Source organism: Heliconius melpomene, chromosome 3 (genome assembly GCF_056956725.1).
Source record: "Heliconius melpomene rosina isolate 202511_hmr_F chromosome 3, ASM5695672v1, whole genome shotgun sequence".
Classification (NCBI taxonomy): Eukaryota; Metazoa; Arthropoda; class Insecta; order Lepidoptera; family Nymphalidae; genus Heliconius; species Heliconius melpomene.
The window spans coordinates 6,028,634-6,279,731 of NC_140391.1; the positions used below are offsets into that span (position 1 = coordinate 6,028,634).

The 251,098-nt window shown below is 32.3% G+C and overlaps 12 protein-coding genes, 1 long non-coding RNA gene and 1 other non-coding gene across 31 annotated transcripts; 5 read left to right on the forward strand and 9 right to left on the reverse strand.

Annotated features, from left to right (window-relative positions):
* Positions 1–7,090: 7,090 nt before the first annotated feature.
* On the reverse strand, positions 7,091–7,162 carry TRNAE-UUC (transfer RNA glutamic acid (anticodon UUC)). The gene has a single exon. It is a non-coding gene; the product is annotated as a tRNA-Glu (tRNA).
* A 2,767-nt stretch (positions 7,163–9,929) lies between these two features.
* Positions 9,930–14,223, reverse strand: Mlc1 (Myosin light chain alkali). 2 transcript variants are annotated; one of them, XM_085207434.1, is made up of 7 exons: positions 14,086–14,223; positions 13,701–13,728; positions 12,340–12,497; positions 11,829–11,979; positions 11,553–11,639; positions 10,652–10,715; positions 9,930–10,284 (listed from the first exon to the last, which is right to left on the reverse strand). In XM_085207434.1, the coding sequence occupies exons 1-6, from the start codon at positions 14,086–14,088 to the stop codon at positions 10,690–10,692; spliced, it is 453 nt and encodes a 150-aa protein (XP_085063560.1). In that variant the 5' UTR covers positions 14,089–14,223; the 3' UTR covers positions 9,930–10,284; positions 10,652–10,689. The 2 variants fall into 2 exon arrangements, with proteins under 2 accessions (XP_085063560.1, XP_085063559.1); XM_085207433.1 differs by lacking the exon at positions 10,652–10,715.
* Positions 14,224–14,343: 120 nt separating this feature from the next.
* Positions 14,344–18,155, reverse strand: LOC146539965 (uncharacterized). Its single transcript, XM_085207951.1, has 9 exons — positions 18,150–18,155; positions 17,210–17,357; positions 16,734–16,907; positions 16,330–16,394; positions 15,789–16,172; positions 15,561–15,636; positions 15,351–15,469; positions 14,843–14,989; positions 14,344–14,736 (listed from the first exon to the last, which is right to left on the reverse strand). Exons 1-9 carry the CDS (start codon positions 18,153–18,155, stop codon positions 14,521–14,523), a joined length of 1,335 nt encoding a protein of 444 aa, XP_085064077.1. The 3' UTR covers positions 14,344–14,520.
* Positions 18,156–19,584: 1,429 nt separating this feature from the next.
* unc80 (unc80, NALCN channel complex subunit) lies at positions 19,585–59,458 on the forward strand. 8 transcript variants are annotated; one of them, XM_085207406.1, is made up of 68 exons: positions 19,585–19,764; positions 19,950–20,098; positions 20,347–20,373; positions 21,314–21,334; positions 21,414–21,559; positions 21,654–21,819; positions 22,125–22,341; positions 22,524–22,711; positions 23,075–23,235; positions 23,507–23,609; positions 23,862–23,965; positions 24,077–24,455; positions 24,543–24,682; positions 25,295–25,324; positions 25,901–26,042; positions 26,274–26,471; positions 26,675–26,863; positions 27,185–27,318; positions 27,792–28,030; positions 28,408–28,601; positions 28,960–29,114; positions 29,397–29,523; positions 29,713–29,905; positions 30,038–30,215; positions 30,376–30,470; positions 31,116–31,306; positions 31,579–31,696; positions 31,774–31,841; positions 31,927–32,062; positions 32,500–32,674; positions 32,793–32,831; positions 32,904–32,939; positions 33,627–33,783; positions 33,993–34,152; positions 34,676–34,768; positions 35,096–35,241; positions 35,580–35,699; positions 36,446–36,558; positions 36,939–37,080; positions 37,567–37,796; positions 38,374–38,599; positions 38,670–38,856; positions 39,432–39,601; positions 39,855–40,103; positions 40,388–40,517; positions 40,637–40,777; positions 40,951–41,144; positions 45,312–45,457; positions 46,036–46,230; positions 46,723–46,918; positions 47,020–47,238; positions 47,561–47,706; positions 48,362–48,542; positions 48,854–49,015; positions 49,440–49,643; positions 49,721–49,837; positions 49,917–50,051; positions 50,385–50,508; positions 50,892–51,101; positions 51,674–51,858; positions 51,984–52,149; positions 53,045–53,203; positions 53,853–53,948; positions 54,300–54,416; positions 55,042–55,205; positions 55,625–55,821; positions 56,288–56,402; positions 58,190–59,458. In XM_085207406.1, exons 1-68 carry the CDS (start codon positions 19,761–19,763, stop codon positions 58,196–58,198), a joined length of 10,143 nt encoding a protein of 3,380 aa, XP_085063532.1. In that variant the 5' UTR covers positions 19,585–19,760; the 3' UTR covers positions 58,199–59,458. The 8 variants fall into 8 exon arrangements, with proteins under 8 accessions (XP_085063532.1, XP_085063526.1, XP_085063528.1 ...); XM_085207400.1 differs by having other exon boundaries at positions 56,288–56,382; XM_085207402.1 differs by having other exon boundaries at positions 24,077–24,440; positions 56,288–56,382.
* Positions 59,459–59,797: 339 nt separating this feature from the next.
* Ndc1 (Nuclear division cycle 1) lies at positions 59,798–62,191 on the reverse strand. The gene is made up of 2 exons (XM_085207426.1): positions 62,069–62,191; positions 59,798–61,814 (listed from the first exon to the last, which is right to left on the reverse strand). Exon 2 carries the CDS (start codon positions 61,529–61,531, stop codon positions 59,834–59,836), a length of 1,698 nt encoding a protein of 565 aa, XP_085063552.1. The 5' UTR covers positions 61,532–61,814; positions 62,069–62,191; the 3' UTR covers positions 59,798–59,833.
* Positions 62,192–62,241: 50 nt separating this feature from the next.
* Positions 62,242–73,835, forward strand: LOC146539968 (uncharacterized). Of its 3 annotated transcripts, XM_085207417.1 has the most exons (12): positions 62,242–62,683; positions 63,006–63,098; positions 63,686–63,798; positions 64,873–64,960; positions 65,648–65,727; positions 66,052–66,186; positions 66,920–67,018; positions 68,010–68,181; positions 68,608–68,666; positions 68,856–69,071; positions 69,251–70,458; positions 70,915–73,835. In XM_085207417.1, the coding sequence occupies exons 1-12, from the start codon at positions 62,583–62,585 to the stop codon at positions 70,951–70,953; spliced, it is 2,403 nt and encodes an 800-aa protein (XP_085063543.1). In that variant the 5' UTR covers positions 62,242–62,582; the 3' UTR covers positions 70,954–73,835. The 3 variants fall into 3 exon arrangements, with proteins under 3 accessions (XP_085063543.1, XP_085063544.1, XP_085063546.1); XM_085207418.1 differs by having other exon boundaries at positions 69,251–73,835; XM_085207420.1 differs by lacking the exon at positions 63,006–63,098.
* Positions 73,836–74,517: 682 nt separating this feature from the next.
* Positions 74,518–75,779, forward strand: Yip1d1 (Yip1 domain-containing 1). 2 transcript variants are annotated; one of them, XM_085207429.1, is made up of 3 exons: positions 74,518–74,622; positions 74,698–74,825; positions 74,907–75,779. In XM_085207429.1, exons 2-3 carry the CDS (start codon positions 74,723–74,725, stop codon positions 75,593–75,595), a joined length of 792 nt encoding a protein of 263 aa, XP_085063555.1. In that variant the 5' UTR covers positions 74,518–74,622; positions 74,698–74,722; the 3' UTR covers positions 75,596–75,779. The 2 variants fall into 2 exon arrangements, with proteins under 2 accessions (XP_085063555.1, XP_085063554.1); XM_085207428.1 differs by having other exon boundaries at positions 74,559–74,825.
* A 47-nt stretch (positions 75,780–75,826) lies between these two features.
* On the reverse strand, positions 75,827–77,554 carry p24-1 (transmembrane emp24 domain-containing protein). Its single transcript, XM_085207430.1, has 4 exons — positions 77,297–77,554; positions 76,958–77,075; positions 76,756–76,883; positions 75,827–76,100 (listed from the first exon to the last, which is right to left on the reverse strand). The coding sequence occupies exons 1-4, from the start codon at positions 77,450–77,452 to the stop codon at positions 75,873–75,875; spliced, it is 630 nt and encodes a 209-aa protein (XP_085063556.1). The 5' UTR covers positions 77,453–77,554; the 3' UTR covers positions 75,827–75,872.
* Positions 77,555–78,551: 997 nt separating this feature from the next.
* Positions 78,552–99,505, reverse strand: Gdh (glutamate dehydrogenase, mitochondrial). The gene is made up of 9 exons (XM_085207427.1): positions 98,904–99,505; positions 94,664–94,864; positions 88,690–88,829; positions 88,071–88,164; positions 87,266–87,423; positions 83,904–84,065; positions 79,552–79,756; positions 79,004–79,158; positions 78,552–78,903 (listed from the first exon to the last, which is right to left on the reverse strand). Exons 1-9 carry the CDS (start codon positions 99,334–99,336, stop codon positions 78,787–78,789), a joined length of 1,665 nt encoding a protein of 554 aa, XP_085063553.1. The 5' UTR covers positions 99,337–99,505; the 3' UTR covers positions 78,552–78,786.
* A 705-nt stretch (positions 99,506–100,210) lies between these two features.
* LOC146539972 (F-box and leucine-rich repeat protein 13-like) lies at positions 100,211–102,154 on the forward strand. The gene is made up of 2 exons (XM_085207988.1): positions 100,211–100,352; positions 100,429–102,154. Exon 2 carries the CDS (start codon positions 100,452–100,454, stop codon positions 101,493–101,495), a length of 1,044 nt encoding a protein of 347 aa, XP_085064114.1. The 5' UTR covers positions 100,211–100,352; positions 100,429–100,451; the 3' UTR covers positions 101,496–102,154.
* EloA (transcription elongation factor elongin A) lies at positions 101,769–111,258 on the reverse strand. Its single transcript, XM_085207987.1, has 10 exons — positions 111,089–111,258; positions 110,387–110,582; positions 109,846–110,018; positions 108,339–109,377; positions 108,029–108,123; positions 107,085–107,260; positions 106,455–106,543; positions 105,943–106,142; positions 105,303–105,452; positions 101,769–105,048 (listed from the first exon to the last, which is right to left on the reverse strand). The coding sequence occupies exons 1-10, from the start codon at positions 111,254–111,256 to the stop codon at positions 104,854–104,856; spliced, it is 2,481 nt and encodes an 826-aa protein (XP_085064113.1). The 5' UTR covers positions 111,257–111,258; the 3' UTR covers positions 101,769–104,853.
* A 14,366-nt stretch (positions 111,259–125,624) lies between these two features.
* On the reverse strand, positions 125,625–239,378 carry Atg16 (Autophagy-related 16). 6 transcript variants are annotated; one of them, XM_085207993.1, is made up of 15 exons: positions 239,059–239,378; positions 238,693–238,803; positions 238,065–238,227; positions 237,063–237,225; positions 235,086–235,174; positions 234,259–234,312; positions 232,736–232,892; positions 229,840–229,945; positions 228,893–229,047; positions 147,126–147,246; positions 146,415–146,594; positions 144,763–144,847; positions 144,079–144,225; positions 137,172–137,304; positions 125,625–130,077 (listed from the first exon to the last, which is right to left on the reverse strand). In XM_085207993.1, exons 1-14 carry the CDS (start codon positions 239,150–239,152, stop codon positions 137,211–137,213), a joined length of 1,719 nt encoding a protein of 572 aa, XP_085064119.1. In that variant the 5' UTR covers positions 239,153–239,378; the 3' UTR covers positions 125,625–130,077; positions 137,172–137,210. The 6 variants fall into 6 exon arrangements, with proteins under 6 accessions (XP_085064119.1, XP_085064121.1, XP_085064118.1 ...); XM_085207995.1 differs by having other exon boundaries at positions 228,893–229,038; positions 239,059–239,377; XM_085207992.1 differs by having other exon boundaries at positions 238,065–238,230; positions 239,059–239,377.
* On the forward strand, positions 192,985–223,880 carry LOC146539975 (uncharacterized). 2 transcript variants are annotated; one of them, XM_085207990.1, is made up of 11 exons: positions 192,985–193,178; positions 206,346–206,388; positions 216,832–217,218; positions 217,415–217,575; positions 217,679–217,880; positions 220,842–220,936; positions 221,049–221,290; positions 221,573–221,817; positions 221,929–222,178; positions 222,281–222,451; positions 222,552–223,880. In XM_085207990.1, the coding sequence occupies exons 3-11, from the start codon at positions 216,839–216,841 to the stop codon at positions 223,050–223,052; spliced, it is 2,247 nt and encodes a 748-aa protein (XP_085064116.1). In that variant the 5' UTR covers positions 192,985–193,178; positions 206,346–206,388; positions 216,832–216,838; the 3' UTR covers positions 223,053–223,880. The 2 variants fall into 2 exon arrangements, with proteins under 2 accessions (XP_085064116.1, XP_085064117.1); XM_085207991.1 differs by lacking the exon at positions 206,346–206,388.
* A 2,111-nt stretch (positions 239,379–241,489) lies between the features above and the next one.
* Positions 241,490–242,416, reverse strand: LOC146539976 (uncharacterized). The gene is made up of 4 exons (XR_014879441.1): positions 242,339–242,416; positions 242,052–242,198; positions 241,683–241,748; positions 241,490–241,587 (listed from the first exon to the last, which is right to left on the reverse strand). It is a non-coding gene; the product is annotated as an uncharacterized LOC146539976 (long non-coding RNA).
* Between the last annotated feature and the right edge of the window lie 8,682 nt (positions 242,417–251,098).

The window sequence follows — 251,098 nt, forward strand, 5'->3', positions numbered from 1 at the left end:
AGATAGCTGTGGAACCGCCATTTTGTTTTTTTTTCGCTGTAAAAAAATTTGATAATAAAGTTTAATGTATGCCCGATAACACCCTTAAAAGTTTTTTTTCAATTACCTTCAATTTTGGTAGCAAAAAATTCGTGAAAAAACCTTTACTTTTTTTGGACCGTTACAGTGGCCTTAAGCCTTAAGTGCCCCTGCGCCACGACTGCCCTGGATATAACTGAAATTCATTCAATTATTTATTCATTTAGATGAGTAAACATTATAATGAAATATTCGCTCATTGAAATATTACATAAGGCGATGTATCTATTTACAGTGACAGTGTTTTAAAGTCCATAATTCGCAACTCCTAATTGGGGAAGAACACGCAATGTCGCAACCAAATTGTACTAATCGCTATTGTCTCTGTAATTGGTGGCATTTAGTGCGGAGGCGATAAATTGCCATCGTTTAAATCCAATTTCGCCTTACAATCCTTAAGTCCAAAAAAAGAAAAATATACCTAAAGCTTGTCTCACATAGTACAATAAAATTGTAGTAAATAAAATAAATGAGGCCTGTTATGGCGCAGGAGCATAAGCGTGCGACTGTAGACGTGATAGGTCGTGGGTTCAATTCCCACTCGAGGAAATGATGAAAATATTTCATTTTCATTTCTTCGTTCAGGTGTCGAAACAAAGCGTGACGTCGAGTTCCGACTCAACACGCAATGCCTCCTGAATTCGTTGGAAAGTGAGAAGTGTTGACAGAGTGTCTTAACACTATGTTCCTTCTGCCTATCCTGCTGTGTGCGGGATACAGGGTGAAGCTGCAAAAAAATAAGTAGACTAGGAATATTATTTACGAGTATAATATATTTACTTGTTATGTGTACCTACTTATCGGTATTTATTCTTCGTTAGTAAGTATGTAAAATAAATAATATTATCATTATATAAATAACAACACACCTACATTGCAATGTGACCAAATAAATTCTATTATAACTAAGCATTGTTTTATATTTCAAACTACGCAAAACGTAGACATTCTACGCTCAACAAAGAAGCAACGGCTCTACAACTTTATTTATCACGAGCGACTCCGCTCGCGGCTTCGCCCGCTTGTACTACATAATTATTATTTTACTATGTACATTATCTATATCGTTCTTAAATAACAATAGAATTTTAAAAATAATATCAGATATGAACAGTAAACGTTGTTTTTTTTATTTGTCGGGGCAAACTGTTTGTTAGTAAAATTTCTGGAGTGGGCACCAGATTATTCTGTGATGGGCACGAGCCACGCTGCCCGCCCTCTTCCTACGGTCATTGTTATAATTCGCGACATAATCGTATCGGGTACATAATTAAAATTCATACGTCATTTTAAACTGTAACTAATGACTTTAAAAGGAATAGCACACGTAATTCTAATGTTATTTAAAGTCTAATCAACTCGTAGCAAGTAAATAGCTTAACAAAGGAACATGCGCTATATCGTGACCCATTAAAATAGCTTTAGTTTAGACTGACTGACATTCGTAGGTAGGACGCGTCCTACCGGTGCACAGAGGCGACGGTGAGCGAGCACCGACCTCGTCCGGTAATTTACCAATCACTGACGAGATGAGACTGGAGCATATTTTTTACCCTTGATGTTTGATAACGACATGTAATTTTTATCAATTTTTATAATAGCAACATCTAGGTGTGAAAAATATTTTCTTAGGAGATAGCAAAGAAGCTTTTTCTATCAGCTTCACGCTGTATTCCGCAAACAGCAGGGTGGGCAGAAGGAACATTCCGTTCCCCATTTTCCGCTGAATTCTGGAGGCATTGCATGTTGGATTCGCGGAATTGGAATGGCGGAATTCGACACCCGCACACTAGAGAGAAAAATAAAAGTAATTCTTTAATTAATATAAAAACATTTGTTTATAAATAAAAACAAATATAAACTATTATTTTTATTTTTCTGCGAGTAATTTATTTTGACAGCATCCTTTGTTGTTACAGTTCATTAATCAATATGTTGCGGAGTTTGGGTATCGTTTTTGGCCACACCCAACCCTCTAAAAAGTATCTTAGGGCCCCACCTTTAAGATTCGTAGGTATGACGAAATGCGTATCTATATACGTATATTTTCATATATAAACACATATTTACATTTTATAAATAGTAAAACTTGTATATTTTAAAAGCATTAATTAATTTAGAGTCAACGGAAATGGATACGTACGTAAATATTTCTATATAGAATTAAAAGCTAATAAATCTTGAAGATCAAACCGTTTTAAGTTTTAACCTATTTTAGAGTCATTAATATTGTTATTTCCTTTATACAAATAATATCGAAATAAATTATAAATTTAAAAGAAAATAAGAACTAAAAAATAAAAACTAAAATATTAAAAACCCGATAACATATTGTTAACTATAGATAAATTAATTATTGTACATTTGTAAGCCCCGATAATAAATAGCATATGTTCCAATTAACATTTTCTAATTTAAATATACGTGTGTATGTATGTTTAACCGACCATATATCAACAATAAACGCTATTTATACCGCCTCGTTATCTCGTCAGATAAACCTAAGATAGCTTAGTTACATTATGATTTAAATGACATAATCGCATTCCACAATCCAGTAATACGTGGACTAAACAAATTGACCCACATATTTATAGCTTTCATCCTTATTAGTAGAATTGCATAGAAATTTTGTACAAGTAGGTAGTAAATAGGTGTCGTATTAAAATGCATATAACGGAACCTAATATAAAGACACTCCGTTCTCTACTTTCCGTCGAATATTTCGAGATATTGGGTGTTGAGTTAACATAACGCCGGGTTTTCATAAATAGCTGTAAAAAATTACAGAATACTTCATAAATAATTGTAAAAATTTACTTTACTTTACACATAACCCTTCCTAAGTGCAAATACAAGTATTAGCTAAGATCCCAACAAAGGGTTTTCACGCATCATTGCACATCAACACACTTAGTAATCAGTTTGTGAAACAATGGTTGAACCACCAACGTCGCGAGCGGGGCAAAGACACCGTACATCATCACTTAACGAGAATAAGTGAGTTTAATTGTGTTTGTAGGATTATGTTGACACAATGAGAGTATCGTCCTTCTGAACTCCTCCTCCTCCTAAAGATTATAGTCTTTAGTTGCAGTATCATACGCTACGTTTATTTTATATCGTAGAACCGAATCACCTATAAATATATGTATTATGTTTCTAATGTGATTGTTTTTATTCCAAATGGCATTAACTAAAAATATTTTTGCTCCAGTTTTATCTTTCCTGTAAATTTGAAGTAATTATATTAAGTATCCCCTGGTTGGCGGAAAGCGGATGGGTCCGCAGAGCTGACGATCGAGTGTGGTGGCGAGAATTGGGGAAGGCCCTATGTCCAGCAGTGGACAAATGATGGCTGTTGATGATGATGATGATGATATTAAGTATCACAATGCTATTACAAATTAAAAATAAAATATATAAAACAAAGATAATCTTTTACCGTTAACGGTTCACGGGTGTATAAAATATGTATTAACTATTAACAATAACATTCATATTGTGGTTTATGAAGAAAGATTAAAATAGTACACTATTGTATTCTTTAAAAAACAATAGAAAAACAATCTTGTTAGTCGTTGGTTGGACATTAATTAACTTGCGAACAGCGACGGAAATATGTACTAGGCACGTTTCACGTTAATCTTAATTTTTCTATTTTCTAAATTAATATTTCTTTCAAATAGTTCTTCCTAATAGTGAAAATGTTTTTATTATTGTTTATTATTGTTTATTATATAATACATCACTTACTTACTTACTCAACACGCAATGCCCCCATATTTCGGCAGAAAGTGGGGATTGGAGTGTTTTAACACTAGGTTCCATCTGCGTACCGTGCTGTGTGCGGGATACAGCGTGAAGCTAAGTAAAAAATAACGAATAAACGAAAAATCTTTAAAATATGAGTATTTAACACTAAATGATTTTACTATTTTGTATGTAAGATATACTTACTATTCAGTATAAATAAAAGTTTCATTTCCTTTCAACCGTATCTTCGAGATGAAAAACTTTCTTTGTGTATATGACCCTTTAGAAATGCCGTGGGAACGTTTTATCTTTTCATTATCGAACATTTTAAACTATAATAATAAATAATTAATATCCCAGGAAAAGTAATTAAAAGTTGATAGAACGCGCGAATATCTTATAAGAAAGAAAAATAATTTGACGTAGTCTTTTATATATGATAAACTCTGAAACACTAATGATCTAAAATCTATTATTCTTTTCAATAATAATATTGACTATATTGTGGTTTTAGTTACCAATTTGGCCCAAAAATGATGCCAGTCATAAGCTTATAGTTAGTAAATCCATTAGGCACAGGACTAAAGACCTACCTTCAGTAAAGTTCTATGAGAATTATTTATTTTCACAATTCTGTATATAAGTTCTGATATTAAATTAGTTGAGCTGAGAAAAAAAAGAATAAGTAATATACATAATTTTTTTATGAGACCCAAGAATAAGGCCAGTTTTGGCACACGGTGCGACTGTTGACACGAGAGGTTATGGGTTCGATTACCACTCGAGCAAATGAAATATTTAATATCTTCATTTCGCCGTTCTGGCAACGAGGCAAAGCGCGGCGTTGAATTCCGTCATATGAAAGTGAGAAACGAAAGAGTCTTAATGAGAACGGAGTCGTAATGTCTTAACACTAGGTTCTCAGATTTCTCTGTCTACTCTGCCATGTGCGGGATATAGCGTGAAACAAAAAAAACCTTTATTATCCATCAGTTAGTTGTTTTTATTATTACCTGAAATAAAATTTACGATGACAACTTTACAACTAAAAGTATTAGTCGAATACTACCAAGGAAACAAATGAAGCTAATTATTTTCGAGCAATTAGCAGGTCGCATGAGACATCCGGCGCGACCTGTGACAGGCACCGTGCATTCCTAGAAAGCTTGAAAGTGTCTCTACTATAGTAATAAACCCTAAAGAAAATTTTTAAGTTTCTACGTGATACATTCATTTATTTTATTATCTATATTTCTTTAATAAATAAAGACAAGAACTCTTGCAATTTGGGACACTAGATCTAGATAATAATAATTTTAGCTTGAAATAAATAATTTGGATAGCCGTATAGACAGACAGACAACTAAGTGATTCTTTATCCGTTTTTTTCTTTTGAGTTACGGAACCCTAATTACAAGCAAGACCAAAACAGTTTTATACAAAATGTATGTGATTTGAAACTACACTATATTGAAAACTATTATTTCGAAATGTGTCAATAACGTAAACATAATATGAACGTAAAAATGATTGGCTAAAGATAAAGATAGCACTTAGCAGATATAAATAGAGGCCACTGTGACTAAATCTCATGCTTGTTATATACTCGTACTGTTTGCAATAACTATTGTAAAAATATCTTATATTATTATTGATAAAACAGACAGACAGCATTTATCATAATATGACTGCGGAACTCAACGCGGCGCTTTTGCCTTATTGCCAGATTGCTCTTGAACTAAGGCAAAAGTGCGGCGATGGCAAATGAAAATAATAATTCATTCCCCCAAGTGGAAATCGAACCCATTATCTAGTTATATTATGTTATATATTATACTAGTTATGTTATGTTAAATAAGCCAAATTACCGAGCTTGTAAAATTAGTTTGTTTATAAAATTTTAAGACGACGACGTACAAACATTGCATACAGACTAAAAGTTGGCAAAGAAAATATAATAATGATGATCTCAACGGTATATAAATACCGTAGGCACTACGTACTATCAAATATATAAAAAGTATATTTTTCAATTCAACATAAACTATTATATTAATTTCAATATAAACCATTTTCCTCGAAATAAATTGGATCCTTATATTCAAATTAATTTCAATTTAAAAATGTATTATATAATAAAATTATTTATATGTTAAATATTATTATTTATATAGTTTATTTTGATTAGACATTTGATAAACTGTTTAAATTTAAATCTAGGTAAGATATTCTTAGAATGACCACCTACATCATCTATTTGCAGTTACATTAGCACGGTCACCTAACCTATTGCTTAATATTATATACACAACACTTGCTCTAGGCTCTTTAAAAAAATCTACTATATGTTTTTCATAACTCTTTTCTAAATATATTTCTAAATTAAATTATGCTGTTATCACTTAAACAATCAATATGTTTACGTTGATATCGCAATAGATAAAAAAGATAACATTGAAAAGTTATTAAATATTTTAATACAAGCCGATTTCAATGTCATATTTTAGCGTCGATTTAAAAAAATGCGTTATGCTTATATACCAACAAAATAAGATTTCATCGAACTAAATAATATTATTTATCTCAGCCAATAAATAATATATTTATCAAAGCGCGGCGTTGAGTTCTGCGACTCAACATGCATTGCCTCCAGAATTCGGCAGAAAGTGGGGAACGGAGTGTCTTAACACTAGGTTCCCTCTGCCTACGCTGCTGTGTGCGGGATACAGCGTGAAGCTGATTTTAATTTATCTCAGTCCATTTTCTCATATCAATAGGTGCTTACGACATAAACAAAAATAGCCTTGAAGCATTTATCAAGAAACAATATGTAGGTATACACTACATATATATATAGATATAAAAATTGTATTGTATTATGCTTATATATTAAAGTGAATTTTATACACGATACAATCAAGAATATAGGGCAAAGTAATAAAAATAAAATCTGTCAAGATTTATATGGAAACAAATAGCATAATTATGACTTCTTTATAAGGTAATTTAAGTAAATAATTAGAATTACTCATTCTTTTACTACTCGTCTTGTTCAATCAGGTTAACAATTTATTATATTAATTGTTGTCAGACATTAATTTTCATAAAGATAATTTAAAGATACCAGTGCAAAGTTTTTCAGAGCGATTCTTCTATTTGTTTTTTATAATTTAAATCAAAAGAATTAAACAAATAATGCTATAAAAAGAAACATAAAAGTGTTTCCAATTTTCATTTCAGTAAAAAGAAAGCAAGTTTCCCGTACCGGGAATCGAACCCGAGCCTCCTGGGTGAAAGCCAGGTATCCTAGCCACTAGACCATACGGGATATATACCAAAATATGAAATTACGCAACATAAAATAAAATATAATTTAATGTAATCTTATTATTCTTCAGTATATTATTTTAATGACACTAGATTCCCTGTCTACCCTGATGTGTGCGGGTTACAACGTGAAGTTGATTTATGTAATTTATAAATTAACAGATCGTGTATAATAATGTAATAAAAAAAATTACATTATAGATTAATGTCACAATTATTGCAACGAAACAATAGTAGTTAAAAACTCAGACATTATTTACATTTTGTGACATTTTAAGTTTATATCATACTAATTAGTAAAGTTGGCATATAGCGTTTTTGTAGGGGAACTATTTAAGTTAGCTATTCTTTTATTAAGATCTAGTATCTACTAACATAAGCTTATATCGTGTCACGTACGATAGTATACTTAACTCTGGTCTAGTGCGACAAGACATACCGTGACACCTAAAACGTACCGAAACAATATACATAATATAAAAATAAAAATTGTTATGATATTAATACTTTACTTTATAATTTTATTAATTTTTTCGTCATTTATACAATAAATGAAACTAGAAACGACATTTCTACTAAAAAGAAATGTCGTTTCTAGTTTATAATCGTATTTTTTGTTTGTTTGTTTTACTGCATATTACTAGGACGAATATACTTACTAAATGTTGTTTATTGTATACATAAAGTAAATAACTATATGTGAAGTATAAAACCTAGAATTCTATTTGTATCTATACGTATATTTATTTTATGGTATATCGTTGCAATAATAATTTGCAATGATAAACTTGTTTTATATTTGATATAAAACCGGTTTCCGAGTGTAAAAAAAATCTTAACGGCTTAAATTCAAAATGATGGAATATGGAAAACATTATATCTATAGTTAAATAGTTCATATCTATGTTTCCAGTAAAATAAAAAATCAAGAATAAAATAATGATATAAAAAGATGTTAAACAAGTTTACCTGTATTGTGTTTATCTACAAGTTTTTCAGAAGCGGGTGGATTATTCACTTCCGCCATTTTCTTCTAGTTTTTATTATGCACCTGCAAATAGAATTGATATTTCATCCTTTTTATTTGGCCATCCCAATAATATAAACTATATACGGTCTTTATATTTAGTATACTATTTCATTAATCTAATTTTATAATCATTTATATAAAAGAAATTGATAAATTATAGGCTAGTGAAAATTATTGTTAATTTTAGAAAATTAAAAACAAGTAGATAAAATATGACGCCTAATCTTTTTTTTTCATTACGTGCTAATAATTTCACATTAATTTATTACAAAGTATTTTTTTACATATTAGCTTACCTTGTATTGTATAATATACACGCTTTATCACTGTTAACACTCACTTTAAATATATTTAAAAGGGTCACGCACTCGCGGACGGGATTCGAATACTGCGCCGCCAAACAACTATGATAATGTACTAGAGCCGCCCGGAGGCGGAAAGTGTACTGGTGTTGCCATCTTATAGTTTTATTCTCCCTATGTCTTTATTTATTTTATATACTTGTAACTTGAATAGGTGGATGACGGAGAAAGTAGTGGCATACATCTAGTTTTTATGCAAAATAAGTAAACTTAAAATATGTTAATTAAAAAAAAATTGTATTAGTGGAGTATTAAATAGCAAGAATATAATTTTAAGCGACGTGTCGTTTAAATAGAAAAATGACTGTCATGTCGACCCAACCATTATATTATAATGGCCTACTGTGCAATTAAGGAAACTAGGATATATTTACATAATTAAGTTTCCGAAAAAAATAATAATAATATGATATTTTACATTTTTTATCGTTTTTATTATAGTCTATTTTTAGTGTTTATCGTTATAAATATCTGCTTTTTTATTATATATTTTTGGAAAAATACTTGCTTATTTTTTGATAATGGCCATACTACACAGCTTCACTCCTAAAACACGAACATCACCGACCGCGCCCGATCGCTATTGATGCCGGCAAACATTTTCCCTGTAATTTTCACTTCTCTGCCCTTAAAGCGGGGGATGATTTTATATTGTTCCTAGCGTTTTCATTAAAAACGCACAACCATTATTATTTATTTCCTATTCAAATCAGCTTGGTTATATAATATCGTGCTTATACAAAGATTATAATATGTTTCAAAATAAGCTTTCAATACTTTATAGCTTATACTGTTAGGGGTTTTAAAGTAAAAAATAAACGAGTCTGTAGTCTTCATTATAAATAGTTGCATGTGGCTATTTAAATCTTATCTTGTCTTATCTTAACAAGGATTACCTTGATATACTGTCGTCGATAACATGTTTGCATACAAGAACAAAGACCTCATTTTCTTAATACATACATGCATCTATGAAAACTTAACGAGGTTTAACTTGTATTGCGTGTGATATAAAACATTACTGAAATAGTTTTTTCAGGAAGTGATAACGATAACTAGTATTTATATTGTGTCTAATGATAAAAATATTTATTTTTAATTTTTTTTGTACATTAACTACATAATTTAATAATTTAGAAAGGTCAATAGGTAATATTCTATTTTAGCACTAATATCATTTATTTTGTTATGTCGATTACTTTAAGTGTGTCGTTTACTTAACATTGTTATGTTATAATAAAAAAAAAAGTTAAATAAGAAGTCATTTTTAAGCTAAAAAAGACTTATAAAAAGCATTTTTTTTATTTGATTGTATTTGATATTTTTAAACGATCCTTCAACCTGTATAGTCTAAATCGATGAACATAATACAAGACTAGTTTAAATATTTTATTATAAAATAACTTATGGTTTGTGTTTTTGTCATTATAAACGTACTTATAAATAATAATAATAAATTTTAAAACACGTACAACGTGCGTTCACAGTGCTCTCTTTAATCTTATTTCATAATAGAGTCATTATAACAGATTGTACAAAATGTATGAAGTTATTTCGTAAAAAAGGGGTGCTCCGTAGATGGTTCGAGCGGAGGTGTGTAGTTGGGGCGGTCGCGACGGCTGCGAAAGTTATACCGTGGAGCTTAACCCTGCGCGGGCGCTTCCGCCGCCGCCGGCGCTGCCGCCGCTTGCTGAGGGCCCTGCCAACCCGCAACTACTTTTTTGAGGAAAGCTGGAAAATAAAATTGGTATTATTATACCTATTTTACATAGTATTACATTTGTCAATTGCTTATTTGATATTTAAGACAGCTAAGCGTAGAAACGTACAGACCGATATGATAGTTTTTATATTATAGAATAAGATCACCACACTTAAAGCTTTGTTATTTTAAAATGAAAAGACAATTGTTACCAACATTGTCGAAAAATAATAAAAAGTAGAAAAGAAGCATTTAACAGACAAACATTTAAACATATAATATTTAAGACGTGGGCACAATAGCACATTTAGATTTATAGAATTCTAATAAAAAGATGAAATTATGCGACAAGAAGCTGCAAGAATTTTGAAAGAGCGCCTACGGTGCGTAACTTACGATCTTATAGCTAAAGATATGACGATAATTGTTGTCCTCTACGCCATCACCTTCTTCAGGAATGCTGTAAACGTACAAAAGTCATACACAAATCCACACAGACAAACACAGTGGGTAGAAAAGTCTGACATCTGTCCTAGCGATGTCCGAGGATACATATGGGAAGGATGCCATTATTCTAATGACATTCATTTTTGTGTACATTACATAAAAAAAACAAATGCAGTACATCATTAATATTAAAATATACAAATTAAAATTTCATATAATCTATTCTGTAAGTATTTTAAAGTTAATTCTACTCAATATCTAAAAAATAAATAGAAACTTTATATTCCATGCATTATTTTCAATTGTTGCAATGCATAGTTGATAGCAGCAATTGAATGTTTACTAGACTACTATTTGTTAATATGTGTATCTTGTATTCGTCGTCGTGGTGCAGCGGCACGAGGGTGTGACTGTAACGCGATGGTTGTGGGTTCGATCCCCACTCGAGGAAGTGAAATATTTATTTACGTTTTCATTTCTTCGCTCTGGTGTCGAGGCTAAGCGCGACGTTGAGTTCTGCCCCTCAACACGCAACGCCTCCAGAATTCGGCAGAAAGTGAGGAACGGTGTGTCTTAACACTAGGTTCCCTCTGCCTACCCTGCTGTTTGTATTTTATATTGTCTTTAGAAATTTTGGTATAATTTTCTTGTACGAATAAGATATAAATGTATAGTTTGAATTAACATTTTTTTAATGTAATTTATAGAAAATGTAGGTAAATATTGAATATTTTAAAATTTTGAGTATGTGATTAAAGTATATGTTTAAAAAAGTAAAATTAAACTACGCTACCAAGACATTCAAAATAAAAAGACTCTATAAGAAGTGGGCATTTATACTCATACTTACATGCATATGGGATCATGCCATCGTCATCTTCAGGGTCCATGCAGTCCTTTACGATTTCTGCTACCTCACTGTCTTCAAGCTTTTCACCTTTGTAAAATAATTAAAAAGTTATATTAATTTTTTTATAAAATTTATTGATTTGAATTTAATATTTTACATATTCTGCAAAATTATGTAATTTATGTTAAGCATTGTTTTATTAAATGATCGTTATATATTAAAGTAACCGTTTATATTAAAAGGGTTTTGTAAGGGTTGGGTTTTGTGACAACATACCCAAGGCAAGAAGTGTGTGTGTGAGCTCAGCGCCAAGCATGAGACCATTCTCATTCTTGTCGTAGAGCTTCAGGCATTCCAAGAAGTCTTCATAGCAGCCTTGGTCTTTGTCTTTCTTGCATTGGCTGTAGATGGGAAGGAACTCTTCAATCTGTAAAATATACAATGTTATAATACAATTATTCAGATAAGCTGGTAATTATGTGTTTGTATAGATTTCCTATAGTAATCTATGCAGGTAATCAAAAATTGTATGCACCAAAATTGAAATAAAAAACGATTATTACTTTCTATTTAATTTTTAATTTACTATTTACAATATATGTAAGTACGAGGTATTTACTTCTACAAAAAGAAGAAATAAAGGTATTTTGTAATTTATTAATCACAATAATATAATAATGTATGTAAACGCTTTGTTCGTATTTTTTTTAATTACCTAATAGAATAATTCATACGATATTATGTAAATTAATATCTAAATTATAAAATTAAATAAATTTAATATTACCGAAAGCATTTTCTCGCCCTTCTTCTTGGTGCCTCCGAGTTTCTCAATGGTAGCAACAGTTGGGTTGGAGTTGAGTGCCCTCAAGATATCACCCAGGTTGAAGGCATCGACCTTGCCGCTACCGTCAAAGTCGTAGATGGAGAAGGCGAAGGATGCCCCTGGATAACAATGCTCATATATATTCTCAACTCTCTACATTAAACTATAGTGTAGAAATTTAACAAAAATATCAATGAATGTATATATACTATAAAATAATAGACTTCTGATAATATAAGGGATAATTGCTAAATGCATAATTGCACACAAATTTACTACTAAAATAAGCATTTACTAAATATTTTCATGAAATTCGTAATTTAGGTAGTTTAATTCACGTTTACTTTTTATCATACGAGTGTGCTACGATGATACAAATAAGTATCTTTGAACAATTTCGGCAATTTAAAAGAAACAAACTTGAAAATAATAATATTTTCAAAAATGATATATAATCTTCAACAAAAAAAGTCGATTTTGGAAATTTAAGCAAAGAAAATCCTTTTCAAGTTATTTAAAACGACATGGTTCAGGTGTCACGGTGGGCGGACGTCGCGTGGGTGATGCGATACTTCCACAAGTTTAGATTTGTACAGCTTGGACGTGTGACTCACGCGCTAATTATATCTTTATTGTAAACGTATTGAACTTTCGATAAATATTTGTTAAACAATTTTAATGTATGTATTTCCTTGATAAATTAATTATTATTTGATGTTGAAATAGTAATAAAATAACGTAGATAATTTCATTACTTCCCGATTTTTATCTCCAGTTGTAGTACGTAAAAAAGTTTTAACGGGTTAGTCACTGCAATGCAATGCTTTGACCTTGATATAGATATATTAAACAAACTATAGTTTGTTAAATATTTTAAAATATAAGCTTAAACTGCAGCTAGTATCCTAAAACACCTTAGATAACTCGCTATCAGTGTAATTCGAGCGCAGTTTCTCTCTTTGGGCGGGCGGGCGTGCGAGACCATGTGACGTAACAGGTTATATTTGGAACGCAACGCTCGCACTAATCAGGCAAACCACCGGCATCTCTTAGCAACGCGAACCTTTTATGAGAATCGTTCTATACTTAGATTTTAAGAATTCTATTTGTAATGTTAGCCTATATATATTTAAATAATTTATACCCTTCACTATTCTTTAAAAATATCTACAAGTTTCATTAGTAAATTTTTAGCTGTGATTTGTTATAAACAAATTAAAATACAATATAAGAAACAATTTTACCCTTAGACATACTTTTCTACATTCCTTTTCATTATAAAATAATACACAAATATAAAAATTTTAAAAAATTTTACTCACTTTCAACTTCGTTCTTGCTGAGGTCGCTCTGAAAATGACCAAAAATATTAATTATTTTTATGTATTTTTTTTATTTACTATATGTACATGATATAACATAGAGTATTACATCACGACACTAAGTAACGAAAACGGCATCAACGGCAACGGCAGTAACGAATCCATTTCCACCATTTATTTAAAAGCATTTCTTCACTTATTCGGCACATCACTTATTAATTCATTTTTTTATTTTATACTCATGTGCTAAGGCTACATTGCTTCCGGTCTGCGGAATCGATCACAATGTAATTACGCATTTTCTTTTTCACTTATTTCATCATCATCCTGTTTCATCAGCACTGAACTCCTTGTCACAAAATCACTGTCTTTAGTTTCAACTCACCATTTTGTGTGGTGTTAGTCGGTTCCCTCCCGGTCTTCACTGGCAGACGTTCAGACAAGAAGTGGGGCTCGGCAACTTTTCGCCGGACTGTTTTAACTGGCTCAGATGGCGCTCTTCTATGGATATTTGAGATTTAGCCCAGGAATCCGCGACCGTTCTATTTTCGGCGGAGTTGAACCGCGCCGGCGGCGTCTTCACACAATACATAAACCTCTGGGCGAGAATGAGATGCAAAGCTTTACTCAGCATCGAAATCGATCTAAGGCAAATCTACATTTACGCTATTTCAATCGATCTACATATATCATATAATATTTGCGCCAGGAATCTAAGGTAATTTAACAGACAATGAAAGATAACAATTAATGTAATCAATGTATTGTAATAATTAATATGGTTTTATTTTATTAGAAAAAAATATATATAAATTCAAAATCAAAAATCATCATTTTCATTAAGATTAACTTTATAGCCAAAATCCTTCCAGCGAGATGAGTGCACAAGAGCTTCGTTGACTGTGTTGAACTTCCAAGGAGTAGATTTACACGGAGAAGGCGGGCGTAGATTTCGTTGATCGATTAGACTAGAAGATCTTTGGTGTGCATATGGAGATTGCGGACATAACCCTCGAATAGAACTCACACAAGCTTTCTGTAAATAATATATTTTTCACTAATTATTTGCAAAAAAACAATTAATGTATTGCATTCTATTGCCTTTACTCATAAAACTAACGTAATTCATAAGTAAACCTCACTTGTCTCTTCGCTAGTATCTTGCGTCGCCACCACCATCCCCTGAAACATGACAGCAGTCTTGCACCCTGGATACGACATCGCCGAACTATACTACTCTTGCGAGTACCTGTTGATACGCTTGATATTGCGGCCAATGGCTTCTTTTCCTTAAGTTATTTCTCATTGTTTTTAATATTGAAAGTTATGTATTATTTATGTAGTGTTGTGGCAGAATCACAAAGTGTGGCTGTAGATGCTACAGGTTGTGGGATCGATTCCCACTCGAGGAAATTAAATATTTTATATTTTTAACTCTACGCTCTAGTTTCGAGGCAAAGCACAGTCTTGAGTTCCTCCACTCAGCATACAATACCTCCAGAATTGGAAAATGTCTCTTAATACTAGATTCCTTCTACCTTACCCTGCTGAGTGCGAGATACAGCGTGAAATTGATAAAAGAATGTATTATATAAAACGAAAGAAAATGAAACAAATACACTGAGGTAACCTTACGTAACGATTTCATACCTGTTTTGGTGTCATATTGTCTGGAGTGTGAACAGTAATGAGCTCTATTTCCTGCAATGAAATTGATTTAGGATCTGGCAAAATGGATTCTTCCTCTTCATAATATTGATCGTAATCGCCTTAAATTTTTCATTTGTTATAATAGTTTATTAGGTTTTTATAGTTATTTTTTAATTAAACAGAAAATAATAAATTTTTCGATAAACTTACGATTTAAAGTTAAATATGCATCTTCATATTTTGTATTAGTTGCGTTGTCGTTACTTATGAAAACATTTACAGAGACCTATGAAATTTTAAAAGTAATGAATATTTAAATAATATTTGAACATATAACAACGTTATTGTGCAGTCGATTTGCAGGTTTAGCAGGTTGAAAGTAGTGTGTGTCGAATCCTATAGGGGGAAAAATAAAATTATATGGGAAAATACATTTACCTTTTCTTCTTTCTGATCTGGGCTTTTGCTTTGCACCATTGACTTATCATAATCTTTGTTATCAACATACTCATTAATTGTAGAATTGTTTCTCATTTCCGCAAAACAGGCATCTTCTAAAAAGGAGTAACTCGAGTGCGTAGACATTTGCAGATATTTTTCAGTATTTTTACCTAGTTCATTTATTTCTTTTTCTAAAGCACTGTCAACAGCGGTTTTAACATATGACTCAATAATTTTTTTTACGGTTTCAGTTAACGTATCCTCCGATACTACATCATGGTCTACGAACGGTTCATCACAGATATCCACCCGCTCTACATCGCTCATGTCAAACAGGTGGTTTATTAACATAGATGTAGACTTTAGTAATTGGTGATCATCCTGGAATATTTATTTATTTCATTTAATTTCATGATATTAAACATGTTATTAAATATCTTTAAGATAAGAAGAGCTATAATTATTCATGTTTGGTTCCTGCAAAAGTAATAACAACTTTAATGACCTACAAATACAAAAAAAAAACTATTTTATTCACCATTTCAAATTCTTCATCGCCTTGTCCTATAAAGTTTCCTTCATTCTTGCGTTTGGTGTTACTACCTAAAAGTACAGTCATCGACATTCATATATTATTATTATTTTTTTATCACGCTGTATTCCGCACACAGCAGGGTAGGCAGAGGGAACCTAGTGTTAAGACACTCCGTTCTCCACTTTCTGCCGAATTCTAGTGGCATTGCGTGTTGAGTGGCAGAACTCAACGCCGCGCTTTGCTTCGACACCAGAGCGAAGAAATGGAAATATAAACGTAAATAAATATTTCACTTCTTCGAGTGGGGATCAAACCCACAACGTCACGTTGCAGTCACACCCTTGTGCCGCTGCGCCACGACGGTCTCGGTTTTAATTTAAATTGTTAAATTATTGTTTTATGGCTACCTTCCATCTTCTGAGGGGTAGAAGTAGCAATTTCACTTGTGGACACATGTTCTTTATAAATGGATTCAATATGGCCTCTAGATACTGTAAATGACAAGTTAACCAGAGATGATTCCTCAGTCACGTAGCAATTGCGTAGGTCCTTTAGGCTCGATAAATCTTTCCATGGTTGATCTGTAAGTTGTTAGAATTTATCAAAGACATTGTTTTTAAGCTTCACGCTGTCTTAAGGTCTTTGCATATCTCTTTTACCTCGTCCATTTCATCAACCTCTTCAAACATGGGCATGCTTGAAATGGTTGGTGACATGGGGGGGGGTCTCATACATTTTACGTGTCCTTTTCCCAATCTCACTGATACTGTGTTTTCGAAAATCAACCCGGACCTCCCAATACCTCTCTTACCGCTCTGTTTAGATTTAGAGTAATTGTTTATTGTATTATAGTCATTTCTGATAATAGAAAAGGTTTACAAACCATTTGTTTTAATTGCATTTGCTATAATATAAGCTTCGTCCAACACCTGGCTCACTAGATGAACAGCGAGTGCGGCAGCCGCGCGAGGATTGTAGGCTTCTAGTTTATAAACATCTGTTGAATTATTTATTTTAATATTTAAAAAAAACTACGAATGAGACGTTGTAGTGTCCAATAATTTGACTTAAGAATCTAAATTTAAAGAAGAATTAATAATATCCAATAATAAATTATTTATATTATATGTATGTATTTCGTTAGGTGAGAACACACAAAAAAAAATATAGCTATATAATTTATTTATCGCAATTACTAATAATTTCAGGGAAGCCTGTGGTTAAGAGAAACTTTTTCTAAGGACTAGTATGCTATAGAAGACCGCAAGAGCAATATTCCTACTAGAATTTGGCCACCTTTATCCAATCATCATCTCAATCTAATCTCAATTAATTTTTGCCGTAGATCCCAAAAGATATTTTAAATTAAGATGTTAAAATAAACAACCAAAACACATTTAAGTCCTTGATAGATAAAAGAACTTAGATGTGTATTTTTATAAAAAAAACTATTTTAATAAAAATAAAAGAGTTTTCGATTTAAAAAATATTCGTTCAATACAAAATATTTTCTTAAGTATATGAATCTTTAAATATCTAAAATTATACATACCAGCTTTATTAATCATTTTACTTGTTCGTGGTTTACTTACGATTGATGAATTAATTTTAATTTGACAATATGTAATGTCGTGTTGTATGCCAGTGTTAACATAAATATCTATTTTATATTTTTGTAAACAAAAACCGAAAGAATGTAAAGCCTGGAATATTCTATGAGTTAATGTCTTAAAATTACCACTTATTATTATTTTTTATTATGAAGATACTTGCATTCATATAATTTCATTATGAAGATTTTTTATTTTTTATTATGAAGATACTTGCATTGAGACTGACTTTTGCTTTAAATAATAAAAAAAAGGATTAAAATTTTATTTTTTTAACAAAATTTTGTTCTTACATTTAAAAAAAATGGAAGTAAATAAGTAAGTAAGTTTTACACATATCATTATAAATAAAAATCCCTTTTTCTCATAACTAATTATCGCTGGAACAGAATTTACATAAAGAGCGTTATTCATTCAAAACACCGCTGCTATTTATGTACCGCCCAGCCAATCGCTATAGTATTCTTTAGCCTCGTACTATTTTCGGCTGTTTCTCGATTGTACTGCGGAATATAATTTCAAAAATATTTAAATATTTTAGGTAACCTATAGTCTCTTTACCATCTAACCCATAGTATTTAGTACTACTTTTTTAGCATCCCGCACACAGCAGGGTCGCTGTGTACAGACAGAGGGAGTTTAGTGTTAAGACACTCCATTCCCCATTTTCCAGCCATTGTGTATTGTATTTGTGTGGCGGAACTCAACGATGAGCTTTGCCTCGACACCAGAACCTGCTCCTCGTAACCGTTTCCTCGTAATCGAACCCACAACCCATCTTGTTTACAGTAAAACACTTGTGCCCGGCGCCAAGCCAAACTAAATATTAGAAATAAGTATATTAGAAAAGCTTCGTTAAATAAGGTGTAAAAGTTACTACCGGCGCTCCCAGTATGGCTCTATATATAAATTGCCTTTCAACGTGTGAACATAAAGAGACAGTTAATTACAATGTCACATTGGCTTATTTACACACCAATTACGTTAATGCCTTACCTATATACCATTTCTATTTAGAAAATAATTAAAATTTAAGCAACTGCGTTATTTGAATACAAACATAGTTTAATTTAGCTACGTCGTTTAATATAACAAATAAATAAATTGATAATTGATGATTTAAGTTCAGTATGGTCCAGATCAGCTGCCATATTGGTGGTTTCTATGACAACCGGAGGCTGCTGTACTACTGTTTCGCGACTATCTGCGCGCACAAATCAATGGAATCTCTGTAGGGTTGCTTCTGTTTCTTGTGTTTTATTCACATTTTTTAGTAGAGATAATATAGAAATGCATATTAAGAAAATCGTCATAACTTAATAATAATATAATAATATATTTCCGTATGGTTTCTTATTCTGTTAAAATAGTAATAAGGATTTTCATTCTAATATTGAAAAGACGGACTCGGGACTTCCACTTTGTGCTGAACACGTTAGCTGTAGACATTTAAAGATATGATTGCCTTCTATTTTTACAAACTCATGGAGAGTTAATAGGATAAACTGTAATTTTATACATAGGGTCATCGATGATGGATCAATAACTAAAAACGGTGGAGCCTTCTATAATATATATTTAGGAAATATCAACTGCTAACCCTAAGTCCTCGTCTCAAAGCGAGTGCGCAAAGCCTCGCTCTCAGCCCAACCTCCCTTGATTGCTCGCGGCAGTCATCCTTACCATTACGACGTATTTAACCGTCTCACCCTCAAAAGTAAACAGTGCTCATCCCCCTTTCAACAATGTGACCTATATTTTATTAGTGCCATATTTCACACCTTAATTGTACTTACTTTTGGCGATAATGACACTATATCACCTATGAGTAAGTTTTTCGATTTTATTACGTAATATTATTATATATTTTAATCAACATAATAAATATAATACCTTATATTACATATATTAGTAAATAATTTTATTTATTACGACATTGCCGTAGTCCAGTATATTATAATATGGTCTTTTGAATCAATGTTAATATAAAATATTTGGTAATATTTACCGCAGCTTCAGTAATCATGAAAGTAAAAGATATGTCTGAAGATGATCCCAATAATGACGATATCATACCAATCGCTGTGCAAATATTTCTATGGAGGCAAACAACACCTTTTATGCGACCTAGGTTTGGTAAAGTTCACGAATCAACATGTACGGTTAGTGTTTTACAACATTTTTTATATTAGTTGTAAATGTAAACAAAAATAATTGTAGGTACATAATAAACAAGACGACACAAAAATATCCTTTATACTGTAATTTAATTACAAAGATCGCATATAGGTACATCCATCTTATTGCGTTGATAAAAGTAATATTATAATATCAGTATTTAAGTGCTACGTAACTGTTGTTATTACAGTATTTATTGATGTTATATATATTTATAATTGTATATTTGCAGTTTTGCCAACGAGCTCCTGGACATCACGTAAGTTTGGGAAAACAATGTAGATATTTTCTTGTAGCTCCTTTAATTTATTATACTTACTTATTGTTAGGTGTATGATAAATTCGAGGCCACTCGTGATGCAGGGGCACAAGCATGCAACTTTAAACGCAACATGTTGTGGGTTTGATTCCCACTCGAGAAAATAAAATATTTAATATTTAATTTCAATCTCTCGTTCTGACAAGGAGGCAAAGCTCGACATTAAATTCCGCCACTCAATGCACAACGCCTACAGAATTCTACGCAAGGTGGGGAACGGAAATTGATTTATAAGAATAGAGTACATTAACATTAGGTTCACTGGGTCCCCCCAGGGTAGGCACCCGGCTATGTGCGAGATATGACTCTAAATAACTAAAAAAAAATATTTTAATACTTACTTAAATATGTGTTTTGTAATGTCTATTGGATATATCATATTATATGTACATATGTATTTTTTTTGTCTAATAAGCAAATAGTCATATAATTATTCCAGCACGTAATAAATGTACAATGTTTTATTAGATATTTTTTCACTTCGTAAATATTTATTGATATGAATTAAATAAATTGCTAGAGGCGTACCTAATCTTTTCTCTTATTCTATTGAAAGTTCAAAAATAGAAATATGTTTACAAAATGCCATTTACATTTTTTAGTTTATAAAGTAGAAAAGATGTAATAAATATGGCAACATCTAATAGCGGGAAATCGCATTTTAAATAAAATTGACACTGACAGCTACTAGAATAAAATTGTAATCTGTATTTGTTTACAATTTTGTCATTATTTATTTAAAAAAAAGATACACAGAAAACAATTGAAATTTTATTATTAATTTGTGATCTCTTATCTTGATTATCAATTTAAATTTTGTTACTAAATCCAATAAAATATTTGTTTTATTTCTTATCGCACACTGGAACTATGACTACAGGAACTGAAAGAGGCTTGCAAGGTATAATGAAAATGGTTCATTTATAAAACCCATATTATCATAAAAACATGTAATAATTAAAGTCTGTCATTATTTTTAGTCTTTTGAAAAAGTTCTAGTACAGAATCTCCGTTTTGGCCTTACAAACAGCCTTACAGAAGCTATAGAGGCAATTCCACGATGGAGACTCATACAAGCTGCATTACCTCATGTAATGCACGCGCTTGCAGGCCTTTTACACACCAGGTACAACAAAATATTTTCATAAAATTTGCAGTATCTATTTTTTATTATATAATTTAATTGTATTACATCTTATTGACACTGTTAAACGTTGTAGAGTGAAAGACAACATGCAAACTCTTGGAAATGTAGAAACAAAACTTCTTTATACTTTACATTGGATTATACTTGATGCATCGGATGAATGTGCGGACAATGATTATGAAAATGGAAAATATTATTCCAATCCATTTCACTATCTTTTCTCAATACCTGCTATGACTGTAAGTACTATACAATCTATACAATTTAGACATGATTAATTATATGTTTTATTTGAGGCAGTTGTTGTACAGTGGGAGAGGGTCTAATTGATTATTTCATTTGATTGGGGGATTAACCTCAGTGAATAATTATTTAAATAATTTTTATTTCCCACTCTGGTTGACAACACTAAGTTTCTTCTGCCTACCCTGCTACACAGGAAATGCAAGAAGCATATTTTTTAAAGATTATTATATTAAAATATGAAGTATATATTTCTCTCTGTTTCTTTGATTAATCTGAAATAAGAAAAAATATGTTACAGTTATTTGTCTACCTATTTGCACCTATATCACACCATTTGAAGGAATCAGATTTTACAAACAACTACAGATTGGAAAATGGCTTAAAATTATGGCAGGCTATGTGGGAATTTAGACATCCAGATGCTGCATGCTTTACCACACTTGTTAAACCAAAACCAAAACCATTGGGAGGCAAATACTCTAAAAGACACCAACATGGAGATGTATTTCTGGGACGTAAGTATATGCTACAGAGTTCCAAATGAGAATTTAAAAAGATGATGGTGTTGTGGTTCAATTAGAAAGGCATTTTTTAACACTGGATTACTACTACAGGCATGATGCTGTATCCTACAAGATGCTGAATTTGAGGAAGAGGGAAATTCTTGTAATATCTTACCTTACTATTAATTTTATAGGTAAATTTTCAAAAGAAGAAAGTGCAGTTAATGGAAGTCCACCTAGTCAAAATATATCAGTATCACAATCAGAAGCTCCGTCTAAACAAGCAAGTACTGAGGAAGAACCTTGGCTTTCTTCACCTAAAGACACCATTTTTCCAGAGACCATTCCGGAAGAAAGTTCGAGCACTGAAGAAGAACATGTGGTAAAATATTTTAGTTTATAATAAGTAGTTTACAACCTAAACAGTGCTCTAATTTAAATATATTTTTTTTACCTCCATGTTGTTTTCAGCATATATATGTACATATATATTTATTTTCAGCTTCAAGCTGTAGACAGCAGGATAGACAGAGGCAACCTGTGAAACAAGTATTAAGACACTCCCTTCTCATTTAGACACTTCCATTTGCCACTTTCAGCCAAATTTGTCTTAAGTAATATTAAATATGTAGTTCATTTCTTCAAGTGGGAATCATACCCACAATTTGTCTCATTTACAGCGCCCAGCCTGGTCTTATATAATTATTGTTAAATGCAATATATACATCTAATATTTTTATTTTAGTTTATCTACAGATTACCATCTGAACAAAACTTCAGTGGAGGTAATAAAGGCGCATATACTATATACGCAGCGGATCCAAGTATTTTCCAAGTACGTAAGACCGACAGTGGTAAACCGACATTGCCTGGCATTAAACCTTTGCCGCAAATTACTAAAATGAGGTGAGAAGAAATTGAAGCTTAGGTTATTTATAAAATATATTTTTTTCTAAATAAACTCCCACTATGTCATGATAACAAATAAATTAAAACACTAAGGATCCGCTCGCGGCTTCGCCCGCTTGTACTACACAATTATTTATTTTCTCATCTAAGTGACGGGAAACTGAGTGTCTTAACACTAGTTCCCTATGCCTACTCCCTAGAAAAAGAAGAGAAACTAAAAATTTTAAACTTTTTGTATATTATTAATAGTGTCTCCATTTTATTTCAGTTCCTCAGATAAGGAGTCGTTGACTGATAGTGGAGGTGCTCCAGGCTTAAAGAGTACTCCCACTTCCACTGAAAAAGGTGCTTGTACTAAACAAATACAACATGTAAGTATTATTCTTTTAAACAAGCTTCACGCTGTATTTACACATATCAGGGTAGATAGAGGGAACCTAACCTTAACACATTTTGATTACCTAAACATCACCTAGTTTTCGGGACTTGCTTGTATAGTGTTGAAGCCTGAAGTGTAAAATAATTCATTCATCCGGGAATTGAACCCACAAACCCCGTGTGTACAGTCAAATGCTACGCCACAACGGTCACACAGCATAATTAATATTAAATAATTTTTTCAGGTAGCGGCTGCGACTTTCCTAGATGTAGCCACAATGCGTTGTTTATTTGCATCTCAATGGCAAGAGGAAGGAGTTTATTGGGCCTTACATTACTTGTATAATAGGTTTGTATTTCGTTACTTCTTCATTTTTCGATCTTTATTAAAGTGTTCGGAGTGATTGCACGGTTTCAAAGTTTTAGAAATCTTCTAAAATATTTCATACTCTTGTTTCAGATTACGTGACATCTGCGATGATATTTCTAAACAAACACAGCCAAGGAAAAGGAGTAACTCGCTACCTATACCCAAAATAGAAGTATCCATATATCAAAGTCCAGAAATAAAAGAGCGAGATTCTTTAAAGAATTTCATAGAAATACCTGAAACTAGAGATATTTCGACCCTCGCAGAAATACCATTTACAAGCGTTCCTAAAGAAGAAGACAACATAATGTCTAGACGAGCCAGTGAAAAAGTTAAACGCAAAATGAAAATGGCCGACCTCAAAGCCTTCGTTGAGACGAAATTATTATCAAAATCCGAAAAGGCTTTAGAAAAAATTGGACACGACGACCAAAAATTTAGTTTTCATACTGCCGTAAGAATGCTATCTGTAGATATTATTTTTATTTGCTTCCTCATATTTGTATTTATTCGTTTTTAATGTGACGAAATGTTAATTGTTATTTTATTATTTTAGGAATACCACAGGAGTTTAGATAATAACGACGACAGGCCAAATTCAGCTTTAGCAAGTAATTTTCCACCTTTATGCCCACGGGTGAAGGGTGAATTGCTTCCTTGTAATCTTATTAAAGGGAAAAGTATGCCGAGTCTTAGGTAAGTTCTCTTAGGTATTTATATAATAATCATTTCCCTAACATTTTACATTTCGTAGTTTTAGTTAATATTTTTTATTTATCTCACTTTTATACTATGATACAGATGTCCATTAATACTAATAATAATATATAACAAAATGTTTTATTGTGTATTTCGGTTAGTGTCAAATTAATATTTTCACAATATCTCTTTCAATTTTAAGAGTCTAAAAAATATTTTTAATTTTAAATTGTTAATTACAGATCATTAAATTCTTAATAATTATTCTCAAATAAGAATAGATAAACAAATACAGAAAAGTATATGGACATCTGTAATAAACATAACGAATGTTAGCAAAGCTTCAATTTTGTTTTCTATCTTAGAATTAGAATTATCCAACCATTTTAAAACTAAAGGTACTATTATTAGATTGCATCGACTTTCATAACTTTTTTATTTAATTCCCTTATTTTTTTATTTAATCAAAGCACAGCATGTTTCATTTCGACACAAAACCTATATTCGAATGTTAATTTAATGAATTTTCTATTTAAAATGTGTTTTTCTCTTTTCTCCCGTGTACTTTACGCTTAATCCTGTATATTATAATGGATGAACGACGACTAGCTGTCTGATAGACGAGTTAGCGTCTAATGGGTAAGTTGTGAGATATCGTCAAAGAAAAGTAGAAGCTTCAGTACGTTTTATTATAATATATTAGTTCAGTCGTACTTTTATTGGACTATAATAATATTTTTTCTTATAAAATAGTGATCTTATGCGTAGATTAGTTTTTTTAGTATCATAGATTAAAAGTATAAACATAAAACAAATAATAATCATCTTTAAAGTTAAAGCTTAGTTCAGTTTCGTTTAATTAAAATACCGAAATTAATATAATTGCCGCCTTTGTAATTATAATGCTAAATGCTGCTAAGTTCTAAAAAGTCATATTGGCATGTAATCATTACATAATAAAAAATATATTGCATTGCATATTCTTGCATGATTAGAGCCAACTATCGCTTGTAAAGTGATAATATCGTTAAAAAACTGAATTAAAGTGACACGCTATTCATCAGCACTTAAAAAAATATCTTTAGAATGTAAATAAACCAAATACAAAATACGGTTTTATAATGTTGAAACTGCACAATCACAAAGTAGTCTAATAGGGTAAAATATATGGAATGAATGTGTCATTTTGGTTATAAAGGAAATATATTTTTCCAGATACATCGGAGAGGTAAAAACCGAAAGAGCTCATGTTATGAACATAAAACCATCGTATGCACAAAAGAAGAAAAATCCCATAATAACTGTGACCGAGCATACGCCGTCTCCTTCACCAGACTACCTTTCAAAAACTAGACAGGTATACTTATTGTTACTATTTATTTATTTTACGTGACGGCAAAATAAGTAATATTATTTTAAAGAAACATTTGAAAGCTTGCAATGTAAAATGTTATTGTGAATATTAATGTGAAATTACCCTTAGGGGTGAATTCACTTCAGTCAGTGACAACATTTCCTTTTATATATATAGATTACTAACGATTATGTAGCATTTTCACTTAATTATTTAATATCGTATCCATCCCAGGGTTCCCTTGAATCTCAAATGGACTCAGTCAGTATGCAAGGATCTCAACACATACCCACCCCTGAACGTAAGCCGAGTCTAACTCGGTCGCAAACTGATTCGAACATAACTTACATTGTGGAAGAAATACAAGAAGCGGCTGGATCTGTTCATTATATTACTAAAGATGGCGACATTGATTTTCAAGTTGTCCTCAAGGTCGTAATGTTCCTTTTAGTGTATAATTATTAATACCCAAATATATTTATAGATCGTAAATGCCACATTTTTTTTGAAAACATTTTATTTTTTTAGCCTTGACATAAAAATAATAATAAATATTTGTATTAGATATTTTATTTACATAGTAACAAAACGGTACGATCATTTAAAAAACTAAACAAAAAAATTGAATTTGATAGGCAGTATACTCAGTTTCAACAATGGACAGTTTCTACATAACAATAAGAGTAATGGAAGTTATGTTGAACCTAGTTGATACTCTTATGGAAATTGGTGTTCACAAGAATTGGCAAACAGATGAAAACGAGGACTCCCAGCCAGAGACTATTGATCCTTTGGCAGAGTTTCAAAAGGATAAGGACAGCAAGGTACTCTTCTATATAGTATATAATTTTCTTTCTTTTGATTATTTTGTTCCCGAGTAAACAATGCGCAAAGCTTTAGAAAGCTAATTTTGTGTTGAATAGCGGAACTCAACGGCAGGCTTTTTATTGTGGTGCCAGAGCGAAGAAGTGAAAATATTAAGAAATAATTGTTAATTGCCAGGAGTGGGGATCGAACCTACAAGCGTCGTGTTACAGTCACACCCTTGTGCCCCTGCGCCACGACGGCCTCTAGTTTAAGAAGGTTAAACGTTCATGCACAAGCTGAAAAAAAAAAAAATTTACTTATTAATAATACATTTTCAGGAAAGAGATTCAGGTATACCATGTGCACAAAGTCAAGATTCCACAAATGTAGAAGGGAGTGAAAATAAGGAGAAGCCAAAAGTACAAGAAAATTTTGATTGTCCCTACTTTATGCTCATGTATATCATTCTAAGGTACGAAATTAGTATAAATAACAAAAAATATATATTTTGTAAAGCAATATTGATCTTAATAAGTTAGTTAGTCTTAATAATTAAATTTCAAGCAACATATTTTATTTTGATCTTTTTCAAATTAATAATTAAAATATTATTAGCTAAACGGAAAAAATATTTATTTTTCCGTGCAGGGGTGGCTAAATTGGATCTCTAAATTTTAGCGACAGCTGTTTTGATAATTTTCTAAGATAATTTTGTAAAACATATATAATAATAATAATTTAAAAAGGTAGGAAATCTAGTGGTAAGATTCTTAGGCCATTTTTCGAGATGTGTGTTGAGAATGGTAAAAATCGATCCCCAGCTTTGTCTTCCCAGAACGATAAAAAAAAATATCATTTTTCCGGGTGGAAATCGAACCATTCCAATCACATGCTGGCTCACTGCTCCACAAGAGGTTCAAAAAATGATTTAAATTACTTTTCCAGATTACTTCGCCAGCTAGGATGCTCTCACGGCTGTACCACAGCTTTGAGAGGCCCTCAAGCGGAATGTCTTCGAGTACAAGCGAGAAACTCGCTCAAACTACTACGCTCGGCATCTGTCACTAAATTTACTTTACGTTTAAAAGAAATGACCAAATTTGCGCCGATCCGGGAAGTATTGGATAATCTTCATGCTACTTTGGGTTATTGTACTGAACCAGCGGCTATGGTGTCTCCTATGAGTAAGTAGCGCTATCCCTAATAAGATCATAAAAGGATTTGAGTGAAAACCCAAAGAAGTTTATTGAGAATATTTTTTTTAGCTCCATCTGCCTACTGCTATATTGCATGGTAGGCAGAGAGAATTTAGTGTTAAGGCACTATCTGACTTTCGAAGCTGCATGTCATGTGACGGTTGTCAACGCCGCGTTCTGTCCTGTTACCAGAGGGAGAAAATGAAAATAATTAATTCTCCAAGTGGGAATCGATCCCAAAACCGTGGCGTTTCTGGTAGGCCACGACAGCCACTGGTTATCGGGTTTATCACAAATATTCCATTCTATATATAAATATTTCTTAGATACTATATTTTTTGATATGTTATATTGGCGAAATTTAGATCAGCAAAAAAGAAACTTCTCAAAGTCTCCAGATATAAGTAATCTTCAAACTGGATATGCTACTAACTTTGGTGCGGGACAGGGGCCCAACGCGAACAGAGCACTGGAAAATTTCATAGTGGAATCTACATTTAGAGTTTTAGTTACTAGATTTGCGCTCATTCATAAAGAATTGAAATTACTCGATAATTCAGTAAGTACCCTAATAAAAATTTTCGAATTTTTTTTTCAAGTACTTTCTAAGGATTAAAATATATTTTTGTTACCATAGCGAAGAATTGAAAATATTTGTTCCCTTGTGTCAATTGAACCCACAACTACCGTGATTACAGTCAGACGCTCTGCCGCTGCGCGATGACGGTCTAAAAAATAAATCGATATCTAGACTCGTATACAAATATTTTGTCAAATTAAAAATGACTGCATGTGCATATACAAATTTCGATGTAGCTTAATGAAAATTCATGGCTTAGTTGTAAAAAGCTTGAACAGTTCTGAAGAGGTTTACTAAAAAATTAAATAGTAAAAAATATTTCAATTATATTAATCAGGCTCTCTACGCGGAAATCCGCCTTCTACTAAGTTACGTGAGAGAGGCCCACGGCGGAGAATTCCGCGTGGTGGCGTTCAGCGCTCTCATGGACACCGCGGAGAGGCCAGGCACTCAGACCAAGGAGGCTAACATGCAAACCACTAGGGTTATACGGTGATTTTTTACATTATGATGTATTTAATGTATTGATATAATTTATGACATTTACACTAATACACTTTGCAAATGAAAAAACTCCCTTTAGACCATTTAGCTGTTTTAGTTAATTGTACTGTACAGAAGTGATCTCACCTAAATATTTTAAATGTTTTCAGTGAGCTAAGGAAAAGATCCACTAATATCAGAATATACCCACATCATATATATATACACATAAGTTCATAGTAATATTTAGGTATTAAACGCCTAATTAATAAGTGAATCATAAATTTCTAGACATATTCCAAGAGCACAGGACGATGAGCGCGGCTCGGACACTGGCGCAGACTCAGGTTGCGCCGCGGATGATAGAAGTCATAAGAAATTCTTCAAAAAACGTAGCACTTCTTCAACTGGTGCACATGTAAGTCTAATAACACATGTATATGTAAATAATCTATTATTCATTCAATATTGTAAAAATCCGATTGAAACTAAAGTTCCTAAGTAATTTACACTTTGAAGTTTCATTCTTTGTTAGTTAAGCTAATCGTAAGTATTTTATTGATGTAGATATATAAATAAAATAATAAAATATTTATACAACTTTTAGAGTCTTCTAGAAACTGAAGGTGGAGATGAATCAGCAAGTCAATCTCCACTATCAGTGCGTACAAGAAGGTATCAGTTAACTCCAAGACAATCAGAGCGGACAATTCCCTCAGCGTCGTCTACAGATATAACGCCGCATCATAAGATAACGCATTCTAAATCTATACCTTCTAAGTTTCATATTAGTGGTATAGGTAAGTACATATGTAGCAGTTTTACTGTATAGACCAATATTTTTCTGTCCAATCATTTATTTTATTAAATAACAATCATAAAGAAAAATCTAAAAATTATAATAAATTAAACCACAAAACATATTTACACAGTGAACTGGTTCCGTCAAAAGCCACAAGCTCAATCTCTAACTCGCAACGGCGGCGGCTCCGGCGAATCTCTCCCAATATCGGGCAGCATGGCGTCCCTCGCGCGCCCCTTCCACACGCACCCCGTGCACGTGTCGCGCCCCGTACATGTCAAGAGGAGAGTAGGATATACTCTTAATAGGTAAATGTGTGTGTTATAATATTTTATGTCACACCTACTGTATAAGATCTATCCTAGAGGCTCAGTTATACTTCTTCTTTGACTCTTTCACCCTCGAATCCTTAGTAACCTTCGGACCCTTCGGAAAATTGATTGTTTATATTTACTTCTTGTGTTACAGAGCAAGAAAACGAGTAGAAGATCGATTAAATAGATTTGGTCTGAGGAAGATGGGGAAAAAACGCGATGGGAGTATTGAAGAGACTACCGGTGGATGTAAGTTGTATTAAGTTTATGTATAGAGTTGAAACATAAACTTCACCTATTTAAAGCTGTTGTTATATTAAAGCTAAATTATACCAAATGCTTACATAATTTGTACTATGTGTGTTATTCTGATATACAGGATGGAATTATCAGCACCACTTTAAATGAAACAGTTTCAACTACTCAGAAAAAAATATTTCCCAAAAATGAAAAAGTTATTTTTTCAAACAAAATAAATAATAAAATTATTGTTTTAAAATAAAACGCCATTTGTCAAGTATAACATAGGCACGCACACATTTACCTGTCAAAGCGGCAACGTCGTACACTTATGTGTCCGTCACACGAAATACAGGTATGGATAAAAATCGTGAAATGAAAAAAAAATCCTACGTCAAAACTGTTGAGGTACCTTGATTATTTTTTTTAGCTCTGGGATTGAAATATTTTACCCTATATGCAGTTTCAGTAAAAGAAGCGCTGTCTCTTCCATCCTGTATAAGCTACCTGACTAAAATTTTGTCTAAATCTGTTTACTAGATTTTGCGTGAAATTAGAATAATATACATACATCCATCCTCACAAAATTCTATTTTTATCATATTAGTAGGAGAGTAAGATAGGAAATTCTAAAATGTTCCTTGAACTTATTAGATATGTCACGCCGAGGGTCAGCAGAAGGTGGTTCAGGCGGTGGTGAATCAGAAGTAGTGGTACTAAAGCGTAGAAGACTAGTCGCGGCCGCGCCGTTATATTCTGGCCTATCGAGGTTCAGCTTTATATTGGATGCTACACAGCCGGGGGCCACGCCTGACGCTTTGTTTATGGCCGCTTTGCTAGATTTGGTTTGTATATGATTTTTTTTATGTTCACGCTGTACCGTAGTAAAGGGGAACCTAATATTTTGATACTCCGTTCCCCACACATTGCTCAATTACCATGAAATAGCGTGTTAGATGCCGAAAATGAAAATAATTCACTTCCCTAATTGGGAATCGAACCCACAACCGACGCGCTTACAATCGTACACTGTACCGCTAAACCGCGACGGCCTCATATTTAACCTTATTTTTCTTAAATTATTTTCTATTTGTTTACCTTTCTATATTTTTTTCAGCCACATACAGTAGTAGTAGCTAGAGCTGCCATACTACTTGAATGTGCACATTTAGTGCATAACTGTAATAAAGGACAATGGCCCTATTGGCTTAAATCTAATATGGGTAAAAATCCATGTAAGTTTATATTATTAATCATTCAATTTACAACAATATTTAATATTCATATATTTAGAGAATTTTTTGTTTGTTAGTATCCTCAGGGTCACTACAGTTGAGAAGACAACGGTTAGCTGGTAAACTTTTTTATCAATGGGCTGAGGTAAGTATAATACTTTAAAAACACAAATTAAAAATACATGATTTAGTTTTATAATACCTGATTATTCTTTGTTTTTGTATTTCAGGCTATAGGAAATAGATTAGAGGATATGTTAAACGAAGATAGAAAACACATAGATACAGTTGTCAATTTGGTCAACGATCCTGACGGTCAAAGAGACCTACTGCAACAAGATGAGGAGGAAGACTTTTTAGATGAAGGTGCATTTTTCGAAATAATTCTCTTTATGTTTAATTAGTTAATAGTTAACAGTTTTGATGAATTAAGTCAATTTTAATTTGTAATCCAATATTGTTTTGACTATTATTAAAATAGTCAAAACTTTCCATTGCCCACACATAGGTTATATAACATAGAATAAATATAAATAGATATTAATTGCAACGACGAAAGAAGGAAATAATCAACTAGAAGATATCTTTTCTTACCGTTCCAATTACTATCGATATACGGAATATTGAGTGATATATTTATATTGAGTAATAGCTTTAGTAACATAACGGACACATTTAACTTTAGATTTAATATTTCACAAGACTTGTACCCTAAATCAACTACACACCCCATAGCGACTAGGAAAAGGATGATTTTTTAAAGAAATTTTACTTATTTCAATACCTTTCTTTCCAACAAACAGCCAGCATTAGATTACCCGGCAAGACAATTGGTGCTGAATGTCCACGAGCACTTCGAATGGTGGCATGCGTTTTACTATTAGAAATAACAGCCTTTCTCCGCGAAACCTACCAGAACCTTCCAAAATCCTGTCGGTCCTCACTCAAAGAGAGGGGCCCTTGGGACCGAGTGTACAGGTACAAAAAAGAATCCACTATAATCGCTATATTATTATAGTATTATCATTATCGTTTGGTAAGTAGTTCCAATCTATTCGTTGTGTCAATTTATTTTGTGTTATTATTTTTTGCTAAGGTGGATGCAAAAGCGGAGACGTTTATTGTGTAATAATAAGTGAGTCGTTTATGTTTACATTAGTTACGTATAATGAGTTCATATTTATGATCGAAATTTTCATTTTGACAGGGCTCTTAGCAGTCAACACGCATTAATGCCAGTCGAGTATGTGTATATGGAATAATGCATGTTATATTGCACATGTGAAAATGTGCATGCACATAGTTTAAATACCCATATATTGGATAAAACACGGCATTAAATACTCGATATGTTAAACACTGTTAGTTTTAACATAATTAGTTGTTTAGGTTATTTAGGTTTCACTTTAACATTTTTGGGCACCTGGTCTACCGGTAAATGCAGACTGTTTTTTTTATATATTTATGTAAAATTTATATATGATACTTATTATGTAACTTAGGTATGTAGTATATAAATAGAGTTAGTATTTCGCTTTCTAATGTTTTTTTTTAATAATTAAATTTTTATTTTATTTTTTATATATAATCTATTGTTATAACTTTTACGAGATAGAATGTCTGCATTTCTCCGTCGATCTATTAAATAAAATATCGGAAAAATAAAAGTGTGTAACCACTGAATGCATGGTACATTTAAAAAATATGACTTAAGGTATGTTATTTAAGAACCACGAGACATTATTCATTTCAAATACTCTACCGTACTTAGTTAGGATTATAATATAGTTTAGTTAAAACTAGTAAAATTGCTTTTCTACGTGGGCATGCCAAAAAATGTAAGGCTCCAGAGTTAAATTATTCATATTAGTTGGAAATAGTTATTGTTTCAGTAAATAAAGTTATTTTAATATTTATTCCGATTTTGTAGGGAGGCTAATAGGAGATGGAGTATGGCATTGTCTAGTATGGGACACTCTCAAGCTTCGGCCCAAAGTTTACAATCAATAGCGGGAGCTGAAACTGAAAGGAAAATATCCTTCGTACTGCACGAACCAGAAAATGTTTCTGGTGGGAGCAATGTTACAGTAAGTTTTTGCTTTATGACCATGGCTATTTTTATTGCGTTACTTCGAAATTGAATAGATACAATACCCTTCTAATTTTCTATGTGTCATTTGCAATGCCACATTGGAATCTTCTTATCAACAATATTGTTATCTTCTCAAAAATCCCATTTGAAGTGAAAATTATATTATTTATTATATTATATACTATTAATTATGTTATTTTACAGCTTCCTGAAGCTATTCCAAGTGGCGACGACAAGAAATCTCGTCTAGGATCGCGCGGTAAAGGCGTAGCACGCAGGAACACGCAACAACACGCCGCCTTTGGATCTTTTAAACGACGGTCTATTAAATTGAGACAGAAGGACACGCGGGAAGTTGATGATTGTAAGATTTTCTTAGTTTGTCTTGTTGCCAAAACGCGAAATTGGAAATAATTTATCCCCCGAGTGGTAATCGGACTCATAACCACGTTTACAGCCAGACCCTATGCCGATGTTCCTCAACGGTTTCTTGATTGTTGTTTTAATTTCTTTATATGCGTGTATTATATGTGTTTTATGACCGCCTACCCGCTAAATACAGCTACTATTATATTTAATTATTATAAAGTCTACATTGCAACCCTCATGTGTGAGTATCGTGAATGAACAGCATTTGTATACGCGACTGCTGTGGTCGGTTCGATCTATTTCTTCGCTCTGGTAACAAAACAACGCGCGACGTTGAGTTTCGTCTTTTAACACGCACTGTCTCGAAAATTGAACGGTGTGTGGGCCCATCGAAGTGTCTTAATACTAGCTTCGTTTTGCCTACCCTTCTACATGTAGAATACAACGTGAAGCTAAAAAAAAAAGAAAAGTATACATTACAAACTACTTTTAAATTTTGATTCTCAATCTACTTTCAGTTGTGAATCGAAGATCTGATTCCATTCAGAGCAGAAGGAAAGTGTCTTCTTTATCAGATAGAAGTGACACTTCAGAAGTATATCCAGGAACAGGTTAGTTTTCTTTTTCTTTAAAAAATGCAATTTATGCAACGTAATAATAATCCTCAAAGAATACTAAGTATTTAATTAAGAATAATTATGTTATAAAATATTATCTTAAAACTATTTATTAGCTCCACCTATATTTATGCTTATTAATAGATAATAATAATATAAAAGTGTTATCTGTGTTATATGTAATCACCGGGCAATGCCTCAAAATTGATCAGTGGAAAACGGACTTTCTTTTCTGTCTTAATACTTGGTTTCTTCTGCTTACCCTGCTATATGCAGGATACAGCAGAACCTAAAAAAAAAACTTTACCTCTACATTTTTAGGTGGCACTGTAATAATGCCAAATGAAGATAGCGGAGGTGAAGAGAGTCCAGGAGTGCTGTCAGACGATCACGACCACCCACCTGACAGCCCGGACAGTAATTCTACCGATCCGCCTGATACTGGCAAAAGTTTTCCTTGGCTAAAAGTTAGTTAAAATTCACTTTTAACATTTTAAGCATTATGTTAGAATACAATATATTCCTGTATTTTAAATTGAAATTTCTAATTTTGGCTTAAATATTGGACGAAAGTACAATATAATAAATGTATATATTAACACGATGACTGCCAACACGATCAGTGCTGACCAACAGCATACTAGGAAATCCCTAGGAAATCCCTTGAGGTCAAGCAAAAATCACAGTTCTATCCAAATTCAAAGCAGGATATTTTTTAAATTAATAACCAATCTTTTCGTACCATGTTTTCATTTCTTTTCGCATAGTATCAAAATTTTAAAATTACTACATATATATTTTTCAGGTGATCGTAAAGTATTTGAATTCGTTCAACTATGTATGCTGTCATCAGAACTTTTGTCACCCTTATTGCTTCAGGCGTAATATGCGATCTACGGTCAGACTTATGAAATCAGTACAAAAGGTAGCATTGATCACTATAATAAGCATTAACAATAGTTATATATCATTCATTTAGGTTAAGATCCTAGGACCCCCAGACCCTGGGGTTAGTCTTTTATAATATATAATCTGACGTCTGACTGACTTTTATTCAGTTCGCAAGGCTTAAGCTGAGCGTTGCATTTTTAGAGTGATTTTATAATCACTTATAAATGCAAGCTACTTTACTTATAAAAATAAAGCTAGAGAAATAAAATAAAAATAAAGGTTTTTATTAAAAATAAATAAAAAAAAATCTACATAACAAAATATCATTCTTGTACGCCAGACATTGCATCCTCATCATTTTTAAATAATTTCTTAATTTTTACACTCGTCTCATGTGCCGTTTGTGTTAATAACCTTTCTGTTATTTCATCAAGAAGAAAATATATATTATGTCCACAATATATATTTTTCTTTTCTATTGTTTGTTCACATACATTTTTCCATATTTGTACAGTGATAGTTCCAATTTTATCTTTTACTTCTAAGAAATTGATAATATTAAGAATTAAATATGTGGCGCAGTTAGCATTACAAGAGGCTACACCTCTTGGAAAGTCCAATTTTTAAAAAACAGTTTAAACCGATTTAAGCCAAACAATTGGATTTACTTACTACTAGTACAAAGCTCAGCTTAGACCTCGCGGGCGCACTGTCTTGTACTTGAGAAATAATTATTATCTGTGCACAGTATAGATAATAATTATTTCTCCTTATACATAGATTTATGGTGAAAAATTTGGACCCGAAATAAATACAACTAATAACGAAGAAGTAATTGGGGACGTTAGAAGAGGAAGGCGAACTCGTAAACCTTCTGAACACGTTAGTGACAGGTATCTTATTGTTTTTCCCTATTTATTATTATTGTTTTTTTCTAAGTGCTTTAGAGTTATTGTCGAAATTTTAGCATCAGTTTTTGATATTTGTGCTTTTACTAAAAACACACATTTTTTTACTTTTAATAATAAATATTAATAAAACTTGAAAAAGGTCAAGTGTGAGTCAGGCTCACATAGCGTTCTGTAAAAGTTTCATGATGGTAGGTAAAACTTATAAAAATGAACAGTATTACGTTAGCAGGCTTGGATGACTGTTGGGATGACTTAGATTTTTTTTCTATGCATTACGCCGGTCTTATGCTTATAAAAGAACCCTAGCAATATGCTGTAATATATTCTTTACTATGTTTTATATGTGTACGTGATTATCACAGGATCGACCGATCAGTAATAGAGAGCGCGGGTCTGGCGTACCGCGCGGCGGGTGGCGAGCAAGCCGTGCCCCCCGCCGAGCCCCCGCCCGGGCCTTACCCGCCCGCGGACCCACCCCCCATACTCAAGTATATCAAGTCTCAGGCGCGTACATTTGTGTATATGTATATGTTACAAAATAATTAACTGAAAGTACTTATTAGGTTTTCATTGATATATCATTTCACATAATTATAAGTTGATGGGTAGTTTGACGGTACTTACTTACTACGGTATATTAACGTATGTAAAGTGAATAGGTTGAGTTCTATGTGAACTCGCTTGAGCTGCGTGCACACTGTCCATGGCGATGGCGATTACGTTGACCACGCTATCAATTTCCATCAATCCATCCCGCGACATATGTATCTATATGTGTATATATCATCACACATAGATCGTTTAGTAAGAATAGTAGGAGGCGATCAGATCTCAAAGAAGCGCAAAATAAATACTGTAAATAAGAGACGCAAAATATGTAAGATTGATGGCCATCAAATATTTATTTAAATAAAATACTTATTTCCACATTTATGTAAGAGTTTTTTATAAAGAGATGTATTTTATTAATTAAGTAATATAAAATCCCAGGTCCGGGAGGCGTACCACGCGCCGCTGGCCGCACTAGTAAAGGGCGCCACGACGCTACCGTCGGAGGTGTTTGCGGAGGCGGCGGGCGCGGCTTGGCAGCTGCTGCTAGAGCCCGAGCGCGAGTTGAGCGCGTGCGCTGCAGCGCTGTTTGCCCTGGCGGCGGTGCGGGCGCCCGACCAAGCCCAGCACATTATGCATAAAGCGCTTAAGAGCACCGATCCTGGGATTCGGTGTGTATGAAATAATATATATTTATGTATTTGTATGTATATATGTATGTATGTTGTGTATTTATCAGTGTATGTATGATAAATAACGTATTTATATTTAATAGTATCATATTTATTATTACTTTTTGCACCTTTTCGCTGTCTTTTATGTAATAAGTCCTTTCAAATGGTTGCCTGTAAGAAATCGCTTTTAGTGATAAGGCCGCCATTGCACTTTGTATTGTCTTTCTGTAATTATTGTTACTCTACTGATTTTTTGTTTATTTTAGTGCAATAAAGTATTATTATGGCACTATTATTATTATTATTAAAGCATCATGTACCATATTTTCTTTTTTAGCTTCACGCTGTACCCGAATATGATAGGTAGACAGAAAGGAACCTATTTTTGTAACCGGGCTATGCATCCCCCCTACACAATTTTTACAAACATTGCACATTGCATGTTAATTAAAAATTGTGAAACTCCGCTTTCGCGCTCCGAATCCCGAATAAAATATAGTGTGTACAGCTGGCCAAAACTATGATGCCATGCTATATCAGTGTCATCTAAAAGTAAATTGTATTAAAATTCCAGAATAAACGCCATATTGCGATTCCAAGTGTTGTGGAAACTCAGATATCAAGTGTGGCCCCGTATGGAAGAAGGCGCATCTGTCACGTTCAAAGTACCTCCACCAGGAATAGAATTCACTCTTCCGTCGCCTAAAATAGGCATTGAGTCATTAGCTGTCGTTGATCCGCCATGGTGCCCACAAGTTAAGGATAAGGATATGGAAATGACTTTAAACCAAGAAAGACATGTAAGTTGCTACATAAACATTAATATATTTACAGTTTACGAAAAATCATCACTCAATATATGTTTTCCAGCGTTCTCTAGTAACAGCAACAAAAACACGTAAAAAGCAACAAACCGAGGCAATAAAGAAAGCATTACAACAGAGGGACGATAAGAAGAAAGCTGAGCGTGAAAGTTTCCTAATCACGACGATACCAATAACACGGCAAGCGGCTCGCGAACCCGCCTTGGATCACGCGGCTGATGATCATGTTGAACGTAAGATATAATATATTTATATATATATATTTATATATATTTATATATATTTATATATATTTATATATATTTATATATATTTATATATATATCTTCACGCTGTATCCCAATTATAGCAGATAGAGAGATAGGCGGAAATGCGCCATCAAATTTTGGCACATTACCGATTGAGTACGGACGTAACTCAACACTGTGCGTTAGTTATATCTTCTACTAGCTAGTAAACGAAAGTATTTCATTCTCCAAAGTAGGAATGATACCCATAAATTTCAAGCTTACATTGCTGTGCCGCTGTACCACGACGTCCTAAATACTTTAAACTGCACATATCCGCCAATCATTCAGAACTACAAACCTCTGCAGAACTAGCAAAGCAAAAAAATATCATAATTTATATATGACCGCTCTGGTAATACTACAAACTGAGGCGTCGAGATGAAATTGGGGAGCGAAATGCCTCCTTGTCCTTCCGCCCACCTACTCCACCGTCCCTCTGCCTACTCTTTATGCGAAATGCAGCTTCGAGCTGAACAAAAAAGAATTAATCTTTTATAAATTTATTTTTATTCCTTTAGCTCCAGCTGACGAGGAAATGGTAGAAGGAGTCCGCGGCTCCCACCATACGCAAGTGGCTCCGGCGTTATTCCCCTCGGTGTTGTGTTCCGCGGTGGCTGAAATAATATCGCTGTTGGATGATGCCGCGGTTTCTAGAGAGGGATGTTCTGTTTATGAAGTTGCTTATCAGGTCTATTGAATTGAATTTTTAGACTTGTTTTGACGAATTTGTAGACACTAAGTTTAACGACACATTCCCTCTCCAAAGTATCGAAATTATTCCACTTCGGTTGATTTGGAAATGCTCTTTCCAGGTCCAATAGTTTTACAATAAAAATACTGCAAGTTAAGTTATTTAAATCTATCCAATAGTTTCGAAGATATGCATGTACAAACATTTTACTGTATTATTTTATACATAAGATATTCTGTCTAACAAACAGGTAATATGGGGATGTCTGGTAGAAGATTCCGCGCTTTTCCTCCGTCACGTACTAGAACGCTTAACCCGCGACCATCAAGACGACATGTTCAAGTTACTACGCCATCTAATTAGATTTATCCCACGATTGCCTCAGCAGGCTGCCTTTGCGCTGTATAATTATATTATAGGATACGTTATGTTTTATGTGAGAACACCGCATGAAGATGGCCAAAGGCTTATTGGTGCTGCATTGTCTATTCTGTGGATGGTATGTAGGTTTTTTAACATACTTTAATTACCTACACTTATCTGTATCAATGAATATAAGATAAATCTTGCAGTTCTATTTTGACTTACTTCTTGGTTCCGATTTTCTTACGTTTACGAAACTGACAATTCAATATTTTTCTTGCATGAACATGTTCGTGCCGAGAGAAAGATATATAATATATTTTTTTACCTTAATACTTATACACTATATTTAGTATATTTTTCATAGAAAGTTAAATTAAATGAATAATTTAGGCTTAATATAATAATATTGAATCGCAGGTAGTACACAGTGTTCACGGAATTATGTTTAAAGATTTAAAACAAATATTGCGCAAGGAACAATGTGATGCTTCTATATTATTAACAGCCAACGTTCCTGCTGCTAAGAAAATTATTGTACATGGCCCTTGTAAGCATTTTTATATATTACTTATAATTCTATTTAAAGTTATTTTTTTCCACAAAGTTTTTTACGTGTTATATTGATGTGTACTCACGTTATATTTTAAATTATTCTACTCCCTTTAGCGGACAATGAAGGAAGTATCCCATCTCAATTTCCTGTACAAGAAGATACGCAGTTTGTTCAAATTTTAAGAGAATCTTTAGACTATTTTGGAATACCTGAAGATTTACATAATGAATATTTTTTGGTTGACTTTAAAACAAGTAAGTTATTGTATAATTGTATTTTAATGAAATATTTGAAGTACATAGGGATCTTTATATACATATGTATACTTATTACTTTTCTTTAAAAAAAAAATTAAAATCGACAATTTTTCAATATTTTCGGTTTTCCCAATACAAAAATAACATTATACATCTTACATTAACAATAGGACAAATCCACAATCCACAAGGCTATGTACGCGATCATTATTTCTTTAAACGCTCCCAATACCCTCAACTTGGGCTCGTGCACATGGAACCCGAAGAAGCCTTCGAGAAGTTGCAACAACAAGAACTGTTACAGAAATTTGTGGAAATCGGCAAAGTTTTATTAACTTGGGCTATTCTGAAAAACGTCGATATGGTATGTTGTGATTTTTAATTATATTCATTACTAGCGACCCACTCGCGGCTTCGCCCGCTTTAACTATTGAATTACTCATATAATGTATGTGTTTGCAAAGCACTTAAGATAATGTGAAAATTACTGAAACCCTACTGCAACCCGCATTTTGTTAGTTCCAATAAGGATTTTCCGATTGTCTTAAAATAAACACAAATAATAACACAAACAACAGAAAACTTAATCAACTATCAGGGTCTTGGTTCTTTGACCGCGGTCTCAGACGAAAACCTGCTTTAGAGCAGACACATGGAAGGGGATGCGGGGGGGGGGGGATTGGAATTGGACCCTCAGTTTCCTGAGGGAGGCCTAGATTAAACGACCAAAGTCAAGACGTCTGACCTCGGGCGGCCGGCTATGCGGAGGGCTGCTCCTTAGGTGCAGATCAGCCGATACATCAGCGCAATGAAATACGTTGGACGCGAGACGACTAATGTGTACCTCTAGGGTTTCTACCTAGGGTGGGTTACGGTGAGTGGCGCGTGGTGTTCACGTAGTATGGTGCCTGCGTCACTCGCCGGAGGGTGAGATTCTGTACTACCTGTAGGATTCCTCGCTGAGTAATACTCGCTAGGGCATTGTGATGTCATCAGTGTATAGTGCGTAGAGAGCAGGTGACAAAATTCTGACTGGGACAACGGCAGCGATCGGGTCGCTGCTAGACCCCGCACTCTCAACTCTCACGCAAAATGTCCTGTCACTTACAAAGCAGAGCGGCAAAGACATGCGCGACGTGCTGGGGGGTGCCCGCTCTGAGCACTTTATGAAATAAGCCCGAGTGCCAGACGCGGTCGAATACGCGTGCTACGTCAAGGAAGACTGCTATTGCACACTCACACTCTCTCTCGGTTGATCACTGTTGCATGGTTTACCCAGAGTGGTATACCCGCTGGTGGTGTGAGAGACTGGTGAAGTGAGAGAAATAACTTCTCGAACAGCTCGGCGACCATGCTGAGGAGGATTATAGATCGGTATCCCTCAGCAGTATAATGAGCAGGCCCTCGTTCCATGTCCGGGGGAAAGAAGCCAGGCGGGTGCGGCGGATCCACTATTATAAGCAAAATGTTGCGGGGCACGGGGGGACGCGTGGTGGGCGACGAACCGTTAATCAGCAAGGATTTTTTAGTACTTTAATTTTAAATCTGTGCTACCAATCTTTATAATATATTTAAATCACTATAGATAGTATTTATGCAGGTGTATAAATATATATATGTTTGATCGCGCCATGCCCTGTCTTTTAAATTGATTCCTCTAAGATTAGGTTACCTGGAAGAGATCACTTTTAGTGATAAGGCCGCCCTTTCACATTTATTTTTTGTACGATTTTTTTTTTGTTTTTGTTAAATATATTTAATATGGTGTAAAATAAAGAGTTTTTTATGTTTTTATGTTTATCACTATTTTTAGATATTTAAATGACTATTTTTAAACAGCAGAAATTATTAACAAAAACCTACCTATTAATAACTACTACAACAAATATGAAAACAAATATATCGCGCTTAAATAATACATTCAACTCCAATTATCCAATACGTGCAAACGCATCTAAATCTTCGTTGCTATAGAGGCAGGCGGGTTTTTTTTTTCCGAGCTAGTGGTTAATGCTGTTAGCCCTATTGGCTTTTACAGCGACATCGGTTGGGTAGGGAAGAGGGTACTCTGTCCCTAATGAAAAGCAAGCAGCACGTGGCTGCCTGTGAGGAAAATTAAATAGAATGCATCGGCCGGGAATCGAACCCGGGCCGCCCGCGTGGCATGCGAGCATTCTACCGCTGAACCACCGATGCGTGTACGGCTGGCGGGCGCGGCGGACTCGCTTGTATAAGCAAAACGTCGCGGGACGCATGGCGAGTGGCGAGCCGTTTCGCAGCAAGAATTTTTTGATATTGTAACAACTGCTAAAGTACTTATTAAAATGAAAAAACCTAAAAGACAGTTTAGATCTACATTAAATGGCCAGCGTAACTAATATACTTATTTATATGCTGAGAGTAAGGCATAAGTGAAAATTGACTCGATACAGCTGATGTGTGAACGGCGTGATGTGTTAACAATGAAATGCGTTTTTCTCTAAAACTATTCACAACTTCGAAATAGCGTAAAAAGCAAATTTTATCTTCGTTTAATGTAGAAATTTAATAAAGTATTTTAAAGGATAAGGATTAATACCATTATGGAAAAATATCCCTTACAATAAAAAATATATTGAAATTATTATTTTTAGACAGAAAAATGATCACTACACGTTATTCTTAAAAAATATGAATATGCCGTCGCGGACTTTTTTGTAGATCTTATTAAGAGGAACAATACTCCAGTACATTATTTTCATGTAGTACTTACCATTAAAGCAGCGCATGCGCGAAAGTGTCTCAACGGGTAGGACTTTATACACATTTATCGTATTTATGTTAATTTACATAAGAATGTACAAATAATAAACTATATATAAACCTTCTACGAAAAACACCCGACTTAATGGTGAAGACCGCATCAAAATCCTTTGGGTGGTTTAGAAAAAGAAGAGTTAGAAACAACAGACAGACATGAAAAGCGACTTTGTTTTATAATATACTAGCGATCCTCTTGCGGCTTCGCCCGCTTTAACTACTGGATTATTCATGTAATGTATGTTTACAAAGCACTTAAGATAATATGAAAATTAATTAAACCCTAATGCAACCCGCATTTTCGTAGTTTCAATAAGGATTTTCCAATTGTTTTACACAGCAAGGATTTTTTAGTAGGTACCGCAATTTTAAATCTGTGCTACTAATTTTAAGTTTTAAGTACTTATTAAAATATATTTAAATGACTATTTTTAGATAGTTAAATGACTATTTTTAAACGGAAGAAATTATAAACAAAAACCTACCTACTAATAACAACTACAAAAAATGTGAAACCAAATATATCGCGCTTAAATAATACATTCAACTCCAATTATCCAATACGTGCAAACGCATCTAACTAAATCTTCGTTGCTATAAAGGCAGCCGGGTTTTTTTTTTCGAGCTTGTGGTTACTGCTGAAGGGGGTATTCTGTCCCTGATGAAAAGCAAGCACGACGTGGCTGCCTGTGAGGAAAATTAAATAGAATGCATGGGCCGGGAATCGAACCCTGGCCGCCCGCGTGGCAGGCGAGCATTCTACCACTGAACCACCGATGCATGTAAGGCAAGCGGGCACGGCGGAAGCATGGCGAGTGGCGAGCCGTTTCGCAGCAAGGATTTTTTTGATATTGTAACAACTTCTAAAGTACTTATTAAAATGAAAAACAGTAAAAGACAGTTTTGGTCTACATTAAATGGCCAACGTAACTAATGTACTTATTTTTATGCTGAGAGTAAGGGATAAGTGAAACTTGAGTAACATACAGGTGATGTGTCAACGGCGGAATGTGTCAACAATTAAATGCGTTTTTCTGTAAAACTATTCGCAATTTCGAAATATTGTAAAAAGCAAATTTTATCTTCGTTTAACGTAGAAAATTAATAAAGTATTTTAAAGGATAAGGATTAATACCATTATGGAAAAATATCCCTCACAATAAAAAATATATTGAAATTATTATTTTTAGACAGAAAAATGATCACTACACGTTATTCTTAAAAGATACGAATATGCTCTCGCGGACTTTTTTGTAGATCTTATTAAGAGGAACAATACTCAGTACATTTTTTTCATGTAGTACTTACGGGTCTCAACGGGTAGGCCTTTATACACATTTATCGTATTTATGTTAATTTACATAAGAATGTACAAATAATAAACTATATATAAACCTTCTACGAAAAACACTCGACTTAATGGTGAAGACCGCATCAAAATCCGTTGGGTGGTTTAGAAGAAGAAGAGTTAGAAACAACAGACAGACACGAAAAGCGACTTTGTTTTATAAGATATAGGATAGGATACATTTCATTGGCATAATATTTTTCCTTTTTTGTAATTTAACATTGTTTCGGCGTTGAGTTCTGCCACTCAACCGAACTGAAGTGCCTCGAATTCGAGCGGAGAACGTATATGTTCTCTCCGTTCTCATCTATATACGTAGAATATTAAAGCGTACTAAAACGTATTACATAATGTCTTTAACTGATTATCTCATTTCTTTTTCAGGTTGTCCAACGAGTAGTGTTTTTACACGATGAACTAATGAAACTCCCGTCTTTTCCGAGAAAAGCTTTAGAAGCGGACTTAATGTTGTATAGTAGAGGACCATTAGGCTCTACGTTACTAGGATTAGATGTTCTGCATAAGTTTATGTATGTATTTTCATATAATATAACTATTTTGATTCGATGACTAGCTCATAATAATATATAATTTTGGAGGCACTGCGTGTTGAGTGGCAGAATTCAACGCCGCGCTTTACCTCGACACCAAAGCGAGGAAATGGAAATTTAAATAAATATTTCATTTTCTCAAGTGGGGATCGAACCCACAACCAGCCGGTTTTTCAGTCACATTTTGTGCCCCTGCGCCACGACTGGCCTCATCTTTTTATTTTTGCCAATATTAATTCAATTAGTTCTATTAATAAACGCTAAAGTTGTGAACTCGATCTCCATATGGAGGAGTCATTATATTTACATTATTTTCATTTCACAATGATTTACTTTTATTGTCACTAATAATAAGTAAGTGAGTTTCTTGCGCCGGTTCTTCTCAAGTCTGAGGCAGACTGATTTTGAGTGTCCCCGTCTCCAAAATTAGGGTACGGAGTGAGGAACGGATTGCCTTGAGAGATTGTTTCTTCCGTTTACCCTGATGTTTATTTATATGTGGAAAAAGCCCACAGATGAAGAAGCGAATATTAAAATGACATAATTGTATAATACAGGTGGGTCCGCCTCATAGCTCGAATGTTCGAAGCAATGGCGGGCAATTTCACATCATCGAGAGATATCCACTTGTTCCTGAATGTACTAAACGGCGCATTGATGTTACACAGCGAGGACTCGTTGATACTGCGATACGTTATAGCTACATATGTGAACGCGGCGTTTAATTTTAAAAATATATTTTCTACTAATGGGTACGTAATGTTTTTTCAGTTTTTCTTTTTTTCTACTTCGTTTTTTTTTTGTTCTTTTTCTAATATTGCATTTTATATGTACACATATGCCATCGTAAAGTAGTACTTTTATAGAAATTTAGTGTCAAATTGTAAACTAGTTGACATACATGCATAGCTTCACGTTTTATCCCTTGCGGGATAGTCAGAGAGAACGGAGCGCTAAACGCTACGGTCTCTACATACCTCTAAACTAGTTGACGCCTATAAATTTTTTTTTACGTAACGTTAAACGTGACGTTTTTTCTGTTCTTGTTGGACACTTCTATGACAAAATTTAATCTTTCTAATTCTATGCTCATACTTTCAGCTGTGCGTTGTGTCGTAGTAACAATATATATATAGATTACATTTAGTTAGTAAATAAAATATAATCTTTCTACTCAAAATATGACTATTTTATATCAAATTTATTTGAAATGTTTCTTTAATTCTGTTTATTGTTTCTTTCAGATATCTTCTAATAATGCCAACTTTGTTACAAATATACTCCAATTTCCAAACCAATAAACTCGTTACAACCACAATAGAGTATGCCGTAAAGCAGTTTTATCTGCTCAATAGGAAACCTTTCATACTGCAAATGTTTGGTTCTGTCTCTGCCATTTTGGATACCGATGAAGACGCTGCATTTGGTGATGCGAGCAAAGTATTATATTATAAAATCATATTATATTATAAAAAGTAATAAAAAGAATTCTTCTTTTTAGGAGTTTTTTAAAAATAATTTAAGTGATATTTGAATTACAGGTACAATCAAGTTGCTTATTCAATCTATTACTAAGTTTGGAAACGCCTTCACCCGATCCTCTTCACATAGCGGAACTTATAAAAGAAGAAAAACCTTTAAAACCTATAGATTTTTGTTACCGAGATGAAGACGAAATGGTCAATGTATTGGATTGTATCAGTTTGTGTGTAATGGTTGTCTCGTATTCTGCAGAAAGTATGCGCGGATATCAAATGTTGGTTAGTTTTAGTTGTTAAATTACTTTATACTTTTCTAGATTCACGTTTTATTTCGTTTAAAACAGGGTATGCAGGATATTCTAATACCCTCTGATACTTTGCATATTAACGTACGTGCCCAATGCTGCGCTTTGTATTGTTAAGTAGGTGAAGAATTAGTTAAAATAATTCATTTTCCTGCCTAGTGCCTAAAATAGTACGCCACGATGGCCTTGACTTGTTTAAATAATCGGCTTTCTCATCTCTAAATAATTCTAATGAGATGCAAAATAAAAGTTTACTTTAATTTACTGTATATAAAAAAATGTTTGTCTTGTTACAGATAATACTAGAAGCTATACTACCATGCTATGTTAAACAAATACAACTCCCGACATACAATAGAGAAGGAAAGACTGAAAAGGAAATAATACAACAATTAGCCATAGCCATTAAAACTTTGGTCAACAACTGTGAGGGCTTATCCAAGTAAGTACAAAAATTATATTTTGTGCTATGCCAACTAAAGTATATTATTTTATATTTAACTAAAAAAGGTCGAACAAATATTTATAAATGTATAAATATTTTGACATAGTGGGACTACAACTGGAGACCGCTTAAGCGCTCTAGCCTATTAACCCATATATTCTTATGAAGCTACGTCGAAACACTTATTTCGATTGAAAGCATCTACAGAGATGAGAATGAAAATGCATTGAATATTATTTTAAAACATGGTAATCTACATAACGTATGTGAATTGAATTGAATTCTTGATATATGCGTTTCGAGCGTGCCAGATGAGCACAATTCATTTCGCCAATGTCACGTTGTATGGAAAACACACGAAGGAAATTGACCGGTAATAAACTATGTGATATAACGTATGTGCCTATTAACATTGTCGAATGTCAAAATTGACAACTTAAAGAAGAGCCAACTTAAAGTCATTTTTGTTTTCAAATCAAATATTTTTTGTTATATATAAATAAGAATAATTAACAAGAAACTACAGAATAGTCTAACACTCAGTATATTGTTGTCGGTCATGTTTTTATAAAATAAGATAAATAATTTTGACATTGAAGGGTTCACATTAATAACCTTAATCGACTATCAGTAGTATTTAATACACGAACAGGTCGTACAACGGGCCGTACCGCACCACGCCGGAGCACAAAGGCTCGTCGCAGCGCGGCTGCCCGCGCGCGGCACCCTTCACGCCGCTCGACATACTGGATGACGAGTCGCATTCGCGCTACGTCAGCGACCACTCGCGCCCGCCGCCCGCGCCTGAGTACACCGATACTGAGGACTCCGAGGTATGTTGCTATAAGCCCCAAAGTTACACGTTTTGTATATCATTTACAACAGTTGATATACATATTATACAAAAACAACTTGAAATGTATGGCATACATATCGTTGGCATACATATAAATAAATTTTTCATATGCCAACATTTTCGATTGAATTGGTACATCTACGAGTATGATCTCTCGTATATGATCTGAAACGCATGTCTAAATACTTTCACTTTTTTTAAGACTCATTTCCTAGTTTCTATAAATTTTAAAGATATATATTATTGTTGTTTATTGACATATTATTGGTGTTAAACATTTAATTTCAGTTAGTACGTGCTGAATATCGTCGGCCACGTGACGTGTTGCTATCTTTAGTGGGAGAATTTATAGGACGAGCAACCACTCGCTTACTTGAACTCAATGGATCTAAGGGAAGTGGCGGCTCTGAAGGGAAACCTGTTGAATTACTGGATTCTAAGTCACACGCGGTAGGACTGTAATTATTACTAACGTATTATGTAAAAATCATATTTTCCTTTTTTTTAGCTTCACGTTCTATTTCGCGCATCTACATGTCGCGTGTTTATTTTCGTTTTCTACCTTTATCGCCAATTGCAAATTAATAATTAAATATGTTTCTGTAATTCTGGGATCGAGAAAAGGATCTGAAAACCCAGTTAATGAATTATTAGTAGCAATATTGCTACCAAAATAAACTGAAAATAATTTATAATATAATGCGATATCATTATATAATGCAATGCGTTGAGCTCCACTACTAAACAAGCATTGCCTCTGCAAACTGAGAAGAGATTGGCGAAAGGAATGCTTAACACTAGGTCTTGTTTACCTTGGGATACAGCGTGAAGCGGAAAATAAGATAAATACTAATACATATACAATTTTTCACAGCGTCTAGCAGAAATAGCTCATTCTCTCCTCAAAGTGTCACCCTACGACCCTGAGTCCATGGGATGTCGAGGCTTACAACGATACATGACGCTAGTTCTGCCAGCTGCCGACTGGGCCGACGACGCGCTGAGACCGGCACTGAATATGATATTGAGAAGATTGGACAAAGTGTTCTTGAAAATTGCTAAGAAACCTAGTATAAGGGTAATTTTGGATTTATTATGTGTATTTTTCATTATTTATTTTTTTGTTTTTTCTTCTAGCAGTAATTTTTTTTTCAGCGAAACACTGATTGGGATTCAGCAGCTGTATTATTAAAGGGTGTATACGAAACAATGATTCGCTGTCCCTACATCATGCAGTGGCAACAAGTTAAAACAATTCTCAATACTGTACAAGTTAGTACTGAAAAATCGCAAGTTAAAATTTTACTATTGTTATTATTATTATAAATGTTAAAACTAACATACTTTACAGGCTTTAATAGTATCGGACAGCGGTACAAGCGAGAACTTCTCGTCAGCAACTACTGCGTTGATGCAGCAACCACCGCCGCCCCACTTCTGTAGCACCGTGGTCCGGTTGATTGCTTTGCAAGTTATTAATACTGGGGTTTGTAGTTTCTTTAAGTATAAGTTTTTGAACGTTGCAGTGGCATTTTAAACCCACGCCTCTTGTAAACTATCCAAACGTGTGTTCTAATTGGGCTACTATAAAAGTTTTATACATTAGTCACAACTTACTTTTTTAATTTTTAATATCACTTTAAGAATTGCTTCGTTATTTTTTATACGTTTCTAAAATTTTCGTGGCAATAATAAACTTTAGATTGACAATAACTTTAAAATATATATTATAAGTGCCAATATAGATTTTTTTAAAATGTAAGTATTAATGTCAACAGTATTAATATTTACTTTAATATTATAATATTTTGTGTAACAGGATAGTTACTCCTTAGAACAGATGTGTGGAGGAAGTGCTATATTCCCTACAGCTGAAAAAACGGAAAATATGCTCATGAATCTATTTATGCCGTTATGTTTGCGTGTTGGCAGTGGGAGAAAAGGTGATATATTTTTTTAATTGACAATTTTGTTAGGATGTTTTTTTGTTTGACGTAGACTATATGAAATACACTATATACATATATAAAAAGGTAATGGATTATTTTGAAGACATTAGATAAATTTTATTTAAATATTTATTATGAATTGTCAAATTATCAGAGAGAGACGAGAGTGACATGAGTGACATGAGTGACAAGACTCGACTGTAAAATATATACCTTATAATGGTGTTGTATAAAACATATATTACAGACGTATCGGCTCACTCAAAAATATGAGGTAGACAACGGGAGATGGAACAGACTTAAAACTAAGTTCCTCTGCCGGCATTCCGAGAAAAAGCCTGAAGCTATAAATAAAAATATGTTTGTCTATTTCTCAGACGTGCCGCCTCTCCGGCAGTCGGACGTGTCGTATCTGGTGTCGGTGGCGGTGTCCACGCTGTGCCCGCCCGCGCCAGCGGGGCAGGCGGCAGCCGCCAACGCCAAGCTCGTCACTGACGCGCGCGCCAACTCGCTCACCTTTACCGGCAGCCGCGACACTAGGAACACCGCCAGGCTGTCCAACCATTTGTACAGGGTCGCTTTTCTTGGTGAGACTTTTTTATATTCTATGTTCTATTAAAGTATAATTTGTACTGTAAATTTAAAATGCAATAAAAATTTTCAAAAAATTAAATTTTGTCTACCTACAATTTTTATTTACATTATTAAATAAAGTTTATCACAAAACATCGTTTTGTGATATTTTTTGGCGCATAAAACTGTTCTTTTCTATCTTGAGCACGAACTTATACACCAACCTAGTAATGCAATGATCCTATTGAAAACTTGACAGTTGTTATAGGTATAATGTGGGTGTGTATACCTAATTCAGAAGGTATTTGGTATTCGGTTAATGAGACACTATAACTCGGTTTATATCATGATATACTATATAAGTACACAAACACTACTGTAGTTGTGAGCTCAATTTCCACTAGGTAGTACCCTGTATTAAATTCCTCACTTTGGTTACAAGACAAAACGCGGCGTTGATTTCCGCCCCTCACCACGAAATGTCTCGTCAAATTCAGTGGTAAATTTTAACACCAAATTCCCTCTACCTACCCTGCTATATCCAGGGTTCAGTGTGAAAACAATACTAAAATTCCAATACTTCCAGCACTCAAAATACTATGCGCGTGTTTCACAAGCGAGCTGTGCAGCGAGTGGGGCCGCATAGCGCGCGCTATGAGGGAACTGGGGCGCCGTAATGAGGCAGCGCACCACTTGTGGGACTTCCTCGAACATGTCGTTACCTACAGAACACCCTTGTATGTGCTATTACAGCCTTTTATAGTGCATAAGGTAATTTGTTTTTGTTTGTTTTACTTATATAAAACATGACAACGCACAACCGAAATTTAATACTGAAGTAATTTAACTAAAACATTTTCAATTTGTGTATTAATAAAATCAATATATGTGTACAGTTATCACAACCACCCATCGGTGACCACGAGCGCCACATGCAGTTTGTGGTGCGTGAAAGAGTACGGGGTCTAAGATTGCCCGCGGCTAGAGCACGCGGGGCACTACTTGCCGAACTAGCCCGTGAATTACGTACTTTGAGGGATTCGAGAGATAACTTTAAAGCGGGTTGGTTGCGTAATAACTATTTTCATTGTTGTATGATTTCCTTTTTGTGATCATGAAGAAGATATACAGCTTGTAGTGCGTGAATTTATACGCGGGTTAAGACTACTCGCGACTAATTGCTTGCTAAACTGGCACGAGAAATTCGAGGGATAACTTTAAGGCTAACCAGGCTGATATAGATATTTTTTCACACTTAACTTTTGGAATAATTACTATTTTATGGACACGTGGCATGCAAGTTACGCACATTCTCTTAAACTGCGTTAGATAGTTGTTGTAAATGTTTAAACTAGTAAGTATTTAAAAAGTATATTAAGAGGTCAGCTTCACGCTGTATCCCGCACACAGCAGAGTAGGCAGAGGGAACCTAGTGTTAAGACATTCCGTTCCCCATTTTCTGCCGAATTCTGGAGGCACTGCGTGTTGAGTGGCAGAACTCAACGCCGCGCTTTACCTCGACACCGGAGTGAAGAAACGGAAATATAAATTTAAATAAATATTTCGTTTCCTCGAGTGGGGATCAAATCCACAACCAGTCGGTTTTTCAGTCACACTTAGTGCCCCTGCGCCACGATTGACCTCAATACTACAACTCAATATCAAGAGGTTTAGATCATTATTACAATTGTATTCAATACTATTTTGATTTTTATTTATCATCAATTTTAGTTTTATTCTATAAGACATTTTATATAATCTAATTATACAAAAATAACAATTTATTATTCTTTACGGAGCAAACTACAACGTAATCAATTAGAATATATAGTTGCACATTTCATGTTAACATTATCTTTTGGTACCCTAACATTACTAGTCGTATGGTTGGACATTACAAGAATATAAAATGTCTTATTTGATAAATAAAGCTAATAACCCCTAAAACTCCCAACAGAACTAAGCGCAGGCGGCCCTGGCCCCGGGGCGGGGGGCAAACGGGCATCTGAAGCCCTACCGCGAGATAAACAACAACATCGACCTTCCCTCATATCCATGTTAGTGGGACGTGCGCCGAGGACACCTGACCATCCAGCTCCATTATCCGCACCGAGGGGTAAGATTGTATAATTGTAAAAAAGCGCCTTCACGATTTTTCCCGTATAGTAGAATAGGAAGAGAGAACCTAGACAATTCATTCCTTGATATACCCACTTGGTGCCTGATCTGATATTTTCAAGAAATAACATATTGAGTGGTAGAGTACCTAAAGTACAATGCCTAGATTTGTCTACCAGAGCGAGAATGAAAATAAATATTATTATTATATTATTATTATTAATTTGTAATATCGTCCCCCCCGTGGGGTTTAAGCCCACAAAGGATGTATTTACAGTCAAACATTGTGCTGCTTGTAATGAGAAAATTTACTTAGATTTGATGGTGCATTTCAATAGTGCATCCAGTCCAAGATATATATATGGCAAATATATAAGATAAGAAAATCCTTATTTGTTATGAGATCTAGCGCCGTTTTTTTTTTAATTAAATAATTTAGTTAAAAGTTTATAGTTGGAGTTGGAGTTTATAGTTTAAAGTGGAACGAAAACTGAGGTATATTTATTTAGGAACGGAGTTTCATAACACTTACCCTATTATGTGTGGGAAATAGCGTCAAACTAAAAAAAAAACCTTAAATAAAAGTAAACTTAAAAGAGTTTACTTTTATTTAAGAATATAAATGGAAATCACATATATTTTTACAGAATCACTGTCAAGCAGTTCTACCACAAGCCAAGCAGTATATGATCTCGCTTCCAATAACAATGGAAATATCAATACTAATATTAATGCTAATATAGGTACAGTAAGGTTTTATTAATATTCTAACTTCAATATCTTTACATATATACATATAATGAGATATATATAAAGAGATTTTACGCAACTCATCGCCGCACTTTGTCTTCTTACCAGGGAATTCAACGAAGATATGAAAATAATACGTACCTCCGAGTGAAAATTGAAACCACAACTGCGCTACGACAGCCCCATCTGTCTTTTTTTCTTAAATGCCACAATTTAATAATAATTGACTTGTTAGATGCCACAATATTTTTTTATATCTTTAATGTACAGAAATGACTTTTCCATCCTTTTATATAATATAGAGAAGAGATAATAATATATGATGTGATTTTCTATTACAACAGGTACAGTAAACAACAACTATAGCGGTGATCAAAAATGTTCAACGAGCACTCCGCCGTATGGAAATATTCAAACTAAACTACGGTTCATGTCATCTGTGGAGTTTAAGTTGACTTCGGGTAATATAGTTCATATTATTGTTGCTAAAATTAACTACAATGTTATTCTCATATTAAATAGCCTGTTCTGAGTTCGATTCCATAGAGGGGAATTCAGTGATTATTAATTATTTCCATTTCCCCGCTCCGGTAAGACAAACATAGCGTTGAGTTTACTTATTTAACACACAATGTCTTTATGATTAAGCGATGCGTAAGAAACGGAGTGTTAGTACACTCCGGCAGACAGGGCGAACTAGTGGTCCCCCTGTCTGCCTTGCTGTATATGGTGTAGTATAATATGTGGATATACCGGTGAGTGATGGGGGTAGATAGGGGGAAGAGGTAGTACTGTCAGAGAGACACTTGACACTGGAACTGCGTCTGCGCCGGACGTGTTTCGTATCACACCAGGTTACCGCTATACCCAGCACAGGGCCTTATTGTAAATGCAGGATATAACGTTAAGATAAAAAATTATATCTACTTAATTATTTTAAGGTTATTATTAATGATGAATGAAAAGCCTATTCAGAAATCTTTTAAAATAAATTTTCTATTAAATGTAACAAGTGAAACACAAAATGTTTTTTGTTAAAAACAAAGTAAATTTTATACATTGTTTTAATGCATACGTATATTCCAGGTGAAACATCTCAAACACCACTATCCCCAGTGTCAGCAGTCTCCCCGTTATCCGTTGGCGAATGGGAGGAAGCGGAAATAGAAGAACGACCTCGGTTACAGCGCGCACACGGACCTTCCAAGAAGACGTTCAAGTTTAGACGCAGTCGGAATGCTAAGATTGAGGTGGGGTGGTTAGACTTGTTTGATTATCAATATTTTTTAGGAAGGTTTTTAAGTGAATAATAAGTTACAGTTATAAAATTAATTAACAGAAATAACGCGAATATCTTATTAAAATCGCCTATATTAGTAGGCGATTATAATTTAGTTGTATACTACGATGTGACATGGAATATACGGGAACTAGCGTGAAGGACACGGGGTGTAGAGGAGCATGGGGTATATCAATACAGTACATACATATTAATAGTGCGGGATTACCGTCAGAAAGAAGGGGAAGCCAATAATGAGTAGGAGAAAAAACAATCCTCTGCACCCGTCAGATTCTTTTTTACTTGACTGTCCGCGCCTATTAGACCGATTTGTTAAAATAATAATAATAAACCGCTTCCACCGCTGAAACCTCGCGCTATATTGACTAGCAGGCCACGCACGCCCGCCTGGAGTCGGACGAGTGCTCGTCGCCGTGTGGGGAGGGCGCGGAGTTGCAGGGGGAGGGCACGCCGCGGCGCGCGCGCTGGCCCACGCTACTGGCCGCGCCCCTCTCTGTCCCCCTGCCCCTCACCGACACCTCCTACGACAGCGAGATATCGCAGACCTCGTCCACTTCGGGGTACAGGTTAGTTGTGCTAGATTTTAATTTATAAGACTTCTTTTTTGGTAACATTGCGTTATATTCTATATTTATTTTAGCTTCAGCTGTCCACTCCCGCGACTAGCAGGATAGTCAAAGAGAATCTATTAACAATATAGAGTCCAACCCCTACCTGAGATTTTGCATATTGATTGGTAATATCAAACACAATGATATCCTGAATTCAGAAAGCAGAGGACGGAGTACATTGACACTAGGGTTTCTAAGCTTAACCCTGGTGCATACATGATAAAGCATCAAGTTAAAAAAATGTACAATCACCTAAAGGACCGTTCTATATTATACATAATTTATTGTTTTACATTTAATTGTGCGTATTTTCTATCCAAGCTTTGCAAACAGTTGTTTGAATTTCCTATTGTAAATCGACTTAAACTTAAATTTATTCATAGAAATATATACATTTAATTTTACAAAACTAACTCCACAGAGAAAGCTACAGCCTCCAAGCGTCCATGTCGGAATCACCGGGCGGGTCGGTGCGTGCGCGCAGCGACTCCGCCACTCCCCACGTCTCCCCCGACGGTAACCCCCCCGCACCACTAGTATGTATGCGCTTTGCTGATACTCCCCTCACGCCCCCTATGCCCCTTATACCCCCAATGCCCCTTATACCCCCATACCCAGCGCCCCTCACACTAGTGCTCGACCCTTGACAATGGAGCCAAGTAGCATCCTAGTATGTGTCCGCTGTTCTGATACTCCCCATCACGTTCTATGTACTCCCACACCCCCTTACGCTAGTGCTCGAGGACCCGATGTCACCATTGACAATGGGGACAAATAGCATCCAAGTATGTATGCGCCATGCAGATACTCCCCATCACGCCCTCTACACACCACAATAAATCCTCACTCTCTCCAAACAAATCCGCAAGTCCGCTTCATTACATTAACATTGTTGTAACATTTTCGACCCCAGCTTATTTTTGCACTGTTTCTAATGACAATAATAAGGGCTATGTGTTATGATGCTTGAGTTTCACTATGAATGCGTTTTAGGTGGTATTGGGATACCACTACGGTACGGGCTACAAGTTGTGGCCGCCATAAAGTTATCTGCAGATGGCTGCACAGATTTGATTTTAGGATTTATTCTTAATTTTCATCATTTTCTTCTCAAGTGAACACTCGCGAGTGCTATGATTTTAGAAAGATTTCCATTTGTTGATGATTTTAAGATATCAAGTATTATTTGCTATTAATATTATTATTTATTCCTTATATTATTGTTACCGATATAAAAAAATATTCAAAATGTGTTTAACTTTAAGTGAGTTCATAACTTGATTTTGTTTGTTATTTAAAACTAACACCTAAAAATATTCTAACTTTAGTAGAAAAAATAAAGATTATTTACTACACCAGTTTATATCATAACGCTTTGCCCTTATTATATTTTGTTCATATTTCTTTAGGTTTCTTTGAATATTTATTTCGAGCATCTTCCTGTATGTATGGGTACACAGTTCCATATTTCTGCATGCCATTTTTCTTTTACTTATACCTAAATGTCTGCATGTCTTGTGTCCTATTTATTTCATGTATGATTTGTGAAAAATAAATATGAAAATACATTAAAATAATAAAAAAAAAATTTTAATGATGGGTATGAAGTAAAAATTAGGCTTAAAAATATTTATGTACAAATTCAATATATGGATTTAGAACATTATAGACTATATTTAAACCCATATCTTTTCGTTGACATATTAAAGTGATATGCGGGGTTGAGGTCCGCCACTTAACGCACAATGCCTCCAAAATTAGGTGGAAAGTGGGGAAATCAAATGTCTTAAAGGGAACGCCTAGTGTTTTAATACTAAGTTCCCAGGTTCGTATAGTAAAATAAATATATAAAAAGAATACTGCCACAGCAATAAATATTCTAATAATTCGTCAATCAAAAATAATAATTCGACATCCTCTTATCTTGAACAATGCTCGATTAATCTGTATTTACAAAAAGGTATGTTTACAATATTAAAAATCATATTTATAATAAACTCAATATAGGTACGCGAATAACGCGGTTTGAGAGTTTGACCAGCTTCACGCTGTATGTATATTCTGCAGCAGGGTAGGCAAAGAGAGCTTAGGTGTTAAGAACACTCCGTTACATGTTGAGTGGCGGAACCCAACACCGGGCTTTTGTCTTGGTGCCAGAGCGAAATGAAAATATTACGAAATAATAATTCATTCCCTCATTACGTTATATTCACATCCTTGTGCCCGCTACGACGACCTCCATGCCCCACGACGGTTTGAGAGCTTCATTTAAACATATCGATGTTTATTATAAATATCTCACTATGATATATGGATGTTTCAGCTTCCCTAAGCTGTGAGTCAGCAACGTCGTCAGCGGAGCGCACTGCCCTACTGGGCGCCGCCAGCCAGCGCTCCCTACTGTTAAGCGGTGAACTGCGAGATGAAGATACTCTACTATAACGTACTATATCATTCGTTTCGTTGTAGTTATGAAGAACTTAAAATTGTTAGTATTATTTTAAGAAAGGCATTTAAATCGTTTTTCTTTTCTGCATTTCATTACTAAACATCTGAATACGGATTACTTTATTATTTATTGTATCTTTTCGTAAATTAATAATTAAACAAATATATATCTATTCGTAAATTTAAAATTCTAAAGAATTACAATTAACTTTGATTTCTCCGGTTTTTTTGGTTTCGATATTTTTCCCGTATGATACAATAAGTACTATTGACTATTTTTATTAATAAATGTTAATTATCATTGGAACTGAATTATCCTTTGGCAAGAGAGAATACTATTTATTAAATATTTACACCTACAGAGATCATCAAAATTAAAATATTCGAGGCATTGTGCGTTGAGTGGCGTAACTCAACTCTGCGCTTTTGTATTGGTACCACAGCGAAAAAGTGAAAATATAATTAATAAATAATCATTCCCTAAGTGGAAATCGAACCCACAACCTTCGCATTACAGTGTGTGCACCTACGAAACGATGTCCCAAAATGGTAGTTGCCTTCTGGTTTTTAATTTTAGAAGCAAATGTTTGGTTAATCATAAATAGACAGTTTATATTATAGTTAAAAATGTTAGAAGTCAATTAAATAATTATAGTTTTCTATGTTTTGTTATGATTTATAAAAGATTTTAAATAAAGTATATTTATGTTGTTACTTTCTTAATATTAAACAAAACTCTTAATACAATGTGTGTTTCTACTGAAATTAAAATAAGTAATTCTTTATATTACACTATTTCTAGGGAATTGTATGCCTAGTCAATGTGCCTAGTATAAATCTTAATTTTAGTAATTGCTTAAAAATTTTACATATTAAAATAAAATTATTTATTTTATAGATTTTTTTACAAAATGCAATGTTAATTACTGATATTTTTTAGATATAAAGACACTTGTTATTTTAAAATTAACCTTATCCATCAATGTTTTATTATAAATAGTTGTATTATTTTTATTTAAACTATATGAGTATAATATGATATACAATTTAATATTATTTGTTAAAGAAGACAGTATTCACATTACGTTAAATGTTGTGTGAGAATAGATAACTCTATGAAGTTTATTAAAAAGTTTTTATTTGATATTGTCTTTATTTTTTTACAAATCATTCTTCAAAACCATTAATTATATCATTGCCTAAATGCAATCATGATGGTTCTGTGTTTAATGTCATTTAAGGGAAGAACTTATTTTTATTTTCTGAAAAGATGGTGCGGCACTGACAAACTGCCTCTCAATTGTGTCTTGACTCTATGTGGAAAGAGAATGGAGTGTTGTCTTAAGGCGGTGCTCCCTCTCTATCCTGCTGTATGTGGATTATAAATTTTGCCAAAAACAAGATCACAATGCAATACAGTTACAATTGCAAACACTGCTAGAAAATGCTTATTAAGTTAAAGTGATATAAAATTAAAAACAAGTTACAAAAATATAATTTTATTAACCTAACACAAGATTCATGCTTCTTTACAAAGTAGAAATGGTTGTATAGCTATTTGAACATCAGGGTCCAATGGGATTTCATGAATAAATTTTGAAAATGTAAGAACAATTTTGTACAAACTACGCTTTACTGACGACAAGAGGGAATTTCTTATTTTTATAGCAAGTGCGTCATGTAAAATATGTTTTCTTGGTACTAAGCCTGGCTTGGCCAATTTATCTAAATTCTGCTTTAAATTAACCAATGCAGTTATAACTATAGGTAAATCATTCTGTACAACTCCATATTTGTCTTCCTTTAATGAAGCTGACACTATGTAAGCCAAACCTTCACATATCCATGTCACTGGTTGAGCTTGAATCAAAATGAACTTCAGCTTAGTATCAACTAATTCACCAAAAAAATAATTAATTCCAGGTTTTTGGCATAGCTTATGCAGAAAATTGTTGCATTCCTCTTTAATAGCACTGGCAAAGGTATCATCAATTTTAGTCTTATTTTGATCATTTTTCAGTTCAAGCAAATAGGGTGATTGAGCCATATTTCTTAAAGTTCCTGAATATAATGGTGGAGTTACAGGGCTTATGGGTTGAAATGTTTTCCTGTGATGTGAGATATCATTTTCAACAACAGAATTATCACCATTCACTTGTTCCAATTCCTTATTAAATTCTTTCATAACAAATAGACATGTCTCTAATAAATTATTCCAGTTCCTTGGATGACCACCGGGTTGAGAAAGTGTGAAAATCTTTGATCTTCTTATTTGGTCAGTGAGTGCCATGTTTTTTAAATCTTGAGCACCTAAATATCCAATAAATTGCAATCTCTGAGACAAAGCTTTGTTTAGTGTCAACTTATTATCACCTTCAACAGGAAATTTAACTGGTTCAGTGAGTACTATATTAAAAACAGTTTTCATTGTGTAAATTGAAATGAAATATAAACTGGTATAGAACCAAAGTCCGATCCAAATACCAGAAGTGATTAAATTAAAAATGTTATCTAAAGCAGGATCTTCTAAATATAAACTGTATACATCAGACACAACATTCCTAGGTTTGTTACCCCATAAACAATAAAATATGCAATAATATGCAACAGGTGTAACAGAATGCTGGAATCCCATTGAAATTATATTGGTAATTACTAATTTCATTTGTTGAAATTTTTCTTGATAAATGTGAGGAAATGTAAGCACAGCAGTTCCATATAAATGAGCATTTGTAAAGTAATATAAACCTATCCACATCCCACCAAATTGCAAAAACAAACTTTGTTCAATCAGGCACTGCCCATCATATTTTTCGCAATTTTTCTTTAAGACATTAAAATTACTCTTAGCTAATGATGAATATAAGCTCATAGTAAAATATCCATTTAAAGAATATAGAATACTCAATATAATATTCTGAATAGTAAAAATATTTAAAAACATTGAGAATCTAGTAAAGTATTTAGGCACTGGGATTGAGTAACAGCTTCCATACATCCATGCTTGAAAAAACGAGACTAATCCAAGAAGAATAATATTCAAGCTCATTTTCCAGCTAAAAATATCATTGAATGTATAAGTTACCCATGTTACAGGGTGGATAACATCGACTTGAATAATAAATACTAATACTATGGCCAGAAACGTCTGCAAGGAAATATTCCATACTATTGCTTTTATTAAACGTTGAGAAAAGATTTCATTTTTGGTTTCCATACCGGCTACTAGGTTAGTTTTACTTATAAAACTGTTTAACACGTCTTTGTTCCAGTCAATTCACCAAGAAAGTATCACTAAACACTACTATTCTTCTAATTCAGTTTACGTTCATATTTATAACGTTAAACCTTTAAATAATCACAGTAAGATTAAAGTAACAACGGTTCTAGACATTTTTAAATTTGTGATTTAAGGCTCATTGTCATTTGTAGTTTTGACTTTTGTTGGGTTTTGACAACAGATTAGCGATAATGTATTGACAGTGTTCTTACTCACAATTCTGAAAACAAACATGAAAGTGAAACACAATTACGGTACGGTATGGTACCGTACGCCCTTTTCTGATTTTTAACCCATACATCTATCATAATATTACCGAAAGTAAAAATAGTAAATACTTTGGTTTATGTTAATTCAAATACATAAGTCAAATCAATCAATATGCATAATATCAGTGATCTATTTGTATCAAAATTATTATTAATTATTATTACTCTCTAATTTTAAGTTGGATCGAAGATTTTAATATCTTACCTTATGCATCTGTTTTGACTGTAGATATTACCCTGCCGTACGTACGGTAATAAAATTAAAAATACTTAACCTAGGCTGTATGGCACAATTCTCTTGTCTCATCTCCTGAATCCGAAGAAAAGAAAAAGAAGTATCTGTCATATATATATATGTCACTACTCACTATTATATTATTTATTTAGAAGTACCTATTTGACTTTTTAAAATAAGTGTTATGCATGAAAAGGTGTTTTTACTTTACAGTGAAGTTGCAAATTTATTTAAAACATAAATAAAACTACATTAATTACTTAGAAATATAAAGTGTTCGTAGCAATACGTGTATAGACATATTAGAATTTTGGTTACACCTGTAGTCGTCGCGTAAACAAGTGCCCTACATTTCATACTTATTCTCAAATGGAAGAAAGTTGTAAACTTATTTTTCTTTTTAAAGAAATAACGTAAAGTAATCTCCGTAATGGCTGATTTTCACAGTTGTAACTACAAGAGAATCGATTGAAAATCTGTTGTTATGTATACTTTAATAGAGATAGCTTTGAGCATTGGAGTGCTAGGCACTCTGATAACTGCCCTTTCGGCATGTGTTTGTGGCTGTAAGAACTCTAATCAAAAGTAAGTCTGCTTAAGTTATTAGTTGATAATTAGTAACTCTATATTCAAACAAGGTTTGAAAATCATATTGGTTTTCAATAAGTATACAAAGTACTAAAATCAAGTTTAAGTACTATTTTAAAATCATATTAGTTGTCAATAAACATATGAAATACTGAAATGAAGTTGGAGAAGTATTTTGGCTATACCTAATATAGTAGTATAGTCACTAAGAGTGAAATTGAAACTAATACATTAATTATGGACACTATTAAGAAGTTGAAAAAGCAATTTCGTATTTATAAGTTAAATTGAATATTTTAAAAAGTCTTATATTTAACAGAAGTGAGTTGGTTGGAACGGCCGGTGTGGTGAAAATCCGTTTGGATGAGGAAGTACCTTCTCCAACACCTACCACTCCGGCCTCCATTAAGCGGTTTGTTTCTAGCATGCCCTATGAAATTTTAATTAACTGGGCTAACATAGTTTAAAGCTAATTACAACTAATACTATTATTATTTTATATTATTTTCTCAGATTAATTTGCTATTGTAACATGTACTTCTTTAGTCTCTTCTTATTTCTTGTGTATAAGTTTTAAGCTGTATTGTATTGATAAAATATATAGTATCAGCTTAACAGTACTTCATCTGATAATTTACTAACAATTATTTGTGAGAAAAATGTTTTGCATGATTTTGTTATTTTAATGTAGGTATTTCTACATAATGCTATAAATATCTTTTATCCATTATTAGTTGTATAATATTCCATCATTATAACATTTATACTCTGTTACATTTCTCATAAATATTTTTAGTTGGAGTGGTAAAACCTTTTTTCTTTAACTTTATGCTACTACGAAAATAAATCAGTCAATTTCTTTATGGAAATCAAACTTACAACCATTGTATTTATAGTGAAACACATTGGCGCGATACGCTATGATGACATTAAATAAGATATTTTTGTGTCAATAATTTTTATAATATAGCTCTTATAACTTCATAATGTTTTCGTCAGGGCATCAACACAAAATAGTCAACGTAGTCTGCCTGAAATTCCACATCCTGTTGGAAGACATGACAGTGGTGATACTGCTTCGGAAATCTATGCTACTGTCAATCTTGATGAAGGTTAGTAAAATGTAAACTGTATGCAAGATAAAGTGTGACAACCTAATATTATTTTATATTAACCATTCCAGAAATCTTATTCACAAGCAAATTATTTTTCATACTAGCATAAGATTTTTTATAATTATTTGTTAATTTTATTTAAGTTTTTTATTTAAGTTATGGTTACTAATGAATAGTGGATAGCTTGATCTGGACTGATGTCTAAGGTGGAGTGTATCAAGCAAATGATGTACATTTAAAAATAACAATAATATTCTCAATAGAAGTAATTATTTTTATTTTATATGTTCCATAAATTATTTTCTTCAAATATACCATGTGAGATGAATTGAGAAAAGAAGTTGTGTATTATTTCATTTTAAAAATAATTTTGTTTAACCTTAATTCATATATTAAGAAGTTTAACATAGAGTGTAGTCTATTATTATAACAATTATAAGTGTACCTTGGTGCTGTAAGATACCTATCACATTCAATTACTTAAAGTCTTTAAATGTACACTAATCTCATTAGTATGAATGTTTCAATGTATTAATTACAATAAGAACATAGTTACCTAGAATAATAAAATGAACATTTCTTAGTAACAATGCAAGCATGAATCATCTTTTGTTTAATGTTAGTAATGGATGTAACTTATAGATACAATGTATGTATATGAAACTCGTAATACATTCATACAGGCATATGAAAAAAAAACAATTATTCTGATGTAAATTCAGTTGTGGCATACTTTTTTTATTTATATTATAGTATGCACATATATATTAACATTACGCGATTGATTATATTAATCGCAACTCATTTTATTCTTCCATTGATAAATATATTTTTAGAAAAACATTGCTTCTGTTTTCGTTACACTAATATAAACATAATAGCATAGCATAGCATTCTTTTAAAGAAATCTAATCGACAATCGCGATGTTATCTTCGTCAGCATACATTAAAGGATGGGGACCGCTGGAGTAATTGGGACATCCTCGTCGATTAAATAAATTTATATATTTCATATATTCATATGTATATAATTGAACATGTACATGTATGACATAGGGCATGTGTTCACAGGAAATAAGGCCCCCGCAGTGGCGTCTACGAGCAGGGATCACCCGTATGAACACGCCTATGCCAAATTGCAGAACGAGAGTCATGATATGTAAGTTAAAAAAACATTTTTATAGCTTTAAGCTGCTCCAGGCATTTTGCCTCGACATCCAAGCGAAAAAATGTAAATATTTAAGATTTCCTCGAGTGGTAATTGAACCCACACCAACCACTATCACATTTACAGTCACACACTTGTGCCATATTTTTTACGAACATAAGGCATCTTAATTTAACATATAGCATGTTCTATGAATACGTTAAGAAGGCACACTTCCTAACGTTAAGAATAATAGAATAAAAAAATCGACAAGGGCAATATTGATGTCAAGAAATAAGATATTGTATACTACCCTACCATTATTGCTAGAGCTCTTCCACGACATTTTCCTTTACTTTTATTGTTAACATACAATATAAATAAGATGTAAAGGTTATTTTTAACACATTAAAATATTTAAAAAAATTACTACCAGGAAATTATTATAGGGAAGAACATAGTAATCGAACATTGCGTTTTCATTGAATCCTTCTTATAAAAGATACGCAAAAAAGTATTCTTTATGTAAATAAGTAATTGGATTAATTCACTAAAATTAGATATTAAAATCTTATCTAGATTATCTTTAGATTATTTTTAATTAACAAGATTCACGTATATATTATAAAAAAAAATGACTCAAGGACAATTAAGTAAAATGCAAATATTAATCTCATAATAATTATTTGGTTTTTTCAGAATTGTGGAAATTACACCCGATGAAAGATCTGATGGGGAAATCCAAATCGATGAGAGAGAAGCATCATCTTCGGCTGCAGGTATCTATATTAATAATTTATAATATTAATATACTAAGAAAATTAATATAAAGCTAGTTTGTTGAACGTACCGTAGTACTAGTTCGGATTGAAAAAAGACACAATGTGACCGGACAAGTGCTATAAAATCTCATTGTAGAGATCACTCAGCTCGCCTGCAAACAGAAGTTGGCACATTCTCTTGAAGGTATATATAATTGGGTGATAAACAAGCCTATGCCATGACATTTTGGCGGTTCAATTAAAATGTTGATAGCTGTCACCAAATATCACATGCTGTCCATAGATGATCTAGTTTTCATTATATAGTAATTTTTATTCCAGAAGCCGTATTAATATCAGCCTCGGTGGCTATCAGCGGACAGCTGCCGTCCAGTCAAGAGTTGCCGTACATTACGCCGCCCTCTCCGCGCCCCCCCGACCCTGTACACTTTAGTGGCGATTCTACTGATTCTGCTAGTATGTTTATGATTGTAATGTTTGTAACTTAAATGTTAAATGTGTATTTCAGTGGCATAGAATTGGTTTTTTATGAGTGTAAATTGATATCGAAAAAAAATATAGAAAAAATATCATTGAAGAATATCTTATAATATAAAAAATGGTAATGGTAAAGTAAGATGCTACCAAGTTCGTTTACTCAGAAAATACTAGACAACTCAACTTTACACATATGTGTAGAATTCAAATAAGACAAATTATGAAAAATTTAAATGAGAGCCAAGTTCAGTATTAAATAATGCGTCGTTATCGAAATTCCCGACAATAATCGGAGATCTATATGGATATCAAATTCTGTATTCACTCACAATGCAGCAAAGTATGAATTACATGCTACCATATAACCTACTAGCGGCCCGCTCGCGGTTACACCCGCGTGAACTATGTTATTATTAATTTCTGTCTCCATGACTACGTCTTTGCAAAATTTGAGACTCCTAGCATTTGTAGTAACGAAGTTTCATACAAACTTTCGACCCCAAAAATAACCCCTTAGAAGTCGAATATTGCAAATTCCCGTCTTAGCGAGCACCTACGTCCTATAAGTAACTCCTATGCAAAATTTGGGATTCCTAGCACCTGTAGTTTCTGAGATTTCGTGATGAGTGAGTGACCTTTCGATTTTATATATATAGATAAATGTATATGAAAATATTTTTGACTTCATGTATATGTATTGTTGTCTTACCAGAGGGCTACACGAGTATATCAGTGCGAGAGCCGCTAAGTAACATTCGAGCGCAGGTCACAAAGCCCATGCAGCACTACGCCACTGTTTCTGATGATTCGGGTATAGTATTTATTTTTATTTAATAAATGTGTGTTTTGTCTAAACAAAAGTGATTCTTAAAAGTAATTGGAAAGAGAAAATTATTTTTTATTAATATTTTTAAAAGTTTATTCATTCAATTTTATATGTTAGCATGTTTTTTTCTTGATGCTAATTGGTAATTCTAATAAAATAGTAAAAATTCCCTACAGAGATTTATTTCTCCAGTGGTGTTTACAATTTTATTAATTAACTAGCTAATCGCTCACGGTTTCGCCTGCTTGAACTTGAAATGTTAATTTACTAATCTGCATAATTTTTGTATTTAATAACAATATAATTTAAAAAATAATAACCATACCTACATAATTTTGAATTTCAAGCAATTCAATAAAACAATAATTTATAGCAATTTTGTCAAACAACACTCTTTAGTATTCTAAAAAGAGAAGGTATATTATTGTATACTTTTTTTTATGAACCAATTGAAATAAAACAAACATGAAATGTCAAAGGAAGCTTGCTAGAATATAATAGTGAAATCTACAACAACAATAGTGAAATCTACAAACTTAAATCCGTTAAACAGTTTCTGAGATTAGCATGAACAAACGCACAAAGAAACAGACAAAAAAGTCATTGTTTTTGGTTCTGGTTCTATAATGTTATTAAATGCCATTAGTAATAATTTTATTCTTATATCTTCTATATACAGACACCTATCTTTTACGATTTTATTATAATTGAGCAAAGCAAGTGGAGCGCTCTACTGGAGACTTTTTACACTCTTTGTCACCAACAGGCTCTCAAACCGTTTGACCGATTGAGATGAAAATTTGCAAACATATAGATATAATCACGTAGATGGTTTTAGGCGAAAAAAAATTTAAAAATTCATTTCTTGCTTCGCTTAACATGTGAACTCTACCGAGATTTTGCGAGGGCAGGGAGTCAAAATTGAGGTCCGGTTCGCGTTCTGTACCATTTATTAAAAAAAAATTCTTTTACTCAGATGAAATGTATGCGGCAATAGAGGAAGCAAGTGTCGGCGAGGGCTCAGACACGTATGCCCAGATAGCGCCCGAGCCGCGACGACGAACGCCCCCCGCCCCCGCACCCGTTGCCCCTACTGCCCCCGCGCCTGCGCCCGCGCCACCGCCCGCCCCCTCCGATCCTCATGCTAGGTAAGTGTGCTGCGACTGACAATAAAGGAGAGCTCAGACACGAACTGCCCCACATACCCCACCTTCCTCTGCGTCCCCGCCCTCCACCTGCAACCCTTATGCTAGATTAGTAAACTGTGACTGACAATAGTGGAAAACTCGGACAACACACAACTGAGAGTTCCTGTTATTCCTCTTGTTGTTTCTTATGTACATTGAAAGAATCATACCTGGCCTCAAACGCCACTCTCTATAGCAACACTCAGGCACGTGTGCGCAGATACCGACCGAGCCGCGACGACACACGCCATGCATAACATATTAAATCTCGCTGACGGAATACAACATATTTTTTGTAATTGATACAATGTCTGAGTTTCTGAATAAACATAAATATTGTTATCTGTTTGGGATTATACTGAAATGAATCATTGTCATTTTTTATAGAAGGAGTGCCCCTCCGGAGATAGGGGCGACTACTAACAATTCATCTCATTCTAGGCAAGGTAACTATGCTTTTTAGAAATAATTCTATCGAATATTACAACTTTAAACTCTTTGTATGTCGACGCACACATTTATTTATATATGTAAATCTGAGGCTACCATCATATTACGTAAATATTCTTGCTTATTATATACACGTAAATTCTATTCGCAATAAAGTAAATTCTATCCTAATCTAATATTTCCAGCATCAATGTCATCGTGCTCCAACTCGACGGGCGCGCTTGGTTCCCCTAAACCAGAGAAGCGCCAAGCCAATTCCCCCCTACCCCCACCCCCGCATCCGTCACACGCGCCGCACCCGCACCCCGCACACCCATCGCACCCCTCCCACTCGTACGGATCGCACCCCCCCAGAACTGCTGATACAGTGGCGCAGCGACATCAGAGGATTTCTAGTACTGGTGAGATTTTATTTTTCACTACATAATTCAAGGCTATCTGTTTTTCAAATTGCGGAACTCAACGTCGCAGTTCGTCTGATGAGATATTTCATTTTAATATTAATTTCTGACATAAAAAGAAGTAGAACATAATAAAATAGTATATTAATAACTTATCTAAATTACATTTCATTTAACAGGTGATCTCCATTTTAATCACGACAAACTCCGACGCAGTCTTAACGAGAAACACCAACGGAACAATAGCTGTGTAAGCTCTTCGGACTTCTATGGCTGCAACTATCCCGTTGAGAAGCACCGATTTAGTTCCGGCGACCTCGTACGACCCCTTGTGGCTAGGGAACTAAACTTCGATATCGATCAAAAGGACAACACTAATGATAATTTCTATAATTCCATAGACGGCCCCGCTTACAGCGATTATTCCTCTGCCGATCCTAACACAAGCATTACATCTGAACGCATAACTGAAAGTCCATCTCGTAATGTAGAAGAAATGTACGCCAAAGTCATGAAGAAAGCGAAAACAAAAGATGAATTTAGAAAATCTAAAGATATGAGCGATGAAAAAACGCTAAAGTACAAAGCGGATGATCCCGGATATGAAACAATAGACCGCAAACAATCGATCAACCATGGATACGAAACTATCGCTAGGAAAGAACGTAAAAGCTCAAACCAAGACCCCGGATATGAAACAGTTAAAGATATTAATAAACCTCAGTTTACTAATAATGTTAAGTTAAACCACCTCTTGGTTGATAGCGGGCCTAACAGCATTATAAGCAGTGACCCTGGATACGAACATATTTCTAAGTCCGATGCAAACGCCTCAGATTCTGATCCCAATTACGAAGTGTTAAGGAATCAGCCCCCAACACCTCCATATGCGACGATCGCGCCCAATTATAAAGTTCAACCGACGTATTCTACAGTTAATAAAAGGGGTATCAAGTACAATAACTGGTCAGGGAACAATAATGATGAAGCTGCCATAGAGCCCAACTACGAATCAATGTCAAACGAACCTTTCTATAATACAACTGGAAGTGAATCCGACCCAAATTACGAATCAGTGCGGCCTAAAGACCCCAACTATGAGAGTGTCAACCAGGACCCAAACTACGAGTCCTTGAGATGCAAGGACCCTAAATACGAATCTGTACGATCGAAGGACTCAAAATATGACTCGGTGAGGTCGAAAAAGGACCCAAATTATGAAAGCGTCAAGTACTTTGATTTAGCCAAAAAAGATCCGCCTTACGAAAAAGTAAATAATATACCGGAAAACTCTGGAGTTGACAGATCAGACTCTTCAGCCGGATATGAAAAGATCAACGTACCACCGAAGGAAGCGAAAAACAGTATTACTGCCCCCGAATGCACTGTGAGTGATTACTTTCAAGTTTAACTTTTTTTTAGCCTCACGCTGTATCCTGAATATATAAGGGTAGACAGGGGAACCTAGTGCTAAACCGCTACGTTCCCCACGCATCTCCCTATTTTCGAGATATTGCGTGCTCAATGGCGGAACTTAACTCCGCGAAATTAAACTTTTTATATGAATTTTTTGAACATTTGTTAGCTGACGTCTTACCCGGTCAGCAACATTTAGATCACTTTGAGATTTTGTGCTTTTTTATTTATTTACATTTTTTACACATGTACCGTGTACTGTGTAGTACCTCAAACTTAGATGTAATCTAATATCTTCCTTAGGTGTCTGTGATATATATTATGAGTGTAAAAATTATTTTACTCGATTAAGTTTTTAATGTCCAATGGCGATGTTGTTCATTTTAAGGTACAGGCTTTTGAAATTTTGAAATATTTTTTTTTATAGAAAAGCTATAAAAAATGGAACGTGGCGGGGCTCGATTGAAGGACGATTTCTGAGAGGTTCCCGGTTCGAATGCCGCTACGTTCAAATTTTATGTTATCTAAAATATTTTTCTATCCCTGGTGTGGAATAACACTATAAAAATGTTAAAAATATTCGAAATCTCCCAATTACTTTAGTGTATTTATATTTTTTTATAAATTGGTATATTGCAAGTATTTTTATATACTGCATGTACAAATTGTACATACTTAGTAGATAAGTTGTATTTAATTGTAATAAGGTATGGTTATCATAATGAAGATGTTTTTTTTTATTTATAAATATTTACCCATTTTATATTAAATTGGGTAGTTGTGTTGAAACAAATATTATTTATATTTTATCATATCTCAATGCTGTATTTTATTGTTCAGAACTTCTATTAGCAAACAATATAAATATTTTTTCAGCGTCACATTTCATCCTCCATATAGCGGTGTAGGCAGAGGAAACCTAATGTTGAGACATTTACAGTACTCGACGCGCCGCTTTGTGTTCTTACCAGAGCGAGAAAATGGGAGGAATGTGTTCCCCAAACGGGAATCAAACTCACAGCTTTCGTGTTTACAGTCAAACGTTCTCTCACTGTCCACATGATATTAAAATTAGACTTATTATTATTACTTTAGAATCCGAGGACACAACTTTTTATGATAACCTCACTTTGTAAGATGAATAACAACACAAATAGCTTAGTAGTGCATTGTATTTAATCATTAATATTCATTTATAACATTATCATTCACCAAACTATGGCACACTAGACAGCCAAACTCCGCATTCCTTTCTAATCAATATTCTTTTTTACTTTTTTTTTTAATTAACAAATTAATTAAGTTATTTAAAATAATTTACTTGTTTCTCCATATAATCAGAATATTTAAAAGACAGACAGTCCTCAGTTTTACCTCACATTAGGTAAATCGAGACACATTTCTTTATCATTTGCAAGGTTGCAGTTAACTTTTGAAAAAATACATTAAAAAAATACCAATCATTTTTATTTATGTATGAAGTAAATAGGTTATTATAATAATACAAACACAGTGATAATAGGCATTTTTGCGTTCTTTATAAAAAATTTTGAAATGTGATGTTATGTTCAAGAAAAACGTTAAAAATAACAATGATCCCAATATTTAACGGAGGAATTTGAATGCGACTGGTTGTGGGTTCAATCCCCACTCGAGGACATGAAATATCTATTTAAATTTATATTTTCGGCTTTGAATTCCGCCATTAAGCATACAATGCCTACAGAATTCGGCGAAAAGTGGGAAATGGAGTGTCGTAATACTAGGTTCCCTCTGCCTACCCTGCTGTGTGCGGAATGCAACGTGAAGCTGATTTTTTAAATATTTACTATATGCAATATGCTTTTTATTTACTATAGCCTGGATGTGATTAAAAGTTTGATTAATAATTTATTTATTTAACTATGATATACAGTACTACTTGTAAAAGGACTATTAAAAAAGGACGAATAGTGACGAAATTTTAAATGCCATAAAACGACTAAACGCCGTAAAACAAGGATTGTCTGTATAAAAAACATTTAATTTCTTATAATTAAAACTTGAAATCATTAAATGTAATGTAACTTCTTTACTAGAAGGAATATTTTACTTTAATTTAAAGGCAATTTGACCATATTTAATTGCATTTAAAATTGTTGTTTTGGAAAGGCTGGTTATTTTATTATAGATTATTATTCAAGATGATGTTTTCTTGAAACTTTTTATCCATAGTTATGTTTTGTTATAAATGCGCAAAGCTAATATTAATATTTTCACATAATTTAAGATTAATATAATTTTTATTTAAAATATAATATGGTGACTTATAAAGTAGTACCTGAATTTTTGTTTTAAAGTGATTATTTATTTGAATATGTTTTAAAATTCAGTTGGAAATTATTTAGATTAATTATAAGTACTTATGGTAGAATAATTATTATATGTAGGTGTTATGTTAGCAATAAAATATTGTTTATCATAATGTATATTTAAAGCTTATGTGTTTCGTGATAATACTCTTGATTATACATGTATTAAACTATGGTGCTTCTGTCGGCATTTGTAACTAAATTATATAATCAATGATATAAAAACTAAAATAAATATGTATTGATACTCACTACTCATACTTGAGTCATATATCAAAAAAATGATGTAAATTTGGTTTTGGTTTACAGTTTGGTTTGTTTTTTTTCATTAAACAAGTATTGACGGTATATTTTAGAATAATGTTAATAACAGTACAGAGGAAACTCGATTATCCGAATTTCAATTATACTGTTTCGTGACTATCCGGATTAGCAATCCGATATATTGAAATAAAGAGTTTAAAAAAGAATGACCCCTCCTTACCTCTTTTCACACAATGTCACTTTCTCAACACCTCCAAATTTTACCTGTGACGCAATTTATGAATGGTCCCGCGTACAAACACCAGGCCAAATATAAAGCTTAAAAGTATTTATTTTTTATGTAATTATATATTACTGATAAATAACCGTATTACGTTGTAGAGTAGTGGTCATTTATTCATAATATTATTGAATTATTCTACTATATTAATATAAATCGCATAATTGACACCATATAAAATGTTTTGTAAGAGAGTTCAAAAACGTATTAAAAATGCAATGACAATTGACAATATTTAACGAAAGACTGCCTTCTTCTGAGAAAATTGGTCGAACTCTCTTATAATTCCGCCTTAAATGTAAACCAACCATGTAAATAATATTTATGCTAACATTGCTAATTTTTCTATGTATGAAATTGAAGCTTGTATGTATACTTTTGTATTTGTACTCCAACCATTCCATTTAATGGCTAAATAATATTCAAGGAAATAAAGTATGCCATATAGTACAATGATTGATTATTATTGATGTTGTTTTATATCATTTTTTTTATTTCTTTCACTTTAAAGTTTACCCTAAAGTTATAAATTTTTGACAAAACAAATTGAGTTTTGTAGGAGTTTTTTGTATAACAGATTTGTTGAGAAAACCTAGTTTTAAAACATTATTTTCATAATTATTTGAGACGTGTCACGGAAAGTGGAGAAAACTAAACCAAAATTTAAATAATTAATTGAATCGAATCCACAACTATCGCGTTTGTAGCACGTTGTCGTCCGCATAAAGTATTATTTTACAATTTTGAATTTGCAAACGGCATAGGTCATCTATTTATACTGTATTCATAAATGACTGCTCTGTATACTGAAAAGAAAATTTCTCACAGCTAAGTGCTCTCAAAATCTATTTTTACACATTGAGATCTAAGTATTTAACATTAAAAATAAAATTTACTTTGAAATGTACTTTACAAATATAAATTGAATATTAGAATTTATTTTAAAAAGACATGATAAATTATTATAAATGTGGTAAATTACTAGTAATTTTTAGAAATTAGCTAAGACACTGAGCGCGACTTCCTAACCACACTGGATTTCATTTAGGCATTTTTTTTGTAACAGAGTAATAAGTGAAATAATAACATTTAATTAGAACCGTGATAAAAACTGTGCTAAAAACCTCGAATCCAAATTGCTTGTGACGTTGAATCTAGAACGTAGCATTTTGACATTTTACAATTACAAGTTGACAGTTCGACAGTGGAAATTACAAATATTTAGCAAAACATAGCGAAAGTGAATTTTACCTTTTAAATTGATATACAAGTACCAAACTTGTACACTGTCCTATAAAATTTAATATTCTTTCAGATTTAAATTCTAGAAGCTTCTAAATATGTCTTACGCTAATCCAAATGATTATTCTTGGCAACCTCAAACAAATAACCAAAACTATTCTTTTAACACTTCAAATACGTTCGGAGATTCACAAACGTTAGGTAAGTAAAAAATTAAACTCCAATTTACTGTTAATACAATTATTTGAGCGAAAAATTATAAAAATATTATTTTCCCTTCAGACTTTCAGAACTTCACTGCAGATCAGCAGAATTACTCTTTCGACCAAGCTCCAACACCGGCACCACCCAACAATAATCAATATTATAATCCAAATTTATTCACACCTGCCCCCATACCTGGGGAACCAGAATCTGGTGTAACATCAGAATTTGATGAACCACCACTGCTAGATGAACTAGAAATATATCCTGATAGAATATTAGAAAAAACACTAGCTGTACTTAATCCTTTTCATGGTCAATCGAAAGCAGATGATGCCAATTTTTTACTGAGAGATACAGACATTGCTGGCCCTATTGCATTTTGTTTAGCATTAGCTGTTTGTTTGTTTCTGTCAGGCAACAAAGCACATTTTGGCTATGTGTATGGTTTATCAGTAATGTCTGTTATTTTAATGTACTTTTTACTTTCACTCATGAGTCGAACAGAGGGTGTGTTCACTGTACTTAGTGTGGCCAGCATACTAGGTTACTGTATGTTACCTATGGTAGTTTTAGCAAGCTTAGGAATATTTATATCTCTGGAAGGAGCTATCGGACTTAGTCTGTCTGCCTTGGCAGTAATATGGTCAGCTTTGTCTGCAAGCCGACTATTTGTTACTATGTCCGGGGATTCTGAACAAAGACCACTGATAGCATATCCCTGTGCATTAGTCAATGGTGTATTTGCACTCCTTGTTTTATTTTAAATATAGTATTTAGCGTAAGACCATAGTAATTTATAATCGGTATTATTCGGTAAATATTTTGAATACAATATTAACAATGTTTATTTACTGTTTATTGTGTATCAACTATTTTTTACATATTATCTAAATTCTTAAAGAAACTTATATATAGAAAGTTTTTAACAAATAAATTATATTAAACATACATTCTTTTTCATTTTCAAATTTTGAAAAAATAAAAACAAAGGTAAATTCACCAAAGAAAAATATATTAATAAATACACTATTTAATTTGCTATTACATTTTATATAATGTAGGTCTATCACTAAAGAAATTCTTTAAAATCATAACTTGTGCGATTGCAACACAAACAATGGCTAAGGTTTCACCAGTTGACCACCAGAATACTCTTTCATTCAGATCTTCTGCCCTTTTCCTACTTTGAGCCTCTCTCAGTCTGTGGTGAGTTTGATGGTCAATAATCTTATTAAGCGATGAATGGATCTCTTCTGCTGATGTCTCCAACTAAAAAAAAAACAGATTAAAAAAAAACTAAATAATATTACCCTCATATTTTAATTAGTTAATCAATTGTTTGTTAAGAATTTTATATTTTAGAACAAAAAAAATAATGTAGAAAGATTCTCTTGAATGCTACCCAAGTCATAGAATCTTAGTTAGCTATGTTGAAATTCTTATTATTATGATCATAGAGAAAAATTATAATTTGGGAAATTAACATTTAGGGAAATTTTAACAAGATTGTAAGCAATATTTGAAAAATTTCAAGAAAGAATGCATCCATATAAATTTTTAGGTTAATTAACCTAATTAGGTTCTACAAAATATATAACACTTAACCTTATATAACTTAAACACATTCAGTATTTAATAAATGGTATTCTCTCTTGTGAAATAATTCTTAGTATAGTAACAAAAGTAACACATATCTGCTAACTAACATACATAAGTTGTAATAAGCATATAATATATTGATGTTTGAGTTGATTGACTTAGTGCCTAAAGAAATAGGACAGTCCAAATAAGTATTCAATAGATGACTAGGTACTTGAGCCTGCTTGAGATTCAAAACCATGTTAATTTTTTTAATGTTTTCTAAAATATTTTCCTTTTATTTGGAACGACTTTAAAAGATCTTAAAATATTAGGTTGAAAATACCTGAGTTAAAACTGTGGCATGTTCACCAATGCCAGGCAGAGGTTCTTCTGGACCAACATTTAATTCCATGTATACTAATTTATGAGTAAAAGTACTGAATTCATTACTGAAACATATTTTATACACTCCTGCAAAATTAAGCAAATTATTAAATATGTCTTAAGAGATCAATAATTACATGTATCATTCAAATATTAAATACCTTTGTGTTTGGTTGTAAATTGATGTGAGTCATATTGCATCTTTTGCTGTTGATACAAAATTTGTTTATTGGGACCTTCAATCTTTACATCAACATCATATTGACCTCCAGTTATAACCTGAAATAATTTAAATGTCATTAGTGTTAAGAATAGTGAAAGTATAATAGCATTGTTAATAATAATTGGAAGATCGGAAATAGAATACAAAATATGATTTAAAACTGTATACATCCTTACATGAACTGCAAGTTCAGTATTGAAAAAAATATTTGTCTAGAAATAGAAAATATTATTAATTTCTTTATCAAATATATAAATAATAAACCAGCTTAAAATACCTGGTATTCCAACGAGGCAGATACATCCTGGTCAATCTCGTGATAAAAACATTCTACGGCGTTATCAGGTAACTCAAATGTAAGTTCTACACTTTTACAATAAATACCGTTAATAACAGTGACTAGTACAGTGAATATAAAAGATGGAATATACATTTTGGTTTACAAATTGCGATAACACCTAAAATATCAAAAATAATAAGCGCCTATTTAATGCATTCCTCGAATCTTGTCAGTAAAGTTAATGACAGTGACAGCGCAAACAGCAAGTACACGTAATGTAGTCAATATTTTTTTATGTGGCATCATTTGAATTGGTTTTGATATTAAGTAAAAATAAGAAAATATAATTTAGAACATTGTAAAAAAAAATAATTATGATTAAATATAAATCATTATATATGTTTTTTTATTATTATTTGTTTATTTGTAAGCAATACAAGCTTTCAATGTCAATTTTATTAGAAAAAAATATACTTCCAAAATGATGTCTTTAGAATTTATTTGAAACTAGTTGAAAACATTCACCATAAAATATGTAGAAAAAGTACTATAATAATAAAATTCAGGCTTGTGTCAACCCGTTATAACAGTTTTTCCATACACCCATTTCAAACAACCCATACGACGTGTCTATTCACCCCCGACGTTTATATTCTTTGTTTCGTTTTATTTACTTTATTTTGTTCCCCATGAAACAGTAAGATCTGATAGTATTCCACCTTTTTGTATATAAAATCAGCTTCACGCTGTATCTCGCACACAGCAGGGTAGGCAGAGGGAACCTAGTATTGATACACTCCGTTCCCCACTTTCTGCCGAATTCTGAGACTGAGACTGAATTCTCAGACATTGCGTGTCGAGTGGCAGAACTCAACACCGATTGATTACATGCGCGTTGACCTCTACATAGGACTAATAAACAATGTTCAGCGGTATATATAGCAACACTGAAATTATTGCCCCATCTTACTACGAAAATATTTAACTTAACACAGAAATCGTTTAGTTACTAAATATCAGAATTTGTACTGACCACAATCACTAAATAAAATCGTGTTTTTATTTTTCATTGAAGAAAGATTTTGATAATTTTTCACCATAGCCATATTCTGTTATCACTTAAGTTTTTAATATAGAACAAAATGTAAGAGACTTAACAAATATGTCAATGCAGGTATTTTTCTTGAAATATTATTTATTATTTACATAAGCAAATAGCAATAACAGTAAAAATAAAAAGAAAGTCTACATATAACAGTAAAACAATTTATTTCGAAAATATAAGATGATACAATTACAAATTGAAAAAATCCCTTAAGGTTAATAACAATGCTTCACTTAGTACAAATAAAAAAGCCATGATTTCAAATTCATTAAAGAAAATACTGTGAATATAATGTCTTAAAAGTTACGCTTAAGTGCAAGGGACTATAATGGAGTCTTTAAAATGCAGACAATACTTTATTAATAATCCTTATAATAATTGTTTAGAAAGCGAGTCCAGCGTCCGCATAAGTGGTGAATATTTTCTCAATAGAGTTGGCGTATGCCGCAGTTCTCAGATCTAGACCCAGGTCGAATTTCATGGCTGTCTTCATTATAGCCTGGAAACACAATGTTTTTATTAATATCTAGTTTATATGTATGTGTTAATCAAAGCTTTGTGTGTTATAAGTAAAATCTAAAAATATTTAAAAAACTTACCCTAGCTGACCTCTCCATAGTATAATCAAGTCCGGAGTGCACGATATCCTTCTCGGAGGCACCAGAGATCCTCTTCTGGAAGGACTCTGAGGCGGTCACGGGGATGCGACCACCGACACGACCGAAACGTCTCTCAAGAGACTCTTGGACGGATTCTGGATAATAATTTGATTGTATTTGTTAGTAATTCACTGAACTAAGATTTTTTTAAGGATAAAATATATATTATTTCATTTTATGTTACGTATAATATAAATACATATAATTACACGTTTACATACAATCTTTCTGTCGAATTCTGGAGGCATTGCGTGGGGGTTGAGTGGCGGAACTGAACGCCATATTTTACCTCGACACCAGAAAGAAGTGAACCAAATAAATGAAAATAAAAATTTCATTTCCTTGATTGAGGATCAAACCCACAACCAGTCGTTTTCACAATTCTTAGTACTTTGTGCTCCTGAACCACAACTGGCCTTAATGTATGTATGTTTATGTATGTTACTATAAACACATTATACACATAGTATATGCATAATAAAACTCACCCAAAAGATGATAATTGGATTCACGTTCATATTTGAAGGTCAGACGTCCATAAGACACGTGGTTTAAGTTCTTCAACCATTCAAAGAAGGAGACGGTGACACCACCAGCGTTGATGTACAAGTCGGGGATGACCAGAATGTTGCGGTCAATGAGGATTTTGTCAGCTGCCGGTGTCGTGGGACCATTGGCGGCTTCGGCGATGATCTATAATTATTGTTTTTATTATATTTTTGTATTAATGTAATTAAATAATATAAACGTAGGGTAACTTATTAAACGTAAGGTATCTTATTGTACAAAGGATGGTGGCAAGCGAGTTCATTATCCGGAGGAATGTCTTTTTATAGTTTACTCTTGAGTTCCAACACCAAATGTAAGGACTGTAAAAAATGGCTACGATCACTTTTCTCAATCCTTTTTTTTAAGATCTAAAAATTTAATTACACTGGGCTGCCTCGTTGAGAAAACAGCAAGATTATTAAAATTAAAGAAAGCCCTATAAGTAACTATTTAAGTTTATTTTTTATATAATTCCTTTTTATATTAATTATGTCCTGAATTGGACATCGTAAGAGAACCCAGCAAGCTACAGAGTACTTCATAATTTATACAAACATTTATAGATATTATGTAATGAATAGTGTAACTCAACACCACTTGGACTATTAGACTGAGTGGGATTAACTATATAACAACGCGTGAGCTATGTTTAAACTTACTAAATACAAAACAATAAAAACAAAAATTCTTTTTCATTAAATTATTTTGTAACAAGTTTATGTCTCATTTTCTTGTAAGTTTATAAAGAGGGTATATTTAAGTCTTCTCTCTTCCTATAGTAAATAGCACTAAATACTTACACATATAATATCGATATTAAATCTATATCTATAATTTAGGTCAGTGACCTATTTAAAATAAGATTTTTGTCAATTGGACAATGGCCAGGTATGGCCGCATTTATATATGAGATGAATAACGACACTAATGTTTTTAAAATTAATATGTACCTATTTCTAAGATATTTTACAAACATATTTTTGTTTTATTTTACAAAAAAATCTTTAAAATGTATAACAGATAATCCATAACCTTAGATATAAGCGTTATCTTACTCTTTTATATTTATGAAAACTATTTTTTATTTAGGAAAAGAAAACTTACAGCACTTATTATTATATTTCGTTAAGGTCAAAGTTCATAATATATAACTCACAAAATATCTTACTAGGTGATGATAAGTGTAAAAAGGTGGCTGAAATTATCTTAATGGCCGCGGCAATGCTAATATTTTCAACCGATAAACAAAGGTGTAGATAATAAATATTATATCAATTTTCTTATCAATTTATCGTTGGCGCAATCGCTAATTTATAACCTTAATACAAGGTCAAAATTAAGAAATATAAAACAATTTATATTAGATTATAAAGTATAACTACTAAGTCTAGATGTTTTGTTTTCTTGTTTACTAAAGTTTGAGCATAGCAGAATAACCAAAGAAAATTATTTACAGTCTCAAGAGGAAACTATAATTTCTGAAACAGGTGTAAGTCGAAGGAAGGCATATAATACGTATTATATACCTATGTTTTCATAGAGCTACAGTGGGTAAAAAAAGTATTTGCACACCCTAATTTTTTGATGTTACATCTACAAAAAAACAGAATGTTTTTAGTTAATTATTGTATTTAATAGCTTAATCTATATATAATACAAATTGGTTAATAAAATTTCTCAGGAAATAGAAATTAAAGAATGAGACGGTATAAACACATATTTTGAAGTCAAATAAGTATTTGCACACCAACCGGTTTGTACGTATTTTGTAAAAAAAATCAATAATAAATGAAAGAAAAGACACTTTATATTTTGTGTGCATTCCATTAGCATCAATGATGGCTTGCAATCTCCTTGCCATCGATTCCAATAATTTGGACGTTGTTTAAATCGAGATTGAGCCCATTTCTCCACCAAAGCACCCTTCAAATCATTTTGATTTAAAAATTTCATTTTCTTCAAATTTTAATCCAGCAGATGCCATGAATTTTCAATTGGGTGGATGTCTGGCGTTTATGGCGGAGTTTTCAGCATTCTACGGACATTGTACATCACCCATTCCTTAGGTTTCCATAGCTGTATGCTTAGGATCATTGTCCTACTGAAAGTAGTATGTCTCACTTACGCCTAATTTCAATGCGCTGCAAGACAAAATATCGCGCAACACTTTACCGTAATCTACTGCTTTCATTATTTCTTCGATAAGAGCCAAGTTTCCCACACCATTTGCTGTCATGCAGCCTCAAACCATCACAAGACCACCGCCGTGTTTGACTGTACTATGCACATGTTTCGCCTGAAGTTCAGTATTTGGCTTGCGCCACACAAATGTTTGTCTGTCCGTTCCAAAAAGATAAAATTTGCTTTCGTCAGAAAAAAATAAAATTGTACCAAAATTCTAAAGGGGTATTTAAGTATTCTTCCGCGAAAGTTAGTCTTTTTGCTATATTGGCCTCACTTATGAAAGAAATTTTCCTCGCTGTTCTGCTACGAAGACCACCATTACCCAGTACGTTTCTTACAGTTTGGGCACAGACAACGTTACCTGAACTTGACGCGATATCATTTGCTAAGCTTTGAGCGCTTGTAAATGGTTTATTTTGTACCGATTTTAAAATTTGTCGCCTTTCTCTCGTACTGAGCTTCTTCGGAAGAACGGACCTTTCCTTATTTTCAACACTACCCATTTCTTCTCGGTTTTTTATAATTTAGTACACAGTCGAGTAATTTAACTTTAAATTTGACCCGATTTGGCGATAACTTCAACCTTCATTACGGAGTAAAATAATTTCTTCACGCGTCGATAACGACAGTTCAAATTCTTTCGGCATGTTGGCTTCAAGATTTTTTCTGAACACTTAACAAATGTCTCGTTATTAGAATACCTTTCCCGACGTTCACATGTATACATACAATGTTCACATTTTACCTAAAGTGACAAAATGTCGCGGGAATAACATTGTATGTAGGGAATGGTTGGTGTGCAAATAGTTATTTGACTTTAAAAAAGGTGTTTTTACCATCTAATTTTTTTATTTCTGTTTTCTAAGAATTTTTAATAATCAATTCTAAATATATATAGATTAAGCTATTCAATACAATAATTAACTGAAATCATTCTGTGTTTTTCCAGGTGTAACTTCAAAAAAATTAGGTGTGCAAATACTTTTTTTACCCACTGTATGTATTTGAATTTTCTTCACCGACAATTATCTACAATTACACAGGAGGTTATAATATAAAGAAACTTAGAACATTATTTATAATTTGAAGTTTAAACTTCTTAAAGTATCTTTACAATTTACATAATGGATGTACGACACAAGGTCATTTAAAATAGAATTTCAGGTTTATTTAAATCTGTTAATTCAATGAGATAAGAGGTAAATAATACCATATCAATGATATATTATGATTTATATTGTGTTACATAATAAAATTTTAAGCATTATCAGATAAGATATTAAGAAACAACTTCAAATTTTAGTTGTCACATAGCATCTATATATAGGTTGGGAAATTCTTGTATTTAATGGAAAAACCCAAATGCATTATTAAATAATAACGCGGCGGACAGTGAAAATAATTTCGGTTTTTTTTATAAATAAGTACTGTTTTTTATTACAAATTACAATTAAAAGTGATCAATAAATACATTGACTACATACAATTTGAATTTTAGCATGCATTCTTTATATTTTTGACGACGTCATGGTGATTTTTGTGAAATATCCTTAGTCAGAGAGCCTTGTGCCTAATCAAAAACATCAGCTTTACGCTGTACTCCACACTCTGTTCCCCACTTTCCGCCGACGTGGTATTGCGCTTTTGCTTACATACCAGAGCGAAAAAATGGAAATATACATGTAAATAGATATATCCTCTCCTCCAGCGGGGATCGAACCCACAACTGTCGCGTTACATTCACACCCTTGAGCCCCCGCGCCACGACGGCCTCCACTAACGATGTGTTGAATTCAATGTTGCATTTTTGCGACCCGTGCATTAAATATTCAACGACAACAACACAATTGAGATTTCAACCAATAATAACATCATCATATCTCCAGGACGGTCAACGAGTCGTGGACCGTGACCGCCCTGAAATTAGCTGTAGATGACTGCCAGATTTGATTTTAAGATTTCTCTTTTGATTATTTAAATTCGAGTGTACACTGTGTTAACGTTCAAAAAGACTAACTACAGAGCGGTCCCAATTCGTCGACCGTACTGAAATTCGTATTTGAAATTTTATTTTAAAGTATCAAAAATAGTAATAAAACATAGATACCTTAGCCTGTATTTTGTGTGCATTTTCCTTGTGGATGACCTGCTCGACGGCGGCGGGAACCAAAATGTCGCACTTCTCGTACAGCATGTTCTCGCCCTCGTAGGGTTTTGCACCGGGGAAGCCCACAATAGTGCCATTGTCAATCCTGTAGTCTTCTAGAGCCTGATGTAAAAAGTTAAAAGTTTAGTCAAGTTGCTATGGAAGTTCTTTTAATTAACATTTCTTATGAAATTACGATTTCGATACAAAGTGCGGTGTTGAGTTCCGCTACTTAACACACAATGTCTTGAAAATTGGAGGAAAAGTGAGGTACACTTAATAACACTAGTTTCCTTCTGCCTACCCTATCTATGTAGTAGAAAGATATACTTGTAGTTCGTACGTTTTATTAGATTTTTTTTTTCATTATGAATACTTCATTAAGGACTAGACCTAACTATTTATATCGTTAAAAGAGTCCATTCATTCCTTTAAGTTGCCAACTTGACTAAGCATAATATGAGGTTGGTATTAGAATTGATCATTGGAACTTTATATTATTATCATAAGGACGTAATTAAACAATGTGATTAATATAATAGATATTTTTCAATATTATTTCAAAAAAAAAGACACAAAAACTACTAAATACGTAATAATACAATAATAGTATAGGAAAATATTATCGCAAATAATAAATGAAGTGAAGTTAATTGATGGTGTAGGTAATGTATGCCTTCTTGACACATCGGTCTTTCTCATGTCAAGATAAAACTATCAATACACTTTCTAATAAAATTGAAGTGACGGAGTGGAAAAGTGATACGAGTATATCAATAATTTATCAACATAAAAGATTTGTTTCGGTAAATTGAAATTTTCCAATTGATAAGACATTTTGAAAGATATATAGCTCTACTTATTACGTTTAAGAATAACGATGTTAAAGGTATATTATATAACTATTCATTATTATTTTATATGTTATAATAATATTGTTACAAGTTTTACTCTACACGCTATGTGACAAGTATTTTTAAATTTCTATTAAGTACCTACCCATATAAAGAAACAGGAGTCTTCTTCATGCCACTTATTAAATTTTTTTCTTACCTTTTCGAGAATATATCAATGTTGTATAATATTAAAAATAAAAATATGAAAATCCTACTCTACTCAGATATAAAATAGACAATAAAAATATGTTTTAAATTATTCGATATAGAAAACATATTTTTCATAATAACAATCTGTTAATTTTCATTTATTTAAAGCAACCTTATTCCTAGGTGTAAAAATACCTAGGTGTAAAAATACAATTACACTCGAGAAGGATAAAGATAAAATTGAAGTGAAGAACATAAGGGTTTATGGAGCACCACTCGATATTTTTAATAAAACAAGATTACACATAAAAAATTACAAGCCATAAATTTTACATATTTTTTTTTTTTTAATTTTTTTTTTCAATTCTGTCAGGGACAAAATAATGAAGTTTATCACATATCGTCAATTTTACACATATTTTCATTGTTCACTAGTTTTAAACGAACGAAAATATAAAACAATACATACATATTTTACGTTATATAAACAACAAAGTATGTAATTTATACTAACTGAAAGATTCTCGAGACGGAATCAGATTATAGCGTCAGTGTTAGCCCTTGCCAGGGTTATTTCGTTAGTGTGACCTACATTGATAGGTTTCTAGCCCGAGTGTGATTGCCTATCTACTATCATAACTTATCACAATACTAATATTTTACTATGCGTTTAATTGTTATTTTACTTTATATAAACGTGTAAGTGAATAATAATTTTATAATATTTTAAACTGACGTTTCACAAGTGACCTAGATAGTTGTTTGGGATTTAGATTTTATTTTATCTACAATAGCATTTTTCCGCTTTTCACTATTGAAACACTATTTGAAGTTAAATATTTTAATTGTCTAATGTATGACTGTAATTTTATCGTTTAATAATATTTAATTGTGTACACGAGGGCGAGGAAATGAAAATATTAAATTCATTTCCTCGAGTGGGAATGAAACCCACAACCTGTCACGGTTACAGTCACACTTTTCCCCATGGCCTCATTATAATATTCATATATTACATTTAGTTTTTTGTTTCGTGTATAAAATTTCATTTATAAATTTTACATTTACCTAAATCATAATACCATCGCATCACCATCATGTCATGTGAGAAAAAAGACTTATTATAATGTCATTCTATAAACATATACAAAAAAACAAAACTCGTTATTTTCTCGACTTCAGCATGCCATTACGATTTGAATCAAGTGCAAAAACTGAGGTAAACGAACCTAAGACCTATTACCGGTGGAAAAATAAATGGATTGAAAATATTAAAGTAATAAGAATTGTAAAGTTACAGTAGAATAAAATATAAATAAATGTATGTCTATACTATATATCGGTCTAATAAACATTAGAGTTAAGTTTAATTTAGAATGAAAAAATAACATTATACAGCGATCACACCATATTCTAGTACAATGCATCATGTGGGGTCCTAGATTTAAATTTTGTAAATGCATGTAAAAATGTCGAAACCTAATTTAAATAGTGTAAACGGGAAACTCTATTTTTAGTATTATATGAACTAAATAGTACACTAGAAGTATATATAAATATTTTATTTTTTTTAATTTATTTAAAAACAGACCATATCACAAAATAGTTAATATAAAAACTAAAAATTATTAGCAAGCAAATACATAGTTATAATAATGTTTCCGTTTTGATAACAAGTTATAAAGATAAAGCTAGGCAAATATAATATTTTTTTTATTAATAGTAATAACAATAACAATATTATGTTTTACAACATGTATGTTATACAAATATGTTTTAATCTAGCGATCATTCTATCGTAGATGACGTAACGTCAATACGATGAAACGTCAAAAACGTGACAGTGACATGATTGGTTTAGTTAATTAATTTCAAATCAATTACAATTATTTTTAACTTTCGTGTAGATAAAGTTTTGATATTTTAATTAGGTGATATAACATTAGGTCAATTAAAGGTGACTTTGAGTTAAGTTAATTATAAGTTTGGGCATTTATTTTGTAATTTTCCGAATCACGCACCGTGATAATAGTTGGAGGGTATGGAATATTTTGATATTTTTTTATATTATTATTAACCATATAATAATGTCAATGCTTTAAATAAAAGTAACACTGATTTAGGCATTAGATATTTATCACGACTTTTCAATTTTCGTCGTAAAACATACACATGGCCGTTACTAAAATTAAAAAAACAAACTTTTGTACCCTGTAAAGACTCACTGTTATAAAACAATCCTAATTTCAACACATATTTATGTGAAAATGAACTAACCTTAGGGTCAATACCGTCAGGGTTGTGAATAGCGCCGTCGTGCTCAATGACGCCGATGCAGGTGGCGCCGGCGCGGACCAGGTAGCGGCAGGTGTGGAGGCCTACGTTACCGAAGCCCTGCACAATGAACGTCTTGCCGCCCCAACCGGGTGTGGTGCCTTTGTTTTAATAAAAAACTTTTTTTATGAATACTAGGAAGAGAAATTTTAATTTTTATTAATCACTTGTCTTAATTTGTTTGTCTATTCAGATTTCAGCCCGACAAAAATATATAATACTTGTCTTCCCTTCGCATCACCCGTACGTACAAAAATAATGATTTTAAAACATTACAAATATTATTTATTGTCGGCTTCATTCTAGTAATGCATGAATTGTTATTTATTGTATTCTGTTTTAACGCGTATGATTTATACGCAATCCCAAAGTCGATGGGAAGCTATTTTGTTTTATACTACATATAAGTAAGAAAATCTTATATAAATGTTGGGTATTATAGTTAAAATTGCGCTACAGTAGCTTCCATAGACGTAAGAAAAAAAACTTGTTAATGTCAACAAGATACTGTCAAGATTGTAGGTAGAACTCACAGAGAGATGTCTAAAATATGATAAGAAATACTAATTTATAACTACACTTACCTATTACAATTAATTTACCAAATAGAAATCATTATTAAAAATATATTTTGGTTCTTTGAGTTAATAAGTCAATAAATAATCGTTAATTTTTCTTATTCTAAAATTAATCTATTCTTTAACAATTCTTAATTTACTTACAAATATCGATTTTTATAAACACTTACCGATCATGCTCATGTAATTAGCTTCATTGATGAAGTTTTCAAGACCGTGGAACACACCTCTGCCTGTCGCTGATACTCTTCCGTGAATACCTCCCTGTATAAAAAAAGTATCTTATGAAAAATAAGAAACTAAAGGACTAAAGGACCTTTCTAAGAAAATACATATTTATATACTTATAATGTAAATATATATTTTCTGTATCTCTCGATACAGTGTATTCCATCGATTAAGAATTTATTATACGAAATGCTGTCGACGTAAACAATACAATAGTAACTACATAAATATATTTTTTTCGCGTCTATTAAATATATTAGAATTCAATTAATACTCATTTTTTTCTTGTTTGTCTTACCACCATTTTATCTCACGTATCTTTATACAAAACTAGCAATGTGAAGTGTGTGTGTAGTACAATTAAGTAAATATAATAGAGCACGAAGGCCTTAATCTATTAGAAAGAATCAATTAAGTAAATGAAGAAAAGAACTCACATTTTCACCATATTCTTTAATTTATAACTGACGGTATATTACATTTATTGAGATACTACTATCAATGAAACAAATGTACTCACATAATTATTAAGACATGTAATAAATAATAATTTCAGCCTACCTGATTGATAGGCTTGCCGGTGACGCAAGCATGGGCGTTGATGTCTTGATAGCCGACGGTCTTGGCGTAAGTGTCCGCAATCCAAGACATCTCGCGTTCACCCGTACCCATATCTGGGGCAGGCACATCCACACCAGGCCCTGTAGACAGTAAGATGGAAAATTATATTCTACTCTACATTGTTTTTTTTAACAATGTTTCCTACATATAGTCGTATAAATTCGAAAAAGTCGCTGTACCCCGCGTGTAGCAGGGTTTGGCAGAGGGAGCCCAGTTAAAAGTTAAGATGCTCCGCTCTCCACTTTCAGCTAGCGAGCGGTCTTGAGCGGCGAAACTTAACGACGCGCTTTGCCTCGATTATTAAATAATATATTTAATTTTCTCGAGTGAGAATCGAACTCACAACCCGTGGCGATTGCAGTCACGCGCTTGTGTACTGCGACTGACGACTGGGTGCATTACATTGCTATTTTTTTCACTGAAAATATTTAACCTTTATCAACAATCAAATTTATTATGCAGTTCAAATTAGTTTCAACTGTCATTTCGCAATAAATGTGACTGCAAAAAAATGTAGTACTGTTTTATGTGGTATTCACAAAATAACCGCGAAGTATAAATTTATAATTACAGACAACTGTTACAAAAAAGGAAAAACAAAATTTGTATATTATAAGAATGTTTTTATATATTACTTCTGGACTTGGGCGGCTTCACCCGTTTCGACTGTACGAATATTTATCAAATATATTTATGAACAATAATTTTCAGTTAAAAGTGTGAAGTCTAATAAACCATGAAACACGTGTTCAATAAAATATTTATTGAAAGAGTCTAAATTTCCAATGATATAAAATTCAGAAACTTAATCTATACTAATATAATAAAGCGGAAGAGTTTGTTTGTTTGTTTGTTTGTTTGAACGCTAAGATCTCTGGATCTACTGGATCGATTTACTTTGTTTTTGTTTTGTATGAAAGCTGCATTCTTTAGAAGTGCTATAGGCTATATAATATTACATTACACATATGTACTAATAAATTAAAATACTTTCTAATTTGACATGCAGTTTATTCTGCCATGTTAATAACAACCGTCGTCGCTACGCGACCGCGTTCGTTACCGCGTCATTTTGATATTCATCCTTATGAAAATAAATATAATAGTCACTTTTAGCATTTCATCTAGATTGAAATTATATTTCTATAGAAATCATATTCTTATATTTCAAGCAGGCGTAGCCGCGTCCGGGTCCGCTAGTCTACCTATATAATAATTTTAGTAGAAGATTTACTACTAAAATTAAACAGATTTTTTGTAAAAAATATTTATATAATCGACTTAATGATGATATAAGAAAATAATTATTTGTTTAGTTTTAAATTTCAATTAACATCACAGACGTGGAGTATAAGATAGCTATATCAACTAATTATAATTCAGACTAACCGCAAAAACTATTACGTTGGCAAAATTACAAAGTAGATGTCTAAGTATGAGTCATTACAACATGCTCTTAGAAAACCTACGCCCACTAATATTTTGTTACAGAAATATTTTCTATAGCTTCAAATTTCAATAGATGTGTTATTCTTTAGTAATTAAATCGAGGCTAGTCGTGAACTCGTGACGCTTGTACTCCAAGTGTGTCTGTAAACAGCTACAGGTTGTAGATTTGGTTCCCGCTTGAGGCATTGAAATATTAAAATATTTTTATTTCTTCGTGTTCAATGTGGTGTTAAGGTAGAAACGCGGCGTTGAGTTTCGCCAGTCAATACGCAAAGCCTCCGGAATTAGGCAGAAAGTGGGGAGCGGGGTGTCTTAACTCTAAGTTCCTTCTGCCTACACTGAAGTTTAAAAAATGTATGAAAACTAGATAATTACGCAAGATATGCAGAATATAATAACACCTCTATACCTATTATAATACAAAATTATTGTAGTTAGATGGAAAATATCAACAAGTAACCATTATTTAAATAACGCGTGCAAATTACTCCAAGTCCATAAATTAAATATCGATCGAGGTTTTGTATATTCAAAGCGTGTAAATTCAATTAGTCTCATTGAAATTTGAAATTATTAATTAAACTACTTATTCCATTAACGCTATCATTACAGTAAAAATCCATAAATTCGTAAATTCCAAGATATCAGCTATCACTTATTAGATTGTGATTTCCTACGAATGTTAATTATTAGATAAGATAAGAGAGATGATCAGGAATTGACTGTTGATAAGCAATTTACTATTCGAAGCAATTTCCATCGAACGGTTATTGACTGTAGGGAATGTTTTCATCAAACTCGAATTAGGTAATCAAAATCGTAATAGATCGAAGATTTATAAGACAAAAGATTAGAGGCCGTCGTGGCGCAGTGGCACAAGGGTGTGACTGCAACGCGACGGTTGTGGGTTCGATTCCCACTCGAGGAAGTGAAATATTTATTTACGTTTATATTTCCATTTTCTTCGCTTTGGTGTCGAGGCAAACCGCGGCGTTGAATTCTGCTACTCAACACGCAATGCCTCCACAATTCGGTAGAAAGTGGGGAACGAAGTGTCTTAACACTAGGTTCCCTCTGCCTACCCTGCTGTGTCCGAGATACAGCGTGAAGCTGATTTATAAGACAAAATGTTAGGTGGCATTTACTAACGTAATAGAACCAAAAACAATAATTTTTAAAATTTTAGCCCATCTATCTGTGCGTGTTTGTTCACCTTAATCTGAGAATCGGCTTTTTCCAGCTTCGTCTAACATCCTCTAACATGTAGTGTTTGTTTTACTTCAATAGGTTTATACATATAAAAGGTTATAATATACCATTTTTTAAAAATTGCAAAATTGTTATAAATAATTATTTTATTGATTTGGATACAATTTCACTTTTCAATGTAGGTAGTTCAAGTGGGCGAAGCCGCGAGCGGGCTGATAGTATAAATAAGATATTACAAAATAAAAAAATAAAAACGACTAGAGCCTAGCTAGAGCATAATATTTACATATACACATGAAAATAAATAAATATGTACATATTTAATTTCACAGTATTGTTCTAAGTCGTGATATTGCAATTGATATAGTAAACATAAATATGTATGTACATGTCGTAGCTTAGTTATATATCTACTTAAGCTAACAATAAAAATACACCGCTAAGTATAGAATAAATATTTTTTTATGAGAATAGTGAAATTACAACTATTTCATTGTTTTTAACTAAAACTTGTAGAAATATTTATTTATATAAAATCTAAAATAGTTAGAATACTGTCCCGAACCATACTAAAATTAGTTCCGTGCTTTTTTTAGAAACTAGCAAAACAGCTACGTTTATTAAAGTATTGGATCATTTTCAAGGGTATTTTATTGTAGTAACAGCTATTTAAGAGAGACAGCGTTATAAAATAATGTCAAATAATATATTATTATAATAATAGGGCATCTGGACACCCTTGGAGAATTGCAGAAGAAGAAAAATGGTTATTTTTTTTTTTTTTTTTTTTTGATTTATTGAGGTAAACTAACAATATCACAATAACATAATTTATATATAATATAATTTATACATATAATAATTGTGAAATCAACATCGTTTACCCTAGATATAATAAATAAGTTTTAAAAGTTGAGAGTCGATTGTACATTATAATTCTGTAGTTTATTAAGTGTCATCATACAGTTCCTCAAATAGCAGTCTTTTGTAAACGCTTACAGTATTTGCAAAGATGTCGATATGGCTAAAGTTGCTGTTGTAGGAATTTAATGTGTGCTGAATAGGTGCACGTAGGCCTGCATTAGTACGAGTCGTTCGTGTGGCAAAAAGATGATGGGTGGAACGACAGGCCCGCCTATATGATCTAGTAGGCACTCCATAGCTTATACTATTCACAATATCAGAGCAATCGTATCTGTTATGGCAAATGTCATATAAAAACATAGCTTGCATTTGTATTCTCCTAGACTTTAACTCTAAAAGATTATATTTCTGCAGTAATTGATAGTATGGTTTATAATTACGACAGGATTTATAGTGCATGCAACGCAAGAACTTCTTTTGCACTCTCTCCAGGCGGTCTGAGTATTTGTTATATAACGGATCCCAAATACACACACCATGCTCCAATTGTGAACGGATCAAGGTTTTATAGAGATGTAGGTATGTGCTTGGACGGACGAAGTCATTACTAGCTCTCATAACAAACCCATACATCTTGTAGGCCTTACTACATATGTTATCAACATGTGCATCCAGTGTCAGCTTATTATCTAATGTGACTCCAAGGTCACGGATGGTTTGTACTCTACTAAGGTTATGGCCACCTATGGAATAATTATAGGTACTAGACGCTTGTTTTCTAGTAAAGGTAATAATTTTACACTTGTCAAAACTTAGCTGTAGTTTGTTAGCAATGCAGTAATTAGTAAATCTATTCAGGTCCTCCTGAAAATCCAGATGGTCATTAAAATTAGTTATTGTGCGGAAAATTTTTAGGTCATCTGCGTATAGTAAAAAATCACAATGCTGGAAGCACATATGGATGTCGTTAATGAATAGGATGAATAACATCGGACCAAGGATCGATCCCTGGGGCACCCCAGACGTTATAATAACCGTACCTGACTCATATCCATTAATGACAACCTTTTGTGTTCTGTTTGTTACGTAAGATTTAAACCACCTCCAAAGATTGCCACGAATACCGTTGAAAGCCAGTTTTTCTAAGAGTATCCTATGATCTACTCTATCGAACGCCTTCAGAAAATCTGTGTAGATACTATCCATTTGAGCATTAGCATCAATATTTTCAAACAGTTTAGAAGTATAAATAAACAGATTAGTGATAGTAGATCGTTTACGAACAAAACCATGTTGCTCTGGAAGAATAGCTTTATGCAACAGTGGATAGACGTCATTACGCACCAGTCTCTCTAGAACCTTGGATAGTGTTGATAGGATTGAAATTGGTCGATAATTAACTACATCTTTTTTTAAGCCTCCTTTATGTATTGGTGTAATTCTAGCTGATTTCCATAAAACTGGGCATATACCCTCTTTTAGGCATTTATTAAACAACATGGTCAAAGGTTTACATATAGACATAGCAGAAGTTTTAATAAAAATAGGAGGAATATTGTCAAGACCTGCGCTTTTAGTACTATCTAGAGACTTTAGCTCCTTAAAGACATCTGAATCCGATAGATGTATATCACTAATAACAGTGTCGTTACTAGTGTATCTGTCTATGTCATCTATATCTTCCATACAGAAGGAGTCACATACGTCAGAAGGTTGGAAAACAGATTGAAAAAAAGAAGAAAACAGACTACAAATACTTTCGGGAGTATCTGCTTTTGTTCCGTTATAATGGACACTGTTTGGTATATCTGATTGATTTTGACGATTTTTTATATAAGTCCAAAAGTATTTAATATTTTTGAGAATACTGTCTTCCACAGAATTGATATATTTATTGTAACAAATTTGTGATTCTGTCTTGAATCTATCACGATACATTGAAAATATAGAATAATCGGATTGGTTTTTATATACTTTCCATTTAATCCAAGCTTTCTTTTTATTCTTAAATATGTGTATTAGTGCTGGAGTAAACCATACAGGAAATTTAAAATTGTTGGCTCTTTTAAAAGGAACGCGTTTCCGTATAATATGGAAAATATATTCATAGAAGATGTCAACACTTTCTTCAACAGATTTATTTTGAAACAATTTACACCAATTAATTTCCAAAATGTCGCTATTAATTTGCTCATAATCGGCATTCTTAAAACAGTATCTAAAACATGGACTTTTCGGTGTAGGTTTGGATGAGTTTTTATCAATAGGTATTAAAATATAATAGGGAGGATGCAAAACGTCATTATTAATATCAGCTTTTAGGTACATACTTAAAAACCAGTGTTGCTATAATAATTAACGGCAAATTTATAAATAATTCAAAATGTCATACCAATGAATCCCTTTTTGGCCAATTCCAAAGTGAATCGTCTTGTGATCTTCTCGAGCTCGTGCTCAGAGTACTCCTTAGGATTGATCTTGATACCGGCCTTGGCGCCGCCGAAGGGCACGTCCACGCACGCACACTTGAAGGTCATTAAGGCTGACAAAGCTTTTACTTCGTCTCTAGTCACGTCGGTTGAGAATCGAATACCTGTTGAAAGGAAGAAAAAAATATTTAACACGTAGGTATGTCAAAATTACATTGCTATTTTTTTCTTTTCATCCCGCCATTTCTAATTTTTACTAGGATAAGAAGACTTGGCGTTTTGTCCTTTGAACTTCACATAATGACCACTCCAATTATATCGAATTTCGTAGCGATATAAATATTCCAAACGAGAAGCGATTGCATATTGTGCTTCTACTAGAAAAAAAACTGCGTCGATCATCTGCACATATATAGTTTAATCAGGTGTAACAATTGCTACGTTCATATTATTAAAATAAACTAAGAATAAGTTTTAATGAGCACATATTCTTAATATTAATAAATATTTTATTAAAAATAATATTTCATAATTATTATGTTTCGTTGGTTGTTGTATATTTAATCAATAATAATATTAGTAAAGAGAAAAAAAGGGAATTGCGAAATAAAATAATATTCATTATTTAATTTCCTACGTGGCAATTTCTAATTTATTATTTCATAATTTATGAAGATGGCACGTACACAATTTTAATCGTAAATATTTACCAAATGAAGTTGTCCTTGGTGCAGGAATATACATAAGTGTTCTAAGTTAGAATCATTACAACTTTTTGCGCATTCTTTTCTTCATTTAATATTTTTAAACTTTTACAATATTCATTTGCATTTACTTTTATTATCTTTTTAATAATAAAACGAAAGCTGTTTAAAATCATACACGAGGATAAGTTTATATTGCAAATGTTTTTTAACCGACTTCTGTAAGAAAAGGAGGTTATCCATTCGACTGTATTTTTTTTATTGGAGGATTTGACAAAACTGCAGAAATTCCATTTTACATACAAATTGCATTCTCGCGCTAACACACGATAAATTTATAGAAATTAAGTAAAATCATATTTTAAAAATCAAAGAAGCAAGAATTCTTATATCCATGCTACGTCTACTATTAATGAAGATCCTTAGGAAATTACAACGATGCATTAGGCAGAATAAATGTTGGTAGGTAGATTTAAAAAAAAAATTATCTACGCTACCAATGCTCGAATAAATGTGACTAAAAACATACCTACTTACAATTTAAATAGTCGATGACGTTACTATCAATTCAGATGTTTATAGAAGAAGCTTATCAAACCAATCATTCTCAATTTCCTTTCACTTGATTGATAAAAGTATTTTTTATTTTGATAAGACATATCCTAAGTGATTGTTATTATCATATCTAAACATAGCAACAGATTGGTGATGTCATACAGACGTATTGCAACGTGACCGCTAAGCTAAGAGCTAATAGGTCTAGTTTACTCATTCATTTTGTAACTTTGCAAATCCTTCGCAAATATATTGTGTTAGTTTTTAGTATATTATATAAGGTAACAATTGGATTTAAGCTGGTTGTATAACGCTGTGACGCCCCCCGACTGCGTCACAGCCGCGCCTCCTGTTACCATCGGCCACTGTAAACACTACGTGGGTTTTATCTGCTTACTCTGTATAAGCCAATCAACTCCTTGCTATTTTTATGTGATATAAAATAAAAAATATCAAGTGACAAGTACTATATGAGATTTACAATTTTATTGAAATATTTGAAAATAAATAAGTAGATATATATAATATTAGCGGCCCGCCCGCGGCTTCGCCAGCCTGAACTACGTTATTATTAATTTCTATCTCCATGAGTACCTACGTCCTATAAGTGACGTCTATGCAAAATTTGAGACTCCTAGCATTTGTAGTAACGAAGTTTCATACAAACTTTCAACCCCAAAAACAACCCCTTAGGAGTCGAATATTACAAATTCCCGTATTAGGGAGCACCTACGTCCTATAAGTAACTCCTACGCAAAATTTGAGATTCCTAGCACATGTAGTTTCTGTGATTTCGTGATGAGTGAGTGACCTTTCGATTTTATATATATAGATTATGGTTGAAAAATCATGTGACTTATGTTAAATATGTTTTTCGGTCCTAGACGTATTTCATGTTGATAAAATAGTTTTTCTCGTTAGCGGTCATAAAACACGAGCGCGGATGTGAGCAATTGTTTCGTTTATTGCATAAATTAGTCTTTTAAATGTGTAAGTTAAGCACAATAATATGTTTTATAAAATTTCCTTCGAATATATTATATCAGAAAATTATGTAATTAGTAAAAGTATTGAGGATATTTTAGGATCAATGTTATAATATAAAATGGTCCTTAGAATAATATTTTCGGCCATTAAAATGGAACCCAAAATTTTTAGAAATGTGTCTTTTTTTTCTACAAAGCGTGATAAATATATTTTATCTAGGAAGCTTATGCTCCATATTTTTTATTTTAATATCCAACGAAGACCAAAATTATTTAACAAAATGCAATATCTAAAAAAAACTAAAGAATTGAAATTGTAAGCTAAGAAGCTTGTAAGCTGTTGATCCTATAAGTCTCTACATACAATAAACTATAACAATGTAAGCAATCTTTGTTAATCCTCAATACCTTTTCGGGAAGTTTAAAATTCTTTTTATTCTTTTTTCTCTACTTCTCATTTCTTTTTCTTAAGTTTCGAATGTAACACAAAAATGGTTTCGTTTGTCACGCAAATATATTATAAATAAAGTATTTTCATTTAGCTCTATAGTCTAAAAGGTAAAATGGAAACCTATTACTGTTGTCGTTACGCTGTCTGTACGTCGTCAACAGGCTGTACCTATATCACGAACTTTAATAAATTGGACAGTTGAAATTTTCACATATTATGATGCTGTAACAACAAATACTAAAAACAGAATAAAATAAATATTTAAGGGGGCTCCCATCTAACAAACCTGATTTTTTGGGGTTTTTAGGTAATGCTACGGAAAAACGGCTCGACCTTGGCCAGTGTTTAATATTTAATTTGGTAATTTAAATAAAATACATGTCACTATCTATAATTATTTAAATTTTCTTACATATTTGTATGGGGTAAATATCTATGGATCATTGGTTAAAAAAACATAGGATTATAGGGTAGGAACAATTTGTTATTCAATTTAGGTTATGTTTTGTTATACGATTAAAAATTTTATTTGAAAATACATATTTTATGATCCATGTTATATAAGTAAAACATAATAACTAATAACCAATCACGACGGTAAATACGAAAGAAATGATCATAATTTAGTTATTACTAAGAAAATGTATCGGCGACGACTTTTAGGAATTAAAGCAAAAAATATTGTAATCTAGTCCATGATTTGTAATTCAACCAAAATTTATGCTAAAAATATATATGCGAATTTATATTTTTATATTCTATGCGAAAAATATGGAACAAAGTACTATTTAAAATAGTTTTTTAAATCATAATATCAATCAATTTTTATATAGCTATAAGTACCTATTTGTGACTAATCCAATAAGTTTTTTAGTGTGGGCAATGGCTTTTTTTTTTAAAAAGTACTATCGAATTTTATTCCAAAATATAGTACATATAAAATTGAAAAATCTTTTAGAACCTTTAAGATAAGTCCGTACTCTAATGCAATCACAGTTAACAATTTTGCCAGATTTGTTTATTCAATATCGTCTACTTAAGTCTAACTAATTGCTAGAGAGAGGTCGCAGATTCTACAACTAAGCCTAGCCTAGCATATGCCAGCATATGATTTCTAAAATTAGGTAATAGTTATTAATTTTTACGATAGAAATTATATTACAATGTATAGTTTGTCAGTTTAATTATATTTTTTTCTATGTCTACATCGGAACTTAATAATCATTATAAATTATACGTTTAATTAGAGCAAAAATATCCAGAATCTTTCATTTTTTACTTTTCTTTATTGGCAATACGGTAATTTAAGCTTTTTTTGTAGTTTATAATACACCTGTAGGGGGCCAAAGAGGTTATGCTAAAACAGATTTTGGTTATCTACGTAACATTACGGTCGGCGAAATCACGTGTCTTCTGTGCTATAAATAAAAAATCCCCATTAACAATAAGTAAGACAGCGGGATTCGCGGTGATGTAAGTAGCGAGGAATGGATTTAATAGTGCCTACCTCCTTTTGTTGGGGTTCTGTGTGAAGAATGCTGTGCCCGATATCCTAAAATCATTTCGTAATCGCCGGAATCACGTCTCAGTGGGAATTGGATTTCGATTATGTGATCACATGGCTGCATAAGTTTGAGGATACCGGCCACCTTCTTCTTTTTCTCTTCAATTGAAACTCTCGACTTCATGTCCTCAACTAATTTGTCTTCGATTACTTGACACGCCCGATGGAAAAAATACTCAACCATGTCAAAAAATCTGGGATTAGCACTGGTCGGTATGTCTTTGAGCCTGTCTGGGATATCATGATTTGCGTAGGTACGGCAACAAACGTTTACTGCTGCAGGCGTGATCCTTAGCATATTATTGACTGCCTCATTTTGGATGGTATTTTTGAGAGGCGGCACAACCGATTTTGCGATATTCTTAAGGTGTAACATTTTGTCTGGTTTAAGTACTTAAGTCCGGTGAGGTATCGGGTCGCCCTACGATTAAATCAAAATACACAAATTCACGAATACAATTAACAACCTGCAGAGACGACCCGCCCCGACGGACTGCGAATCGAGCCCGACAACGACTAGCTGACTCCACGAAAGTGATTACAATTTACAGTGATCATAGACATTAGACATAGACAGCGACAAATAATCACGAACGGTGATCATGCGGGTGTGCTGTCTCTTTCTAATGCGCAACTTTCATGTACGAAAAAATGTACTGCTTGCGTGCAATTTTCGTTCAATCTTTCTATACTTTTTTTTATTTGTTGTTTAAAAAAATGTAAAGCAATATAATCTTATTATGTTACATTTCATAGGAGTTAGCTATAAATATATAAAATATATATGTGTAATAATATAAATATACATTGAGCTAATACAAAATCTATAGACAATTCTTCATTTGTATTTCTTTATTATAGCTAGAATAGTACATGCAGTGTTGCTAGCCCTACTGTTTTTTAGTAGATTGACTATTTTTGCCTTGGTACTAGTTCTTGGTTGTTTTTTTTCGTACTTAACTCTAAAAAAATAAACGTAAATGCAGAAAGCCGCGAAATCGAATATGTTGACAAAGTTAATAATTTTAATAAAATTAATTTGGTTAGATCTTTTCATTGTAACTTTTTTTCCTTATAAATCTAAAAGTAGTTGTATAATTGTTAATAAAATATAATTATTGTATTTTGTTGTTTTCTACTGTATATTTAAGATATATTTGCTGCTATTTATCTTCTTAAGGTTGGCAATTTTGAGTACACGTTAGTTTTATGAATTTATTTGCCCATAGACAACTGTTTGTTAAATGTTTTAGAAATTGTAATGTTATGTTTACAATTTGTCTAATACAAAAATAGATATTACAATGATTTGCATATCATTAAACAAAATGCAACGTAGTTTCTTACTATTCATTTGACCAACAAGCAAGTACCTATCTACTATATAACCAGGTGAGAAATGTCAATTTACTTACATCGTACTCGTGTATTTTTTTTTACTATATTTAAATTATTGTTTCGTTTATAGTTTTACAGATAATTATTTAAAAAATGACCATCCCTAATGATGAAAATCAAGTTGCCGAAAAAATTAACATGCTACCAGATGAGCTATTAATTCATATATTCAAATATTTACCTTTGGATAGTATTTTGTCTTGTGAAAATGTGTGCAGACGGTGGCGAAAATTGGCTCTAGATCCAGCTATCTGGAGACGTATTGTTTTAGTATATTCAGGTAAACCAGGTCAAACTGAAGTGAACGAAAAAAATTTAAGCATAATATCATCCCATAAAGACTATATTTATTGTATAAAAATTCAATATGTATATTGTTACTCCACAATAAAGTCTGTGATAGAACAATGTAAGAATTTAATAAGCATAGAACTTGTTATGTGTAGACTAAGTAAAGAATTCGAAGATGACATTCTACAGTGGCCAAGGTTAAAAAAGATAAATTTAAAAAATTCTATATTATTAGTAAACAATGTTGATTTATTGATTCAATTTAATCTATATAAGGAACTGAAATACTTAGCTTTATCTGACTTTGGCCTTCCTACAATTAGTTGTGATACTTTATTGTGTTGCAATCATTTAAGCCATATTTTTATTGAAAAAATTAAACATTTAGAAATAAGCTTTATGAAGGAGTTGATTATATCTCAAATGAATATATTGGAAACCTTACATATATATGGTGGTGATTCTATTGATGATAATACTTTTAAATTAATGTCTAAATGCCCACTATTAAAAGATTTAGCTGTAATAAGATGTGAAAATTTAACTGACAAAGGTTTAATTTCACTGACATATTTGAAAAGCATTGATCATATACAACTATGGAATAATACACATTTTACTGAATTAGCACTACTTAAAACTCTTAGTTGCCCGTCAATGATTTCATTAAATAGCCTAAGTCTCTCTAGGATACAAAATATAACTCCTGGTGTAGTTGATATAATATCAGAATATTATAAGAATCTTAAATTTTTAGCTTTATATCAATGTCAAAGAATAATAAATACAGATTATGAGAAACAACTCAAGTCTAAATTTCGAAATATTCAAGTGGTTCTTTATTAATTAAGATTTGTTGTGATCCAGCATTTGACTGACACAGTCTCTGACTAAAAACACAAAAGTTGTGGGTATGCATCCCATTCGGAAAAAAAATATTTTCATTACCTTGCTATGATAAAATATCATTGCATTTTTTCAATCAATCCAGAAGCAAAGCATGATGTTGAGTTCAGCCACTCAACATGCATTGTCTGGAAAATTATGTAGAAATTGAAGAATAGTGACTACATTTCCTACCTTGCTATATGTGGGACACAGTGTTAAGGTAATAAAAAATCTATATAAAATTCAAAACGTAAGTGTATTTATAATAAAATGATGGCATTGTAATGTGATATATAGTTTTGTAGATAATAACTATATTCCTTGAAGAATTGACATCTGTATTGTACTAAAAACAAAATGTTTATGGGTAACTATTATGTATAATCATTATTAATTATGATTTTTTTTATTTTAGATTATAGATACTTTTCCTGAAACAAAGTACAAATAACAAAAATCATAAATATTTTGGACATTGATCAATCAATTGAATCTATATGTAGATAATTTTTAAACTGTACAATGAAATCTCAACTAATTAATTAAAATATTGTAACTAACATGTATATTATCATATAAGTTTAATGTTTATAAAAATATACTTCTACCTCACTTTTTACTTGAGACTGCTTGACACTATAACCCATTTGTCTTCTAATTTGAAAAGACAAAAGTAAAAGTTAAAAACACCTAAAGCTAATAGACTATTTAAATTCTTGATTAAATATATAGTTTAATTAGATGATTATTTTGAAATTTTCTTCTAAAATAGTGTAAAATGCTATAAACTAATTTAAAAAATCACACAACTTTTAATTAAGCTCTTTAAGTAGCAAAATATTAAAACAAGCGCAAGTCAGAAAACAAAACTAATTGAAGTTTTCATATTATTGAAAAGTATGTCACATTTTTTAATAGTACATTCTATAATCCCAAAAACAGAAACAATCGAATTGATAACCTTTTCTTTCAGAAGTCTGTTAAAGACCATAACATTAAATAACAAAAAAATATATTTTGTTCGAATTTTTTAATCTGTACAGATCCTTTTTGGTGTAGTACAGGAACAAAAATAATAATTATTACAAATACTTAAACTAATACAGTCTAAAAACATTAATTAATAAAATTGATATAAGAATTTTTTAGATCTATTCAATATTTACAATAAACTCAGTGTATATTATGTGAAGCCACCGGCACAGTGACCGACTGTAAACGCGACGGTTGTGGGTTGATTCCTATTCGAGGGAATGAAATATTTTCATTTTGTCTCTGGTAACAAGAACAACTCAAGTGTGACCTTGAGTTACACAACTCAGCAATGTTTCAAAAATTGGGCAACAAATGAGGAATAATGCCATCACACTAGGTTCCCTTTGCCGACCTTCCTATATGCGCATACAAATATAGCATGCACCTATAAGAACCACTTAATATAGAACTTATGTTTGTGTAAGTATTTTACTGAAAGTAAAGTGTTGATTTAGTCACGCAGCTTATTCATCATTAAAGATCATACCTACTTGTGTTAAAATATTTCTATCAATATAATATTATGTAAAATTGTAAAATCAGTTGTTGAACTACTCTCTATTATTTTTTTTTTCATATTGTCTATTTAAACACCATTTACTAGCGGGTAAACTGTAATTGAGGAGTTTTAAGAATTAAAATTTCATTAAATATAAACAGTACAGCTAAGTGCAAAAACTGATATCCTTTACATCTTAAGATATAATGTTAATTTTAAATCGATAGAATAGATATAAACAGAAGACATTCATTCATTATTATTTTTTTCGATATCTTTTTAGGGTTTCGTAATGTCACTCACAAAAAAATATTATAAAATTATATTTGTAGTTCACTTAACCCATACTTTACACTTACAAGTACTTCCTGCTGTTAATCTATAATAGTGAAATTGGTAAGAAAGTCCGAATGGCACTTAACCAGTTTTTTTATTTCTTTGAAATAATGAAAACAACATATTTAAAATTATATTGGTGAACCGATTCATTTCCTGCTTTGTTAATTTAAATGAGCGTTGTGGAAAAGACCAGCTATAGGCCATGACATATGGAGTTATAAGTGACACCAAGGTAGAATGCTATATTAAAATTTCATAACAAATTATAATAAAATAATTCAAGTAATGTTAGATACTTTATTCTTTTTTATTTCTTTGTAGACCTGGGTAACTTATATAATAAAGGTATAAAATATAAATAAAATAATGTTATTTTCACATACTAATCTAAAATGAATATTTTTTTATTATTTTCTCTTAAAAATAATATATAGTGATATTTATTATTCCATGTGATGTAAAAGGTGAATGTATTACACAAAAGAAAATGACTATAATAGGACAGCCCTATTTTTATAGTATATATGTCACCGTAAGATTATAAATACCGTTCATATTTTTTTACGTGACGTTGTAAAGTAACGAAAAATTGTAAACTCTTTAAAGTTTAAATTTTAAACTCTTTCGGGTTGTGACCACACAGCTAAGAATCTAAAAAGGTGACATATCAGTTTCAATCAGTTTTGCCATACAATTCGTAATTTCTTGAAGATTAGCGGTATATTGGTGTACACATTGTCTCAACGCTAGTCCAACGCTAGTTCCTTTTGTCTATCCTGCTATATGCGAGATACAGCATGAAGCGCTGATATATGCGAGGTCAGTTTTTAATTTTATAAAAGTCAGTTAAGACAAGCCGATGCATAGATGATACATACAAAGTAAGAAGGGCAATACTATGTTGACAAAACATTTAACTGGCATCAAAATGGTGATAAAATGTACATATTTATTATATTTGCATCAAATTTTAATGTAGAAAGAATATTTATTGTACAGTAGTAAGTAAAACTTTATGTAAAAAAAGTGATTTCCCTAATGTTAAAAAAAAATCATGCATCATATTATAAATTAATTGAAATTTTATAAAATAAACCTTTAAAATTGCATAATTTGGATCCACATATAAGCAAAAGTAAGATCAATATCTTTTTTAATAAAAAATAAGGTCATTGGGGTACAGCGGTACGGTGGCTGACTGTAAATAGGAAGGTTGCAGATTCGATTCTTCCTTGGGGCATTTTTATTTTCATTCCTCTTTAAACTTCTTTCTAAAAAACACACACCGTTAAGTACCGCCAGACAACACGCAATATTGGGCGGAGTTCTTAGTAAATTCACACGAAATTAAAAAAAATATCCTTAAGGTTTCTAAGCGTAATCTAAGTGTAAAAATAACACGTTTTATAAATAAAACTATATACATATAGTTAAACAAATCAATCATCGCTTCCTGCCTCTCATAAATTGTAATGCCTTCGCCATTAATGGGGCTTTCTTAGGTTTAAAAGACGAAGACGAGGTGGTGACCGGCATGGGGGCCGCCCTGCCCCCTTTGAGTACGTTGGGAGCTGCCGCTAGGGATGCCACTCGCGCTGCGGGACTGGCAGTCGCTGCGAATGCTGTACCGTGCTGAGCCTAGTTTAAAATAAAAAGAAATGAATATAATTATGTCGGCGAGTGCTTGTTTATTGAGTGGCGAAACTCAACGCCATGCTTTTTAGTCTCACTAGAGCGAAGAAATGAAAATAATTTACACCTTCGAGTGGGAGTCGTATTCATATATCTATTGAGGGCTCCTACGTATAAAAGGATGCGTTAATAAGAAGATCAAAACCTATAGAGACAGTTTTTTCGCTAGAGCTATGGATCCTTAAAAAGTAATTACTTACTTGTTTCTTAAGTACATTCCGTGGTGGTTTGACAACGGAGTCAACGTACGCCATTTTTGTTTGTTTAATAGGAGCTTTCTTTGCCTCCTGAGCTATTTTAATATTAGCAGTCAGCGATCTCAGCTTTATTTCCTGTTCTTCTTGACAGCGCTGGAAATATAAATAAGTTGTTTATTTATAAATTAAATTATTTTTATAGTCCTTATATTTGCTTTAAATTATTTTAAATTAGTGCTTAAATAATTTTTAGAGTGATAGAATTGAACAGCACTCTGAGCCACCACCCCGATTGGAGATTGAATCCACAAACATTACATTTGGAGTTGCACATTTACATTGTTCAACATCCTCCATTAATTATTTTTTTGATCATAAATTTATGCGTAAAACAAATGTAAGATCAAAAAAATAAAATAATACATTAAAACCTAAGTAGTACTTACTGTAAACATGATGGTTGTGGATTTGATCCTCAAACGACGAAAAGAATTATTTTCATTTCCCCTCTCTGGTGACAAGATAAACCGCCGCGTTGAGTTACGTCGCTCAAAACGTATGTAATATATCTCGAAAGCGGTGCGATATGAAGATATCTTTTTACGTTATAAGTGAAGCTGAAATTTAAAAAAAAACATCTTACCATATACATTTCACGCCAAGTTTCCATTTCCTGTCTCTTCTTGTTCCTAAAGTTCTTTTCACAAAATTTTTGCCACAAATGGTCAGTATCCTCCATTAAATATGGATTGTAGTGTTCCAATACAAATAGTTGTTGTGGTGTCGCTTTGTCCACTATGGGTTTTAGTATTTCATACGGAACTCCTCCTGTGTACTCGAGAGCTAGAATAAAATGTATAAAAATTTGTAAGTTTTTCTGTATTAATAAATATATTATCTACATATATGGTCTGTATCATATGACTTTGGGTTTTGTTGGATAATTGAAATAACCAAACGGGGAGGACCAGTCTTGGATTAGACAAGAGTACCAGGAAGAGATCTATGTAAAAAATAATTAACCTTAAATGAGAAAAATATCACTTGTATAATTTAATACTATATCATTAATGTAAATATGTATTATATATGTAAATTTAAACACTACAGTAACATGTATCAATTTTTTAACAAAACAGTCAATTGTAAACTTACCATCAATATGTTCTTGCAGTACCTGCACACACATTTCATATAATGTAGTAATTTTTCCAAACACTTTGTTACCAGAGTATACTTTAGTTCTGAAATTTAATATAATTTGTAATGAAGTAAATCATTACAGAATAATAGTAATAAAAATAATTATAAAAGGCATTTTTTTATTTAGTCATCAAGATAACAGTAAAATATTTTTGTTTTACAATAAAATTTTATGACAATTTTGTTTTATAACATTTAAAAATAACATTTTGGTTAAGTTGCTATCAAAACTAGTAGGCAAATTTATTAATAATACCTTATAATTTTACATTATTCAAAGTATTATTCATACGCTAAGGGAAGGAAAATGTTAAGAAACGAACAATAAATATTTTGTTTGTAATTAACTCAAGGGAATAAATCAAAACTTATTTACAAAGGAAAATGTTTAAATATCTACAGTCTATAACTATAAGTAATCGAGATTTACTCGCTTAGGTAACGGCGGAAGTGTCTTGATGGAAACATTCTGTTTCCATCAAGACACCTCACCTAACTCTAACTAACTAGGGTTAAGACATTCTGTCTTAACCCTAGTTAGGTGAGGCTAGGTTTTTTTTTTCAATTCTACAACTGTCTTACCTTTGGTTTTTAGACGATATACCAGCACTTATGGCGTCTTCATCAGTAAAATGAGGTAGGAACTTGGGCGGCGGTCGAGGTCGATAGTTCGGATTAATTTCAGGTAAAGATGTTATCTCTAACATCGGCAATGGCGCTAGTTTAGCTGTGGGCGCTAGTAATGAAGCCGGACTTAACTGTAAATAAAATAAATGATTATTAGAAAAAACACGGTTAAAAATATATTTTAGTTAGGTATTTGAAAACATTTTAGGCGATGGAAATATAGTAATGTCATTAGATTTGAACGCAAATAGTGGCAGAGTAGATGGTTAAGACACTCCTTTGATTTTCCGACAATTTTTCTATAAAATTGTGTATTTAGTGTTACACCAAAAAGCCCTTGACTCTTTATCAGAATGAGGAAATTTCCCTCGAATGGGAAACGAACCCATTACAGTGCGCTGTATGTATGTAAATATTCAAGCTAATCCGACACCAAAAGTAGGTCGGACAGATGAAAATAATAAAAGACTAAACATAATTTTATTATACACATTTTAAATAAATCATAAATAATTGAAATAATAAAATGGTAAGTCGAGGCCGTTGTGGCGCAGTAGCACAAGGGTGTGACTGTAACGCGACGTTTGTGGGTTCATTCTCCGCTCGAGGGAACGAAATATTTATTTACATTTATATTTTCATTTCTTTGCTTTAGTGTCTCCATTCAACACACAATGCCTCCGGAATTTGGCGGAGTGGGGATCGGAATGTTTTAACGCTAGGTTCCCTCTGCCTACCCTGCTGGGCGTGGGATATAGCGTGCAAAATAAATGTAGGTCTTTAAAATTAAAATGTTATTAGTTAGATCACGAAAATAATTGTGTATCACAAGTGGGCAAAACCATGAGCGGTTCGCTAGTAATAAATATATTTTATAAAAGTAGTTAACATTCACTCACATCATCATTTGGTGACATAGTGTTATCTTTAGAAAAAGGTTTTTTCTTAGGTTTTGCTGGACTGATCATACCTAGTGCTTCTGCAAAACTTGCACCTGTAAGATATATTTTTATAAGACATTCGTGTTTCACAATCTATATTGATAATATAAAGCTGAAGAGAGAGAGAGAGAGAGAGAGAGATATAAAAAACTCTAAGTAAAATTACTCAATATTTCAATGCAATATTACATGTAAACATCATATTCCAGGTTAATTCGCATAAAGCAGGATACAGTGTAAACTAAGAAAAATAAAAAAATAAACTAACCGGAGCCACAGTCGATGCCATCATCATCATCATCTTCGCTGTGTTTCTTCTTTGGTTCCTCATTCTTAGACTTACTACTAGAACTTGATTTATGTTTACTTTTCTTATTACTTTTATCATTATCACTATCTGACTTTCTTTTATCATCTTTCTTTTCACTATCTTTTGACGAATGTTTCCTTTCACTCTTATTGTAATCTTTTTCTCTAGAGGAACTTTTGTCTTTTGATTTTTCTTTACTAGAAGAACTATGCTTATCTTTACTGCTACTACTACTACTTTCTTTTGACTTATGTTTCTCACTATTTTCTTTTTCTGATAGATGTTTGTGTTTATCTTTATCTAATTTGCTTGAACTCTTTTCTGAACTAGAACTTTTATGTGAATGAGATGAACTTTTTTCTGAATGACTCTTATGTTTTTCAGCACTGATTAATTTATGTTTGTCTGTATGACTACTACTAGATTTATGTTTATCAGCACTAATGCTGGACTTATGTTTTTCAATACTACTACTACTACCTTTTTGCTTCTCTAAACTTTCACTAGATCTATGTTTATCTGAGCTGGTTTTATGTTTGTCTGTATGTTTGTTGGATTCCTTATCTTCCAACCTTTGTTCTTTCTCTTTCTTTTCATAACTCCTATCATGCTCTCTGGAACTTTTATGTGTGTGGGACTGATGTGATTTATCCTTTGATTTGTCAGAGGAATGTCTTTCTTCTGGGTATTCACTTTGTTTGTCTTTCGATGTTTTTGTATGACTTTCGTGCCTATATTTATCTTTACTACTAGTTGAATGACTTGATGATCTATGATTTTCTACTTTCTCATCTTTTTCCGGTTTTCGTTTTATGTCTGGTTTCCTTTCTTCTTCAGAAGTAAGTGAGTTTTCGCTTTCACTGTCACTTTGTGAACTATCGTCGTGGCTGTCTTCACTTTCTACAGGCTCAGATTTTATTTTGGTTTCCGTTTTTATCTTGTACCCATTATCTTTTGCACTTGAGTATTTAGATTTTTTTGTATCAGGTTCCTCTTCCTACCGAGAAAATAAACATAATATTTAAACTAAAATAATTTCTTTTATAAGTATTTTGGGATCTACTTACATTCGGTATATGTTTTCTGCACAACCAAGTTTTTAAATAATTTAGTAACAGTAGTAATTTAGGCCCTAGTGGCAGTCTTATTGTAAACAAGATTCCCAATTCATTCTCCCAATGATTCCCAATTGGAAGAATGAATTATATTCGTTTTCTTAATCTCAACACACACTGTATTGTATATTTTGCTACTTAACAAACAATTATGAATTTATGTAGAAACAAGAGAATGGAGTGTTTTTATATATTGTGGATAAAATTTCCATTTAAGATAATATAATTTATCATTTTCTCATTCTGGTAAGAAAAGAAAGCACAGCGTTGAGTTCCACCAGTCAATACACAATATCTCAAAAATTTAAGAATGGATTGTCTTAATATTAGATTTAAATATATGACCTTACCTCACTACTTCGATATTTTCTCTTATGGACATAATCTCCATTTGTATGTTTATGTGATTTATCTTCAGGGTTTTGTGATCTGTCTGACTTCTCATGTCTGTTATGTTTACTTCTGGACTCACTTGAGTAGTTGTCGTAACTTTTTTCATTTTCATGTCCATTGTGATCAGTAGCTAGCAAATAATGCTCATATTAAAAGGAATATCGTCATGGCACAGCCGCACAGCATGTGATTGTTAACATGAATTATTTTCATTTTCTCACTCTGGTAGCAAAACTGATGATGAGAAAGCTGGTGTAGATATCCACACCTCAATACACAATATCTTGACATTCGGGTGGGAGGAAGGCAATGGTGTGCCCTAATAGTAGGTTTCCTCTGCCTACCTTGCTATATGCGGAATTCAGCATGAAGCTAAAAAAATTGAAATTGAAATATAAAAAAATATTTTTATTGTTCAACCTTATAGTTACATATACATAAATAGCATGCACAAAACGAAATATATTTTGGTCAACTAAAATTTTGTTTTATGCTCACAATCAGTATTGTGATCTTCTTGGTCACTTTCTTCAGCTGCTACCATCATTTTCCATTTGTAAACAAGGGCTCGGGCCGCTTGGCCCACATCTCCTGCTTCTTTTCGTAAGGCATTTACAGTTCTACCTACACCTGTCTCTTGTAAATGTTGGACTTTAACATCCAGGTTGTATAATTTGTCAATACATTTTAAAATCTGAAATTTGACAATAATAATGAAATAGAAAAAATAATGATTTAAGATTACAACTTTTAGTGAGCGTGAGGCTACTTTTTCTTTGTTATTGAGCTAAGTGGGCTTATTGAATCGTGCAAAGTATAATGGAAGATAAAATTGACATAAGAAAAAGGATGACACGAATTTTATTGTTTACAATAGGGATTTCTACCAAACTATGTGGTCTATCGTAATAAAAATATTTATACAATTTTTTGCTAAAATATTTTTTAACTTTTGTGTGCAAATAATAAATATCTTATTAAAAAGTGATATATTTTCTTGAAACATATTAGATATTTTAGTGTAAAAATATTAATTAACGACTTCTTGTCTTTGCTATAAGTTAATAATACGTATAAATCCTTTGTTAGCCTACAAGTAATTATCCTTTTCAAATTTATTTGTGGTGCAGATTTTATTATTAAATTACATATCGGAGGATTTTCGCAAACATCATTCAGCACATTAAACTCACAACTTACCTTTTGTTCATCATTCGCATATTTTTCAATAGAACGTTGGTAATGTTTAACTAAATCCAAGACAGACGCCATACCACTACACTTAAAAAGCAGTATGTTGATTTTTGTGATCAGAAAATAAGTGCCAGCTGGTAAACGGGCACCATTTTTGTCACACACATTAGACATGGGTGTTACGTAGCGTCACTAGTTTCAGAAACTGCTTACAAGCCAAATCACGCCATAACTAGTTTCGGGCTGTCGTCGAAACTAGTGATTGTGATGATTCGGAGCTACGCGGTGATTGTGAGCTACGCGGTTATTCGAAACTACATACATGTTGCGTTGTGGTTATGTGTCTGTACACATAGCCATTATTTCACATACGTAGTTTCATGAGAGTAAGCAGTAAGCACTAATCAAGTTACATCGACACTCGTATCTCGCTCTATTATAGTACGTACCGCAACAAAAAAAGAGACGAGAATAGGCGAATTTGATTGAAAAGCTACAAACATCGTACTTTTTTGTATTATACACCCAATGAAACGAAAAAGCGATTCTAAACTGTAAATGCAGAAGTTAAACTATATTATTTATAGTTTTATGAAAATTCCAAGAAAAAACCATATTATTTTTATTAGCTACATTGACACTTATGTAGTTGCATCTTGCTCTATTTTAGTACGTTTCGCAAGAAAAAAAGAGACGACAGTAGTTTAATATGTATGCATTAATGCAATTTGATCGATTATTATTTTATATCGATAATTAAAAAATAAATTCTGCCTCGACACCAGAGCGAAGAAATGAAAATATAAATGTGAATAAATATTTAATTTCCTCGATTGGGGCTCGAACCCGCAACCGTCGCGTTATAGCCACGCCCTTGTGTCGCTGCGCCACGACGGTGGATTTTAACCAATTCCGAGTTTTTTTTGTTTAGCGTGACGTAGTTTTCCTAATGTTTATTATTTATTAAAAGAGGTTCGGTTACAATGGCTTGCGACGTTCACTTCACACTTGTATACCTTAAGCACATTGGGATTTTTTATGCGATCTACTAAGACTTTTAAGAATTCCGAGAAACGAGGTTCGCTACAAACAATTGAGGCCTAAACCCATCACTTAATAGAACTTTGAATGTTGATAATAAATTAGCGCAAAAATCTGAATTTGATGTTTTTAATGATTCCTTACGTTTGTATAAAACTCAACAGAAAAAATATTTTATATACGTAATAAAGAATCCATAACTGAGCTTACAATTTTTATAACTTTTTTTAAGATCTTAATTTTGGTTTTGTATTTTGTTATGTTTTATGTTTAGCTATATAGCAATAGTGCAGGCTGCTAAAATTAATTACTTTTTAAATGTTTTTAATTTTAAGTCTTTTAAATTTTTATTGTATACTTTATTTTAATTATGCAAACAAAAATTCTGAAATGGTCAGCGAATAAAGGCTTTATTTATTTATTATTTATTTATATTCAGTAGTAAAATTTTAAAATTTAATTTTAATTCAAATACTAGATAAATAAATCAACTTCACGCTGTTTCCCACACACAGCAGGGTAGGCAGAGGGAACCTAGTGTAACACTCTGTTACACTAGGTTCCCCACTTTCTGCCGAATTCTGGAGGCATTGCGTGTTGAGTGGCAGAACTCAACTCCGCGCTTTACCTCGACACCAGAGCGAAGAAATGAAAATATTAATTTAAATAAATATTTCATCTCCTCGAGTGGGGATTGAACCCATAACCATCTGGTTTTTACCTCAAGTTTGGTCTCAAGTTTCATCCAATTTTAAACCATAATATTTTGCTATTACGTGTATGTTTTATGTTTACGTTACGTTTATGTTTTTTTTTTGTATTTTTAAATTTCTTTTTCCATTCTGTAAGTGTAAAATTATTCCCTCTTTTTGAATGTATTTTGTGTGTAAATTTTTTGTTTTCACTTAATTTGGAATTTTAATTTCACTCCGTAATTAAATATATCAATCAGCGAAAAAACTATATAAAATTCTATATATTAAAAATATATAATATAATAAAGTTTGTATAAAAAAATATATAAAAATAATTGTATATAAAATAAATTAATAAATAATTACATTTTAGTAGCAAGATATTGTAATTTAACCTAAAACGTTTTCAATCATAACTATAAAAGTAATCGTATTAAACTTACAACGGCTTATGAAGCATTTGTAACTAGTTACAGAAATAACTAGTTTCTGAAACTAGCTACGCGTAACCCCGAAACTAGTGATCACCGGTTATGCTTAAAAGACGTTACGGCCCATGTCTAACACACATGTATGTGACGTATAAAGTTACGAGCCCATTGTGAAGAAACGTTTAGATATTGCTATTTGTATTTGAAATTTTAAAATATTTTATATAATATAAAATATATCTGTAATAAAATTATGTAATAAAAACATTTAGTTCCATTTCGTTACGTAAATATGTTTGATTATGACACCTTTATTTACATCAATAACAATTTTTTTTGAATGTTTCATATTTATTGTATTCAATTACCTCTTGATATTAAAAAAAGCAATAATCTTTCAAATTCATATCACAGATTATTTAATAAAATACAGTAATAGTTGCGTAGTCTATGTTAGGTATTTTTTTTTCAATAACTAAAAAATAAATAAGGCTTGTAGCTCTATCATACATTTTTGTATATTATTATAGATAATTATGAAAGCTCTATTATATCTATAATAATAAACAAAAATGTATAATAATGTGATTAAAAAATATCGTATAATATCGTTACAAAACTTCAATAGAAAACTACGATGAATGTTTTAACGTTTTCAAATTTGTGACCCTTTAAAAATCAGGCAGCGTCATTCTACATTATTAAATACGGGGAATAAATTGGAGAATATAAAAACACAAGGGGTTGGTGAAAAAATTGCACAATTTTTAATTTCTTAACCATTTTTTGCATGGTATTTGAAAAAAATCTATATTACTGATCACGGTCCATATTCTTCCCTCTCCCCCCCTTTCCTACGCTCTTGGTCATCATGATAATGTCACTGGAATAGTTCATTCATATGTATGAGCCTAAATGAATCTTCGCTGTCTCTGTATGAACTTGAGCAAGTATAACGAATGTGTGCTCTCAAAACTTAATAGGCGTCAGGTGGTATTTTTGGTAATTTTTATTTAGATTATTATTTTTTAGCTTCACGTTTTAACCCCCATAGAAGAAAAATAGAGAGATTCTAGTGTTAAGACATTCCACTCTACACTTTCAGGCGAATACGAGGCACTGTGTGTTGAGTTACGTCCCGTGTTACATAACCTCGCGTTTCGTCTGTCCAGAGAGTGGGGAAATAAAAATATGTATGTGTATGTGTAGATCAAATCAAAAAGTATCTCGCTTACTGTCAGACGGTGTCCCACTGCACTACGATTATTGTATGTAGAGTAGTCCAGTATTATGTTTTAGTCTGGGTGTCCCATATCTCTTGTGCAGTACAATATAAATGTATGTTTATGTATCTGATTCTTGAATACTCACTGAAAATAAAGTTATATAATATTAGAGTTTAATTATATATTTACATTAAATTAAAATACATTTGTTTACTTCATTATCAATAAGTATATTGACGCAAATATATAATGCAATATTAATTCTATAGGTACTACAAAATTGTAAATAATATTAATTTATTCACAAAATTCTATTGACATAGCTTCCGTGAGTACCAAACGTGCTTTCTGTAGACATTCAATTAAATATTAATAATCTAACATTACACTGTTGTCATCTACATGAGTAATGCGACGGCCAATAGGTCAGGGCACAGCCTCCAATTGCCTGCAACATCCGTGACCTTCCTTAACGATTTCTACAGCGTGTTCTTTATTTATCAACTGACACCGCTTCCACTCCAAGCAATTTCATACCCATACGCCTTTTAACTCTTTGAACTTCGGCATCGTTTTTCCTAAATACTCTGTAATTTTGCAGTTATTTAGATTTACGATACCATTCTTCACATAATAACATTGGTACTTTCGTGATTAGTTTCATGATATGCCATAAAATATTATAGTTTCTAATGATGTAGTGGAAATGAACGTTCAGAGCTGATCAATGTGTGTAATATATTACCGGTTAAACATGACAAGGGCAGTTAAGTCAATAGATTATATTATGGAGTAACTTGCTAAAGGCTATATAACCCACAAAGACTGGCGCCGTCTTCCTACGCATTGTATAGGTTTTCGAATACGTATTCGTATATAAGTTTCTAGTATTGTTATTGGTGTAAATAACTGATTTCAAATTTCAGTGAACAAGATTGATATTGTATTTATTTACTTTAAATATCAATTATATTTATTTACATAATGTTATAATTAAACCTAATCGATTGTAAGATAAATCACATGGAAAATGTTTTAAGCATTTTTGATTTACTTATTTATCACCTTGTATTTACATATAAATTATAATATATGTGATTAGTACGACTGTTGGTATTTAATGTAAACTTTCATGTAAGAACCTGGTTCTAAATTTTTGTAGTTGGTATTGGATTAATTTTCAATTATTAAAATATTTAATATCATTAGAAAAGTTACATATGCAAAGCTAAACATAGTATAGGAGGCCTATTGCTTGTATGGATTAGGTATATATTTTACAGCAGCAATGAAAATACGCAAACAGTACAGGTATATTTAACTGTTAAAAAAATCTGGATTTGTCAGTTATCTCTTGATTGTAGATAATGGGTTTCTTGATTAATCGATCGAACAAGAGTAAACAGCAAATGCCTATTACCTAACTTCTTGCTAACATAATATAATTGGATATGTCATATTCTTTATAATTTAATTTGTAGGGGTGCACTAGGTTAGTATAGTTTTTATAGTTTGGTCATAGTTTTTTATATTTCTATGATTAATTCTAAAGCTATTTATAGTAACAAATTATTATTAATAATCGTAAATTTGAATTTTCTTATTAACATAGCAAACATAGCTTACGTACAATACGCCTACCATTTGAGTTTAAAAAATTTTGCTATTATTTTGTTATAGGTACAGTTACTATTTACCATTTTTATAATAAGAATACAAAGATGTACTTGTTAACTTAAGACAGATAAAAAAATAGAACTTTTGTGAAAAATATTAATTTTATTACGCTAATATAAACAAATGCTCCAATAATATAAATAAAAGGCGAAAGTTGTTGCGCTTGTCACCTGGTGGCGCATCAAAAGAAGATTTACTTGAAAATAACAATATTGTATGTAGGTAAACTAGTGAACTTCAAATTGCCTAGTTGTGAATAGTCCGCATGTCACTTGCGGTGAAATATGGCTTGGGTAATGCGAACGTAGAAAGGGCCTCTGCTACAATGGAGTTCCGTACGCAGGGAGATCGTAATCATTTGGGAATCACGCTAACAAGTAAACGTGCACCAGCGTTAGCCGGTGTTTATACCGAATTCAGTATAGTGCGGAAGTATGGCCACGGCTAAAGCTGCAGCAGATCAAGATATTTAGTTGTATGCTAATGGACCCTTACCAGTTACCGTGCGACCACAAACTACCTGATGTGATAATACAGATCAGCACCCTTATGCGAATGATATGGACATCTACATATGTAGATAAGAGAGATTGGAGAGAGACAAAGAGACAAAGGGACAAGTGGCCGTGTTTACCACTGTCTATGTCTCTATAATAAAAAAACTTTTATTGTGACTATATGTAGTTTTATTCTGGTGTTGATAGACATTTCAAAAGGTAATGGGATTATGTAAATAGGAAAGGGTTAAATAAACTGAGTATTCCTGTACTACAACTTTAATTTCCTGGCGCGTGTAAGCTTCGTCGATTCGTATCTGGATTATCATCTTCAGGTTAAGCCTTTTATATATAAAACGCGACTGCTTCACTACTTACTCGATTTATGAGATATCACGCACGCACGCAAAAAGTTACTTAGCTAATTAATAATAATTGCATACAACTTTATTTTATTATTTTTTCTAATTTAGTATTAATAAGTATAGATTTCATTAGATAAATGTTTATATCGTGGAAATATTGTTTTCAATATAAAATATTTTTGTTCATAATTATATTTTCTGCTCTAATATATTTTAAGGGCACACATATCAACTGTGATGGATGTATCAATCTATAAAATTTTAATTATCCGTTTCATTAATCATTTATTTCATTATAAATGATCTGGTAATGAATAACTGGATGTGAAAGCGGCGCTCTTGAGTGCAGATAATCTGATCAACCGCGCCAGAGCTTCGCAGTCCAGAACAAGGGCTTCGTAATGTAACAGTATAATTGCTGATACTCGATAGATTTATTAATTTATAACCATCTCGAACAGCGCCTTCGCAAATTATAATAAATTAATCTGTTGTCTGGTAGTCCATAATGCTAGGAATTGGAAAGCCGCAGCCTAGATATACCAATTTAAATACATATTTTTTATCAAGAGTTCCTAAATAAACGTTTTGTATATGTATATGAAAAAATGAAAATACTGTAGTTACAATATTAATTTTAAATATAAGAAACCAGCGTAACCAATAGCGTGTGTTATTTGCAGTCCGTACTCCAGTGCATTCACATCCAGCTATTTGGATTAGACGCTAAGATAAGTCCTGATATTTCCTCCATGATCATCCACTCGCGCCTTATTACATCGCCATCAAATTGATCGATGTCCTGTCCGCGATTGAGTTGTATGATTCCTGCAGCAGCTCAGCACTACAATAATAATAGGCTTATGCTATAGTTAATAACTGATTGAACGACTCGACGTATTTTATAATGAATGGAATGAAGACAAGACTAAAATTTATTTATTTATTTTGTAATAAAATGCTCCATTGTAAGGTTTTTTACAGCTTCACGCTGTATTTTCATGTAGCCAGGTAGAGGGAGCTTATTGCTACGACATTCCGCTCCCCACTTTTCGCCAAATTCTGGAGGAATTGCGGGTTGAGTGGTTGAGATCCACCACTCAACCCGCAATTCCTCCACCACCTCCTCCATCAGATCGAAGAAATGAAAATGTTGTATATTTTATTTCCTCGAATGCGAATCGAGCTCACAACTTGTCAACAGTTCCGCTTGTTCTACTACGCCACGACTGGTCTCGCTACTGGTCTAATAATTTATTATATTATCTACTTACATAGTTTATTGAACTAAAAAGATTAATATAAATGACTAGACAAACATAATAAGCACAAACCAAATTAGAAAGTACCCAATTTAAAAAATATATATTTGTTCATTATTTATTTAACACAGAATGAGATAGGTAAACCACCGCACCGTGCCCATATTTAGGAATGTTGAACATCGTTAGGCTAACATTAGATTTAAGGCCGTAATTGATTTTACTTGCATTTGGAACTCCATCCTCCTCATCCTAGGTACCTAGAAATTCCATGCGAAGTGTAATTTTCCCTCGAGCAGGTTCATTCGTAATTTCCATTACTCGTCCCAGAGGATCGCGACCTACTCTAATTAGCTTAGATGCTTATGATTAAACGGCTCGGTCACGATCCGTCGATTTACTTCAAATCAGCTGCGGTTTTGTGTTGATAAGCTAAAGTTCCTGAGTTATAGCTGCATTTTATTGTCTTATCGCAGTGTAGGCTTAGGTCAGCTTTGATTGTTAATTAATTGGAGTTTTTAGGGTTTTGTGGACCTTAAAAGAAAAAACGGAACCAATGTAGGACAAAAAACTTATATTTGCAGTTTAAAAAAAAGATCAGTCGTTTTATTGAAACTAGGACTAGCAAAATATTCTTAAGTATACAATTTTCCCGTTGTTTGGAGTCTGTTGGTTAAATAGGCATAGGAACTTACGACTCTAATGCTGGTATTACTCAGGTATGTTCTCTCCAAGTAAAGTAGTTGGCCAATTTCAAATAAGAACCTCTGTTTGTTATCTTAATTTAAATATTTTCTTAATACATAATATCCAAAAATAATATATATATATAGGCAATTATATTATTTTTTGGAACATTATGCAAGTAAAACAAAAGTTGATGGAGTGAATGACATTTTTTCTTAATTTTTCGGCCATAAGGAATCAGATTGTGATAATCGCATTTTATCAAAAAAAGAATTACCTGATTTTTAAATATAAATATTACTATGTGGACTTGAACTCCCTAATAATCAAACGTCTCACTTCCGCCAAGACGGCGCCATGACAGTAGTCAGTTGTCTGTAAGTAGCAATTAATTACGATCAATCTAGTATTCAATTTAGTATATCTGTATATCTGAAACCGGAAGTACCTGTTTTATAGCAGTACCAACACTATAAATATAAAGCGTAAGTATTTACAATACATTCTTAACGCGATCAAGATTACGGTAATGCCAACTTTAAATTCATGATTTTACTAGTGATATTTCTAATTCAACGTCTTGCTCGGAGTCTTGAGACAGTTTAATTTTATTTATTTTCTTAGATTCTATCATTAGTTCGTGTGAACTTCAGTCTAAATTTGCATGTTTATCTCTTTTTCTCTGCTAATTAAAACAGCTAAGCGTCAATCCGTGCGATAAACTTGATTGATTTAATTGCGCTTATTCAAAGCAACAGCTGTATTGGTGATTGTAAAATAATTCGCTTCTCGTAACATCCTGAATATACTACATCTTTTTTAGTCATTGAAATAAATTAATTTCCATATAAATACCAAGCTGTTAATATAATAGGTAATAACGAGAGTTTACTCGTGTGAGTTTACTTATCGAAGAAGATTAATTATTGACATAAAATTTCCTGTATTCTTCAATATTCACTTATTTATTGCTGTAGTTAATTAAAATTTTATGTTTAAGTCCCGTATATCGCAATTTCTGTAGGTAAGGTTATTAGAACTTTTGTTTGTTGAACTTATGACGGAAGGTTTTATAAAGCTGTGCTCGTGTTGTGCATAGGTGGGCAAAAACTGCCGCTGTGAAATATTTTTTATAATTTTTAAAAATAATAATGCTTAAACTATATAGGTATATTTTATAAAGAATTAAGCCTGTTCAGCCTGATACTCAAAATTTGGTATATTTGACGAAGTACCATAATATTCAACTAATAAAGGTATATAAGAAATAAAAAATGTCGACGTAACAAAAGTTACGTAAAACATTATAGTTAAAAATGATAGGAATATGTTGAAACATAAATAAAAACTTAATTTTTATTTATATCACTTAATATTCATACATAAACGATAATTATATTTAAATTATAATTTATACTATTATAAAATGCAACATTTTCTAATATATTATATCATAAAAATGAAGTGGTTAAATATAAATTTTGTGAAAATTACCAGCTTAAACCAAAATAGCGACAGAACAAATACGGTTATAGTTTATGCAAGTTATTGGTGATAACCGTCAGACCCTCTGCTCCGTGTGAACAGCCATTAAAAATAATTATTACTATGAGTTAATTTTATTTTACGATCCTACGGTTAATAACCTATGAGCATGTTCGTTCTATTTGTTTCCAATGTAATGTATGCAACTTCTAATAAAAGTGCCGTTATTTAGAAGAATTCATTGTTCTACATACAAATTAGACAAGCCGCCTGGAGATAGATACTAAAAAATACAATTAATAAGTTCGTTAAAAGCCGCGCACTAATTGCCGGTCGAGTCGTGTGCTCCGGGCTGTCCTCACATTCTAGAGCAATGCATCGCATCCTAGCTTACTTTATATTATAAAACACAGCCGGAGGCTCGGCCCACGGTGGCTTAATGGGTCCCTAGGGAACCTGCTCTCTAATTATGTGAGGTCCCTCGTAATTGTCTGGAAAGGTTTTATTAATTTGCGACGCCTGCAGTATATCAGAGTAAGCAAATACATGCTGCACTACATAAATGCACGTTGTTCCTATATCGTATTGCTGTTGTGATACGTCCATGTTTTATGTTAATGATAAAAATAATTAAAATATCTAGTTGTTTGTAATAATTTATTGTTTAATTAAAAATATTAAATTTAAATATATAGTAGATATCTAGATAATGAAATGTGCATCCCGAATAGCAGTGTAGGCAGAGGAAAGCTAGTGTTTAGACACTCTGTTCCCCACTTTAGGGCACATTTTCGTGGCATAGCTTGTTGAGTGGCGGGACTCAACGCCGCGCTTTGCCTTGTTACCGGAGTCACACACTTGTCCCAGTATGTCACGACAGTCTCTATAATATATTTATTAATAATATATACTAATATAATATGTATATAAAAGCACAAAATGTAACAGATGATCACCGAGACGACCAGCGCAACGTGACTTTCTACTAAACATATCTGGCTCACTAGTTCAGATCGTCAGGTAAGTAACGGATTTACATCAGCCACCAGGTTCGCACGTAGCTGCTATTGTTTCCGTTCACTTATGCTGGTATTTTTCCATTTGCGCCGGGCCTGCATTGTGGTTGATGTAGGTTGTGGTCTGACTGAGGCGGTGCGGTTCCCGTTCGTACTTGTACTGACCGAGTCGCGGTCAAGAGTCCTCTCGACGTCCGCCTGCCGGAGTATTTGCGGAACGGCTTTCACTGGGTCATCAACGCGGCGCTCCTATCCATCTACCAACACCTGTCGATTAACCACGCCTCGATCCCTTTAATTACTACCTAAATATCGCACGTTATAATTACAATGCCATGTCCAATTTGCTGGCTATAATGAGTTGGAGAACGTTTTTTGTCAACGCAAAAAACTAACAACTAACTAATAGCGTTATTTTTGTTTTGCATATCGGTTTCGGCCTATTGATGGTCGCCATTCCGACCGTACGGTCCGCCCCCGGAGAAATCAGATATCGATGTGTCCATTAGAGGAAAACACAGAACGTACCACCTGTAATAATGTACGTTCATCCGTCAAGATGCTATCGTATTAAAATAAATTAATGAATATAACTCGGATGATTCAACGGTGGTAAAGAATGACGATGCGGATCGCACCTCGCAATTTGGTATCAGAAAAATTATTATCATTTAGCAAATGTGTTTAATACAATAGTGATAATGGGTTATAAAAAGTGTAAGATAAGATTTGTATGCATTTATTTGACGTTCATTTAGATGGATATAGTTTCAATTATTTATTAATAATGCGAGATAGTGGTTGGCCTATTTAATGTAATTTATTAAAGTGCACTACAGAAAAAAGGTGATAATAGAATTAGAAAGTATTGTTTTTATTGTAAAATGTATTTCATTATCTACCTATCTCGTGATATCAACTAACCGAGTGGTATTTCCACCAGAAAATTTAGATAGAACTGAAACTTTATAGGTATGTGGTTTCTTGTATTGGAAGAGCGGGGTCTCCTAATACATGCATTACTTGCTTAAAAGGAGATCTCTGTAACAATTATTTTTGGGTAAAATCTGTTGAATAATAACGTATTTTATTTATTTATTTATGTGGGTGGGTCCCTCTCCTTCTCTCTCGTGCTGTATTCCGCATGAAGCAGGGTAGACAGAGAAGTCAAGACACTCCGCTATTCACTTTTAAAAGATTTCAAAATTTGTATAAGTACATATAAAACTATATATAAAAAATAATAGAACAAACTGTCAAGGTGGTCGTTTGTCTGTGAATTTACTCCTTTCGTACTGCAATCTCGTCTCGTTGGACTAATTGGGTGGAGTAGTAATAAGGCGCTATTAGGTGCGCACGCGCAGGGTGACACGCCGCGACCGTCGACCTGAGCTTACCTTCAGCTGTCACTTAGGATTTGTATGATGAAGCTCTCCTTGTAGGGTGATCATGACTTCACTGATTCACTTAAACTTTTATTGGTTCTATAAGTCACAATAAATGGAATTTTATTTAAATAAATAAAACGGAGAATGTAGTGTCAAGATACTCCGTTAGATGTGGCATTGGTCTGGGTGCTATGCGGTAAGCTAAAAATAAGAATATTAAAATATAAACAATATGAAAGTGCTGATAGTATTTCGATTTATAAATATTTACCTGGTCAAAAATTTAAATGACGTTGCTTTGATGGACTTGGCACGTGTCAAATTAACTGTTTCTACTCTAATAAATGGTTTATTTTATTAGTAGAAACCTGGCCCGAGTTTGGGGCCACCGCCGACCATGCACCATTTTTTAATCGCGATATTGGAGAATCTTGTGACGTATATTAAACTAATCAATTTCTTTCTCGTTTCTTTAGCTTCACGCGTGGAGCAGGGTAGATTGAGCCTAGTGTTAAAACGCTCTCTTCCCCACTTTTCGCCGAATTCAGAAGGCTAATAGTAGTATTATTTAATCTGTTAAATAATTAAGTTATAAAAATTAATTTAATATTTAACGGATTAGAGATTTGTGGTTACATTGGAATGATTCAGACTTTTCGTCATTTTAATATGCATGGATTGCGGCTTCGATACGAGAAAAATAAGTCGACAGACATTTGTTGATTCTCCTTTATTTTTATTCCAACACAATGTTGTCATGGTTTTCATCATAATTTAAAAATATACATTTATACCGTTAGTTTAATAAAAACATTATTATCTGTATTCAAATTTTTTTTTTATTGTATGTTTTCTTTGAATCTGTAACTACTTAAAAAATATAGTAAAATATTATTAATAATCAAGGTACGAATGTTCTATAATTTGATATTTCAATTATTGAATTTGAAATTGAAATATTGTTAAGTGTGAAATCAAGATAACCGATTGTAATTTTCGAAAGCTCTCAATACCAAAAGATGCCGTTGCTCTGTAATGGAACAATAATGTAAGCTATAAACTCGACGGTATAATTAAGCCAACAAGAAAACTTAATGAACTACCACTATAGGAAACCAGCCATTTTGTTCATACGTATGCGTGGTAAATGAAACTGGAGCAAAATATGATTATCTATTTTACATACATACCTAAATACCTTCAAATAGTTTAAAACCTTTTAGTTTCATTTTCTATTTTAAATTCACGTTGTATTTCATATGTAGCCTAGTGTTAAGACACTTAGCTCCCCATTTTCCATCAGATTCTTTCAGCGGAGTTCAACGCCGCACTTTGCCTCGACACCAGAACGAAAAAATTAAAATATTAAATATTTAATTTCCTCGATTAGAAATCGAATCTACAACCTGTTGCGTTCACAGTAACTAACACACTTGTGCCCCAGTGCCGCAACTTACCTTTTAGATAAAATAATAATAAAATACTTACATCAGATAGAAGTTGGGCGTTGAATCACATATATAATAGTCCAGTTGTTTCACAGATCATTATGCCCCATTCCACGAATGGTAACAATATCGTACCGAAGTTGTGTGTTAAAGCCTTATTCGTAAGATTCGTGTAATCTTTCATCAATAGACGTCTTGAGAGGTCATTGTCCGTTTGTTCGTCCGAGCACTTCATGTTATACCTACTGTGTTTTATGCAAATATTATATTATCTCGAGAAATTTATAAAAAATATATATTTATCAGTGCTAAGCCAGCATTTAGTAGTCGGAGGCGCAGGGGCCTCGAGCTTGTAAACGCGACAGGCTGTGAGTTCGATCGAGAAAATGATATATTTAATGTTTTCACTTCTTCTAGGTCTGATTTTGAGACGAAGTGCGGCGCTTAATTCCGCTACTCAACATGCAATGTCTCCAGAATTCGGTGAAAACTAGGGATCAGAGTCTCTTAACACTAGGTTCCCTCTGCCTACCCTGCTGTGTCTGGGATACAGGTGAAGCTAAAAAAATATACTTAAAAAGTAAGTAAAATTGAAATATACAGATAAACGATGTCCCAAAGCAACCAACAAACTAAAAACACTTAACTATAGCTAAGCCACTTATATGGTAAATAGAAAGGAAACAAAATTAAAAGAAGTGAGTAATAGACGTAAAAAAGGTTACAATCATTTTCTAAGTGATTACTACTTTCTGGTGGCAAGAGGTTGCCATCGAGTCACGGAAATTATATACATAATTGGTGGGCAATTGTAAAAAATATACGATTTTTGTTCTCTATTGAGATATTAAGAAGCAGCCATAAACTATAGTAGACGGATTTTTAAAAATTGGGGAAAATCGAGTCTGGTATTTTTGTAGAAGAATATTTAAAATGTATGCAAATTGCTTAAGACATATGTTCAGATAAATAATTTTGCAATTATTATAAGCATTTTGAGCAAACCGGGAATTCAGGCAAAATTGGAAAGTTACAGCATAATAAGTAATGACTCGATTATCACATATCTATTCGATTACAGTAATCGATTAATTATCGCCCACCACTAGTGCACAGTACAACACTAGCAAAGCGAGTGTTTGGAGACATGGCTACTATGTCAATAGGTAAACAGCATTTGTATAAATAACCCGTGACGGTTGTTATTTTATTTCCGATGAATCTTAACTGTACTCGCCGGTAATGGACGTGTGAATTTATAATTGCTATGCAATACGGTAAGGTGAAGCTAAAAAACAACTTTCTAGAAATAATAAAACATGTATTTTGCAATATAATTATGTACTTATTTATAGATATTTTAAGGAACGTCGTAAAACAGACGCTAAATATAACCTTTAGACTTGGACAATAGCGGGAGCTAATTGTTCGTCGTAATTTCTATATTATATAAAAGAATAAAAGCATATTTATGTACATAATATATATTTTTATTATTCGAAAATATCTCAATAATCAATATTATATTGTAATATTCAAAATTATTTTGATTCGAGTACTTGAAATATTTTCGATTTGTTACTGTACTAAAGAAGACATTTAATATTTTTACGTAAGTATAAAAATATTAAAGTACACACATTTAAACATCTAGTTGCCAACATTTCCTTACTTACTACAACCTTAATTTATTATGCATTATATATACATATAATATTTGGTGAACTCCAAATAGAAATGTAATTAAAAGACACCATAAAGTAACTTACATAAACGAAGTGATTTCCAACAAACAAAAACATGACTAATTTTAACATTTTAAAAAAACATTTTATCACAATATATGAATATACCTATTATATAAGGACAAATAAACATCACAGTTACTTGAGAAGACATTTTTGTACAAATGAAATTATATATTTCGAAAAATAATATATTTTCATTTATATTTTTAATTACTACCTAAAGAAATATTAAATGTAACTGTGAATGTATAGTTTACAACTGAAAATTGCATACTAAAAGATGCTAATTGATTCTTGAAAATTTGTTAGAAGTCTTTAAAATACATAGTAATATATCTTTAATTTATAATAATATTTATCATGGACAATAAAATAAAATGAATTAAAGATTATTAAAAAGAAAACCAAATATAATGTTACAATTACTTTCGTTTTGAAATCACCAATCTATATTATACAAAAATTTTGCAGTAAAAGCAATTTTTAGTTCAAACCCGCTATATCAGTTTAATGTTTTATAAATTTTGTTATCTATATATATAAAAATCGAAAGGTCACTCACTCATTACGAAATCTCAGAAACTACATGTGCTAGAAATCTCAAATTTTGCATAGGAGTTATTTATAGGACGTAGGTGCTCGCTAAGACGGGAATTTGCAATATTCGACTTCTAAGGGGTTGTTTTTGGGGTCGAAAGTTTATATGAAACTTCGTTACTACACTACACTACACTACACTAGGAGTCTCAAATTTTGCATAGACGTCACTAGGACGTAGTCATGGAGACAGAAATTAATAATAACATAGTTCACGCGGGTGAAACCGCGAGCGGGCCGCTAGTACAATATATACCTGCCTTAGTTAAAGTTTGACTAGTTGTATTAAAATTTCAGGAGTATTAGAAGCAGAAGGTGTCTCTACTTATAGAGAGAGTGGAGTTGAATTCAACCACTCAACATGCTATGCTGCCAAAATTCAAGGGAAAGTAGGGAGCTGAGTGTCTTAAATATAAGCTTTCTCTGCCTACCCTGCTACATACGGGATACAGCGTGAAGCAGGAGTCAGGAGTATTTAAATGGTTAATATAAAAAACTTAATAGTAAGAAAAAAATTGTCACTCAGATATTTTCTTTTCGAAACACCTATAATTAGATAATGTTTATTACTTAAAAGCAGGTGGTTCAAGCGACAAGAACTATGTGTAGAGTAATGGGTGCTATCGTTGCATACCTTTTTTGTTTAATTAAAAACAATTATACGCTGACATTCAATTACGATTAGCAGTAAATTCTTTTGTTAAACAAACAGCAACGTTCAAACTAAAAACTGGTTTAGACTGCACTATAGATATTACAAATATGTACTCTCTCACATATGCAATAAATACAAGTTTATTTGAGTTTATTTTGTTAAGTTAAAATCAATGTATACATATTTTTTTCCTTTTGATCAAATTTAAGACAAACATATTCTTTAATCACTTGACATAAAATAACTTATAATGTAAACATGTTTAAAACTGTGCTTCTTTGACACACTTACATTATCGACAACAGTCTTGTTAGTCTTAGATATTATTACTATATTTATTACACACCTAAGACTCAACGATTTCTCGACTAATTATAATATGAATGTATACGGCAAAAGTAAATGGCAACATATTTTCTTTATAAATTTAATAAAATATAATACATAAGTACTTACTTACAAATACAATAAAAGGCACATTTTTTTCAGCAAAATAGCTGAATTCAATCAATATGAGATAAAAGTTACAATAAGCATGTTTCGACTATTTTTACACGACGCGAGCATCGAAGTACCGTTACGGTCGTAGTACGAATATCGCCCTCGACTTCGAACAGAATTCATATCATTAACTTTTATTAAATTTTAATTAAAACGCGCGTTCATATGTAATAAAACCCAAACGGTATATTATAATTGTATTTTAGTCGTTTGTGTTTGAGATATACGTTCAAATTTTTAATAAATAACTTGTTTTACCAGTGTTTGGGTACCGATAATAACAATTAATTTAGTTATTCTGTATAATTTCAACGTCATTTCGATATATCCCTCGCGTGCTTAACATTTGTAAAAGGGACATATTAAACGAGTATATGTTCAAATACTTGACATGTTCATTCATTCTCGAAATGTATTGGGAAATAAATAAATGAACGTGTCTAAGTCGAATTAATGGAAATACAAAAAAAACTTATATGACTAGCTTTCGTCGAAACTAACAATAATTTAAGCATGGCCTTCACCGTTAACTAAATATATGCTTTACTAAAAAACACTGGCAATTTTACATTATTTAAATAGTATGACATGTTTGCTGGCAAGAAATATGTATATTATTTAGAGAGACGAAGCGCCATTTCGGTAAAGGCGTGAACGCGACGAACGGACGAACGTAACATAAACGTAATTTCAACGGATTAGATTTTTTTCAAATTCCGTCCGCCGTTGTCGCAGTTTCGGGTAATTAAGCGGCCTGTTATGCGCGTAATTACATGTGAAAAATAGTGCTTTATAAATGTAGTTGGGGGGGGGGGGGGGGGGGGTCAACGAACTGGTCTAAAGCTTGAAATGTCATAAAAACCTCGACAAAAAGTATCCGAACGGCGTCTGTCAAAACAAGCGTCACAGGATTATGGATGTGTCGCCGGCGGCGCTCACCGCTCACCGTTTCGCATTAGTTCTGTACTTCCTACGTCTTGTTTAATAACAAATATTTAGTTCATATTGGTTCGGTGTGAATGACAGAAGTCACTGAACTCGCATTTGTTGGACTCTATCTATTATTAGTATACGTATGTGATATCCATCTCTAAGCTAGTCGAGAAATGTAAATGATGATGCATGAACATATTTATACCTAATTATCGATTTGGAAAAATAATGTTATCATTTAATTAAATTATAATTTTATAACTTAATAATGTAAATTTATTAATTATTCCATTTTATAGTGTTAAAAGTAAATTAGTTGAATAGCTAAACAAAATTTATAGTTATTAGCATTTTATTTTCTCTGCTATATATACTCATCTGTTACAAGAAAGTGACGTCAGTTCTCTGCCTTATTTACTCTCTCAGTAACATAATAAAATTAATTTACTTCAAATATGAATTTTCGACGTTTGTATGTGCGCATAAGTCCTGAACGTTGCAGTTGTTTGGCCAGGCTCGGAAATATAAGGTGGACGGTAACCTTATAGGCTTATACTAGCATAGGAGACAGTAACAAGTAGAATTCTATCATTGTGTGCTAATGAGCGCCAAATACAGGTGGTTCTTGATCCACCCCGAGTAAAACAAATATCACGTCACGTTGACAGTTATATACGACGCCTATTAATTTATATCTCATTGTACTCTGGATTTGAAGACGCCGCTTTGTAATGTTCATATCACGATCATCTAAATTGGCCCAGTACTTCTCGCTATTGTTGCTATTCCCAATTCCCACGTTTGAATTTTCCAATTTTATTTGCAAGTTACTGTTTATTATATAACGTTACAATATACATATGTTAAAAAATAGTTTAGATACGTAATTTTTTTTTAAATCTATATTTTTAATTAAACTCTACTAAAATGGAGTGACATCAAAACATTTTCGAATATAAACAATTTATTAATTAAATATATAACGCAAGTCTAACTTACTTTATATAAACACGCAGTCAAGCAAGTATTGCACGAGTATTATAAAAAAGAAACAAGACATAATAAACATAGCACCTCCATTGTAACACAATCACGTTATTGTATCAAAAGATATTACTACTAATATTATTTTGGATTACCTCGATTTGCGTGATAACGAATCACGCAAATAGACTTCGTGTAAGAATTTCAGTGTAATGTAAAAAATCTATTATATAAAGTATATTTTCACGTCATTGGGTGTGACGCTAGGCAAATCTATGAAGAATATCGGTGGTGATACCTCGCAAGAAGTCAAACATTTCTGCACCATCGTCCTCGGGCTCCTCAACCGGATTGGTCATCTGAAAAGAAATGTCACATTGCTTATAAGTGTTACAATTAGATTCAAATAAAATTTACATTAATGCTTAAATTCTTTGACTTAAGATGAAAAAATGCTGGAGTTGATAGAATTTTCTTTTTTTAGAAAAAAATACTATTATTTTAATTAAGCTAGGACGGTTAGTTAATATACCTATGTTTTATAAATTGGTTTAGTTAGATAAAATACAGCGAAGAGATCTACTATGCATCTATTTTAAAGATTTCGATATATGGACATAGTTAAGTTATATAAAAATGAGTTTTAGATATTTCTCGCACTCCAAGTAGATTTTCATCATACTCATAAGTACTTCTTAGACATATAACAATTGTCCCATACTACTTTGCGTTCCACAATTCGAATTCCACACAATCGCCAATTATATTTGACTAGCATTTAATCTCAGCCCTAAGTAATGGGCATGCCTACCTTTCGCGAGACAATTAAATAGAATAATGTGCGTAGTATATTAGTGTATAGATAAATATATATTATTTATTATATGTCCTTAATAATATCCGTTAAAACTACAATATTGAAATATTTTACATAATATACTATGTAAATCGAAGACTACTCTTCTATAATTATTAATGTGAGTGTTCGTCGTTTACAATTTATAATTAATTTTTTAAGGCAAAAGAAACCTGAGAATCGTAGGAATCGAATCCACAACCTGTCGCGATTACAGTCGTACGCTTATCGCACAACAACTGGCATCACTGACTGACTAAGCAATCGCTTTTCTAAATAAAATTGTCCCATTTATAAACGTGTGTGGCAAATCTGAATAAATGAAGTCATACGGAAATTGATACGTTAAATATATAAGGTTACCGTTATTTACCGTTTCCATGTATTTGTATATCACTGCACTATTTCAAATCAAATCCAAGCAAAAGGATTTATATCGTTCGTTAGTGGATTACGAACATTTACAAGGCCCGAGATATCAATGCTCTATATACGGAAATCGTTAGTAATAATAATTAAAATGGACCAGTGTATGATATACGTCATCTAAACTTTAAAATTTCAGTACAATACAGATATTGTGGCCAGTAAACGCGACAGGCTGTGGGTTCGATGCTCATTCAATTTTCCTTTCGTCGCTCTGGTGTCGAGGAACAGAGCAGCGCAGTTCACAATGTCTCCAGAATTCAACGGAAAATGGTGAACAGACTGTCTTAACATTGGGTTCCTTCTACCTTGCCTGCTATGTGCGGCATACAGCGTAAAGCTAAAAACACATATAATTCGCATAGTAATTATATTGCACTTTTATTTTAAAACTCCAGACAAAAAACCAAAATAATAGTCCACAAAATGCGTGAAGATAATTCAATGATGATAATACACTAATTTCGCTGGAGGCCCAATCCGTCCCGTTCAGGTGTTTAAAGGTAATGAGAGAGAAACACAGCGACCCACATATTTGAGACAAGAGGAGATAGCATCGCAAAAAGTAAAATGAATGGGGGACATAGGCAATGAGTGTGTTCCGTACTCATTGTTACCGATTTCTCATAGCGATTCGCTAATAACTGTTATTAACCCGCCTCCGGTCAACCATTGGTTGCGTGTGGACTACCGGCCTTGTGAACAAACAAAAAAATATAATTACACTAAAACGGTATCACTAAATTGAACGTCGTCCGTTCGTCTATTAGAATTTAGAAGGCGATATCAATATCGTACCGAGTGTCGATATCCGACGGTGTCTTTCTCCATTAAAAGCAATGTAACGCTAGAGTTGATGCGATAAGAAGTGGCGTAAGTAATTTTAATTAGCCAGCAAGGATCGTCGAACCAGCTTCTGTGATCTTGTCGTACTACTCGTATGTATTTTCGCGTGAGTATGACACAATAAGGGGTAAATTTGCGTATCGATTCATCTTATTTTTTTTACTTATGTGTCATCTATGGCATCTAAATCTCATTAGACATAATGAGTCTCCAATTACATCGAGATAACATTGTGCGCACATTTTTTTTATTTAATAATAACAGTAAAATGTCTTATTAAATATTTTTATTAAGACCATATTCTTTGAAATTATTAAAATTAACATACAATATGCAAATAAAGCGGTATATAAAACGTATCTAATAACGGAACATAAGCGTAATTCGTGCAAATAAAGGGATATCAGTTTATATCTTTTGCGCGCAAAAATTCACATGTTAAAAAAAGAACCTTTCACCACTTAAAAGTATTACTTTTAGCAAAAAAATAAGAGACTCTCGCAACAAATCATGGTATTAGTTGCCTCTAAACTTTCATTCCAATATAATTTAATGTGGCCGTTGTCTATGTGAAATATTGCTTAGATATGTTTCCCTCGTGACCGGGTCAGAGTGGCTACCTTTTAAAATATTCGCGATAAGATTCTACATAATTTACCGATACTATCAATGAAGTAAATGGATAATTTACGATAACCTTTTAAGGAGTGAAGATCAAAGAGTATTCTAGTCATTGCTCATCTGTCAAAAGGCTGCATTTTCATTAGGTGCAATTCACTGCATTCATTAGGGCTCGCTTCAAGTCCAGTTTCTAGCTAATAGCGTGTTATTTGTTAATGGAGCTGATGGATTGGTGACAGTGGTAGCGGCCAACGGAATGCGACCGTCTTATCAGCTACAAAAAGATTAGGATCTGTTCGTGTCGTGATTGTAGAGGTCGTTACGCCGAAACGTTGGTCACCCGGCATAGAACAACGGTATTCGGTCAGAGGAACGGGTACTGTTTTTGACAATATTATATCACAGTTTTGTATACGGTAGCCCAGCTTAATTAACTAGCGATATAAAGATAATGTTCCAAGATTTTACTTGAGATCCGCTCGCTCATTTGTGTTATCTTAAATTTAATTTAATAATTTAATTATCCATTGTGTTTTATTGTTTTAGATTATATTTTTAGTTAACAAATTTTACAACCGTTTTGCAGGTTACCTATACGGCAACTTTTATTTTACAAATACTAAAAACCATACTAAAAATGTGACGTTTAAAATAGAAAAATAAAAAGTTTATTACAATTTCTAGTAGATGTCGTTTCCCAGAAGCTAATTGCTTATAAAATGCCTCTTCATTCTCATAGTGGTACCGTTATCAATAGCTTCTAACAAGAAGGTAAAAAATATATAATATACCTACGTAATGCTATCAGATCGAGAGACACGACACTGTGTAATTGAATACATCCTAAGTTTTATATTTAATTCTAATATAATAACTTTCTAAAGCTTTTTATATCTCTAATACGAATTATTTTATTAATTCAATATATCGTATTACAGTCATTAAACAGAGATTATTAATGCAAATTGTCACCTATTAAAATAATACGTTTATTAGAATTTTGCTTGTATTCTTGGTATATAAATATGTATTTATAAAATAAATATTTATATGCCTGTTACAAGTTCCCGTATTTTTAAATGTTAATAAAATAAACTAGTCGTATTCAACAGTTAGGAATGAGTAAGTATCAATAACTTTGTTCTTTTCTTAATATTCAGCCCAAACTTTCGATATAAGTTGAATTTTATATATGAATAAACATATACATAATATATGTATATTTACACATATGTTTAGATCGTCATCGTTGTTTAATTTACACTCGGGAAAGTGAATTATTATTTATTAATATTTTCATTTTCTCGCTCTGGTACTAAGATAAAAGCGCGGCGTTGAGTTACGCCACTCAAAACGCAATGCCTCGGAAATTTGGCATTATAGCGTTACGCTAAAAAAAAAAATATGAACATTTGTTATTTAAAATTTTTTGAAAGCATTTTTTTTAAATATACCTTTTGCAAGTTGCAATTTGCAAGATGTTAATAAAAGATGATTAACAAGAATAAAGTATGTCAATGTAAAACTGTATAAGGCACAACACCCGTCACGTGTTTATAAAATCTAGACTATTAAATTTTCCGCTTTTTTTATGCAATTGTAAGTTAGATTGTATGTAATCTAATGGCGGACCATCTCGTCTCTGCTCGTATTATTTTTACAGAGTTCTGTATCTACCTACCGCTCTGTCACCCAATACACTATTCTATTATTACCTATAGATAGAACTTTCGAGATCTACCACGGTGTAAAGGTAATTGTACAATGGATACTAATGATTATTTAAAAATTATAATTTTCAAAACATTTCGTCTGTTTCTACAAAATATTCCATATTTTTCTCAAGTTTAAAATTAAGTCAGCTACGATGTTGGATATTAATTTAAATAAATATATTCCATACAGCTGTGACATTACTAAAAATTGTCGTAAAAAATTTGAAAGTAATATCTTACGTTCGCGGTGTGAATACTAGATTAGCAGACGCCATAAACTTGTAACCTATAACTTTTGTTGAAGTGTCTTGCTGAGAAAGGTCATCCTTTAACGAAGCCTCCAGCATATCAATATAAATTTGCACATTATTTCAGAAAATAAAAATTGCAAAAAACAGAGTCAAGAGCAAATATACACGGGCCATTACTCAAAGTCATTCGGTAAATCCATGTCGCGAGACAATATGGACCGGCCGGCGCGAACTCATACCATACACTTGTACAAAAACCGAATGAAAGTCGAAAGTCACGCTTTCACTTGTCGGCGGCATTGTGTTGTCAGACCGACGACGTATTCCACAGTCATTTTTAACAATAATGTTTCGTATGGCTAATGGTCGAATTATTGGTATGCCTAGGTCAGATAGGCTATTACCGTCAAATTACCATGCGGTAGAAGCCTGTCAGTCACTACCATTCAATGTTTATTAACTATTCCATTCACTTCTATATTATTTCCAATACAATGGTCCGTTCGATATAAAATAAAAGCCAATAGGTTTTAATTTACTTTTGGCGAGCGCTAATTTATATTTGATATTTATTAATTGCTGTAATTATCGTATCTAGGACTTCCTTTTTGTGTATAGTATTAGTTCCGTTCTTATTAAATATATTTTTGTAATTATAATTTGTATAGTAATTACTGAGTTTTTTACTGGCGGTTCGTCACCTGTAAGTAGAAATGCCGTTATAGTGTATACATTTGAGACATTTAATGGTACGTACTAAGTACATAACAAATACGTATAAAGAAATAACATGTCTAGACGGCATAAGTGTGAACTACGACCTCCGCGTCTCGGAACTACGTGTAGTGGACTTGGCGGAAGAGTTACGTTGCACTTCTTGTGGTCTAATGGTTATTACCATTTGTATGTTATTGCAGTCAGTTAAATTTCATATTATTTCATATTTAAAGTACGTAATATATGAAAAATAATATTTCTAAAGTTTAAAAAGACGATGATTTTGTTATACATACAACAAAAGTTTAGTTCCTCGGTTATAGGTACCGTTGCGATATTTATAAGATAGGTGATTTTCTGAGCAGGTTAGACCTTAGTATCTAAGGCTTTTGACCAATGACCGTGTATTTTTTCTTGATAAGTAAAAAATTGAAAACAAAGTGAATTAAAACTATTACATTACACCTCGCATAATGCGGGAGACATTAATTTGAGAACAATATAATAATTGTTTATTAGTTTAAATTAGTAAGTAGTAGTAAGTAGTAATGATAATAAAACCATAGTAATAATGATTTCAATAATAATTTATGCGATCTCGTTACTATTGAACGATTTTAATTTACTGTAGCTCTATTCCTCGAGCAGTCGAGAACATCAAAAAGTTAATTTTCTTTACACGCCTCTTTGGCGTAGTTGATAAATGCGATTTTGTAAATTTAATAGAAACACGTTTACTGCTTTTATTCTAAAATTATATTTTAATATATTATTTGTATAATTGTTGAAATAATTGAAATTTATAACAGTATATTTTTTTAGAGTCTAGGCTAGGCTTCCTCTTTCTTTTTGATCAGCTTCACGCTGTATCCAGCATACAGCAGCCACAGGGACCTTAGGGTCAAAACACTCCATTCCCCCACTTTACGCCAAAATTGGTGATGTTGATGAAACTCAACGGCACGCTTCCACCTTGGTACCAGAGCGAAAAATGAAAATTAATAAATAACAATTTATACCTACCCCTGTTTGGGAACCGAACCCACAATTGCCGCTTGTGCCCCTGCACTGCGCCACAACGACTTTTTCTTTCAAAACGATTTAACCCAAATTAAGAAAGTATTACAATTTGAAATTTGCAATACATTCCGAAACACTTACTTTTAATCATACAAAAAACAGGCCAAACTGAAACATAATTAAAATTCCCGCAGTAAATAAATAATAATAAATTTAGTATAATACGTAAAGCGAAATTAAAATTGATTTGGATAATAAAATAAAACTTTAGTTAATAATATTCTTGTTGTTTAAAGTAGCCTAAATAATTTCGCGACTAATGAGAAAAGTTTTTATCATGTCTTTATTTTTTTTATTCGCGCAAAAAATGCAATTCACTTTCGTACTGCTTTCACAAATAAATGATTTCGAACCAAAAAAAATCCATCTTATTAATAAAATGAATTAGTTCCATTAAGACGTCTGTCGAAGTTTATGGAAGTAATTAAAAATAAAATTATTCAGTTACTTAGGTTTAAGAATAGTTTCATAATTAACAGAGGAACATGCTATTTCCTTTTGATATACAAAACTTATAATTTAACGATGGATTTGTTTTACAAATACTCTTAATCTATTTAAAATTTAATGCTTTTAACTCTTTATACACTAAATGTAACCGTATATTTTATAATAAAGTAGTATTATGTATTATTATTATACAATTTAAACATCAAAATGAATATTAATGTACGATTTCTATTATTAAGTCCTATAAATATGTATTCTCTAAATACCCAGAGAATGTAAAAATGTCCGTTTTACTATATTTTTAAGCTGTATCCTGCACGTAGCAGGGTAGGCAAAGGGAACCTGGGAACCTAGTGTTAGAACACACCGTTACTATTAAGACACTTCCGTGTCCCACTTAATAAATAAAGTTATATTATAAGTTATTGTAATTATTCGCTTTATTTGATTTAAATAACAGGATATGATGTTAATCGAATTTTAAGATTCACCTGACAAGTCGACGGGAGCGGGACGTGGTCCCAGGCGTGTCACAAGTCTCCCCAAATGACAGCCCGCTTTCCTCGATCCACCGACGCCAATAATCCAGATTGTGGATGCCAAGACACCGCCGTTACGGCCGACCTGTGGGAAATTATGCTTGATATAAACTAAACATTATGTCTTAAATGTTTATGCTTCATAATAACTTAGTTACAATGTATTGACTGGTACTAAGAGGAGCTATATTAATGTTGATATATAATAATTTTCTTATTCAAGGCATATGAAAGTTTTTAAGACAGTTAGTTTAGCGTACAGTTTTCTCCTTATACCTACATAATATATCAAATATACAAAAGAAGGCATTAAAATATGACTTCGTTACAAATACGGAAATGTGGGTTCAAAGAAGTCTAGGTCAAATGCTAGGAATGGCATCCTCTACACTGATATGGATAAATAGCACATAGAATTTCTTGCGCGAGAGTTCGTGAAATCGTCAAATATATGAGCTTTGACATTTCCAGTGTCGACTTACCACTATGTAATGGTTTTGAGAGAAATATCTTCCTAACACTGCATCACGACTGAAAACAAATGGTCTTTATCACGTCCGCGTGTTTCGTACACAATTGTTTTAAGTTTATTTTGCGCTAAAGATTAATCTTTTAAGAGGCATTCCGCTTCAATCAGGTTTGTCTAGATTTTTGACGTAATCAAATGCATCAAATATAACAGATGTACGACAAAATCTTAGGTTAGCAGGTCATAAAGTGACATCCGAGCGTGCTGTATTATTTTACGACAAAACTGGTGCATTTTACATCGTGCCGGCTGGACCGTTACGCTTCTCAGAATACGCGAGGTTCCTATGTACGGTATCCCACATTACAAATATTATGTTGGCGCTTAAATCCGTGTCACTAGCTCTTAGAAGATATTCATCGTGACTTTTATTAATGGTGAGCACCTAATGAGACCGACAAAAAATTAACCAAGTAAAAGAACCCAATGGTGTTGTCAGTTCACCATTAAATATGAAGAACGTATTGGGGTCATCTTATTCAAAATATGTATTGAAACAGGTTGGGCTATCGATGGCGCATTAGAAGAATGTATCGATATTTCAAGATCGGCGTATAGACTGTTCCGATTTGATTGTCGGAAGCCGCTACACGGTTTTATATCTCATTATGCTGGCTAAGGTTTCATAAACAAGAATTAGAGTGAGATTTGCTCGGTTAGTTTACACATACCGTTCCTGCTGGGACTTTAACGAGTTCGAATATCCAATATGGGACTAGGAAGCGACGTAAGTACGCAACGAAAGACCATACAATTGTTATTTGAAGTGCATACACAGCAGAAAGGATTGTAATATTTTATGTATTCTATGGAGATAATGAGATGCTACAGTGAATTGAACTGTAAATATTTTCGGTACATTTTGTATATTAGACATGCAGGATAATTTCAATAAATATTTTACCGTTAATTGAAGGTTAAATAAGTTTATATTTTAAATTATACAATTATAGGTCAAAAACTGAAGAACATAAATCATATAAATAGACAATTTTAATAATGATACTTCAAGCTATGACGAGTGTGTAATTTTAATTTATGGTATATGGAAATATTAGTGGATTCCAATTAGTTTTATGATGTTAACATGGCGTTGGAAAATATGATAAGAATTCGTATTTCGTTCGTGTCACGTTTTGATTCATAACCGCATTACACGCCTACTTTGTCCGGAAACAGGTTACCCAATAAAGTAATTTCAAGAATCTATTCGCGGCGGTCGATACCCTTGCCTTCACAAAAAGCTTTGCATCGTGTTTGATGATGACTTATGTCCATTAATAATTCCTTTTTTTTGAGGCTAGTTGTGGCTTGGAGGCACAAGCGACTGTAAATGTAATAGGTTGTGAGTTCAATACCCATTCCAAGAAATGAAATATTTCATATATTCATTTCCTCACTCTGGTAAATGTAGTTATATTAAAAGGGAAGTTATTTTGTTATTATTAATCGAAATTGAGTTTTAAACACTAGGTTCTCAGGTTCCCTCACCCTCTGCCTTTCTATGTGCCTGTTAGAGCGTGATGCTAAAAAATATCGAATATTACGTTATTAAGCCATGTAAAGCAGTACCTTTAAAATACATGAATATTATATAAGTAGGCCATTTCCTGAACTAAACAGTTTTAAGCAGTGTTGGAATTTCATAGGACGACGACTGTGTAAGCACGCACAGAACATTACTCGCATTCGAAGTAAAGAGTTAAAAGTGACTTAAAATTTACTGCTGGAGCACCTTAACTGGTGGTGGTAATACTACAGTACAAAGTATTCATTAGAAATGTATTCAAGATAGTTTGCTTAGATGTTATTTCAATTTTGGAACATTCACAATAAATAATAAATCATATTCACAATAAATCATATTTTAATATATTTATTTTCTATTTATTTTGATTAGTAAAAATAAATGACTCGATAACATTAATTCAAACGGTTATTTTTAATCGTCTTTAAAATTGAATAAAAAATTAATATACCTAAGTAAGTACATCCGGAAATTAACAACAACATAAAGCGTTAATTAAGTTTATAAATACACAGAATAATTGCAATAATAAATGATGATATCGTAAAAACATAGCCACTGTTATACTTTAATACTCTTATACATACAAGGCATCGTAAAAGCTCTCAGTTATCTACTTACTTAATGTTATTTGTATGAGTTTGGTTCAAATAAATTGCTAGTACTATTATTTTATTAAAAGGAAAATCAATCAAATTATCACGGAAATATCAATATGAGGTGAGCACGTAGCACGCGAGAGAGTAGTTTAATATAATTTCTAAGTGAAAGAAGCTTTACATCTCAACGTAAGATGTTAACTGCGCCGCGATTCACTTAGAAATTATAGCGTTTTAATATCTGGCGTTTATGTATTCAATAAACTGTAAAGTTTATACAACTGAGTTTTCATATAAGCCATACAATATTGAAATACGGAATTGATAAAACTTTTAGTATTAAGAACACTTATAAAATAGAGCAATAAAATTCTGAATCGATTCGCGAAATAATAATAATAAGACTCGATACTTTTTACTCGTATTAATTCATTATAAACTTTCACATTTTAATAATGTGCACAGAATCGAGAATCAGGTTAAATACATCACTAAATATAATCGTAAATAACAACATTTAGGAGCGTAATAAGAGCCAGTGATAATATACTGCGATAATGACGAGTTTAACCTTTGCGGAGACACTAAATTCCCGTCCCACTTTTGGGGTTGGGCTAGGCTACAGCTAGTGCGTCTTACACTATCTAGTATATCGACGTGTTATAGCTATTACGCTTAGCAATAATTCACCCGAGGCTGCCCACTATCTGCGACGATACAAATCGGCGATAAGCGCCGTGCAATGTATCATAATATTGTTTCTAAAGTCAACACTAAGTGCGTGTCGCGTGTGTTCCTGTTAAATTTGCGGCCGCACGCTGCGTGCGGACAGGACCGAGCTCGCGTACAGAGATAACATTCAAATGCTTGAACGGCATCACACTGACATCGGTGCTCTATTGTACATATCCGGAAACGTCGTTCGATCACATAAACGCAAACTGAAACATAAAGCCTTTGAACTTATGACCTTTGCACACTTCGCTAAACTGTTATTTCAAATATACAATAATCATTGTCCTATAAAATTTCTAAGTTAATGTAAAGATATTTATTGTTTTAAAACGTTATTTCATTATCTAACCACTAAGTTCTAATGTAAAATTATGGTAAGTACTATCGGGGTAAGCTCTATAAAAATATCAACTAATGAGGCTGTCTTATGCTCGTATATACGCTGTATCTCGAGTTCAGGACCTGGGATGTAAAATAATTTTATGCTTGTGGTTATGGCGTAGGAATCGGGGAACAATGGCCGGCGAAAAGGCGAGCAATCTTTATTGTTCATCTCACTCTAATTCGAAATTGTTCTATTCAAATTGATTTCCATCAAGAAAGATAAAATTAAAATTTATGACAAAACGGTAAAAGCTGGAAAGGCGGACCGTAACAATGTTTGTTTAGTATCGAATTAGACTCGACGGAGCAAGGAAATGACTAAGCTGTTTTAATATTTATTCTAACATATGAGATTAAATTGCCAAAGATATATAGCTTTTCTTTATGTTCTTTCTTAAAAAGTAAAAATTATACGCAATTTTTCAGTGTTATAAATAGATATAATATATTAATCCTTGCTTGTGTCGTTAATTAATGGCATTAATATTTTAATATTTACTAATATTCATATCCCCAAAAAAAAAAAAAAATATTTAGAAACGTTTAAAAATTTAAACGAAGCAGGATCATCCGCACCGTTGGTAACCGTCCAGACATATGGGTATATATAATTTGTAATTAACGTTCCATTATTGCTTAAAAGATACTAAGAAACAGAACGCCACAAGTGATAATTACTGAACCAATAGAGCTTTGTTGTAAATAATCCTTAACACCGTCTGAACAAGCCACCGGTACGTCGGTGGTGTGTGGGAAAGAGAAATTTGCAATAGTGAGACAGCCCGAGCCAATGGTGACCTCACGATTTCAATTGTCCATGCGAAATGTTACAGGGAAACTAAACGATGTCACGAGCAAGACAATCCTAGTTTTAAATTCAAGGTCAGATATGTGCTCGCTGAAATATTATTATACGTCAAAGCCTTTCAAAGTCGACGAAACGCTATTGTTGCTGTGCCAAAACATCCTTTAATGTCGTAAAATATTAATCTGAAGAGAAAGATTCAGTAATATTTTTTTAAGTACTTTTAAAAGCTAGGCAAATAGCTTATTTAATAGTGTTCTCATTTGAAATTTCAATATGATTAGATAAGCCGTTTTATCTATTATGAACGGACTTAATTTCAACATTAGTATTAGATTAATAAGTTGCAAAAAAGTTAAGCCCGCTACGACTGCCTATCGTTTCTGAGACAGATAAAGAAACGAGTCGCTGACATCTGTCTTCTGTAAGCATCCGGACGATCCGTGTAGGTACATAGTTGAAAAGTTTGTTAGAAATATAAGTAGTATGGCTTATAGAGGATTTAAATAATCTGCAAGAGAAGAAATGTTAAAGTTTATCAAACGTCTAAGATTCATTTCCATATTTAATTACTATTTTATCCATGAAAGCAGATTAGGAAGATCAGGGAAATTATTGCTAATGCAAGACAATATCATAAAGTCAATATCTTCAACCGTTTTAGTATATAAATACAAGTGGAAAACAACGTGAATATCCAATATATATTATTTTTTTGACTTTGGCTTTCAAATAAACGTATAATAAAGATAACAAAATTAAATAAAATCATTGTAATTAACAAGGACCTTATACTCTTCATTCAGTATAAAAAATAATATGAAGAAGAAAACATTTTCATTGAAACGAATATTATAAGAAAGCTAGAAATTAGTAACAGTAAAAGTATTTTACATATGGACACTTAACAGATTTTTCTTTTCATATGAAAAGAAAGAATAGAAGTTTAAAATTGCTATATCTGAGATACCTTTTAAATTGAGCCATATTAAAAGGTAAATTAAAAAAAAGATACAAAACAAAAAGAAAAGATAACTAATTGGAAAGGATGTTTTATCTTAAATGCGTGTTGTGTTTACCGATTTAATCGTCGCCTTATAAATACCTTTGTTTGCTTTCGAAAAAGCAGCGAAAGGATGGCACCCATTGTTTAGTATTCGGAATACTCGCTTTAGATACATATCACACTACAGTTCATTAAAATCGAATAACACTAAATAAGCATTGAAATAAAATTCATGTACATTTATGCATAAAATCATTTTTTTTTTAAATTTCTGTCTGTCTTTTACGCAATCAGGGCCAAACTGCTAATTTAATTGTGATAAAATACTCATATAGAGATACTTGAGGGTCTCGGGATGAACATAGGACACCTTTTTTTCTCATATTAGTAATATTTTCGATATATACCAATATATTAAAATACTTATTAATTTGACATGCAATTTATTCTGCCATGTTAATAACAACCGTGGCTATGCGACCGTTGCTAAGCAACGATTTGCAAAGTTTGTTGTTAGAAAATGTCACCCAAAATGAGCTTGCATAACGCATCTCTCTATTGAAAAATATTCGTATAGTTCCAAGCGGGCGTAGCCGCGTTCGGGTCCACTAGCAATAGAATAATGACGTAATAAAAGATATATTACACTATTAAAACATAAGCGTCCATTGTTAATTATCCCAATAAATATTGTTGTTTCATTCGATAGTGGAATCATCAATTTCGGGACGACAAAATCCAACACTGTCCACCGTATACATGTATGAATAATTTACATGCTAAAAGGCTGGTTCTGCGATCTGGTATCGAGAAAATGCCAGGCTAACTGTTACCAGTACCAGTACCACTTGTTGGACACACCTATTTATTTAAAACACGTGTGGCCACCGACCATTGCATATATTTATATATGTGTAATGTAAACACAACGGACACTGTTTTGTGCAACTGTTAATTGATAATTACCATTTATTTATTTTAGTACATTAGTTTCGGCGAGAGTTTGTTAGAATTATTTTGTTCAAATATATCGTTTATAATTGTACTGTAATTGGAATCATGTGTTGAGACACTACATTCCTCATTTCCCGCCAAATTTTTGAGATATTTATTATATTCTGCGTTAAATGGCGGAAATCAACGCCGCGCTTTTTAGCTTACTATGAGAGAGAAGAAATGAAAATATTAATAAATAATAATGCACTCCCCTGCATTGTGCAGTGGGGATCGAACCCACAATATAGCCCCTCATATACTTGTATGTATAACTTACCCATGATCTTTCAGCACCGCTTCAAGCCTTCCAGAATGCGTGTTCCATACATAGGCAGCGCCGTCCGCCGCACCCACTGCCAACAACCGCCCGCCCGGCCCGAACGCCGCCCGCGACCAGTCGCAACCCACCTTAAACGCTTCGTGACTTTGAAAAAAAAACAAAAAAATATAATAAAAATATTATTTATCTAAAGTATTACACAAATATACAGAAAAAAATCGTCATAAAACGTTCAAAAGATAAAACTAAAACGAAAACAACGAAATAAAGCTTGTCAAAATGTATTAAATGCAAATTTTATGTATAGATAATTTCACAGTTGAATATTAAATAATGAGTCACATTTCCACCTTTGCCATCTGTCTACGAGTGTCATGTGTGACTTCATTTGTATATTTATAGATCCGCTTGGTATGCTTAAATTACTGTTAGGTGACATTAAAGTTTTAGCATATAGCAGAATTTCTTTTTTGAGGCCAGTATTAGTATTTGCAATTCTTCGCTCTGGTGTCGATACAAAGAGCGACTTATAGTTTTACCTCTGAACACGCAATGCTTCCAGAATTCAGGGGATTGTGGAGATCGGAATCCCTAGGCTCCATCTGCCACTAGGCTGCCTCTGCCACCCTGCTACACGAGGGATAGAGAGGGAAGTTGATAAAAAAAAGCTTTAATTCTTACCTGAAAGATCGTACTATTGTATTCATTCTCAAATCTATGAGCTGTATCGTATCGTCTCGGACACACGCGAGCAGATAATTGCTATCTACGAACAAATACAAAAAAAAAACTACATTAGCCTCACCTCATGTCACACGTTACGTGCATAATAATAATAATAATAGGATTACTTTTTATGCGAACTAGACTTAACGTATCAACATGCTAACATCAACAGTTATGTGAAATAAAAATAAGTCACTAACCGTAATTTAAATTTTATACTCGGCTCTGATAAAACGCTGTCAGTCAAAATGGACTAGTGGGCAATTTATTTTATTACTTTCGAGATACTGTTCACATGCTGCTTGCTCTCTGTACCTACATTACGTAGAGCGGCGCATTTTTAATGTTTCACGTGAAACCTTGGGGGTCAAGCCAATTAAGACATATTGCATCTCTTGTCCAGGTGAGAATATGACGGAAAAATGTACTCGTAGTACAAGATGGGAAAAGAAAGAAATAACCAAGTTAAAAAATAAGAATTTAAAAATGTAAGAGAAACATTAATTATTAATAATAATTATTAAGCCAAATTTCATATGGCTCAGTTAACAGTATTTTTTTCAATTACTTGATTTTTTAAATTTCACTAATAACATGGATTGCTTATTATGCGTAGCGTAGTCTGTATTTTATGTTTCAACTATAATTACAAAAATAATATGTTTCACTGGGTGGGTTAAGAAAGAGTAAAGTAAATAAAAATTTAACATGTGTCCGTTATATAAAGTACTGGTATTTTTGATTTTGTCTTTTCATCTACCAGTCGGATCAGTCATCGTTGCTATCATATAAAAAAAAAAATTACAAGCGTTGGACCGGACGCTAGAACATGTAATGGCAGATCGCAGTGATTGCAAAATTATGCGGATGAATTGTTCCAAATTACATGATTTATTTCATACATTACTCTTATTCTAATACATTTTAGAAAGCGTTGTTATTTTTTAAATTGGAAATTTATTCAAGTACATATAATAAATGTTATAAATAGATGCATAAAATAGATAAATTTAAAATACAAAGTATAAAAATTTATAGGAGAAAGAGATAAAAAATATTTCAATTTCCGAGTTGCTTTCATCTTAACAATTTTTTATAGTTAAAGTGATAGTTATAAGTAATTAATAACAATTGGCTTGATTGTATTTTGATTTATTACATGTATAACATTCAAATTTCAGTTTTCTATAATCAGGCTAAACCGAATCGAGTACGATTCCATTCTATTTCTTCCTACTACTTTCTTTCCCATTTTTCTATGGTGCCGGCGTCACGCTACCGATGATATCGACGTGATTTAATCAGATACCTTCCAGGCGTAGTGACGTTCCAGCACTCCGATTGATTGAAGGTATCAATCTCGGTGTTTCGTGCACCGAACCGTTACCAACAAAAAAGGGATTGATCGAGACATGCGTAACGGAAATGGGCATCGCATACCCGTCACGTAACGCTGACACGAATACCGATATTAATATACTGCATTCAATTATCTGTGAATATTAGTTTGACCATAGAAATTAACGAACTCCAATGGCCATTTTGGTTGATGTAAATTTATTCCCTATACGATATAACGTTTTAATTAACTTGCAGCATTGACGTACCTCTGCTGAGGTCAAGCGATGTGACCTTGCCCTGTAGCATGATGTGGTTGGCCGACATTTCCGTTCGTATGTCCCAAAAACGAATGCGTTTGTCGAAGTGTCCAGAGATGATAGTCGAACCTGCACCGTCTGACGTTACGAGGTCGTTACAAGATGATCCTGCGAACTTAGTTTCTGTACCTGTTTATTAAACGAAATAATCGTTAATGGCCAATCCATTTAATAGATTTAGTGAAATATTTTTTTTCATTATTCAATGTTAATTACAATTTATAGAGAAATTAGGATCGTTTAGGTACAAGCTAGATATATGTAAGATACCATGTATTGATTCTCGTTAAAACAGTCAACGGATGATTTAGGAATATTTAAATTGAGATAAGATAGTGAATTAGACACACTGAGACTGATAGTAATTAATTAGTTGCCTATCTGATACAGTAAATTACTTAGGCATAATGTTAGTTCTCATGAGGCCGAATTTAAATTCTATATTATATTAAGTTACAATATATTATTAGCTAGATTTAATTAGAAAGTGGTTTTCAATTGAAATTTATTTTTAAACCTATAAATTACACAAAATTTCTGAACGCACATTTTCATGCGTTTTTTAACAGCATTCATATAGTTTTATGAAATTTTAACATAAATTAAACTTTAGCAAAATAAAAAAAAATAAGTGATGCGACAATTTTTTAAGGAACTTACACATTCTACTTCTTAGATCCCAAATCTTGAGCGTTCGGTCGTGACTTCCAGTTATTACTTTCGTCGGCTCGCCAAGGAACTTTGCCGCCATTACTTTTCCGCTATGCCCTGTTAGTGTGTGCTGAAAATATAATAAAATATGAGAATTAATTAAAAAATAAAAAAAGACTTTTTTGACAGTTTGTAATAGATTTTATTCAGCCTAATACTACAAATGATAAAATATTTAATCTACAGATACTTTCGACATTTTCCATTTCGACGACAGGGTTCCTTCCAGTTCTAACAGATATTTAATCTCGTTTAACATTTGGTTGGTCGAAGAAGGAACGATTACCCTCTGTTTATGGCTTCGTGATTCCCAGTTAACCTCCCGTGCGATGTGTCTCACGAAAGTGCGACGCGGGCTCATTTGCATATAAACTATCGATTAATTATTCAATATACCGTTAAAGTGACGATGCAGTAATATATCACGTAATGTATACCAGCTCATAATATGAGGTCATAATGTTACATAATTTAGCGCCGCCGTTGTAATTGTTGTTTGTTGATTTATATTGTCAATAAATTACACCATAGTTCTAATATTTATCTAACGTTTACTTATGTTACCAAGAAATTGCTTATGGTAGAAAATTTTATACGATATATTATACTTAAACTACATAAATTGTATGCGAAAATGTATGGAATAACGTGTTAAATTTGTATGAGAAATAAATGAATTCTAAAATCGTAATTCTTAACAAATCCAAATAATAGTCCAAATCAATTTATTATATATTTAACTGTATTAAATTATTTTAAAAACGTCTCACGAATCTGTCTCTGTGTTTTAATTATTTACAAAACGCACCGTTATCATAGACAATTGTGGACAAGTCTCTTACCATTTAAGTATACAGTAACATAAACAAAAGGCACTACGCGACGCGCAAACTGCGAACATTGCTCTGCTCTAGGCCGCTACGCAAATGTTGCATAAATTGTGTAAGCCTCGTTTATATCGTTAAAACAATTCATTAACTATTAATCGCTTATATTTAAATGTTATAATATTAATTTGAAATACAATAATTTTATAAGTTATTAAATAAAAAGTCACTGATAATAACAGTCGTTATTGGTTGCTAGCAAGTAACTGTTGGAAAGGTTCTTTCACTTTTGTATAAGCTGTCAATATAAATAATACAATATTGAAAAAAAATGATTATCATGAAGAAATTATATATTTTTTATGTAAATAAATTAAGTATAATAAAATAAAATTATACACACACAACATTATCTTTTTTTTTTGCCGTACAACCTTTTCCGTGTGTTCTCCATAAAACGTGACATTACCGAAATAATTTTGTTCTCAACTGGCACGTTGAAAACGCTATAGCTGAAGAAATGAACTGGTCATAAAGAAATTGTTGTTAAATTCAAAAATAAAGTTAATAACTTTAATTAATTAATTTTCCCTATAACTAACTATAGATAGCATTTCAGATAAATATCCAAAGTGTACAAAACCAATAGCCTCCCATTTCCGTGTGAGGATAACGAACAGCGATAGTTTGCCCAAATCCGTTCCCCGCGAGTATATTTCGCAAAAAGGAATTAATTAAACTTAACTCTCACCAGGCGCCATTACCAACCAGCGAGCACTGTTTCCAGCGGACGGCGAACGGGACCTTATCATTTGCTTTTAAAATTTATAGCATAACGACTAATTAAATGTAGATACGTTCATTTGGTTCGTTCTTTACGTCACGAGTGCGGGATGTTAAACGCTGTCTTGACGATTAATTGACGATTTAGATTATATCATTTCAGCTACTGTATTGCTGTTATTTGTTTTTGTAGTTAACAAGCTGTTGATAGATTAACTTGTTATATATATTTAGATTTAATAATCACTAGTAACATGTACACGGTTTCGCACGCTTGAATTGTACGATTATAAAAGGTTTAGTTATTTCTATGGGCTGTAGGTACTCGCGCGCCTTATACTTGTTTTTTCCCGCGTAAATACCGATCCCTCGGTAGTTCCGAGATAAAAAGACAGACAGACAATAATTTTATAATTATTTATTTGTGTTTAAGTATTGTGGAAATTAAGAAATTATTTGTAGGTAGGTACTTGAAAAACCTAGGTATATTGAAATGACAGACAGACAAATTCCATCTATATGCATAGATAATTGTTTAATTAAAAATAAAAATCGCATGTTTTATTTCAATTTTGAATATAGCAAAAAAAACTTAACTTTAAATAATTCATTATTAAGTAAACAAAACCTCTTTTTTATAAATAAAAGAAAGAAAAGTATTCTGCTTGTTAATTATTTAAAAAAATAATTAAAATATTTTCGATATAGCTAAAAACACAATTTACAATTATCCTATACCGCTTACACATTGCTAGATAAGCTTAGCATAAGACTAACGATGTCTACTGTAAACATCTTTATATATTTTATTAAAGGCAATAACTTCCTTAGTGGGGCACTAACCATGCGCAATTGATATAATTGTGGTGGTTTAAGCTAATAAAAGGTTGTACATAAAAGTCTAAATTAGGAAAATTGCTCCACGGATGCGCCTCCCCCGAGGTGAGCATCAGGCATTCGCCACACTTATCTCTGGTCTATGAATTTGAATACCCGAGTGGCCGCTGGAATATATAAATAACGTACGTGCACCCAGTGAAATAACTCATTCCTTATAAATCTGTTGATTTGAATTGCGCTCTCTCATTAAACATTCCAGTTGTGGAAGCTTTGCTTGGAAGTACATAACTTATTACTTAACTTGGACAATTAAAAGCATTCTCGGCAAAACCCGGACGCTATTACTAGTATATATTTATTTATTTCTAGTAATTACTAACCAAACTCCAAATTAACCTGAAAATTGTAATAACAGACTGTAACATTAAATGTTAATTACAATTAAAATCCACGTATTGTTGGTCACGTTCTCAGTCCGTTGTGTATTCTCTAATGCTGGTTTTATCGTGTAACGTAAACCATAGTTGATGACCATTAATTCACATGTCTGACTCTGGGAGTGACGCGGTGATTTAATCACAGTTCGCGACGGGGCGCTGCACTCGCGGATGCATGCGACACGTGTACCGTAAGCTCTCATGGTAGGCGTGCTGGATGCTACTTAATTTACATTAAGCATAGACAATTATAAATTGATCATATTTGTGATATCTATTTATTTGCGGGAATAGTCAAAATCATTTATAACCGACTTCTAAAAAGGTAAGAGCAGGTCAGTTTGAAAGTATGTGCATACGAGTATATGTGTGTTTGTGTACAAATTTCTTGACAACTAAGTATTGAAATAAACAGGAATAAGATAATTTATCCTTGAAATACGCCAGTCAACAAGCTATGCCTTCGAAATTCGTAAAGTGAGGATCGAAGTGTCTTAACACTATATTTTCTCTGCCTACACAAATATAAGTATTCAAAGTCGGTTTATATTTTTGTAATACTTTTTAAAGAATTATTAACAATATTTTTATGAAAGCACAAATGTAATAAATTTGTAAACAGCACTTTTATTAAGCTTTTAAACATAACAACAGTTGGTCGACATAAAAACTAAATGTTCAGTTATAATTAATAAAATATTATATGGCGAGTGTACATAAATTACACTGAAGCAGCAATAATAAAATAAATACTGCATTACGTGTGACATTAAATCTATTATTGAATCATTAAAAAGCGGTTGACATTAACTTTCGAAACAAAAATATCAATAAATATATAATTATTGTCCCAGAAACAGAGTAAAAGTATTCCAGAATTTATGTTTGGCGAACGAAATTAAAAATAAACAGTTGAATAAATTGGATGTTTTATCTCAAAATTGACCAATTAAACGGATCTTAATATGCATAATATTTAGCGGGGACGGTCCTGATTTTAAATGATAACCGCCATAATTCTGAGGTAGTTGTGCACCGTGGGAACATTCTTATTTTATTATTAGTACCTTCTTAGTGTAAAAATAAACAATACAATAAGATGAATCATTATAAATTTCCCAAGATTTTAATACCTATTAAAGTATAAATAAACCAAATGAATGCAATTTTAGGCCATTATTATAAATATTTCTTTCGGTTTCCTAATAGTAGATGACATGAAAATGAAATATTTTTGGTGTCATTTGGTTCTCTCATTTCAAAGAACGTAACTTTCTGATGATCCAAAGTAATGGTATCAAAAATGCGAGTCACTGTGATTTTTATCTGGCATTTCATGGGGAATTTTATATGCATATATATTTGTAATTTGTAAGTAAACCAAAAAAAGCTTTAACTTTTAGTGTTTAATGAAAAAAATTGTGTATGTTTAATAATTATTAATTAATTTTTAATTTGGTTGTTTAATTTAAATTCTAGGTTGAGAATTTCATAGTCATTATGTGGACTGTTACCGTTGGTAATAAAATTGTTAGCAATCTGCAGCCAGCGACAGAACATGCTTCGCCTGACAAGTTGGGTTACCAGTGAGGTCAATGTTGTTTCAAGAAATGTAGATGTCACATTCATTGGCGTAATATATACATTTCAGCATTACTCTATTATAAAGTATGTAATGAATTACTCAAACTTGTAGTATATAAATTTTAACTATTACTTAAGGGGATTGATATTAGTCTCCGCAAATGTAAACATTTACTTGGAGTAAATTGATTAAAAATCGGATAAAAAAACTACTCTTCATATAAAGTATATTTTTAAAATTTGTGCATAATATAACATCAATAATAACAAAAAAAACAGCTGTTATTAAAGTTGTAAAATATTTATAATGTTTCAAAATAGCGTTTAGAAATATTTACGAATTGGTAAAATATTATCTTGCGCTGAAAATTATTGCAAGAGACAGTAATAGAATAAATTAAATTTTCTTGTAAGTACCAATAATTCCTTAGTAGAGAAAGCTATCAAGGTCCTAGGGTCAGCTGCTGTTATTAAATTTTGCTCATCCTACGTATATGACTCTACAAATCAACAGGAATAGACAATATTAAAAAAAGAAACAATAATAAAAAATGGATGGAAATAACGGTAAGAGTTTGGAATTGTCTTTTTTTGTTCTTCTCCGCACTAGAAGAATGTATTATTATTATTATTATTTTATTTTTTAAGACAATATTAGGTGTTAATTAAATTTTAAATCAGAAATGAAATTTGTAGCTGTAAGCTCTACAAAGATATACATATATGAATAATTAAGTTTTTATAATAAATGAATTGTATTGTTAGGATGAAACATTTTTTGCCACCGGTAGTTGAGATTACTTAGCGACCAAACACTTACGCTGTCATCAATATACCTGCAGGCAACCGGCTTCAATAGAATCTAATAAAGACTGCTGTCTTCGTGAATACAATGAAGTAAGAAGACAATGGGAAGTGGATCTAAAACAAACTAACTCATCTAGTTTTATTACAGACATTCTCACACATTTGCTAATTAATCGCGTGATCAAGTTACTTTGGCGTTTAATCATCCATATTAATCCATGTTAATAGGTTATAGATTGCTTTTCATATTCTTAAGTGAAAAATCTAACAATTTTTATAAGTGATTTTTTTATGCTTTCGACACATTAAGAACGGCAAAGCGGTGGGACTTATCGTTCGGATATTTTGATCAAAGCGTGGAAATCGTTGGGCTCTCTTTGATCTTTTTAACCATATGAGTGACAGCAGTTTCATTTTACATTACTCTTTTTCAGAAGAAATGGCTATAATAGATGATGATGTATGCCGAGCACTCATTGACGAGAGAGCTCAAGAATAACTGGAGTCTGGTCCTCCTGGACACCCAAGGTAGCGCTGGTTGGAAGGCGAGATGCAGCATATGAGAGCCAATGGATTAACCGTTGAGGATGTTGAAGACCGTGTAAAGTGGAGTAGATTGAGCAGGAAGGTCCTGATAAGCACCCGGACCAATGCCAGAAGCAAAAACAAATAGTATATGAATTAGTTTCATATTTAACCTCCATAATATAATAATATCAACTTCAACATAATTATTACAGTTATAAGACAATTTGATTGTACAAGAAGCAATTTAAATCATTAAACTAAATAATGTAGCAAACGTAATGCTTATTTCAATAAGCTTTCGCGATTGCTCATGAAAGCATAAACCGATTAATCTTTATAACACTCCATTCAAAGTTATTGGTGCTAATAACTCTATTCTAGCGGAGAAAGTACACTGTTTTATAAAATTATCTGTACTTTTTTTAAAGAAATTATTTATTAACAATTTAATATTAGTGTAGGCTTAGCTTGTTAATAGGGTCAATCGAATTAAGGAGCCAATGGACCGACGGCGAATTTATTTAAATTCGATAAGACAACGAGGCGAAATGTGATCTTAACGTATCCTTTAATTTTAATGTGGGAAAAAATATTACCGTTGTAAAACTGTAAAATATTTAAAAACCTGTTTAAAGAATATATGCAAATTTATTTTTAACTTGTTAGTATTTTGGTTAAAACGCTACACACGGTATTAATACTACGTAACTTCGTCTCGTTTCGTGTACAGAAGTTGTATACAAACAGCTTATGTAGAGATGAAATTCATAAGCGTGAAATTTTTGGCGCCGTGCTGGTCCCTCAAACAGCAGGTTAGGCAGAGGGAACTTGAGGAAACCCAGGGAGTCAGATTGAAGAGGAATTCAGTTGGGAGTGGAAAGCGAAATATCTTAACATCATGCTCCCTCTGCCTACTCTTTTACCTGCGAGGAACAGCGTTAAGCTGATCCAATGAAATATGAGTATGAGAAAATTCAGAAAATAAATATACCTCATATCAAGCATAGTCAAATCACGTTCATCATATTTCCATGAACACCAAAAAAAAATCTTTTACCTAAAACACCTACAATACAAACGTGAAAACTGTGTTATTAAAACAAAAACGAATGACAAACACTTTTGAACTATCGCACAAGAATAGAAAGCGGAAATGGCGATAAAACGTACGAGACAGGATAAATTTTCGAGCAAAATATAATAATACTTTAATGATTGAAAAGTTAACAAGTTATTGTATTTATAACCAAGTTCACTCAGTGTGATTGAACTCGCGTGTTATGCGTGAGGAAGTTCGCTTCGTAAAAATGCTTTGTCACTAAAAAAAACCATTAAGTATTTCCGATAACATGTATTTAAATTAAAAACTGTACATTGAAGCTATATAGTGGCACAGGGGCACAAGCGTGTGATTGTAACGCGACAGTTGTGCGTTCGATTCCCCATCAGGGGAATGAAGCCTTGAACATTGTCGAAAAATAGCCTGCCTGACGATATTCTACAGGATACATTTCGGAGAGTGTGCAACATCACTGACTTAGTACCCTCTTCTCCTTTCCATCTGCGGGACACTAGACGTAGGCAGGGATTTCACCCATATATCGTCGATATACCTCCTTTACGACGCGCGCGCACGCAGCGCTTCGCCTCCACTTTCCTAATGCGCACAGCTAAGGAGTGGAACTCCCTGCCTTCTAACTGTTCCCCGACAAGTATAACCTGGCCCTTTTTAAAGAACGAGTGAATAGGCATTACCTAGGTAAGCATGCTCCACCATCGTTCGCAACGTCACTTACCACCGGGTGAGATAGCGGACAAATGCTTGCCTATCTACGATAAAAGAAGAATTATTACTTTCGCTGTGGTACCAGAGAAAAACCCGGCGTTAAGTTCAGCCACTCAACACGCAACGTGGAGTGTCTTAACACTAGGTTCCCTCTGCCTACCCTGTTATATAGGCGAAGTGAAAAAATTCTCGCACGCTCATGTAAAATTGTTCAGATAAGTTTAGAACCATGAGGTTACAAAATTGGGCAACCAAGAAACTATGTGACCGTGTTAGATGGTTGTAATGTTGCTATGGCGTGCCGACACCATCTCTAATGCGCTTATAATGGCGATATCGGAACTTCGCGAGTGCTAAGTAATTGATGGGGCAACTCGAATAACGATTAACGCGTTAATTTAACCAAATTATTTTACTAAATAATAGCTTAATTTCAATTTTTATTTTGGAATTAATCTTCATTTATTTATATATTACCATTTTATTGAGTGTGTATGATTAATACACACCTCTAGCATAATTAACTTAAGAAGTGTTAATGGAACACTATTTAACATATTTTAGCATAATTATTTACTTTATGTTTCATTAAATTTATTGGAGAACACGTATTTTTAGAAGAAACATGGATTAATATAATTAAGAATAATATCGATAACAGTTACATTTGTGTAGGTACATAAATTAAATTAACAAAAATATAAGATAAGTTTTACAGTTTATAATTCTACTTTATATCGTTTATAAAGTAAACATTGAGGATATTTTAGCAGTATGTTAAGGTGACATTCTTTGAATTTTTTTGCGTTATCAAGTAGAACTAAAGAACTAAACGTTATGAAGTAGATATACAAAATATTTCAATATTAGGCTATGCATAATAGTTGATAGGTTCAATGTGAGTTGAATGGTTGACAGTTTCTTAGTAGTCGAAACCATTAGATAACCAGTATTTCTTAACAGAGGATAAGTAGGATAATAAGTAAGTAAAATAATATATGAACGACAGATCACAATACAAAAAGCTTTGAACCAGTTACTTATTTATTAAAAGTAAATATTACCACACAGATATCAGGGCTTTTACAATAAACGAAGCATAAAAAAGCTTTCTATTTTAAACTATAGTAGGTACCCACAAGTAAAAGTAAATTCTATGCATTATCATAATCACAATTACTCGGTAATCGGTAAAGATCAATGGTCAACGTAGACTGAAACACGATAAGCCTCGATTGTTTGCTCAAGGTTTGCACTGTCTATTTTTTTAATGGGCCATTCACTAAATTATACGTTTTCATCATGAGAAAGTTGTACGGGATTCAAATCAATTCTTTAAATTATGTCTTCGAGTGAAAGTGGTCTTTTGGAATATTTGGGACTAGGGTCTGTTAATAGATGAACATATTTCATATACAATACGCATTGTTTATTTAAGCCACTCTAAAAAATTCGTAAAATAATTATTTCAAAACCATTTCTTCCACAATCAGTTTACAACAGTTTATACGAGAAAATGTGTAATATTGTAGATTGAGTGGTTTTGTTGTTATAGCGATAGCTATCTTGTTATACTAGAGTAAATATCGTTAAATCAGTATGGCTGAAGGGCTCAATCTCAAAGGCATGAATAGCGTGAATATTACGTTTAGAAGTGGGCGCGGAGTGCTTGAACAGTGTTAGTTACAGAGTGCGCAAAATATACCATACAAGCGATAGTTCAGGGAAAATAGAATTACATTTATGTTAAAAAAAAATGTCAAACTTTCACATAATCTATGTAAAAATGTGCACTGAGACACTTAAAATTTAATAGTTCTTTCGACGTACAAAAAGATAAGTATTTTTAGAAACAGTAAAAAACTCGTTTAACGCAATATAAAAATTTAATGAATCAATTTTACTTCTTTTTAAGGGAATTCAGGCGTAAAAAGTAAGTTGATGTATGACACATCAGTTGGTTGATGTAGAAAATTTGGCATACAAATGTTATCTTTCGTTTTGCCGGACATATGTAAATTAATTAAAAAACAAGCTCAATCTCATGTCTCATTCCGGTAAAAAAATAAAATTTATTTATGTAATGTACTATATTTTAAATAAACGATGAAAAAAACGGTACTGTGGTAAGTGTGGCAAACATAAAATAATATATTTACATTTTAAAAGATTAGTATTTAAAATTCAAACTTATTTTGAATATTTGATTTTTAATGTAGTACATACTGGTTTTGACGACGATTATTAGAAGTATATATCATTAAGATAGCGAACTAGGCGTTATAAGAAACCCCTTAATATGTAAGTAAAGTCAACGGGCTTCATTAGTAGAATAAAGTACATAATAAAAAATTCTAAACCTAACATGACCATTACATGGAATATTAATTCATTCTAATTAATCTGAAGTCATCGATGCGTAGTAGTTAGTTATGCGTTGTCTCTCAGCTATTTAAGTTATAAGAATCTATATTAGGAATAACGTTTATAAATAATTTTTAATCGGCTTCTTACATAAGCTAGTAAAAATTATTATTAAATTTTGCACATTCGTTTTGATCAGAATTCTCGCAAAGCGGATAAGGCGCAAACGCAATTCGCTATCGGTGCGGGGGCATCTGCCTCTGTACGTTAAATTAACGGTGCGGAACTGGCCACTAACTTGAGGGTACGTAGCTGTACGCTAAAATTCACACCTACTGGGTAAGCATTCGTTGTTCAAAACTAATATTTACTTTAAATATTTTAAAACTGGAGTAAATTAGAACGAATGAAATCATATAATATCAGTTTCACGCTGTATCCCGCACAGAGCAGGGTAGGCAGAGGAAACGTAGTGTTAAGACACTCCGTTCTCCACTTTCTGCCCAATTCTGGGGGCATTGTGTGTTGAGTGGCAGAATTCGACGCCGCGCTTTGCCTCGACACCAGAGCGAAGAAATGTAAATAAATATTTCACTTCCTCGAGTGGGAATCGAACCCACAACCGTCGCGTCACACCCTTGTGCCGCTGCGCCACGACGGCCTCATATAATATCGTGATTTTTTCAATATAAATAGTAGTTACGCTAACTACTAAAAAATATATATATTTAAAAATATCTACATCATTATTGAATACTTAAAGTAAGTAGTTCACGTGAGAAGAATTATTATTTTGCATAAAAATGCATAGCGACCTCCATCTCATTTACCGAAGTAAGTATACGCTACAAGCCTAGCCTGATCTAAGTCTACTTGGATGCTTGAAGATTTGTATCGTGGGAAGTCAGACGCTAAGCGACCATATAATAGTTTAAAGATGTGAAAGCACTACGTAAATTGCTACGCTATATTTATTAATTCTCTTTAGAAATAATAAAGAGAATAACTTAATTATGGATATTAAATATTTAAATGTAGTATTAATTTTAGTTTCAACATTAATATATATTTTTTTTAGGTTTACGCATATTTCTTATATACAAAACATTGCAAATTAAGGAGGGGCACCAATATTTTTTTACCTCTAAGAAGCTCGTATCTATATCATTTTAATACTTTAGAGAAATATATACAGTTAATCATAAGCATTTTTTACATTCAAATGTCGAAAAGTACTTAATAGATATCATAGTCTAATATCATGTCGATAATTCATCATGTTTTTGTCGCACAAAAACAAATGGCCACGGATGGATATCACATTCATAACTGTATTTAAACAAGTATTTGGAGAAAAAAAAACTTGAGCTCCCATTTATTATCAGGACACAAATGACATGTAACATCGTTTATAAATCAGTGTCTCATTAATAAACAAGAAAAAATTATAACTTCAAATACAATGGGCGATTTGGAGGTAAATATCCCTAATGCTTGTAAATGACTGAAGTCTATTTGGACATAGACAAGAACATGAGAGGTTTGCTAGGAATAACCGGCGAGCCCGGGTGGCCGACGACTTGAGAGCACTGCTCCACGCGTGCATCCAATCATTGCGTCATTTACATACATAATATACATTCAAATATAATTAATATTAAATAACAGTAAATTAATGTATTTTTTTAGAGTTATTTAAATTTATGTCAAATATCTAATGTATTTTTATAATTACATTTGTATATATTTAAATCGGCCACCTTTTCATTTTATATATTTCGAAGATTGCGCCCATAGCCAAAGGGAATAAAATAAAAGAAAGAGAATTAATAAATGTCGAACCTCGTAGCACGCACGCCACGTTATTATAAGACAATGGGTGTAACTCTAGGCTTTTGATTTCGTTGTTTTGCTCAGATCTCTATACAATAGCATCAGACAGCTGCATTTATTATTTATAAACGTTATTTAAAAAGTAAATAAAACAGTAAAATAGAAATGGTATTAAATTTCTCAACGAACGGTGTTTGACAGCGTAATATTGCACGCAGCTATAAATTAAATTTGATTAAACAATATACATATATTTTATAAAAAAAAAAAAAGGTTTCTTATTTTCCTTTACAACTCTAATTTGAGATAATTGGTAAGGATAACAATTGCAGTTGATAATGTTAGGTGCACATAAACATATAGAAAGAATAACACGGAAGTCCACGGAGACAATGCGTGCACAAAGGGTACCACGTACATCTGTGAAATATTTCATAGGCTGGTTGGCCGTAATTAGAGAACGGGCGGAGGCATCCGGCGCCGCGCTATCATGTGAGAGATCGTCCGATCCTATAACCGCCTCTTGCACTTAGCCTAACACGCTTGTGATTGCTAATAATTACGCGTTATTTGATTTCTGGGAGCTTTGTAGTGTTTCTCTATAATCCTTTTTGTTTTAGCATCACGCTGTATCCCGCATATAGCATGCTAGTGTTAACACACTCCGTTCTCCATTTTTCGCCGAAATCTGGACGCATTGCGTGCTGAATGGCCGAACTCAATGGCTCGGTTGGCTTCGACACCAGAGCGATGAGATGAAAATATTAAATATCTAATTTCCTCGAGTGGGAATCGAACCTACAACATGTCGCGTTAAGTATATTATTCATATTATAATAGAGTCAGTAGCGAGCCAGAGTCATTTTAAAAATTGACTGTAGATACAAAAATTTTAAATAATTAATTTGATTATTTCTTATACATTTTAAATGAAACCTTGAACCAGATCAATAGTGTGTACTTAGTTTGGGCGTTCAAACTAATTCCTGACTGCTAAGGAAGGGTTATTATTAATTTGTAATTGTTTCATTTTATATTAAGACCAAGCAAACCATCTAGCTCACCTAATCATTTGCAGCACCATAGAAACCATTGATGCATTGCCACCAGATTTTTTTTTGCCCCCTGAGAAACCCAATATCGTACTTACGTGGAAACCATATCCGGTTCTGGCTGCTAATTGGTCCCACTTTATGCAGCAGGGAAATGATGTACATACTCGTATTATAAATATATTTTATAGATATAATAAAACGCGTTGTAAATATTTATCTAAGGAAGAAGTGGAGTAATTTGTATGTAATAACTCAATTATTCTACTAAGTTAATTAAAAAAGATGATACAGCCAATTTCACTTATATCTAGGCAAATAAGATATGCCAATAGTACTAACTTGGATCATTCTTCACAACCTTTATCTAACTGCATTTAAACCGGTCATTAACGTCGAGTAAGTAAACAAGATTCCGGTTTGCTGATAATTATAAAATAGCAAATATTACATTTCCGCACTCCGATAATATTTTTTAAATTAATCATTGCAAACAATCTATTTAAGTTCCTCCGTACTTATTATATATTTTTACAATATAAATATTTTTTGAGCACGGTAAGTAGAGGGAACCTAGCATTAAGACACTTTATTACCCAGTTTCTGCCCAATTTTCGAGACATTGCATGATATTGAAGTAAGGATCACTTCCTGCATTATATTATACAACAGTTAATATTCTATATACAGCTTTTTCCACGGAAAATAAGTAATTTACTATTAATTTATATTATTAATATTATCCAGTTATTTTCGAAAAAAAAAAATTAATAATAAATTAAATAATAAATCTCCAAGTAGTGTTAGCCTCAAATATGAGTGTAATAGATAGCGCTTTATGATTTGCTCGAATCAATTGCTAATATTTAAGGCAAGTATCCGTTTCTAGAACATGACCTTAAATTATGAAATTCTGACGTGGCGATAATTTTCAAATATTTATGGAAGTCATAAATTCTCAAATCGCAAATCGTGCCGAAACGGTTGTTTTGCCTCAATAAATAGTGTTGGTGCAAGCTGGGATCAGTGCGAAACAAAAATATTGTGTTATTATGAAAAGTGTTTTTCTCATTTAAACTTAAAATAAATTCTTTGTACAGATTATTATCCTTAATTTTAGACTCATCTCGTTTTTAGTTGCAATTATAAATGCAAAATAAGCAAGTAATAAGTAAAGAAAGCAAAGTAAATTTTTACGCAAAAATAAGGTAAAATATAATAAAAATAATATCATTTAGTATACTCTGTTAAGAGCACTCAGCTATGCACAGTCTGTGGTCGGTATCAGTGCGGTGGTAACTGTTGATAATAATTAAGTCCAATGGCTTAATGGTCGTTGACGGTAACTGACCATGTGCCGTTCTGAGCCTCCGCTATGCTTACTGAACGTATAATTTGACTGTAGTACAAGTTTTATGTGGGCGAAAAATTTTGTCACACGAAAATTTAAAAAGTATATTGCAGTCGATTTACTTTTAAGAAAACTATACAACTATCTTAAATATTCATGGAAGTATATTTAAATAAATAAATATATGTTATATATATTTTGTATCATTCATAATTATGTGCATAAATAATAAAAGCCAAGTCAATGTCTCGTGCGGACATGTTCCACGAGAAAACATACAAAGGGGAGACAGACAGTGAAAAATAAGGAAAGAGTACCTCCTGGATCGTAATTCAAACGCAAACTAAATATTTATGCTCTTCATCTATTTACTTTTGTACTTTTACATTGTATTTCATTTTACTTACAAAACTCATTGGTTACATACATACTTTAATTTACCAGGTATATTTCCATATTTGAGGCCGGGCCACAAGGGCGAAAGAAAAGCGATAGCGATGATTGTGGGTTCGATCCCCACTCAGGGAAATAAAATATTATTTATTAACATTTTCATTTCTTCGCTTTGTTACCACGGCAAAAGCCCGGGGTTGAGTTCCGTCACTCAACACGCAATGCTTTGAAGTTTTGAGGAAGTTGCAGAAAGGAGTGTCTTAACACTTTCTCTTTGCCTACCTTGCTATATTGCAGGGCAGATCTGATAATAAATATCTCCATATTTCCTAAAGCACTCCGTCCGTGCTATATCACTATAAATAATTTAACACTAATCCCATATTATTGTGTTCGTTTTATGGATTTTATTAGATGCAGCTGTTTATATTTATGCTTGTAGTAGCGGCAGCTGTGGGTAATAGATAACAGCTATAAGACTTTTAATGCAGAAAACCTTTTAATTTGTAGATAGGTATAACTTGTACATTTTATTGACTCACAATTCAAGTCTAGTAAAATTAATTTCTATAATCATATAATTTATTAATTTATCGTCTATTATTCGTGTCAGAGTACAAAGTTCGTACATAGAAGGGCAGACGTCACTGCCACCGGCGCTGTACTGGTCCACATTGTTCTCATTGTATTTCAGGAATACAGAGTTGAATTATCGCCGGCGTCTGCGTAGGGCTTCGCCTTCACTTCCGCGACGCGTGTCCTCATCGATATGAGCATGACGCTAGCGGTCCTTTTGATAATGCAAATGTTACCGAGATACGACGGAACACATCTCGATATCAACTACATACAATGACCGCTCCGACTAAACGGACATCAAGAGGATACTTATTCCTATAAAATATTTACTTTGCATATATTTACTTTACAGAGATAAAGATAACTTATATTATACTAGAGGTAAAGTAGCATAAGGATGGGACTGTAACGCGACTGTAGTGGGTTCGAATTCCATTAGAGAGAATGCATTATTATTTTTATTTCTTCGCTCTGGTAACAAGGCCAAAGCCTGACGAGGAATTCCACCACTAAACACACAATACCTCGAAAAAATTGACAGAAAATGGTGAACGGAGTGTATTAACACTAGGTTCAGGTGGGTGTAGGCAGAGGTATACTTGATAAAGCGTGAAGCTGATTTTTAGGATTCCATAGAATCTGAAAACTGTACATTAATGATTAAATCCTAAAAAATAATAAGTTTAAAAGGGGGCAACCACGTGTGTGTACGGAACCCACAGTGGGCAGGCTCGACTCGCGCTTGTCCGGTTTTTTTAGATTATACTAACACATACTTAATAGCTTTCGAGTGATATACCTGTTGTACAGTTATATAGTTTATTAAATTATTACTAGAAACAGAATATTCATATGGAAGTTTAGCAAATAATTTGTATTTTAAAGACAATAATAGCCTGCTTAACATGTTATGCATATATTATAACAAGTTTAATTATGGAACACGGTTACTTTAGTATATGATTACGGCGCAAATGAAGTTATTACGCCAACACTTATACGGGTAGTAAAATAGTAAGAGAAAAAAAAAACCAGTATGACATGAATGTGACAGACGTACAAAGAACATCATGTGTGTGTATATGTAAATATTTACAAATTTAAATTTAGTAAAAAGTAGGATCTATCAATTTGATTTTTATTTAATAAAACATTAAAGATTTCATTAATTAGTTCAAATCGAAAATATGTTTTTTACATAAATAAAATAATAAATGAATTATTTATAAGAAACAACTAAAATATGTTAGTGAAAAATACACTATAACATTTAACTTGAAACGTTTAACGCTTTACTGCTTCGTATTTCATCTTGCAAATAGATGGAGTACGGACTAGACTGAATCACTTTGTCTTTCCCGCTTTCGAAGCACTACTAATGTTAATTATAATTAACATCAGCTTGAATGCCCACTCTTAGAGGTATTAAATGTGATACACCTACTTTAGAAAATATATTGCAAGCATAAACTAACTAAGTGTTTCATTAAATAAAATGGAGAGGAAGCATTAAAAATATATACATAGATACGTATTGCATTAACTAAGGTGACTTTTTAAAAATAGATACAAAAGAAATGATAGAAAGTTATCGGAGTGTCTTTTTTCTCTACTTATTTTTTCGTAAACGTTAATAATTTGTTTGTCGGCCGACACAACAATACACACGGCACCGGCCGTACGTGATCGACCGAGAAACCTACTCGATTTAATCACATTAATTGATACAACCGTTACGACATAATGATGATGTATTGTAGATATAATTTGATATTTTAAAGTGTTGTAAGTACATATTTTAAATATAAAAAAAGAAAAAAAAAAAAAACAAGAAGTCTATATACCGTAAGAGGATGAAAACTCGAACTCGGGCTCTGTTACGTCTGCATCTATACTATTCTCAGATCGATATAGCACTAAGCGTACAATGCCTCGTAACATGACTAATATAATTGCTCCTACGCTTCGTAATCAAAAGTAAATTATAAGTTTTTTGGGTGAAATAATACCGGTTCATATCAAGTAGGAGACGTGAGCGGTGTTGCATTTAAGTTTTTGCTAGTGCGTACAAGATTAAACCTATGGTTCTATGAACATAATAGAAGTAGAATCATCTCGTTATACTAAGAGCCATTATAGTTCCTATGGACTGCAACATGATCTTGCACCTTGCAGTAAGTTTACTTGATTAAAATTATAATAAAAAAATAGATTATTTTATGATTATATAATCTAATGCCATTTAGGCACAAGCGTGTGACTGCAAAGCGACGTTCGTGGGTTCTGTTCCCACTCAGCGGAATGAATATATTCATATATATATACATTTCTTCATTCTGGTACCAAGTCAGCGTGCGTGCCAAGCGTGACGTTGAGTGACGTTACTCAACACGCAATGCCTCGAAACTTCGGCGAAAAGTACCCTGCTATATGCGGTATAAAGGTTGAAGCTGAAAAAACCCCATTTATTGCCTTGCTTGCACACTACATACTAATATAAAAATTTGAGGACAAATATTTATATGGTGATTAAGAAGCATTAAGCATATCGAATGATATTAAATAAGCTAATTCTCACGCGGCTTATTACAAAGAGTGAACAGGCATAACGGTAAGAACAAACCAAATTCCAGCATGCACTGATCCAGGAGGTAATTAGGTACCGTGGTCACGATTACAAGCCGAAGTGAAAACATAAGACGTGTGAACCCATAATTTAATACAAATCTTTTGGAGCATTGAACTTGGTGTAATTTAGTAAGTGGCAAGAAAATGATCTAAGCACTTTACTAACTAATTTCGGCGCCGAATTGAGAGCAGCGGTCGTTGGTGATTTTAATGATCGGGACTCGTAGTGATTTTCATGGTCATTTGTAACAGAATTACAATTTACTTTGAGTACAGTTGCAAATATATTATAGCTATTATTTTTTACAACAAAAGTTGAACGAGACTTTGCAAATACGAGCAACAGTTAGTCGTAGAGCACTCGGGGCGGCATTCGGTGAAGGAGTGCCGACAACAACTGGAGAAACTGGAGAATTTATTTATCTGGGTATCGCTGGTATCGGCGCTCGGGGGCAGGCGGCTGTTTAGAAATTGAACAGGCGATGTATTTGTCGATACGGGACACTGTTCACTTCCTAAACATAAATTCGGTGTGCGGGAATCGGATATTATTATTCAATCGGTCGATCGAAGTTCGCGCGGAGGCCATAAGTCACGGCGACGCGAACGCCGGCGGGCGCCGTGAGCGGTGGCGCACGAGCGCGATGCCATCGCGCGCCGTACCGCTAGTCGCCGCACCGTGCCTCTCTGCGGGCCGCCCCGCTTTGGTATACCTCAATTTATACATAAATTATACAGATCTGCCAATTTTCACATAATTTACTTGATATCGATGTTGTCAGGCTTTATCTATGAATAATTGTCTCATATAACACATACCTACATTTACACTTCACGATATAAGTATGACACATATTAAGTAAGTATTAAATTCAAAAGTTTAAATGAATTTTAATACTCATATTAATGCGTCTATACATTTTAGAGTAGAATTCATATGATAACGAGATCTGTCGCATTTTTGGATTTTTGCAATTTTGTGCAGAAATAGCTATCTCACCCCACAACAAGTATTAACAATTATATAAAACTTAAAAATGTATAGGACATTCTTGTTTACGAAAAGCTTTAAGCTCAATATTTTTGAAATTCGACATTGTCGGCATACACATAATAAATAGTTTATAACACTTAAATTGCATCGCAAGTAATTTAAACGTATTTTTAAGTTAAACAACAAACAAGTTACACATAAATAGAATGGTATGCAATGGTAAATATTTAACTTGAGTCCGCTTGAAGAGAGATGAGCGTAGCAGGTTTTATGTCGACTTGTTACTCAAGCGCAATTCGCTTTCCTCCGCTTCCGCTACGCAAATTTACCCCTTAAACATTTAAACACAGACCCGGCGAACATCAAACAGTTTTTATAACTTTTCCATGAATAAACGTGTTCGCTGCGGTAATACTAGCAGTTCCTGGGTACGGTCTAGCCTAGCCTAGACTACAATTTGAAAAAAAATACACAATTTTTATTTTTGTTACGTGACAGCTTAATATTTACTGCTGAGGAAGTGAATGCACTGTGGTCAAGCGTAAAACTGTATTGTGGTTACCGGGCGGAGAATGTCATATAAAAACTGACTTTTGAAGATAAAATATGTGGCTGGATTTACTTATGAAACTTAAACTTACGACAAGGATTGTAACTTTTTTAGACATTACAATAAAACAGAATATTTTACTGAGGAAAAATTTCATAGCTAAGGGTGCTCTTGAAAGAGCTTAGCTTATCTCTGTGCAAGACAGATATAAGCTTTCATAATAATCGTTATTTTTACACTTACTTATATCTGCAGTGCCTACTTTAAAGTACATTGCAGAAGGATTTCAGTATAAACAAGTATAGTGGAGATCCAAAAAAATATTTACTTTTAGGTGAAAGTAGACGCTAAAAGTTTGTCCTTGTTTTTCGCCTACATCATATATACATTTTTCGCCTAAGCAGATATGAATAAAATCAAAATAAAACGTCATAGTTTAAAATAAAGAAGCTAATTACATAAAAATACTACAATATTATAATTAAACATTTGTTATCATCAAAGAGCGACGTAAACTATTTTTCAACATTCAATCTATTGAGTAACTAACGAAGTGAACAGTTGCAGCCGACCACATTCTAGCGGAGGCTCACGGACGAGGTACGAGGGTCCAACCCACGCTTTATTAAGAGCAACTGGTGAGTCGGTCACGCTTACATAGCATTAAAGTGGCCGGTGACGCTAACGCGGGTTCGGCGTCGGTAAGCACGGACAAGCAGAGATTTTGTACTATTGCTTACATATCACGCACATACGGAACTTAAAAAGTGTTAGAACTTTTTATTTTCAGCTTTTTATTTTCAGCTTCACGCTATATCCCGTATATAGCAGGATAGGCAGTGTTAAGACATTCCGTTCCCCACTTTCCGCCGAATTTTCGAGGCATCGGGTGTTGAATGGCGGAACTCGACTCCGTCCTTGGCCTTGTTACAAGAGGGAGAAAATGAAAATATTCATAAACAATAATCCAATTACCTGAGTGGGATTTGAACTCGCAACTGTAGCGTTTTCATCCACACACTTGTGCTATTTTGCCACGACGGCCTTTTCAATTAAGTAAAAACATGTTCGATAATAAATATACATGTAGATATAAAATCTAAAATATATTTTATAAAGCAAATATAAAAATATACGTTTTAGATTTTAAACACTTAATTACCTATAAAAGTATTTTTAGAATTGAAAAAATGTTTATGGTAATTATAATTTAGCTTTATTGTACTGCATTTTTTTCCCAGGACTTTTATTGGTTCTTGAGTTTTATATAACAGTATTTTTAGAGTTGAACAATTACATATTTTAGGTAAATATAATATAGCTTAAAGATCAAATGAGAAAGGAGAGGAGGAAGGAGAGGAAACTTGACTTTTTTTCCAGAATTTTATTAGTGCTAGAAGAATTTAACCTCCGTGCTAAAAGAAAAGCTACAATCGAAGTTTATCCTATACTTTAAAAGGTCATGGGACAAACATGCCACCAGTCCATTCATAGAAATAGCTCGTGAATAGCCTCTAATTGATGCCACTGGTGCATTGTGAACGTCATTAAACTAAACGCCCCTAATGAAATATTTATAGCGTTTTAATTACACTTTAATAACAAATGTCTGAATATTTTAGCTGGTAATAATTAGGAAAATTATGTTTTTGTAATTATTTATTTTCATTCGTCATGCACATTTTAAATTTAAAAAAAAAAGATAATTTTCCTTATAACGTTTGTTATTTTAAGGATAAAAAATTAAATACTATGCAACTTTTAACGGTTTGAAGTTGCAGAACGTTAATGAAACGTGATTAATTGATCTATCAAGTTATTAAAATTCGATATTTAATTCTTTTTATTAATAGTATTTCAATTAATAAAAACGAAATATTTAAACTATTATATTTCTTGTGAATACAGTATAAATAGTTTTCAATAATAACAACTACTTGTATAACAATACTTATAAAAAAATTTCAACGAGATGACCTCACTGCCATACATTAAGATATGGCGTTACAACATCGCCCTGCGCCCGACCGCGTCCCCACCTGGGGCCATCTGTTATTGCACTGGATTTCCCGTTATCAAAGTAAAATTAATACCCACCGCCGAATGAGTTCTATCCAATATACACACATTAATAGTGAAAAATGATCGTTCACCGTCAGCCCGTTTACGATCTTAAGATATGAATTTGTATATAATTATGATATTACATCACTTGTTTATTTCGGTATAGTTATTATTATATATGCCAACGTGGGAGATTTATTGGTTTTAATATACAGTTATTTTAAACGTTTTAATTATTTTAAATATTATTTCATATATGTATTTTTACGTTAAGAAATTGATTTCAGAATACTAGATTTAAATTAAACAATTTAAATTTATTATTAGCACTATGGAGAGAGAAAAATTTAAGCGGGTAGCGTGAGAAATCCACATCGAGATGATACCGAAGCGTGCGTACCCAATTCCCGATGCAAATGCGCAAACATCCTCCAGCATCACAACATGGTATTTAAGCTCTTGCTACCTTTTCTTTAACAGTATTGTTCGTAGAAGTCCATTCTGGAACCATTAACCCTAACGCGGCGTCTATTATGAAAGTTAATAGGACGGAAAGTGCACCTTTAACAGCTTTATTGGTAGTATCGGGGTAGATATGAACGCCCGCGCTTTTTACTGTGCAGGCTTGATGACCATAGTATATACGAGTTTATATGACACATTCGATATACGATGATATCACGATACAGTAAAGCGTATGTTTCTTAAGGATGCCAAATTAATTACGAAATTAAAATACAAAAATAAGAAAACGTTAATTTCTTTTAAGAAAACATTATTTAATACATTTTAATACATAAATATTATAGAGATATCATGTAATAAACTTGTTTGGGTACTTATTATAATTACAGCGAACTATAAATGCTTAGAATAAATTATTGCAGATGATTTACGGTCTCACACAACGGAAACACCATCGTTAGCAGGTTATTGACAACAGACTGTGTAACTATATGTATGCAAAGTTACTAATCCATACATGTTATTAATCTGTATAATATTTAGTTTTATATTTCTTAATTTAAGAAATATTTATTTAAATTTATATTTCCAGTCGCTCTGGTGTGGAAACGCGGCGTTGAGTGCCACAACTCATCACGCAATGCTTCTAGAATTGGGCAGAACGTGGGGGACAGAGTGTCTTAACACTATGTTCCCTCAGCGTACCCTGCTGTGAGCGAGATAGAACGTGAAGCTGATTTAAAGTTAAGACAAAAAACTCAACAATTCCAAAACGATTGGAATAGAACAAGAAAAGTTCGTGCACAAGTTAGCTATCTGGGCAGTTTGACACAAGACGAGAGCGAGTAGCCGCGCACAGATTGAATTGGACAGGCGGGATGATATTGTTGGAATTACAAGCGTTTAATCGTGGAGAATGAGCGCGGGCCGTCATGCCGAACGTCGAGAGCCGCTCGATCACGACCGAGACATCGAAAATCAATAAATAATCGAATGATTTAGCCACTGCGCCGCGTGCGAACTCGATTAGACACGATAGTGCCTGGTGCCTGGTGCCTGGTGCTCGTTGCATATCCACCGAGCGCGAGACGCTGACGCTGCCGCACTGTGCCCGCCGCCGGGTCATAGGTTATCGATTTTAAGTGAGTTATAAAAATCAATTATTTCTAGGTTAGCGGTACGATATGTATCTCTACACGAGATATTCAATACAATTTGCTGTAACAAATTCAATATTGGACATTAACAATAAAAAATAATCCTATTAGCAATATTCATTCTTGCAATGGCGAAAACTTGCTTCCATATATACTATCTCAAAATAAAGCACTAATTTTCACATATCAAGAAAAGATTCACAGGAATAAGAGAAATGTCAGGAGTTCAAGTGTAAAACGAGATATCTATGGAAGTGCACGAAAGCAAGCTGTTTGTTTGAATAGAATATATGTTGTTCCCGACATATTGATCTTATAGGTCATAACGGTATTTTATTTAGCGGGTACAGGTACATACATATGCGGTAAGTCGTGCAAAGCATTAGTGTATATGGTAAGCATAGATAATATTTATAAATATATATTTTTAACATCATTCATCATTGTATCCTGCACACAGCGGGGTAGGCAGAAGGAACCTAACGTTAAGTACACCATTTTCTGGCGAATTCTGGAAGCATTGTGTGTTGAGTGACTTAACGCCGCGCTTTGCCTGTATATAAGAGTGAAGAAAATAGAAATATTAAATATTTCAATTTCTCAAATGGAAATCGAACTCGCAACCACTCACACCTTGTGTCCTGGCGCCACAACTGACTTCAAATACAGCCTTTTTCATCTTTTAACGCATAACTTGAATACAACATCTATTAAAGCTACATGCACATTAACGTTCCAACACTGTTGATAAATAAATAACTCCAGTCTTCTTACAGTGAATCTATTTCAAAATAGATTATATCTGTTTCCTTTTTTGCTACAAGCAAAAAAAAAATAAGTGCGTGTACGTGGTGGTAGTGGTGGTGGTTACTAATTACCATACGTGGCCATCAATAAGAGTCGCGATTACATGCGAGGCCTGTGTAATAGAAGACGGCGGCGGGTGCACTTCCCCAGTGTTTTCTCTGATGCACCTTCAATAATCTAGTATTACCATGATTTATATAGCATCGATTATTATTGGTTGGAGCACTTAATGACAGGTGTGAGCTGCTGGTGTTGCTTATGGGCTACAAGCCCTCATATGAAAAGAATGTTGTGATTTTAATTCAGGTTTTGGCTGATGGGTAATTTTATTAATCAAAATTGCAGGATTTCCAGTCAAAGAAATTAAATATTTCATATTTTCATTTCTTAGCTTTGGTGTCGAGGCAAAGCGCGACGTTCAGTTTCGCTACTCAACACGGAATGCCTCCAGAATTCGGCGGAAAACGGGGAACGGAGTGTTTTAAAACTAGGTTCCTTATCTTAAAACTAGGTTCCTTATTTTGAAAGGTTTGCAAGAAAATAAAGATGTCAAAAGCGATTAAAAGTCAATATTTATATATTGACATTGATAGGCACATTTCAAATAGATAGAGATGTTTATGATTGACAAGAATTTCTCTTTATCTAACTGACAAGAGAAAGATGTTAAAATTTTACTACTTTTGTAACACGATTTAATAGAAGAGAGATTTAGTTAGCAATTACATTCAAATTTTAATAGTAAAAGAATTAGGAATTAAACCACCTGTGTTAATCATTTTTAAGATTTCCTAATATATATATAAATCTAAATATCACATTAAGCATTATAAAATTACTGTTAGGTAAAATCTTTTACTTCGCCTTGACAATATTTTTAATATTCACTAACTTATGTATCTAAGAAAGACAAAAGCGACTTCCTTTAGTGCAAAGTTACTCTGTTCCCTTAAGGCGGAACTATATATTTAGCCGCAATTTGTCTAACAAGAACGGCGAAAGCATGTAGTAAAATTATTTAAACTGAGTAAAATTGTAAATGTTTCCGCATATAAATAAAAATATTTCATACAATGAAATGAGAACAATAAAAATAAAATATAATTTATTAAAAAAATCTTTTTAATTTAAAATGCCTGCATACGTTACTCTTCACATTTAATTATAACGTTTAATGTGTCCGAACCATGCTCACGGACGAAAAATAACCAATTTGGGCACCGCTCTGTAATAAACAAGATTGGGTAATCATTTCTTTATAAAATTAAGATATTTCGGAGGCATACATATTGAGCTTACGTCATTATAAACACCGTTATAATTGTCCTATTGACATCAATATCCTTCAATCGGGACAGGAAAGCCCAAATGTCAATTTAAAAAATATATATATTTTTTTTATAACGGTGCATAATAATTAAAATAACTATTGAAGATCATGCAATTAAAATATTCATATTTTTATAGTCATTTATTTACTATTACATATTATGTAAGTTAGTATAATAATTGAGGTCGTTGTGGCCTGGTGCCACAAGGGTGCGACGGTTAAAGAATCAATTTCGATTTAAAATATTTTAAATGTGGAATGATATATTTTTATTTTCTTCGCTCTAGTTACATGGCAAACCACGGCGTTGAGTTACGCCGCTCAAAACGCAAAGCCTAAGAAATTTGACGGATAGTAGGGAACGGGGCGTTCCCTTTGCCTACCCCGCTCAATGCTTACCTATAGAGCGTGAAGCTAAATAAAAAAAAATATAATAACGTTAGTTTTTCGACTCACCTGTCAGCAGATAAAAACTGAATCGCGCATCACATTAAATGGACATATTCAATTTATAGTAATTTTAAACAGTTAACTCAATTACATACAATTTATTACCTTGCAAGTTTATGCATTATTTGCGTACAAATTGAAATAAACATAAAAAGTATATAAATTGCATGTCTACATACATACATGTCTAGTGGAGTATGATTAAAATCTTAGCAATTATCCAATTCTAAAGTGGGTGCTTAAGATATGTTATTTTCGAGCGAGTTAGCGGACAACAAATGTTACGTTCCATTTTAATCAGAGTAATCATACGGCCTTTAGTGTAACACTTTAGACGGTAATAAAAAAAAATAAATAATAACAACAATGTAAGTAGTGCTTTAGTGCGGTAAAAACAAAATGTATAGAGATGCAATTACCGAAGGAGGATTGAAAAGAGAGAACAGGCATTTAAGATATTGAATAGCAAGAGAGCCTCCTTGCTATATACCGGTTAACTCTCGCTTGGGCAACACTTTGTCAATGTACTCGTTACCCAATTAGCATACATAATGCTTATTTAAAGTTAAACTATACAGTGTTTCATACTGGTATTGTAACGACGTGTTTATTATAGAACAAGATTAAAATGACTTATGGAATTTGCAAGTTTTTAAATTTTGCTAAATAATTACGTTAAGAATTTTCTTCGCTCTAGTATAGAGGCAAAAGCGCGGCGTTTAATTCCGCCATGTAATACCTCCACAATCTGGCGGAAAGTGGGGAACGGAATGTCTTAACACTAGGTTTCCTCTGCCTACCATGCTGTGTGCGGGATAAAGCGTGAAGCTGATTTTTTAATTTAATTACGTTATAAGGCTATATCATATTTATATGTAGTTCAAATGACACAATTTATTTCAAAGTTTTGGCGAGCTTGTAAAATATGTAAGTGGCGCCTCGTTGTCGTAGCGACTAAGTTTATGGGCGACGCGTTGATGTCTTTTTATTGAAATAAATAATTAAAATGTCCACTGCATATCAACAATTGTTATTTATATTATTGCAATAAAAACACCATACTATAAGTTTACCAATCAAATTTCACTATAAATTCTAACAGTAATTTAAGGCTAAGAAAATTATATGGCGTTTAATATTTAATCTTAAAATGAATTATCATAAAAATCTATACGAATAAGAAGAATCTAAAAACACAAACATAAAGCTAGGCAATATAATAAAAATTAATAAAGTATTATAAATGTACCTACATATATCTTAGGACATGCATTGTTTTTTTCAAACCGGCTATACTCGTAAAAGCAAGCGCGAACGCTGGTCTATCGCACGCAGGCAACGCTCGACGCATGCTGATGAGAGCACTCCGTCAAAGTGATTGACAGTCGGATGTTACACCTTCCAGTTCCGATATTTTTATTGTGGCCATTCTTTTTTATAATTGTTTAAACCATACATACATACATACATACAGTTATAAATATTTATTGTTTTTCATATTGGCTGAGTAGAACGATAAGTTATTACCGTCTCGTTATTTTAATTCTGAAAGTGTAAGTGGCGCAGGCGCAAAAGGGTGTTACTGAAACTCGTCGGTTGTGGGTTCGATCTTCGAGGGAATTCATTATTAATATTTTCAATTCTTTGCTCTGGCATCGAGCAAGCCCGGCCCACTTAATACTTCGAAAAATTCGGCGGAAAGTGGGGAAAGGAGTGTGTTAACACTAGGTTCCCTGCCTGCCTTGATGAATGCCGGATACAACGTAAAGCTGTTTTTTTTTAATTTCACTTATAAATATGTATCTTAAGGTGAGCACTACGCTTTATTTTATAATATACTTTACTTCGTTGTCGCAAAATTTGACCGCTCATTAATTGTCTTAATTGCTATGTTTTCTCGTAGTTCACTCAAAAATTAAAATGAAATATTTATTGATTTACAGAATCTACATATACTCTAAATCGTCCTTGAATTATAAAATATTTCAAATACTTAATCTAAATTTATTTTTAGGTATTTCAATTCCTTCAATACTAATAATCATAAATTGTCTACACTAATTAGTGTAAATATCTTTGCTAACGTTATTCGTTGAAGATTTTATCGTCAGAGTAACAACAGAAGGTTTAAAAGGGTGTATATTAAAAGCCCAGCATTGATGAGCTCGCTGTACCGTCGCCGCGCCGCTTCAATATCCAGTGGGGCGCCAATAATCAGCTCTCAGGCATGCGAGACGTAAATAGATGCATTAACCTGCCACGGAGCAGACTCACCAACTAACCTACAAAGCCCTCGGGAAGAACACGAACACACGTAAAAATTATGTTGTTTTTTCTATTAAAAAAGTCTTCGTCTGCGTGCTGGTATTTTATTATGAACTAGTTATTTAAAAACGTTACGACCGCTAATACTTTAATAATTGTCGTAGATTTTTAATGGCTCTGCATCTGTTCGATAAAAATCTTAGCGATCGATTTGGAGATGATAAATATTCTATAAATAGCCCCAATGCTATTAAAATAACAGCCGATAATTGAATTTATGTTTATAGAAAAACTTCATTAGTTGGTCAATAGTTGGTGGATCGTAAGTTCTGATATTTAATTGTTTATTAAAATAGATACTAAAATAAATATCAGTCATATTATTTAGACAATAAAAAGTCAGATAATATTCATCTTTCATCATTTCTAATAATTGTATAATGTCGTGTAATTATATTACACAATAAATATGTTAAATAACACCAAAATTCGGCGGAAAGTGAAAACTTGTGGTTCCCAGGTTCCCGCTGACCTGCTATATGCGGGATACGGTGTGAAGTTAAAAAAGAGAAAAAAATTAAATACCATAAACTGCATAAATTTTGTATTCATAATGTGGCTGAAGTCGAGGATCGCCAAGTAGCGCTAGCATTAATAATTATATTTAAATCGATATGACGACAGAATAACGTACGAAGAATTTATGTCTGTTCCATAACGTAATACAAAAATAAAATACGATAAAAATGGCAAGTTATTAATAACTTTACATCGCCGATATATATAGATCCATTCAGTGTAGCATAAAAATGATACCAACGTAAATAAAACTGGTCTTGTTAAGAATATATTCAGTAGAGAACGCAAGGGCTATCTGTAAGCGTAATTTATCACCAGGTCCACCAGCGTGGGGTGGTAGTGTTATAGTAAAGGGAGATGGAAAAGGATGGACGACAAATTTCAAATAAAAAGAAAGAGAAAGAGATCTGATGTCGGCAAGGACGCCCCGCAAGGTCGTTTGCGCCTTGTTAGCGGGTGTACATGGTTACTGACTCCTGTCAAGTGTGGAGCCAATCAAATGCATTGACACCGTTGCACCTGGAACCCGACTGAGTGTCGCCAAATGTCTATTAATTATCTATGAGCGAATCATATTTTAACATTATATTGTTTTATAGTGTCTACCGTAATAATAGATGCTTATTCTTTAGAAAAAAAAATATTTAAAGTATAGAGACAACAAAATAGAGAGTTTGAAGTGATTTTTCATAGTGATGGTCCTAAAACTCTTTTACTTTTATATATTTAGTAGTTTTAAAATTATTAATGTTAAAAAATATATTTTTTGTAGGCAAAACGTTAATTAAACATTTGTTTTTCTATACAGTGCTATAACGTTAGTAAGATGGTTATTAAAATTCTGATGCCAACAATAGATAGGGCAAAACAGGATAGTGTAATATGTGTATTTTTGTTTTAAGTTCTACACTGGTTCTGGTTTTTATAGTCTATACAAAACAAAAAAGACAATGCTAAGATTATGAGATACCTCTTATCATAAATTAAACTGTACATGTAAAGGCAATTAGATTTCAAGAGGCATATTGGAAGTTATTTTTATATTAGTCATTCGTATCTACATACATATAACGGTAATTTAATAATTTTTTTATTGGAATTTTTACCATACTTCGTTTCGTTCGTTCGTCTAAGTAAATAGGTTTATTGTTTGAAAGTAACTTTTTTGTGTAAAAATAATAAATATAAAAATAGTTAAATGTTCAAAAACATATTGAAGTAATTGTGAAATTATTATAAACGTATCAAAAAAAGAAAACACTTTTATAATTGCCTACATTTGCACATTTAAAAATAATTAATTATAACAATTATTCCATGTTTATTCATTTTGTCGTCTCTTATACCAAAAAGCTATTAACCTTTTAATTACTTCGCTGGGAATAGAGAAATATTTTTATAGATTATAAACAATGTGAGACAATAAACAAGAGAAGTAATTGGTTAAACCAGTTCATTAAAAATTCAACTACCAAGTTCAGATGTAAGCTCGATAGAGCGTAAGAAAAGATATTGACCTCTTCAGAGGTGGACGTCTCTGGATTATGACCGGTGATGGAATTAACCACAACAATTATTACCTTTGGTGGTTCTTTTAAGCTCATAAAAGCTAAAATATAAATAATTCATAGTAAATTACAATAATATTACAACTTTAAAATAAAATTATAACAACATGTAATTTTGCTATCCACAATTATTTTTGTAGTTTAATAAAATAAGAATACACATGCATCGTTTATTTTTTTTTCTGAGCTTCTTATCTCGTATCTCGCATATAGCAGGGAAGGCAAAGGTAGCCTAGTGTTACGACATTCCGCTCTCCATTTTCCCTCGAATTCTAGAGGCATTATGTACTGAGGGGCAGAACTTATGCCAGCGCTTTGCCTCGACATCAGAGCGAAGAAGTTATCTATATATATAAAAGGACTTGTCCTCACTGACTGAGGTAAGACGCACGCACAGCCGTAACCGCTGATGGTAGAAACGTGAAATTTGGACAGATGTTTACTTTTGTAATCTGGACATCCACTAAGAAGGGATTTTGAAAAATTTTAACCCTAAAGGGGTGAGATAGGGGTTGAAAGTTTGTATGGAAAAAAATTTAAATCAGCACCATTTTTATAAAATTTTAAATTTGGATTTTAAAAAATATTTAATTGAACACGTGTTTCATCGATTTCTAGAATTCTCCCCCTAAGGGTGCAAATAAGGGGTTGAAAGTTTGTATGGAAAAATCTTTAAAACGCCACGGATTGTTATAACATTTTAAATTTAGACTCTTAAAAATATTTAATTAAACATGTGTTTCATGGTTTTCTAGAATTCACCCCCTAAGGGTGCAAATAAAGGGTTGAAAGTTTGTATGGAAAAATCTTTAAATCGCCACCGATTTTTATAAAATTTGAAATTTAGACTCTTAAAAATATTTCATTGAATACATGTTTCGTGGTATTTTAGAATTCACTCCCAATATACACAAGCGAAGCTGCGCGCGTCCGCTAGTTAATAATAAAAGAAAAGAATCTAGAACCTTGCGTGTTTACAATCAAACGTTTGTGCCCCTGCCTCTTATTTCGTTTATCATTTTCTAAGTATTATAAATATCCATAATATAAATACATCAAGGTACAATTTTTATGTTTAAGGTTCTTATAACCGTATTAGAAAGATTAAGATGAGACAATGACTGAATTGTTTTCTTTAATTTTATAAGAAAAAAACCAGGCAATATATAATGATTACAAAAAATATGACGCGATTGAGGAACAAATAACGTTTTACAATATTACAAACAACTACAAAAATTCGACTGAATGCTTATCAGCATGATAGTAATGATCATAAATATCTGACAAATAAATGTAATACGAAAGTTTCCGAGAAGCTCACAACAATCAATGATTTTCTTACTCTACATCTTGTTAACAGTATTCGTTTATATAGAACGCTTTTGTGTTGACGATTGGTATCTATTGGTGGTATATAATTTGACTAATTTTTATATTGATCATTGAAGCATATAAATTATAACGGACGCCGGCGCCTGAACAACAAGCTTCTCATTAAGTCGATCAGTGTTAAAATCAAACGTACGGATTCATTGGTGAAATAATTTTTGGCGGACGCGGAGATCGAGTAACGGTGATGGCGTGCCATTGACATTCGTCAGAGGTGGTCGCGCGGCCGTCTCTCCGTGTCGCGCTGGCCACTGTTTGTGCAATCACATTTTCATTTAAGGCGTCCATCTTCATTAATTTGTATTGAATTGTAATTACAAGTGTTAGCGCTGCTTCCCAAATAGTGATTCGGCACTTGAACTTAATGTATCTCGTATGCCAATGTAACGTTTCATTAAATAATGAAACCGCACGTCTTGCCTGTAATGAATGAGTCGACATTCTGCCGCAAAGTTCGGTTAGCGGTTTTTTGCATTATGCTCTCCTTCTAGATTGATTTCTATTACATGTAAGAACGTTAAAATACTATAATAATTGGCAATTGCCGGCTAAGAAGCCATCTCTATTAATATCGCATTACAGAGTGAATGAAATTTATAGCCGTGCCTTGACGGTCAAATATAGCCTGTACATATTTATTAAGTAGACGCTACGTCGCTCTATGATATATATTTAATGACTGATATTCTTTCGCGAGTGATATTGTTTAATGATAAGAAAATTGAAAAATATTTATGCATCTATTCTTTTTTTGTCGAGATATTATTGTCAGACGTTTATATATAGAAACCATAATGTAAAAATATTTACGAGCTTTATATTACATCTATTTTAGTACGACGCAATTTCCATACGTTACGATATCATTTTTATCGTGGACTGGAGGTATAAAAAACAAGGGCTCAATAACGTAAGAAAAAAGAATCTTACAAATTTAATAGGCGGTAGAAGTGTATAATGATCTACAATAATAATCCTCTTTACGAAAATGTTTCTTTAGTTAACAATCTATAAAATAAAAAAAATGATACATAATAATCACATAGGTGTCTAGGAACAAGGCGAAACTAATGATAGAGGGTCAGTTTATGCAATAGTGTACTAGACATATATAAATTTTTCAACAATTTCTTTTATTTATATTTTTGTACCAAATAATGTTTTCACCCTTATTTTTTTTTACTTAGGCGAAGTTGCAAAAACAGAATCAAAAGAAATACAAACGATTGTTATATGTCTAACTGAGTTTAAACTTACTTTTTCTTTACATAGCAATATAAACAATTGTGGTTTAGAATGCTGGAGACGTCAGATAAATTTAATATGAAGGGTAAATAATGATATCTATTTTTTACTATCTTGGTGCAGAATGGATTAAATATGTGTCTAGAAATACTTTACGCTGACTAAAATAGATAAATATATATTTATAATAATTGAAATAATTTTAAAATTAACATATTTTTCCCGTTTACAACCTCAGTATAATAGTATGGAAAGTGAAAAATATTTTTTAGTCTAAAAATACTTCTACAGTTCTACAATCATAGATATTTTTATACAACGCTATGAAAATAGGGTAGCGTAGTTTACTCAGCATATTTATGGTATGGGAACGAAATGCTGAGGTCATTCTTTATAATTTTCATTAAAACTGAATAACAACCAAGATAATTGTATATTAATTGTTTTGTTAAATGTATTTTATATCTTCATTTTATATATGTTTTGTACAGTTAGAAAATTATAGTTCCTTCTCTCAAAGTAGTATTAAGTTCTATATTTAGGGGACGAGAGATGTTTCTTAATCTCTATCCATACCTATATTATAAATTCGAAAGTAACTCTATCTGTCTGTCTGTCTGTCTATCTGTCTGTCTGTCTTTTACGCAATCAGGGCCAAACCGCTAATTTAATTGTGATAAAATACTCATATAGAGATACTTGAGGGTCTCGGGATGAACATAGGATACTTTTTTTTCTCATATTTGTAATATTGTCGATATAAACCAATATATTAAAATACTTATTAATTTGACATGCAATTTATTCCGCCATGTTAATAACAACCACATGCGACCGTTGCTAAGCAACGGCTTGCAAAGTTTGTTCTTAAAAAACGTCACCTAAAATGAGCTAGCGTAACGCATCTCTCTATTGAAAACTGGAAATAATTTCATAAATATATTTAATAAATATTCGTATAGTTCAAGCGGGCGTAGCCGCGTCCGGGTCCACTAGTATATAATAAAACAGTAAAAATATTTTGTCTGTACATTTAGTATTTTTGACTGAAATGGATAGAGAAATACTTAAAAAGAATAATAGAAAGCACAAATATTTTTTTTAAATTTCTTGTTTATGTATAAATTGTTTATTTAAATAACCAATGTGGTATATATTGTTTTACGTAATTTAACACAGAAAGTTATCCACGAGAATTTCAATAATACAGTGTATTTTTCTAAAGGCGTACTTCAATTTGAGCGAAATCACCTGTCGAACTGTCGAAGCCTCCTTAACACGATATCTCGCGATGTGGTTGACGCATATCTCCGCTACTAAGAGATGCACTCGATAATAATCATTTTTAGATAATTGCGAGCGAGTCTCATGAATAGTAATTTTGCAATAAATTGCTATGAATAACGATCACTCGCAACGTTTAAGAGCGTGTGTCGTGTTTACTACTTGCCTTTAGTAAACAATTAAAAGCTTTAATATAATATATTGGTAGCATCTCGTAGCGCAGAGGCACAAGCGTGCGACTGTTAATACGATAGGTCGTGGGTTCCCTTCTCGTTTGATGAAATGAATTTAATTTTCTTCGCTCTGGTAACGAGGCAACGGCGTTAGGATCCGCCACCTAAGGCTAAAATAAGGCTCTCAGATGTAGACTATTGTCACAGCGTTACTGGTCCGCATTTACTTCTACGAATTGCCTTTTAAGATGTCTGCATCCAAGAAAATGAAAAATGGAAAGTGGAATGAATTTGTCTAGAGCAATAACGGTAAGTGTTACAATGAAAACATGCATTTACGAGATTAAAATAGAATGAATAAAATTACCGGTCGAGCGTATATAAATTTAAATTTTCTAAAGTTCTTCAGTAAAAGAATGAATTTATTTCTTAATTTTAATTTAATTAAAAAAAAAACTATAAAATGAAACAAAATGCCACTAAAGGATTATTTTATCAAATAGCAGTAGCAAGTACCCATCATAAATTTATATAGAATCCATAAGCACATGTAAACATTTAGCTGATATAGCGTCAGCGAGAGCAAAACCCATATAATAGGAATAGGCACGAAAAAAATTGATTCTGTTGATTATTTATATAAGCTCATATAAAGTCAAAGTTAAGCGCGGCGTTAAGTTCCGCCACTCAACATGCAATGTTTCGAAAATTGGGCGATGGAAACCGAAAAAAATACTTATTATTATATGTTTATACTTTAGTCATTTTGGTCAGCCATGTAAAATTTTAAGATATACAGACAAGAACGTAAGGAAAGTTAAATATGCCTTAGGATTACAACTTTTATTCGTAATATATTATACGCATATTTATCAATTCATTGTGGACACTTTCCAAGTTTTGATACGGTTAGTTGGTCACAGGGTTATATCGATGCTTACGATCATATTTACTTAGATTGTAAATCCATAGTCGGTAATGGTAAATATGTGGCTATGAGGTAAAATATGTGGCATAAATGGTAAAGATACCGTTTAATACGCACGTTTATTACAAAGATTAAGGCAACGCACCCTGTTATGAAAGTTGATAGTTTGTTAAGTATGAGTTAAGACTGTTAAAAATGATAAAAACAGGATATGTATAGTATAATGGACTTGTATTTGTGACAGTTAGGTTGAATTTACATATATATGGAAGAGTTTAATGTTAATCTGTCCTAGACTTATTTATTTTAATTTCGCGTAATACCGTAGAACTTCACATAAGTTTGTAGATAGAATAAGACTTTTATATATAAGGTGGACGGTATAACTTTTGGAATATACTCCTAAAAGCAAGTTATTTAAATTGACTAATAAATTAAAACAAAAATATACATTTTTACGAATCTTTAATCAGAAGAGTAAGGACTATTTCTTATCATAAATTGATATTTTTTTATATTGATAAAAGAAATTATTAAGGTCCAAGTAACATAACAGTTATTTAATCACATGCCAGAATTAACATGATACTATAACCGAACGTAAATTTATTTACGGCACATCAAAGGATGTGAGCAGTAATCATAAAGATGTAGAATCAGTTCAAGAGCGAGCCTCTATTATTTCATAGCAGTATATTTAATGAATATGCTATACACAATATATGACTGACTTACTGGCAATAATAAAATTGTAACGTCTTCCATTTCAGGGGCAGATATTAAAATATCTCGAGCAAAATGAATAACGCATATAAATTATGTTTAAACGGTGGATCGTTTACAATATGTTACAACTGTTGGATTTAATTTTTATTTTTGTTTACTTTTCTATATTAATGAAAAGATTATATTTTTCTTCAATGTCAAATGTGCTCTAATATTGTTAGTAGTTACGAAGCCATGCCGAATCATGCACGCAGCAGGGTAGGCAGAGAAACTTAGTGTCTACATTTTCTGCCGGATTCTGGAAGCATATAATCTAAGCCACTCACAGGTTTATTACAAGTGACATCTGTAGGTACCTATATACTATAGGTAACATATTATTACATACTTTTTTCGTAATTATTTTACAGAGATCATATATAAACAAACTTAAAACAATTTACATAAATTGTACTACAAATATTAAGAAACTTAAAAGCAATACGCTTCGTGGACTAATTAGTGTATGTTTATACGAAAACATCACGCATTCGTCCTACGCCGAGTGAAGCATATACCGTCTATATGCACGACGTTCGTGTCAATTACAACCGTTTACCGTTTCCAAACCCTTTTAGGTCCAAATGGTATCTTTTATTCGTATTTAAAACGACGTCGCACGTGCCGTATGTGCAAATGCCGATAACGCTACAGAAATACGTACTGGGCCACATTTTAAACATTCCTTTTGTTTAATAGGTATAGGACATATACTAGTAAAAATAAATTCTTTCATTTAGAAAATATCTGTATTTTAAAATGGCATAATAAATTAACGTTTCCCCAAGAACTCAAGTTACTTAAAACCTTTCGATTCATCGCTCTAGTTATATTATTAAAGTAAAATATCTGGGAACATGATCCAAGTGCAAATTACGTATACATCCTAACCCATAAAAGTAATCCTTCTCTTCCTGCGATTTTATGCTTCTATTGGAATAACGTAGCGAAATACAATCCTGTGATTGCTCTAATTATCTCTTTTATGAAACAGGTGGTGGTTTTCTATTATATTTTTTTCCTATGCTAGTTAGTACCTACATATAAAAATTTACGATCATTTTAATAGGTCATAAGCCGTAAAGAAATAAAGCTAGCTTTCTTTTTTATGGTCACATTATCTCGTTTTATGTGATGCATACTTACCATTGTTATATATATTATCAGAGAGAATAGACCGCGAGAAAAGTGTTGTACATGCGTCCAGTCCAGTTAGCACGCGCGGCCCCAATCGTGATGCGAATGTCGTCATGACAGATGAGGAAAAAGTAAAATTGATATGTACTCCCCAGCCCGCGGTGACTAAGAAAACGAAAGAGAACTTTCAACAGGATTTTAAGTTTCTTTTAGAATTTACATGATAAGTAAAATTTCTTTGTTCATGTATAATATATATTTGTAGTTATATTTTAGAAACTCACATTTTGATAACATTTAGACAATAAACAAAAGTAGTTTATATACTGTGTGCAAGTTATTTATGCGTCTACGGTGACGGTAATTATGTATATTTCTCAGTTTTTACCCGGACAAAGACCATGAAAATTGACTTTAAAACGAACATTGTAACCGACAAAATATATTTGCATATAAACAAGTTGTTATATTTTATATGTATGAAGAAATGTCTGGGCAATATTAGTTTTACCCTCGTTTTCTCTTTTTGTTCACTAATAAATACTAAGAAATGAATAAATAAAATGAAAAGCAATGTTATTATTAATAACTAGTTTTAATATATTCATAAGATCATCAGAAAGAGGAATTCATTAAAAATTAACAAGCGATCGTAGAACAAGAATACGCTTGTATAGAATGACGTATAAAATGTACTTATGTATATATTTTTAAGCTTCACACTATAACCGTGAATAGCAATATAGGCAGAGGGAATTTGGAAACCTATTGTTAAGAAACTTCCATTTATTTATTTATTTATTTATTTATACGGATCTCCAACTGTCGTACATATTGGTTTACATTACATACATTCTTAGGATATACTAATACTATTATGTACAACTGATTATAGGAGAACACATCATTCATCAATAATAACAATGATTAATTTACACTATAGAAAAAAATAATAATAATTATATAACAAAAATATAAGATTACTTAATATTACATAATAGTTAAAATCATTCACAATTAGTTCTATAAATTAACTTTATTGAGTATATGGTTGCATTTTCTTAAGAAAACTGAGAGCCCGTCACAACCAATGTCTAACGTGACATCTTCTTTCAAGTACTCATTAAATGAACGAGAGATGCGATTAATGGGACTATTTTGTCCAAGGTTCGTTCTAGTTCTTTCCGTCTTGAAAAACAGACATGGGTTGCGAGGGGCTCTCTGAGGTATCTTAATATTAAATCTACTCAACAGTTCACTATCATCGATCTTTCCTTTGAATAAATTATGTAGAAACTTCATGTCTACGAGATCTCTACGGTTTGAAAGCAATTGCAATTTAAAGCTGCCAATTATGTCTTCATATCGTTCACTATGACTTAGAGTCTTAAACCTATAAACTAAATATTTAATAAATCTTTTATGAACGCTTTCGAGCCTATCAGAATACTTCCTGTAAGCAGGAGACCACACCTGGCAGCAGTATTCAAGCTTACTACGAATTAAACTATTGTAAAGGCGTAGAATTGTTGCTGGATTTTTAAAATCCCTTGATTGCCTAAAAATGAAGCCGAGTAACTTGAGGGAAGCTTTCACAACAGTGTTAACGTGCTCTTCAAATCTCAATTTACTATCAAATATTACGCCAAGGTCCCTAACAGAGTCTGATACATTAAGATTTTTACCTGAGATATGGTAGTAACTCATAATAGGTCTTTTCTTCCTCGAAAATCTTATGAAGCTACATTTACTTGGGTTGAGGACCATTCGATTTAAATCACACCATTCTACGAGTCTATCAAGATTGCCTTGTAAGGCCACCACGTCAGATTCTTGTGTTATAATTTTAGCAATTTTTAAGTCATCAGCAAACAAATAAAACTGACAATTTTCGAATATGTCTGCTATATCATTAATGAATAGCACAAAGAATAGAGGCCCCAAATTAGAGCCTTGCGGAACCCCAGAAGTAGCACTAAAAGACTCAGAGCTCTCACCATGTATCACTACTCTGCTATTACGATTAGAGAGGTAAGATTTGCACCAATCAAGAAGGATACCAGATATACCAAAGCTTAATAATTTTCTAACTAGAATACCATGGTCTACCTTATCAAATGCCTTAGAGAAGTCCGTGTAAATTACGTCTACTTGTAGGTTTTTATCAACTGAATCGATAAGATATGAGACGTAATTAAGCAAATTAGAATTAGTAGATTTCTTAGGTATAAAGCCATATTGACGTGGATGCAGTAAGTTTTTAACATGATGAAATATGAAGGGGTGAACGATTGATTCAAAAACCTTTGACATAGTTGAGAGTATAGATATTGGTCTGTAGTTAGATATAAGTTCCTTTTTTCCATCTTTAAAAATCGGCACTATTCTTGCTTCCTTCCATATATCTGGAAACCGTCCCTGCACAAGTGAAGCATTATAAATTAAATGCAATGGAAATGATATTAAGTCAACGCAATTAAATAGAAATAAAGGGGGTATATTGTCAGGTCCAGAACTCTGTTTTAAATCAAGTCTTTTTATTTTATTTATTATGGTTTCCTGGGATATGTATATATTAGGCACTTCAGATAACTGCTGATGTGAATCAAGATTATCACCACATATGTCAACTATAGGATTAAAAACACAGGAAAAGTGCTCAGAAAATAGATTACAAGATTCTCTCAGGTCATTCGAATGCTTATTACCCAAATACATAGATGATGGGTACCTAGAGGAGTTTCGACGTTTATTAGAAATGTGAGTCCAAAAATATTTAGAATCAGTACCAATTTGATTTTCCAGAGTATGTATATATTTGTCATAACACGTTGTTATCAGTATTTCACAGTTATCTCGGAGATATTGAAATTCGATTAGGTCTAGGGGATTATTATAAATCTTGTATCTAGTATGAAACTTCTTTTTTTGCTTCAATAAATATATAAGATAGGAGTTAAACCAAACTGGATGATAATTGTTGTGCTTATTACTCTTAGGTACATAAAGATGTATTATTTCATAAAGAATTTGATAGAATCTGCTAATCATGTCGTTCACATTATCATATTTTAGGAGTTCACCTTCCCACGAAATCTCGCTCAGGGCTTTAGTTATTTTATTATAATCACCCTTAAAATAGTTATTTTTTTGTATTTTTACATGAGGCGAATAGTGGGCAGGGGAAATTGAGATTAACATTTCTAATGGTGGATGGTGAGGGTCAACATTTCGTATAGGATTAGTGCATTTTTTAATACTTACTATTTCAGAGTTACAAACCACTAAGTCTAGAATTTTATCATTATTATTTTTGACATAATTGAATTGCTTAAAATTATATAATTCCTTATGGAATTATATAATTTTAAGCAATTCAATTATGTCAAAAAAATCAAAATCAAAAAAGACTTTATAGTCTGACAGTAAACTATGAATAGAACTGTTGCTGTTAATTAAGGGCAGGAGATATGAGCTGGGGCTATGAAGTTCCCAAACAACATTTGACATATTAAAATCACCTGCTATAAGTGTGTATTTAGTGATACACTCATCCATCACTCGATTTGTGCTCTCAATAAATTTCCCTAACAAGTTAAGATTAAGAGGCGGTGGTAGGTAAACCGCACAGATTTTGATAAAACCATGTTCTTTCTCACTAGATATTTTTATTTTTACCCAAAGATCTTCGCATTCTGAGTTGCAGCTGAATACTCTAGATGAAGTATAGTTATTTGAAACGGCGATAAGAACACCGCCACCAAGTGTTTTGTTAATGCGATCCCTTCTGTACACAGTATATCTACTATCAAAAATTTCCGAATCATAAATAGTACAATTTAACCACGTTTCGGTAAGAATTATGATATCAAAAGAACTATTCTGAATTTTGAGTGCAATATCTCTTACGTATGATCTTAGACCTCGGACGTTCTGATAATAACAAGAAATATTATCGAAAATAATGGAGACATAACCCAACACATTATTAAAAATTTTATAAATATAACTATATTTAATAACATTAAAGAATTATGATTAATTTAAACTGTTGAGAGATTCAATATTTTTTACACACTTATGTTCAGATGACTCAGTTTTACGTACATATATACGTCCTGATTTAATCCATACATATTTATAGCCCTTTTCTTTGGCTTTTATACGAGTGGCTGCATGAAGAGACTTAAGTGACGGAGATAAATGCTCCATTACATAAACAGGCCTTCTTTCACCTGATATTCCTAAATGACTTGAGTTAAGCTTCTCGTTTCGGTCTTTTTGTTTCTTATTATAAAACATTGTCGATGCAAGAAAACCGTCTCGAATTCTAGGACTAGCAAATTTTACGAGAACAGAACGTGGCTTCGGATTCGTTTTATCCATTTTTGATATTCGGGTGCATAAGTGAATGTCTGTTTCGTTTAGTTTGAATTCCGTAACATTTGCTATTTGCTTTATCACTGTGACTAAATTTTCTGATCTATGTTCGGGTAGACAATGGATTTCAAGGTTGCTAGCCCTCGAGTGGTGTTCCATTTGAGTTAGTCTAGAGTTAAGGTCGGAAACAGATTTTTTCAACTCATTGTTTTCATTGTGGACTTTCTTCAATAATTCATTCTTACTTTGCACATCAGCGCGTATTTCTTCATATTTTTCTTCTATGAAGCTGAGCGAGATGGACAGTTGATGTACTCGCTCTAATAGTTCAGCATTTCTTGTTTCCATATTTTTTAACAGTCTAGTTTCAAATATTGAAAAGACAGCGCTTAGTTCATCTCTTACTATACTACGTAGTCCCTCCATAGATGGGTCGGCCAAAGAAGAAGGATTATTATTCTCACAAGGTGAAACTCTCGGCGATGTATTCTGGACTGCACCCATGGTTGACTGGAATGATGCATCACGTCGATTTTTATTTCGCATTGTGATATTGGCAGATCCAGTGCTACCGGGTGAAGATGGGGGTGAGATGGCTGGTAGTTGAGAGGCGTTTATTCGTACCGGTGTGTTAGTATTATCACGCTTAGGAATCTTGCAACGGCAAGCATGACAAATCCACGTATTTTTACAATCCTTACTCATTTGGTTAAATTTATTTATAGTTAAGTTAGCACACAGTAAATCATATAATTCCTTACATTTGGAACAAACTAAATAATCTTTACGTAGATTAGCAGAACAACCTGCACAAATTTTTGTCATTTTTATGAATTTGGTTTAGCTAAACTCAACCTTATTGCCACTACTTAAATCGCACAGTTCTCAAACGCAACAGCAAACCCACCCACTTTCTTATCGAATTCCGGAGATATTGCGTGTTGAGTGACAGAACTTAACGCCGCGCTTTGTCACGTTACCAGAGCGATGAAACGAAAATAATAAATATTTCATTTCCTCTGCGGATCGAACCCACAACCTGTCTCATTTACTGTGGCTCCTTGTGCCACGACTGGCCTCGATCCTTAATTTTCCACAAATATCAAAATACCTTAAGTATTACAATTATATAAAAAATATTTTCTTCGTTATATCAATCTTTAAAGTTAGCAATTACGTATTACTAATTTAGCTTGATCGTATTCTATGTCGGAAGGATACTTTTTAATAATATACGTATTATACACTACATTTGAAATGAGATAGTGAATCGGACGTTTAAAAAAGCATTAACCATAACATAAGACTTAGCTTTAAGAAGCTTTTAATATTAGTCACACGAGATAGACAGATTATATATAGAGAAAGCTATTATAGTTTTTAAAATATCAGTAATAAAATTCTACATAGGACCACATCACACTTCGAAGAGCATTTTGTATCAGATTATTTAATTTTACTTCTAACTCGGTTAAATTCGACGGTTTTAAACAAATTAACTATAGCTTATAGAATTGCATAATATGACCCTGCCTAGATGAGCTCTATAATCATCGATTTTTTCAATTTTCAATATATTTAAATAATAACTGTGTTTGCTAATATAAACTTTCAGATATACGAGAACAATATAAAGCTAAAGCACATAAAATATAGATGCCGCCACTTTATGCCGCTTTCAAAAGCCGATAATTACGATGCAATTAGGTATAATGAACGCGTAAGCACTCCATGTATCACGTGGCCGAGTGGATTGTTTCAAACGTATGGAGCTTCGCAAGTACTTAACTAGCACCAGACTTTTGTTGTATTAAGTAAAATTATTGTTTAACTTATTAAGGGGTTTTTAACATTTTTTAACGTATTATTCCACACTTAGAAAAGAAAAGTACTTATTTAGATAACTACATACAATACAAACTAATATAATATTATGTACATCTTCCTAATTTATGATCTTGTATATATAATATATAAAAAAAGTATTTAATATTTAATGACCAACTACTTAATGCTTTTTATGCAAAAAAAAACCAGATGTAATTGAAGGTTGAATATCAATTAATCGCGAACAAACAAGTAATTACGGCGGCTTGGGGTCAAGAGAGATTGATGAGTTTAAGAATTCATGCAATACACAGATTAGAGCTAGAAGTGTTAAAAAATTGCCGGCAATAACCGCTGTAATCACGCTATTAATTTCCAAAGTAGATTTCTCCAGACATTTCAAATTAGATAGTTTTAGAAAAATAAATTACAGTTCGAATTGATCAATGTCGGGTACATTGTGAGTGTGAGTCTCATCTTGTGTTTTTGTTTATACCAGGCTAGAACCACATTTCCTGGTTCATGAAGCCATAAAAAATCTTTGATTATGCCTTGATTTAAATAGAGCTCAAAGCGTGTGAAAGAAGACTGCATAAAGGAAATAGTGACGGCTGCTGGTAATGAAAGAAAAATATACGTTTTATGGGCAACACAGATATTGAGATACATGTTGTCGTACAACAGAAATATTACTTCGTTTGTAGTTTGTCTTATAAATTTTAATTAAAATTTTTCGGAGGAAAAGATGTTTCTTTACGAAATCTCTTAAATAATCTTATTGTTCTTGTTATAAATAATAATAAAAAAATACTCATAAATAACAATCCTTTTGTTTTTGTTATAAAAAATAATACTCGAATTTTTATTCATAACAAAAGCTTAACTACTAAAAGATTAATTTCTTTTTTATATATTTCTTATTTTAGTAATGTACGTGTAAGATTTCTTTATGTTTTACCACAAAGAATTCCAAGATTGTCATGAAGAATATTTATATATTCTATGATATTTCTATAAAATCTTAATTATTTTGATACGGCTTTACAGTATTTAATCATTTCCATACCGGGCAATACTTAATGGATTTCATTTACATTGTTTTTATCATGTACAAACAATGAGATAATTTACAAAGATTATTTTTTAATATATATTATCAGTTAAATCTGTCGGTTCACACACCTGTTATATTTAAATTACTAGAACGAATGATTAATGAAATAAACTAGAATGGCACGGACGTGGCTGACGAGTTTAAAGACAACATAATTATCAGATGGCGGTTATTAAAAATAAATATACGTCGTAATGGACATTTATGTGACATCTTAGTAATGTCTTTCTTTTTTATAAAAAAATATAACGAAATGTTTAATCAATGTATTTCATGTTTAATTGTTTCTCATTTCAATTTTTTTCATTTTTATAAGTGACGTCTAAGACTCTAACTTAAATATAGTTGTGGGGGTTTATTGTAGAGCTAACATAAGAAACATTTTAATATCTGTAACAATAGCTTACCTCGTAATCAGAAGGTAATTTATATTACAGATTACCTTATGCTGAAATATGATACAAATTCGTATCGGCTTGTTATTAATATAGACATTGTGACATACACTATACATGTTATCGTAAATATTTTAGTAGCCTCCTCCCGTTTGCGATTTAAGTTTATTATTATTTATGTTAATTTATTATAAAAGCATTAAAAGCAGTAAGTATAATACGTTTAAAGTAATATACTTGGGTTTTAAAATAGTTAAACAACTCGAAGAAGTCAGATGTAAATAAAAATCTTCTTTTTTTCGGTAAATCGACGCCATTGCAGGCTGCGGTTTGTGTCAACTTGTAGAGACAAGAATTTTGGTTTATTTGTACAAGATGCCTTTTGTAAGTAGTTATAAAATAATGCGTTCTTGTTTTTATTTTACGAATAATTCTAGTAAGTAATAAGTTGTTATAATTGTAAAAATAATTTACAGGATAGACGATGATGTGTACGCAACTAATTGGTAAGAGTTATCTTGAGAAAATATGCTTATGATATAATCAATCGACACGGTCCGTAGAGCTACGTACATAATAGAAGACTGAGAAAATGAGAGGTAATAGTGTGAGTATTTCCTGTTCTAATTGCCATAACATATATTGCGTGATGTAATTAAATGTGGTTAAATTTATTTTGATTAAAAATTCAGTTTTAGATAAAAAAAATAAAAATAAAGATAAAATGCCTTAAAAATCTTCATTAACTATATTTAACTAACATTGAATAAAAAAATAAATAAATAGACATCAAAATAAAAAAAAGTTTTTTAGGATCAATAACAAAATAAATATTACATAAAATTATAAATTTTTAATACTTATCAATAACCAATAAAATTATATATGCATTCTCATTTTATTGTTTTTATATATCCCTAAGAGATGTATAAAAATCTTAATGATGAGTATAATTGTTGTAGGCGCATACGACTATCGCGCATCGGCGAGATCGGCGTCGGCGCTTGGACTTGCCATTGCCGCGACGTCCATCTCTCCCTTTCTTCGGGTTATCGCTCTCTCTCTCCGTCCTTCGGCGGCTCGTTCCTCTTCTTCTTGCAAGGTTAAGGTTACGTCAGACGTGTTATGTTATAACCGTTGGGACGCACTGCGGCAAGTTCAGTGTCTCGACGAGAGTGGCCGCGAGACTAGGCTCGCGAAAAGCGCGTGCATCACGGACTGTGCCGCCTGTGATATACGACCAGTGAAAAAGTTCATGAACTGGGTGATAAATTTGTTAGAACAATCGCATTACGCTGATTCTTGAAAAAAAATACTTCAATTAATCAACTTTTAGGAGAGGTATGTAGTAATTATTTATTGTGTTATGGTTATATTTTTTACATATAAAAAAAAAATTAGGATTTTCATGGTGAAAAATACTCTCTATTTTCTTGATTTTGTTCAAGAACAAGTCTATAAATATTTTATCGTGGTTGCGGAGGCTGGGTAAGGACCTACCTCACTTTTCCTACGGGACAGGTTAATTAAGAGGTTATACTGCTATTTATACATATTCATAAGATATAAAGTTTCAGCTTCCGGATAAAACTGTTAGAAAATATTTTGTTATAAAAATAAACATATAACAGCGTATTATGGGCAACAACATAAATCAATATAAACAATTTTTAGAAAATGTTTTTTCTAAGAAGATAAGTGCATAATTTTTTGATAACATGTTTTTATTGGCAAAACACTCTGAATATTTTCGCATATATAATAAAAATGGCAAAAATTTCCCAAATCTCGGGACACTAATGATAATAGAGTATGATATAAAGATATCAGAAATAATAACGATATATGTCCCGTTAGGGTGGGTATTGCAATGTTTTTGCGTCTATCTTCAATCGTGTGTGAGATTGACAGGCTCCAGTGCACAACATACATCGCTATATTTAGCTGCGCATCGTTTCTTTCCATTCCGGGAAGGTTTTTTTATTATTCTTCAGTTTCTTCACCCTAGGGACATGATTTATTATATAAAGTAAACTTTTGTATGTTACCTGAATTAAAAATTAAAGTTAAGTTGATTCGTAATTCTTGGAGCATGAACGTTATTTATTGTGTATTATAAGCGAGGAGAACATCAAACTATAAATAAGTTTTTCGCGACTATAAAACTGTTATTTGGATTCCCCGCTGAGGAGCAAATATAAATTATTACCATAAATAATATTTACGATCTTAATGTATAACATACACGAGCAACGAAAACTAAACAATGAAAAAAATATTGGGCATGAAGAAATGGATATATGTTTATTATTTCAGATATAATTGAAATCAGAAAAATATAACACGTTTGATTCTTTATTACCAAAATTAAATGTAATATCCATTTATAATTTCTATTTTTATTGCAATTGTTTTATAATTGAGTATTGTGAGAAATATTGTAAGCGTGAAGTAGCATTCGTCTCAAATAAAAGACTTCAACGCGTTTGGTACTGCGAATATATAAACTCATAGTTTGGTGCTTAACGGCCCTGTTAATAAAATTCGATACAAACAGTATCAACAACCATGTTTAAAAATACACGTTTTAAAAATTTTGAAATATATTATACCAAAAAATTTCCGAATATATCATAAATTGCAATAAAGTAATTAATTCTTATGACATTATTTTTTTTTAATATTAAAGTTGTTTTTAATGAAACAAAAAAATAAGTTCGGACGTAAATAAATAATTTTATGATTTTTTTAAATTTTATTTGATAAACATTAAAAAAATTGTGATTTACACTTTACGGAATTATTATATTGATGTTTTCGCGACGCATTAAGATATTATTTACATAGGACAGCCGGGAAAATTAAGCGCTATATTTAATCATTTTCATTTCCACGTTCTACTGAGATAAAGCGAAGCATCTGTCAATCATAATTTCTCATGTCTGTCTTTACATAGATGGAAAGTACCGAACGAAGTTTTCTTTTCCAGTATTACAATAACGAAGAGAGTTACAAATATTAATTTGTATACAAATAAGCAATGTACATTTTTTAGATAAAGTAATTATGAAAAAAAAAATTACGTTACGTAACCTGTGGATAAATTAGATTAATTGATTGAGATATACTTAAACAAATAAAACTATTTAAATTTACGAAAAAAAAATAGTTGTAAATTAATCTACTATTTCAGTAATTCTCAACCTTTCAGATACTCGTATCTATATGAACACATTTTGCATTAGATAATAAAGCAATCACAGTAAAAAGCTAATGTAGAATTTAGGTGCAACTGTATCCGAGCCCATTTACCACAATTGATAGGAGTAAACGATTGGTCATACTAGATACAAACGACCTAGAATGCACGACCAGGGCCGGAGGTCAGCATTAGTACAAGCCTCTAGATAGGGTGCCCTGCCCGTGGTAAATTGAGACGCAGACAAGGAATGTTGTGGAAATAAATCCGTTTATAGCTGTTATTAGTTCCAGCTTTCAAGAATAGTGTTCTCTACAGTGCCTGGACATCGTATTTGAAATTACATTTCTTATAAAAAAAGATGACAAAAAAAGTAGCATACTGTAGACTTTTTATCATCGTATTGGTATATTATGGAGTTAGTAATAAAGGTCATATTAAATAATGTTTCGTGAGTGCACGCTCGGGTTTAACACGCGACGCTGTAAGAATTGAGTACAAGGAAAAATACGAATATAGCAACATTATAATTCAAGCACGGGATAACTTAAAAACAGATTTTTAATAAATATTATTAAGTACCTATTCGCTAACTATTAAAAAAATGTTTAAAATTTAAAATTATTATTTAAATAAGAATCTCAGTATCCCGATCATGCAGTGTATCACAATCGTCTAAGACTATTTATATAGCAATAAAGTTTGAAGGGCGGTGCCGAGTTGTGTACGTGGTTCGGGCCAGGATGGATTCCATCAGGCCCGCTTTCCATTGAAGGATTTTAATTACGCGCGGGCGGGGTGAATGACCAACTTGTCGCTATTGGATGTGTCTGAAAAGCTTTTGACAGTCACCTTTTTTTAGAAACGAGAACCAATTTACAGATTGATTATACTCTAAATTGGTATAAAAAAAAACCTAGCCTTTCTAAGCACTGTGAAGTTTTTGAAGCCCCTCTTATGAGTAGAAAAAAATTAAAGGAATATCCTCGTTTTAGCATTGGCCGCGTCTACATAGTATAAAAACTTTGAGAATCACTATTTGCAAGGGGTGTTAGTGTTTGATTTAGAAAAGAAGTCAACTAACTGCTTGTATACATAAAATTATACGACTGTAATTACCGTTAGAAGTATCAGGTATAAAGAATATTTGTGTTTGAAATTGTAGAGTCAAATAGTATTTGCGTGGGGTGTTTGTGTTAGTTCTTCATAGTGTTTGTTTTTCATACGACGCACTCAACTAGTCTCGGGAATTAAAACTTGTAGCATTCTGTTCGGCAGGTGCACACCTCACGTACAATGGCTATCTATGTATACGTATTTATAGACATAATAATCTACGTATACAGATAAAAGTATAGTGGGAAAGAGCTAGATATTAGCAATTATAATATAGAATTGATTTAAATAAATAATATTTATCAGTAATTTGTCGAAGTGGGTCAAAATTATTAGTCCGATTGAAAACGTTTATATGGTAATAGTATATCTGTAGTATGTAAATTCTAAATAAATTGTTATTTTTGGAACTCGTTTTCTAGAATACAACATTTTAATAAAATATAACTGTAATTTTTGTCCTAGATTTTTTTCCTAAACATATATGCGGCTTTTGAATTTGTAATAAATTCCATTTTAAGTTAGTGTCTAAGATGCGCAAAAAATTCGAGTGTGGGTGCTGGTGCGGGGCTGAGTCATCTCTGACATACATAGATACATTTGTTTATATATATGCCCATATGAAAAAAGTCAATTTAAATAAGATATATTGACACTATTTATGGCAATCGTCCGTGAGTCATGCATTAGATATTTATAGAGTTAAACAAATGAAAGTCTAGTAAATGACCAGTTTAAAAAAGATGTCAAATCTAGAAAGTAGAAAACAATTGAAGCAAATTCTATCCGACAAAGGACGTTTGTAAATTGAATGAACACCTGTAGCCGTAACAAATTACGATTAAAATAGCTGGTAGTGCGCACTAAATAGTTCAGAATCACGTACAATTGCCCGGTATCAGCTACAAAAGGCGTGAGATAAAATCCATGAAATTAGTGCTATATTGTTATCTTTGCCCCAGATAACGCGGCGGCTGAACTAAATTATATTCGCAAAGGCCGGCATTATGTCGTAAATCGGAAAGCCGTGTGAGCTTGAATGGGGAACAGGGGTTAAGTTCATTTTATGGTGTATGATAGGTTTGCAAGTGTAGCGGGCGCAACGCGTTCAAATTCTCAAATGATTGCATGCGATACACGCGAATCGTCTAATAAAATCAGCAATGGAACGGTACCGATGGCGTGCGTCGCATAACGGCCCGGCAGCGAGTGCGCTCCCACGGCTGACGCATTATGCAACCTGCACCGTGCACTGTGGTAGCGTCAACGAGCACAATACGAGCTATTGATAGCGTTGATCGCGGTCGCGATCGCATTCCCGGCGAAAAACTGAGTGCACCGTAAGTGAAAACAGATGATCTCTAACGATCTATTGATATACGGCTTTTGTCTGACGGTACGCATCAACTGAACAATAATAATCACTATTACAAGAAATAGCTTCCTGCAGCAATGGAGATTAGATCGTTGCCTACTAGTTGCGATTGGTTTTAGTTAACTGTGGCATCGTGATATGCTGGTATAAAGGTTTTTGAATCAAAATTGTCATAAGCAGACAGTATCAACAAGTGTTTTTCGCATGATTCCTAAGGAAACGATGAGCGAAAAAAATGCATTAATTGTGAGAATGTAGCAATAACAATTGCTAGCATCCAAGTAATTATCGATATGCGGATCTGTTAATAAACATTCTAAGAAATAAGCAAACGACTAGGTACCATCAATAGAATTAAACGTATAACTCTTTGAAATAGTCCTATTATTATAACAATATGAGTTTTGAATGCATAGGAACATTGACCTTAAAATGTATTTATTTGTGCACACGATCATTTTGGAGGGAGATTGTGGGCGTAGAGTAATTGCACGTTCGGTAGCGGAATTTGGTTGTGGCAGCGCGTGACCGCAGGCCGAAACGCACGATCTGTAAATTAGGAAGGAGCTTCTTTGTATCCGTGAGACTATTTGCGGTGAAACTAGCAGCTTTACACACCGAACTTCAATTACATGGGTTCTGTGTGACCCAAATATGTGAGAATACTTTGTATGGTGATGGTGGTACTCACAAATGTGGTGTATCTTTTACAGTAAGCAAATATTTCGTCGGCTTAGAGTGTATACCTGCTAATGCCGTTTTTTTATGTTTTCTTTGTACTCGTTTTTATACCATTTATTTGAGAGTGTATAAAAAATAGAAAATCCATCCATTCCATTTTCTAACTATAAAAGCTTACTTTCTAAATAAATAATATTTTTTATTTTGATTAAATTTAAAATTATTTTGCCTAAAGTATTATATCAAGCAACAATCATATTTTTGGTACAAAGTTTATACTCTCTTAATAGTGTGCTTTTGTTAACTTCATTGTTATTTTTGCTTCAGCAATCAAATTTCAATATAGTGAATTCTCATTAGAGTAAACATTTGAGTCGTGGTGCGAAGTAGATTGCTCAGATAGCGCATTGGGAGGTGTGGACGGGTCGCAGGCAGGGCCTATCTATCTAATCAGGCGTCGCTTCGTCGTCGGTGGGCGGCGATCGGGATAATGCCACCGCCGCGCCCACACGCCAATTATGTGGGAAGAAGTTACGATTCCCCAAGAGATACTGCCACCGAGCTAAACGAATTTACCTACGTCCCTATCGTGAGGGTTAATCGAAAATCTATTAAAGTTCAACTAAGAATTAATTCATTAAGATAATGATGCAGCACATTTTAACTTAGTTAATTATATTGTAGATACTAATCTTATCTAGCTATGGCTATAGCGAAATATTTAAATAAAAATATACTAAATAAAAAAATATAGTTTGAGAAACAGTGGCCAAACATAATAATTGAAGGTAAAAGCGGTAAAACTGCAAGCAACTTGTCTAGTCAGCCAGCTCATCGATCGGACGGAGTCAGCGGCCGCCGAGCTAATTACAATTAACACTGTTCACATTCGAACAGGAACACGTCCACATAAGGGACAGGTATTCGCTTCTCATAATGGTAGGATGTTATAATTATGTAACAACCAGACAAGCTTTAGTAAAAGATGTAGTAAAGAAAAAAACATGTATTATTTTTAAAAACAAGTAGATATATGCTAGTCGATTGCGTTAATATAATGTTTGCTCTTTTAATTGTATTAGTAAGGCAATGTGGTTTGGTTATTGCAGATGCAACAACGTTGACTTTATTGTAATTTTTAAAGAACGTAATAGTTATTATGTTAAATTATTAAAAATCACGCTATAAACTGATTTAATTACGACGTAGTTGCTTGGCTCCCAATTACACAGTCCATATTAAATTATATTCGAACCATAACTAAACTTTGTTTTGACAATAAATATTACCCTTTTTTTCAAAGTCTAAGAAATTGAAATGTGGTTCGGACCTATTAAGGTAATGCGGGGTTGCTTCACGTTCATTTACAAGCGTAGCAGCTTTCTTCTTCATTTAAAAAACTAAAACAAAATAAGTATAATCACATTGCCACAAGCACTTATTAGATTTTTAACTTACTTTTTCTTAGTCTACTTCGCTTAACTATAGAGTAAGATAGCTTTATACTAATGTAAATACGAATGACACTATGTGATTATTTTACATTTCTATTACGATGATTACATTTAATATTATTGTTTTTAATTAAATGAATAATGTATTTTGTCGAAAATATTTTTTTAAATGGAAAGTTACTTTTTGAAAATCTCACATATCTTTAAAAAAATCAAAAGAAAATATTCCACTGTTTTATTCTCATTTGTTTTTAAAACGCAAAAAAAAATTAAAAAGATGACAGTAGATTATACATATAGATATATTAAACGTGATCGTAATCACAAAATGCGCTCACTCGAACACGCGTCTCGTACGTAGATAGCCTACGGCGTACTCGGATTTCCGGTTTCCTATTAATAAATTTATACAATAAATACTCCTTTATTAATAAATCTATTGTAAGATAGATAAGTTATTATATTCTATACTTAATATTACCATTAAAAAAACTGTTAAATATCAATCCGTTACTTCACACAAACTCTTACTTTCCACCATCAAAATTCTTACCCCAGAAAGTGTAATATAGATAGATATAGATAGATAGATATGTGTCAAACGTTTAAGAATCGGACGTCAACAAGATCAAACATTACCATTCTACGTACAACGCCTAACCACTTATTCGGTCCGCGGCGACCGTTATCCGGCGCACGCACGCCACTTGCCTGCATCAATGGCATATTTTTCCTCGGCGAAACTCCTCACACGTTGGCTATTCAAGGTTAACCCGGTCAGCGTAACTCATTGTTTACATTAGTGTCGCAGTGAAACACTGCTCTAGGATCTGTAGGTTTGTAATTTTCTTTTTGGCATATGATATGCAGTCGAAAATTGATGTTTTATATTGTATAGCAAATTCGAAAATATCAAATAAACTTGATAAAGGCCGCCGTGGCGAATGGGCACAACGAGATGGTTGTGGGTTTGATTCCCACTAGGGGGATTGAATTATTATTTATTCATATTTTCATTCGCTCTGGTACCAAGGGAAAAGCTCGGCTCGCAATGCCTCGAAAACTTGTCTTGAGACTCGGTTCTCTCTGCCTATCCCGCAATATGCGGGATACAGCGTGAAGCTGATTTTTTTCGGCAAACAACCACCTTAGGTGAGTAACAAAAAAACTAATAATCAATAAGCTTTTCAATAGCAATACATAATATAAATGTCATAATCTTAAGTTTACGATAATAATATGCATAGGTAAGATGTTCAATAGCGATTGGAACAGTATTAGGGGCGTGGGTGTTTATTTCACATATGACAGTCGTCATTTCGAATCAAGATGAAACGACCGGGTCTAATCTAAGTTTCTTAATGGTTTTTCTGACGGGCAATATCAGCATCAGAAACGGCCAGTTAATTGGAAATGCATCCAATAATAGTTGAAACCCACGCTGTTATCTAGTTATGTCGAAACTACGTACGATGCGTGAGTGATCTCGCCATGTACAATTAAGTAAACCGATTTTAATATACAGCCAACATCTGTTACAAGCGTTAAAAAAAATATATAAAATTTGAAAAGTTATTTTTGACAGCAGTAAAAAAAAAGTATTTCAAGTGCGATAATTAATTACGGTTAGTAGAACGTTTCATTTATTTCATCGTTTAAAAAAAACAAGATAAATTGGGCCAGGCAGTGCAAGGGGAAGTGTGTACTCATTATTGTAGAAAGTAAAGCGTATGTATCCGCGAGGCCCGAGTGCGTGTTGATAAAACCTGTCGATCTGACCGTACCACACAAGTTTCCTTGAACTGGTTTATCTTTAAGCAAGCTCGGTAATGAAGCTATTTACTTTGCTAATTACGTTAAGGCAGGTATACAGGAGTACATTTCTTTTGGTATATTTAAAGTAAGAAATATATATTACGATTGTTACGTAATATTTTTCTACTGCTAGTATATATTTGGAACTTGTGATCATTTCAAAATGTACTATTTTTGGAGATAAAAAGGAGCTTAAAAGAAGAAAATGGAATCCTTATAGGATTGTCCCGTCTGTCAGTCTTTCGTCTGTTAAATCATTTTTGTTGTTTGGTTCTGTATATACTTAAATTCATCAATATTTATTATCTGTACTTTCCTTTGACCGACAATCATGGACTTGGCACGGAACGCTCGGTGGGCGAGACCAATTCGCTCTTAGCCGGTTTTTTTTGGCATAGAAATATAAAAAATGAATTTCAATTATTCTAAATAAGTGTACGCCTTAACAGTAACCTAATACGAGCTGCTGACATGCCATCCGTACATTTTAACGAGAGCGCGATTCTCAGCACCGATAGCGACAGCCTAATGAAAACCCCTTTGAATAATGCATTAATACCAGCGTTAAATCGTGAGTACTTACAATCGACGTAACGACTAGAAAATGTTCCGATGCAAATTTTAGTCAGTAGGCACCAACGGTTGGCTTCCGTAAACTTATTGCCAAATTAAACTATCTTTCAAGTAATTTCTTTGATTTTCTTAGATTAACTTTAGGTCTTAAACCGGCCAAGTTCTAAATTTGGAGAACACATTTACTTTACTTTTAATACACAATTGGTAAATATCGATAGTGATAGTGCCAGGTCTGCTGTGCCGCAACGTACGTCGTGTTCCACCTCACGTTACGACCCCCGCTCACCTTTTCTATTGAAATGTCAATGGCTTGGACCACTGACGAGACAATCGTAAAATACAATGTTAAGGTCACCATCATGACTTCTATAAACAACTCTTAACATGGGAAACGTGATGTCGTCGACGTCGTCTCATGCGAAACCTCTTAAAAGTGTGTCAAACTTTACTATCCAGTTGAAGAAAATACGTGTTAGCGGATTTTATGTTGCAGTTAAACCTTTTGTTTCCGTAGCTTTGATGTATATTGCTTACCTGCCTGCTGTACCTGCTGGAAAACTCAGCTATAAATCTAGAAACACTAAAACAAAACAATTTATAGCTATGAAAAGTAAATTTATTTTAGACTTCAGCAAAATAGGAGAATTATAGTTTACTTCAATTTATATATATGTATCTTACAAATCTTATATTTTATTGACATATATGCCTATATAATACAAAAATATAAATTTAAGATTGCAACTTTTTTGTAATTTCTAAAAGTTGTAGTCTTTAAGTGCAGCGGTCAAAGGGCAGGCAGGAGGAAAGATAAATAGTAGCCACACTGACACAATTGTTCCCGCGTTCCACATACAGAGGACAAGTTATGTGTAAATTGAGGTCGATACGCTTTATACTGCTTGGTAAACGTTGAATTAGCAGCTTTCAATATATTTTGTACATTCTTAACCCTGATATTTAATATATTTTAATATAATTTTAAGATCAATATGAGCATTTCTAAATTATACTACAGAGAAATGGACGAAAGACTTTTACGGCAGGTGTTAATTGTTTTAAAACATAGTCAAATAATGGAGACCAGCTATAATTAGATTTTTATGATATTTCCAAAAAAAAAAAAGAAATACAATTGATCAAAGAATTTATCAATGTTTAGTCATAGTTCATGACGTTAAAATTACAGATTGAAAAAAAAAACGTGATCGTTCAGCCTCCCAGAATAATTTATCACGGCAATTTGTATGTCAACAGGACACGAGGCAAACCATCGAGCGCCAACATAGCGGGGTTTTACTTTCTTGTAGTGGCCTTAAGAAACTAGTTAAGAGAAAGTAGGATTACCATCGTACCAGTATTTATCGTTATATAACTTTAAGCTGAACTCCCTAAGAAGATGGGTCACTAGCCTATTTGTCGTGATTTCATCAGAACGAACGTCCCAAAAATTTGTTAATAAAAGATGAAATAATACGTTAAACATGCTAAAGTTTCAAAATTATATCTTCGAAATATTCAATTAGGCCGGCCGTATCGTGCGTATCCCCAAGTTCACGTGCGTAGAAAACAGTCACTACCTCATAAATATTTATAGAAAACACAATACCTTCTTTGTACACTTCACATTCACTCAGAATTATAATGGCTGTCACAGTGGGATCCCGAACAAGAGCTGAAACGGCCCGCATTAGCGAGGATAAAAGATTCTCTTAAGTGTTTCACTTAGCAACTGACACGGCAAATATAACCAATAGTGGTCGCATAGAAGGAAGTTTCTTAGTGAAATCAGCAATGACAAAGTCAGACAGACACCATTCAAATATTTATGTTTGTGAGAATTTTCAACTGTCCGAATGCTAAACCGTCAATGGATATTTTTTTGTTAGAGTACTATTATTTTTTATTTTGTGGCTTTGAAAATGCGTAATCCGATATAGCGGAAGCTGTGGCAGATAATGGACAAAAATTTACATTTCCCGTTATAAATATTCAAAATTTATGTTGAAAATAATAACATCAGACATTTAAATTTCTTCTTGATGAATACATTTTTATATTTCTATATTTTTTTAAATTGGATTTTTTTTAACATACAGCGTTCATGGTGTTTAATATTAATAATGAAATTTATCGTAATAATAATAATAAATTCGTATTATATAAAACGTAACTGTTTCTATATTTTACGGAGTCGTTCCAAATTATGAAAACTGAGCGAAAAATGAAATAAAACAACATAAAATATAGTAAAAAAAGCTTTGGGTCACTTGCTGGCTTCGCAGTTAATTCAATAGCAGGAGTCTTGAATCAGATTTCACGGTTTGCGGCGGTGAAAACTAGCTGTACTCGACATTCTTATATTATTTTGTCACAATTTTATTATTTTTGTAATTAGGTTTGCGGAAATTATTATTTTTTATTTTTTTATTTTATAGAAAATAGATGTTCGTGTAACTAGCATATATAACTAGTTCACATTTAAAAAGGATATATGTACGTTGTACGTTTTAATTTAATTAAATTTAAATTATCAACAAAATTTCAAGCCCTAATATGTGAAGTGAAGCCCGGCTTCGATTAAGTATGAGCAAAAATTTATCCAACCTAATAGGACTAAAATGTGCTTAATGATAACTTTTAAAATAATATATTTGTATAAGTCGTTTCTAAACAAAAGTATATTTATATCACTATTGTTTAGGATCTATGAACATTTCTGTAGTCTTAAATACACAGCAGCGGTAGCTTGGTGTAAACTTTGAAGTTATTATGGTTGTCAACAAGTCATCGATAGAAACAATGATATCGAGCTAGTAGTTTGATAAGCTGGCGCCGCGTGGGGGCGACATCGGTATGAACGTGTTGATATATAGTTGATAAAATTTACGTCTTTCTAGTATAATATAATGTATTAACATAGTATAATGTGAAATGTCTTAACACTACACTATGTTCCCTCTGCTTACCCTGCTGTGTGCGGGAAACAGCGTGAAGCTCGTTATTAATATAGTAAACTATAATGTAAAAATCGAAACGTTCGCATAGCGTCTATTAACTTCTGACGGTAAAAATTTGTAGTCAATTTACTTAGGCGCGATGCTCCAAATGAGTCAATATTAACAGGTTAACGACCCCATCTGCCTTTAAGTTGCGTTCAAGGATAAAGGAAAAGTAGATCCTATCATTATATTTATGTAGAAGAAACATTATAAATAATGAAAATGTGTAAACAGTTCATTACTTCTGATAATTCCCAGATAAGGGGAAGCATCAGCGCTCAAGCACGCATGTTCTAGCTCGGCAGCCGCTATCTATAGCAAATTTACAGTCTAGATTAGACTACTCTAAAACATTGCTAACATCGGAAGAGCCGATGTGAGGCGTCTTCAGTAATGGCTTCTTAACGTAATGGCGATAAAAACACTTCCTCGTATTGCTCACGTGAGAATATTGACCGGCATCACGGTGACATTGACGGATGGGGTGCGGGCGGCATGACCGCGCTTACAACTACTAGTTTGTTTTCCTTGGTATAGTGTTAAGAAGACCTTCAAAGTACGAAATTCCCTCGACACTTACTTCAAGGGAGCATGTGCACCATAGTGTGGTATTTAAATTTAATTTATACTATAACAATATTTTTATATTTACAAGAAATTTATAATATTTTCAATATTTTAATAAAAATCTTTTAGAAATAAAATTTATTTGATAACATAAATTGCATATAGCGTAAAATACAGGTATTTATTGAGTTATAAATATGTTGATATTCATGGACAGATTATGATAACTTTGATAATACATCTTAAAATTAATTCATAAAAAAGGGATCTGTCACACATTTAAAATCGAAATAATAAATTTCTCGAAAAAAACATAGCCAAAGATTGTACGGTATATAACCCAAAGCTAGTTTTCTTCAGAATACCAAATAATGTTGGCCCTAGAATTGTTTGACCTTTCTAAAACTTCTTAATTCAGATGTCGTACGGAATGAGCCGTTGGACCGAAACAGTTACATGTAAATGAGACATTTCTTTTCTCACAAAAGATCTGCATATTAAACAATCTTAATGTTAATTTCGACATATTAGTAAACTGTAATTTGGCGGAAAGTGGGGAACGAACAGGAACAGTGTCTACTAGGTTCCCAAGTACTATGCTATGAACGGGATACTGTGTGCAGCTAAAAGAAATAGTAAATCTATGTTATGTTTTACTATATATTAATTAATGTTTTATTGTGCTTAGTAACGTTTTCATTAACAGTTTCTTTTATTCTTCAGGATTTACGGCAGTGATTCGCGGCTAACGTTTCTAGAGCTTAAGGTCAGTAAACTCATTTTTATCATTTCGGAATTTAAAAATACAAATAAAGATTCTATATATATTTTCTTTAGATCTTTTTTGTTATTAAGTAATTCTCTTCATTTGATTTTTAGGTCAAATAAAATTATATAATATAAAATACCAAAAAAATATTAAAACTATTACGAATATATCAGTTATGTTGGTTCTGTACGGTAAATTGCTCCAATAACAAAAAAGTAGTGTCAAATTATCTTAAATGACTCAAACGAATAATGACCTTAAAGTCAGCGATGTGTAAACATAAGAGACAGATACAGTTAGATTTTCTGGTAGTGCGTGCGTAGTGACTCGCAACTCCCAAAATCCACGCTACATAACATGATTAATGATGTACTTCCTATTGTAATACCAAAATACTTATTTTTTTGTTTAACAGAGGAAGACAAACAAACGGGACCTGTAAAAAAGCTTAACAAATAAAATTATTAAATTTAGAAAAAATAAATCATTCAAATTATCATTAGATAATGTTAGATTAGTTTTAATTTTAAAGTTTCGATATCTTCAGCTGTAAACAATAAGAGTTCTGAGTAGCTTTTCCATCCAGAAAAATATGATATATATAGTCTTCTTTCGTGAAATAGAATTGTGTCTACTATTTTGTGTAAGTGTTTATAAGTGACAGTATTAAAAAGTAATAACAGTTATAATTCTCATGTGAATACAAAAAAATATCAAGTTGCACCAAATTGTTAAGTATTCACTGAGGTACATTCTTAAACTGTAATACAAGAACCGTAAATATAAGGGCCTTCCAGGAATCAACAGATTGCTAAATACCAAGAGAATGCAAACTTCAGTTCTTTGCACTTTTATAAGGAAATAAAAAAAAATTGTCTCTTCTTCTATCACTGTTCAATAATGTTGCCACTAGTAATTAAAAAGATACTCTCATTGTATACTTAAACTTATTTACTTAGAGTTAAAAAAGCAACCCTTCACGCTTTAACGTGAGAGAGTATAGTCACTCTGTCACGTCATTGTCACACGTCACTGAAATGTCATTTATTTAAACGTTATCGACAGAATCTGCTAGTTTTATAAATATTTAACAGAGAAGACTTCAAATTTTTTATAAGGTTAATAAATAATATAAAACAAATCATTTTACAAATTGGCAACTTTAATAGTTAATTTTTTTAAATAAAAACGTAAAACTTTAACCTATTGGTATCAATTGTGAAAAATAAATTTGCATACGCGCATCTAGATCTATTTATCATGTATAGCTGCAGTATTGTTGCATAATGAATAAGTATAATACGGAAATGAGCAATAAGATAAGATAGCAATGGGGCTTCGGGCAAAGGATCAATAAGATATTTCTCGTTATATAAACAGGTGTGCACAGATGAGGATCTAGATGGTTTATCCATGGAGGTATCGAGATTGCCAGTGCATTCGATCACTCAATATATTGTTTCCTGATTGCTTTGAACTGATCAAGGAACGATTTTCATCTAAATAGAATTTATGTTAATTTAGCAACCGTTAAGAATAGATATACACAGTAATACAGGAAACGTCTGAACATTGTAGGCCCTGAGGTGTAAAACATGTGAGAAGCAATCTCTGTGTAAGTCACAGTAAATGCAAAGGTAAACCGACAATGCTATTTATTACACCTTTTTATTCCATATACATTTGCATTGGAAACGCGCGTATGTAATCATTTAATCATTACCAATATACAGTCACGTTGGAGTTATAACGATGTTTTATTATAAACTTATGATTGTAGAATTTTAATAATTAAGAATGTTCGAAAAATATATAAATACAAATAATATAAATTCGTATAAATGTACAAATTTAAATTTATTCCATTATTCTAAAAGTGTAGTAAAATGATAGAAGCTTCGCAATAGATTACTTGAAAGTGTCGTATGTAAGTGATTACCTTGGTTTGTGAAACTTAATGCTCTATGTAATTATTTAATGCTATCAAAAGTTTCATTTACGTTAAACATAAAAACATTCTAACTAATTAGAGAATATTTTTAATTATGTAAAAAAAAAGCTTCTAGTTAGCTTTAATGAAATATGTAAATTATAATAACATATTTAGGCCTGACGTTTTTGACGATTCAGAAACAAGCATGCGACTGTACGCGCGACAGGTTGTGGGTTCGATTCCCACTGAAGGACATTAAATATTTAAAAAATAATATTTTTTCGCTCTGGTAACGAGGCAAAGCGCGGCGTTGAGTCCCGCTACTGCCTTCAGGGTCTGGCGGAACGGAGTGTCTGTCTACCCTGCCAAGTTGCGTGGATACAGTGTGAAGCTTAAAAAAAATAATGTAAACCAATTACAAGTGTCTGACTAACTCATGGTAATTAAAACGGTCAGTAAGCTTAGCGGCTATAATGTTGTGTAAATTATATTAACGGACATAAGAAAAATTTATGTCGACAGCTGCGAATAAAATCTTGTAATTCTTGACGTGCTACGCATACCTACGAACCAACATTTTTCAAAATAACGATAATAATGTAAAAAAAATGTTCATTTTACATAAGCTTTTTAATGAGAAGAGTAAGCACTTAAGTTTCAAAAGCAACTATTGTATTTGATATGAATATAATAGATATAAATATTTCTTATATTTATAGAAAAGAGAAGTTTGGGGAGCTATGACCATTGCATATATAAAACACATAATAATGCACCTACAATAACACCCCCATACACACTTCGATCCGAAAGAGATAGCCCCCCCGAGTAACAACGAACAAGGTGTCATTGTCAACCGTCCATCCAATGTTATCGTTGAGCGACATCTGAGCGAGGTCGGTTTTTATACGCGTGCGTTGGTACGGTGGGCGTTAATGGTGTCCGTCCCAACGGGATTCGCGCGCCGGCATCGTTTCGCGTCTCACCGTGCGGCCGCAATACATCGCTCCACTTAAAATACGTGCGAGCCTGTTCCGGTAAACTATCGTGACACTAAGACACTAAAAAAACTTTAAAATTCTGAATATAACGTAATCGATTGACACTAAAAATACGTGTTAGTGGGTAAAAGTGTTTTGCATTTTTATTCGCGTTTTGCATATTTAAAAATCAATGGTTATGGTTATTAATGGTATTAAAGTGAAGTGAAGTGAATGAAGTGACCACCGGAAATTGTTACCTACTTTGAACGTACAATATCACCACATCACGATGATTCGCGATATGATGTGCTCAAAAACAAGCCGAGCTCTCGCTATTGTCGATAACGGTAGACGTCAGATGACCCGACGCTAATTAATATGCGTGTAGCCTTTCAATATAAACACTTTCGATGCCTCACTTATACGTACATATCTATTTACATATCTATTAAGGTGTTTCTTTTGCTAATTATACATATATTATTTATTTATTTAGTCTTTATACATACCTGTGTATTTTAACAGTAGGTATTTATTAATAAATTATATTTAGTATTGATACGAAAGTATGGTACAGGAAAAGGTAAAAGTTAAATGATTTTTTGTCAATTTTATCAATTTTTGTGGTGCGATATACATACTTTTACTACCGGGACTCTAGGAATCGCTAAAGAGCTTCTTTCTTTCTTTTAAATATTTTATAGGAATTTGCAGTTGTAAGCGAGCATATGAAATTTTCAATAATTACGATTACACACTGGAAAGTCATAGACAAATCCATTGTCAACAAACAGTATAACTTAAATATTATCGATTATGTTTTCACATGAAGCCGGAAGAATACCACCGTTATGGCATTAGCGTTTTTTGCACGCGTCATCCATAGGGCAGGGGAACGTCGCCGCTCCCGTATGCAGGAAACCAATCAATTACATATTAGCGTAATGCGACCAAGATGACCCAGCGTAGAACTAAGCATTTGCGTAGCGCCTGCAAAACCTTCTATTGACAAGTTTTAACTAACGGGTAGCGTAGGAGACAATGAACCCGTGATTATAGTTTATTGCTTTTTAGAATTTATGCTTATGTGTTTTCAAAAGGCCTCCATGGGTATAACTCGCGAAACAAACGGCTCATAAAACACAGTTGGCCAGTAAGATAAATTTGAATGGCGTGGAATTTTAACATTACAAAAGGCGAAATAGGTCGGTCGTAAAGTAAATTTTAATTACAAATATATAGGAATATCATGTCGGATTCCATAGAGTCAGGGAACAATAGCAGCGTGTTTGGGAGGCGGAGGAGGTTCCGTGTTTGCCGGCGGCTGGGTGCTATTGCCGCCCCGTTCCAATCGTAATGTTAAGAAATCTCTTTGTAACTTAAAAAAATTTTTTTTTGATGAAATAAAATTTTATACAATAAAAGTATGTATATACAATTTAATTGATATTTAATATGGGTGTGTGTTAAATACGTCGTATATTTTTTATTTCATTTTAATATTTTTTTATTTCAAAATACAGTAAAGAATTTTGGCTTTAAATTTTAAATAAGAACTTATTCTAATAGCGATGTAAAAGTAAACGTATGCAGCAGTTGTGTCAAATAGTTCATACTTTTTAAGCGACGCGTTCACATGATTAAATAAATAATATAAGTTGGTGTGGAGCGTGAGGTTCATGGGTACTTTGGATGATTACTTGTTCGATAATGAGTTTAGAGGTCCGTTATACTAGACCGGTCGTATGCGTACCGTACTCAGGGGGAATTTACTTGTACCAATTAGTGACTACCGACATATCTTATGTAATTTCGTGTAGTCATACCAGAACGCCGTACTCTAGCAGTGAAATAGACATTTCACTTTATTTTAATTAAAATAACATTAGACGGCCTTACGGCGCAGACGCCACATGCTTGACTGATTGTTGTGGGTTCAAATGCCCTGGACGTCCGCAAGAGTTGAATGCACCTAGTGTTAAGACACTCCGTTTCCCACTTTCCGCCAAATTCTCGAGGCATTTGCTTTGTCGTATCTTGATTTTTAGGAAAAAGTATTTCATAAATTACGAATCAATTCAAAAATGGTACAAGAACAATGTGAAATTTCTGCGGTATGATGGTGGATGTGGGAGATTGAACTAAACCTATAAATTGAATCTATCGCGTAAAAGTTTCCATCGTTATTGCAGGCGGTGGAACTTTCGTGGTTATAGAATAAGATAGATTTCCCATTAGATATTTGACTTTTACATTGCAATAAGATTTCCTTTGTTGTTAATAAATAATTTAATGCGTATATAATTTTGTTTATACTGTTATAATCAAGCAAAATTTTCGTTTTTTTTCAAGCAGTTTACATTTCTAATTTCAACTTTTTCGATCTAGATAATAAAAAAATAATTGATTAATTAAATTTTATGCATTTTGTATATTTCGGCAAGCCTGTTTTCAATGTTAACCGGCACGGGTTAGCGTTAACTCGTGCGCGACATCGTCACACCTACCGTTACTGCACCACTTTCTGGACAGTTATTCTTATAAGTGTTCATATAACGACAAACCTTTACAGCGGCCATATTCCCACAGATATTTTCTTATATCCTTATAAATAGGAATATATCGATCGTAATCTTAACAAGACGCGGAAGGTCGTTAAGCCATCGTTAGCGCCGTCCCCTTTGCGGTTAAGTAATACAGGTGTAAGTAGTGCACCCGTCGGCACTTGTGACGGAGTGATGATGGATGAGGAAATAAACGAGTGATATTATCTAGTTAGAGGAGTCTGTATAAAGATTGTTGTCTAAAGATTGCTACTATATGAGCCGTGTGTGTGGACGTCACCTGGGGCGGTCGTGACTGAGGTGCGCGTGCGCAGTTGTTATGAGCTCCCATTAGAGGTCGCCGTGTCTGCACTTTGCTGGCGTGATATTGTTTTGTATTATTTCATATATTAGTCAATATTGCAGGTCGTATTGTAAAATATAATTTAAAGTTGCAGAGATGGACCTTTTGTTATTATTAGGTACTCAATTGAAGTAACGTAAACATATCTATTACGTCTTCTACTTACGTCGGCTTATTGCCTGGTTCTGCCTTTCGGTTTAACCTATTCCACTTTCAATACAGTCTTCAACATCCTCAATGGTCCTGCATCACGATATCGTCTCCTGCATTTCCTTGTACATACGATATCTTAATATATTTATTACTCCTGCACTTCAGCAGGATATTAGAACAGACGTAGGTAGCGATGTTTTAAATAACCAGACAAAATAGTCTAAAGGACCCATATATTTATGAAAAGCCGCATTCAATGTTTATTGTTGTTATTTACAAGAAGTCACGAAACTTTATCGTACCGGATTTTTTTTTAATAGAGTTGCACGACTGTGTCGAACGTGGGTCACTGTTTCAAAAGAATTCGTGACAGCTGTCACGTGACACTGTCGGTGCATCCCTACCCCGAATCAATTACGGTTTTATAAATGCTTTATTACACATTGGGGTCACTAGTGAAGCGATTTTATCGATATGGACCTAAGTCATAAATTGATTCAAGCACAAATTATCGTATCAATTTTTTATGTTTCTTATTCTATATTGAAAGTCATCCAATTATTCTTCCGGTTTTATATATAAAAATCGATACAGATGAGGTCAGATCGATACAGATGTTTGCGATTCAAAGCTCGACCCGGTTCGTAGGTCATTAAACTTATGTAAACAATCACAGTCGTACACACATACATCATGTGAGTGGTGGGCATCGTATAGTGGGAAGTGGAGTGCGCGTTTCGACCTCCGCGAACGCAATAATTGAGCATAGAAATCAAATTACAGATGATTGACGATGCCGTTATGGCACGACTGTAGCCGCAAATGCGACCGACAAGCGGGCGGACCGTGTCATTTACATTATAGGATTTTGACAGTGTACAATTTAAAATATATATATATTATTACTCAAATAATCACTACAAATTCTGTTACAAAAAAAAACATCCATATTACTTAAATTGAACTTTCACATACAAGTTTTAACTATATCTAATGTTTTCAATAAACCATTGGCTATTATTAGTGTACCGATTACAGAAAATGTATGAGCGGGCCCGAGGCACCGGCGAGTCAATTTAATAATAAATAAGCATTCATTGCTTTATTTCATCCAAAGTGAACAGTGCTAAAGCTAATTCATAAACAAAGGTATTTCAATGGTCTTATATACCCTTAGGTGGTGCGGCGTGCGATGTCAATCAAAATAATTGTTCTACTGTTGTTTTGATGTCCGTTTCATTCAAAGGCACCGCCGCCTGTGGCTCCGTCTTATGGATTTCACACGATGATGTAGAAGTTAAGAGCAACACGTGTTTAATTTTATTTAATATCGATTTTACTTAGATTTGTTATAATATTCAAGTGAAATCAACCAAGCTAGACTGTAGTTATTGGACGTTAGCTCGTCGTTTGAAAATTATGCTATAGGTATAGTGATAGTGTATAGTAAAGCGGGAAAAGTTATTAATGGAAGGCCATAACAAAAAAGAAAGCGCTTTAAGACGGATTCTGTGCACCGAAAACCTACATCTCGTATTGTTTGCAACGGATTTCGGAATCAACTCAACGGTAGAGTTAAGATTTTCGTTTTCCTAAAAGGATATGCTAAACTATAAATTAACATTTACCGTTTCTATATTTCCTTTTAAATTTTTGATAGTTTATGCAGTTTGTAACTATCAAAGATAAATATATAATAGTAAAATCATTACTATTGTATATAGTTTTATTTGAAAAAACATATATAAAGCTTATAAAAGATAATTACAAAGTATATAACGAACGGTCGATGTTTAACACTGCGTAAAAGATAATTATAAGTGATTACTTTAATTGCAATTATAACTAGAAAAATAACATTTTTATTAAAATGAAAGCACAATTTATACGTTTAATTTATAATAAATATTGCTATTTTGCTAGACGGAAAACATTAACTCTCGAATGCAAATTTGTGAAGCGACTGAATGTCTAACCCACTGACCCTAGGCAAGGAGTGTCAGGGAAAGCTCATTGTATTTTATGCTATTAATTAATTTGCATAGTCAAGAATTGTGGATATCGAATAATATTTGATATGGACATTTATAGAAATGTATCCATATAAGAATATAATCATATTGGATAAGTTTTATTATTTCAAGATTTTTATTTCAATTTATTTAAATGTTCCTTGTTAAGACCCGTCGTCGCGCAGGGGCTGAAGTGTATGACCGTAAACGCAACTGGTTGTGGGTTCTTCGCTTTGTTACTTATTACACAATTCGGAGGAAAATGGGGTACGGAGTGTTTTAACACTAGGTTTCCTCTACCGATCATGCTGTGTGCGGGCATCAGCGTGAAGCTGATTTATTTGATTTATGTCCCTTGTATAAAATCAGTTTGTTTTAACAAGCAGACAAAGAGTGACACGTTGACGCCTGAGATACTATCGCCACCTTGTAATACCAATGGCTACAATAGCCTCAAGTCAACTCATAAGGAGATTTCCGCGCCCCATTAGAGACTAACACAACAAATTACAATTTCATTCAATGTAAATGCAAGAAGTGCACTTGTAATTCTTGTCAATGTTATTGCTTGGATTTAGATAGGACTAATACATTTAATAATATGGTTTATTATATACATGGTCACTTTAATAAAATATTGCGGAGAAACGATGAAGAAATTTGTCAATTATGGGTTTATACACAGAAAGAGTGCATAATGCTAACATTTTTTTAATATAATGGATAAAAAATACATAAATATAACGTAGCATGTTATATATATGACAATACACACTTTTGTATAAAATACTATGGCAATTTAAAAGCTGCTTAAATATAAGTTACAAATACGATACGATCATAATTATTATATTAAATTTATTGCTTTTAACTATATACTTCTAACTGATCTTATTTTTTATGACTTGTATTTACAAATAAAGAAATAAATGAGGAAATATGACATTAAAAGAATGCTATCAGGATCTAGGTATAAGAAATCAAAGGCGCTATCCATAGTGTGCCAACCGGTACAACTATGGTGAAACGTAAATAGCAGGTTGAAGGCATCCGGCTCATTGAATGCGCTGACCCCATCTGATCGCCGCTCGAGGCTAGTTGGGCACATTTGCAACAAGTGATATTAAACATGAGAAAACAATACTTCTATTAATAAATATCTATAATATTGAAGCTACAATTGAGACATATCTTAAATAATAATATAAAAAGTAAGATAGTAAAGTAAATATCTACCAGTTGAATTAGCAAAAATAAAAGACAGGCATAAATATTTAAGAGTTAATTAAATTATTTTATTAAATTATTTTATGTATAAATTTTTTAGGCCTATGTCCAGCAGTGGACAAAAAATGGCTGTTGATGATGATGATGAGGATGATAAAAACTTACATTTTTGGAGCATGTGCGTTGTGAACGTTGTCTTGGACCTATTAAATATAGAGTATATGATGCCTTGACGAAAAGATATTAAGATTTTCATTATTAACAATGTTATTATTAATAAAACATGATCATCAATATATTTTGTCGTTTTTTCACGGTAAGAATAATAATTAATTTGAATACTCTATTTTTATAAGAATATGTAGTAAATAATAAGAAATATAACAAGCATTTATGAAAAACCAAGAAAAGTTTCAAAGGTTTTTTTTGGAATACAAAATTATATTAAAGAAACCAGTAAATCTATTTTTAGAATGAGTATTAAATAAGCTGTGTTAGAGGCGATACAATAGCAGTTATTGCAGCAAAAAGAAATTTAAGTGTTGGATGGACGTCGTTCAATACTAACAATATACAATTTATTTGTCGGCGTCAGCTTATATATTTTTAAAATAAAATTGGTATAAGTTATACCGTTGACTACGAAGTGGAAGTGGACAACGATGAGACAAGGACCGTTACGAACATTGTATACGAAACGTGAGCGTAACGTAATGCTGCTACCATCTACCAGTATATTGTTGGCAATATCGATAAAAAACTATTTAGAAGCTAATATGGTTTGAATGTTGATCGTTCTTCTAAATAGAAGTCATGGGGTTATTGCTCTTAGAATGTGAACTAATATCACAAACAATTAAGATTTATAGTTCTGAATTGTAGTCAAATATTATCTTCTTCATTAACTTCTTTCTATAGATATTAATTGACAGAATAATGTTTTCTGGGATTAGAAATAAACTCATCCTATAATATTCAATAAATGCTAATTCGTAATGAAACTTCTTATCACGATTATTTTCATAATTTGGTTTATAATGATGAAGTCAAGTTTATAATTTAAGTCGTTACAAAGTTAACGCCCTAGCATAATGACCTAAAGCATTTATATTCTTTCGTGAGAATAAAATTTCAATATTTTAATCGACCACTAGAGTTTTATTAGGTAATAAAATATAATGGTTAAAAGAGATTTCTTAAAAAAATGTTGTTCTATTTGTTTCAGATAAATAATGTTGCCCCGACCTTTATCCCAAGCCACGATGCGAATAATACTAAGTGTCATAATAATGGCGTATGCCGTAGAAGCGGCTAAAAAATTTGAAGGAACCCTAAGATCAGCAGCAGAAGCTCCTCCTCAAGATAATTTGGCAGTAGAATCTGCGTCAGGTGAGCCTGCTGTTGTGGCTGCTCCCGAAGAATATACAAATCCCGGAGCTCCACTACCTTCAAAATCTGTTCCCGAAGATCAAGATGAGCCAGTGTCAGCACCTGAAACAGCTGCAGAAGGCATACCACCATCAGCTCCTAGTGGAATATCAGCTCCGTCTGCTCCAGCAAATTCTCTTGAAGAATGTGATCCAGAAAAAATCGGATTTGAACTTGTCACAGGGTAAGCCTTTGTTACTTTCATAGTAATTAGCAAGTTAATAATTCAATAAGTCAGTAATGCAGAAAAAGAGCATTTTATTTATATGCAGAATCTTTGGAAATCGAAAATAACAACACCACATTTAGAGATTTTAGAACTTGTCGTTGACTTTATAAATTATTTTTTTACTAAAGCACAATGCTTATCTATTTATTAGGTACGTATTTTCGGCACCTTCACACATTCTGGACGACATTCCTGGCACGCTAATGCTCACCGATTGCCTCGAGCAATGCCAAGCCAACGATACCTGCCGCGCGGTTAACTACGAGACGGGATTATGCGTACTTTTTAGTTCTGACGCCGACCAGTTACCAGGTGGGTTTTATCAAGTCACTTTTGAAGTGTGCATCTGTATTTTCAATATAATATAAATATTTAACCAGTTTTGGATGTTCATTACGATATTCATGTTTTGTAGGAGCGCTGACCAAATCTCAATTCCCGGTGTTCACGATTTACGCTCAAAAGTCTTGTTTGGGAGTGAAACCGTGTGAACGTGCATGGTGCTTCGACCGCGTTCGCGGATACAACCTTAAAGGATTCGGTAAAAGGACCCATAGCGTGGAATCAAGACAGATGTGCCTTGACCTTTGTCTCGGAGAAAATGAATTTGTTTGCAGGTAAGCTATTTTCTATTTAAAATTAAATTAAATATATTATATTTTCTAATCAAGCAAGCTTCGGCTTGTGAAGAACGTCATAAATACTATACAGCTTTTGTTAAATGAAATTGCATTTATTTTCGAATGTCCAACAGCAAACATTGAATAAACATTGAATAGGAATTCAAATTGGTTAGTAAGAATTTATTTCCACACCACAATAGAAGGAAGTGGTAAGATCTCATTGAAATGGTGTCCGTTTATTGTGGAGAATGCAGTTGCAATGTATAGAAAAGGTCATAACATCTTCATTCGTATACTGTTATTTGTTTATTTCACCGATAAGGAAGCAAGAGATATCAAGATTGTTAGAATTAATATTATACGCTATGTTGAATATAATTCTGATTCACTTCAGAGTGTAATAAACCGGTGACTTTACTTGGCATTATCTTGCTTAACTGCTTTAGATTTGCTATCTTATATATTTGATCTCGGTATTAGATAACTTTAGTGCTTTGGTATTAGTGGTACGCGACAATTAGTATATCTGCCGCTCGAATAGATGTATAAACAAATACTAAAAACTTAAATTGAGCACTTTTTATAATAAAATATTAAGTTATTTTTATACGACTAAAATTAAATTTATTATCTAACTTTTAAAGTTATTCTTGATAATAAAAAAAATACATCGAACTAACAGGATAGGGTTAAAAATAACACTATAGTTGTGAATGTATTACATTAAAAAGGTTATCTTTTGAAATAAGAAATAATATATCAAGTAAAACACGATGTATAAAAACTTAAGCTTTTTCTAGGTTTCAGACTTAATAGGACTTTTTAATACGTTTTTGCTGTATTCTCTATATGGTAGCGTTCCATCAAGATAAACGTTTAGACTTTTTATTTAATTCTTAGTAAGACACAGTAATGGCGTATAATACTTTTAAGTAAAACTTTTATTTTCTGTTAAAGGAATAATTTATGTTTTCGCAATAAAATTAATGTTTTACTGTAACCCAATCTGGATGCAGTTAGAATCATATAAAATCGAATTATGATTTAAAGATTTCATTGATTTGAATACAATGTATAATTTAGATTTTCTGATTTTTTCTACTCAAATAAACATAAGTTCATGACATGCTATTAAACGCCAATTACATAATTTATACAAAACACGTTTAAGCTTCATAGATACGAAAAATAGTAGACCAAGTAGCACGTTTTTAATTTTGTAAAACTATTATTTAAATTGCAAGAAGAAACATAAATTCAGTTTTTTTACAAATAATTAACAAAACAAACCCAATTATATTATCATATTTATTAATTGGCCCAATTTTTCGCATAAACTTTGGGACGATAGTTTAATTTACATTTTACGATGAAATTCTGACACACGAAGCTTATGATAACCATTTTATTGATGAAGCCAATTAAAATTTGCCACGATACACAAATACTTCACAGTAGAGCAAAGTTCGAAAGCCAGAAAGGTAGCGGTTCACAAATCGCATCTTCATTGAAGCTAGCACAGACTTTCCTTGGGCGTCGCAAATCGCGATCTCAAGCAGTCACGACATTTGGCAAATATTCCACATAGCCTTGGCGATGCGCGGTGTGGGAGCGGGCTGCCCTATCGCTTCCTACTTTCACGATACAATAACCGATAAGGCACACATTGCTCTTCGGGGCCCATTGAATGTCGCTGGCTGTAGGAGAAATTTATCCTTAAATGTCACCATCGTGTTTTAGTGTACGGACTTAGGGATTATGAACTTAGAGCGACTATTATTCCTTTAATAAACGTTATGCAATATTAATTATTATTATTATTGTATCTTTGCAACTGAATAGTTCTGAATTTTTACCCGACTATACACAATGGTGGTTTAATATTGTACTAATAGAGACAATTAACTATAATCTGTCTAATGTACCTAGTTAGGATGCTGTACGATAAAATTAATTGTAATTAGAACTAGATTTAGCTTAAATCTTATAATAAACGTATAATCAACAATATGGTAGTATAAGTGCGATTACAGCTATAGTGGCACAGTGGCGCTAGAGTTTGACTGTAAGTACGACGGTTGTGGTTTGGACTCGTGAGAACGTGAGATTCGTACGAACGTATTATTACTTATTAATATTTTCATCTCTTCTCTCTGGGATCAAGGCAAAGCGCGGCGTAGAGTTCTGCAATGCCTCAAAAATTGGCGGAAAGTGAAGAACAGAGTGTCTTTCTATTAGATTCTCTGCCTACACTGCTATATGAAACAAAAGTACTAAATCTTAAACCATATCTAACATTTACTAAATGTATTTCAAAATTCATATCTTCTGACGTACAATATATTCTATTGTTATTTAATACATAGAACACACTAAATTACCACATCTCCCTGGACATAAGTTAAAAGCCGCACCCATAAACAAGAAAGCTTAGGGTCATCTGATCGGAGCCGATAGTATATCAATAGAAAATATTGACCGAGATGAACAAAGATAATACTGTCTTTACACGGGTGGTCACTATAAAGTAATAAAGGGCTCGGGGTCAAACTTACATAACAAATGTCTGATACGGACCAGTAATAAAACGGCTCCATACATAACCTTTGCTTTCCTTTTTACTTTGCGAGCAATGGAATTTATACTAGAATTTATTCCTCTACGAATCTTTAACAATGTAAAGGTAAAGTCTACATAATTATAGTCTCCAGTGGATTTATTTTAAAGAATATAAATAAAGTGAAATGGTCACATGGAGTAATTTAAATAAATATTTAGTCGCAATCTTCAGCTTTGCGTTAATCTACAATAAACCACGCAATCCATTTTTAATGAGGACCTTAACGTTTAATCTTAAAAGAGCAAGGCCACTTATCACTGAGGCATATCTTGAGAAAGTTCACACAAGTTAAATAAACCCGCCGCAGCTATTAAAATGTGCACACATTGTTGCAGATCGGCGAACTATAACAATAAAACGGGTGAATGCGTTCTGTCGAACATGGACCGTATCACATTGGCTGGTACTAGTTCTTTCCAGCCAAATGAAGGTAAAATAGTCATATATTTTTTTATAAATCATTATTTAATGAAAAAATCATTATTGAATGAAACATGCTTTAGTATAATATTTTTTATTCACAATCATTAAATTTCGTTCAGATACCGACTATCTGGAGAACAATTGTGTGGAAGAGCCAACCAAGTTATGTGAGTTTAAGAAAATGAGCGGCAGAATTCTAAAGACTGTTGATTCTGTATATCAGGATGTCCAAACAGTAGAAGAGTGCAGAGAGTTATGTCTCAATTCACCTTTCCGCTGCCATTCCTACGATCATGGAGATACTGGTGATCACGTTTGTCGTTTGTCTCATCATTCGAAAGCTACCCTCGCAGATATACAGGTACACATTTAAAAATTACTTGGAAATTTATGTATTATGAAGAATCGACATGTTTTTTCTATTATTTTAGTTACTTTTATTTACAAATTCAATAAGAGTCCGTTTCAATGAAATTTCTCTTTGATAATTTTTTTTTAATTTTTAGAGTTTTACGTTGTATTGCTAATACTGATTATTAACTGATAACAGTAATTTAGGGATATAAATAACGGAATCTTAAACTAAATTCCTTAGCCTTACTTTTAATACCATTTAGTAAATTTTAAACATTTTTTTTATTAGGATCCTTATTTGGAAGTACCCGAAGCGGCAACTTACGAATTGTCCTCGTGTTACAATGTATCTATCGACTGTCGCGCAGGCGACATGGTAGCTCGTATTCAAACTTCCAAATTATTTGATGGTAAAATATATGCAAAGGGTAGCCCTAACTCCTGTGTGGTAGATGTAAAACAAAGTTTGGAATTCGAATTGCATATGGGTTATAATAACATTGAATGCAACGTAAAACAAAACGGTCTTGGCAGGTAATACATTTATTAATTTTAACAGTATTTATTTTATTTTATTTTATGTATGTATTTTTTAATAATTATTTCTTATTTTATAAAATAAATGAACAACAATATTTTCAACAGGTATTTGAATGACGTGGTCATTCAACATCATGACACTATAGTAACATCTTCTGATCTTGGATTAGCAGTTACCTGTCAATATGACTTGACAAACAAAACGGTCGCAAATGAAGTGGATCTCGGAATTACTGGTGACATTCAGACAGGAATTTCAGAGGAAGTTATTGTAGATTCACCTAATGTTGCTATGAGAATTACAGACAGGAGTGGTGATGACACTATTGCTTCTGCTGAAGTTGGAGATCCATTGGTAATTTTTTTTATATTATTATTGCAAAGTAACGAAGTTTTCATTTATATTCTACAAACCCACCAGATGGATTTTATAATTTATATATTTATATTTATACAGGCTCTACGATTTGAAATTATGGATCAAAATTCACCTTTCGAAATTTTCGTCCGAGAACTTGTTGCCATGGATGGTGTCGACTCTAGTGAAATCACTCTCATCGATAGTCGCGGTTGTCCAACTGATCATTTCATTATGGGACCTTTGTATAAATCAACATTTAGTGGAAAGGTAATCAATCATCACCGAAATTATCGGTATATATTATTAATTCGAAATTAAAGTCACTTGAACATGTGGATCATTTTATTAAATTTAAAAATAATTTCAGACGCTGCTCTCACACTTTGATGCCTTTAAGTTCCCATCGTCGGAAGTGGTTCAATTCCGTGCCTTGGTTACACCGTGCATGCCTACTTGTGAACCTGTCCAATGTGACGGTGGACCAAATGAGCTTCGATCCGTCATGTCATACGGCCGTAGGAAGAGACGTTCGACCCCCGCAGCACCCACTGACGACATGCTGCTTGTGCAGACTATTCAAATTACTGATAAGTTTGGTTTTGATAAGCAAAAGGCCAAGAACGTAACTGAGGATATGGTGTACGTAAGGGAAACAGACGGTACATGTGTTAATGCGTCTGGAGCTATGTTAGCAGCTGCTGCATTTATTGCGGCCCAGTTAGTCGTGCTTGCAGCGTGGACATGTAGTTGGCAGCGCCGACGCGCAGCAGCTAAAGCTGCAGAACTACTTCCTGGACCCAACGCGCCCTCAGCGCTTTGCAAAGTCTATGATGCTAGTTTCTCACGTGCGCATCAGAGGCACTTTTGAATAAATTTAAGTTTGTTGACGTCTATGTCTGCAATAGTAGTATATTAATTTAACATAAATACCCCCGTCGGCTCTAAGCTCTTAAAGACAACGTGAGTGTGTAACGTTTACTTTATGGGAGCGTAAGATGACGACAGCGGTTAGAATTATAAGTGTCAAACGGATTAACTTTTATACCATGTCAGGCAATAAGTTGATCCGGACGCGGAGACGGGGACGACCTACAGAGCGTGCGCGACTGTGGATGAATGCAAGGGATAAGGCATGAGTTAATCAGATTTTTGATTGTATGAATGACTGGGTACACTCGCTTGTCCCCTTCTCTGGAGTCATATTGGGATTGTGACCGTGAGTCGTTAGTAAGGCCATGTCGCTTCTGTTACTGTACACTTCGACCTCATAACAAGAGTCCAAGGTTGTATTGTATCATATCATAAATTTAGCATAAGCTAGGTTCATTTGATAATAGTGATAAATAAGTTAAAATTCCATATCCAGTACCTTTTAAGTAGAAAACTGAGCATGCGACCTAAGTCAAACAACGGTAGATAAGCGGCCATCCCGACATCGTAATTTATTGAACTTAGCTTAGTTTTTTTACATAATTTATGTTCGATAACGAATAAAATAAAATCTTTTTTAATAAATTTTTATTTTATAAATAATATATGCTTACGACAAAATTCTTGCAATGTTAAGTGAAACTGCTATATTTATAATGGTATTTTAGTGCCTTATTCAAGTATTGTACTAATAAATTGTGAACTTATAATCTAATTTAATCCGTCCAAATTGCCAATTACCTGCAATAAAGTTTTTTTAGTAAAATATATGTTTTATTTACCCCTTAAGATTAATAATTAATAGTTTAATAAAAATTCAATCCCGATTTAATATCATTCATTGTTTTAACTGCAGTTTATTAATAATTCTAGTTAATGAACACGAAGTGCGCAAAATTTCGAATAGTAAAGAATCAACTCTTGATATGATAAAAGTCATCTTAACACATTAGTCATACACTTATAGAGATATTGAGGCAACGCTCGAAAAGCTTACAGCGTATAAATAAAGGAATGACAGCGAAGTTCCGATATATATTTTATGTCTAAAGAAAATCTATTTGTGTTTTTGTTATATAAACAAATGTAAAGTTCATGTACAAAAACTTTCTTATTAAGATCAACTCATCGGACTATAGATGATATTCAAGAATTAATAATTTCGATTTTCAATAAAGTTCAGGCAGTATAATAAATATTATTTATCCTTTTATGTTGTACGAAAATTTGGTTTTTGACTATTTCATTTAATTTTAATTTACATTGTTTCTGTATTTCATACATAGCAGGGTAGGCAAAGGGAACCTAGTGTTAAGAGACTCCATTTCCATATGATATAAATAAATAATCTCTATATTTAGCGTGTATCTATAGTATTGTATATATATTTTATATTGTTTGAAGTTAACAAGGTCTCTAAGTAACCTAATAGATGTATTATTTTAGTAAAGTGACACATGTAATTCGTGCGATATTTATTTAATATTTTTTTTCAATAAATGATTAGTTAACACGTCTCCCTCAATTTAAAAAAATGCCATCTATGTTGTTACTGACGTAACGTTAACGTATCAATAAAATATCTATCGTTTTGGGTGTGCCCCACAAATAAACGTTAATGAATGCATAATCTTCCCACATATTAACACAGATTGGGAGAACCGTAACAAAAATGGTCAAACTATTTGACCAGTTCTAGATATATTCAAAAACGGCACGCATAAAAGAGATGAGATCTCTAAGTTGGGTTTGCATGGCATAATCACGTGTGAAGGAGCACACCTCACGTCGGCATTCGTGCTTTAGATTAGATCGTACAGTGCAGACGACAGCGGCACGCGACCGTCAGACACGTGCCGCACTGACAACAACCATTAGCAAACGCTGCTAAGAATCTAAGTTGCGTTCTGAGATTAAGATTACTGCTCCAAGTAAATGGCTCAACTCGAAATTCCTGAACAAGCTAGATACTCTGCCGATTGCCCAGTTCATCGCATAAATTCAGATTTAACAGGTACATCTTCTATAAATAACCAATCATTCTGGAAGACTATAAAATAAAACCATCTAAAGCAGCATTGTCCATGGAAAATAAAGTCCTTCACAATAGCATGAAATATTCATAAAATCAACCGTCTTATGGTTATGTGCAGACCACCACTTGAAAGAAAGCTTGAAAGTAATAATTCAATTGAAGTTGTAATAAATCAATAGCTTATATATTATGTAAATATATGATCATATATATACTGATTAGCATTTAAAACGTTTGAATTACATATGCTTGAAAATTTATGCATTTATGTAATGTAAAATATAAAAATAAATGATATTTGCTTCGGCATTTTGCTCTGAATCTATTGGGACGAATTATACGATAGTATCTTTTGTTCGGGAAAGCTACGAGAATGAAATATGACCATAGGCTTATCACTTATAAAAGATGCAGCGCGTCCTGAACGTTATAAAGGACTATCGTATAATTCAAAAATCTATAGTTGTAGGAATGTACTTTTTAGTATAATGTAAACGTATATGTACATACAGAATTATCCATGTAAAAATTTAAATCGAAAAAATAACGATGCTTTTTCAAAATAATAAATACACTAAAAATATCTTTATCATTTCGTTTCCTGTGCATCTGATAACAGTAATAATTAATGAATCTGATTTTATGTACTTAGGTATATTTGAGATTTAAGCTCCTGTAAAATAAATGTTGTCTCTTCTTGAAAACATTTAATAACTAACACTCAGTCAGTCATACTGGGCTCAGTCATTAAAAAAAACTTAGTCAATCAAATCACTAAAACGAACAAATTGATAATAAGTAGGTATTTCTAGAAAAGATATTTTTTTTCGGGCACTGAAGCTATAATAGTATGACAGAGTAAAAGCATCTCACTGTTCTCAACAAAATTATAAGAGTCTTTTATTATTTTAAATATCAATTATATCGATAACTATAACTCTAGGTAAATAAGAAAAATATGTAAACTTACGCATGTATCAAGCAGCAAAAGAAAGAATAAGAAAAAAATGTAGCATAAAAAAAACGATAAATCGTAAACAAGAATAAATTGGAGAAAGAGCAAATTTACATCGTGTAATCCATTTTAGGTTCATTATTATGGCATTTTCTGGATACTGGTAACGGATATTCATGGAGTAATTTGTGTACTTATTTGCATGAGAATCGTCGAGAGCAATCGCAGTCACGCAAACTCCGGTGCGAAAACGAATTTGGTTTACACGTAAATCAAAAGTCAGTCTTGTAAGGACTACACTTCAAAACTCAAATGCATCAGGAAGGAATCGTGAATTGAATTAGAAATATCGATGAAGCCCGCAATTTATTCTCGTATTTACATATTTATCTTAAGGAGTTTATTCTGTGTACAGGACAGGTTCAGTTCGAGTTTAGCACAAATAATATTGTTTACTTTTTAACTGTTTTAACTAGTATGTATCATAGGCACATTTATAGGTATTTTAGTAAGTTATTTCTTTAAAACGCCCCACTAATCACACCTGGTAATGGACCTGTGACATATAAGAAAAACCAACTGATGCAAAGCGATGAATAAATTGCCTATAGGTGTAAGCATGCCGTAATGATAATATGAGAAGGTGGTCGCTCGATTTCCTGCTTTATGACAGATACCGTAATTATTGGTAAGTCTCGTCAGATCTACAAATTTATTGAGACGGGTCGTTTTTTATTCTTATTAAATTTTAAAATATCAGCACTGCAGGTGGTGGAGAATCCATTCGTCATAGTATCAGGTTATCATTAACTTATGCACCGCAGTTAGTTATACGTGAGCGAGAATAAAACAGGTAGGTCGGGCCTATGAAGCCTAGACAGGACTATCAGTCAAACTTATATTACAAAAGTGATTTGGTTGATTTGTTATCACCAGTGACGAATGGTTTTCAGCGACATTTAATATTAATATATTCATTGTTTCCAGAGTTCTAGATCATCTTTAATTGATCTGGAAAGTAGCTAGCATCTTTCTTTACAACAATCTTTTAATATAATGAGTCATGGTAATACTATTTTTAAATACCCAATCACCTAGGTACTAAATAAGATTAAAAGGTAATAAAGTTAATATAATTTGAAATTAGCAAGTATATACAAACACATCCAACCAGAACGCAGCACAGCGTAAGTAAAGAAGAAACGAGGATTTCAACTAGCTAAATTAAGATCGCTTGGCGTCTATAAAATAATTCGTGAGCAATAAATCATGTGGCACAATAGATGTGCGAATAACAATAATATACAAGTATACCCCCCCAGTACCAGTATCCGTGGCATCGGAAGTGTTGAGTGAGATCACGAAGCGGACGCGCTAACAATCCGCTAATAGGGATCGTGCTCGTGACCCCGCCTTCCTTTGCTCGACAATATTATCCCGACTGACGGATACCATTATTGCTTCTATTGTAAATATCCAATCTTTTTTCGTCGGCACAATCTGTCTAACAGTATAAAACTGTTCCGCTATTGTAATCGTATTAGGAAATAATTGTTATATTTTTTGTGGTTGTGTTGTATGGAAAATTGTTATTTTTGTTGGATTTATCTAACAGAGGTCTTGGGTTTAAGTTCAACATTTATCATTTTTTTTTGTTTGTGTCGATTTACAGGCTCTTGGTAGAACGATAGACAAACTGATACACGTGGTAGAGGAGGTAATTTTCAAATATTTTTTACGACATACAGAATGGTCTGAAATTTTACCGTTTTCGAGATGTCGGCCATTAAAAAATGTAATTTTCAATTGATGTATTTCTCAAAATAAATTATGAAAAGTTAATATGGTTTGTATATGATATTCGTAATTGATAATTGAGTTAAATCTACTAAACTTTTGTTTTTTACGAAGTCTATTTTATATGCTACATTTTTTGTAGATTTTACGAAGTACTACTGAAAATAAACAAAAAATATATCGAGTTAGAGGAGGCTGCTTGGGCATAGCGTCCGACAATAGCTAGTTTTAATATAATTGTATTTGCAGCGTTTTCGCGTTACGAAACTACGTTATTGAGCAATTATGCTTCGTGATGATAGAGTAACTTTTGATGGGAAAGAAGGGAACAATTTTGTATTTGAACGCGAAACCCTCTGTTTTTATTTAGAGAAAATTGTAAGTTTTATAAGTAATGCACCGGGCATTGTAAATTTTTTATGATCATAAATCGTTTCATAATATAATTTGAGTAAAACCTTGTTATCTTGCCTAATTAAAAAAAAATCAGTTCATATTTTATACAGTATCGAACATTTTATAATTTAAATTATCTTGGTAATAAATTATCATCAACAAGTGGCAAACCAACAATTATTTTTTATTACAGAAAAACCATTAATATTATCAAAAAATAAATTTAAGATTAAATTAGTTATGTTAAAAAATTGTAAAAAGAACAGGATATCCCATTACAGCACGTCAATAACATTCAAGTAAATTAAGTTAAAAAGTATTTTAATGAATTCGATTGACTTTTTCCTCAATAACACCTTATCATTATCTATATAAAACGCCTCCATATCCGTAGATAATAACTATTAATTATTAACACGATATAATTATACATCAGATACAATATGTATTATGCAATTTTTTTTTGTTTCGCGCCTTGTCACGCTATATGAACCTAAGAAGTTAAGGCACTCCATCTCGTCGTCTTACCACTGCATTTCTAATGCCGACCCTGTCAAATGCGTGATAAAGCGTGAAAAAAAAAAAACAAACTTACCCTCAATCGCTGGTCACCGACCGTCCAAACGCGGCTCGCGAAGTCATTGGACGCGCCCACTATGTAAGCGCCGGTCGCGTCGAAGTCCACCGACATCACGCCCGCGTTGGACCCAACGAGCGCCCCTTTGCTCTCCACTGAGCCAACTGTCAAAACTTTTTAAAATATTTGTTCATGCTAAATTTAACTAGATATATGTACAAGTTGTATGAAATAGATGACAATATTTGTATTTTCATATATGGTTTTCCGACCAAGTCACATAGATTCTATGAATTTCGTAAAATTTTCACTATTACTTTTCGAGCTTAGGTAGAGCGAACCAAGTTGTTGCTAGAAATAAACATAATTTATCCCTTCAAGTGGGAATCGATCCCACAATCGCTGAGTTTACAGTCAGACGTGCCGCTGCGCCACGATGGTCAACAACTCAACTGTTTAATTTTATTTATTTTCATTTGCCGTGCTTTCATCAAAGTAAAGTTTTCATTATTATTGAAAATATTTTTCATAAAATGAATATAAAGTTTATTAAAAATACCTTGAATAACAGTAAAACCATTTCACTAAATGATTTTTGGGATTAAAGTTATTTCTACGACGAAAGGACCTCGTATTTATTTAGCATTAGTTTAGCATTGTAACTTATAGTATTAAAATCTAAAATGTTTATTCCATACATTATAATATTTAGTGATAATATAACACCAGTGCATTTGCATAATTTAAAATAACTCTATCCAGAGTAGCTCCATCTATCAGAGGATCCCGTATAAACGTAACGGTTATTATATAAAATTTACTGCTATATTAAGAGAAAACCACTGGGAATTTCTTTCAAGTCAGGCTAATAAATACAACTTCTGTCTAAAAACGTGGTTGCGTCATTTAATAAATATTATAGTGTAACTCAACTACACTATGGTATTACAAAATCTGTTACTTACGTTTCGAAACATCCCATAATTTAACTTTTCTATCAGCTCCCCCGGTGGCCACCAGGCGGTCAGTGGGACTCCATTTAACGGCGTTGACTTCGCCGTCGTGTGCATCCTAATTGTAAGTTATGAATAGTTTAGAATCATTTAATTAATTAATTAATACAGAATTCTCATCAAGTTATGCATAGTTTTTTTATATATTAAATATATCACGTAATTTATTTAGTTTCATTATAATTTTGAAATATAAACCCATATATCAAATAAAATATTAAAATAGCTAAGACGAATGCTAATAGATTTAAAGTAGATTATACATTTTGCATGTCTAATCAGCTTGATGTTTTTTAGCCGATTATGCTGCGGAACAGAAAGAACATGTCCTGCCACTATTAAAGTAGGTAGCAACTATAGCTTTTATCAGAGTATCATATTCACATGAAAGGTGAACCGTTACATATTAAGGCAAAATATAAGTTGCTTCTGATGTTTAAAGTAAAGGAAATTTTCAATTGTCTTTTAAATGCAATCCAAATTGAAATGCAAAAATTAGGGAATAGAAATTAGTTGCCCTTCATAAATTTTCAAACTTTTTTTGATAAGCACGATCATAACGACGTGTGAAATGTAAATGTAATTATAAAAATAAAAAATTTGTAATTACATGTGAAATGTAATATATAATATGTGTAATAGCAATGAAAGAAATGCATATTTTATAAAATCTATATGTATTATAAAATTTTTATCCTAAATTCAAAATCTTCGTTAAAAAAACAAGCACCTAGAGGTTTTATTTGCTAATTAAAAGAACCCATCAGTATGATCGTTCACATTACATTACTCTATAAAATGGCGAGCAAACCCTTTCCTGCATACTAGAAAATATAAAATATCAGATAACATTCAATGTACTAGGATACTTTTCATTTATCTCCCGGCCGTACGATTATTGAATTAATAAGGTATAAGATGAACTATTCGCGCTCAAAAGATGATAGAGTACCTACCATCTCGCTCGCTCGTAACGGTATTTTGTTATTTCATAATAAAATGTCCATATCTTTAATAAAAACATTAATATCTTCACTCAAAAAGTTATTTCCTTGCACTTTCAATATAAAACAATAACTGTCCTTTTCATAGGTTTAGTGGTAATTACATTAACTGTTCGCAATGTTTTACGATGTAGGGAATAGAGCTTCGTATGTTCGTTATAATAATAGATTAGTAATACGTTTTACCTGTACATTTACTTTTTATTTGCTTTCTTTTCTCATTGTATTATATCGTATTTATTAAAATAACTATATGAATAGTATAGTTTATTTTTAAATAAAAAGTATTTATATAAATAGAAATTATTTTCACTTTATGTAATAGTAGTTATGTATATTAAGGTATTTAAGTAGGTATTTACGTTACATAATGCACTATTTTTTAGATGGTCGCGAATGATAACACTAGAAAACATTACAATTCAAAGTATAAGAAAATGTTATATATTGTAAGCGAATAATCTGGTTAAAATAATTTATTTTATTTCTAAAATCGATTATCATTTTGTCATACTTGTATGTTTTTTAAAGGACCAACACTAAATTAGTGTGAAAATAAATTTATATACGCGCAAATACAATTGGTTTCTGAAGATTAAACTGACTCATAAAGTTCAAGTTAAAGAATGCTCGCGGTCTGCGAACTTAGCAGAAACGAATCCCAAAAAAAAAAAATTAAAAGCCTACCAAGACACTGCGATGATATATTGATAACATTATACAACTGGAAAGGTGCATTCCATTTTAATAATCAATTCGCGCTATTATTTGTCATTTATATAGTTATTATTTATGTACCGCACTTAAGTTTTAAATAAATTACTGTGTCCTAAGTAATATAAGAATAAAATTACTCACACAATAACTGGTAGAGTAACCATGACAAATTACAGTAGTAGGTTCGACGCCGCATTTAGATCGTATTAGCTGAGAAATGAAATACTAGTTTTTTGCGTTATTGAAAGTGATTAATAACGTGAAAGCGACGTATAAAATATGGTGAAGCTGATCATATTAAATCGAATACAAGTAGCTTTCAATGCTGGTAGGAGATAAATAACTTTTGTATAAAAGAGACAAAATCCACATTTGCACAGATTAATTTATATTCCACTTCCTTATACAATTAATATACATCATGTTTTCTTGTTTTATAGCTATATCATTTTATGGCAAAATTGTTAATAGTTTTTTATAAAACTCGACCGCATAAAACTAGAGTGAGAAAATTAGGCCATTTGTTTAATATATTTTGTAAATTTTTCATTTCTATACAGGTTGTTGTACGAGCAATAAGAGAGGCTGTCGTAACGCAGGAGCATAACATACGACGGTTGTCGGTCCGATTCCCATTCGGGTGAATGAAATATTTAATATTTTCATGTTCTCGCTCTGGTAACGAGGCAAAGCGAGGCTTTGAGTTTCGTCACTCACCACGCAATGCGTCTAGAATTCCGCGGCAAGTGGGGAACGGAGTGTCTGCCCCCTGCCACGAGTAACGCCACTGGTCTCATTGTTTGTTTTAATATGTAAGAATTGAAAAAATCTGCAAACAGATGATGTACTAACTCAGTCACACTTCATAAACATTACAAATAAGAGAAGTTGTGCTGTATCTGATACTTTCATACATTGCTTCATGGGGATGAGCCTGGAGGCCTTTAGGGTCTTATCACTTAGACTAAGGAAGGAGAAGGAAAGGGGAGAATATGAGCTAATGCTGCCCAGGCGGTCAGCTATCGTTATTATAATCGCTAATCTGATATAATATTTAGGTAAATTCAAAGTTTAATCATAATAATATTTACAGATATTACAGTAGATAGAACAAACAAAATACTTACAAATCTTAACGCCGCTTTCGTAGGCAACGCTGTCGCGTAGTACGGCATTGAGTCAATGATTTTATCATCGGAACTACTTCCAGAGCCCCCGCTATTTCTACTGCTACCTTCTCTTGCTGCTTCCTCTAACTCCTTCCGAACTTTGTCGCTTTTTTTCCTAAAATCAAAATAAAATTTTAAATATCAAATAATATAAGTATAAAACAAACTTGAAATGATTCGTGCGTAAGCTTATGTACAAGCTTTTTAAAGTTTTTTTCTGTAGCGCCATTTGCCTTCCTGTAACACTCTTGCCGGCTGTTATAATAATTCCATATCCATTATATAACCATGTTAGCCTCGTAAATACAACATGCTGTGCAAAATGCACATGCATAATATAACATGCAAGAATATAAAAAAAAACATGCAAATACAATATTTTTTGACTTGACATTTTCCATGTTATATGTATATAGGTCGTATAAATATTTACAAAATTGTGATTGTTAACCAAACCAAAACTCAATGGAATTTATTTTAGTAAATGTTGATTAATTGTGTACGAAAACGTTTGCATAGTAATAGCAATCGAGAATAATAATATATAAATAATAGCAATATACTTCTATAAAAAAAGCTAAGATATATGTCTGTTTGCCAAAGTACTATATAAACGCTTTCATACTTAATATATAATGAATAAAAAAAACATTTGAAATATTACAGTGTCATTATTATTAAAACTCAAGTGCTACCCTCAAATCTAATTCACATTACACTCAAATATTATTTTTAATTCAATTTTAAATTTAGACAATGAAATACTTATTTTACAAATATGTACAATGAAATAACAAAAAGAAATTTTGACAAAATACATAGTTTTATAATATATCAAACAAAATTTAAACAATGCATTCAACACATTAATATAAAACAAAAGTTATATAAATAAATAGAACATTTCCAATAAAGTAATTTAAAGATACATAAATCAGTAAAGTATTCATAAATCAGAACCACAAAGAAACATTTAGAAAAAAGTAACAAAAAACAGATAAAATATTTTTAAATCCAATATTTTATAAAATGAAAATAATGAGTGGAAAAATCGATCACATGAGTCAGTTTCAGAGTGCAGTTAAATTGTATCATTTGTAATATAAACATGTTTGGAATGTTCGAAGTACTTGCAAAAAAATATATTTCAAAATTAATCTTTGTAATTACATATATTAACGCATCTAAAATATCGATTATTTTGGTTGAATGGATTAACTGTCCATCATACCAACTCAGTAAAGTGAAGAGGTTGGTACATTTTAAAATAATAAAATAATTGTATTAGTAAAAAAATTAAGTTGAATTTTGTAAATACAGACTAAACATTCAAAATTTTCAAATAGATTTTTTTGCACATCAGTTTCGTATAAACTCTGTACGAACGATACGATATGGGTCATTATGAAGAAGTAAACGTCCTTTGAACATCACAATGCCTTATTACCACCAAGACCTCATTCACATTATGTCAAACTCACCCGAAACTAACTCTACCAAACGTGTTGATGAAAAACGCAGTAGGGTTGCTTGACCTGTTGAACAAATTAAAAAAAAGGAAGCAAACAAAAATCATCGACAACTATGCAAGCTTCTAATGCGTGTCACACGCATAGCCCATACTAACACTTACCTATATACTACGAAATACACACAATATACTATTTTTTTTTTCAAACTTCCAGTGCCAAAGTCATATAATATTTTATTTTATTAATTATTTATTTCATTAATAATTAATTAAATAATTCGCGGAAATTGGCCCTAACAACTGTACTCTTTTTCAATGAATTGATTTTTCAAAAAATCGGTGACACTATCATTAATATAAATTTTGAAATACTTTTGCACTAATAGTTGGATTTGTTAAAAGGTGCGAATTAACCAAATATAGTGATACTAAATGGGATCATTTATACATTCGTACATTAAATATACGATATACGATACGAAGTACTGTGCTCTAAATAATCTTTATAAAACCATTCTCTACTATTTTCATTAAAATATCAAGTACAGGAAGTTTAGATACACTCTAAACAAGGTGCAGTTCTACAAATTTCGATTTAATCATTCTATAGCTTATTATTTTACAATCACCTTATTCCCAACAATATAAATTATACAAACATAAACAAGCCATACAGCTTTATCAATATTTTTCACACGAAAAAACTAAAATAGCAAAAACATTTTAAAATAAAAATGAAAAAAAAAAATGTCTTTCATTGAGCATTAAATTAGGATACATGCATCTGGTTGGTTCAAGAAATCTATTATAATATCAGAAAAAGATTGATAATCTTACTTTAGAAAGTGTTCATTTTCTTCATTCATTTTATCTGCATCTTTAGCTTTGTATTTTATAAGTCGTTCTACGAGCGACCGATTTTCATCCTGCAACAAGAATATTACAAAACCGAGTTTCACAACACTGTCATACGTACATAGCAATATTAATAAATAAAACACCTTTTTGGGCATTATAACTAAAATTTTTAGTGTTAAAATACTTTACTAAGACGAAAATGGATAAATTCAAATATCCAAACTGACTGAAATTCATTTTTCGACCGGTCGTGGACTTCGCAAGTAATATAGGCACACGTGAATGTGTTATATATAAAGGTAATCACATGAGAGCCGTGAACTATACAGGGCGTTTACGATTATGATTCTCAGAAAATTAGTTAGGGAAAATGAAAGTGTTTTACTTAGCAATGAGAAACAATTAATTACATTGCGTTGAAAAAAAATTATCCATGTCCATTTAACCATATTTCAGTAAATAAGAATTAATTTTAAATATTCGCCCAATATCTATAACATTTTAAAAGTATTATTATTTTATAAAAAAAAAATCCATTCTAATAAAAATATCACATATGAAAAATTAAATATAATTCAATATTAAAAACCACTCTGAATATGATGGACAAGATAGCGAATTGGTCTGGCATATTGCCACGATTGAGTGATGTAATAAAAATTTGAAGATCCAGTGGAATAGTTTGATTCCAGTTATGTGTACGTTTGGTTTAAGTGCTCGAGACTAGCTGGAAGCACGATGTACCCCACATACGAATGTTTTAAGCGACAATGAAATATCAAAGACCTACGGCCTTCATGTTTTTTCCGTCGATTGCGATGCAAGAATTATTTAATTTGTAAGTTTAAAATACTCATAAACCCAAAAGTAGTACAACAAATGCTCAAATATTCAGAAACTTTGAATATATTATTACTATCTCCCACATAGTTTCGAGGTTTGAAATAACGACTAACCTTGAGTTTTATAACTTCCTATTTTATTTAACAAATCGTCTTTTGTGATATCTATAATGAAGCAATAAAAATTGGAAAAATGAGTTCTTCTTAGTGTTTAGTTTATATTAATAAATGTATTCACAAAACTATTTTAGATGATCGGCAGTAAAGTATTGACATAGAAAAAAAAATTTAAATGACTTATGCATAATTTATTTATTAATTAACTTAATTTATTAAATTACGACAGTTACTCAGAAACATTCCAATTACTAACCTTTTTTATAAGTGAAAAACATTTTATGATAGTCCTAACAATAACATTAACTTAGAATGATAGGAACAGTTTTTTAATACATTATGAGGTTATCAGAACAAGTCATGAACACTAGGAAGTAGAAGTTTTAAAATATGCATATTCATATTGTATTAAAATGAAAGGAAAAGTAAGCATTTTAAAGATTGAATATCAATTTTAATTATTATGTCATGTAATAAATCTGCAATAAGGTTCTAATATAATATACCAGTGTGTTATATAAATATAGTGTACGTAGTATATGTATATTCATACCATATATTTATAAATATGGCATATTAATAAAATTCTATGAAAATGGGGATATTTTCGATAGATTCGATAAGAATAAATTTAAATATTAATTGCCGCAAACATATTATACGATGCTTACACAAGGCTAGTCATATTAATTATAATGTCATTAATTCCGTATGCATTGAGTGTCAATAATATTAATATACCAACGTCTATTCTTAGTAACATAGTAACTTTCTCAAGGTTGAAATCTATAGTTCAGAAATACAAATCTAAGTCTTTATTTTTTCTATTGTCACTATAATATCGGTATTTATTTACTTATCTTTAAACTGCATATTATAAGTAATATTTGGATAGCCTGAGAAAAAATCCCGAAATCACAATTAAGTTTAAGTGCGAATAATAGCAAGAGTGATAATGAAATAAAAAAATAAAATCGAATAAAACTATAATTAATACCTGTGCTTTTCTTAACTTTTCTTCAATAGATGCAAATGCTATTTGTAATGCTTGGTGTTCATCTCTTAACATTTGATTGAGCCCTTTCAATTCATTCATGCTCGTTTCGTACATTAGTATTTCAGCACGGAGGGAAGCTATTAATGCTGTGTTTTCTGAAATTCTGACAAAAATAAGATATTTAAATAACTGTTTAGAAAAAACATATATTTAATTTTATTATAAATAATAACATAAAAAAATACTAATTCTATTAAATTTTGAAGACATTGCATGTTGAGTGGGAAAACTTAATTCTAAGCTTTGTTTGTTGCCAGGGCGAGGACATTGAAATAATTATACAAATAAATCTCCCTGTTGGAAAATCCAACAACCATAGCACATTAAAAGGCTGAGCTTTTATATGTGTAATTGTCTACATTAATAATTGAAAATAAATACATAATGATATTTAAAACTTGATGGATTGACTCAAAATATTTTTTTATGATTTAATATACACATATATTATTGATACTTTCTAATGACATTTAAAGAATAAAGCTGTATATTTTTGATAAGATACATCCAGTATCTTATCAAAATATTCATATCTCTTTCTTAGAATTTAAAGAAAGAGAAGTAATTTATTTGAACAAATTCATACTTTTTTTTCAATATAGAATATTTAAAAAAATGTATATATTATTATGTATATATTTTTTAAAATAAGATAATCCACAATGGGTGTTGTGTAGTTAGAATCAAACATGTTTACCTCAACCAACCCTACTCAGGTTGATTTTGAACTTTTACAATGTGATTCTCTACCAGCTATATGTTAATTATTTAATTAATAAAAGCTATTTTATCTTCTTTGATATAGTTAAAATACAGTATAAACAGCCTAGGTATCAATTTCATCAAGTCACTACATTAAATGTTGCTGCAGATGCTATATCTGAATATTGTAGTATTGTAGAATGCTAGTTAAAAAGCATTGTTTTATAAAAAGGTGCTTACATAACGTCCTTGAACTGTAAATTTTTTTCCAAATCATGCACTCTGGCATTCAGATTAATTATTTGTTGTGCACTTTCACCCCTTCTTCGGTGCATAGAAGTGAGTTCCTCTTGTTGAGATAAAATTTTCTGTTCTAATGCCTGTACTCTTTCATTTGTAGCACCTGCTGAAAAGTTAATATCATTTTATTAAGTTAAATAACTTTTATTTTCAATTTTGTGCTTTATCCCACATAAATTTAACTGGATCCAAAATTTTTATTTGAGATATTGCATAATCAATAAGCAGATCAGCATCAACATCTCACTTTGTCTTGAAAAATGAAAATAATTTATTAGATTACCCTGAATAGGGTTTGTGTGGTGTGGAGTGTCTTAACTATATGCTCCCTCTGTCTATCTTGCAACATGCAAGATACAGAGTAACGCTAAAAATAAAAGAATAGGGTACAAACCTACAAGCAAGTAATTTAAGTTTGATTTAAAATAATTGTAACTTTAGAAATAATATATTTTATTAACTACTAATGCTTAGAAAAACTAACAAGGAAAGAGATATAAATACTAAAACTATTTTGGAAGCAATATATCTAACTATTTCATAGCTTATAAGAAACAGATGTACTAACCTCCAGCGCTTAAAACACTCTCTGTATTGGAGAACCTAATTCTTTCATTCAACAATGTTAGCTGCAAATTTTCATTTTTCAAAGTGCTGACATTGTCAAAGAGCCGACTTTCTGAAATGTGTTAATATAAATATAACATATCTTTTTTATTCATAAACTGTACATTTTATCCCTTTATACTATCAATCTTGCATTAACACAAAAAATAAACATTCATATCAAATGTTGTTGATCTTATAATAAATAGTTTGCTAAGGCGATTAACTAAGATAGTATTCTTAGTTTTACTATGATAAATAAGTATTATATGCGTGCTATAAAAATATAAATAGGAAGAAAAAGGTACAGGTAGGTTATGTTACTCACGAAAAGCTATGATATCTTGAAATGCTGCAGTCTCGCGCTTATTGCGATTCTGAATTTGATTTATTATATTGTTTCTCCAATCTCCGTTTTCCATTTTCAAGTTTGAATGTTATAACATGAATTAATTTAAATATTTTTCGATGTTCTGATATCAAAACAAACAGATGTCATGACAAATAAAAGATATATAAAACTAGTAACAATTAATAAACGGGACTTGTTATTTAAGAAATAATATATTATAAATTTGGTTCTTTTATAATACAATTAAAACGAAAAGAAACATTTTTCCTACTCGTAAATAAACTTTTGACAAATTGACGTTTTACTCAAGTGACATATGTGAACTGTCAAAGAAATGTCAAACCCATTGCTTTGGACTAGAGGTATTTAGCTTATAATTATTAATATAAAAATAACATATAAAAAACTTGAAATAATTAATATAAAATTGCTCCTACACTTATTTAAAAAAAATTGAAAGTTTATGTTATATAGTTTAATGATCTGTGATGTTTAATATTTTTTTACACTGACGTATTTGTTGTAGACTTGTATAGTTAAACGTGCAACACATCATCGAATAGATCGGTAAAATTGAATAAACTTTATCGTGCTCAGCGAGGATGCTCAGTATTAAGGTAGCGATTTGGCCACGAGGTACACCACAACCGGCCGGCCGGTGCAACACATAGCTTATGGTGCCATTACCCTATTTAATAATTATCACATTGCCCAAGAAAACATTTTAAAATATTATGTCCCATAGGCCTAATATAAAGGCGATGACGTCCTATCAAACAGTCACATAATGTTTATGATTATTACATATTTATCTGTTGACAAATGCAGCATAATAGTGTTACAGGCGGTGTGCCGGCGAAGCTGCGAGTGAGCCGCTAGTGATTTTATATAAGTATACATAACTAAATTAATATAGAAGTATACATATATTAAAACAAATACTAAAGAAAACAATGTAATAATTTTATATGTTTCATATTACGGCGTTTTAAATAATTTATGCTAAGTACATTAAATTCTTTTATCACAATTTTATTTAAGATCAAAGGTAAGAAGAAAGGTGGATGTGAAGGTAATAACGACGTAAATAATTGGTTTGAATTCATTAAAGGTCTTATCTTTCGCTAAGAATAGATAAATTCCGTATTCATTTGGACTTTGACTGCTACTATTCAATTAAGAATTGGAGATTCAATTATAAGTTTTGAGCCCGCGCCGCCACTGCTTGAGGTGCGCATCGGTGCCTAAATTAAATTGTACCTACTTTGAATCATTATCTGTTACCTATTGGACTTCTTCACTAACTTTTTTAAACCATTGCATTTTAAAATTCTCAAATATCTCGGTGACTCTGGAGACATTCTCATGAGACATGTTCAAGTGAGATGTATTTTTATTAAAAAATGATCGATCTTTCAAGATACTGAGCAAGCATAAAACTTTTAAAGGATTTTATATTGATAGAGGGTACTGGCATCAACAACCGATAAAGACTAATCGATACTTTTGTTAAACTTTAGAAAATAATGGAATAATATAAATTTCTTGATAATTCTTAAATTATCATCGTTAAACTAAATGCATATATTATAATTTCTGTTGACATTTCACCCAATATAATATTTTTTCCCGCCATTTTATTGGAAATTTGATAGTAGTGCTTTAATGTAAAGATATCTTATGATTAACTTTGTTGCGAAACTATTCAAAGTTATATAGCTTATTTTTGTGTTTGTTGAAATAACAAATGTCAATTACAGGTTCCTATTATCCAGTCGTGGCGCAGGGGCACAAAGTATGCTGCATAATCGACTGGTTGTGGGTTCGGTCTCCACTTAAAGAAAGGAAATTTTTATTTAAAATTATATTTTCATTTCTACGCTACTGGTGTCGAGGCAAAGCGCAGCGTTGAATTCCGCCACTCATCACACAATATCTCAAAAATTGAAGTGAGATATGGAAGTGTCTTAGTGGAGAACGGAGCGTTAGCTCTAGGTTCCTAAGTTCCCTCGGCCTACCTTGTTATGTGCGAGATACAGCGTGAAGCTAAAATATATTTAAAAAACAAAATAAAGTTATTGCAAAAAAAATACAATTTATAATTATTAACTGCCATTTGTTGACTTAAAAATAACTTTAAAAAACTTTTTCATGATGCAATAAAATAAGTTAAAGTTAAATTTGAACGAGGGAATCTTGGAGCTGAATTATTCATACATTTCAGATAAATGGTACTGGACGGAATTTGTAATAGAAAAAAATATATAATTATTATCAGTGCTTTCCTTGTACATTTCAACTTCCTTGAATTTAATGAGATAGGTTTTTGCTATGTAAAATTATTCAGCAAATACTTACGCTAAGTAATTTTTACTTTGTTGGAAAGTAATTAAAAAAATATTTTTTGTTATGTATTTTCTATTTATTTCTGAGATGGAAGACAGTGCATAATATGTTATTCTGAATCAGAGTCTTTACCAAATCTGTCCTGCACATTTGAACTACCTGTAAAGCGAAAAATCGATTTGTTATAGTTAAAATCCGAGAAAATGAAGATTTTAAGAAGGAAAAAGATTAAATTTATTCTGTGTCATGCTTACGATCTGCTTCAAAATCATCAGGAAGGAAAAAGCCTTTTGTGCTGAGACGTCGGTCTCCTTCTGAATCTGTAATTGCGTTTCAAGTCAATATTTATTATTTACTTTCATAGAATCTTGTAATTAAACATTGAATGCTTAGTGGTTAGAGCACTTGGGCGGTGACCAAAAGGCGCGAGTTCAAATCCTGCTACATTAAAAACTTTAAATTTGCAAAAAATATATTTATATTTGGTGCTATCTTTTTATATTAAAATGTTAATAGACGAATGTGTTTTTATGTTTTAGTAAGTAATTTCATAATTTCTTTCGTATTATTGTGTAATTAATTTAATGTAAGATTCAACATTTATATTCCTATTTATATCTAACCTGAGCCTTCACCTTCAGATTCACTTTCCCGAATATCTCTTAGATTTGTTTTCTTTATGTCTCGGCCCTTTACAGTCTCTTTTTCCTCGCTTTCACTTGATGACTCAGCTCTAAAAGATCTTTTCCAAATTCTTTTCCCCTCTAAGCCTGTAATATCGTGGACATGCAAATTACCAGATACCTTAAACTCGGTAGATGTAGCATCATAAATCAATAGCCATAAAACAGACAACATTGTGATGACATAGTTCCTATTAAATATTACGTTTATCAAAGTCAAACATTACCTCCATAGTAGTTGCTTATTCGAAGGGATGGAACTCCATTTGTTTCTTGTAATATATCAAATCCAGGATTAAATTTTACTGAAAATGGATAATTATAATTAATTTTATTGATGTAAACTCTATATTTTTTATATTTTCTTATTATTGAAATATAAACAATACTAACATATTTCATCATTTTGAACCTCACTTGATATGGAATTCAACGATAATATCACCTGCAAAATTAAGCTTAATATTAAAAACTTTATTTAACAAATATATTTTTTTAATTAATATATAGCAAACCATGAATGGAGTTCCTATCTTTATTAATTCGGCCATAGAAAAATACATGACGCTTTTGCTCAGACGTTCAATTTACGTTAATGAAATAAGAACTTTTCTACGTGCGCTACGCCATGATTTTAATTAGTGATAACAAATTAAAATTGTATTGATTTTTCCAATAACATTTCTTTATTAGAAGTTGATTAATATCTTGATAGAGTATATTAAAAAATAATATTTTGATTAATGTTTTAACAACTTTTGCTTTAAGAGAGATCACCAGATTTTCCTCAGTTTTACCTAAAAAAAATATATAATTGTAGTATTTAAATTCCGTATAGTAGATATACGAGGTTGCACTTTCGGTACAGCGCAGGTTAGTAAGGCAACATATAAAGCTTACAAGATCCGTAGATTTAGAAATTGCAATATAACGACTAAAGCCAAGAGGTTCCATTGAACGCTGGGATTTACTTGGCTTTGAAGAAAAATGAATGGGATTGTCATTTTCATGTAAAATTTAACATTTTTAATTCAACTCCACTTGAAGTTTTAGTTTATGAACTTTCAATTTTGCTTACTAAATTAATAATTTTTATTTTATACCTTAAAAAACATTAAAATAACATTGTTTTTATAAGGAAATTATGTAAATGTATTAGACATTCTTTTTGAAGCCAAATAAGTAGGCCAAAAAATATGAAATAATAAAGTATAACGTATAAAAACCAATACAAATAAAAGAGCAGTTTCTAAGAACCATTTTAACAATGAGAAATATACGCATATATTTGATAAAAAGCCTTATATAATATTAGATATTAAAAAATAAATAATATGACACCGTGAAAAAGGGAAAAATGATATATGTTGATTTTGTCTTCTTAGCGAGACGATTTAACGACATTCATTTATAACTCACCTACCAAACATAAAAGGGGAAAATGTACGCTGGCGTAAACAAATTTACCAACTTTGCTTAGAAGATTAGTTACGTCTCACATATGTATATATTTATGACTAGCAACTTATACGCGACTTCGCCCCCTTAAACTTTCTTAAATTTGCTTTCGTAATTATTGATTTAAGCTCAATTATTCTTTATACTTATAAGCAACTAGCGGACGCGTGCAGCTTCGCTTGCTTATTTAGGGTGAATTCTAAAAAACCATGAATCATGTGTTCATTGAAATATTTTTAAGAGTCTAAATTTAAAATTTTATAAAAATCGGTGGCGATTTAAAGATTTTTCCATACAAACTTTCAACCCCTTATTTGCACCCTTAGGGAGAGAATTCTAGAAAACGATGAAACACGTGTTCAATTAAATACTTTTAAAAATCTAAATTTCAAATTTTATAAAAATCGGTGCCGATTTAAAAATTTTTCCATACACACTTTCAACCCTTATTTCACCCCTTTAGGGTTAAAATTTTTCAAAATCCCTTCTAGTGGATGTCCAGATTACGAAAGTAAACATCTGTCCAAATTTCACGTTTCTACCGTCAGCGGTTACGGCTGTGCGTGCGTCTTACCTCAGTCAGTGAGGACAAGTCCTTTTATATATATATATATATATATATATATATAGATAACAATATGTTAGTTTTAGGTTGTCGTTTACTGGTGCCATGAGCCGTAATGTTTCTTAAACTCATAGTAAACTTTGTATATGTAAGACGATCAGGATTTAGAGAGTTACATTACAAGTCTACAAATTCTATTTAACATTACCTATAATCAATTCAAAATAACTGATAATTTTTCATTGTATGTAAGCCGTCAATAATAACTAAGTTAGAAATTGTTTCTCAACTCGTAAGCGAGTTATATAGGTAAATGTGTCAGAAGTACAGAAAAGTGCGTTTCGCAACATTTTTATGTCTTCCTGTAAAGTTGTCGTCGGCCAGGTAACGATGGCAGTTAAGGCGCTTGCGTGACCCCATACGTTCCAAATAAAACTATTGCATGACTGCGATAGCTCGTAAACTCTAGTTTATGAATGTCTCCGAAAGTTTTTGTTACAAAAGTTTTCTAAATGGACTTTAAGAATTCTATTGAATTATTATATTCTATTGAATTATTATATTCTATCTAATTATTAATCTATCTAATTATTATATTCTATTGAATTATTATATACAACTTTAAAAAATATTACAGTAATATAGTTGTAAGGGTGCGGATGCGATATCATTACTTAATCCACAGGCAATAAGGCTCACAATTTCGCAGTTACCAGACTATTGCTTCGCCCGCTTATATTTTACCATTATTTATTGGCTAATCTGAATTGTTAACATGTTCTAATAACATTACGGTTAAACTACTTCTGAGAGCACATGCACAAATGGACAGACAAAAAAAATATCTTTATCCATGTATTGCCAGTAACAAAATATTAACATTTACGCAGAAATGTATAGTTTACGTGGCGATACGCAAAGGGAACCTAGTATCAAAACACTCCGTACCCACTTCCCGCCTATTTACGTGTTAAGTGGCAGAACTCACCGTCGCACTTTGTCTTATTATAAGAGTGATTAAATGAAAACAATTCATTCTTCCCGAGTAAGAATCGAACCCATAACGGTTGCGTTTAAAGGAATAATATAATAGAGAGAAATACATTAATATTTAGCACGATGTTTAAGACTTTTTATATTCTAAATTCTTAGGAATCAAATTGAGTCGACATGAATGCCCCACCTTTAACATCGCGAAACGCTTTGATCAACTTTAATTAAAGCTCTTGCAGATTTTTCAGTTTTTAAATTGCTTCATACGCTAGGTGGGCGTTAATTAAGGATATTACTTTATATTTAAGAAACAAAAAATTCTAAATATAACTATATTTTTAATTAATTTAAAGAGAGTTATTATATCAAGAATCCTTATAAATAATAGTAAATGTGTGCTGATATTTTTTTAGCTTCATGCCTATCGAGGTAGCCAGAGAATACAGAGAGCCAAATGCTAAGACCTCTGAATATTTCTTTCACCCCGTTATCTGTTATCAATTTCTTTATATTTGCACTTCAAGGCTCCTATTCTATAGCGGAAGCTGTGTTCCCGAAAGTCGACCGAGAGAGAGCTTGCCTATCATAATTATTTAATTTGTGAAAACTTATCCTAAAATAAAATTCTGCGGTTTCTTGAAAATATTTAAAGTTATCATTACATACTTATAACAGTAATAAATAAGTCATATTTATTTTAATATATTTTTCACAATAACAATAATAATTAACCAATTATTTTTTTAAATATCTAAAGTTACTCGTTTATCCGCGAAATATTGAAAGATGAAGAATTATCTTATCTATAGACAATATTAATATTTTAAAATATTTACATTTAACCTGAAATCTGAATATTTCGTTTTCGAAATATTTAATCTTATTTTATTAAATTCCTGGATAAAATATTGATATGTAATGTAAAAAAGAAGTAACGAAAAATTTATTTACACTACTAAGCTATATGCAAACAAACAAACATCACTTTTCATTTTCTTTATAGTCAACATCATTATCATTATCCCTTTTTGGAACATATCCAACTTGATGTTTTGCTAGGATTATGATAATAATAATTAAAAAAAAACAGCTTCACGCTGTAATCCGCACACAGCAGGCAGAGAGTGTTAAGACACTCTGTTCCTCACTTTCTGCCGAATTCTGGACGCATTGCGGGTTGAGTGGCAGAACTCAACGCCGCGCTTTGCCTGGACGCCAGAGTGAAGAAATGTAATATAAATGTAAATAAACATTTCACTTCCTCGAGTGGGGATCGAACCCACAACCGTCGTTACAGTCACACCCTTGTGCCGCTGCGCCACAACGGCCTCATAATAATAATTGTCATGCGATATTAAAATTGTGAGAGTGGCAATATTTTTCTCATTTTGTTCTGGTCGAAAAGAAATAACTTATATTTCTTACAAGCATCTATTGTTACGTACTCGTACATACAATCTTTAATATCCATTGATCAGAATTCAGAAGTAGTAATTCCCAAAAATCCTCTTTTGTCATGATAACTACTTAGTGTTGCCATAAATATTGTTACAAAGAAAAATATATTCTTTATTGTACGTAACATTTATAACTATAACCAATATGTTAGTTATTTTTAAAACTATTAAAAATATATAAAGCTTATTCCAAGTGGCCAGATATCGATAGCAGCGTGTACTTTTTATATGAGGAAATTCTTTACTGCCAATTGTATGGATTGTTTCAGGTATTCCAAATTATCATGGCGCTTAGAGCAAGCCAGTGAATTAAGATCCGGACTAGACGATGGCCACTCTCCAGCCCTAATGACGCCCGGAACATCCAGAAAAACTTTATGTGAATTTTAATGACTCTTTTTTCAATAAACTTTGATAGTTATGAAACTTGGCATTTACGTACAATATGGGATACCATCGTGCTAGTCTGATAATGAAGCTCGAAAGTAACAGACGGAACCCTGAGCATATCAGTAAAATCATTGGCTTATTTTGATAATTTCTTCGGGTAACGAGAACTGCGAAACTCCAAGCAGAGTATTTAATTTTTAAGGCCTATTAAAATTATGGATAATTAATTATGGCCTATTCCGGATGGATGCGAGAAGCCCAAGACCGGGATGGTTGGCGCTTGATGAGGGAGAGGGAGGCGGGGACGTTCAGCAGTGGACGGCGATAGGCTGATGAAAAAAAAAAAAAAATTAAAATTATTGCAATAATACTTTATTAATGTAGTCCCGAATAACATAAGGTTTTACTTTGTGTTACATATAAAGCTTTTCTTTATTATGTAAATACAGTTTAGCGATTACTTTTACATATAAATACAATATTTGTATTAAATATTATAAAAAATACATTTAAACATGCGTACCTAAGTATATAGCAAAGTTTTCCTACATATTTACTTAAGTTAGTAAATCACTTATATCATTCTGTAGTTATATTAAGAGAATGTAGGCCAGCAGTCAACTGAGAACATTTCATTGCCAAGATTCGACCGTTTGGCTCACTTACAGCAGCCTTTATGCCAAGAGTCTGCTCGTTCAATATACAACACATTTTTACATATAAATGATTATATTCCTAAATAAGTTGCAAATCATCTTATGTTGGATGTAGTCTATATAGTTAGTAAGTTCAATAAACTCAAACTCCTCCTCACTTATATATTGTACAGATATCTTATATATTTATTAAATGTTATTGTATATCTTATTTTTATATAAATATACAAGACCAACAAGTATAATTAACAACAGAACAAACAACAAACAGACAGACCAGCAGTATATTTACATATCTATAAAACAATTTATAGTAAGATCGTTCAATGGTGTCCAAAAGATAGATGGGTTGTTATTTTTAAAAAATAAAAATTGACCATCCAGGAGCAAAGCTCGTTAGAGCGGGGTGCTTGCTATTGATGGAATGTCCAACGGTATAACGATCACAGTGCAGCCGCATCCGTCAATGACAGGCGAGGAACATCCTCAATCCTCATACTACGTACTCTGAGTACGAGAGGAGGATGATATCAGATAATTAATATTATATACATGTCTGTTTTACCTGTTTTGAATGGAATGGAATGGAATGGAATAGAAATTTGATATTTTTGAATATTACGTATTCAAAATGAAGAGAGTAACGTAAAAATATAAAAGTGAGTAAATGCAAATATTAAATATTCCATTGCGTCGAGTGGAAATCAAACCCACAACCTGTCTCGTTAATAGTCACACGCTTTTGCCAATGCGGAACGACTAGCCTAAGGTATGCGACTATGCGTATTTAGTATTTAATTATTTTCAGTAGCATGTGATCACTAAATAAGACGTAAAGTACCTGCCATCATAGATTATGATAATGAAAAAAAAAAAAATGGTTCATCTTAAGAAATTATTTTAATCTTAAGGACTTTAAAAATCTAGGTTAAAATAAATTTATAAATTATTTTAGTCTAGAATCCTTTTACAAACTTGGTGGTCGTGATCGATCGCACTTTAAAAGCGACACTTATTGCAAAGGACGGGTATATTTTATTGGCAAAAGGATAATACGTATATAAGAACATACTAAGATATTATTATTTATATTTTTTTCCCGCATTTTATGTATTATAATGCGTTTAATACTTTTAAATGAGGCTAAAGGCGCAGGGGCACAAACATGTGACTGTAAACACGACCAGTCATGGGTTCAATTCCCATTCAAGTAAAAGAAATATATAGTTAAGTTTATACTTAATGAAAATATTAAAGTATAAATATAAATATCCTCCAAAGTAAATAATTAGCTTATGTTAACGTTAAATAACGTAAAGGGTTAAGTGAAGAAAGTCCTTGTAATACAATATTAACTTACCCATTGTTTTGTCTAAGCTGAAACGTCAATACAAAGGTCAAGGAATCCTTTCATGTTTATCATGTACCGAGTCAGTGTAAAATTTTATGCTTACAGCTTTTTTTAAACATATTATTATGTTTACTTTATTATCATCTCGATTCCAATATTTTACTAAACAGAAAAATACATTATTTACAATACTTTTAATTTTGTAAGAAATTGGGGATTGAGATTTAACTATAACTATATTAAATTTGATACTTAAATAGGCTATATAAAACATTAATATTATAACATTATTATTTTTTGAGCCTTCTTGTAAAAGTATAAAAGAACTAACGTATGGTTATTCATACGTTAGGTATACTTCGTGGCCGTACTTAGTAGATATTTTGATAAGTAAAAAAAGGTTCAGCTTCATGTGAATTGCAATATATTTTGTAAATGTATATACATATAATATATTGTTTATATATATTACTGAGAAATAAACGTGAAAGTGTTAGGAAATATAACCCTATTTTTGAGTGAAAGGCTCTCTCTCAAAAGAACAAATATTTGTAGGCTTACGTTGATGCTAGTGGTAGCAGTGATGCTATCCATATATTACAGTATATTTAGTTACATATTCTACATATATATGTAGATTTTTCACTCCAAATTCATACTTTTACGCATAAAACTATCAATTTTATACATGAAATTCATACTTTTACATTTTAAATTAAAAAAATAATATTATGCCTTTGCTACAATAATGCTGCTTACGTATCTTCCTGTACTGATAAGGATATAAAAGAAAATGTTGATAATAATTATTAAAACTGATATTACGGTCTTGTCTAGAGCCGGTGCAGAGCAAGTAACAGATAAAAAAAATCAGAATTTCCAAATCATTAACATTTATTTTCTCTACAAAGTTCCTATATTTGTAATATATATTTAGGAATATAAGTATGTATCATATATTATTATAAGATATATTAAGTTATAATATGAAGACCATATTTTAGCAAACATAGACACCAAAACGAAATGCTCCAATTAATTAAAGATGTCGTGTTGCCCCTGCGTGGGTGTGGCCGTTCTTTCATTTCCTGGCAAGAAAAGAAAGTTAGATTAAAACAGGCTCATTGTTCTACCTTTGTAATAAAGTCAGCAGAAGTACGATCATTGTTGTAGAAGTAATCTTGTTCCCTAATAGAAAAATTTGGAATGCTCTCTACTTAACCCTTTTGTAACTAATCTGGTACTAAATGATAAAAGGAAAATCTTGCAATACTTTTACTTCGTTCTTAATAGTGTTGCTAGATTATATTGTAAGATAGACTATTTTTTTTGTAAATTACCTATATTTACTATAACTTATAAGATTTCGTATATATATACAACAGTAAAATTAATTATTTATAATAGTACATTTTACGCTTATATCTACAAAAGATAAAAGCTTTACGCCTTTGCAATTTATTTAAATTGAAATATTTATGTTAAAGAAATGACTATTTGACGTTACCTATATTATTTTTATTGTCGTTAAGTAGGAAGGTTACATCCGGTATCTTATTAGGGATTCGTACCAAATTATATATACACTTATTTCATTTACACAAGTAAATTGCTATAAATAATTTATTTTTGCTCGGCTTCCCGGAACCGACCGCAACATTTGACTAATTTGGCCAATTTTTACGTCACTTGTTAAAGGTGAATCGAAATTGTCAAAAAGCAATTCGAAATCGTCCAACATTTCAAAGGTACGGCTCTCGTGATGTACTGGCACGGTCTATTAAAATTTGAAACTTCATTTTACTGAATAAATTGCTTCTTGACTTTAGCTATATTTAAGGTAAATATATAACGACTCGTAATAAGGAACCGCAAATAATCTCTCTGATAGAATGTTTTTTTTATAAATGATGTTAAATTTATTTAGATTTACTTATTTTATTTTTAGAATTTCGATTTATTTGTTCAGGCTGTGTATATTGTTATAAACCTTATACTTTTTTGTATATATTATTAATATTTTTGTATTTCTATATTCAACCTACTTCGCCCGCGTTGCTTATTCTAAAATTATTTGCTTACTCATATCAATTCTTTTATATCTTCGAGTAGGTTAG

Coding starts and splice junctions, on each gene's coding strand:
- p24-1 (XM_085207430.1), bottom strand. CDS start 77,452: ATGTATATTCCATCTTTTATATTCACTGTACTAGTCACTGTTATTAAC. Junction 77,076..77,296: donor CTGCCTCGTTGGAATACCAG/GTATTTTAAGCT, acceptor AAATTATTTCAG/GTTATAACTGGAGGTCAATA. Junction 76,884..76,957: donor ATTTACAACCAAACACAAAG/GTATTTAATATT, acceptor TTAATTTTGCAG/GAGTGTATAAAATATGTTTC.
- EloA (XM_085207987.1), bottom strand. CDS start 111,256: ATGTCTAATGTGTGTGACAAAAATGGTGCCCGTTTACCAGCTGGCACT. Junction 106,544..107,084: donor ATATCGTCTAAAAACCAAAG/GTAAGACAGTTG, acceptor ATTAAATTTCAG/AACTAAAGTATACTCTGGTA. Junction 105,453..105,942: donor CTTGGCGTGAAATGTATATG/GTAAGATGTTTT, acceptor TTATATTTCCAG/CGCTGTCAAGAAGAACAGGA.
- LOC146539968 (XM_085207417.1), top strand. CDS start 62,583: ATGTATACTTTAATAGAGATAGCTTTGAGCATTGGAGTGCTAGGCACT. Junction 63,799..64,872: donor TACTGTCAATCTTGATGAAG/GTTAGTAAAATG, acceptor ATGTGTTCACAG/GAAATAAGGCCCCCGCAGTG. Junction 64,961..65,647: donor CAGAACGAGAGTCATGATAT/GTAAGTTAAAAA, acceptor TGGTTTTTTCAG/AATTGTGGAAATTACACCCG.
- Ndc1 (XM_085207426.1), bottom strand. CDS start 61,531: ATGGAAACCAAAAATGAAATCTTTTCTCAACGTTTAATAAAAGCAATA.
- Atg16 (XM_085207992.1), bottom strand. CDS start 239,152: ATGGAAAACGGAGATTGGAGAAACAATATAATAAATCAAATTCAGAAT. Junction 238,804..239,058: donor TCAAGATATCATAGCTTTTC/GTGAGTAACATA, acceptor AACACATTTCAG/AAAGTCGGCTCTTTGACAAT. Junction 235,175..237,062: donor AAAAGTTAAGAAAAGCACAG/GTATTAATTATA, acceptor TTCTTGTTGCAG/GATGAAAATCGGTCGCTCGT.
- Gdh (XM_085207427.1), bottom strand. CDS start 99,336: ATGTTACACCTTAAGAATATCGCAAAATCGGTTGTGCCGCCTCTCAAA. Junction 88,165..88,689: donor CCGGCAAGCCTATCAATCAG/GTAGGCTGAAAT, acceptor TTTTTTATACAG/GGAGGTATTCACGGAAGAGT. Junction 87,424..88,070: donor TAATTACATGAGCATGATCG/GTAAGTGTTTAT, acceptor ATTAAAACAAAG/GCACCACACCCGGTTGGGGC.
- LOC146539972 (XM_085207988.1), top strand. CDS start 100,452: ATGACCATCCCTAATGATGAAAATCAAGTTGCCGAAAAAATTAACATG.
- unc80 (XM_085207400.1), top strand. Junction 40,104..40,387: donor CATTGTCTATTCTGTGGATG/GTATGTAGGTTT, acceptor ATTGAATCGCAG/GTAGTACACAGTGTTCACGG. Junction 52,150..53,044: donor GAGAGATAACTTTAAAGCGG/GTTGGTTGCGTA, acceptor AACTCCCAACAG/AACTAAGCGCAGGCGGCCCT.
- LOC146539975 (XM_085207990.1), top strand. CDS start 216,839: ATGTTGCCCCGACCTTTATCCCAAGCCACGATGCGAATAATACTAAGT. Junction 217,576..217,678: donor TGACGCCGACCAGTTACCAG/GTGGGTTTTATC, acceptor CATGTTTTGTAG/GAGCGCTGACCAAATCTCAA. Junction 217,881..220,841: donor GAAAATGAATTTGTTTGCAG/GTAAGCTATTTT, acceptor ACATTGTTGCAG/ATCGGCGAACTATAACAATA.
- LOC146539965 (XM_085207951.1), bottom strand. Junction 16,908..17,209: donor AAATGCAATTAAAACAAATG/GTTTGTAAACCT, acceptor AACAACTTACAG/ATCAACCATGGAAAGATTTA. Junction 14,737..14,842: donor AGATACTAGCGAAGAGACAA/GTGAGGTTTACT, acceptor TATTATTTACAG/AAAGCTTGTGTGAGTTCTAT.
- Mlc1 (XM_085207433.1), bottom strand. Junction 11,980..12,339: donor AGGGCGAGAAAATGCTTTCG/GTAATATTAAAT, acceptor TATATTTTACAG/ATTGAAGAGTTCCTTCCCAT. Junction 10,285..11,552: donor TGGCATGATCCCATATGCAT/GTAAGTATGAGT, acceptor TTTATTTTCCAG/CTTTCCTCAAAAAAGTAGTT.
- Yip1d1 (XM_085207429.1), top strand. CDS start 74,723: ATGTCTTACGCTAATCCAAATGATTATTCTTGGCAACCTCAAACAAAT. Junction 74,826..74,906: donor CGGAGATTCACAAACGTTAG/GTAAGTAAAAAA, acceptor TTTTCCCTTCAG/ACTTTCAGAACTTCACTGCA.